Source organism: Xenopus tropicalis, chromosome 1 (genome assembly GCF_000004195.4).
Source record: "Xenopus tropicalis strain Nigerian chromosome 1, UCB_Xtro_10.0, whole genome shotgun sequence".
In the NCBI taxonomy this organism is placed as follows: domain Eukaryota; kingdom Metazoa; phylum Chordata; class Amphibia; order Anura; family Pipidae; genus Xenopus; species Xenopus tropicalis.
The window spans coordinates 16198222-16419198 of record NC_030677.2 but is presented as its reverse complement, the minus strand read 5'-3'; the positions used below and the strand labels follow the sequence as shown (position 1 = coordinate 16419198).

The window sequence follows — 220977 nt, the reverse complement described above, 5'->3', positions numbered from 1 at the left end:
CTGCCAAGAAATGAAAAGAAAATAAACCTTCTCCAAAAAGACTTTAGTCTGCCCAGGGTGCTGCATAGTGTTCAGGCCTAGGAAATCTTATAAGATTCACTAACCCAAGGTACTGCTGCATTGTACTGAGCTCTGAGGCAAGGCTGTAATGGGTCCGTCTGTACAGCTGCGACTCCTGTAATCCTCGCCTGCTGAGAGACCCATGTTCCTTGGGCTTGGAGGGGGTAATTCTGGGACTTATTGTTGCTGTGTTGTTCCCAGGATTTATGAGCAGCTCCCAGAAGTGAAGAAAAGACGAGAGGAGAGAAGAGGAGACAGGAGTACGAATCCTATCGGCTGAAGGCTCAGCTCTTTGGAAGGTGTTTTGTGCATCTTATACACCAAGCGCTGCAGTATTTATGTTCCCATATTATCAGTGCTTTGCTAGATATCATACCCTGGCCTGGCACCCAGCCTGCTCACAGGATAGATATCCCCTTCCTCGCGGGTACCCGGCCTGGCACCCAGCCTGCTCACAGGATAGATATCATTCCCTCACTGGGTACCCGGCCTGGCACCCAGCCTGCTCACAGGATAGATATCATTCCCTCACTGGGTACCCGGCCTGGCACCCAGCCTGCTCACAGGATAGATATCATTCTCTCACTGGGTACCCGGCCTGGCACCCAGCCTGCTCACAGGATAGATATCATTCCCTCGCTGGGTACCCGGCCTGGCACCCAGCCTGCTCACAGGATAAGATTCATTCCCTCACTGGGTACCCGGCCTGGCACCCAGCCTGCTCACAGGATAGATATCATTCTCTCACTGGGTACCCGGCCTGGCAACCCAGCCTGCTCACAGGATAGATATCATTCCCTCACTGGGTACCCGGCCTGGCACCCAGCCTGCTCACAGGATGATATCATTCCCTCACTGGGTACCCGGCCTGGCACCCGCCTGCTCACAGGATAGATATCATTCCCTCTCGTTTGTCCCCGGCCTGGCACCCAGCCTGCTCACAGGATAGATATCATTCCCTCGCTGGGTACCCGGCCTGGCACCCAGCCTGCTCACAGGATAGATATCATTCCCTCACTGGATACCCGGCTGGCACCAGCCTGCCTCACAGGATAGATATCATTCCCTCACTGGGTACCCGGCCTTGCACCCAGCCATCTCACAGGATAGATATCATTCCCTCACTGGGTACCCGGCCTGGAACCCCAGCCTGCTCACAGGATAGATATCATTCCCTCACTGGGTACCCGGCCGGGCACCCAGCCATCTCACAGGATAGATATCATTCCCTCACTGGGTACCGGCCTGGCACCCAGCCTGCTGACGGGATTGATACATTCCCTCTTTGGGTACCCGCCGCCTCGCACCCAGCCCATCTCACAGGATAGATATCATTCCCCCTGGGTACACCGCCTGGCCCTCGCACCTGCTCACAGGATAATATCATTCCCTCACTGGAACCCGGCCTGGCACCCAGCCTGCTCACAGGATAGATATTCATTCCCTCACTGGGTACCCGCCTTGCACGCCAGCCTCTCACAGATAGATATCATTTCCTCACTGGGTACCCGGCCTGGCACCCAGCCTGCTCACAGGATAGATATCATTCCCTCGCTGGGTACCCGGCCTGGCACCCAGCCTGCTCACAGGATAGATATCATTCCCCTCACTGGATACCCGGCCTGGCACCCAGCCTGCTTCACAGGATAGATATCATTCCCTCGCTGGGGTACCGGCCTGGCACCCAGCCTGCTCACAGGATAGATATCATTCCCTCACTGGGTACCCGGCCTTGCACCCAGCCATCTCACAGGATAGATATCATTCCCTCACTGGGTACCCGGCCTGGCACCCAGCCTGCTGACTGGATTGATATCATTCCCTTTTGTACCCGGCCTCGGCACCCAGCCATCTCACAGGATAGATATCATTCCCTACTGGGTACCCGCCTGGCACCCAGCCTGCTCACAGGATTGATATCATTCCCTCCGTTTGGTACCCGCCTGGACCCAGCCTGGCACCCAGCCTGCTCACAGGATAGATATCATTCCCTCACTGGGTACCCGGCCTTGCACCCAGCCTGCTCACAGGATAGATATCGTTCCCTCACTGGGTACCCGGCCTGGCACCGCCAACACAGAAGATATCATTCCTCACTGGGTACCCGCCTGCACCCAGCCTGCTCACAGGATAGATATCATTCCCTCACTTGGTACCCGGCCTTGCACCCAGCCTGCTCACAGGATAGATATCATTCCCTCACTTGGTACCCGGCCTTGCACCCAGCCTGCTCACAGATAGATATCATTCCTTCAGCTGGGTACCCGGCCTGGCACCCAGCCTGCTCACAGGATAAATATCATTCCCTCACTGGGTACCCGGCCTGCTCACAGGATAGATATTATTCTCTCACTGGGTACCCGCCTTGCACCCAGCCTGCTCACAGGATAGATATCATTCCCTCGCTGGTTCCCTGGCTGGCACCCAGCCTGCTCACAGGATAGATATCATTCCCTCACTGGGTACCCGGCCTGGCACCCAGCCTGCTCACAGGATAGATATCATTCCCTCGCTGGTACCCGGCCTGGCACCCAGCCTGCTCACAGGATAGATATCATTCCCTCACTGGGTACCCGGCCTGGCACCCAGCCTGCTCACAGGATAGATATCATTCCCTCACTGGGTACCCGGCCTGGCACCCAGCCTGCTCACAGGATAGATATCATTCCCTCACTGGGTACCCGCCTGGCACCCAGCCTGCTCACAGGATAGATATCATTCCCTCACTGGTACCGGCCTGGCACCCAGCCTGCTCACAGGATAGATATCATTCCCTTCACTGGTCCCCTCTATAACAATAAAGCACCGATGGCTTGGCGTAAAGCAGTTTGATTCTTGGCACCTCATCCCTTTCTTATATTCACTTTACAGAAAGTCACAAACCATGGAAGCGCCTATTTTTCTTGTTTTATGGAATATATTTTTCCATCCAGTTTATTATTGTGTTGTACTCACTGTGTGTTTGTGTGTAAATACATGTGATGAAGCTACCTGCAGCGACAGAATTAGGCTGATATAATTAATAATAATAATAATGTCATTTGCTGAATAAACTAATGGTTTCTATTATTATCTATTATTAGTCCTTTCTGTCTTACAGTTAAACTAACAACTATGGCAGTTTATAGGGGGCGGGAGATCTAAGGAAGGGTCTCCTGTTTTCCTCCAATAAGGGGTAATTATATCTTAGTTGGATCAAGTACAGGTACTGTTTTATTATTACAGAGAAAAGGGAATCATTAACCATGAAATAAACCCAATAGGACTGTTCTGCCCCCAATAAGGGGTAATTATATCTTAGTTGGGATCAAGTACAGTACTGTTTTATTATTATAGAGAAAAGGGAATCATTTAACCATTAAATAAACCCAATAGGGCTGTTCTGCCCCAATAAGGGGTAATTATATCTAGTTGGGATCAAAGTACAGGTACTGTTTTATTATTACAGAGAAAAGGGAATCATTTAACCATTAAATAAACCCAATAGGGCTGTTCTGCCCCCAATAAGGGGTAATTATATCTTAGTTGGGATCAAGTACAGGTACTGTTTTATTATTACAGAGAAAAGGGAATCATTTAACCATTAAATAAACCCAATAGGGCTGTTCTGCCCCAATAAGGGGTAATTATATCTTAGTTGGGATCAAGTACAGGTACTGTTTTATTATTACAGAGAAAAGGGAATCATTTAACCATGAAATAAACCCAATAGGGCTGTTCTGCCCCAATAAGGGGTAATTATATCTTAGTTGGGATCAAGTACAGGTACTGTTTTATTATTACAGAGAAAAGGGAATCATTTAACCATGAAATAAACCCAATAGGGCTGTTCTGCCCCCAATAAGGGGTAATTATATCTTAGTTGGGATCAAGTACAGGTACTGTTTTATTATTACAGAGAAAAGGGAATCATTTAACCATGAAATAAACCCAATAGGGCTGTTCTGCCCCCAATAAGGGGTAATTATATCTTAGTTGGATCAAGTACAGGTACTGTTTTATTACTACAGAGAAAAAGGAAATCAGTTTTAAAATTCTGAATTATTTGATGGAGTCTATGGGAGACAGGCTTTCCGTAATTCAGAGCTTTCTGGAAAACGGGTTTCCGGATAAGGGATCCCATACCTGTATTTTGCAATCCAAAATGGCACTGCATGTGTGTAAATAAATGACCCCTGTGTGTTCCTTGGGTATACAATTGTCTGCATTAATCTGTGTAATAACTATGCACTGGAAAACATTTGTGGCTTTTTGCCAGAATTAATTCTGCTAGTGAAAAAATACACCAGTTTATTATGTGCACCATTGCCATTTCTTACCAAAAGTAATTTGTCCAAATCTAGGCTGACAACCTGCCAGTATGTATGTATATCTTTATTTATAAAGCGCTACTTAAGCTCTACGGGGCAGGGACCTCCATCCTCTTGTGTCTTTAACTTATTGCAGCTGTATCTTGTATTTATTTGTATTTATTGTTTATACTTTGTATTTATCTATTATTATCTTGATAACCCCCTGTTTGTATTAATGTATTCTGCTGTACAGCGCTGGGTACATAAGTACAGTATAATGATGCAGCGGCCAGTTTAGCACCTTATTAGCTGCATGATATAATCTATACTAATATCCCGCTAGATGTCATTAATTCCACCAGTGTCATTTCCCCAGTGTTACTATATGGAGGAACACACTGGTGTAATTACTCGGAGTATTTGCTATATCATACTTTTGGCACATTATTTTAGCAAAGGCATAATTTCAATTTTACACCCGACATCTCCGCTCCTAAGTTCACTTGGAAAAACAAATCTGTTTTTTTACTTAGTTCTCTGTGTATGTGATGTATTGCTAGTCTGCTTTCCAGTCTGTCAGGCTTTGGCTAAAGGGATACTGCCATGGGCAAACACATTGAGCTCAAAATGTCGTATTCCAGTAATCTCTTTATTAATATATCATTTGTACAATACTGTCAGTGTTCCTTGGGCAAAGATATGATACGTGCTCCAGTGGTATCATTCCCTATACTGAGAATGGGTAACCGACACACTCGTCATGGCAACAAAACGGCATTTTCCACTTCAACTTGTTTACTTTCAAATCTCCCCAGCAATCATGTGAGTCTCACGGTGACCGTTACATCCCTTTGATGTCACAATGTGAATCTTACAGTGACCGTTACATCCCTTTGATGTCACAATATGAATCTCACAGTGACCGTTACATCCCTTTGATGTCACAATACAATCTCACAGTGACCGTTAAATCCCTTTGATGTCACAATGTGAATCTTACAGTGACCGTTACAGCAGCAGCCCAACTGTCTCAGTCTTTATCAGGCGACTGAGGTGAGTAGAGCTCTTTTGGTTCAGATGAAAACATGAGTAAAAATCATAATTTTAGAATAGGAACTGTGTGGCCTTAGAGACTGCAGTGATGCTGTGAATATGTTGGGATGATAATAACAACAGAGATGTATAAAGGGGATGTTGTACTTGTTCCTTCCTACAAAAATGGTGCCATTTCCTATGCTTATATTTTATTTATTTGATCGTGGGGCATTCTCTGTGCTGATTTGATACGAATACTGTAATGGCAGCATTTCCTATGCTCATATGATGTACCTACAATCACCGCACATTCCCTATGCTTATTTTATATGGATACATGTAGTTCCCACACCTTGTGTCCCAACCCTTTCTCCTTGTAGAGTGTAAGCTCTTTTGGGCAGGGCTCTCTTCACCTCTTGTATCGGTTACTGATTGCTTTATATGTTACTCTGTATGTCCAATGTATGGAACCCACTTATTGTACAGCGCTGCGGGATATGTTGGCGCTTTATAAATAAATGTTAATAATAATAATAATAATACTAAAATACATTTAATTATTCAATTACATATTTACTGGGGAAAACACGCAACAAATAAATTTGACAAAACCTATGCAATGTAATTTTTGGGTTTCTTTTTCAAATAGTGGATTATTTAAGAAAATTCCAAAATGTTTCTGCATGCATTTTTTTCGCCACACAAAAGCCGCACACCAGCGAGAGTCACACAAAAATCTTAATTGTTTTAAAGAACTGAGAAAAGAAGCTTTTAGAGATAATTCCTATTGACTTCTATTGAATCTCACAAGCTTTCATTTCCTGAGAGGTTTTTTTTTGGCAACTTTTGTGGATTTTTGCTTTAATAATAATAATAATAATAAATTCTTGATGATTTGTTAAGAAGAATATTCTCAAGTAGCAATGAGTGAAATTTTTCCCCAAGCATGGAGTTGCTGCGAAATTCCCCTATGGGCAATTTTTTTTTTTTAAACAAAACTGCGGCGCCAAAAATAAAATGTTGTGTTTGATGATTTTTCTACTTCTTTCCCAGCACGGGGGCAAGGTACCCCATTAGTGTAGGGCTCCCCCATGTTCTTACATATATTATAAGCAGGAATTGTACATAGAGCACAGTACTGGGAATGACTAAAATGATGTTTTCCTTTTTGCCTCCATAGAGAGAATTCTGAGCGATGAGCAAATTTCGAAAATTTGTGAAACGATTTCGATCGTGTTTCTCTTGCTTCGGCAAGGTAAGGGTTTCATTCTTTCTACTGTAACGTCATATATTTCATTCTGTGGGAAAGTTCACGGAGAGACAAACTTGTGCTCCGACTCGATGATCTCTAAACACCTGATAGACTGTATATATGTACTGAAAAGTCAATTTGTGCCATCAAAGATTGAAAAACCATGAATACCTAAAATTCGTAATTTTAACATTTTTTAACGGGTCACAAAGCTCAAAAAATATATGAAGACTTGAAAAGCTTTAATTGACTAAATAGTAGAAATTTTTCACTATGACAGCTCCCAATGACTTCACCATGATCTTGCAAATGTACTGGCAATGTACAGGTATAGAAACCCTTATCCAGAAACCCATTATCTAGAAAGCTCTGAATTACGGAAAGCCTGTCTCCCATAGACTCCATTTTAATCAAATAATTCAGAATTTTAAAAACTGATTTCCTTTTTCTCTGTAATAATTAAACAGTACCTGTACTTGATCCCAACTAAGATATAATTACCCCTTATTGGGGGCAGAACAGCCCTATTGGGTTTATTTAATGGTTAAATGATTCCCTTTTCTCTGTAATAATAAAACAGTACCTGTACTTGATCCGAACTAAGATATAATTACCCCTTATTGGGGGCAGAACAACCCTATTGGGTTTATTTAATGGTTAAATGATTCCCTTTTCTCTGTAATAATAAAACAGTACCTGTACTTGATCCGAACTAAGATATAATTACCCCTTATTGGGGCAGAACAGTCCTATTGGGTTTATTTAATATTTCAATGAATTTTAGCAGACATAAGTTATGGGTACCTAACATTTTGGCACCCCCAAGTGACTTAGGCTTTCTTTTAAATTATAGTTTTCATATTTGTGCATTTATTTTATGTGATTAAACCTTTTTTTCTTCTTCACTACAGAGAAAACGAGATCAAACAGATTGTAACATCATTGAATCTGTCGTGGTAAGCAGAGAACTGAGCAACTTCATTTCCTAAACACCATTTTCCTACCTATTTGCGTTATCAAAGCCGTGTTATTTCCTTGCCTATAGATTTCTACACACAATAACCTGGATGAGGTTGCACTATATACAAACTGAATTCATATTAATCCAAACTAAACAAACTGGATTAAGTCAATGTATTCCCAGTTGGCCACATTCCCCTATTGTTCTCCTTTGAATAATAAACATTTGTAAACATTTATCCACTGATTGATAACAATGGTCACTTTCCTCACTTTAAAACCATTTAATATTGAAATTCAGCTGCAGAATCATCCATTGCCAGCTCCATAGATGACCCATATAATACAGTGATTTATTGATTTTATTGTTACAAAACTGTTGTTGATTTTTAGTATCTACTAAAGGTCCCCATACACCTAAAGATCTGCTCGCTTGGCGATGTTGCCAAGCGAACGGATCTTCTCCCAAAATCCCCACCTACGGGTGGGCGATATTGGGGGAATTTAGGCTAATTCGATCGTTTGGCCCTGGGGCTAAACGATGGAATTATAAATGACGGGCATAGGCAAGTCGGTCCGGGGACCGCATCAAAGAGCCAATGCGGTCCCCAATCCGACTAGATATTCTACTGGCTACTAGGCTACTAGGTACAGTCTACTGACTGTTCTAAACCATTATCCTATTGCATAAGCACCTGATGGCTGGAGGAATGTGCCCTACAGGTATAAAAAATATTGTTGATGAATGAAATATACTCCTCGCAAAGGAGGCCTTTAGCCTTTGCATTATTATCACAATGAATCCCTATATCGACCCTACATTTATTTATACATATTAATTATATCTCATCAAAAGCATCTTTTTGTGAGACTAAACATTCACCTTTAGCGATAACTTGCATTGGGATAATAGGCCTTCTATCACATAAAGTAACATCAACTTTTTTCACTCACAGGAGGAGCCCACGGAAGAGCCCAAGTCACCGTTCTGCCTGGTAAGCAGTAAAGGAGATGGTACCATAGATCCTTATGTTATTCGCTTCTTCCTAAATGTTGTGTTCACTTTAACAGAATTTACCAACTAACTTTACCAACTAACTATAGCCAATGAACCCATACCCATATACTTGTGATATAAATGTTATTTCCATCCACATATGGATCTGTGCATACAATAGTTATAGCACTGCCCCCCCCAGTTTAGTAGATATCCATGGCTCTGATCAATTTTCTCTCTTAACCAGGAACCATCTGTTGGATCTGGCAACTTTGTTTGCCAAGTGAGTATCAAATAATTCAATAATAAAACACCAGTCCCTTAATATAACATATGATCTATTTTCCCTTTCTAAAATGCTGACTTGATTTGATAACTTGACTTTTATCTCTTAACCAGGAACCAACAGAAACCCCTGGCAACAACAACTGCCAGGTAAGTAGGTTTGGTTTTCGGAAGTTTAGGGAATTTGTATTGTACAAGGTACATTTTAGACACTAAACTACAGAGTTATAGTAAGTTGATTAGATAACTAACTTTATTTCTCTTAGGAGGAGGAGCCAGAGCAGGAACTGGAGCCGGCTATTAACATCTGCCATGTAAGCATAAGAGAGGGATGAGAGGGGCAAATAAAAATCACCCTATATTTTATTTATGCAAGACTGTATATCAGCTTCTTTAAAACATAAATATTAAAACTTGCAATATCTTTTTCTTACCTTTTTTTTCCATCAGGAGACTCCAGCATTCCCTGATAATAACACCTGTCAGGTAAGAAAAAATAATAGGGTCACAATAGAAAAGGATATTTTAAGAGAATATCAAATTAGAGTTTAACTTTGGGGGCGGCAATTTGTTAGGCACTGCCTACTTGGCCAGATATTAAGGCATCAGCCTTCTTATTGGTCTGCACCCAGAACCATTGCATCAGGCAATGTGTTTAGAAAGGCTCAGTTTTTATTGGAGCCATGAAATTATTTTTAAAATCTTTTTTTTCCTTAACCAGGAGGAAGAGCTGATAGTGGAGGTGAGCGCCGACACCCGCCCCTCCCACTACCAGGAATCTTTAGATGAGAGCCCTCAGCTTAACACCAGTGAGGTATGGGCCAAATATTTTGCAGGGGTCCCAATATGTTTAAAAGCGCTCAGTTTGTATTGGAGCTACGGGGGTCATGAATAATATCTGTAAAGAATAATAATAATATTTACCAAACAATAAGAATTATTTACTAACATAGTTTGGTGTGGGCAACTGCATTTGGGCAAGTTAGCCTCAGTTAACCAGTCAGCATCTGTTTCTTACCGGTCTTCTAGCGTGTATAAATTAGAAAATAAAAAAAATATGATTGGTTGCTATGATTACATACACTCATACAATTTAACTGATAGGCTCCTGCCACACGTGCTAGATACTCGGCCTTTGGATAAACACAGGCTGACAATCCGACCCTATGTTCCTAAATGCTTGTTGATGTGCCGCCGCATCCGGCATTTACCCTATATAAGTAAATAAGCACCACTGTGTCGGGCAAATAAAAATCACCCTCTATTTTATGCAAGACTGTATATCAGCTTCTATACAACAGAAATATTACAATGCGCAATAACTTTTTCTTACCTTTTTTTCAATCAGGAGACTCTCGATATCCCTGACGACAACATCTGTCAGGTAAGAAAAAAATAATAGGGTCACAATAGAAAAAGATATTTTAAGAGAATATCCAACATTTTTTAGGCACCGCCTACTTGGCCAGAAATTAAGATTAATGCCACATGGGGGGCTGATCTTGGCCTTCAGAAAAACACAGGCCAAGAATCAGCCCCTACACTGGCATCAGCCTTCTTCCTGGTCTGAACCCAGAACCATCGCGTCAGGCAGTGTGTTTAAAAGGGCTCAGTTTTTATCGGAGCCATGAAATTATTTTTAAAATCTTTTTTTTCTTACTTAACCAGGAGGAAGAGCTGATAGTGGAGGTGAGCGCCGACACCCGCCCCTCCCACTACCAGGAATCTTTAGATGAGAGCCCTCAGCTTAACACCTGTGAGGTATGGGCCAAACATTTTGCAGGGGTCCCAATGTGTTTAAAAGGGCTCAGTTTGTATTGGAGCTACAGGGGTCATGAATAATATCTGTAAAGAATAATAATATTTATGAAACAGTAAAAATTATTTACTAACATAGTTTGGTGTGGGCAACTGCATTAGAGCAAGTTAGCCTCAGTTAACCAGTCAGCATCTGTTTCTTACCGGCCTTCTAGTGTGGGTTTATTCAATATTTCAATGAATTTTAGCAGACTTAAGTTATGGGTACCTAACATTTTGGCACCCCCAAGTGACTTAGGCTTTCCTTTAAATTGTAGTTTTCATAATTGTGCATTTATTTTTAGTGATAAACCTTTTTTCTTCACTACAGAGGGAACGAGATCAAACAGATTCCACCATCATTGAATCTGTCGTGGTAAGCAGAGAACTGAGCAACTTCATTTCCTAAACACCATTTTCCTACCTATTTGCGTTATCAAAGCCGTGTTATTTCCTTGCCTATAGATTTCTACGCACAATAACCTGGATGGGGTTGCACTATATACAAACTGAACTCATATTAATCCAAACTAAACAAACTGGATTAAGTCAATGTATTCCCAGTTGGCCACATTCCCCTATTGTTTCTCCTTTGAATAATAAACATTTGTAAACATTTATCCACTGATTGATAACAATGGTCACTTTCCTCACTTTTAAAACCATTTAATATTGAAATTCAGCTGCAGAATCATCCATTGCCAGCTCCATAGATGACCCATATAATACAGTGATTTATTGATTTTATTGTTACAAACTGTTGTTTATTTTTAGTACCTACTAAAGGTGCCCATACACCTTAAGATCCCCTCACTTGGCGATGTCGCCAAGTGAGCGGATCTTCTCCCGATACCCCCACCTTAGGGTGGTCGTTATTGGGGGAATTTAGGCTAATTCGATCATTTGACCCTTGAGCAAAACGATGGAATTATAATGACGGGCATAGGCAAAGTCGGTCCGGGGACCGCATCAACGAGCCGACGTGGCCCCGATTCAACTAGATTTTCTAACCTGGCCGATTGAGATCTGCCCAATTTCAGGCCAGATATCGGTCGGGCAAGCCCATCGGTAGTGCCCATACACGGGCCGATTAGCTGCTGAATCAGTCTAAGGGACCCATATCAGCAGCTAGAATCAGCCCGTGTATGGGACCTTTAGGGTCACCGAGTTTAGATACTGAGGTATATTTGTGTCACTAAAGATAATGGATACTTCACTGATAACGTTATAACTGACTGGCAGACCCCTCGACAAAATTATAAACTAAGCAGTGAATTAATATTCAAAACTAAGTAGAAACATATCTGATTGGCTACTAGGTACAGTCTACTGACTGTTCCAAACCATTATCCTACTGCATAAGCACCTGATGGCTGGAGGAATGTGCCCTACAGGTATAAAACAATATTGTTGATGAATGAAATATACTCCTCGCAAAGGAGGCCTTTAGCCTTTGCATTATTATCACAATGAATGAATCCCTATATCGACCCTACATTTATTTCTACATATTAATTATATCTCATCAAAAGCATCTTTTTGTGAGACTAAACATTCACCTTTAGCGATAACTTGCATTGGATAATAGGCCTTCTATCCCATAAAGTAACATCAACTTTTTTCACTCCACCAGGAGGAGCCCACGGAAGAGCCCAAGCCACCGTTCTGCCTGGTAAGCAGTAAAGGAGATGGTACCATAGATTCCTTATGTTATTCGCTTCTTCCTAAATGTTGTGTTCACTTTAACAGAATTTACCATTTAATATGACTGTTTGCAAACAGCTAACTATAGCCAATAAACCCATATAACTTGTGATATAAATGTTATTTCCATCCACATATGGATCTGTGCATACAATAGTTATAGCACTGCCCCCCCCCCCCCAGTTTAGTAGATATCCAGGGCTCTGATCAATTTTTCTCTCTTAACCAGGAACCATCTGTTGGATCTGGCAACTTTGTTTGCCAAGTGAGTATCAAATAATTCAATAATAAAACACCAGTCCCTTAATATAACATATGATCTATTTTCCCTTTCTAAAATGCTGACTTGATTTGATAACTTGACTTTTATCTCTTAACCAGGAACCAACAGAAACCCCTGGCAACAATAACTGCCAGGTAAGTAGGTTTGGTTTTCGGAAGTTTAGGGAATTTGTATTGTACAAGGTACATTTTAGACACTAAACTACAGAGTTATAGTAAGTTGATTAGATAACTAACTTTATTCTCTTAGGAGGAGGAGCCAGAGCAGGAACTGGAGCCGGCTATTAACATCTGCCATGTAAGCATAAGAGAGGGATGAGAGGGGCAAATAAAAATCACCCTATATTTTATTTATGCAAGACTGTATATCAGCTTCTTTAAAACATAAATATTAAAACTTGCAATATCTTTTTCTTACCTTTTTTTTCCATCAGGAGACTCCAGCATTCCCTGATAATAACACCTGTCAGGTAAGAAAAAATAATAGGGTCACAATAGAAAAGGATATTTTAAGAGAATATCAAATTAGAGTTTAACTTTGGGGGCGGCAATTTGTTAGGCACCGCCTACTTGGCCAGATATTAAGGCATCAGCCTTCTTATTGGTCTGCACCCAGAACCATTGCATCAGGCAATGTGTTTAGAAAGGCTCAGTTTTTATTGGAGCCATGAAATTATTTTTAAAATCTTTTTTTTCCTTAACCAGGAGGAAGAGCTGATAGTGGAGGTGAGCGCCGACACCCGCCCCTCCCGCTACCAGGAATCTTTAGATGAGAGCCCTCAGCTTAACACCAGTGAGGTATGGCCAAATATTTTGCAGGGGTCCCAATATGTTTAAAAGCGCTCAGTTTGTATTGGAGCTACAGGGGTCATGAATAATATCTGTAAAGAATAATAATAATATTTACCAAACAATAAGAATTATTTACTAACATAGTTTGGTGTGGGCAACTGCATTTGGGCAAGTTAGCCTCAGTTAACCAGTCAGCATCTGTTTCTTACCGGTCTTCTAGCGTGTATAAATTAGAAAATAAAAAAAATATGATTGGTTGCTATGATTACATACACTCATACAATTTAACTCATAGGCTCCTGCCACACGTGCTAGATACTCGGCCTTTGGATAAACACAGGCTGACAATCCGACCCTATGTTCCTAAATGCTTGTTGATGTGCCGCCGCAACCGGCATTTACCCTATATAAGTAAATAAGTACCACTGTGTCGGGCAAATAAAAATCACCCTCTATTTTATGCAAGACTGTATATCAGCTTCTATACAACAGAAATATTACAATGTGCAATAACTTTTTCTTACCTTTTTTTCAATCAGGAGACTCTCGATATCCCTGACGACAACATCTGTCAGGTAAGAAAAAAATAATAGGGTCACAATAGAAAAAGATATTTTAAGAGAATATCCAACATTTTTTAGGCACCGCCTACTTGGCCAGAAATTAAGACTAATGCCACATGGGGGGCTGATCTTGGCCTTCAGATAAACACAGGCCAAGAATCAGCCCCTACACTGGCATCAGCCTTCTTCCTGGTCTGAACCCAGAACCATCGCATCAGGCAATGTGTTTAAAAGGGCTCAGTTTTTATCGGAGCCATGAAATTATTTTTAAAATCTTTTTTTTCTTACTTAACCAGGAGGAAGAGCTGATAGTGGAGGTGAGCGCCGACACCCGCCCCTGCCACTACCAGGAATCTTTAGATGAGAGCCCTCAGTGTAACACCTGTGAGGTATGGGCCAAACATTTTGCAGGGGTCCCAATGTGTTTAAAAGGGCTCAGTTTGTATTGGAGCTACAGGGGATACATGAATAATATCTGTAAAGAATAATAATATTTATCAAACAGTAAAAATTATTTACTAACATAGTTTGGTGTGGGCAACTGCATTAGAGCAAGTTAGCCTCAGTTAACCAGTCAGCATCTGTTTCTTACCGGCCTTCTAGTGTGGGTTTATTCAATATTTCAATGAATTTTAGCAGACTTAAGTTATGGGTACCTAACATTTTGGCACCCCCAAGTGACTTAGGCTTTCCTTTAAATTGTAGTTTTCATAATTGTGCATTTATTTTTAGTGATAAACCTTTTTTCTTCACTACAGAGGGAACGAGATCAAACAGATTCCACCATCATTGAATCTGTCGTGGTAAGCAGAGAACTGAGCAACTTCATTTCCTAAACACCATTTTCCTACCTATTTGCGTTATCAAAGCCGTGTTATTTCCTTGCCTATAGATTTCTACGCACAATAACCTGGATGGGGTTGCACTATATACAAACTGAACTCATATTAATCCAAACTAAACAAACTGGATTAAGTCAATATATTCCCAGTTGGCCACATTCCCCTATTGTTTTAAACATTTGTAAACATTTATCCACTGATTGATAACAATGGTCACTTTCCTCACTTTTAAAACCATTTAATATTGAAATTCAGCTGCAGAATCATCCATTGCCAGCTCCATAGATGACCCATATAATACAGTGATTTATTGATTTTATTGTTACAAACTGTTGTTTATTTTTAGTACCTACTAAAGGTGCCCATACACCTTAAGATCCCCTCACTTGGCGATGTCGCCAAGTGAGCGGATCTTCTCCCGATACCCCCACCTTAGGGTGGTCGTTATTGGGGGAATTTAGGCTAATTCGATCATTTGACCCTTGAGCAAAACGATGGAATTATAATGACGGGCATAGGCAAAGTCGGTCCGGGGACCGCATCAACGAGCCGACGTGGCCCCGATTCAACTAGGTTTTCTAACCTGGCCGATTGAGATCTGCCCAATTTCAGGCCAGATATCGGTCGGGCAAGCCCATCGGTAGTGCCCATACACGGGCCGATTAGCTGCTGAATCAGTCTAAGGGACCCATATAAGCAGCTAGAATCAGCCCGTGTATGGGACCTTTAGGGTCACCGAGTTTAGATACTGAGGTATATTTGTGTCACTAAAGATAATGGATACTTCACTGATAACGCTATAACTGACTGGCAGACCCCTCGACAAAATTATAAACTAAGCAGTGAATTAATATTCAAAACTAAGTAGAAACATATCTGATTGGCTACTAGGTACAGTCTACTGACTGTTCCAAACCATTATCCTATTGCATAAGCACCTGATGGCTGGAGGAATGTGCCCTACAGGTATAAAACAATATTGTTGATGAATGAAATATACTCCTCGCAAAGGAGGCCTTTAGCCTTTGCATTATTATCACAATGAATCCCTATATCGACCCTACATTTATTTCTACATATTAATTATATCTCATCAAAAGCATCTTTTTGTGAGACTAAACATTCACCTTTAGCGAAAACTTGCATTGGATAATAGGCCTTCTATCCCATAAAGTAACATCAACTTTTTTCACTCACAGGAGGAGCCCACGGAAGAGCCCAAGCCACTGTTCTGCCTGGTAAGCAGTAAAGGAGATGGTACCATAGATTCCTTATGTTATTCGCTTCTTCCTAAATGTTGTGTTCACTTTAACAGAATTTACCATTTAATATGACTGTTTGCAAACAGCTAACTATAGCCAATAAACCCATATAACTTGTGATATAAATGTTATTTCCATCCACATATGGATCTGTGCATACAATAGTTATAGCACTGCCCCCCCCCCCCCAGTTTAGTAGATATCCAGGGCTCTGATCAATTTTTCTCTCTTAACCAGGAACCATCTGTTGGATCTGGCAACTTTGTTTGCCAAGTGAGTATCAAATAATTCAATAATAAAACACCAGTCCCTTAATATAACATATGATCTATTTTCCCTTTCTAAAATGCTGACTTGATTTGATAACTTGACTTTTACCTCTTAACCAGGAACCGACAGAAACCTCTGGCAACAACAACTGCCAGGTAAGGAGGTTTGGTTTTCGGAAGTTTGGGGAATTTGTATTGTACAAGGTACATTTTAGACACTAAACTACAGAGTTATAGTTGATTAGATAACTAACTTTATTTCTCTTAGGAGGAGGAGCCAGAGCAGGAACTGGAGCCGGTTATTAACATCTGCCATGTAAGCATAAGAGAGGGATGAGAGGGGCAAATAAAAATCAAACTATATTTTATTTATCAGCTTCTTTAAAACATAAATATTAAAACTTGCGACATCTTTTTCTTACCTTTTTTCAATCAGGAGACTCCAGAATTCCCTGAGAATAAAACCTGTCAGGTAAGACAAAATAATAGGGCGACAATAGAAAAAGATATTTAAGAGAATATCAAATTTGAGTTTTGCTTTGGGGTGGCAATTTGTTAGGCACCGCCTACTTGGCCAGATATTAAGGCTAATGCCACATAGGGGGCTGATCTTGGCTTTCAGAAAAACACAGGCCAAGAATCAGCCCCTACACTGGCATCAGCCTTCTTCCTGGTCTGAACTCAGACCCATTGCGTCAGGCAGTGTGTTTAAAAGGGCTCAGTTTTTATTGGAGCCATGAAATTATTTTTAAAATCTATTTTTTTTCCTATTTTTCAGGAGGAAGACCTGGTAGTGGAGGCGAATGCCGACACCAGCCCCTGCCACTACCAGGAATCTGTAGATGAGAGCCGAGTCCCTCAGTGTAACACCTGTGAGGTATGGGCCAAATATTTTGCAGGGGTCCCAATGTGTTTAAAAGGGCTCAGTTTGTATTGGAGCTACAGGGGTCATGAATAATATCTGTAAAGAATAATAATAATAATATTTACCCAACAGTGGAAATTATTTACTAACATAGTTTGGTGTGGGCAACTGCATTAGAGCAAGTTAGCCTCAGTTAACCAGTCAGCATCTGTTTCTTACCGGCCTTCTAGCGTGTATAAATTAGAAAATAAAATATGATTGGTTGCTATGATTACATACACTCATACAATTTAACTGATAGGCTCCTGCCACACGTGCTAGATACTCGGCCTTTGGATAAACACAGGCTGACAATCCGACCCTATGTTCCTAAATGCTTGTTGATGTGCCGCCGCAACCGGCATTTACCCTATATAAGTAAATAAGTACCACTGTGTCGGGCAAATAAAAATCACCCTCTATTTTATGCAAGACTGTATATCAGCTTCTATACAACAGAAATATTACAATGTGCAATAACTTTTTCTTACCTTTTTTTCAATCAGGAGACTCTCGATATCCCTGACGAAAACATCTGTCAGGTAAGAAAAAATAATAGGGTCACAATAGAAAAAGATATTTTAGGAGAATATCCAATCTAGATTCACTTTGGGGGCGGCAATTTGTTAGGCACCGCCTACTTAGCCAGAAATTAAGGCATCAGCCTTCTTATTGGTCTGAACCCAGAACCATTGCGTCAGGCAATGTGTTTAAAAGAGCTCAGTTTTTATCGGAGCCATGAAATTATTTTTTAAAATCTTTTTTTCTGACTTAACCAGGAGGAAGAGCTGATAGTGGAGGCGAGCGCCGACACCCGCCCCTCCCACTACCAGGTAAGCAGAAAATTATGTAACAGAGAAACACAATTATATTAAAATATCCCACTCGGCTACATAAAATCCATTGTGACCGTTTCTATAGGAACATGTTAATGACACTTTTAAGCTCTCACTTAGATGGTTTAGAAACTGTATTTTTATTTCCCAGGCGTCACCTGAAGAGACTGGCACCAACACCAGCCAGGACGAGGGCTCAGTAACGGAACTGAGCCAAGAGGATAAGAGCGGAGTCCCTCCGTATAACACCTGTGAGGTATGGGCCAAACATTTTGCAGGGGTCCCAATATGTTTAAAAGGGCTCAGTTTGTACTGGAGCTACAGGGGTCATGAATAATATCTGTAAAGAATAATAATAATAATATTTACCCAACAGTGGAAATTATTTACTAACATAGTTTGGTGTGGGCAACTGCATTAGAGCAAGTTAGCCTCAGTTAACCAGTCAGTATCTGTTTCTTACTGATCTTCTAGCGTGTATAAATTAGAAAATAAAAAAATATGATTGGTTGCTATGATTACATACACTCATACAATTTAACTCATAGGCTCCTGCCACACGTGCTAGATACTCGGCCTTTGGATAAACACAGGCTGACAATCCGACCCTATGTTCCTAAATGCTTGTTGATGTGCCACCGCATCCGGCATTTACCCTATATAAGTAAATAAGTACCACTGTGTCGGGCAAATAAAAATCACCCTCTATTTTATGCAAGACTGTATATCAGCTTCTATACAACAGAAATATTACAATGTGCAATAACTTTTTCTTACCTTTTTTTCAATCAGGAGACTCACGATATCCCTGATGAGAACACCTGTCAGGTAAGAAAAAATAATAGGGTCAGAATAGAAAAAGATATTTTAAGAGAATATCCAATCCAGATTCACTTTGGGGGCGGCAATTTGTTAGGCACCGCCTACTTGGCCAGATATTAAGGCTAATGCCACATGGGGGGGCTGATCTTGGCCTTCAGAAAAACACAGGCCAAGAATCAGCCCCTACACTGGCATCAGCCTTCTTCCTGGTCTGAACCCAGACCCATTGCGTCAGGCAGTGTGTTTAAAAGGGCTCAGTTTTTATTGGAGCCATGAAATTATTTTTTCAATCTTTTTTTCTGACTTAAACAGGAGGAAGAGCTGATAGTGGAGGCGAGCGCCGACACCCGCCCCTGCCACTACCAGGTAAGCAGAAAATTATGTAAAAGAAAAACACAATTATATTAAAATATCCAACTCGGCTACATAAAATCCATTGTGACCGTTTCTATAGGAACATGTTAATGACACTTTTAAGCTCTCACTTTGATGGTTGAGAAACTCTATTTATATTTCCCAGGCGTCACCTGAAGAGACTGGCACCAACACCAGCCAGGACGAGGGCTCAGTAAAGGAACTGAGCCAAGAGGATCAGAAACACCTTAAGGAGGTTTGAGCTTTATTTGTTTTTCTATAGTTTAGGTTTGAGCTTAATTTAATATTTTTTCTCTCAATATAGCATTAAATCATTTTAAACCTATTTGGGCTCCGAGCAGGCCCCCATCCAACCACATCATGCAAACTCTTATGTAGGCCCCATCCCACTCTTACCTGCAGGTCAAATGCACAAGGGCTCAGTGGGGGGGTTGGGCACCACTTTTTGCCTCCGTTACATCCTCTCAGACCTTCCACATCTCTCATTGCCCTTCTAGAACATACACACTAAAGCCAAGATCCAGGCAGGCTTCACTATACAAACTCCTGCAATCAGAGCAATGAGGGGTATAAAAGAAAGGACACTGCAAGACATAACAACCATCAAGCCTGCTCCAAAGCTCTATCTCCCCTTATTTATGGGCACAAACATATACAGTTGGGTGTTGCAGTTCTATTTTAAGATCAGTTTATATAACAACACATTTTCTTTCCCAGGAATCTGGCACTACCACCTGCCGGCCCAAGATCTCCCAGAGAAAGCGAGTGGAACCTCCGACCAACGAGGTGGGTCTCAATGAGGTTTAAACAAACAGATCTGATTAAACCTTTTTATTGATTTATATTTAAACTGATTTCCCCTTAAGCTGCTCTTATCTCAAAGCCCAGCGGTTCAGCTTGTGTGGGAGAGAGGGATTTTTTTTTATAAAGAGGGTTCAAACCATAAGCAAAGTATAGTTCAGCACAAGGCCTGTTCCTTAAACTAAAGTTGTAAAGGGGCAAATGTTCTCTGTTTTTACCAAGATGTATCTGCCAGTTCATTATAAATGTTCTATGTATGAGCCAAACGACTTTAACATACTGGCACCACTTAGTAAATGAATCCTTTCCTTGCTCTACAAAATATAATGTTAGCAGTTCCACAAAATGAGTTGCTCTGATTAAATCCCTTTTCTCTTCCTCAGGGGAATAACACCATCTCACTCGCTGAGAAATACCCAGTAAGTAGCTGTAAAACTGTATTTCTACCCTCTGTTTCCTCTTACACCTTCTGCGCTTCTCACATGTTAGAAAGGTTATTTGTCCAACTGCTTAATATTAGTTTATCACATTTTCAATGTTATTTTTTCAGGAGCCCGGGAGATATTTCAAATTGGGGGAACAAATCGGAGAGGACCCCAATGGAGTGATTTACAATGTAAGATATTTTATTCAGTGTTAAAATGTGTGTGTGCGCTTTTGGGTTATTATTATGTAATTATTATTATTATGTAATTCTGTCCATTGGTTCTGCCCTCTAGAGTATTGTCCTTTCTGTGTTTTTCTTGGGCTTCAGCCAATAAACCTTTCCATATTTATATTTGTAGATTGTAAGCTCTTTTGGGCAGGGCTCTCTTCACCTCTTGTATCGGTTATTGATTGCTTTATATGTTACTCTGTATGTCCAATGTATGTAACCCACTTATTGTACAGCGCTGCGGGATATGTTGGCGCTTTATAAATAGATGTTAATAATAATAATAATAATATTTACATGCTTCTGTATATCTATTTGCTTTCCCATTCTGTTTTGTTAGCAATGATTGCTGAGTTTCTTTTCCTACATTTGTTACAGGGATGGCACCGAAGCAGACGAATGGAGGTGGCCATTGTAATCATAGAAGATCAAGAGGTAATGTGTCTTCATGATTACTGATTACTGTAATTAGATACTAATTAGCCTTTTGTTATACCTACATTATGGGAACTTGTTAACCAAATACAGTCAGTGAAATACCCTGGTCCCTAATAACTATGTTACTGTAAAATAACAAATACAGGTATGGGATCCCTTATCCTGAAACCTGTTATCTAGAAAGCTCTGAATTACGGAAAGCCTGTCTCCCATAGACTCCATTTTAATCAAATAATTTAGAATTTTAAAACTGATTTGCTTTTTCTCTGTAATAATAAAACAGTACCTTGTAATTGATCCCAACTAAGATATAATTACCCCTTATTGGGGGCAGAACAGCCCTATTGGGTTTATTTCATGGTTAAATGATTCCCTTTTCTCTGTAATAATAAAACAGTACCTGTACTTGATCCCAACTAAGATATAATTACCCCTTATTGGGGGCAGAACAGCCCTATTGGGTTTATTTCATGGTTAAATGATTCCCTTTTCTCTGTAATAATAAAACAGTACCTGTACTTGATCCCAACTAAGATATAATTACCCCTTATTGGGGGCAGAACAGCCCTATTGGGTTTATTTCATGGTTAAATGATTCCCTTTTCTCTGTAATAATAAAACAGTACCTGTACTTGATCGGAAAGGATTTTTTACAGTGAGAGCTGTGAAGTTGTGGAATTCCCTCCCCGAATCAGTCGTACTGGCTGATACATTATATAGCTTTAAGAAGGGGCTGGATGGATTCTTAGCAAGTGAGGGAATACAGGGTTATGGGAGATAGCTCTTAGTACAAGTTGATACAGGGACTGGTCCGATTGCCATCTTGGAGTCAGGAAGGAATTTTTTCCCCTCTGAGGCAAATTAGAGAGGCTTCAGAGGCTTCTGAGGCTTCAGATGGGGTTTTTTGCCTTCCTCTGGATCAACTTGTAGTTAGGCAGGTTAGGTATAGGCATTATGGTTGAACTTGATGGACGTATGTCTTTTTTCAACCCAACTTACTATGCTACTATGATCCTAACTAAGATATAAATAATCCTTATTGGATGCAAAACAATCCTATTGAGTTTAATAAATGTTTTATACAATTTTTAGTAGACCTAAGGTGTGGAGATCCAAATTACAGAAAGACCCCTTATCCGGAAATACCCTTGGCCCCGGGCATTCTGGATAATGGGTCCTATACCTGTACAGTTCGATATTAAAGAACTAAAGGAGTCTCTGTCATATTATACAATACTCATGTAGGGATATTACAAAGCTGTCATTTTTCACAACATCAAGTCAGGTTGGGGTATTTTAAATTGTTATTGTATCCATTTTATTTACCTTGTTTCTTTTTTTTTTAAACTAGAAGCAAAAAGGAATCCAATCAGAAGTTCAAGTCCTTGAAATGGTGTCAGGCCATGAAAACATTGTGGATTTCTATGGGGCCTATTACCATCAGGCCCCACGGACACCATCACTCCCGGAAGGACTATGGGTAAGGAAGTGTTTATTCGGAGAGGTTACACATTTATGTAGCAAACAGGCCAATTATAACTGATCTAATACGCATTTTGGGTGCAAACATGATCCCGTTTGGTAAGAAACAGTTGCGGCTGATATTGCAGTCACACCAAGACTTAAAGCCACAAAGCCTCTTCCTCGGGTTCCCAATACATTTTTAGAGAAATAAAATAGTTGACCAAATATTCTTTATTTGTTTTCTAGATTGCTACTGAGTTCATCACTGGTGCCACTCTGCAAGATCTCATTGGCACCAGAAAGACCTTAGGAGAAAGGTGGATCTCCTACATCTGCAAACAAATAACCACGGTAGGTCACACGTTGAACTGCTTGGTGCTACTCTGCATATTTCTCATTAATCAGTGAGTACAAAAATATTTATATACTTACTTTTGCTTTCTTGATTTCTCAGGGCCTTTTCCACCTGCAAAAGAAGAACATCATCCACCATGACATCAAGCCCGAAAACATCCTGATCACCTCCTATGGAGAGGTGAAGATCGGTAAGTGACGCTTGGAATCTGAACACAAGGATATTTTTTCCCCATGGTGTTTATTGGTGGCTAGCATGTCTAAATGAACATTAACATCCCTGCTTTTCTCATACAATTTCAGGCGAATTTGGATTTGCCACGTTTGGAGAAAAGAGCAGCAGTACTTCTGGGACTATAACATACTCGGCCCCAGAAGTACTGGCTAATTTTACCAACAAGCACGAGTATGACCATAAGGTATTGCGATGTCTTCCCTATCTTTTTAGTTTAGAGTTAATGTCTCTGTTATATAAAATGTATGTCGCTTAAACTGCATGGAATTTTCCACTCACTTTACTTACCCCTCTCATAACAGAGAATGCAGAGCTGTAATGTGGTTTCTGTGATACGAGAATCTGAAATGAGAGAGTGAAATGCATTTTAGGTGCAGGACACACAGGGTCAGACTGGGGGGTGAAGGGCCTGTAGGTGCCCCTGCTGGCCGCGTCCCCTAACCCCCCAGGGGCCCCCCTAACCCCCCGCAGGGCCCCCCATCCGACGTCCTGCCCGAGCGCGTAAATTTAACGCATCAGGGGAGGAACGGTTGGAGCGCCCGGCAAGGGTCGGATCTGGGCCCATCGGGATTTGTCTCGGTGTCCCGGCGGCCCAGTCCGACCCTGAGGACACAAGAATATTAGAAACCAACTTCATCTGACTGCTTATGCTTTATGGGGAGGTCACACTCCGTGTAACACACGACTCTCAGTTTGGGGTCATTTTCTAGACATAAAAGTCACAGCACTTCACTAATTGATTATAGGCTTCTAATGGATTTGTTATTGTGCATCCTAAATAGAATCACTATCAGGGTGTGGGTGGATAGGGATCAGAAGTATCTGAATTCTCTGCAACTGGAATTATGTCCATGTACTCTGTGTATATTCTTCTCTAATAACTGTCTTTTCCCCATGTTTTAATATCCAGGCTGACATCTGGTCACTCGGCATTGCAGCCATCGAAATGGCGGAGGGACTCTGTAAGTAAACCCTAGTGTGTGCATGTGTATACAGGTAATGAACTGGCCGCTAAAACCTGGCGAGCTCCTGTATAGGCCAATAAGGGGTGTATCTTCCGTTTCCAAACAATTGTAATCATTGATTTCCTGATTCCCAATTCATTTTTTGTCTGTCAGTTGAGATTATAACACATTGAGTTACAGAATTTACAGGATTCGACAAAGCTTAAAAATTTGAATTCAAGTGAATTTCACCCGAAATGTTGTATTCATCGGTCGTCATATTTTTCTTTTGTATCTTTACATCCCAGCATTCAGCAAACTTCCACGACAGAAGCTGATTGAGAAGATCACACGTGGTCCCGCGCCAACATTAACACCATGGGGAAAATGGTGAGTCTCTTTCACTAGAATTGGAATAGGCAGTGAGGGGGAGAGGGTGGAGAAATGGAATAGGCAGTTAGGGGGAGAGGGTGGGGAAATGGAATAGAAAGTTAGGGGGAGAGGGTGGGGAAATGGAATAGGCAGTTAGGGGGAGAGGGTGGGGAAATGGAATAGGCAGTGAGGGGGAGAGGGTGGGGAAATGGAATAGGCAGTTAGGGGGAGAGGGTGGGGAAATGGAATAGGCAGTTAGGGGGAGAGGGTGGGGAAATGGAATAGGCAGTGAGGGGGAGAGGGTGGGGAAATGGAATAGGCAGTTAGGGGGAGAGGGTGGGGAAATGGAATTGGCAGTTAGGGGGAGAGGGTGGGGAAATGGAATAGGCAGTTAGGGGGAGAGGGTGGGGAAATGGAATAGAAAGTTAGGGGGAGAGGGTGGGGAAATGGAATAGGCAATTAGGGGCAGAGGGTGGGGAAATGGAATAGGCAGTTAGCGGGAGATCGGGAACATGGAAAGGGTTAATAAGGTGTGTGAATGAGAAAGAGAGTCAGGAAAGGTAGGGAAATAGGCAAGGTAGAAGTTATGGTGAGGGGGACATTGGGATATGAGGTAAAGTAAGGGTGGGGAAAGGGATAAATGGGTAAATGAGGGCAGGTAATTGCTGTAAGATGCCATAGCCAATCACTTTTTATTGGGCTGGGGGGCCTGTTTTGTGTATATGAAATGCCGGGGCCTATTAAGTGTCCCAGTCTGGGCTGAAATAAGGGTGAAGGTGATGTGTAACATGTGTAGCTCTTGAATGCACAAATGCACTCTCGTGCTGAGCTTGAGATCTTGGGGCCGGTATCTGGCAGCCAATACAAGCCGGGCTAAGATGTTGGCCAAACCAGAGAGACAGAAACTTGGTCACAGGTAAATGTACCCTAATAATTCAGGGTTCGTAAGTAATGGGTTCACCCTCTATTGCTGTCTCGAACAGCCCCTATCTGCCTGTGTTGTGATTGGGCAGCGAGGCATTTATAGAGGGGGTAATGGGGTATACAGGGCACTTGGCTGTGCTGATTCTATTAACTGTTAAACGTGTGAACTCTGGGAAATGAGAGATTATGTAACATGAACAATTATGATATATGATATCATTTTGCCACCGTTTCTTTTTTCCAGGAGCGACGAGTTCCGTTTCTTCATTTCCGAGTGCCTGCAGAGAGAACCATCGAAAAGACCGTCTGCAAGGCAACTTCTGTCCCACCCCTTCATTGGAGAGATCAGGGGTGAAAGGGGTGTGCAGAAGAACATCGCCCAACAGCTGCACAGAGGTAAGGGGACTGCTCATTCTCATTATAGTTCCCACAATGCATTGACTATAACCATCTATTGTTCATACAAATATTCTCTTGCTTTCCTACATACGAATTAATTCGATACTAAAGCCGCCAATAATAAAGACTTGTATTAGGGCAGAGGTCACTAAACTGGGCTAAAGGTCCCCATACACGGGTTGATAGTAGCTGCCGATATGGGTCCCTTGGACCAATTTGGCAGCTTATTGGCCCATCAAGGGGCAGAAACAAGGGGCCTGCCCGACCGATATCTGGCCTAAAATTGCCCAGATATTGATCAGCTAGGTTAGAAAATTCAGTCGGATCGGGGATCAACGAGCCGATGCGGTCCCCTAACCGACTGCCCCGTTGCCGCCAATGCCAAACGATCTAATTATTTTTTTTTTTTTACCTGCGCGCTCCCTGATATCGGCCACCCGTAGGTGGGGATATTGGGTAAAGATCCGCTCGCTTGGCGATCTCGTGTATGGGAACCTTAAATCTACGGGACAGACAAACAAGCTGGGATGGGAGAACAGGTTATTAATAGGTAGTTGTAGTTGACCTTTACATTAGCAGCAAAGGGAACGTTATATATAAAACATGCAATGACAAAAACTATAAATGCAAATAGTAAAAACAAACAACAGAATTATTATAAACTCACCTACTCCATGAATAACGCTGAACAATCTCTCCTTAGGAATGAAGCACTAAAAGAACAGAAGGAGGCAGCCATCGGGGGAGGGTTTGGGGCATATGGGGCCTATTTAACATCCTTGGGCCCCCCACATAACATCGTGGTCCCGATGGCAGCCCTCTATGTTCTCTTCTTCCCATCTAGAAGACCGTCTGCAAGAAGAACATCGCCCAACAGCTGCACAGAGGTAAGGGGACTGCTCATTCTCATTATAGTTCCCACGATGCATTGACTATAACCATCTACTGCTCCCATTCATACAAATATTCTGTTGCTTTCCTACATACAAATTCATTCGATACTAAAGCCACCAATAATAAAGACTTGTATTAGGGCAGAGGTCACTAAACTGGGCTAAAGGTCCCCATACACGGGTTGATAGTAGCTGCCGATATGGGTCCCTTGAACTGATTCTGCAGCTTATCGGCCCGTGTAGGGGCAGAAACGAGGGGCCTGCCCGACCAACATCTGGCCTGAAATTGGCCAGATATCGATCGGGCAGGTTAGAAAATTCAGTCGGATCGGGGACCGCATCAGCTCGTTGATGCGGTCCCCGAACCAACTGCCCCCATTGCCGCCAATATAATTCGATCCTTTGGCCCCTGGGCCAAACGATCAAATTATTTTTTTTTTTACCTACACACTCCCCGATATCGGCCATCCGTAGGTGGGGATATCGGGTGAAGATCCACTCGCTTGGCGATCTCGTGTATGGGGACCTTAAATCTACGGGACAGACAAACAAGCTGGGATGGGAGAACAGGTTATTAATAGATAGTTGTAGTTGACCTTTACATTAGCAGCAAAGGGAACGTTATATATAAAACACGCAATGACAAAAACTATAAATGCAAATAGTAAAAACAAACAAATGACAGAATTATTATAAACTCACCTACTCCATGAATAACGCTGAACTATCTCTCCTTAGGAATGAAGCACTAAAAGAACAGAAGGAGGCAGCCATCGGGGGAGGGTTTGGGGCATAGGGGGCCTATTTAACATCCTTGGGCCCCCCACATAACATCGTGGTCCCGATGGCAGCCCTCTATGTTCTCTTCTTCCCATCTAGAAGACCGTCTGCAAGAAGAACATCGCCCAACAGCTGCACAGAGGTAAGGGGACTGCTCATTCTCATTATAGTTCCCACAATGCATTGACTATAACCATCTATTGTTCATACAAATATTCTCTTGCTTTCCTACATACGAATTCATTCGATACTAAAGCCGCCAATAATAAAGACTTGTATTAGGGCAGAGGTCACTAAACTGGGCTAAAGGTCTCCATACACGGCCTGATAGTAGCTGCCGATATGGGTCCCTTGGACCAATTTGGCAGCTTATTGGCCCATCAAGGGGCAGAAACAAGGGGCCTGCCTGACCGATATCTGGCCTAAAATTGCCCAGATATTGATCAGCCAGGTTAGAAAATTCAGTCGGATCGGGGATCAACGAGCCGATGCGGTCCCCTAACCGACTGCCCCATTGCCGCCAATGCCAAACGATCTAATTTTTTTTTTTTTTACCTGCGCGCTCCCTGATATCGGCCACCCCTAGGTGGGGATATTGGGTAAAGATCCGCTCGCTTGGCGATCTCGTGTATGGGAACCTTAAATCTACGGGAAAGACAAACAAGCTGGGATGGGAGAACAGGTTATTAATAGATAGTTGTAGTTGACCTTTACATTAGCAGCAAAGGGAACGTTATATATAAAACACGCAATGACAAAAACTATAAATGCAAATTGTAAAACAAACAAATGACAGAATTATTATAAACTCACCTACTCCATGAATAACGCTGAACAATCTCTCCTTAGGAATGAAGCACTAAAAGAACAGAAGGAGGCAGCCATCGGGGGAGGGTTTGGGGCATATGGGGCCTATTTAACATCCTTGGGCCCCCCACATAACATTGTGGTCCCGATGGCAGCCCTCTATGTTCTCTTCTTCATGGACAACAGCATCTTCTAACAACTGCATCTGAGAAATCTTTATTGTGTACTGATTTATTCAATAAATATTCCATCTTTAGATTATATCAATCCATGCTAGATTGTCTTATTGGGGAGATGGCCATAATAACCTCCAAGCCCACTGTTGGCTCATATCCATCATCCTTTTAATATAAATTCTAATGATGAGTAAGAGAAGAAGGCATAGCCCACAACTGGACAAAAAATATACAAAATACTGTATTTTCATATAGGAAATGCCTACTCAAAGGGTAAGATTGCCAGTAATATAGCGGCATTCTAAAACATATATTATTTATTTGTTTTTTTTCCCAGCTATTGCGTTTAAACTGCAGTCTGTTTTTTCCTTTGGAGTTGCCATGATCACTGACCATAGCAACCAGTAAGGAAACAAGAAAGGTGCTTAAGTGACACCCATAGAATGGCCATTGAATCATTGGTTTATCGGTCAATTATAGGAAAGGTGCATCCTAAATAAGAAGACCTTGAATAAATAAAATTGTAACTTGCACTTGATATTTATTTAAAAAAGGAGCAAAAAACAACAAAAAGAAAAATATAAAAAAGAAAGAGATAGATACTTTAAAAAAAATCTCTTTCTCTTGCCCTTTTAATTGCCCCATTTTTAAATAAATATCTGAGCAATGGGGGCTCTTCTGGGCCTGTTGCTGGCTGGGGGCCACCTCCCTGGTAGGATAGTGAGCACTAAGAGCACAAACACTCTTTACTCTTAAGGCTTTTCTGTCCCTGCTAAAGGCACAGGGCACAGAGAAACGGGTAACGGGGCTCTCTGGCACAGAGAAACGGGCAACAGGGCCCTCTGGCACAGAGAAACTGGTAACGGGGATTCTCTGGCACAGGGAAACGGGTAACGAGTCCCTCTGGCACAGAGAAACGGGCAACGAGGCCCTCTGGCACAGAGAAACGGGCAACGGGTCCCTCTGGCACAGAGAAACGGGCAACGAGGCCCTCTGGCACAGAGAAACTGGTAACGAGGCCCCCTGGCACAGAGAAACGGGTAACAGGGCCCTCTGGCACAGAGAAACGGGTAACGGGGCTCTCTGGCACAGAGAAACTGGTAACGAGGCCCTCTGGCACAGAGAAACGGGCAACGAAGCCCTCTGGCACAGAGAAACGGGCAACGAGGCTCTCTGGCACAGAGAAACGGGTAACGAGTCCCTCTGGCACAGAAAAACGGGTAACGGGGCTCTCTGGCACAGAGAAACAGGCAATGAGGCTCTCTGGCACAGAGAAACAGGCAACGAGGCTCTCTGGCACAGAGAAACAGGCAACGAGGCTCTCTGGCACAGAGAAACTGGTAACGGGGCCCTCTGGCACAGAGAAACGGGCAACGGGGGCCCTCTGGCACAGAGAAACTGGTAACAAGGCTCTCTGGCAGAGAGAAACGGGCAACGAGGCCCTCTGGCACAGAGAAACAGGCAACGAGGCCCTCTGGCACAGATAAACTGGTAACGAGGCTCTCTGGCACAGAGAAAAGGGCGACGAGGCTCTCTGGCACAGAGAAACGGGCAACGGGGCCCTCTGGCACAGAGAAACGGGTAACGAGGCCCTCTGGCACAGAGAAACGGGCAACGAGGCCCTCTGGCACAGAGAAACGGGCAACGAGGCTCTCTGGCACAGAGAAACGGGTAACGAGGCCCTCTGGCACAGAGAAACGGGCAACGAGGCCCTCTGGCACAGAGAAACGGGCAACGAGGCTCTCTGGCACAGAGAAACGGGCAACGAGGCCCTCTGGCACAGAGAAACGGGCAACAAGGCTCTCTGGCACAGAGTAACGGGTAACAAAGCTCTCTGGCACAGAGAAACTGGTAACGAGGCTCTCTGGCAGAGAGAAAAGGGCAATGAGGCTCTCTGGCACAGAGAAACAGGCAACAGGGCCCTCTGGCACAGAGAAACGGGCAACGAGGCTCTCTGGCACAGAGTAACGGGTAACGAGGCTCTCTGGCACAGAGAAACAGGCAACAAGGCCCTCTGGCACAGGGTAACGAGGCTCTCTGGCACAGAGAAATGGGTAATGAGGCTCTCTGGCACAGAGAAATGGGCGACGAGGCTCTCTGGCACAGAGAAACGGGTAACGAGGCCCTCTGGCACAGAGAAAAGGGCGACGAGGCCCTCTGGCACAGAGAAACGGGCAACGAGGCCCTCTGGCACAGAGAAACGGGCAACGAGGCTCTCTGGCACAGAGAAACGGGTAACGAGGCCCTCTGGCACAGAGAAACGGGCAACGAGGCTCTCTGGCACAGAGTAACGGGTAACGAGGCTCTCTGGCACAGAGAAACGGGCAACGAGGCCCTCTGGCACAGAGAAACGGGCAACGGGGCCCTCTGGCACAGAGAAACGGGTAACGGGGCCCTCTGGTTCAGAGAAACGGGCAACGGGGCCCTCTGGCACAGAGAAACGGGTAACGGGGCTCTCTGGCACAGAGGAACGGGCAACGGGGCCCTCTGGCACAGAGAAACGGGCAACGGGGCCCTCTGGCACAGAGAAACGGGCAACGGGGCCCTCTGGCACAGAGAAACGGGTAACGGGGCCCTCTGGCACAGAGAAACGGGCAACGGGGCCCTCTGGCACAGAGAAACGGGCAACGGGGCCCTCTGGCACAGAGAAACGGGCAACGGGGCCCTCTGGCACAGAGAAACGGGTAACGGGGCCCTCTGGCACAACAGTCACTATTTACAACAGAATCACTACAGGTGCCCATTGCTGCCAACTGGCTGATAGGGTGTAAACATTTTTGTCCTTATTTGTGTAAAGTTACATTGACTGCGTCGTATGAATTCATTTTATCTTTACTGGGACATTCAGGGACTGTATTACAGCTTTGTGTTTCCTTTGGGGATCACTGCAGGGAGATTATTATCAACATATGGAGGTTGATACTGATAATAATGAGTATATATATATATATTAGCGAATAAAGTGCCCCCTATTGTAACATATAGGGATATTATAAGTCACAGAGGAGTTCCTTATAATATATAGTGAATAAAGTACCCCCTATTGTAACATATAGGGATATTATAAGCCCCCGAGGAGTTCCTTATAATATATAGCAAATAAAGTGCCCCCTATTGTAACATATAAGGATATTATAAGCCCCCGAGGAGTTCCTTATAATATATAGCAAATAAAGTACCCCCTATTGTAACATATAGGGATATTATAAGTCACAAGGAGTTCTATGACCTTATAAAGATTCGAGGCCAAGTGCTTTTATACAGGTCATGTGACAGAAATTATATATACAGGTCACGTAGTGAGTCATGTGACAGAAATGACATCACTAAATACCGTTTATAACAATATTATTTACAGTTTGGTGCCATAGGGAAATGACCTGTATATTGTATATATATGTTTCCATTTCACACACATTGATGGCAGTGGCTCACCTCTTCAAGCAAAAAGCCCAGCCCTATCAGCAGGTCATACTCCCCCAGATTTATATAATACACAAAAGTCATTAATATCCTGTAAATTTTATCCTTATAAAGGTGCTTAGTGATGTTATCAATTAAAAGAAAAGTTGTGTATTATAATAAATAATGTACCCCCCCCCGTTGAAAAATACAAGGATATTAGAAGTTCCCTCGGAGTTCTATGAGCTGTATAAAAGTACTCAGTGCCATGGTTATGGAACTCCTCTGTGGCTTATAATATCCTTATAATTTACAATAGGGGGTACATTATTCCCTATATATTTACCCTTCTGCGGGCAAGAACATTCCAATCACAGCAGTTTGAAGTTACAGAATAAAATTCTAAATCATAAACTGTGGGCTCACTCAGCGACCAATCAGGTTTTCATATTAATAGTTTTATAGGCCCTTTTTGTAACAGGAGCCCCCCCCCCCCCTGCTATTTGGCATCACCTGAAAAAGCCAGAAGCTCCAAGATGAACGATCATTGTAACTGGCATATGTATGGCCACCTTTACCCTAAGGGCGAAGACACACGGGACGATTAGTCACTGCAACTTTTTATAAAGTCACAGCGCAAACAACATGCAATTTGTCGCTACTTGTATATTAGTCTATGGCAACTAAGTTGCACGATTAGTCGCTGAACTTTTAAAAGTTGTGGCGACTAATTGCCCCGTGTATGTTCGCCATTACACCACAATGTCAAAGGGTCTCTGACTTTTGTACTCATTAGTATTAGAAGCCTATTGTGATTGAGGGCAGTGCTGATATTGTTTGTACCCATTATAAAGATATGTACAGGCCACACACGGATTTCCTCAACTAAGCGGCAGTTGTCCCACTTGGGAGGGGCACAGGCACAGAGCGAGTTTGGTCAGAACTAATTGTTATCATATCTAATAAAACTATTGAAACAAAAAAAGAACAAATATTTTGCTAAATTGTTCCTCCAAAATGTTGTTTAATTTGCATTTTTTTGTTTGTTTTGTTTTTGGGTGTAGTTGTTGTGTTTGGCCGGACTTGGGGTGTTGTTCCTGAGAGGAGCAGGCAGTGCAGAGATGAAACATGCCCGTGTGGTACTGAGGTTGGTGGCACCGGGCTGAGAGAGGCGGCTATGATATAAGTAAGGAATCTAGTTGCCTATTACACACCTGGAAGCTGGGGGGATCTACAAATCAAGCAAAAATCATTCTGGGCAAACAGAAATCCTAAGCGCTGCCTATTGCTGCACCCCCACCGGCGCCCCCCGGCTACAGTGGGTATGCGGCACATAAGGAATATGGTTGGGCAGTGACATGCAGACCAGCATAGTGGGGTCACGTGGCATACAGTATGGGGGCTCATAAAGAAGTAGGAGGTCCCCCCCACAAGCTGGGGCAAATGAAACATTCCAAGTGCAACACAACAAATGACGGATAATGAGTGTTCCACCGGTAACTGGCTCAACCAATCACAATGCTCCGACTGGGAACAGCTCAAGTGAGTGACTAGAAATGGCAGTGGAAGAGAGTTGAACAGTTTGGTCTGTGATTGGACATGATGGAAAGGGGCGGAGACAAAGTTCTCATTTCACACGTCCGTCATCTCATCCTCCAGCTCTGCATCCTCTGCTTCCCCTTCCAGCTCAGCGTCATCCTCCTCCTCCTCTTCTTCCTCGGACGTGATGTCGGGGTCATCAGCTTGCGCTAGGCACTTGGGGCAGGAACACACGAACAGGTAGTTCTCCCTGGGCAGAAAGAGAAACATTGGGGCGGGTTCCACAGACTCTCTATACATCGCTATAATAAGACTATGGTACCTGAGAATCTTTTGGCGGCTGTGCCGGCTGCGGTCCCTCTGGCAACAGTCAAGGTAACTAATGCAGATTTCCTAGGGAGAGAAGCCATACAGGGGGATATATGGGCACAACAGAATATGGCAGATATAGAGATAAATACCCCAATGAGGGGATCCTGCAATATACTATATTTGTCTTTATACGTGTGGCGTAGAGCGACCATATTATTTCCGCTACAGCATAAAATGGGGGGGGGGGGGGGGGGGGGGGGGGGGGGAGTCCTGCAATGCTAAACGTACCTCTCCAGGCTGGATATCTTCCAAAGCAGTGAGATGGAGGATAAAGTTGTTGTCTGGAAAAGAGGCCTCTGCGTTTGGCACACAGCTATGGTTACCTGCAAGGGAGTATGAAACATCTTCACCGTGAAGCAAATGAGCAACTAAGGGGGCTGTTCCTGCTGAATTGCTTAGTACAGGGGAATCCCTATTCTGCCATAGTTTTATGGTATCTCTCTGTACAGGCTATGAGCAAACTTAGGGGGCTGTTCCTGCTGAATTGTGCTTAGTACAGGGGAATCCCTATGCTGCCATAGTTTTATGGTATCTCTCTGTACAGGCTATGAGCAAACTTAGGGGGCTGTTCCTGCTGAATTGTGCTTAGTACAGGGGAATCCCTATGCTGCCATAGTTTTATGGTATCTCTCTGTATAGGCTATGAGCAAACTTAGGGGGCTGTTCCTGCTGAATTGTGCTTAGTACAGGGGAATCCCTATGCTGCCATAGTTTTATGGTATCTCTCTGTACAGGCTATGAGCAAACTTAGGGGGCTGTTCCTGCTGAATTGTGCTTAGTACAGGGGAATCCCTATGCTGCCATAGTTTTATGGTATCTCTCTGTACAGGCTATGAGCAAACTTAGGGGGCTGTTCCTGCTGAATTGTGCTTAGTACAGGGGAATCCCTATGCTGCCATAGTTTTATGGTATCTCTCTGTACAGGCTATGTACAATGGTGTTTACCTAAACTAATTATGATTATATTTTATTTTTCTAAATGTGCCACCAATGACATCAAACGTTTCTAACTGTTCCTAATTGGTCAGTAATGCTCCCTTCCTGCATTTGTAAGGGGAGTGTAGTTTAGGAGGTAATAATGAAGGTTAGACAGTGGTTAGACAGTTGTGGAACAATGGAATTCACTGCAAGACTGAGACTGCAGGCTTAGTTAGTATCACCTTAGCAGTAACTATGGGTTGAAACAAAGCAAAAGGACACAATTATACATTTACCTGTAAAAGCCAATAGCCTATCACAAAATGAAGGGCCCTTCCAATGATAATTACATACAGGAAGGTCCCTGTGTTTTCCCCACAAACTGATCTGCAGCATCACACTCAGTACATGAGAATGAATGAGCCCTATATATACTGCGCCACGGACACTGTTAGAACTCACAGCAGCTCTGCAGCAGGTACAGCCCGGATCCCTCGCAGTTCAGAAATTCTCCCGTCACTGCAATAAAGAGCAGAACATCGATTGTGGGCCGGTCTCCTCCCTGCACCCCGGCAACGGTCCCCCCGACCCCGAGAGCCCTCTCCTTAATGGGTTAAGGGTTCTACAATGGAACTTCAATGGAATACTTCTACCCCCCCCCCCTTCTGTGCCATGACATGTCGCTTTACTGCAGTGCAGTCACAGGCTAATTACCCAATATTACTGTACATATATATATATATCTCCATCCCAAATCTGCTTTCCACATACACATTCTTTCCAATATACATTTGTTATGTTCCTCCCGTGTCTGCACTGGTTTGCTGCTGCCCCTACATACCCTTCTCTATGTCCTTGTAGAGTTGGTCTATGAGAGAATCCAGCTGTTCCCGCTCTCGAGGTGGGAGTTCTAGGGCGTCACAGGCATGAACCCACTGGCTCAACGAGCTGTATGGGAGGAAATAGTCATGTCAGCTAGGGGGCGCTACAGCTCACACAGGGACACTGCCCTTTGGGGTTCTGCTTGTAGTGACACTTTAGCAGGGATAAGATGGGTCAGTGGCTTTAGTCTCGCACATTATCATATACAAATAATAGGAATTAAAGGGTAAACCTTCCTGCACTACTGGAATAGATTCATACAGATAATCATGTGACTCCTCGGGCGTCTCACCTCGTGCCAATCCCCTGCCCGTTGGTGCCAACCAGTGCAAAGAGCGAGCGGAAACCTTCTGGGGTGAACCACTGTAGGGGGTAGAAGGAAAACGTCAGGCAAATACGGTCAGGGGCTAAAATCAGCCAATAGGGAAACAGGATCACACATAAGCCTATTGTAAGCAGTGCTGGGGCCAATCAGAAAACTCTCATAACTGGAATCCTATAGACCTATAGGGAAATAATAAAGTGCTATAGGGCCAGGGGCTAAAATCAGCCAATAGGGAAACAGGATCACACAGCAGCCTATTGTAAGCAGTGCTGCGACCAATCAGAAAACTCTATAACTGGAATCCTATAGACCTATAGGGAAATAATAAAGTGCTATAGGGCCGGAGGCTAAATCAGCCAATAGGGAAACAGGATCACACAGCAGCCTATTGTAAGCAATGCCGGGGTCAATGAGAAAACTCTCGTAACTGGAATCTTATAGGGAAATTATAAAGTGCTATAGGGCCGGGGGCTAAATCAGCCAATAGGGAAACAGGATCACACAGCAGCCTATTGTAAGCAGTGCTGGGCCCAATCAGAAAACTCTCAGAACTGGAATCCTATAGACCTATAGGGAAATAATAAAGTGCTATAGGGCCGGGGGCCCAATAGGATATTTGTTCTTACCACCCAGCCCAACTCTGTAAGTCGTTATATACTAACGTGGTGCAGCAACCAACCAGCCCCCCCCATTTATGAGAGGCGGAGCCTCAGCATTAGGGCGTCCCCACTGTGTTTCTGCCCTGACTCTTTATCCGTCGCGCACTTACCCGACTCACGCGCTCCTCATACAATGCGTCCGTGAAAAGTCGCCGCAGCTGGTCCAGTTGGCCCTGAGAGTAGCAAAGGTAAGTGTTTAATATCTAACGTACAGCAGAACTACTAACTTAACCCCATAAATGCCGAGTGCCGGCAGTAATACGCTGGAAAGGGTTAATCCCTGATGATACAAAGATGGGCCCATTTTGGGCTGTGACTATTACTAGTCACAAGGAAGCAGGGGTGGGCCAAATTGCAAATATCATGGTTCTGTTGCGGGGCAGCATTGCACAAGGCTCCTCCCTGTTAATTAGCTGATTGGCGACACTGTGTTTTTATATAAAACTAAAACTTGTCGCTGATAATAATGTAAAATGCAAAATACAGTCCTTCAGGCAAAGTATGATTTGCGTTGCATCAGTGTAGTAAAGTCCCAGCTTCCTGTCTGCCACAAATTCAGCAGCCCTGCATGTAGCTCAAAACATACATAACAGGATCAATGGCCCAATCAGCTGTGAGCGGGAGAGCTAAAGCTTAGATGGGCCGGGGGGAGCGAGAGCGACGGTTCCTTTAACCATTTGTGTCTCTCTCACCTTAAACTTGTCTCCCAGAAGCTTATGGACAATCTCCTCCTCCTCATTGGCTGTCTTGTTACAGAACTGGGAGAAAAGGTGCATCCACCAGTCCTTATCCTGGGCCTGTACCTGGGGGCAACGGGATAAACCACAGATTAGAGAGCCCGGATAAACAGCCCCCTCCCAGCGTAGAGGGTAAGTGCAAGCTCCCAGGGACAAACTGCAAGCGCTACTGAACTCAAATTCATCATTACCCAATTAGTCCGTTGTTTTATCCCTCCCAGCTGGCTGCTTAAGCCCCACCCACCACAGCTACTTACACTCTATATCAGGGGTGGGCCGAGTTGTGCCGCCTTAAAAGAATAATGGCCCCTGATTGGTTGCTCCCCGTGCGTGCGCGTGACGTCAGCACGTACGGGGCACAATCATATAAAGTATGCAGGGGGAGCTGCGGTCAGAAGCAGTGGGAGGAGGGAGCAAGCTACACGTAGCTGGGGGGGGGGGAGATGGAGGATGCTGGGGAGGAGCTGGGGAATGGAACAGGAGGATGCTGGGGTGGGGAGCTGGAGGATGCTGGGGCAGGGAGCTGCAGGATGCTGGGGGTGGAGCTGGAGGATGCTGGGGGTGGAGCTGGAGGATGCTGGGGTGGGGAGCTGGAGGATGCTGGGAGGCAGCTGGGGGTGGAGCTTGAGGATGCTGGGAGGGAGCTGCAGGATGCTGGGAGGGAGCTGCAGGATGCTGGGGGTGGTGAGCTGCAGGATGCTGGGGGTGGTGAGCTGCAGGATGCTGGGGGTGGTGAGCTGCAGGATGCTGGGGGAGCTGAGAGGCCCCGTTATTTGTGACGCTGGCCTGGCCCGGCGGGGAGTCAATGTGGCCCCTGTGCCAAAAAGTTTGCCCACCCCTGCTCTATATGAATAAAGCCACAAGGCACAAAACACAATATACTGACTAGAACACTCCAGCCCAACGTATAAGCCCCTGGCCCATATCTGCAGAACAGTAGGAAGGTCACATGTTTACTGAAGGTGCCCAGGAAGGAACGTACCTGCTTAATAGTGCCCACCATCCGCGCCATTAGCATGATGCTGGCAGTCTCCGGCGGGTAATGCATATTCCTGAATGGAAAAAGATAAAACAGCGCTTGTGTGTCTGTAGCGCCACTGCCATTTTAATCAATTCAAATTCATACACTTCTGCCCTTTATGGTGCAACCAACTGACCGGCGCTATGGGGGGGGGGGTCACAGGCGGCTGCACCACAGAAAACTCTTAGAGAATTTAGAAATCTTATAATTAGATTGATAGCTTGAAAAGAAGAAAAATGAAATATAATGCCCATGCTGATGGGGGGGGGTACCTACCTCCAGGCCTCCTCCAGTTTATTGAGGGGATGTGCCGGATTATCCCTGGAGGCCCCCAGGCAGAGGGCCCGGTGGTACTGATCCGCGGCGGCTTTGAGGCACTCGGCACTGCAGTACGTCACCTACAAAAGGAATTGGCACAAACCGTTACTGGCATCGCCCAAATCTCTATATTCCATCTGTTTGTACTGGGGACCCTTAGTGGATTCAGTGCCCCCCAAATTCAACAAACAGGGTGAGGCTCAGAGGGGTTAATCCCCGAGAGCACAGCAACTCATAGAGACACCCACGTTGCCCCCGGCTGAGGGTGGCACAGCCATAAGGAATCCTGACCTGGCATCGCGGGCACTGCTGGTGCAGCCCATTTCGGACTGTGCAGAGCTCTGGGTACGGCAGGACCACGTGGGCATTTCCGGACAGTCTCTGGGCATTCTCCTCGGCAGTCTCGAGAGAGCGCAGGCAGTGATCGCAAGCTGTGGAATTACAGACAGGGCTCAGGGAGGGTTTGGGAATAGCAGTTACGGAATAGGTGCAGCTCCGGCACCCAGTCCCCCCCACCCACTACCTCACTGTACCTCCAGGCTTTTGATATTGGGCACCATACCTACCCCCCCCCCCCCTGCCAGCCCCCAGCTGAATGGCTTTAGTCAGATGATCAGCCTTTGGGGCATTTGGATCTCTCTACAGAGCCAGTCTCACTGTGCCCACATGCACCCAGTACCACTAGAACCCCAAAAGGAACTCACTGCCCAATAGAGACTGCCCCCATAGCGGCTAAACTCACCCCGGTACCGGTACAGCGCATTCCACTGGAACTGGGAGGATACGAGCGGCTTTTCCTGGAATATCGTCTCCCCTTTCCGTATGGCCCGAGTGGCAAACAGGCCCTTCCCCTACAGGGAGACACAAGGGCAGGTTAGAGGCGCTGAGACACAACAGGAGAGTCATGGGCAGATGCCTGGGCTCCTATGGGCTTCGCTGCACACAGATCTGGGGCCTTTACTCTATATTCGCATTACTCTGGGGCAGTTATATCTCTATGCAGGTTATTCAGATCTCGCTGGGCCCCAGCCACATCGCTACCAACACACAAAATAATATCTGATGTACATGTGTATAAATATGTTCTTTTGGGGCCTGCAGTATGGCCATACATGGGGGGATCTGATTGTATGGGGGGATCTGATTGTATGGGGAGATCTGATTGTATGGGGAGATCTGATTGCATGGGGGGGGATCTGATTGTATGGGGGGGATCTGATTGTATGGGGGGGGTCTGATTGTATGGGGAGATCTGATTGTATGGGGAGATCTGATTGTATGGGGGGGATCTGATTGTATGGGGGGATCTGATTGTATGGGGGGATCTGATTGTATGGGGAGATCTGATTGTATGGGGGGGGATCTGATTGTATGAGGGGGATCTGATTGTATGGGGGGGGTCTGATTGTATGGGGGGATCTGATTGTATGGGGGGAGGATCTGATTGTATGGGGGGTCTGATTGTATGGGGGGAGATCTGATTGTATGGGGGGGATCTGATTGTATGGGGGGGATCTGATTGTATGGGGGGGATCTGATTGTATGGGGGGAGATCTGATTGTATGGGGGGGAGATCTGATTGTATGGGGGGAGATCTGATTGTATGGGGGGGTCTGATTGTATGGGGGGAGATCTGATTGTATGGGGGGGGTCTGATTGTATGGGGGGAGATCTGATTGTATGGGGGGATCTGATTGTATGGGGGGGATCTGATTGTATGGGGGGGATCTGATTGTATGGGGAAGCAGAACTTTCTGACCGGTGGGGCCCCTGCAGCCCAGTACAGAGTATCCCCAAAGCCCCATCTGTGACTCCCAGGTTTTATTCCTTCCAGGTTTGGCCCCACACAGCTTGTGTATAACACACAATACCCAGGTACAACACACAATACCCAGGTACAACACACAATACCCAGGTACAACACACAATACCCAGGTACAACACACAATACCCAGGTACAACACCCAATGCCCAGGTACCACACACAATACCCAGGTACAACACCCAATGCCCAGGTACAACACACAATACCCAGGTACAACACACAATACCCAGGTACAACACCCAATGCCCAGGTACAACACCCAATGCCCAGGTACAACACCCAATGCCCAGGTACAACACACAATACCCAGGTACAACACACAATACCCAGGTACAACACACAATACCCAGGTACAACACACAATACCCAGGTACAACACACAATACCCAGGTACAACACCCAATGCCCAGGTACAACACACAATACCCAGGTACAACACACAATACCCAGGTACAACACACAATACCCAGGTACAACACACAATACCCAGGTACAACACACAATACCCAGGTACAACACACAATACCCAGGTACAACACACAATACCCAGGTACAACACCCAATGCCCAGGTACAACACCCAATGCCCAGGTACAACACACAATACCCAGGTACAACACACAATACCCAGGTACAACACCCAATGCCCAGGTACAACACACAATACCCAGGTACAACACACAATACCCAGGTACAACACACAATACCCAGGTACAACACACAATACCCAGGTACAACACCCAATGCCCAGGTACAACACACAATACCCAGGTACAACACACAATACCCAGGTACCACACACAATACCCAGGTACAACACACAATACCCAGGTACAACACCCAATGCCCAGGTACCACACACAATACCCAGGTACAACACCCAATGCCCAGGTACCACACACAATACCCAGGTACAACACCCAATGCCCAGGTACCACACACAATACCCAGGTACAACACCCAATGCCCAGGTACCACACACAATACCCAGGTACAACACCCAATGCCCAGGTACCACACACAATACCCAGGTACAACACCCAATGCCCAGGTACCACACACAATACCCAGGTACAACACCCAATGCCCAGGTACAACACACAATACCCAGGTACCACACACAATACCCAGGTACCACACACACAATACCCAGGTACAACACACAATACCCAGGTACCACACACACAATACCCAGGTACCACACACAATACCCAGGTACAACACCCAATGCCCAGGTACCACACACAATACCCAGGTACAACACACAATACCCAGGTACCACACACAATACCCAGGTACCACACACACAATACCCAGGTACCACACACACAATACCCAGGTACCACACACACAATACACAGGTACCACACACACACACACACACACACACTCCCCAACAAGCTTCACATGAGGAGCCCAAGGCCACAGCCGCTAGTTGCCCCGTTGGCTTCTCATTCCCTGCCGCCCCGACTCATCCCATTACCCGGTCTGTTTCCCGGCCTTGCCCCCCGCTTACTCCCGGCCGATCCCCCGTTCCCCCGGTACCCGGTACCTTGCCGCTGCTGACAAAGCGAATCTCCACTGCCCGGCGCGGCGGCTCCTGTGGGGCACAAAAGGCGAACACGTCGCACATGGAGGCGGCCATGATGGGAGGGACGTGACCCCCGCCCTGGGCCAGCTGATCCGGGGACTGCCTATCCCTTCCAGGGGCTACCGACCGGCACCGGGGGCACCTATAAGCTCCACTGGGCTACCGACCGGCACCGGGGGCACCTATAAGCTCCACTGGGCTACCGACCGGCACCGGGGGCACCTATAAGCTCCACTGGGCTACCGACCGGCACCGGGGGCACCTATAAGCTCCACTGGGCTACCGACCGGCACCGGGGGCACCTATAAGCTCCACTGGGCTACCGACCGGCACCGGGGGCACCTATAGGCTCCACTGGGCTACCGACCGGCACCGGGGGCACCTATAGGCTCCACTGGGCTACCGACCGGCACCGGGGGCACCTATAGGCTCCACTGGGCTACCGACCGGCACCGGGGGCACCTATAGGCTCCACTGGACTACTGACCGGCATCGGGGGCACCTATAGGCTCCACTGGGCTACTAACTGATACCGGGGGCACCTATAGGCTGCACTGGGCTACTAACCGGCACCGGGGGCACCTATAGGCTGCACTGGGCTACTAACCGGCACCGGGGGCACCTATAGGCTGCACTGGGCTACCAACCAGCACCGGGGGCACCTATAGGCTGCACCGGGCTACCAACCGGCACCGGGGGCACCTATAGGCTCCACCGGGCTACCAACCGGCACCGGGGGCACCTATAGGCTCCACCGGGCTACCGGCCAGCACCGGGGGCACCTATAGGCTGCACTGGGCTACCAACCGGCACCAGGGGCACCTATAGGCTGCAGGGGGCTACCAACCGGCACCGGGGGCACCTATAGGCTGCAGGGGGCTACCAACCGGCACCGGGGGCACCTATAGGCTGCAGGGGGCTACCAACCGGCACCGGGGGCACCTATAGGCTGCACTGGGCTACCAACCAGCCCCAGGGGGCACCTATAGGCTGCACTGGGCTACCAACCGGCCCCGGGGGGGCACCTATAGGCTGCATGGGCTACCAACCGGCACCGGGGGCACCTATAGGCTGCACTGGGCTACTAACCGGCACCGGGGGCACCTATAGGCTGCACTGGGCTACTAACCGGCACCGGGGGCACCTATAGGCTCCACCGGGCTACCAACCGGCACCGGGGGCACCTATAGGCTCCACCGGGCTACCGACCGGCACCGGGGGCACCTATAGGCTGCACTGGGCTACCGACCGGCACCGGGGGCACCTATAGGCTGCAGGGAGCTACCAACCGGCACCTATAGGCTGCAGGGGGCTACCAACCGGCACCGGGGGCACCTATAGGCTGCACTGGACTACCAACCGGCACCGGGGGCACCTATAGGCTGCACTGGGCTACCAACCGGCCCCAGGGGGCACCTATAGGCTCCACTGGGCTACCAACCGGCCCCGGGGGGGCACCTGTAGGCTGCATGGGCTACCAACCGGCACCGGGGGCACCTATAGGCTGCACTGGGCTACCAACCGGCCCCAGGGGGCACCTATAGGCTCCACTGGGCTACTAACCGGCACCGGGGGCACCTATAGGCTCCACTGGGCTACCAACCGGCCCCGGGGGGCACCTATAGGCTGCACTGGGCTACTAACCGGCACCGGGGGCACCTATAGGCTCCACTGGGCTACCAACCGGCCCTGGGGGGGCACCTATAGGGTGCAGGGGGCTACCAACCAGCACTGGAGGCACCTATAGGGTGCAGGGGGCTACCAACCGGCACCGGGGGCACCTATAGGCTGCACTGGGCTACCAACCGGCACCGGGGGCACCTATAGGCTGCAGGGGGCTACTGACCGGCACCGGGGGCACCTATAGGCTGCAGGGGCACCTACTGGCTCCACTGGGCTACCCACCTACTCACACAGTATGGGCTCTTCTGGCTTTTCCAGCCTACCTACCGGGATCTTAGGCACAGATACCTACCTACCTACCTACCTTATGGGCAGTGTGCCCCTGTGGGCAAATAACCGCCTGTTCCTGTGGGTCAATGTGTGCCTCTTTGTAGGTGCCCTGCTGTTTATTTAAATGGGTAATATAAATACCCCTCTGCCACAGGGACATACTGCCCACCTACAGGAACAGAGGGGTACTTACCCACTAGCACCTAATCCCCACCTACAGGAACTGAGGGGTACTTACCCACTAGCACCTAATCCCCACCCACAGGAACAGAGGGGTACTTACCCTCTAGCACCTAATCCCCACCTACAGGAACAGAGGGGTACTTACCCACAGGGACATACTGCCCACCTACAGGAACAGAGGGGTACTTACCCACTAGCACCTAATCCCCACCTACAGGAACAGAGGGGTACTTACCCACAGGGACATACTGCCCACCTACAGGAACAGAGGGGTACTTACCCACTAGCACCTAATCCCCACCTACAGGAACAGAGGGGTACTTACCCACAGGGACATACTGCCCACCTACAGGAACAGAGGGGTACTTACCCACTAGCACCTAATCCCCACCTACAGGAACAGAGGGGTACTTACCCACAGTGACATACTGCCCACCTACAGGAACAGAGGGGGACTTACCCACTAGCACCTAATCCCCACCTACAGGAACAGAGGGGTACTTACCCACTAGCACCCAATCCCCACCTACAGGAACAGAGGGGTACTTACCCACAGGGACATACTGCCCACCTACAGGAACAGAGGGGTACTTACCCACTAGCACCTAATCCCCACCTACAGGAACAGAGGGGTACTTACCCACAGGGACATACTGCCCACCTACAGGAACAGAGGGGTACTTACCCACAGGGGCATACTGCCCACCTACAGGAACAGAGGGGTACTTACCCACTAGCACCTAATCCCCACCTACAGGAACAGAAGTTAACTTTTATTCTATATGCTATTCATATACCAGTCTCTCATTTAAGCCACTCTCTCCATGTGGGAATGTGAGCCCTAGCAACCAGATGCTGCTGCTAAATTCCCGGAGCTGCTGAACGATAAGTGATATAATTAAAAACATGACAAGTAATAAAAACTGAAGACCAACTGCAAATATCACACTCTACATTATACTAAAATGGAACTCAAAGGTGAAAAACCAGATTTGCCAGTCTCTTGATTTAGAGTGCCTCAGTCAGGGGCGGATAATAAGGCCTCCGAGGGCCTGTGCCTGGGGGGCAGATTTTTGGGGGGGGCAGGTCTTGGGGGCCCTCGGGTACCTATAATTTATTTATTTTTTTATTTATGAATAAACTTCTTGAGTATGCAAAATCCGCTCCGTAAGTATTTTTGAATGTAGGGTCAGTTTGTCTGCATCGTGTGCCATTAGCCTAAGACCCAAAACCCACTGGGCCTGGGACACTGATGGCGGCCGTGCCTGCTCTGTTTCTAAGTGCCTGTTTGCCATTGGCTGCTGCTCTTATGTTGGTACCACTGGGTGCTGCTGGCAGGGGCAATCTGGTTGAACAGAGGGGTATTTACCAACATGCACAGGGGCTCTGGCTAACAGAATAAAGGAGTGTTTGCCCATTGGAACAAATAGCCACCTTATTCTTCTATAGCAGGGATCCCCAACCTTTCTTACTAGTGAGCCACAGTCAGATGTAAAAAGACTTGGAGAGCAACACAAGCACCATAAAAGTTCATGGAGGAGCCAAATAAGGGCTGTGATTGGCTATTAGGAGCCTCTATGCACCCTATCAGCTTACAGGGGCTTTATTTGGTAGGAAATCTTGTTTTTATTCAACCAAAACTTGCCCCCAAGTCAGGAATTCAAAAATAACTCCCTGGTTTGGGGGCACTGAGAGCAACATCCAAGGGGTTGGGGAGCAACATGTTGCCCCTGAGCCACTGATATAGGAACAGCGCAACATATCTACCAAACTGAGCTCTACCTCCCAGAATAGAGAGTTATCTGCCTACCAATAGGAATGGGGGGTACCTACCCCTCGGAATGACTGTAGATGTGTGTGAGTCTGGTACTAGCCTGGGGCAATGATGTACTGATTGGAGAGGACTTGTTTGACCCTCCGGTGATTGGCCAGCTGGGACAGGGCATCCCCCCATCAACCCGGAAGCTGCCCAGTTACCTACTACAGAAACCAATACTCGCCCCACCCTGATGTACCAACTTCATGGTGCCCCCCAGTCAGCAGAGAAGCCCCCCAGCCCTAAGCTGCCAGTGTCTGGTTTATTTCTCCTTGTAGCCATATCTAAGTGCAGCCCAGTGCCTGACTGGGACCCAGTACTCTCACTACTCTTTATATAATGCACATTATTGCCAATGCTCAGTCCATGTTTCCTCCTCTTCCTACTTGGTTACTAAGGATTTACACCAGGGGTAGGGAACCTGTGGCTCTTTTGATGGCTGCATCTGGCTCGCTGCCAAATCTTAATAAAAAAAAATAGTGGGGGGGCATGGCCTGCACTCGACGCATAGAGGGCGTGTTCTAAGCCTTAGAGCGCAGGCCACGCCCTCCTCCGCATCCGGGATCCTTACCGGGTTGCACTTGAACCAGGGCCCAGGGAACTGAGGGGACATTGGGGCAGAAACCTGTGACAGTTCACGCTTGAATTGAAAATAAAATGTGGCCAATATGTCCCTGTCGGGGCTACAAAGAGAAGCCAACTGTGCACTGTGCTAGGTAGCCCTCTAGTTATACTAACAAGCCATATTGAACAGCTCAAGCTGACACCCACCCTACCTTGCCCCGCAGCATCCTCCACAGGCAGCTGCAAATCGAGGCCCCGGCTTCGGCCTAGCTCCCGTCGGCCATTTTATGGCTCTCACTGAATTACATTTTAAAACATGTGGTGTTTATGGCTCTCTCAGCCAAAAAGGTTCCCGACCCCTGATTTACAGGGTTAAGAGGGAGGAGCCTGAAGTCCCAGTTGCTGAAAAGTTTTTTTTTATTTTTGAGTTTCCCTTTCCACTGTAAGCGATGGGGTCTCCGAGGTAACAGACCCTACTATATGGGACGTGGATGCATTTTTATCCTGGAGTGTTTAAACTTCTGCCTGGTTTCCAGGGTGCCTGTACCTTAGAAACCAGGCAATGGGGCAGGGGGTGAGGAAACAAAGGCCTGAAACAAAATGAGAATTAAAGGGGAACTTAAACTTGAAAATGAACTTTTGTTGAGATTGCAGACTCCCGGCAAACAGATCAAATTGCACTAAATCCATAATTCTGATATTTATCCACATAGCGAATCCTCCCCAAATGATTGGCCGAATGAAACCCTCATTTGCATATTTAAATCTGAGATTAATTAAAATATGGCATCACCTGTGAACCAAAAATGTTAACCTTTCATTGCCCAGAGAGTTGCGTGAATGGTAGGGTTCTGCCAAACTGCCAGGATTTGTCCCAGTGTGAATGCTGCAATCAGAACCATTTTAAACCCAGACTGGGGAGTAACAGAAGCCAATCAGTTATAAACAAAATGTTAAAATTTAACCAATCGAGAGCCTCGCCGTTCCACCCAACCGGATGAGCCAGTACAGGGGAATCCCTATGCTGCCATAGTTTTATGGTATCTCTCTGTACAGGCTATGAGCAAACTTAGGGGGCTGTTCCTGCTGAATTGTGCTTAGTACAGGGGAATCCCTATGCTGCCATAGTTTTATGGTATCTCTCTGTACAGGCTATGAGCAAACTTAGGGGGCTGTTCCTGCTGAATTGTGCTTAGTACAGGGGAATCCCTATGCTGCCATATTTTTATGGTATCTCTCTGTACAAGCTATGGGCAAACTTAGGGGCTGTTCCTGCTGAATTGTGCTTAATACAGGGGAATCCCTATGTGCCATAGTTTTATGGTATCTCTCTGTACAGGCTATGAGCAAACTTAGGGGGCTGTTCCTGCTGAATTGTGCTTAGTACAGGGGAATCCCTATGTGTCATAGTTTTATGGTATCTCTCTGTACAGGCTATGAGCAAACTTAGGGGGCTGTTCCTGCTGAATTGTGCTTAGTATAGGGGAATCCCTATGTGTCATAGTTTTATGGTATCTCTCTGTACAGGCTATGAGCAAACTTAGGGGGCTGTTCCTGCTGAATTGTGCTTAGTACAGGGGAATCCCTATGTGTCATAGTTTTATGGTATCTCTCTGTACAGGCTATGAGCAAACTTAGGGGGCTGTTCCTGCTGAATTGTGCTTAGTACAGGGGAATCCCTATGCTGCAATAGTTTTATGGTATCTCTCTGTACAGGCTATGAGCAAACTTAGGGGGCTGTTCCTGCTGAATTGTGCTTAGTACAGGGGAATCCCTATGTGTCATAGTTTTATGGTATCTCTCTGTACCGGCTATGAGCAAACTTAGGGGGCTGTTCCTGCTGAATTGTGCTTAGTACAGGGGAATCCCTATGTGTCATAGTTTTATGGTATCTCTCTGTACAGGCTATGAGCAAACTTAGGGGGCTGTTCCTGCTGAATTGTGCTTTGTACAGGGGAATCCCTATGCTGTGATCATTGGGGCCCCTCCAATATTTGTTGCTGGAGGACCCAGCTTTGTTTATTTACGCCTCTGCCTATGTATATATATATATGCTGAATTATTTTTTTCTAATTGGACATTTTTTTTGTTTTTTGTAGAGGCACATTCTGTGGCTTCTAAATTGGAACTGATTGGGTTACAAGGCTGAATCCCAGTTGAACTTTCCTCGCTTTGCCCAACCCCCCTTGTGTGTCTGTGAGTTCAGTAACCAACAAAGATCTGTAAGTTTCCTGTTCCGACACCCAGCGATGGCGGCTGCTGATCTGAGAGACGAGCAGAGCTGCTCCATCTGCCTGAATATCTATACGGACCCGGTAATGCTGCCCTGCGGCCATAACTACTGCCGGGGCTGTATTGGGGGGCTGCTGGATACCCAGGAGGGATCTGGGGGTTATTCCTGCCCTGAATGCAGAGCTGAGTTCCAGCAACGTCCTGCCCTGCAGCGCAACAGAACCCTGGGTAACATAGCGGAGCGATTCCTTCCTGCTCAGTCAGAACAGCAGGGGGCGCCAGGGATCTACTGCACTTACTGCATCCAGTCCCCTGTAGCTGCGACTAAATCCTGTCTGCACTGCGAGGCCTCCCTGTGTGATAACCACGTGCGCGTGCACAGCAAGTCAGCGGAGCACATCTTATGCCAACCCTCCGACTCTCTGCCCAACAGAAAGTGCTCTGCTCACAAGAGGCTCCTGGAGTATTACTGTATGGAGGATAATGCCTGTATCTGTGTCTCTTGCCATATAGTGGGGCACCATATTGGACACAAGGTGGCGCTGCTCAGTGAGGCTTCAGAGAGGAAGAAAGGGAAACTGAGAAACGCTCTAGAGAGACTGATCCTAAAGAGAGAGAGGGCTGAGAGAGATTCCCAGAGGCTGCAGGAGCGCAGGAGGGAAATGGAAGAGAAAGCAGCCAATGAGACGGAGCGAGTTACTGCCCTGTTCAGAGGCATCAGGGAACAGCTGGAAGCCCTGGAGGAGAGAGTCCTGAGTGAGATCTCCAGGCAAAGAGACAGTCTCTTACTCTGTTTCTCTGACCTGATCCAACAGCTGGAAATGAATAAGGAAGAGCTGTCCAGGGAGATCCATGACACTGAGGAGCTGTGCAACATGGCCGATCCCCTCACTGTCCTACAGGGGGCAGAGCTGGACGGAGACGCCTTCTGTGATGCTTGGGAGGCAGAGACTGAGGGAAGGGGGAGCGGGGGTAACAAGGACCCTACAATATGGGATTTGGATGAGGATCTGATCTCAGAGAAGTTACTGACAGGCTTAGCTGGGATTGTGAGGAGCATGAAGGCAGCCATTAGGCACACGGGGCAAGATACAAACCCCGAGGCAGAAGGTGCAGAGCTGAGTGCCCCAGTACCCCTGCCCCCTGCAGAGAGTAACGGCCCCGGGCATCTCTGTGACACCCCCGGGAGCTTGGCCCCACAGGCGGAAAGTGACCCACTGTCATGGGCGTCCGCAGAAAATTTTCCAAGGGGGGGCAAGTAAGCTAGCATCATCCTGCAACAGATAAATATATATATATTTTTTTTTTTTTTTGCAGGATGATACTAGGGGAGGCTAAATATGGCCCATACACAGACTGACCTACAGCTAATGTGACACTTAGTGGATTCACTGCTGACGTAAAAAGTTAACCTCCCAACTACCTCTTGCCGTTCCCACTGACTCCCAGGGATACTGTACAAAAGTGCGGGTGGGGGTGCTTTTTTTTTTTTACCCTAAAATGTTTAGTATTAGTAGTAAAAGTATTCATACGCGCACTTCTGTTAGGGGATCTGCAAACATTTGTGTTTGTGATCAGTTAGCTTAAAGGGGTAGTTCGCATTCGAATTCACTTTTATTTTTAATGGTTTTTCAGTTATTTAGCTTTTTGTTCAGCAGCTCTCCATTTGGTATTTCAGCAGCTATCTGGTTGCTAGGGTCTTATTTACCCTAGCAACCAGGTAGTGATTTAAACAAGAGATGGGAATATGAATAGTTAAGGGGCCTACTTGGAAAAATAAGTAATACAAAATTATAATAATAATAAAATTGTAGCCTCACAGAGCAATATTTTTTGGCCCCCATTTGAAATCTGTATAGAGGCAGAAGAGAAAGGCAAATTATTCAAAAAAATTAATTAGGAAGACCAATTGCAAAGTTGCTAGGAATAGGCCATTTTATAACATACTAAAGGTTAACTTAAAAGTGAACCACCCCTTTAGATGTGTTTATGTTAGTTTTATAGCAAGAAAGGCAGTGGGTACTGACTCCCCATTATATACAGTGAGACGCAGTCTGTATTTACAAACCCAGCACATTATATACAGTGAGAAGCAGTGGGTACTGAGGGCAGATATTCAGGCCCTGGCACTATAACACTGGCACTGATACACAACATTGGCCCCACTGTAACTTACTATAAATGAACAAAACAATGACAAAAAAAAAAATAGTAAGTGCAAAAAACAACAACACATATATAAACACACAATGAGCTTTTTCAGAGGGAAAGAGTTAACTTACCCTCCATCTGTTAGGGTAGGGGATAGATTATATATTATTATAGATGTCAGGTCAGGCAAAAAACAATTTAATGTCAGCTAGTGATTCTTTAGAACTGTATAGTACCTGGGTATAGTGCCTGGGTATAGTGCCTGGGTATAGTGCCTGGGTATAGTGCCTGGGTATAGTGCCTGGGTATAGTGCCTGGGTATAGTGCCTGGGTATAGTGCCTGGGTATAGTACCTGGGTATAGTACCTGGGTATAGTGCCTGGGTATAGTGCCTGGGTATAGTGCCTGGGTATAGTGCCTGGGTATAGTGCCTGGGTATAGTGCCTGGTATAGTGCCTGGGTATAGTGCCTGTGTATAGTACCTGGGTATAGTGCCTGGGTATAGTGCCTGTGTATAGTACCTGGGTATAGTGCCTGGGTATAGTGCCTGTGTATAGTACCTGTGTATAGTACCTGTGTATAGTGCCTGGGTATAGTGCCTGTGTATAGTACCTGTGTATAGTGCCTGTGTATAGTGCCTGGGTATAGTGCCTGTGTATAGTACCTGTGTATAGTGCCTGGGTATAGTGCCTGTGTATAGTGCCTGGGTATAGTGCCTGGGTATAGTGCCTGTGTATAGTACCTGTGTATAGTACCTGTGTATAGTGCCTGGGTATAGTGCCTGGGTATAGTGCCTGTGTATAGTACCTGGGTATAGTACCTGGGTATAGTACCTGGGTATAGTGCCTGGGTATAGTACCTGAGTATAGTGCCTGGGTATAGTGCCTGGGTATAGTGCCTGGGTATAGTACCTGGGTATAGTACCTGGGTATAGTGCCTGGGTATAGTGCCTGGGTATAGTGCCTGAGTATAGTGCCTGGGTATAGTACCTGGGTATAGTGCCTGGGTATAGTACCTGGGTATAGTGCCTGGGTATAGTACCTGTGTATAGTACCTGGGTATAGTACCTGTGGGATGAAAACTGCAGCAAAAGTTGAGAGTTGGTTCTTAGGTAAAGTTACAGGGGCAGATTCTTCTTTTCAGTCTTTATTTCTGTTTCCAGTTTGCAAAATCTCCCGATCCCTGTGTGCATGTGTGCTCTGATTGGTCAATTTTACTGTCTGTCAAGGAAGCTGTGCTCTGATTGGAGAATCCACAAGAAGAAAGATCCAATCGGAGCATAGCAAAAACGGGCTTGAGGGGACTGCAGAAACGGAGTAAGGTTTTTGTTTTTTTTGCTACTTTTCCAGGGGGGGGCAAGTGCCCCCTTTTGCCCCCTTCTGTGGACGCCCATGCCCACTGTATGGGCTGAAGGCCACAGACATGTCTATAGACATAAATACAATGAATAATCGTTTGGAATTTATAGATAAAGGTGTACATTGGTGTAGTAAATTCGCGGATCACTTCCCCACATGTGAGAGGTTTCAGGATTACCCCCAGGCTCTCAGTATCCAAAGCTTCTCCTCGGGGCGGCACTACTGGGATGTGAAGTGGGTGAAAGTTGTGGTCACAGGGTCCACAGGGTACTGTATAATAGGGGTAGCATATCCCAGCATGCAGCGGTACGGCCAGGAGTCCTACATTGGGCGCAACAAGAAGTCAGTGGGTTTGTTCCTATGGGACGATAGATACTCAGTGATACATGATGGACAGAGGAAGAACTTACCTTACATTTCCACCTGTAATAAAATCAGGGTCTCATTGGACTATGATGGCGGCCGCCTGTCCTTTTATGAGCTGAGTGAGCCAATCAGGCACTTGCACACTGTGACTGCCACCTTCACTGAGCCGCTGCACGCTGCATTCTGGGTATGGAAGTCTTCCCTGACTATCAATAAATAGGGCAACTGCCCAAGTGCCCGATATGTCTGTATGAAGCAGTCACAGTAAAATGATGGTGATGATGGATGTATATGACTGGAATGTACTAATAGGTGTGAATATTGCTCCAGCCCTGGTAACCCATAGCAACTAATCCGCAGGAAGCATTTATTTGCCTCCTGTCTGAAAGCAGATTGGTTGCTGTACATTACCAAACCTGGAGCAAGTAAATTCATATAAATAAATGAATAATAATTAATAATTCTAATAATAATAAATTAGATTAACCCATGATTATGCAATTACTTAAGAGTCACAAGTCCACTGAGGTTTGATTAGAAAAGAAAAAAGAGGTAACTTGACCCCTGTGGGCCCCAGTACAATACTAATAGAGGGGGGCTGGCACAATATAGTTCCGTGGATGTACTTTTACTCTCCTTCTCCTTTGTACTTTATCTATTTTCACTTCTAAGGGGCCTTGGATTCATTGCTCTTCAGTTAAAGTAGGGAGGGTAACTTATGGGACCCCAGTCCTTGGCACCCTGTCTTCTCCATGTTGTGGGGCCCCAGGGATTATATAGGAGTAGAGATAGTTGTTTTGGGGACTTCTCCACTCTCTACTCTCTGTCCAGTTACAGACTGGAGAGAAACCTGATTGGCTGGGGCTTAGTTGCTGGTGTCTGCCTTTCCCTCCTTGTGAGTCCCCAGTGGGTGAGTCCCCAGTGTGTGTGTGAGTCCCCAGTGTGTGGGTGGGTGAGTCCCCAGTGTGTGGGTGGGTGAGTCCCCAGTGTGTGGGTGGGTGAGTCCCAGTGTGTGGGTGGGTGAGTCCCCAGTGTGTGGGTGGGTGAGTCCCCAGTGTGTGGGTGGGTGAGTCCCCAGTGTGTGGGTGGGTGAGTCCCCAGTGTGTGGGTGGGTGAGTCCCCAGTGTGTGGGTGGGTGAGTCCCCAGTGTGTGGGTGGGTGAGTCCCCAGTGTGTGGGTGAGTTTGTCCCCAGTGTGTGGGTGAGTTTGTCCCCAGTGTGTGGGTGAGTTTGTCCCCAGTGTGTGGGTGAGTTTGTCCCCAGTGTGTGGGTCCAGGTGTTTCTCGAGTGCCTGCTACGTGGGTGCAACTGCCTATTCCAAAGGGAGAGGTACTTTGGGGCAGGTAGCGCTACCTGGGGCAACTAAAGCGCTCTGGGGAAGGGACTTTGCCAGAGACTGAACTGAGCAAATCTGTTTTGTCCATCCGGAGTGGAGTGGGGGAGTGTGGCAGTGTGGCACCGTTAGAGACAGTGCCAGGGGTTGATAGGCCACATGGGTTCCCCGGGGCAGGATTTCTGCTTGTAACAAATACTGTTCATGCTTCACTTATCTTTATATAAAGTTAATCTTTGCTTCTGCAAACCTGTGTGTGTGATTTATTTTCTTGGTGGAATTTCCCTGAGGTGTCCCTCAGTGGCCACTAGGTGGAGACACTGCGCTGTCAATTCCAATTCCCAGTATCTTTCATGCATGGGGGACCAGGCTACTGGATTCCAAGTACAGGTAAATCTCCAAGAAAAGAGAGTGTGATCCTGTTCTAGGGCTGTGTGCCATAAAGGGTTACAGGTACCTGAAGTAAGAGATTGCTATTGATATCCAAGGGAACCTAATAAGGTGGAATCTATAGATCCCAGGCTGCCCCAGCAGTTAGTTATTGTATTATGTTTTATAGCTTATATGCATAGAAATTGTTTTGCTGCCACCTAATGGCCAAATATATATTGCAACATGTTTATTTGCTGTAAACCCTCCCATTCCCTTCCTTATGCACTGAATCCTATTTTCGAACCCGAATCCTTTGTATAATATTTGGGTAAATCCGAATCCTAATTTGCATATGTATATTAGGGTACAGAAGGGTTAAAGATAAAAAGTTTCAACTTACACGTTAACGTGACAAAAAGTCACGTGATTTTAAGGAGTCTTATTTGGTTTAGCCAGGAGCATGGATTTGGCCGAATCCTGCTGATAAAGGCAGAATCTTGGGAGAATACTGAACCAAATCCTGGATTTGGCCGGACCCGACACTTCCAGCGCTCCCGCACCCAATGGTGTTCCTCCCCGATGCGTTACATTTACACACGCTCAGGGGAGGATGTCGGGTGGGGGTAGGGAGGCTCAGAGGGGGGTTAGGAGTGCAGCCGGGGCCCCCTAGGGGTTCGGGGGCGTGGCCAGCCCAGGTGGGCCCCCCAGTCCAACCCTGATTTGGTGCATTGCTAGAAATAATTCCAACATTTGTTTATTTGTGGATTCCAAGTGTCTGGTGAGTTCTGCCATCAAGTTCAACCCATCTAAGTAAACCCAGCACCCACAACCCACACCTACCAATCTATACACTCACATACATAAACTATATATACAAACACTAGTACTAACTGTAGGTATTAGTATCACAATAGCCTTGGATATTCTGATTGATCAAGAACTCATCCAGGCCCCTCTTATAGGCATTAACAGAATCTGCCATTACCCCATCACTAGGAAGGGCATTCCCCAACCCCCTCACTGCCCTCCCCGTGAGGAACCCCCTACCCAACATCCCCCGGCAGGGCATTCCCCAACCCCCTCACTGCCCTCCCCGTGAGGAACCCCCTACCCAACATCCCCCGGCAGGGCATTCCCCAACCCCCTCACTGCCCTCCCCGTGAGGAACCCCCTACCCAACATCCCCCGGCAGGGCATTCCCCAACCCCCTCACTGCCCTCACCGTTAAGGAACCCCCTACCCAACATCCCCCGGCAGGGCATTCCCCCAACCCCCTCACTGCCCTCACCGTGAGGAACCCCCTACCCAACATCCCCGGCAGGGCATTCCCCAACCCCCTCACTGCCCTCCCCGTGAGGAACCCCCTACCCAACATCCCCCGGCAGGGCATTCCCCAACCCCCTCACTGCCCTCACCGTGAGGAACCCCCTACCCAACATCCCCCGGCAGGGCATTCCCCAACCCCCTCACTGCCCTCACCGTGAGGAACCCCCTACCCAACATCCCCCGGCAGGGCATTCCCCAACCCCCTCACTGCCCTCCCCGTGAGGAACCCCCTACCCAACATCCCCCGGCAGGGCATTCCCCAACCCCCTCACTGCCCTCACCGTAAGGAACCCCCTACCCAACATCCCCCGGCAGGGCATTCCCCAACCCCCTCACTGCCCTCCCCGTGAGGAACCCCCTACCCAACATCCCCCGGCAGGGCATTCCCCAACCCCCTCACTGCCCTCCCCGTGAGGAACCCCCTACCCAACATCCCCCGGCATCTTTCCGTAATTTGGATCTCCATACCTGCTAAAAATCATTTAAATATGGAATAAACCCAACAGGATTGGTTTGCCTCAAATAAGGATTAAATATGTCTAATTACCATTTTATTATTACAGAAATAAAGGAAATCATTTTTAAAAATTAGAATTATTTGCTTATAATAGAGTCTGGGAGACGGCCTTTCCATAATTCGGAACTTTCTGGATAACGGGTTTCCAGATAAGGGATCCCATACCTGTATATTATATTGTTATGGATGTAACTCTGACACGTAGGAAACAGATCACTGCAGGGTTAAATCCATGTATATTATTTGCTACATACTGCCAGTAATTATAGGAGAGTGGATTTCATATATTGAGTCAGTATGAGCTATTTATATAAAGTACCTGCCCCAGGCTACCCCAGGCTACCCCAGGCTACCCCAGGCTGCCCCAGGTTACCCCAGGCTACCCCAGGTTGCCCCAGGTTGCCCCAGGCTGCCCCAGGTTACCCCAGGCTACCCCAGGTTGCCCCAGGCTGCCCCAGGTTACCCCAGGCTACCCCAGACCTACGGAGTCACATCTTCTTGCTTGACCACCAGATCAAAGTGGGAAACCCCATTCCAGGTTCCAGAGACAGTGGCTTCGTAGCCAAAGAGGGTTCGGACTGTAGCCCGGTAGGGGATATTGATTTCTGCCTTTCTGATCGTTGCCTCCAGGCGCACGGCTTTGCCTCCTTCTACCTCCACCTCTGTAGCTGCAGAGAAGGAAACCTGTAGTAAATCAGATAAGAAATCTAAGGTGGAGCAACTAGGATTAGTAGCCACATAGTAGTTACTACGTTGCCCACACATATGTTATACAATAGCAGTACAAGGTATCACAGGGACATGGTTGCACCCTGAAAATTACGAATACTCTCCTTACACAGGGGCCCTCCTGATCTAGGGGTGCTCTAGGTGTGTCCTGCTCTTGGTGCCATGACAATGGTTCAGAAGGATTTTCGCTAGCCCTGATCCTGTGACTGTAGTACTAAACTGATGGAGTGTCCATTGGAATGGCGGCCTCGCTAACTCCTCATTGGGGCAGAAGCTGCTCAGCTAGATGGACTATCTTTGACTCGCACCCTCTAAGACAAGCTCTGCAGAATCTCCCCTATTACTAGTTGGAATAGTCGAAATGTATATGTTCCCATAAGGCAGGTTTCCTCAGGTCTTTGCTTCATGGATTATCTCCAAAAATCAGCCAAAGAGGCCAAGGGCAACTCCTCCCTAGCTTTTATCCGCTTCATAGGGCAATCCGCTACCCTTAACTGACACCGGGGGTCAGACTGGGGGGGGTGCGGGTCCCACTGGGGTTACTGCCTCAGGGGCCCCTGCACCCCCCAATGGGCCCCCACCGTGGCCTTCACACCCCACCCCCCACAGGTGCTCCCACCACCCTGCCTGATTTTAACTTTGTAATGCCCACTTATGGTCAAAACGCGTAGGGCAATCCATGCATTAATTTTGTGACTAAATAAACTTTTTTCTAACAGTGTACATTCCTCCCCATGTTCCATAGTGCCCCCCCACCCGTCCGACCCCCTCCCCAGGCACGTGTAAATTAAACTTACCTCAGTGCGTTGGGGGGAGGGAGACCGGCAGCTCAGGGAGCACCCTGCAGGAATTGGGTATGGGCTGCTGGGGGGCCCACCGGGTTTTTTCCCAGCCCAGTCTGACCCTGTAGGGGGACCACCCCTGCTACAACCATCCACACTAAAGGCATTCTCTATACCAGGGTCCCCAACCTTTTTGTACCCTTGAGTCACATTCAAATGTATAAAGAGCCGCAAACATGCAAATGATTTCTTGGGGTGCCAAATATGGGTTGTGATTGGCTATTGGTAGCCCCTATGTGGATTAATAGCCTACAGGAATTCAAAAATAAGCCCCTGCTTTGGGGGCACTGGGAGCAACATCCAATGGGTTGTAGCAATAGAAACATATGATAGGCAGGGTAGAGAAGGGGGACTGAAGCAAAATGAGCAATGTTGGACTCCTGAGGACCACCAGGGATTCTGACATCAAGGCCCCCCATATACATGTTCTAGTCTGGCTGATTCTGCCAATACCCCCTCTTGTACGTCTGCAACCACATGAAGGATTCAACCTGGAGCCATGGATGTCTTTGTACTATTTGCTTACAATGTAACTTAGAAATAAATCCATAAACATTTGCCCAATGCACGGAATGGGGCGGAGAAGCAGCATAAAACCATAAAATGGCTCATATATTTCATGTCTTGTTCGCTTTATGGCTTCCCGCACCAAGTTTTATATCTCCATTCATACCAAGGGGCACTCACTTCTTAACACGGGTGGGTTCAAATTGCAGTAAGTAAATGCTTAGCTGGTACTTTTAGCTTTTAGACTTATTTATTAACCAGGTGCAATGAGGAAAATGCAAAATTGGGTGTCAGTGACCCGGGCAACCAAACAACACACACAGTTAGGGTTCTATATTATCGTTTTTTTATTATTACTTACCTTCCTTATCAGACCCTGAGTTCAGACCCTTTCCCATATATTTTAGGATTAATTACCTAGTACTGCCTCCCTGGGGTTTCATTTAATATGAACGGGGCAGGGTGCAAAGAGCAAAAATGGATGCAAAGCGCATTTCGCTCAATGTATGAAGCTCCTACCTCTCTCTCATTGGTGCTGCTGAATTTCCAGTTGTGCGTTGTGCTTCTGTTCAGAGACACCTTGGTCTCTGTGTCACCTATGAACGGAATCCCGGCTGTAAATGTCATTTCAGCACCAACTGCAACAGTGAATCCATGCTCGTGGGTAAATTCACTCACTTCCTTTATGGTTTTATTGAATCTGCCAACATTATACAAACACAGACACATCAAACTGATTGGGGCTCATTTACATCCACAGTTGCCATTCCTACAATTTCCCAGCAGTCAGTTGCACATAAACCCACTTTCATTAAAGGTACGGTATGGGACCCATTATCCAGAATGCTCGGGACCAAGGGTATTCGGATAAGGGGTCTTTCCGTAATTTGGATCTCCATACCTTAAGTCTACTAAAAAATCAATAAAACATTAATTAAACCCAATAGGATTGTTCTGCCCCCAATAAGGGGTAATTATATCTTAGTTGGGATCAAGTACAGGTACTGTTTTATTATTACAGAGAAAAGGGAATCATTTAACCATTAAATAAACCCAATAGGGCTGTTCTGCCCCCAATAAGGGGTAATTATATCTTAGTTGGGATCAAGTACAGGTACTGTTTTATTATTACAGAGAAAAGGGAATCATTTAACCATTAAATAAACCCAATAGGGCTGTTCTGCCCCAATAAGGGGTAATTATATCTTAGTTGGGATAAAGTACAAGTTCTTTTTTATTATTACAGAGAAATCAGTTTTAAAATTCTTAATTATTTGATTAAAATGGAGTCTATGGGAGATGGGCTTTCCGTAAGTCAGAGCTTTCTGGATATCGGGTTTCCTGATAAGGGATCTCATACCGGTACTTGCGTCAAAATGTGCTGCATGCACTTCTCAACAAACAATCTCTTCAGTATGGAGGGAAGGGGACAATAGGATAGAACAGAAAGAGAGTAAGTGAGTGAAAGCTTAGGGTAACGTTACTCGTTCCCAATAATATTTCTTTATGGGACTTCTGTAGGGTGATGCTGGTAAGTGGCCCAATTCCATCAACCTATTTGCCGAGTACTTACGAGAATGTGGACTTTAATGGTGTGGTGCTCCTTGCGTTATTGTAGACTTGCTTCTCCACCACCTCGATGCTCTGGGAAAGGGTTTTGGCGGAATCAATAAGGAAGTCAAAGCCCAAAATACTTTTAATAGTTTTATCCCTTGTGAAGTTGGTGAAGTGAAACTGATGATAGTGGCACCCCAACTTTTCAGCCTTATCCACATATCGACTCCCTCTGTTGGCCGGAGGCAGCCCTCTGTAAATGTATCCGTTACTATTCTCTACGCACCATAGGTACCCGTCGGGGGTAAAACGTATAAAATGGGTATAATCTTTCCAGCTTCCCTGGCCGACTATTGAACTTGTGCCAAGCCAATCATCAGACGCGCTGGTTGGAGGGCTTCTTTTGCGAAGGTCGCCCGAGGGAGTCACCACATACAACATTCCCTCTGGATCGAAAAAATAAGCAGAAAAATCGTTCCATATGCGATCGCCAATCTTTGTAGCTTGTTCGTAACCCCAGGAGATATTTTCATTATTTGGCGCCGGGCCCTTGTATAAATGGCCGCTCTTTGTGACTGCATATAGATCCCCGTTTGGGTGGAACAACAGAAATTTATATCGATTCCATTCGCCTTTCCCTACTTGTCTGTCTGGGGATATCCAGCTTTTGCCCTGCTCAGATGGCATAGACCCCTGGTAGAGATTGGAACCTGAGATGACGTACATATCCCCGCCTGGGTGAAAGGCAACATGGTCGGCATGGCTGAGCTTTCCTGCAGTAATGGCTCGGTCATAGTAGGAATCCAAATAGTTTTTTGGCGGTCTCCCAATTCTGACGGTGCCATCATCAGAGACTGTAAACAAAACAATTCCTAAAATTCAAAACAAACATGATTAGCTGTACATTAATTAATTACCCCACCTACAGCAGCCTGCCCTTTCATACTTATATAATTACTTATATTATACATTACTGGATCAGTTGCGGTAGCAGGTAAACTGGTTACATTCTCCATAAAGCAGGGCAGGACTGCTGCTTACAATGGGGGGATCAGATAGGATCTGTGCCACTGTGACAGAATGCTCTGTTATACAGATAGCTAGAATCTCAGCCATAAAGCAGGGCAGGACTGCTGCTTACAATGGGGGGATCAGATAGGATCTGTGCCACTGTGACAGAATGCTCTGTTATACAGATAGCTAGAATCTCAGCCATAAAGCAGGGCAGGACTGCTGCTTACAATGGGGGGATCAGATAGGATCTGTGCCACTGTGACAGAATGCTCTGTTATACAGATAGCTCGAATCTCAGCCATAAAGCAGGGCAGGACTGCTGCTTACAATGGGGGGGATCAGATAGGATCTGATGACTTGATTCAGAGTATCTAACCTGAGACATCATCTTGCTGCTCTCCCTGATTGGCCTCCTTGGGTTTAGCCTGTGATGAGGTTGTTAAGCGCTGCTCCATCTCCAGTTTCAGTTCACACACACACACACACACACTGTGCCACTTTCTTTACCTTTTATATGTGAACTTGAGACTTACTGTAAGTTTATTGCCCCATAACATTTAAAGATTAACATACGGACAGTGGAAGTGAATGGCTTTCAATCACCCCCCCCCCCCCCCCCATATACCCTGAAACTGCTTCTATTTCCCAAGGAACCAGTTAATGAGCACTTGCTTTATATACACCAATTCATTTTCAACTATTGATGGCTGACTAATCTTAAAGAACATGTAAAGGTAAACACAGCTCCAGGGCCGGATGGGATTCACCCCAGGGCATTAAATGAGCTGAGCGCCCTCCTCTGATGATGAACCCGACGGTGCGAAACACGTTAGGAGAGTGGGCACCATGAGGCACTGGGATGCACCTTTCCATTGTTTCCTATAGGAACTCTGGTTTCCTCATCCATATACACACAGCCAGGTTAATTGGCTCTGGATAGACTGACCCTAGTGTGTGATAGGGACCTTAGATTGTAAGCTCTACTGGTCAGGGACTGATGGGAATGTGATAGGGACCTTAGATTGTAAGCTCACTGGGGCAGGGACTGATGGGAATGTGATAGGGACCTTAGATTGTAAGCTCTACTGGTCAGGGACTGATGGGAATGTGATAGGGACCTTAGATTGTAAGCTCACTGGGGCAGGGACTGATGGGAATGTGATAGGGACCTTAGATTGTAAGCTCACTGGGGCAGGGACTGATGGGAATGTGATAGGGACCTTAGATTGTAAACTCACTGGGGCAGGGACTGATGGGAATGTGATAGGGACCTTAGATTGTAAGCTCACTGGTCAGGGACTGATGGGAATGTTGATAGGGCCTTAGATTGTAAACTCACTGGGTCAGGGACTGATGGGAATGTGATAGGGACCTTAGATTGTAAAACTCACTGGGGCAGGGACTGATGGGAATGTGATAGGGACCTTAGATTGTAAGCTCACTGGGCAGGGACTGATGGGAATGTGATAGGGACCTTAGATTGTAAGCTCACTGGGGCAGGGACTGATGGGAATGCAATAGGGACCTTAGATTGTAAGCTCACTGGGTCAGGGACTGATGGGAATGTGATTATAGGAAATGGGGGTTACACTGTGCCTATATATTACATACCTCCCAACATTTGAAAAATGAAAAGAGGGACAACATTTTTGGCCACGCCCCCTTTTGTGGCCACGCCCCAATTACCACACCCCATTTAAAAAAAAAATACTCCTTTTATATAGATCAAATGGTGGGAGCAGACGAAAATGTGCTATACCCTCATACTGTACTACCTAAGGAAAACAATATAGCAACTCCTACATTAAAATACAAATATAGAGAGAAGGCAGTGAGTTATAACTAAGTACCAGTTTTGCCCCCCCCCATACACAGTAGCCCCCCCATACACAGTAGCCCCCCATACACAGTAGCCCCCCCATACACAGTAGCCCCCCATACACAGTAGCCCCCCATACACAGTAGTCCCCCATACACAGTAGTCTCCCAATACACAGTAGCCCCCCAATACACAGTAGCCCCCCAATACACAGTGCCCCCTATACACAGTTTCCACCCCACCGCACCCCGTACCTCCCACCTCCCATAGGCGCTTCGTCTGCTGCTTCGTTATGCCTCTCCTTGCGCTGCACGACAGGCCCTTTTATAAGGTTGCGCCCCATGCTATATATTATACAGTTACTGTGTGTATAGGATATGGGGGTTACACCGTGCCTATATATTATACAGTTACTGTGTGTATAGGATATGGGGGTTACACCGTGCCTATATATTATACAGTTACTGTGTGTATAGGATATGGGGGTTACACCGTGCCTATATATTATACAGTTACTGTGTGTATAGGATATGGGGGTTACACCGTGCCTATATTTATACAGTTACTGTGTGTATAGGATATGGGGGTTACACCGTGCCTATATATTATACAGTTACTGTGTGTATAGGATATGGGGGTTACACCGTGCCTATATATTATACAGTTACTGTGTGTATAGGATATGGGGTTACACCGTGCCTATATATTATACAGTTACTGTGTGTATAGGATATGGGGGTTACACCGTGCCTATATATTATACAGTTACTGTGTGTATAGGATATGGGGGTTACACCGTGCCTATATATTATACAGTTACTGTGTGTATAGGATATGGGGGTTACACTGTGCCTATATATTATACAGTTACTGTGCGTATAGGATATGGGGGTTACACTGTGCCTATATATTATACAGTTACTGTGCGTATAGGATATGGGGGTTACACTGTGCCTATATATTATACAGTTACTGTGCGTATAGGATATGGGGGTTACACTGTGCCTATATATTATACAGTTACTGTGCGTATAGGATATGGGGGTTACACCGTGCCTATATATTATACAGTTACTGTGTGTATAGGATATGGGGGTTACACTGTGCCTATATATTATACAGTTAACTGTGCGTATAGGATATGGGGGTTACACTGTGCCTATATATTATACAGTTACTGTGCGTATAGGATATGGGGGTTACACTGTGCCTATATATTATACAGTTACTGTGCGTATAGGATATGGGGGTTACACTGTGCCTATATATTATACAGTTACTGTGTGTATAGGATATGGGGGTTACACCGTGCCTATATATTATACAGTTACTGTGTGTATAGGATATGGGGGTTACACTGTGCCTATATATTATACAGTTACTGTGTGTATAGGATATGGGGGTTACACCGTGCCTATATATTATACAGTAACTGTGTGTATAGGATATGGGGGTTACACTGTGCCTATATATTATACAGTTACTGTGTGTATAGGATATGGGGGTTACACCGTGCCTATATATTATACAGTAACTGTGTGTATAGGATATGGGGTTACACTGTGCCTATATATTATACAGTTACTGTGCGTATAGGATATGGGGGTTACACTGTGCCTATATATTATACAGTTACTGTGTGTATAGGATATGGGGGTTACACTGTGCCTATATATTATACAGTTACTGTGCGTATAGGGTATGGGGGTTACACTGTGCCTATATATTATACAGTTACTGTGCGTATAGGATATGGGGGTTACACTGTGCCTATATATTATACAGTTACTGTGTGTATAGGATATGGGGGTTACACTGTGCCTATATATTATACAGTTACTGTGTGTATAGGATATGGGGGTTACACCGTGCCTATATATTATACAGTTACTGTGCGTATAGGATATGGGGGTTATGATATGGCACACTCATCAACCCTGTTTGGGGGTGATCTTTGACGCCAGTCTCTTCTTCTCTGACCATACTAACACCACTGTCAAAACCTGTGACTTTTTTTACGCAATATTGCCAAAATCCGTCCCTTTCTTTCTACTGTAACAGCTAGGCTGCTCATGCACGCCCTCATCCTATCCCGACTTGGCTACTGTAACCTGCTACTAACCGGCCTCCCTAATTCCCATCTTTCCCCCTACAGTCTATATTAAATACTGCTGCCAGAATTCTGGCCCTTTCCCTGCTAAAGTCCTTATCGTGGCTTCCCATTAAACAAAGAATATCCTACAAACTCCTTCTCTTAACCTTCAAAGCTCCTCATTCCTCTGATTTCCCCCGGAGAGAATCCTCCCTCAGTCTTTATAGAACTAAACTTAAAGACTCCCTATTGGAGCACTCGCCCAGCACCTGATCTGGGAACTGGTCCTTATATTGTAATGTCACCCACTGTCACCCACTGCCCTTATATTTGCCTATTTGTGTCTGTAAGTTACCCTCCCATATAGATTGTAACCTCTACGGGCAGGGACCTCCATCCTCTTGTATCATTGACTTATTGCAACTGTATCTTTTATTTATTGTTATACTGTGTATTTATCTATTATTATCTTATTAACCCCCTGTTTGTATTAATCTATTCTACTGTACAGCGCTGGGTACATAAGTAGCACTATATGAATAAAGATATACATACATACATACATACATACATGTTGGATTTGGCTTTGAGCTGATTGGCTCCTGCAGGTGAATCTTTCTAGCACTAGGACCACGCGGATCTGGCAGCCCTGAGACTGTGATGCTGCACTGAGAACAGACTGTGTCTGCGCTGGGCAGCCTCTCCGGCATCCTCTAGGCATCAGCAGAGCATCCTGGGTTTTGGGGGGGTACCAGGGGTAACCCCAACATAGGGCCTGGATCAATATGATGTGAAGGCAGGACAGGTCTCTCCTGCGCCAGGGGCAGCCATGCCAAAGCCATTGTATCTGGAGAGAAATATATAAGGAAGAATAAAGAGCGGAGGAATCCCACCAGCATGGCCCAGAGTAAGCGGCACACCTACAGCCGGGTAAGTGCACCCTGGGGGGCTACTGGCACCCACATAATGGGGAAGGGACAGCGGTTTCCTGGGGATCCCTGGTGGTCCTGTTCTGTCTCCATCCCCAGTGTGTGGCAACGATGCTGCTTTATTGGCCCCCTGAATCCCCCTAGGCTCATAAGGGGCTTAACCCCTGTAATGCCAATGAAAAGTGGGGTATTAGTTCTGCAGAGAGGGTTACATGTTTAACCTCTCGTTGTCCACCCCAGGAAGGAAAGTTTATTGATTCCTTTTTCTGCGCAGTTAAAGTTCCTTGCCAGAACCTGCAGAACCGGAGCACCAGTGTTGCCTAAGGATTGTCCCCTGGCCTTGCTGGCACTAAGAGATTTAATTTAGCTCATTCTGGCAGTATGTGTGGTGCAAAGGGTGATGCCAAGCTTTTCTGGTCAGATCTGTTGACATGAGCAACACTGGAAGGGTTAAGGTGCCAGCTAGGGTCAGGGGTTACAGACGTCATTTGTTTTTGCCGTCTGTGTCCCCCAATATTTGGTCACTCTCCCCTTTCCCTATGGATGTAACAAAACATTGCGGCAGCGCCAGTCACCCTATTATAGTTCCAGTAGTATTTAGCATTTTACCCCAAAATGTATTCCTTTTAGTACTACAGGCTGGGCCCCACAAACCTAGGAGGCCAGCCCGCCCCCCATAATCTGATGCTTTGGGGACCTTCACAGTTTGGGGGTGCTACAGTCTGAATGAGTAACGTGGGTACATCATGTACATTGTACTGAAACTTTATTGTAAACCCTGTGTCTGCTTCATCCATATCAGCCACTTGGACTGTCAGGGCCTGTTATGGGTTAAATTTGGCCGCATTGTCCCAATGTTGGCATTGGCAGCTTGGTTAAAACTAATAATGCCAGGCTGTAATGATACTGGCGCACTGTATGGGGGAATGAGGGTTGTATTGATGATGGTATAGGTACAGTACTGTAAGGGTTAATGGAAGCCAATCTATAATAACATTGGGTAGTCACACAGCACTGTATAGGTTAATGGGTTCAGTATATAATGATATTTGAGCTGGCACAGCACTGTATGGGTTACAGGGAACAGTCCATTCTAGCACAAAGCTAGCCTGAGGTCAGGCCGTGCTGACAGGGATCTGCCCCGGTGGCCTCTCCATCACTCACAGAGCCGCAGCCCAGTACAATACAGGAGCCAACAGCTATTCAGTCCCTTCTGAGGCCCAGCGGCGCTTACAGAGACCTGATCCCCCTATACCTGTGGTACTGGGCCTGATCCCAGGTTTGCTGGTTTATATTCCTTATCTGGAATAAGTACCCAGAGGCACAAACAGCCCCCCCAGCCCAATAAATAGTGACTGTCTGTGGCACCTTACAGCCCCCCTGGCATTCCCAGTACCCAGAGGCACAAACAGCCCCCCCAGCCCAATAAATAGTGACTGTCTATGGCACCTTACAGCCCCCCTGGCATTCCCAGTACCCAGAGGCACAAACAGCCCCCCCAGCCCAATAAATAGTGAGTGTCTGTGGCACCTTACAGCCCCCCTGGCATTCCCAGTACCCAGAGGCACAAACAGCCCCCCCCCCAGCCCAATAAATAGTGACTGTCTGTGGCACTTACAGCCCCCCCCTGGCATTCCCAGTACCCAGAGGCACAAACAGCCCCCCAGCCCAATAAATAGTGACTGTCTGTGGCACCTTACAGCCCCCTGGCATTCCCACTACCCAGAGGCACAAACAGCCCCCCCAGCCCAATAAATAGTGACTGTCTGTGGCACCTACAGCCCCCCTGGCATTCCCAGTACCCAGAGGCCCAAACAGCCCCCCCAGCCCAATAATAGTGACTGTCTGTGGCACCTTACAGCCCCCCTGGCATTCCCAGTACCCAGAGGCACAAACAGCCCCCCCCCAGCCCAATAAATAGTGACTGTCTGTGGCACCTTACAGCCCCCCTGGCATTCCCACTACCCAGAGGCACAAACAGCCCCCCCAGCCCAATAAATAGTGACTGTCTGTGGCACCTTACAGCCCCCCTGGCATTCCCAGTACCCAGAGGCCCAAACAGCCCCCCCAGCCCAATAAATAGTGACTGTCTGTGGCACCTTAACAGCCCCCCTGGCATTCCCAGTACCCAGAGGCAACAAACAGCCCCCCCCAGCCCAATAAATAGTGAGTGTCTGTGGCACCTTACAGCCCCCCCTGGCATTCCCAGTACCCAGAGGGCACAAACAGCCCCCCCCAGCCCCAATAAATAGTGACTGTCTGTGGCACCTTACAGCCCCCCTGGCATTCCCAGTACCCAGAGGCCCAAACAGCCCCCCCAGCCCAATAAATAGTGACTGCCTATGGCACCTTACAGCCCCCCTGGCATTCCCAGTACCCAGAGGCACAAACAGCCCCCCCAGCCCAATAAATAGTGAGTGTCTGTGGCACCTTACAGCCCCCCTGGCATTCCCAGTACCCAGAGGCCCAAACAGCCCCCCCAGCCCAATAAATAGTGAGTGTCTGTGGCACCTTACAGCCCCCCTGGCATTCCCAGTACCCAGAGGCACAAACAGCCCCCCCAGCCCAATAAATAGTGACTGTCTGTGGCATCTTACAGCCCCTCTGGCATTCCCAGTACCCAGAGGCACAAACAGCCCCCCCAGCCCAATAAACAGTGACTGTCTATGGCACCTTACAGCCCCCCTGGCATTCCCAGTACCAGAGGCACAAACAGCCCCCCCCCCAGCCTTCTGGGAAGGGACTGGGGCTGTGGGATAGCAGGTATAGTAGGGAGAGATGGTGCCTATAGTAGCAGTGGGGGGATAATAGCCTCTGGGAAGGGACTGGGGCTGTGGGATAGCAGATATAGTAGGGAGAGATGGTGCCTATAGTAGCAGTGGGGGGATAATAGCCTCTGGGAAGGGACTGGGGCTGTGGGATAGCAGGTATAGTAGGGAGAGACGGTGCCTATAGTAGCAGTGGGGGGATAATAGCCTCTGGGAAGGGACTGGGGCTGTGGGATAGCAGATATAGTAGGGAGAGATGGTGCCTATAGTAGCAGTGGGGGGATAATAGCCTCTGGAAGGGACTGGGGCTGTGGGATAGCAGGTATAGTAGGGAGAGACGGTGCCTATAGTAGCAGTGGGGGGATAATAGCCTCTGGGAAGGGACTGGGGCTGTGAGATAGCAGGTATAGTAGGGAGAGATGGTGCCTATAGTAGCAGTGGGGGGATAATAGCCTCTGGGAAGGGACTGGGGCTGTGGGATAGCAGGTATAGTAGGGAGAGATGGTGCCTATAGTAGCAGTGGGGGGATAATAGCCTCTGGGAAGGGACTGGGGCTGTGGGATAGCAGGTATAGTAGGGAGAGATGGTGCCTATAGTAGCAGTGGGGGGATAATAGCCTCTGGGAAGGGACTGGGGCTGTGGGATAGCAGGTATAGTAGGGAGAGATGGTGCCTATAGTAGCAGTGGGGGGATAATAGCCTCTGGGAAGGGACTGGGGCTGTGGGATAGCAGGTATAGTAGGGAGAGGTGGTGCCTATAGTAGCAGTGGGGGGATAATAGCCTCTGGGAAGGGACTGGGGCTGACCTTCTGTAAAGGTGTAGCCTCTATAGAGGGTGCCCATCAAGGTCCAGCACTGACAGAAAAAGGTTAACGTATCCCTGCTCTGGCAGTGCTATGGTTACTGTATGCGAGAAGGATGCAAGGCCGGAGGCTCTTTATGGTTGGGCAGCTTTTCAGGTTGATTGTGCCCGAGAGTCACCTGGCAGCAGAGCTTTTATTTGCCCCTACAGGTGAATGGACCACATCACATGCCAGGCATTCTGCCACCAACCACGTGGCAAAAAAGGGAGAGGAAAAAAAAGCCAGAAAGCCCTTTGATTCATATATCCCTCCTCATTGGTCATTCACTTCTACTGCCTCCAATTAGAGACCACCAATAGACAACTTACCTTCCCATTGATGTGGCATCACCAGTATTTCTTAGTACACCCATCCAGCCTTCCCGACTCTCCCTATTTGTGTGCTAGTTCTATTGTCAGCACCCTGCTATAGTTCCAGGGGTACCCAGGGCACAAATAAGCACTCACCCCAAATCCCCCCCTAACTGGCCTTCAGGCTGGGCCCCCTTAGCCCATAACAAGGTTACAGATATACAGAAACATTGGGGTAACAGTCACCCTGCTATAGTTCCAGGGGTACCCAGGGCACAAATAAGCACTCACCCCAAATCCCCCCCTAACTGGCCTTCAGGCTGGGCCCCCTTAGCCCATAACAAGGTTACAGATATATAGAAACATTGGGGTAACAACTTTATTGCATGTCTGAAGACCGTTTGCCCCCCCCTGGGGTGGAAAAGCAGGAAGGAGGGGGGGGTAAGAGACTCCGTGTAAATGTTGATTACAGTTTGCACACATACAAATCTCATTTGATTGGCTGGCAGGGCGCAGCGGGGGCTGTAGGCTGGGTACTTATTAGGGATTTATGGCGGCGGTTAGTTTGGCAGAATTACAGATTCGCTGGTTCATGACAGAGCTGCACGGCAGAATTAAAGGGCCGGGGACATTAGGGAAATAGAGGACAGACTGTTTCTTGGGGAAATGATCCAGGGAAAGACTCACCGGGGACACATCACTACAGCTGGGCCTTGTGTGAATGGCGAGGCTTCGGAGGGATGGGGTATAGTTGCCATGGTAACAGAGGAAGAACAGAAGCAAGGAGGAGGCATGGGGGGGCTTTGGAGGATGCCCAGTGTCTCAGCAGATGAGATGCTTTTCTGTGTTGGATACCAGGATACAGCAGGAACTGCCAGAAAGGAGAAACAAAATGCAGACATTTGTATGGTCACATGGGTACAGGCTAATAACCGATACTTCATTATTGTGTCCTGTACATCTGGGGCCCTCCAGCTCCCTGCATGGAATCAGGTCCCATCACTACATACAGTTACCCTTATACCTACTGTACTGAGGGGAAACTTATAGATCCAAGACTCAATTAGGCTAGAAATGCTCTACCTTATGTGATGGGTTCTCAGAGCAGCACCAAGGCTCCCACTGCTCAGGGAGGATCTTAGGGGGCTGTTCCTGCTGAATTGTGCTTAGTACAGGGGAATCCCTATGTGCCATAGTTTTATGGTATCTCTCTGTACAGGCTATGAGCAAACTTAGGGGGCTGTTCCTGCTGAATTGTGCTTAGTACAGGGGAATCCCTATGTGCCATAGTTTTATGGTATCTCTCTGTACAGGCTATGAGCAAACTTAGGGGGCTGTTCCTGCTGAATTGTGCTTAGTACAGGGGAATCCCTATGTGCCATAGTTTTATGGTATCTCTCTGTACAGGCTATGAGCAGACTTAGGGGGCTGTTCCTGCTGAATTGTGCTTAGTACAGGGGAATCCCTATGTGCCATAGTTTTATGTTATCTCTCTGTACAGGCAATGAGCAAACTTAGGGGGCTGTTCCTGCTAAATTGTGTTTAGTACAGGGGAATCCCTATGCTGCCATAGTTTTATGGCCCGGGAGCGTTTTTACAGCCAATAACTGGCCCATAGCCGGAGTAATGAATTGGAAGCAATAAACAGACCGAGATCAATAACCCGCTGAGCTCGCTGCCGCCCAGAGCAACAATCAGACGCTGTGCTTTAAAGGGGAGTTCTGTGCCAAGCTGAATTTCTTATGCGTGGAAAAGAGCCAATCCCAATGTGCCTACCAGACTTACACCTGCCCCTGTCAGAGGGAAATATTTGTGCCCCTTACCATTGCTGCAAGCCCACCCAGACTCATGCATGGCTTTGTAGTGCCCAGATGGCTACAACCCCAGGGATCCAGGGTGGGGCACAAAGAATTGCACTTAACTGGAACAATGGAGGTGCAATATGCACACAGCATCTTAAAAGGAGACATCATATAAAAATTAAGAACATACCAGTGAAATATACTCCTCTAAATATAGAAGGATTGTGCTTAAACAAAATGTTGTGTTTTGGACTGATTTATTGAGAAATCCCACCAGTCCCGCCCATCTGTTCCACTACCTGCTGGCAGCCATATGCCCACCCCTTACTTACCTGCAGGAAGGAGCACCCGTGGGTGCAAGGTGCATCAGAAGCCCAGACCGACTCCCTTGCACTGAGGAACCGGAGGGCTCCCTTGAGCAGCATGTTAATGTTCAGATGGGCTAATAAAGGGGCTCCCAGTGCCAGGTGGAGGTGTGATGGCTGCCCATCAACGTTGTACAAAGAACAGAAGCAAAGTAGGAATGGATAGGCACCCAGCAGGGCAGCACAGAATCCAGCGTGTTTGGCTAAAGCATTACTGTGGGTGTATGGGGGTTTATTGTGGCACAGGTAGGGCATTGGCAAAGCAGTAGAGGGTATGTGATAACTTAGTGAGACATTTATTGCTGTAGATGCTGTTGCTTAAAAGCAGGTACAACATGGGAGCTGAACAACCCTGCAGTTACTTAAATACAGACTCGACATTCTCTGTACTTGGTGCTCCTGGGCTGCTCTCCTCCCCACGGTCACAGTCGTTTGGAACCAGCTGACCATTTATTTCCCACAATGGTCTCTATGGAAAGCCTAAAGCAAAAGCTCTGGCCACTAGAGGGGGCACTCTCTCCCCATCAGACAATACATGGCCCTAATCGTGTCAGCCCCCTTGCTACAGGACCACTTTAATTCCGGTATCCCCTTTACGGAGTCACATTCAGCGGGGGAATAACACGGACCGGGACCATTTGCTATACATAAACGCGTTTCTTTCCCTTTATTATCACCACATCACTTCCAACTAAAGCTTTTCTTTCTACGCATGCGTAGCCAGCGCCCAGTGCGTTCCGAGCCTCGGTGCGAAAGCTGCGCTCTGATTGGCCAATGCTCCAGGCTCCGGGCGAGGCTTGGGACGCGCTTCTGTCACCGGTAGCTGTGTGTAATTCGGGCGGGCCTCGGTCGGAAAACAGAACCGGCGAATAAGTGTTTGGGGTGAGTGCTGGTACAGGGCCTAGGTGGGAATGGGCAGCTCGCACATACAGGGGATACAGCATAAAGGGAGCGCCCATAAGCACCAGCCTGGGCAATAGCTGCCCCTTATACACTGCCCCATTATAGGGTTCCCTGACAGCTGCCCACCCCCATCTCCTTACCTACCTCTCTGCCATATTGTCTCCTACCCCCCCCCCATGCATTATAATAGTGTCCCCCTGATATAGCCACCCATCAGCATGTATTGTATTGGTACAGCCTCATAGCCCCCCCCATGCATTATAATAGTGCCCCCCTGCTATAGGCACCCATCAGTATGTATTGTATTGGTACAGCCTCATAGCCCCCCCCATGCATTATAATAGTGCCCCCCTGCTATAGGCACCCATCAGTATGTATTGTATTGGTACAGCCTCATAGCCCCCCCATGCATTATAATAGTGCCCCCTGCTATAGGCACCCATCAGTATGTATTGTATTGGTACAGCCTCATAGCCCCCCCCCCCTTGCATTATAATAGTGCCCCCCTGCTATAGGCACCCATCAGTATGTATTGTATTGGTACAGCCTCATAGCCCCCCCCCATGCATTATAATAGTCCCCCCCTGCTATAGGCACCCATCAGTATGTATTGTATTGGTACAGCCTCATAGCCCCCCCCCCCTTGCATTATAATAGTGCCCCCCTGCTGTAGGCACCCATCAGTATGTATTGTATTGTATTGGTACAGCCTCATAGCCCCCCCCATGCATTATAATAGTCCCCCCCTGCTATAGGCACCCATCAGTATGTATTGTATTGGTACAGCCTCATAGCCCCCCCCATGCATTATAATAGTCCCCCCCTGCTATAGGCACCCATCAGTATGTATTGTATTGGTACAGCCTCATAGCCCCCCCCCCCCCTTGCATTATAATAGTGCCCCCCTGCTGTAGGCACCCATCAGTATGTATTGTATTGGTACAGCCTCATAGCCCCCCCCATGCATTATAATAGTCCCCCCCTGCTATAGGCACCCATCAGTATGTATTGTATTGGTACAGCCTCATAGCCCCCCCCCCCCCCCCTTGCATTATAATAGTGCCCCCTGCTATAGGCACCCATCAGTATGTATTGTATTGGTACAGCCTCATAGCCCCCCCCCCCATGCATTATAATAGTGTCCCCCTGATATAGCCACCCATCAGCATGTATTGTATTGGTACAGCCTCATAGCCCCCCCCATGCATTATAATAGTGCCCCCCTGCTATAGGCACCCATCAGTATGTATTGTATTGGTACAGCCTCATAGCCCCCCCCCCCTTGCATTATAATAGTGCCCCCCTGCTATAGGCACCCATCAGTATGTATTGTATTGGTACAGCCTCATAGCCCCCCCCCCCCCTTGCATTATAATAGTGCCCCCTGCTATAGGCACCCATCAGTATGTATTGTATTGGTACAGCCTCATAGCCCCCCCCCCATGCATTATAATAGTGCCCCCCTGCTATAGGCACCCATCAGTATGTATTGTATTGGTACAACCTCATAGCCCCCCCCCCCCCATGCATTATAATAGTGCCCCCTGCTATAGGCACCCATCAGTATGTATTGTATTGGTACAGCCTCATAGCCCCCCCCCCCCCCATGCATTATAATAATGCCCCCCTGCTATAGGCACCCATCAGTATGTATTGTATTGGTACAACCTCATAGCCCCCCCCATATATACTGGGCCACCCCATTATCCCGACAGATACCCACCCACACCAGGCATTATAGTGGCACCCCACTTAGTCTTCAGCCTACATTATAGCAGTTATCCCCATATATTACAATGGGACCCCTCCTGCTCAGTAACTATGTAACAGCCTGCCTGGTAACAGCATCCCCCCATAGCCACCCACCTTCATGCATTTTAAAATGTTGTCTGCTTTTGTCAGCGACATTCATTATAGCGGTTCTGCCCTATAGCCACTGGCCTCTCTGATCAATAAAAGCACTCAGGCCTCCAGCATAATATGGGTTTTCTTATAGTCACCCCTATGCATTATAACAGTACCCCATAATAACATTCAGCCACAATCAATAGAGATCAATCTAATGGCTGCAACTCTTAGGGGAGAGAAGGACAAAACCAAGGAAAGAAGAAGAGGGGGGGAGCAATCAAGTACTGGAGAGTAGGACATGGGGCATTTTATAGAGAGACCTTCCCCATAGCACTCAGGTACCCTCAAGTAGCCAATCATTCAACAATTTAATCAGTGAAATAAACCACCATTTATTGGCTCAAAATTAAACAAAATAATTCAAAAAAGCATACATACAGGTTTGTTTTTTTGAATTATCTTGTTTAATTTTGAGCCAATAAATGATTGTTTATTTCACCAATTAAGTTGTTGATTGATTATATATTCAGGACCTATCAGTGGGATATAACTTACAGATTCTCTTTCTTAAATCTACAAATATTGTTGTGTACACTCAGTAGCCACAGCCCCCACTGTGTGGTACCCGTATACCAGTCAGATGATTGCCAACATACCCATATCCCAGTCCTACCCCCAGTATCCATTGGCCCTATACAGTAAGCTAGAATTCCCCTCACCCATGCTTATATTAGGAATACTTGGCAATTAGATGGTAGTGCCTAAAACACTGCTTAATTGCAGTACTTACCCTCCTGTTTGTGTCTGTACATTACCCAGCCATTTTAAGTTTTATGGGTCAGGGACCTCCATAATGTTGAGTGCACAGCAGAGTACACAAGTCCCACTATATAAATAAAAGTACCATATGCAAACCTTATCTGCCATCAGCCCTGGCACAGCAAAAGGAACTCCCCCTCTTAAGTACTAATAGTTTTACCAGGGGTGGGGGAGAAACTCACTATGTAAATTGTACCCTGGCTAGTCACACACACAGCAGCCAATCAGAATCTTGCTTTCATTACTCTTGCTGCAGTTGACCAATACAAGCTCATTACTGATTAGTTACTGTTGATTCAAGTAGAGTTGTTTTGATTAGGTGCATTTAGCCCAACTGTGCCTCGTTTAGCAGCATCAGGCATAGCCAATCAGAAGCTTGCTTTCATGAGCCCAACATGCTTTGTGCTAATTAAGGCTAATTGATGTGGTATTCATCACATAACTCCTTTGCACCTGGTATAGTGAATGAGTGCAAGAGATGGAGGCAAAGGAGTTTGGGGGGCCAACCAGACCAGTATCATGGAGATCTTCTCTTGGTGGGGTATCAGCAAGAGAGGTGAGGAATGAAAGCTGTGCCAGTAGGGGGCAGCATGCAGCAAGTTTCAGTATGTGCATTTGTATAGCTTTGTATTAGGGTTCCTCTCTCCCCATCTAAACATTATAAATAAACATACACATTGAGCGTGGTTCATCAGCAGTATGTATGGCTTCTTAGAAACCAGTGCAGCCTGCATCTCTTGAGCCATAAGTAATACATAAGAGTTCTTTATTTTATGTCTGTACCTGTTTACAAGGGATTACCTGGCCATGCTAGTGAAGCTGATAGGGCTGATGGAGTGCTGTAGTTGCCCCTTTATGTACTAATAATGCACTGTTGTGGGGCTACATGATATGTGTATTATACAATCCATGCAAACAAGCAGAGATGGGCAGTCAAAGTGTGACCCACAATTCCCAGTGTCGGGCTGTAGGGGCAGTTTGCTGCAGTTCATGTACTGCAGGTTAAATAGCACTAGCAATCCTTGATTGCTATGGGTTACTGCACCGGTGCACATCTGTCCACTGTGTGTCAATCACTCTGTTCAATTGTTTACATTCTCTGCACTGCTGGTTCTTACTCCTGAAACCATGTAGCAGAAGCCTTCTGATTCACAGACAGAGAGGGAAAACAGACTTCTACATTGTTTCAAGAGTCAGGACCAGAGAACAGAGTGGGACAGACCGACACAGATACTAAGAGGGTCTTAGGATGAATGAACAATGGTTATAGAATGAAACAGAGGGATTAGAGAACTGAGTGCACAAGAGCTTACAATCTAAAGATGGAATGCTCTATACTGTTAGTTGATGTGAGACATGGCAGTGCCAGTGTTACTAGGAAGAGTCTAGTGTTTATCTGTATAATGGCAGTGCAGATTAATGGTGTATATAGCAGTGTGTCACACATGAGTCACATGGCTCCGCCCTCTCTGGGTGTGGCCGCTGCATCTGCCTGATGCCACATTAGACTCTTCCATCCTGAGAAATATCTACTGAGCTCCTGGAAGCTTTAACCAACCCCAACAGGGCGAGGGCACCCAGTGGCATGGGCCAGTGATCCGTGTGGCACCCATTCATGTTGGGGATATCACTGGCATTCTATTCAACAGCACAAATGAGTCTTAAATCTGACTCGGGCAAATCTGAGTGCTAATGGGGGCTTTCTATATAATGGCAACTAGGGAAGAAGAAGATGAACCCCCGGTGTAGGTGTAACTGCCCCTTTAACCTGTAGGAATGGAAAAATAGATGGATTTATATTGTACCTATGCCTGTATGTACATGGGAGAGAATCCCCCCCCCACTTGGCGGCTTTCACTGTAACAAACCCTACTTTCCAGTCAAGGGGTGCCCTGGTGATGTAACAGTAAGTGGGGGTGCAGAGTTCATCCAGGGAAGCTTATGCTTTTAAAAAGTCATTTTGTGCATGTTTTCTCTCTCAGACCCCGAGCTCCAGCGCCAGGATGAGTGTGGAGGCCACGGGCAAGCCTCTGAAAGTGGGCTCCCGAGTGGAGGTGATCGGCAAAGGATACCGTGGGACGGTGGCTTATGTGGGCGCCACTCTCTTTGCCACAGGGAAATGGGTGGGAGTCATTCTGGATGACTCCAAGGGAAAGAATGACGGCACTGTGCAGGGAAGGAGATACTTCACATGTGAGGAGAATCATGGGATATTTGTGCGCCAGTCCCAGGTAAGCACCGCAGGAAGCGGATTTACTGTAGGGTGCATCTATGTATAAACCCTAATATGTACAGTCAGGGGCCTATTCTGTTTGGTGCTACTGCTTGTGGCCCTGGGCCCCTTCAGCCTACCTCTCTTAGTTTAGCCAGTGCAGGTGTCTCAGCTCCGTTGTTAGAAATTACACTCTGAATTAAAGTATTGCTTTGGCTTTAACATACTGACGCTCCCTGTTAACTCTCTTAGCCTATATACCAGCAATGGACTATGGGCTTGTACCCATGAGCGTTCATACCTGTGTTTCTCTGCCGGGAAGAGTGAGAGGGAACCAGCAATAGCCTATATATAGGGGCGCCTAGCTGCCTGCAATATCCTTTAGATAGGGGCATGTGCCTAACAGCAATAGCCAATATACAGTGGTGTGAAAAACTATTTGCCCCCTTCCTGATTTCTTATTCTTTTGCATGTTTGTCACACTTAAATGTTTCTGCTCATCAAAAACCGTTAACTATTAGTCAAAGATAACATAATTGAACCCAAATGCAGTTTTTAAATGAAGGTTTACGTTATTAAGGGAGAAAAAAACACCAAATCTACATGGCCTTGTGTGAAAAAGTGATTGCCCCCCTTGTTAAAAAATAACTTAACTGTGGTTTATCAATTTCAATTTTCAATTTCAATCTCAATTTGTGTAGTCACCCCCAGGCCTGATTACTGCCACACCTGTTTCAATCAAGAAATCACTTAAATAGGAGCTACCTGACACAGAGAAGTAGACCAAAAGCACCTCAAAAGCTACACATCATGCCAAGATCCAAAGAAATTCAGGAACAAATGAGAACAAAAGTAATTGAGATTTATCAGTCTGGTAAAGGTTATAAAGCCATTTCTAAAGCTTTGGGACTCCAGCGAACCACAGTGAGAGCCATTATCCACAAATGGCAAAAACATGGAACAGTGGTGAACCTTCCCAGGAGTGGCCGGCCGACCAAAATTACCCCAAGAGTGCAGAGACAACTCATCCGAGAGGCCACAAAAGACCCCAGGACAACATATAAAGAACTGCAGGCCTCACTTGCCTCAATTAAGGTCAGTGTTCACGACTCCACCATAAGAAAGAGACTGGGCAAAAACGGCCTGCATGGCAGATTTCCAAGGCGCAAACCACTTTTAAGCAAAAAGAACATTATGGCTCGTCTCAATTTTGCTAAAAAACATCTCAATGATTGCTAAGACTTTTGGGAAAATACCTTGTGGACCGACGAGACAAAAGTTGAACTTTTTGCGTGTCCCGTTACATCTGGCGTAAAAGTAACACAGCATTTCAGAAAAAGAACATCATACCAACAGTAAAATATGGTGGTGGTAGTGTGATGGTCTGGGGTTGTTTTGCTGCTTCAGGACCTGGAAGGCTTGCTGTGATAGATGGAACCATGAATTCTACTGTCTACCAAAAAATCCTGAAGGAGAATGTCCGGCCATCTGTTCGTCAACTCAAGCTGAAGCGATCTTGGGTGCTGCAGCAGGACAATGACCCAAAACACACCAGCAAATCCACCTCTGAATGGCTGAAGAAAAACAAAATGAAGACTTTGGAGTGGCCTAGTCAAAGTCCTGACCTGAATCCTATTGAGATGTTGTGGCATGACCTTAAAAAGGCGGTTCATGCTAGAAAACCCTCAAATAAAGCTGAATTACAACAATTCTGCAAAGATGAGTGGGCCAAAATTCCTCCAGAGCGCTGTAAAAGACTCGTTGCAAGTTATCGCAAACGCTTGATTGCAGTTATTGCTGCTAAGGGTGGCCCAACCAGTTATTAGGTTCAGGGGGCAATTACTTTTTCACACAGGGCCATGTAGGTTTGGATTTTTTTTCTCCCTAAATAATAAAAACCCTCATTTAAAAACTGCATTTTGTGTTTACTTGTGTTATCTTTGACTAATAGTTAAATGTGTTTGATGATCAGAAACATTTTGTGTGACAAACATGCAAAAGAATAAGAAATCAGGAAGGGGGCAAATAGTTTTTCACACCACTGTATAGGGGCACATGGCTACCAACAATAGCCTATATACAGTATAGGGGTTCTTAGCTACCAGCAATAGCCTATATGTAGGGGTGCTTGGCTACCAGCAATAGCCTAGTTATTCTATAACTCTATTACACAAATTGTAACCACAAGGTGGAGCACCTATTCTGCTTGTTGGTCGGGTACAGCTTAAAAAAAAAAAAAAAAAAACACAGTGCAGAGGGGAATTCTGGGTATTGGGCTTTTTGTGTTGCTTTCCACTCCCTCTACCTTTAATCTATTCACACAAGGGTAACCAATCAGGTCTATGTATGTAAGTAGTGTGCCAGGGCTGCCCAACTCAGCGCAGCTAAATGCCCCATCCCTCCGGGCTGCTCAATGAAATCTCAAGAGGGCAGTGTCTGTTTCCTCTCTCTCACACTGGCTTCGGCAGTATTTACAGTTCATCCCTGTCATTCATATCTTCCAGATCCAGGTTATAGAGGATGGGGCCGACACCACATCCCCTGAAACCCCAGAGCCGGCTGCTTCTAAGGGTCTCAAAAAAGGTAAGCCTCTGTCTGACTGGCCCCTCCGTGGGGCTTATTGGGGCTGTAACTTTATTCTCTCTGCCGGAAACCCAATGACTGTATATAAACACAGAATATTCAGATTAATATTAAGTGAGTGTATGGGGAATCGTAGAGCTGCCTTTCTCCCTGTGCTGCTGACACCCGTCTTTCCCTTTTCTCTTTATAGATGTGTCGGAAACGCCAAAGAGCAGCAAACTGGTGAGTGTTTGCTCTGTGAGTGTTTGTTCTGTGCATAAGGGGAGCGCAGAGTCTCTCAGTAATGCACAGTTACCTGGTTCTGCTTACTCCCCCCTGTGCTGGGGGCTTTACAGGCAAGGGGTAACAGCTGAGCCGCTGTGGCAGTTACACAAATGTGCTGGTTCTGTATTACAGGCCAAGGCCTAAAGTGTCTCCTGTATCGTGGGAAGAACCTAAAGCTTGAGACTGTGCTGTTATATATAATGTTGGGATCTCGGTATTCTCTCTGTAAATATACACCTCTGTCTGTAAATCTTACAACGCCACGTACATTTGCCATTTTCCATAGCTAGTCCATGGGCTTGTGGAACCCTGCGGCTGCACAACAGTTAATTACTAGGAACGGTTCTGCTGAACTCTGGGGGAAAAGATTCTATAAAGCCCTGCAAAACCTGCAATCCTACAGGTACACAAAACCAACTAGGAAGTACCCTGTGCATCAGCAGATCCCCTTGTTTTCCAGTGAATGCTCCCCCTGCTGGTGTGATATAGTAGGACAGGTGAGCTGGTAAATTCCCTGTATGTAACACTGTGCAGCTACCTGCTGTAGTGCAATGTCCCTAGGCCTTAAGGGGGATACCTTACCTAATGCTTGCAGGATATGCTGTACATTCTAAAACAAGCCATAAAACATATACCAGCTCCTCTGGACTGAGATTTAAAATAGGCCCAAACAGCCCCCACAGGCCCACTAAATAGTGACTGTCTATGGCATCTTACAGCAGCCCCCAGAACCCACAGATTGCCAGTCCAGGCGTGGCTCTGGGGAGCTGGTCTGATGGAGTTTTCTGGTTTCAGGCTGATGTTAATGTTACAAATTCTAATTGGCTGAAGCAAATGTTCTACCAGATATAGGTGGTGGTGATGCAGATATAGGTGGTGGGCGCATTCCCTGGTACAGGTTATCTACACTGGCAGTCTGGGATTTCATGTTCATATTATTACTCTGGATCTCGTGGCAGCAGAGACCCATGGGGTGTTGTCCTGGCCCTGTGAAATCCTGATCCAAAGGGAAGGGCCCAACACCATAAGGAAATTCATGTACATTTTGTGAGTTTGTTTATACTCCGTTTCTGCAAAAACTGCTAGAAACTTATAGAACTTACATCTGAAGCAATAAGGGTACAGAGAAAAATACAACCAACAAGTTTAACCTCTTGTCCTTTAAAACCTACCTACCTGCAAGCTGTTTGTGGCCAAAAATGTTGCTAATGCATGCCTAAGTTCATGGGGCCCCATATAAATAACTTGTAAGGGGCCCCAAAATCCTCATGGTGGAATGCATTACAGAAGGGCTGAGCAAGGGGGCTAATGAGTCAGTGGGGTTAAAAATAGGCCGTATGCCTCTCTAGCAGAAACTGTATCTAGTTAGAACTAAACCCCTGATATGCCAGGTCTCTCTCTGTTTGTCCTCTTTAAGTCTCCATACAGCTGGCAGTACATTGACCAATGTGGCCAGATAGTTTGGGATATTGGGCAAGTTAATGGGTCAGTATTATTTGGCCATAGGCATGGATGGAGGAGTTAAGCAGGTCCATCCAACCATAGGGTACTGTTGCACCTGCTGCCGGTTATTGGGGCACTACCATCTACCCCCAAAACCAATGTTACGGTTACATACTGGCCCCCACCCCAATTTTTTTATCCCTGCCAAGCACCATTATGCCCTACTTACCAGTGGGTGGGGTTCCTAATAAAAAAACACATGCTGCATCGATTTACATAGTTACATAGGGTCGAAAAAAGACCAGAGTCCATCAAATTCAACCCTTCCATTTATAATTTATAATACTGGGAGATCAGGAATAAGATATAGATATAAGTGTGTATATATACTCCAGAGAGTCAGAATGGGTATATGGAGGGAAGTGAAGAAAAGCCTGGCTGTGGGGCTAGGCATGTAAGCAATTTACCAGCAGGGCTCGGTACTGCTCTATATTCTCCTTACTGTGGGTATGGCATGGAAAGGGGCATGTTTGCAGGAGCCAAAGCTTATTTTATGCAATAAACCCGCCCTGTGTGCCCAAAGAACTGTGTCCAATAATGCAGAAATTCTCTGTGCCAGTCAGTTTTGAGACTTTGCTGCTCTAGATTTACACAACTCTCTCTCTGCTGGGTTTACATAACTATTTTATTTTACTGGAGAGTAGATCTATCGACTGATTCTTATACTGACTTAAAAGATGTTTTATAGAGTGTTATTCTAATATGGCAACACTAGGGGGCACCATTAGGGGTTCTGTGGCTGATAGGGTGCTGTGGGGAGCCCCTACCCCAGGGCCTAGGTATTGCAGGTAGTGCCCATACTGGGAGCTGTTTGGTATGGGTGCCCCTCCTGGTCCTGGTGTCACAGTGCCACAACGTGCCTGGGTCCTGCAGGGATTAATGTTTCTTTATGTACAAGGTGCCAGTGGGCAGTGCGGGCCTGTGTGGCACCTACTCAGGGGCACAGTGAGCCTCCTCTGCTCTCTCTCCCCCTGTGCCAGTGTGTTTCTCACTAATTAACCCATTCACCTCCTCACAGGGTCTCTAATCTCTCTAACCTCTCCCCTCTCCTCATGCAGCGCGGCGTGAAGCCCAAGAAGGTGCTCTTTTACTTTATCTCCCCCCTAAACTCATCACCAAGCGCATGAAAGCCGCCCATTCATCATTGTACTTGTGCCATTCACATCCCATTGCATGCCCGCTCCCTGCATGGTGCCTCACTGACTGCTCCAATGGGGTAAGGGCAACTTGGGAAGTCACTATATATGTGTGTATTTATAAATCAAATAAAATGTGCCCACGCATTTATACACATACATTATATACCCAAACCAAGAGAAATGGTGCCGAAAAAGACAATGCAGTAATCATAGAGACCAGTGAAGGCAAAAGGAAAAAGCATAAGGAAATAATATGTAAGCGCCATATAATTCCGGGGTCAGTGACCCCCTATTTGGAAGCTGGAAAGAGGCAAAAGAAGGCAAATAATTCAAAAAAGGACTAATTGAAAAGTTGCTTAAAATTGACCATTCTGTAACATACTAAGAATCAAGTTAAAGGTAAACCACCCCTTTAACCGGTGAAGAGCAATGTATCCATATACTAACTAAACCCACTAGTGTTGTTCATAACAGAGCTAAATACAAAGGAACAGCACAGGCAGGACTAACCTGGGTACATGGAAGGTACCGGAGCAACGCGGAACCCGCTAAGGGACAGAGTTACACATGCCAAACAAACGTCGGATCAGATAAATATAAAATAGCATATACCTTCATACAATAAAATGGCCTCTGTTCCTTTAGTAACAGTGCCACTCCTGTATGTTGCTTCTCCCCCGTTCCCTCGGGCACTAATGCCATCTCGCTGCACGCCGGTCCATTCCCAATCTGTGCCCACAGAGCCTCCTCCCATTGAGTACTGGATGTTACTCATTATCTGCCTTGTATCCATAAGTGCTACTACCTTTATTGCCCTGCTAGGGGGCAGCATTGTCCCTAAGTCAGGAATGCTGTTTAATGTGCTTGTGTCTCTGTGTTGTCTGAAGTGTGGGCACCCTTGGCCAATCACACTGTTAGATTTCCAGCTGACTCTGGGGGAAAGGACCAAGCTTGGTCTCCTGTGCCCTCACCCGTCTTGTGGCATGGCCAGTTACCCGCTTGGTCTCTATACCCCCCTGTGCTTTGCTGATGTTGGTTACATAATGTGGTGCCTTATTGTATGTAGAACTCTGATGTACTCGCTGCCCTGTACCATTACTTCCCTGGCCTGAAGCAGTGACTTGCTTATGTGTGTATGTGTATCCTGTAAATTATACCCTTATAAACGGTGCTTAGTGATGTTTTTCTGTCACATGACTCGCTGAAACATCTTTATTATAATAAATAATGTGCCCCTTCTGTAAAATATGGGTATATTAGAAGTCACTAAGGAGTTCCATTACCTGTATAAATGGTCATGGAACTCCTTGCTGACTTATAACATATTTTACAAGAGGGGGTTCACACCCGTTATGCACATTGCACAAAGAATCTGACATCTTAATCATTTTAATCTCAAGGTATGTATAATAACATCGGGTGGGACCACTGCTTTTCATATTGGTTCTGTGAGACTGGGCCGGCCGTATCGTAAGTAGCATCCCAGACACCCAATTTCCCATGAGGCCAGAGTTAACTGTTACAGTGATGGGTTTACTAACCCCATATTGAACAGCAGGGGAATCTGTATAAGGAAGCCTATGTGTCGGATATATGGATTATACCATTGAGAAATACAGACCCCCCAGCACGGTGTGTACCCCCAGCCTACATTGCTGGCCGGCTAGATACATTACTAAATTGCACTCCCACCATTGGTTACAGGGCAGATTCTGTGTGTCGCTTGCCTCCCTGGTGGAATAAGTCATATTTGCCCCAGGAATAGAAATCCAATCAGCTCTGCTTTTAGACCAGTAACCAATAAATACTGCCTGAAGGGATTGGCTACTGAGTTAGATCCGATGATCCTACGAGATTGGCCCTAGTGTTACCCCAGTGTTGTGCCCTTGGCAAATAAGCAATTCATGGTCTGTCTATCTGGGCATACTATACTATAGCATTTGTAAAGGTTAACTACAACTCCCAGCATCCCTTACACTGTGGGGTATTCTTGGGAGGTGTAGCTTCTCATTGCTGCACTGTGTAACATTGTGCCCCTTTATATGATATCTGGGCCCTGTACTAATAGATATCTGGGCCCTGTACTAATAGATATCTGGGCCCTGTACTAATAGATATCTGGGCCCTGTACTAATAGATATCTGGGCCCCTCGCTAATAGTTATCTGGGCCCTGTACTAATAGATATCTGGGCCCCGCACTAATAGGTATCTGGGCCCTGTACTAATAGATATCTGGGCCCCGCGCTAATAGGTATCTGGGCCCCGCGCTAATAGGTATCTGGGCCCCGCGCTAATAGATATCTGGGCCCCGCGCTAATAGATATCTGGGCCCCGCGCTAATAGATATCTGGGCCCCGCGCTAATAGATATCTGGGCCCCGTAGGCACCGCAGCCCTAAGTCCCTCTGCCCACCCTACACATTATAGGGCCCCTCAGTGAGTCTCATACAGTAATATCTCTGTGACATTCCCCAAGGGACCCCCCCGCCCATAGTCATACTGGTGCCAGGGACAGGGCTACGGGGGTTTGATGGCTATAAATCCTCCTGTGCAGTTATTTGTACAGATGTTATTTGGCTTGGACAGCGCAGCGCATTGTTTAGTAAATGCCACTAGCCTCTGGCATCAGGAGTTGTGCCGGGTCTGCAGATTTAGACAAATACTTCACTATTCCAAACGTATTCCTACTCAGAGGGGCACAAAGGCCCAACATTTGCCTGGTACAGAACAATATCTATTCTGAATTCTTTAGTATCTCTCTGTACAGGCTATGAGCAAACTTAGGGGGCTGTTCCTGCTGAATTGTGCTTAGTACAGGGGAATCCCTATAGAGACAAAGAGTTAGAATAGTGCAGATTATAAGCAAACAATTTCCCTGCTGCAGTATTGCCTATGGAAAAATCATTTGCAGCCAAACCCAGACAAATGGACCTTGGATGATTGGCCCCTCCCCCAGGCTGTCTGAAATAGAAATGGTTGTGTGAAATGTTATACAGGACTGATAGGAGCAATAGGAAGTGTCTTGTGTGGGGCCCCTGTTGCAATGAGTCTAACCCTGGGCTCTACAGGTGGGCTCTGACAGGCCCAACATTTGCCTGGTACAGAACAATATCTATTCTGAATTCTTTAGTATCTCTCTGTACAGGCTATGAGCAAACTTAGGGGGCTGTTCCTGCTGAATTGTGCTTAGTACAGGGGAATCCCTATGTGCCATAGTTTTATGGTATCTCTCTGTACAGGCTATGAGCAAACTTAGGGGGCTGTTCCTGCTGAATGGTGCTTAGTACAGGGGAATCCCTATGTGCCATAGTTTTATGGTATCTCTCTGTACAGGCTATGAGCAAACTTAGGGGGCTGTTCCTGCTGAATTGTGCTTAGTACAGGGGAATCCCTATGCTGCCATAGTTTTATGGTATCTCTCTGTACAGGCTATGAGCAAACTTAGGGGGCTGTTCCTACTGAATTGTGCTTAGTACAGGGGAATCCCTATGTGCCATAGTTTTATGGTATCTCTCTGTACAGGCTATGAGCAAACTTAGGGGGCTGTTCCTACTGAATTGTGCTTAGTACAGGGGAATCCCTATGCTGCCATAGTTTTATAGTATCTCTCTGTACAGGCTATGAGCAAACTTAGGGGGCTGTTCCTGCTGAATTGTGCTTAGTACAGGGGAATCCCTATGCTGCCATAGTTTTATAGTATCTCTCTGTACAGGCTATGAGCAAACTTAGGGGGCTGTTCCTGCTGAATTGTGCTTAGTACAGAGGAATCCCTATGCTGCCATAGTTTTATGGTATCTCTCTGTACAGGCTATGAGCAAACTTAGGGGGCTGTTCCTGCTGAATTGTGCTTAGTACAGGGGAATCCTATGCTGCCATAGTTTTATGGTATCTCTCTGTACAGGCTATGAGCAAACTTAGGGGGCTGTTCCTGCTGAATTGTGCTTAGTACAGGGGAATCCCTATAGAGACAAAGAGTTAGAATAGTGCAGATTATAAGCAAACAATTTCCCTGCTGCAGTATTGCCTATGGAAAAATCATTTGCAGCCAAACCCAGACAAATGGACCTTGGATGATTGGCCCCTCCCCCAGGCTGTCTGAAATAGAAATGGTTGTGTGAAATGTTATACAGGACTGATAGGAGCAATAGGAAGTGTCTTGTGTGGGGCCCCTGTTGCAATGAGTCTAACCCTGGGCTCTACAGGTGGGCTCTGACTCAGAGAATAAGGGAAACAAGCACGGAACAAGAAACCCCCCAATCAGAACCTTCCCCAAAAGTGGGCAATGAGGTGCCATTTACAAACAGCCATAAACCATAAAACTATGGCACATAGGGATTCCCCTGTACTAAGCACAATTCAGCAGGAACAGCCCCCTAAGTTTGCTCATAGCCTGTACAGAGAGATACCATAAAACTATGGCAGCATAGGGATTCCCCTGTACTAAGCACAATTCAGCAGGAACAGCCCCCTAAGTTTGCTCATAGCCTGTACAGAGAGATACCATAAAACTATGGCAGCATAGGGATTCCCCTGTACTAAGCACAATTCAGCAGGAACAGCCCCCTAAGTTTGCTCATAGCCTGTACAGAGAGATACCATAAAACTATGGCAGCATAGGGATTCCCCTGTACTAAGCACAATTCAGCAGGAACAGCCCCCTAAGTTTGCTTATAGCCTGTACAGAGAGATTTTTTCCAGTAATATTGAGAGAATTTATCAGGAACACATAACCTATACTGACCTTTTTCAAATGGCATAGGCCCAGTCGGACCGAGGACCACATCAGTGAGACGATGCTGTCCCTGATCTGACAGTTGGGTAGGACACAGGTCCCCAATATATGGGCAGATAAGCTGCCGAATTGATCTAAAGGACCTGAATTGGCATCTGAAATCTTCCCATGTATGGGCACCTTAAGCCCTGTGAATAAGAACACTACTTACAGTTGGACTTCTTCTTGTCCTGTGTGTACAGCAGCCGGACCCCTGGAGTCCACTTCTCTCTGGCAGTCAAAGGGTTGAGTTGATGGGCTTTTGGGCAAGTTGCAGTGTGCCAGTTAGTCCTGTAGGTGGTGCTCATGATAGGGAACTTGCCTTATTAGCCCAAATGAAAGGGAGAGAAGAGCCTTCTGGTTCCATATTGATTTCTGGCTGTGTGTGGCAGATGCACCGGGCTATCAGGTTGCCCTTAATGCCACCATTATTGTGCCCCTAGGGGCCAGGCTCCTCCTAACTGCACATCAGTAGCCCTGATCGACCCACTCGCAGCTACATTGGCTGCCAATCTGTTCCATGATGTAATCCTCTCCGGTGCAGCCTGGGGAGGGAGCGGCCATTCCCATCAGTGGGACTTGGGCCAATATGTGTTCTGCTGGGTGGGCAGGGAACCCTACTGGTCCGGATGTGACCGGCACTGGCCCAACAGATGCTGAAGTGGGACAGTAACTGTAAGAGAAGAGCCCAGTGCATTAGTGCCAGGGAATAGTGTAGGGACCCCCCCGTATCACTCCTTACACCATTGTGCTACTGATGGGGGAATATACTCAGGCTGATTTTTTGCATAATGAAAGAAAATATACTTTTGAGCACCTTTCTATATACATTCATTAGGTGGCCGGGCGTTTCATGAAGTGTAAATGTAAGTGCTGCAGAAAGCAGTGTCTGTCCCGCTCTGTTTCTGACTCTTGGAACAATGTCGCAGATTTTAGTTCTGCTCTAGGTCTGATACATTGTTTCAGGAGTCGGAAAGCCTGGAATACAGACTTGCCAGACAGACACTGCTCTCAGTAGCCTTGTGTTTAAGGTATATGGGAAACTGCCTTAGATTTCTGCTTTTTCTTTAGCAAATAAAAGTTTTAGGGCTGAGGATTACACTTTGGGGACAAAAGTGACTTCTTTTTTTGTTTTATGGCTTCCTAGTTAGTTATTGGCAACTGCTGGTAGCCCAGAATGTGTCCTGGCAATTGGCGTGGCAGGAGGAGAGCTGAAAAGAAACATCACTATAATAATAATGCTGTTTTGGTTGCTAAGCTCAGTGACCTCTCCCAGCAACCAAAAATCAGATCAGATGTGATTTGTATTTCATTTATTTATTTATTTTTAATTGCACGTCTCTGGTATTCATCATTCACACACTTAATCTGCTGCCTGTTGTTAGGGTGAGTGTTCCTAGCAACCAGATAGCGCTTCTCATTTCCAGACTTGAGACCCACATCACTTAAAAGCTCATATAAAATGCAGCTGAAAAATTGTCCCAATTGTAATAAACATCCAGCAGAGCAAATAGGCAGTCACCCCAAATCTCAACCTTTCACACTGTGCCCCCAGATATAGAGCTTTGGGCCCCATTAGGGAAGCAGTCCCTTTAATATGTTTCCCTGAAGGATGGAGTAGGGGTAATATATACATATAAACTATATATAATGATAATGTTACCCCCATAGAATATAGTAAGCTCTAAAAGGTGGGTACCTCGGCTGTAGGGAGTCGGCCCCTCGGGCTGGCCGGTCACTATGGCGGCTCCACTCTCCCAACGACTGCTCACTTGGCTCAATTGGAGTTTGTGACAAGTAAAGCTGGAGATGATCCGTCGGGACCTTCCTGTAACCATCTGCTAGTTAGCGCGGCTAATCCCTGGGCACCCCGCTGGGCTTAACCCTTGGCTGGCTGTGATGTGTAACCCATAGAGTGCAGCAATCTCCTATCCATCACGGATAGTTAACCCTAGGGCTGCTGAGTTTCAGAGAGAACTGATGAGCCAAAAGCCTAGTATTGGCAGCCTTAAACTGCTAATATCACAGACAGCACTGATATAGAGAATGAATGTAAAGTGTACAAGTTTATATCAATTCTGTATCCTCTCTAGCTGCTCAGTGTACTGTGTTGAGGGGGGCATTCTGATACTGTTAAACTACAGCTCCCAGCGTCTGTAGATGATTGTATAATGGGGCAAGGCAGGGTGCCAGAGTGCAGGAGCAGCTGTTACATTGTTCCCTATGAGATTAGCATAGGCATAATGGGCAGTTTATTGTATTATCAGGGAAACCCTGCAGCCTGGCATCCTATTCAGCGCCTCTGGGCTCCTATGGCATTGTGGGCTCTCTGGCACTGAAGGGGTGGAGCGATTAGCCATGGCAGTCCCTGAGAAGGATGAGGCTGCTGCGTTGCTAGGTAACAAGCTGCTCCTCCTTTGTATCCCTGCCTCCCTCCCACCCTTTGCTCTGAAGGAGAAGCATCGGAGGCAGTTAGAGGCGCAGGGTCTGCCGGGGAGCTGGGTGCCGGGGAGAAGGGGAGACACAACGGGCCTCTGATGATTGATGATGTAATCCATGCGCGGGGCGGTGGTTTAGGAGGCCGGCAGGGAGAGGCAACGTGAGCTTGGGGGGGTCGTATTGGTGCATCTTGTGGCCACCCCAGGCCCATCCGCCTGTATATGGAGGAGCAGAGTCAGGCAGGAGGGGGAGCAGGGCGCCCAATGGATTAACCAGAGTGGATGCTCCATCAGAGAACAAGCACTGCGGCCATTTGCAAGTGATTGTGGGAAGCCGGAGACTCCAGCTGCAGTCTTGTGATTTCATGTCTTAACCGTCTCTCTCCTTCTCTCTTCCTTCTCTCACCTTGTGGGATCAAAATGAGACAGGCGCCCACCACCCGCAAGGTACCCGCTTTTGTGCCAGCCGTCCCGCTCCTGCCTGCTAATGTGTCCTGTCACTGTATCCTGGTATAATGTGTGTTGGGGGGGAATGTGCCGTCATTGTATTGCATGTCTGCGCCATAGGACATGCAGCCAAAGAGCTGCAGAAAGGTCACCTATGCCCAGGCCCCCCTGCCCAGTCCTGGGCTTCCTTGTCTGGCTCTCCCCTGGCACAAACTGGGGGCTTTCATTCCTGTGCCTATGGGTCTGGGGCTATACATTCTGGGGGCTTCCTTGTCTGGCTCTCCCCTGGCACCAACTGGGGGCTTTCATTCCTGTGCCTATGGGTCTGGGGCTATACATTCTGGGGGCTTCCTTGTCTGCACTACTGGCCTCTAGCACCAACTGGGGGCTTTCATTCCTGTGCCTATGGGTCTGGGGCTATACATTCTGGGGGCTTCCTTGTCTGGCTCTCCCCCAGCACAAACTGGGGGCTTTCATTCCTGTGCCTATGGGTCTGGGGCTATACATTCTGGGGGCTTCCTTGTCTGGCTCTCCCCCAGCACAAACTGGGGGCTTTCATTCCTGTGCCTATGGGTCTGGGGCTATACATTCTGGGGGCTTCCTTGTCTGGCTCTCCCCTGGCACAAACTGGGGGCTTTCATTCCTGTGCCTATGGGTCTGGGGCTATACATTCTGGGGGCTTCCTTGTCTGGCTCTCCCCCGGCACAAACTGGGGGCTTTCATTCCTGTGCCTATGGGTCTGGGGCTATACATTCTGGGGGCTTCCTTATCTGGCTCTCCCCCGGCACCAACTGGGGGCTTTCATTCCTGTGCCTTCAGGTCTGGGTCTATACATTCTGGGGGCTTCCTTATCTGCACTACTGGCCTCTGGCACAAACTGGGGGCTTTCATACCTGTTCCTATGGGGCTATACATTCTGGGGGCTTCCTTGTCTGCACTACTGGCCTCTGGCACAAACTGGGGGCTTTCATTCCTGTTCCTATGGGTCTATACATTCTGGGGGCTTCCTTTCTGCACCACATGGCTGGGCTACAGGGGCCACAACTTCCCAGTAGTGGCCTTCTGTGCCTGGAGCATATGGCTGGCCCTAGGGGCTGCGGCTGCTGAGCAGGGGTCTTCATTAGTCATTAAGCCCCACCGAGGGGCTTCCGTATCTGCAACACATAGCTGGTCTATGGGGCTATGACTACTCAGTACGGATAAGGCTTTTGCACTGAGGGTCTTCCTTGTTTGCAACACACTACTAACATTGGGGGTCTCCAGCTACCCAACCTGGAGGGGATCTTCTGCAACTAATCAACATCCTTGTACTACTAGTATTACAGCGCAGGGGCCTCATTCCCAATGCCAATCTGGTTAAGAAATCTTCCCTTACAAGGTTGCACTTGAGTTGCAGGTATAACATGGAGTGCCCCCTTCATTGGCCCAGTGCATCCCATCTGCTGCTGAGATATATATACATACTGACCGTGCCCTTTCTGCAGCTCTTGTTCCTTGTAACCCACGACTACTGTGCAACCCTCTCAGGCCTCTGCATCATATGCTGGGAAAATAAAGGGGAAGTTTGCCTCACAGATATTATTATTTCAAAGATCAAGTTGGTCTGGTTTCTCCAATTTCCCTGGCATTTACACTCATTTTCAAGCTAGATAATTCAGAAGCCAAAATAAATAGACCAATTGGAAGATACTTGGATTTCTTACCTTTGTAAAGATTTAATCTGTTCCTGCCCATCACCCATAAAAGCAGAGAAACCCTCACTGTGCTGTAAGGTTTATGTGACTGTGGGCAAAGGGTGGTATAAGGAATGAAATCCTTGCCCTATAGCACCGCTCAGGGCTCAGTTTAGTTGCCCTGCCCAGTCTTGCCCTGCCCCATGAGAGAGAAGCTGTTCTGAGTTGCCAGAGTGTTCCCTCTAGTGGTGCCCTGAGGTATTACCTATACCTTATGGTTGCAGTCAGGCAGCCCTTGGCACTGTAAGTTACTGGTGTCCCCCAGTATCTTCACCTTTATAGTCAGCACTGCACCCAGCTGCCATTTTAAATTGAGACTTTGGTAGGAGTTGCCCCTGTTTGTGCTGATGCCGGTCTGCTTTAGAAGGGGGCCGTATTCATTATTGTCCCCCTGTGACTCTAAATTGTGTTGGAATGAGGGCCTGAGTTACAGAAGTGAGAGCAACTGGCAATACAGACAGTCCCGGGCCCCCGCCTTGGGGGGGAACCTCTTGTAAATAAGGGGTGCCCAGCTCACTGCCCTTCCCCTAGCACCGATGGCATGGGAAATGTCATGCAGAACTGTACATTGCTGCTTCCCCCCTGGTCCCCTCTCTCCCTCCAGCCCAGCGTGCCCGTGAGGTGGGGGTACAGCAGCTGATTAACATGCCGGTTTGGTACGCTGCTCTGTATGGGGCTAGCTGTGTGCCAGCTGGTACCGTGCCCACAATCCCTGCCCCTCACTGTGCACTAGGGCTAAGGGGGCATTAGTTACACTAATGTGTCTGTCAGTGTGAAACACTCAGCCCTTTACTAATCACCTGTATATAGTTATAGGCACAGGGGCTCTCTAGCCCTCAGAGCTGTCTGTGTTGGTCCAAAGTTGGTGACTGACCATATAAACCCCTCTTTATGAGTATTTAAGTGCCCTGTAGGATGGGCAGCAGCTCCAGACAGGGGTATATAAGGCCCAATGGGATTATTGTCTGATGCCCAATTTCAGTATATATGTGTAGGGGGGGTTGCTTATACTACAGAACATGGCACGATGCCCAGCTCCCCTCCCCAACCTGTTGGCACTGTGCATGGGTAGGAATGTGGCGACACTGTTGCCTTACTCACTGCTTGGAGTTTCTTTCAAGGTTATCTCTTTGTGCACTAACTGTCCTGCTGTCTTCTCTTCCTCTGCTGCTGTCTCTCTGTATGTCTGTCTGTCTCTGCCTGTGACTGCCTCTGGCTGCTTCTTCTGCAGATCACCACCCGGCGCACCAAGGTGAGACCCCTTCGCCCTACTTGCATGTACCGTATAATGCCACCGTCTGTGTGTCTCTTGGTGCCTGTGTACTGTGTCCTGGTGTTTGTATTGTGTTCAGGCTACAGAATGGAACTACAAATCCCAGCATTCCCATATGGCCTAGTGTATATGGATTACTCTTGCCCTGAGAAGCTCCTTCCCCTTCCCTGTTAATAATAGATGAAGTACGTGACACCATAAGGCACTCGCATTGCGCTCGGGCTACGGGAAGCAGCGGATCGATCAGATTATGTCTGTTATTAGGATTCCTCCGGGATCTGAGTACTGAAACATTAATGCTGTTCACTTGGCACAGTGTCCATGGGTATCGGGAATCATGTTGTGCCATTTGTGTAAAACCTCATCTCTCATTGCTTGTTGCCTCTCTTTAGCCAGTAATATGGCAAAATTTTGGGGTGTCGTTGGTGGGGTGCGCAAATGTTCATTTCTTTCAACTGGTGAATTGTCTGTTTCTCCTTCAAATCAGGGGACCCTAAGGAGGCCTCTTAGGACAGGTGGTATAATATACAGTTCTTTACTTCAGGTATATGATCAATTCCCATCAAGGAATCCTGTGATATTCAGTGCGTCCTCTTGGTCTTGTAAATTAGAAACCGAAGCGCAATGGGGCCTTGGGTTCAGTATAAGTCACATTGGTCTCTGCTTTTCACTGACCCAGAGAACCGACAGTGACCTTGGTTTCTGGTTGGAAAAGTTGCCTTGTGGCCTCCTGAATATTATAGCACAGTTTTATTATGTGACTTGTGTTTCATTCGTGGGACCCATAAAGCTGTGATGCCCGAGGAGATGTGCAAGGTCTGGTAAGTTCATTGCTAATCCATATGATGTTTGTTTGCCAGCCCACCCGGCCCTCCAGCTCAGCCGCATCCAGTGGGACAGCCGGAGCGTCAGGCTCTGCATCTGCATCATGTGGCGAGATCAGCAGCAGCGAGCCCAGTACCCCTGCCCAGACTCCGCTGGCTGCTCCCATCATCCCTTCACCCTCCTCCGCTATCTTGTCGCCAGTAGCCCCTCTGCCTGGCCCAGGCCCCACCAAGGTAAGGTGGATGGGTATTGTCTCCCCATTCTTAAGCCATTGCCCTAGTGAGAAAAATTAAGTCCTGATGGGGTTGCCCCACTGGCCTACATAGAGGTGCTGCCCCTCAATACTGGGCTGCTGCCTTGGAATTGTTTCTTTCTCCCATTATACATGATGTTGCCGGCTGTAGCTCTGACTCTGTACCCTCTTCTGCAGGAGGAGGAGAATCTCCGGGCCCAGGTTAAAGACCTGGATGAGAAGTTGGAGACCTTGAAGATGAAGAGAGCAGAAGACAAGGCCAAACTGAAGGAGCTGGAGAAGTCCAAGCTTCAACTGGAGCAGCTGCAGGAGTGGAAGAGCAAAATGCAGGAGCAGCAGGCAGACGTCCAGCGACAGCTCAAGGAGGCCAAGAAGGTTGGTAAATGTGAGGGGGCACCTTGGCCATGTAGAACTGCAAGATAAATCCTGTAGCACTGGATAGAGTGCATTTTCTTACAGCGATACAGTAATTCACTGGTTTCCTGTATAAGGCGAATGTTCCACAGAGAGATTTAGTCACCCGCGATAGATCTCTGCACCGGCGATTCCCTTGTTGCTGGAGAAAGGCATTTCGGAAAGATTAGTCGCCCATAGTAGCAGAGATCTATTGCGGGCAACTAAATCTCTCCGTGGGACTTTACTTTATCCTAAGACATGATACATTATCTTCATAGTATCTATACTGCCCAGTCCTAAAATGACTCCCAGAATGCCATGACTTGGCTGCCATGATGTAGTTTGGGGTATGAAGATTTGTGCAGTCATGCATTGCACGGCATACTGTAGGTAGGAATGGGGTGGGTTTTGTCTTGTGTATTTTCCCACTGTGCTGTATTAGTAATACTGTACTGTATAACTAAACTAAACTGTTTGTTTGAACCCAGGAAGCCAAAGAAGCTCTGGAAGCCAAAGAGCGCTACATGGAAGAGATGGCAGACACCGCTGATGCCATAGAGATGGCCACCCTGGATAAGGAGATGGCCGAAGAGCGGGCAGAATCTCTGCAGCAGGAGGTGGACACCCTAAAAGATAAGGTGGAAGAACTCAAAATAGATCTGGAAATCTTTAAGCATGAGATTGAGGAGAAAGGTGAGCAATGGAAGGATTTACATATGGGAGAGAGGAGTGTGGGGAAACGAGCAATGATAGCAAGGGAATAGGGATAAGGAGACTCTGGGACATAACATATAATCTCTTTCTAAAACAATTCTTGTGTCGCAAAGGCTTTACCCTGTTTCCAGGATCCAGACTGCTCTAAGGGTGAACTACACATAGTAGTAGGCACTTGTCACGGCTACTAAAAGCCAGAAAATACCCTGCCATAGACAGTACTGAGAATTGCCTCTGCTAAAACACACAGAGACTATTATCTGTAAATTATCAACATTGTCTATTATAGTAGCCACGACATGTAGCTGCAACTAAGTAGCTCTGTGTGTCTTTACCCTAAGGGGAGGGAAAGGTGTCTCTGGGTGGAAAAGGTAGATGACCGCCACAGGCGCATTGGGAGACTCACAATCACCCTGTTACTTGTTCCCCTGATGTAGGGTCAGATGGAGCCGCTTCCAGTTATCAGGTCAAACAGCTGGAGGAACAGAACGCAAGACTGAAGGAAGCCCTGGTCCGGTAAATGCTCCCATGCTTTCATTTGACCATGCACTTTCTGTGTTCCCCTTTGTACAATGGAGGCTACAGTGGTGCCTGTATGTACTGAATAGAATTACGTGTTGGTACAGGAGCATTTGTGCTCCAGGAGCACCATCCCATGGACAATGTGGGCACAAAGCTGCATTGACCTCTTTCCATACATTTCCTACTTATCACCCTCAAGCGTCCTGTCTTCATCCCACGGCTACTCCTTCATTTCCCTCACACTGCCATATTGCTCTAGCGCGTAAAGGGAAAATGCAGCTTGTTCCCTGTATACGTATTTATGGCTGTCATTTTGGTGGCTCCGTGGTACCTTGGTGGTCATAACTCTGTGTTGTCACTGATTCTCCTTTCCAGGATGCGGGATCTGTCGGCCTCAGAGAAGCAGGAGCATGTTAAGGTGCAGAAGCAAATGGAAAAGAAGAACACAGAACTGGACACCCTACGGCAGCAGAAGGAGAAGCTTCAGGAGGAGGCCTCGCTGATGGAGAAGACCATTGATGAGCTTAAGGAGCAGGTAAGGCTCATACACACAAGGTAGGGACCCAGTCATGGTGGCAAGCAGCTTATAGATCACCCCTGCCATCGATAGTATGCATACCCAGCTGAGCCTGGTCTTTACCTTGCACAGGTTGATGCAGCTCTGGGAGCTGAAGAAATGGTGGAAACCCTGACAGAACGAAACTTGGACCTTGAAGAAAAAGTCCGGGAGCTGAGAGAGACCGTCAGTGACTTGGTATGTATCCTAACATCAATAAATCTGGGCAACATTGGGTTACGCTCAATGGGCCAACACGTCCTGACATGGAGGCCCATCAGCGCTGCTGCCTCTGCACAGACTTGTGTGATACTGATCGGGCAAGTCGCTATTTGCATTGTATACTATCTTCTATCACTCCCTTCCTCTCCCGCTGCTGGATTTTCAGGCCTCAGTAGCCAATTCTATTTACTTAGTCCCCCTGAATCAGACTGCCGCTGTGTTTCTGCAACTTTATCTCTGCATTCTGCCCACCCCCAGGAAGCCATTAATGAGATGAATGATGAGCTGCAGGAGAACGCCCGCGAGACCGAACTGGAGCTCAGGGAGCAGCTGGACATGGCCGGCGCCCGGGTACGAGAAGCAGAAAAACGCGTGGAAGCTGCGCAGGAAACCGTTGCAGACTACCAGCAGACTATCAAGAAGTACCGGGACCTGACTGCTCACTTGCAGGTAATGTGTTTAGCGTTGCTTTGGGGCATTGTTCTTTAAAGGGGTTGTTCACCTTTAAATTAACTTGTATGATGTAGTGCAGCGATCCCCCAACCAGTAGCTCGGGGGCAACATGTTGCTCACCAACTGCTTTGATGTTGCTCCCAGTGGCCAGTTTTACATTTCTGGCTTTGAGGCAAGTTTTGGAAGCACAGAGACACCAAATAGCCAATCACAGCCCTTATTTGGCATCACCAAAGAACTTTTTCACTACACTTTTTTACAAGTTAAAAAAAAAGATGGGGAACCCTGATGTAGAGAATGCTATTCTGACAATAACAATTCTAACAATAACAATAGAACTGGAGCCTCACAGAGCAATCGTTTTTTGGCTGCCGGGGTCAGTGACCCCCATTTGAAAGCTGCAAAGAGTCAGAAGATGAAGGCAAATAATTCAAAAACTATTCAATATTTATTTTTAAGTTGAAAAGTTTAAAGAATGGGCCATTCTATAACATACTGAAGGTGAACCCACCCCTTTAAGACTAATAATAAATCCGGTGCTGGGATTATCGTTGCTTACTGTGCCCACCCTCCATGCATGAACTCACAAACTGCCGCCTTTTCACTGGCCTTTCTCTTATTCATGTTGCTTTGCAGGAAGTGAACCGTGAGCTGAGGAACCAGCAAGAGGCCTCGGTGGAGAAGGAACAGCAGCCGTCGCCAGAAATGTTTGACTTCAAGATTAAGTTTGCGGAGACCAAGGCCCACGCAAAGGTGACTTTCCTTACATTCAGTGCACCATCCTGCCCGTCTAATCAGTTAGTGGCCCTTTCATGCTGCTGGCCCACACATCTCTGCTCATAACTGGGTTATTTATCCTAGTATACTGAAAGCATAGCATTAGGGGAGCATACCCCTTCTGTCCCAAGCTGTTTTTTCTTAGAAGCCATAGAGCTCAGGCAGATCATTTCTGGGTTATGGCTGACTTTTGAGAAGAGTGACTCAAGCATTGCCTCTCTTATTGACGTCTCTTATTATTATTTATATAGCGCCATCAATTTACGCAGCGCTTTACAGAATAGAGAGGTACAACAGACAGAACAGTTAACATGTACATATAAACAATTCACAAAAATGGTTTGCAGTTACATTTGGATGAGGATCGGAGACACCAGGGGGAGGGCCCTGCTCGCAAGAGCTTACATTCTAAAAGGGAGGGCTGAGACGTAAGGTCAGGGTAACTAGCATGGCATTAGAGTTCATGTAGGTGTGTAAAGTGACAGTAAGTGCGGAGTGAGAGGTGAGAACCAGCGGTTAGTGAGTGTTATTGGTAAATAACTGCCTTTATTTTTTTTCCTAAAGGCCATTGAGATGGAGCTGAGAAAGATGGAGGTTAGTCAGGCCAATCGGCATGTGTCCCTGCTAACATCCTTTATGCCAGACAGCTTCCTGCGACACGGAGGGGACCATGACTGCATTCTGGTGCTCCTACTGATCCCTAGACTGATCTGCAAGGTAAGTTCCTACATCACATCCAGGCCAGTCAGGAAACGTTGTTTCAATAAGGCAATTCCCATTTTCTGCAACTAAAAAGTATTTGGGTTTCTAGTTGCAAGGGCGGCAGTATGTCCCACCTGGCATTACCCTAACCGTTTATTAAATCGACAATAGTGTTGCTTTATTGGGACATTATTTCACTAATAGCTTGGCTTCATTAATTAGATTCAGTCCCCCTGGGTTATGAGAGGCCCGTGCCGGTGCCCATGGAATCTGGGCCATAATATTTCCCTGCTCTGCATTACATAAAGGAAGGGGAGCAAGGCTTAAAAGGATCACTGTGCCAGGTGGTCCCTGCATTAAACCCATTTGTTATGTAACTCGACGAGCCACATATAATGCATTGAGCCCTGTGCCCATCCCTACAGGCGGAGCTGATCAGCAAGCAGGCGCAGGAGAAGTTTGAGCTGTCGGAGGCGAGCGAGCAGAAGAGCGGCATGAGAGGAGCCGTAGGGGAGCAGATGAGCTTTGCAGCTGGACTGGTCTATTCCCTGACCCTCCTGCAGGCCACACTACACAAATATGAGCAGTAAGTGTAGCGTACACATTCTGGGGTTTTCACTATTCTATAGCCATAGGATGGTGCTGTTTGGCATAAATTCATTAAATGCTTATCAAGTGCTGTTGCTGCTAGAGTGTGTTCATGGTGCTAAAAAAAAGTGATATTAAAGGAATACTGACATGGGAAAACATTTTTTTTCACAAAACCCATCAGTTAATAGAGCTTCTCCTGCAGAATCCTGCATTGTAATCTGTTTTTCAAAAACACAAAAAGATTTTTTATAGTTGATTTTGTGTGGGGCTAGCCATAGTCTTCATTTCCCAGGGTGCCACAGCCATGTGACCTGTGCTCTGATAAACTTCAGGCACACTTTACTGCTGCGCTGCAAGTTGGAGCAATATTCCCCCCCCCTCCCAGCAGCCGATCAGCAGAACAATGGGAAGGGAGCAAGGTAGCAGCTCCCAGTAGGTATCAGAATAGCACTCAATAGTAAGAAATCCAAGTCCAGCTTGGGACTCCTCCAGTTACATGGGAGTAGGAGAAACAATAGGTTAGCTGAAAGCAGTTCTAATGTGTAGCGCTGGCTCCTTCTGAAAGCTCAGACTCAGGCACTATGAACTGAGATCGCACCTACATACCAATATTAAAGCTAAAAAAATGTAGTGAACTTGCCCTGCATTTTTCTGCCCTGTATGGCATCAGCCTAATCCATCAAGCTTCCTTTTAGATTCTATGCATACTCAGTAAATAATTCAGACAAAAGTAAACTCCTAAAAAGAATAGCCGCAAGAAAGGAATGTACTGCTTCCTGTTCCCAACAAGACAGAGGGAGGGCTGCAGAGTAGGCCTTCCTGCGCTAGAATAGTGTGCAGAAAGCACAATGAATCTGGCAGCCATCACTCTCTATATATTAATTTGAGAGAAGGCTGCTGGGAATAAATGTAATATCTACCCAGGCAGTTGTACTTTATCAGGATTTATGTGGGTCTGTGTAATCTGCCTAACTATCATGGTAAGGATGGAGGATTATTGGCAGTCTGCATCTTGTAAATATGCACAGAGGCGACTCTAATCCAGATTAAGGGTTTATAAATGGTTAGGGGGTGATTATACCTTATAGTAGCTGGATCACTTGCTATGTGCAGCTGTGCAGCCCGTAGAAAGCACTTTAGTTCTTATTTATGGACTGAAGCCGTTGGCAGATTGCTGAAAGTTATAGTTTAGCAGCATTTCAGGCCAATTAATATTCAAGTGGCCATTCAGCCTGACAGGCAGGATCATATGAAGGTAAAGGGTATTGTGCAACGTGCCATATGTGGGACAGATTAGTGACGTTACGTCCTGTACAAGCGTCGGCAATAGGATTTGCTGTTTGTTGTTCTTTAATAAAAAGCTTTGATAGGACCCAGGCAGCCGGAGCTGAATAAAGCGGGTGTGTTTATAGTGGCACCGCCCAACTCATGATGCCACGTGTAACCGGCCTGTCTGACCCATAAACCATAATGGTATATTTATCAGGCAAAAGAACTTAGGGGTCGGGAAAGAATTCTCTAGTAATGTGAATCAGTAATAGCACGAGATATTGGTGCCATTTTAAGCCATAAGTTCAAAAGAGTAAGTGCCACCAACTGGCAGGATTTACCCAGAGTGCCCCACAGATAGTCCATGTGTAGACAAGCCACAGGTATACTGGGGTCCTTGATGTTATTGTTCCTCCAGGTTGCACAGATCCAGTGGGGTTGATGGTTCCATAAGAGTCCAAAGGGCCTTAGTGGGAGGGATGTTGGTCTCTAGGCCTCCCTTCATTTGAGAAAGATGGTTCCACCCCTTCAGGGGGGTTTGAAACCTTCATGGGCTTCACGGCTCATTGTGCCTGTTGCTTCTTCTTCCTAAATCTCCCAAAAACTACACAGTCACTCACAACCCCTTAGTAAAATGCTTCCTAAATAACCTATTGACTTGCTTCACCCCTCCCCTCAGAAGGAGAAGCTCATCCCTTTGTCTGATAACCTTTCTGGGCTGTAGGTGATACGACCCAGACACAGTATGGAGAGGAAACAGAGGTGCAGCTCCCATATTGAAAGGGGTTCGGTTCAGCAGACAGAATGGCACCAGTGCCTCTAAGGGCTATAACAAGATTACTATCCAAATTTCAGAATAATTGGCATACAAGCACCGTGGCCACCCAGTGCAGAGAGTGACTATGATCTCTCCCCTCAGGGCTCTGGATAAGTGCAGCGTAGAAGTGTATAAGAAGGTCGGGATGCTGTACCCAGAGATGAGTGTCCATGAACGCTCTTTGGATTTCCTCATTGAGCTGCTGCACAAAGACCAGCTGGATGAGACCGTCAACGTGGAGCCCCTCACCAAGGCCATTAAGTACTATCAGGTACGTGAGGCGGGCAGGATAATAGCCTAAAGCAGTGATCCCCAACCAGTGGCTCAGGGCAACATGTTGCTCCCCAACCCCTTGGGTGTTGCTCTCAGTGCCCCCAAACCAGGGAGTTATTTTTGAATTCCTGACTTGGGGGCAAGTTTTGGTTGAATAAAAACAAGATTTCCTACCAAATAAAGCCCCTGTAAGCTGATAGGGTGCATAGAGGCCCCTAATAGCCAATCACAGCCCTTATTTGGCTCCTCTATGAACTTTTATGGTACTTGTGTTGCTCCCCAAGTCTTTTTACATTGGACTGTGGCTCCTGAGTAAGAAAGGTTGGGGACCCCTGGCCTAAAGGGATGCGAGAGAGCTTGGAACCTGTCAGAAACCCATATTCCTGTACAAGTATAACTTTGTCCCTGTGTCCATTATATTCTTGAGGGCCCCAGCACATTGCTACCTTGCTTATATCTGGCAACCACATCCCTGCCCTTATGCCTATATCTGGGGAGAGAGTATGATGTGTCTGAATGTCTTGGGGTACCCAGTCCTGTGTTGTTAATCTCCCCTTTTCTTTTCCTGCAGCACCTGTACAGTATCCACCTCGCTGACCAATCAGAGGAATGCACTATGCAGCTGTCTGACCACATCAAGGTAGTGTGAGCTTTGGTACTGATACATGTCTGTCTTCCATTCTCCTGTATGTATATTATCCTGTATGGGGGATTATAGGAAGCTGGCCAAAAACCAAAATCTTTCTATAATGTCTAACCCATTCCATATTTAAGATTAATTGCAAAGCCAAGACAACACTTGCCCAACTGTTTGACCCAAATGAGGTTGTTTGATGCCTGGTTCCAGTAGTTGGAACACATGGGGGTGCCCATGCAGAGAGTTGGGACCATATCCATGACTCCTTGTGCTACACTAATACAAGGTTATGTTCTATTAAATACATGCTGTCCTTTACCAAAACCTGTCTTTTTCTGTGCAGTTCACCCAGAGCGCCCTGGACTGTATGGGAGTCGAAGTGAGCCGTCTGAGAGCCTTCCTGCACGTAAGTGACCTTGTGACTGTGTCATGGGTTTTATTGTAATGCCCCCTGCTGGGGCAGATAATGTAGTGCAGTGCTTACCTGTAAGTAGCACCCAGCAAAGGGACTGTAGGGCTGAGAGATCCCTGTAGGTTGGTATAAAGCTGAAACCATACCAGAGCCATTTTGGGAAATAATCATTTTCTTTTTTATCTAAAAAAACACATGATGCCCAGATGTACTCTATATTTAATCCTACTTGATGGGCATTAGGAACATACTGTATTGTTAATGTACTGTCCCAGCTCAGTGCAGCTCCAGGTATTGTAGATTGAAGGCCTGTTTGATTATTAGCTCTCTCATTTGCAGGTTGGGCAGGAGAGCTCGGACTTTGCCATCCTTCTGAAGGATCTGGAGACCTCGTGCAGTGATATCCGCCAGTTCTGCAAGAAGATCAGACGGCGAATGCCTGGCACAGAGGCAGCTGGAATCCCTGCGGCTCTCAGCTTTGCACAGCCGGTAAGCAGAGCTGGCGATGGGAGGGGGCCCCCAGCTGTAACAACATGGCTGCTGCCAAGCTTGCATATCATTCATAGTGACTGTGATCAGCTGCTGGACTCAGGCTGGATGTATCCTGATACTGATATTAGGCTGCAGTGGGACTCCTCTGAACTGAAATGATGTAGATGTGGTGTAAAGAGGAGTCCTGCTGTTGTACATGATAGGCTAATTTACTAACATAGATACTAAAATGCATCAGGGCAGTTACCATAGCAACCAGTCACATTTGCCTATCGATTCCTGCTGTTTCTCTGCCTGCCTACCTCACATGCAAACCTTGATTTCTAGGTCTGTGAGACATTGCTGGATTGTCGCAAATATCTCAAGTGCGTGGTGGCCGTGTTCCAGGAAGTGGCGGCTGCCGGCGCTCAGATGATCGCCCCTATGGGAGAAAATGAGGGCCTGCAAGCTTTGAAGCTGGAAGATGTGGCCTTTAAAGCTACCGAACAGGTTTGGCCTAGTGCTCTGCTGACATTGTGAGCAACATATTTGCCTTGTTCCAGGGGTCCGCTCTTACACCTGTCTGCCCCCTTCTCTGCAGATTTATGGTTCAAAGGGCAGTAACCCATACGAGTGCCTCCGCCAGTCTTGCAGTGTTGTGATTGCCACCATGAATAAGATGGCCACTGCCATGCAGGAAGGGGAGTACGATGCAGAGAAGCCTCAAAGCAAGGTGCGTATTTACACTGTAGGTGGAGACTGGGGCTGTAAGAGCTGCTGTAAGATTCCATATTCATTCGGCCTCTTGTTTCAGTCACCTCCTCCGGTGGAACAGAGAGCGGCGGCTCTGCGGGCAGAGATAACTGATGCAGAAGGGCTCGGCCTGAAGTTGGAGGATAGAGAGACTGTCATCAAAGAGCTGAAAAAATCTCTAAAAATAAAGGTAAATGAATGGAGGGGCTTATTGTATTCAGAATCCAGCCCAGACCTGCTTTAAGCATCACTTGCCAAATTCCAGTCAGTTAATGGCATTTATTCTCCTGCTCAGGGCGAGGAGCTCAGTGAGGCCAATGTGCGGCTCAGCCTCCTGGAGAAGAAGTTGGACAGTGCCTCCAAAGAGGCTGATGATCGGGTGGAGAAGATCCAGACTAAGCTGGAGGAGACACAGACTGTGCTTAAGAAGAAAGAGAAGTAAGAATCCCAGGGGCAATAGAGTATGACTTATGTAATGTTAAATTCAAGGAACCTGTACAGGCATTTATAGTGATATATACAGTAATTCTTTGTGTTGTTTATTCATTCATGCACTTGAACTTGTTGTACAGAGAGTTTGAGGAGACAATGGATGCGCTCCAGGCCGACATCGACCAACTGGAGTCTGAGAAAGCCGAGCTCCGCCAAAGGCTCAACAACCAATCAAAACGCACTATCGAGGGCCTGCGTGGTTCACCTGCATCTGGTGTGGCTTCTATTGTATCTGGACTTGCAGGAGGTGAGAGACAAACTTGTGCTGTGATAGGCTAATAGTCAGCTCCCATCATGCTTAGCCATCAGCTAAGGGTAAGGTCCCTAGGCTCTAATTAGGCACTGAGCTTGCTAGCTAATGAGCCAAGTATGTTGCCAGGATTCTATTACTGATTGAGCTCAGGAACTGAATATGGTATCTTTACTGGAGCTGCTAAGTGATCTGATGATCTGTGTATTCCGACAAGTCTGGCTATCGGTGTATTATGGTTTCCTAGATATCAGGACTGAATGGAAAAATTAAGAGCAGCTCAGTGCCCAGATCTTTCCCTAACTGGGTAAAAACATATCTGTCCATATAGACATTGACCACTAGGGGGCAGCACAGGAGCGCACAAAGACTTGGATCCAGTTGCATTACAGTGGATTAGATCTGTGGCACAAAGACATTTTGGCTGCTCCCCATTTACATCAGCTGGAACACAAATTGCCCTTGGCATGTTCTTTACACTTACAAATTAGCCGAATCCGTTTGCCAGTGAGCAAAGCGTCTATGTTGTTAGCTTGGGTAGGAGTATTACATTTATTTTATATTGCTTCTCTGTACCCCAGAAAATGGGTGTTTCTTTTTGTTTTTTGTTCCCATTAACAACCTTTCCACAGGAATAGGCTTCTGGTTGCGGGTATGGCCGGTATGCCCCTGTACCCAGATGATGCCATTGATGCTGCTGCCCCTCTGTGCTCTGATCTGTCTCTCTCACTCTGCTTTTCTGTGTCTCTCCTTTAACTCTGCACTTGTCTCTGTCTCTCCTGCCCATTGACACACCAGAGGAAGAGCAGCGAGGTACAGTACCACAGGCGCTGGTCCCCATGGGATAGGCACATACATGAACTGTCTCTCATACCATCAGTGCCTGAGCATCCTAACTGTTTGTAACATATCGGTCCATTTGGTAAACAGCAGCATTTCACTAGTGCACTTGAGATTAACCTTGTTGCTATGGATGATATCCCTGCTATCCAATAAAGCTGCACCCCCTGTACTTACATATAGAGCTCTGATTCCCTCTGCCTCCTGCTCCTGGGGTGGGGACACTTTCCTAGCTGGCTTCTAAGCTGGGACCAAGCCACACCCAAAGCCATGGGAAAGAGAACAGCCAAGGAGAGGAAGTGCAGGAAATCAGAGCTGTGGGGCAGATAGGATTCACTGGCTTGGAGAGCAGCTCCTAATGGAAATGGGCTCAGGTTTTATCCTAAATGGGCTCATACTTTCTAGTTTAGGTTTGTACTTGTGTGTGTATATATAATATATTTATTTTGCATCTGGTCAACTTAGTTATTTGTTCTGGTCCAACTTTCTAAGCTTCAGTACCACTAACTTTCTGTATCTTTACACTCATACTGCCCATAGGCTTTATGTAGGGCTGCCCTTGTTATTAGTGGGCTATTAGTAGGTTGCATGGAACCTTCCGTGCTGTTCCACATGTCACTTCATTTGGGTCAATAGCTGCCCATACAAACTCTGCATGTCCAGTATATGTACCACTGCAACCCATGTATGTTATGCCAGGAGACCCAAGACTTCTTGGTTAGCTGTATGGAATAAATTCATCCAATCGGAGCACAGTGCGGCTTACAGGGGCACACATGCATGCTTTGTTGCACCATGTGAATGCATGCTTGCATGAGTGAGGGTTCCTCTGTGTTTGTGTTATTGCTCTCTCTAACTGTCCTTATGTTGTTCCCACAGGAGTATCATCTGGCCAGTCCTTGCTAAATGGCTCTGGCCCAGTCCAAGTGAAGGATTCTCCATTGCTGCTGCAGCAAATTGATGCCTTGAGGCTTTCAATGAAACACCTGAAGCATGAGAACAACAAGCTAAAGGTACAATTTAATGGCGGCTCCCTGCTAAACGCTCTTCCGAGCCAATCCATCCCCCACCCATGTCTCCTTCTTGCCTCCAGCTGTGTAATCCACCCCCTCTGATCTGATCCTCAGGCCCATCAGATAAAGGCAGATCTGGCCTCCTTGCCTGCATTGCATGTGCCCAAGCTTTCCCTCCCCAAAGACCGGCAGAGGGAGGAGGCCTTGTCAGGAACCCTGTACCGAAAGACCAGCCAGCTGCTCGACGCCCTGCAGCAAATGAGCGCCAACGCCAAGGTGGTGGATATCGCACACAAGAAAGCAGGTATGTACCAGTGTGGTTATGGGTAAGGGCCCTGATCTGCCAGCTGGGGTTCCTCATTCTCTAATTCCCTCTGGTAGGAAGTCCTGCAGTGCATCTCCTGGAGCAAACGGCCCGACTCAAGTCTCTGAGTGACACCATAGACAAACTAAAGGTAAGTGTTCAACAACCAGGGTATCCCAGTTTCAGATGCATTGGGCTCTGCACTTGATTGGTAGATGGATGCATGCATGATGGGACTTGGCCCCCAGGGGCCACTAAGACAGAGATGTGCACAGGCCTGTGCTGCACTGTTCCATCCAGATATAAATGTTCTTTACTCTTTCCCTAAAAGGATGAAGTAATGAAGGAGACCGTGGCACAGTGTCCCGGGGCGAACGTTCCCACAGACTTTGCCACCTTCCCGTCCTCAGACTTTATTAAGGTAAGTACCTGGCTTTTCAGGGGCCAAATTTTATCCCTTATTTAGTGGAATGTAATGTTCTCTGATGTCAAACATCTGTACTATCCTATATCATCTGTCTTCTGTGTTCTGATTGGTTCATATCGGTCCCTGCAGGCCAAGGAAGAGAAGAAAGAAGACACCGTTTACATTGGCAAAGTGACCCTTTCATGCCAGCCGGGACACGGGCAAATCCACAAGCTTGTGCTGACCCCGGAACAACTGCACGAGCTGCACGAACGGCTGATCTGCTAGAGCCCGGCTGCAGCTGCGCCCCCGAGAAGCGTGTGTGTGCGGCCAGCTCTGCGTGTATTCCCACTAAGCATGTTCTGATGAGCAGCGTGGAGCTTGGCTGACCTCCCATCAGCCCCAGGGGGTGAACGAACTCTGGGCAAAAACATAAAGTCGGCGAGTGTCACGCTGAGACAACAGTTCTGTATGGCCACACAGCGTACATCTCTCTTCCTGGAACCCATCTCTATTATTTACTGTCTGTAACTGACATTAAGCACTTGGGTTTGGCTTTGGCCAATAGGGTGATACAGAACAAGTCCCAGGCAAGGGTAGATATTCCTATTGTAACAGGCACTTCTGTTGGAGCTCCATTGTTCCTGATGTATCTGCGCTGCCTCCTATGAATTCATGAAGTCTGACACTAAGTATGTGATGCAGTGTAGCAAGGCTGAAGTGTGATTGGATAATAGTGAGGATGATGACGTTACCTTTTTGGATGCATGATGTACCCAAAATCTTTAAAGGAACAGTAACGCCAATAAATGAAAATATATCAATGAAATTAAATGATAATGTACTGTTGCCCTGCACTGGTTAACGTTGTGTGTTTTGCTTCATCGTTACTATAGTTTATATAAACAAAGCAGCTGTGTAGCCCCGGGGGCAGCCATTCAAAAGGAGAAAAGGCACAGGTTACTTAGCAGATAACAGATAATCTCTATAGAATATAATGGGGTTTTATCTGTTATCTGCTAAGTAACCTGTGCCTTTTCTCCTTTTTTCATCTTGATTGGCTGCCCCCAGGGCTACACAGCAGGGTAATTATATAAAATATAGTAGCTTTTCTGTAGCAAACGCACCAGTTGTACCAGTAATATAATATAATATATATATATTACTTTAAAACACTCTTTTTTTGTGTTACTGTTCCTTTAAGATACAGATTAGCACAGGTCCATCAGTGCCGAAGGCTCCTGGTAGAGACCAGCATAAGAACAATCTCCATTGCTTTGCTATCTAACTCTCATTATTGCCCTGTCTTATTTCTTGTCGGTACCATGGGTTCTAGTCCTTGCTGAGGCCATACTGCCTGTCAGTCCGTATAGATGATTACTTGCACTAATACACGCACTTATACAGAATATTCAGTACAGAACAACCACTTCTAACATTAAAAGATAATCACTGTCCTCTCCTTGTTCTTATTCTGTCCTCTTCTGAACATAGCTTGTCAGAGGCATATATATACATGTGTATTTGCTTATGTTAAAGTGCCTGTAAGGAAGAACTTTCCTGTGGGGGACACAGCAAAGGGGTTAAAGTGCTTCAGTGTTTGTAGCTGAGCTGTGTCACAAGATGGGAGAGATGTACCGGCCCACAGCTCCAGTATCTGAAGGAAAATACTTGTATCTATGGGGCCCCATTATACAAATGGCCATTTCTTGTGAGAGGAGGACGTGCTACATATTTCAGCTGTCGGTTACTGAACAGAAGCCCGATTGCCTTGATACCTACCTGGGACTTTACTAAAATGCTTTCTGTATGGTGGAAAAGCAAAGATCTGTAGGAAAGTGCTGTATTCCAGGTAACTAAATAAAGGGTTAACTGTCTGTGCAGCTTCTCATCCCTACACACGTGTATCTGGTGTTACTGGGAATGGATATTGGGAGTCACAATGCTTGGAATTCCTCAAAAACATCTCCTATGATGTGTTATAGGAATCCTTGGGCTCATGGCTCAGAGGAGGAAATTCAGTTTGAAAGGTAATGGTAAATACATGGAATTTTGTTATCCTTCAGGGTACCTATGTACCTGCACCAGCCTCAAGTTTTAGCATCTCAATAGCAGCAATGATCTAGAACTTGTCACTGGGGCTCCCCATCTTGGAAAGTGTCTATGACACTGCACATGCTCAGTGGGCTCTGGGCAGCTGTTGAGAAGCTGAGCTTTAGGAGGAGTTACTAATTATCAAGCAGAAAATGAGGTTTGTCTCATAGAGGTGATGCTACAGGGCTGATTATTACATTCTGATGCTAATTGCACTCGTTTCTCAGCTGCCATGTAGTAAGTATCCGTATTAATTACTAATCAGCCTTATATTGTGACATTTGTATTCTGTATATACAGTATATTGTGAGTGGGTCCCTAAGCTCAGGTTATATTGTGCCATTTGTATTCCGTATATACAGTATATTGTGAGTGGGTCCCTAAGCTCAGGTTATATTGTGACATTTATATTCTGTATATACAGTATATTGTGAGCGGGTCCCTAAGCTCAGGTTATATTGTGCCATTTGTATTCTGTATATACAGTATAGTGTGAGCGGGCCCCTAAGCTCAGGTTATATTGTGCCATTTGTATTCTGTATATACAGTATATTGTGAGCGGGTCCCTAAGCTCAGGTTATATTGTGCCATTTGTATTCTGTATATACAGTATATTGTGAGTGGGTCCCTAAGCTTGGGTTATATTGTGCCATTTGTATTCTGTATATACAGTATATTGTGAGTGGGTCCCTAAGCTCAGGTTATATTGTCCATTTGTATTCTGTATATACAGTATATTGTGAGTGGGTCCCTAACTCATGTTATATTGTGCCATTTGTATTCTGTATATACAGTATATTGTGAGTGGGTCCCTAAGCTCAGGTTATATTGTGCCATTTATATTCTGTATATACAGTATATTGTGAGCGGGTCCCTAAGCTCAGGTTATATTGTGCCATTTGTATTCTGTATATACAGTATATTGTGAGTGGGTCCCTAAGCTCAGGTAAGTGACAGCAGCACAGAGTATGGGCAGGGAATCAGCAGAAAAGAAGATGGGGGGCTACTGGGGCATCTTCAGAGGCACAGATCTTGCTAAAGGGCTGTGGGGGCCCTGGGTTGGTACAGAAGCCCAAACTATTGCACATTTTCAGCCTACTTCTTTAATTGGTCTTTAGTTCCCCTATAAGTCTAATCTCCTCTTAGTACTTATTCACATACAAAGATTCTCTGTATCTCTGATCTCTTTCCCATGGTCAGACAGGAACCCCCCCCCTGGATAGGTGAATCCAAGCTCCCTCTACTTCTCATCCCAGAGATGAATAAAGCAGACCAATAGCTTCATTTAAAGGGCAATCAGCTGCCACCCAACCCTATCCTGCCTGTAATGTCCAAAATCCAATATGAAATTCCCCAACCAGTGTCTCTATAGTATTAAGCCCCACCCAACCCAACTGGTTTTACAGTCAAGGACAAAGGATAGTGGGTGATGCTGAGGGTAGGGGTTGGGTTACCTAATGGGGGGGGGGGGGGGGGCGCAAACAAATGATCATTGATGAAATCTGGCTCTGTGTTTGACCTGCTTTATCCCCTATGGCTGATATGGAGGCAGTGCCCCCCCCCCCGGGCAGCTATCCATCCTGGCACTGCTCCGTCTCCCTATAAATAAGATGTCTCTGAGGGAAAGCAGATGGCGGAAAGATTCCTGTTTCCCCGAGTCCATTCAGAGCCAAGTCCACATGAATAAATATTTATCTGGCAAAATTACCTTAGTGCACAAAATAAACTCCCCCCCAACAGTAGGAAGCGTTTAGCTGAGCTGTGTATCCTACCAGAGCCACCTGTCGGAAATCCCAATTAGCGTGTCCCCTTTCTCTAACCTACATAGTAAGCATGAGTTTTACTATGATGCAGAGAGTGATATTCTGAGACTATTTGCAATTGGTCTTCATTTTTTATTTGTAGTTTTTTTTTTTTGTTTTTTTTTAATGATTTCAGTTTTTGTTCAACAGCTCTCCAGTTTGGAGTTTCAACAGTTATTTGGTTGCTAGGGTCCAAATTACCTCAGCGACCAGGGTGTGGTTTGAATAAAAGACTGATATATGAACAGGAGAGGGAAAGATAAGTTATATAAAGTAGAAATAATAATTAAACTGTGGCCTTAGTTTTTTTTTTTTCAAACAGGGTAAGTGACCCCTGTTTGAAAGCTGCAAAGAGTCCTTTGCAAATTAAACATCCATACCTGTTATACAGGTAAATGTATTTAAAAATCTAAGCTGTCAATCATGTAATGTCTGCCCCGCCTCTATACCTCAAGTTTGGGTGCAGCCATATATACTGGGGGCTTCTCTTATTGCTGCTCTGGGGGGTAATAGTATTCCCTGTCCCTGTTGTACAGGTAAGGGAAAGCTGCACCCTTGTACTTGGGTTACTGGGGCAGGTACTGATGGGAATGTATTATAAGGGATAATGTACCCCCTACTGTAAATGATAAGGATATTAGCAGTCACTGAGGGGTTCTGTGCCCATATAAAGGCACAAGGCTGCAGGCTGAGTTATACAGGGAACTCTGAGTATCACTCATGTATTATAAGGGATAATGTACCCCCTACTGTAAATGATAAGGATATTAGCAGTCACTGAGGGGTTCTGTGCCCCCCATATAAAGGCACAAGGCTGCAGGCTGAGTTATACAGGGAACTCTGAGTATCACTCATGTATTATAAGGGATAATGTACCCCCTACTGTAAATGATAAGGATATTAGCAGTCACTGAGGGGTTCTGTGACCATATAAAGGCACAAGGCTGCAGGCTGAGTTATACAGGGAACTCTGAGTATCACTCATGTATTATAAGGGATAATGTACCCCCTACTGTAAATGATAAGGATATTAGCAGTCATTGAGGGGTTCTGTGCCCATATAAAGGCACAAGGCTGCAGGCTGAGTTATACAGGGAACTCTGAGTATCACTCATGTATTATAAGGGATAATGTACCCCCTACTGTAAATGATAAGGATATTAGCAGTCACTGAGGGGTTCTGTGCCCATATAAAGGCACAAGGCTGCAGGCTGAGTTATACAGGGAACTCTGAGTATCACTCATGTATTATAAGGGATAATGTACCCCCTACTGTAAATGATAAGGATATTAGCAGTCACTGAGGGGTTCTGTGCCCATATAAAGGCACAAGGCTGCAGGCTGAGTTATACAGGGAACTCTGAGTATCACTCATGTATTATAAGGGATAATGTACCCCCTACTGTAAATGATAAGGATATTAGCAGTCACTGAGGGGTTCTGTGCCCCCCATATAAAGGCACAAGGCTGCAGGCTGAGTTATACAGGGAACTCTGAGTATCACTCATGTATTATAAGGGATAATATAATTTACAGCCGGGGCTACAAGGGATTAGAAGTCACTGAGCTGGGGGCAGGGACCTCCCATCTGATGGCACTGGGGGCACAGGTAGAATGGGCAAAGTAAAACACATCAGACACACAAGTTAAGCTCCCATTCTCAGACTCACACAACACGTAGTTTGTGCAATAAATAAACGCACTTTAGCGCACACCCCATGAAATCGATTCAGGCGCATATTTGCCCTGGGGAACACTTGGCTACTAATGTTAACGCCCAGGAACGCGCTTTGCCAGCCCCCCAGGCATTACCTACTATGCAGGGCATCCCTTGCTACCTACGGACTAGGTATTCTGTAGCCCAAATTCGATTTAACCCTTTAAAAACACAAGTTACTTATTGAGCTAAATACACAAGGGGCTGATAAGGATAAGCAGCCCAAGGCTCCAGTGAGAGACATACAGAGCGCTCCAGCTGTGGGGAGAGGCCCCGCCCAGGAGTAGAGGGGGCGGGGCTGTGCGGAGCGCACACATCCCATACATATATAGGGTGGGGGGGAAGGAGTAGGGGCTGAGAGCGGACTGAGCCGGGGATGGGGACGGAGGGTTGGCTGCACACATGGCTGGGACTGGGGGCTGTGTTTGTGGGGCTGCTCCTGGCTCCGGTGGCGGCACTGGGTGAGTACTGAGGGTGCCTGACTCTGTATAAGGGGGGTTGGTTGGGGTGCGGCCATGTATACTGGGGGCTTCTCTTACTGCTGCTCTGGGGGGGTTAAAAGTATTCCCTGTGCAGGGAAGCTGCACCCTTGTACTTGGGTTACTACTTGTGTTTGTTACTACTTGTGTTTGTTACTACTTGTGTTTGTTACTACTTGTGTTTGTTACTAGTTGTGTTTGTTGTTACTACTTGTGTTTGTTACTGGTTGTGTTTGTTACTACTTGTGTTTGTTACTACTTGTGTTTGTTACTACTTGTGTTTGTTACTGGTTGTGTTTGTTACTGGTTGTGTTTGTTACTGGTTGTGTTTGTTACTGGTTGTGTTTGTTACTAGTTGTGTTTGTTACTAGTTGTGTTTGTTACTAGTTGTGTTTGTTACTAGTTGTGTTTGTTACTAGTTGCATTAGTGTCTGATAGCATCACTATCCCAGTACAGGAACCCAGTGCCATAAGTACAGTCACTGTATGGGGAGCTTATTAGCCAGTCTTTCAACTCACTAGCCAGTCATACAGTTTATTAGCCATGCATATTATTATTAACTTTTCCCTGAAATCCCAGGGCTGCTGAATGTAGACCTGTTGTGTTCCCTAATAAATCTGTCCCACAAAGCTTTGTGCCCAGGAGTAGCTGAGTGTGTAAGGGGTTAAATGTCCCCCCCATACAGGGGTAACTGTGGGACTGTACATAGCAGTGCAGAATAGGAATGTGCATGGGGTTAAATGTCCCCCCATACAGGGGTAACTGTAGGACTGTACATAGCAGTGCAGAGTAGGAATGTGTATAGGGTTAAATGTCCCCCCATACAGGGGTAACTATGGGACTGTACATAGCAGTGCAGAATAGGAATGTGTAAGGGGTTAAATGTCCCCCCATACAGGGGTAACTATGGGACTGTACATAGCAGTGCAGAATAGGAATGTGTATGGGGTTAAATGTTCCCCCCCATACAGGGGTAACTGTGGGACTGTAGATAGCAGTGCAGAATAGGAATGTGCATGGGGTTAAATGTCCCCCCATACAGGGGTAACTGTGGGACTGTAGATAGCAGTGCAGAATAGGAATGTGCATGGGGTTAAATGTCCCCCCATACAGGGGTAACTGTAGGACTGTACATAGCAGTGCAGAGTAGGAATGTGTAAGGGGTTAAATGTCCCCCCATACAGGGGTAACTATGGGACTGTACATAGCAGTGCAGAATAGGAATGTGTATGGGGTTAAATGTTCCCCCCATACAGGGGTAACTGTGGGACTGTAGATAGCAGTGCAGAATAGGAATGTGCATGGGGTTAAATGTCCCCCCATACAGGGGTAACTGTGGGACTGTACATAGCAGTGCAGAATAGGAATGTGTATAGGGTTAAATGCTCCCCCCATACAGGGGTAACTGTGGGACTGTACATAGCAGCGCAGAATAGGAATGTGCATGGGGTTAAATGTTCCCCCATACAGGGGTAACTGTGGGACTGTACATAGCAGTGCAGAATAGGAATGTGCATGGGGTTTGTGCGGTTTTGGGAGTGCAATACAAGCCGGGGTACTGTGAATGTGTTTAATAAGGATAAGTAGAGATTGATGGAACTCAGCTGCCCAGATACACTGTAACGGTTGCATTTCCACTTCCTGCCTGTCAGTTGCTGCGATTCTACACGCTCAGTAACTAGAATTACTCACACAGCTGCTTCCCCTGCTCAGTCACTGGCATTGTCCTGGGGCCCCAAGTAGCCTGACTCACACACCAACTGGGTCTACTGTGTGTGCCTGGGTCCTGGCTGTGTGTGTGTGCCTGGGTCCTGGCTGTGTGTGTGTGCCTGGGTCCTGGCTGTGTGTGTGTGCCTGGGTCCTGGCTGTGTGTGTGTGCCTGGGTCCTGGCTGTGTGTGTGCCTGGGTCCTGGCTGTGTGTGTGTGCCTGGGTCCTGGCTGTGTGTGTGTGCCTGGGTCCTGGCTGTGTGTGTGTGCCTGGGTCCTGGCTGTGTGTGTGTGCCTGGGTCCTGGCTGTGTGTGTGTGTGGCTCAAGAAATCTCACTGAAAACCTGCAATTTACAGATATATATTATGGGTGACAGGCTCCCCAGTATACAGATGTGCACATTCCCTGACGTCCCTGTTTGTGGCATTAGATCTGCATATGAAAAGAAATCAGTTGCCAAAATATAAAGTGTTTTTGCATGAAAACAAGATGTAATTGTGCAGACAAATGGATATTGTGTATTTGTGAGCCAGCTATTGTGATGGCAGGATGAGTGTTTCCTGTGTGACTGTCTTGTCTGCCATACAGACAGCAGCCCTCTCTCTGGGTTTATATTCCACATAAACATTCAGGATGAAACCCCCAGGGCACAAGGCACCATAGCTGAGAGGCGCATTTCCATACACAGCAGTGTGCCTGATATCATTAGGGGAGAGATAAGGAAGCCTGGCAGGGCCAGAGCCAACAAAACCAATCTACATTCCTCTAATGTGGCAGACACAACTGCAGCAGGGATTCGGCTTGTGTACTAGTAGAAATGAGATTATAAAGCATTTCTTTGATGACAGCAGCACTTAAAACATAGATGGAAAAGTTTAAAGTTGGGAATTGTCAAATTTTTAAAATATAGTTGTTTGCCCCAAAATATGATAAACTGGAGTGGTCTGTGCCTGCCTGGGCAGGTATTCTATAACCTGAGCAAGAATGCTGCGGAACCGGTATAGTTACCCCTGCCCTTTGACCTGATCCACGTCTGCCTTTTCTCTGCCGCTCAGATCCGACTGACCAGTCTGACCAACAGTCCATGTTGTTATGGCAGCGCCACCCTTCTGGGCACCCCTTGCCATCGCACTGTGACCCTGGGCCTGATGCACTCAGTGTGTGCCTGACTAGCCACTTTATCCCATGGGGTGTAGATACAAATCAGTCTCTATGGATCAGTGTGTGCCTGACCAGCCAGGTTATCCCATGGGGTGTAGATACAAATCAGTCTCTATGGATCAGTGTGTGCCTGACCAGCCAGGTTATCCCATGGGGTGTAGATACAAATCAGTCTCTATGGATCAGTGTGTGCCTGACCAGCCAGGTTATCCCATGGGGTGTAGATACAAATCAGTCTCTATGGATCAGTGTGTGCCTGACTAGCCACTTTATCCCATGGGGTGTAGATACAAATCTCTTTGGATCAGTGTGTGGCTGACCAGCCAGGTTATCCCATGGGGTATAGATCAAGATCTCTATGGATCAGTGTGTGCCTGACCAGCCAGGTTATCCCATGGGGTGTAGATCAAGATCTCTATGGATCAGTGTGTGCCTGACTAGCCACTTTATCCCATGGGGTGTAGATACAAATCAGTCTCTATGGATCAGTGTGTGCCTGACTAGCCACTTTATCCCATGGGGTGTAGATACAAATCTCTTTGGATCAGTGTGTGGCTGACCAGCCAGGTTATCCCATGGGGTGTAGATCAAGATCTCTATGGATCAGTGTGTGCCTGACTAGCCACTTTATCCCATGGGGTGTAGATACAAATCAGTCTCCATGGATCAGTGTGTGCCTGACTAGCCACTTTATCCCATGGGGTGTAGATACAAATCAGTCTCTATGGATCAGTATGTGCCTGACCAGCCAGGTTATCCCATGGGGTATAGATCAAGATCTCTATGGATCAGTGTGTGCCTGACTAGCCACTTTATCCCATGGGGTGTAGATCAAGATCTCTATGGATCAGTTTATTTTGGATAAGGTTTGCCTTTAGCTGATTGAGTTGCTGACACTAATGTGCCAGGCGATGAGAGATCCGACATTCCCTGGGTGTAGGGTAACCTAGAATGGACAGGTGTTGCCTAGTTTCAGGGTAAAAGGGGAAGGGGGGGTTGCCCCGAAACGTCGGCCAGATTGAATACTTTTAGTCTGCGAATGCCCCATCTGGGTATGTGGATGGGTTGTTGGTAGATGAATGAATAGGGAGGCAGCCATTCTGGGTTTGGCCCCTAGTACTGTCTCTATCCGTCAGGCCTTGGGGCCAATGGGTTGGATGGCATGTATGGTCTCCGTTATCTATAGTGCAATTAAAACAAAGATTTTTATGTTACGGGTCGGTCATCTCGGAGTGAGTTCTTTAGTGCCGGGGAATAACGGACAGATGGATCTTTGTTCTGCCCAGTGTTACGGACACATCAGCTGCTGAGTTTACCCACAGGAGTCTGGATGCTAATCCCCCCCAAGCCACGGCGGCCAAGAAGAATCCCCCAAACATTCAGCTGTTTTCTTAAGTACATTCCTTACCATGGAACAGCTTCTCAGCCCAGAATAACTCCCAGCTAGGGGCCTGTCCCCTGCCATGTATCAGGTTAATGAATCCTGCTATGTGTAACTACAGCACTCCCAGGCCCCCGGGATTATTCATTCTTTGGTTAATGCTTTATAAAGACAAGCAAACCTTTTTAATTTTTCTTTATATTCTGACCATACAGGACATTGGAGTCCATGGGACACGCAGATAGCTAGAATCTCAGCCATAAAGCAGGGCAGGACTGCTGCTTACAATGGGGGGGATCAGATAGGATCTGTGCCACTGTGACAGAATGCTCTGTTATACAGATAGCTAGAATCTCAGCCATAAAGCAGGGCAGGACTGCTGCTTACAATGGGGGGATCAGATAGGATCTGTGCCACTGTGACAGAATGCTCTGTTATACAGATAGCTAGAATCTCAGCCATAAAGCAGGGCAGGACTGCTGCTTACAATGGGGGGGATCAGATAGGATCTGTGCCACTGTGACAGAATGCTCTGTTATACAGATAGCTAGAATCTCAGCCATAAAGCAGGGCAGGACTGCTGCTTACAATGGGGGGATCAGATAGGATCTGTGCCACTGTGACAGAATGCTCTGTTATACAGATAGCTAGAATCTCAGCCATAAAGCAGGGCAGGACTGCTGCTTACAATGGGGGGATCAGATAGGATCTGTGCCACTGTGACAAAATGCCTTTTTATGTAACATACTATTCTTAATAGCCAACATCCAAAGCTTGTGCTGTGCTGCCTGGCATGGCTTCTGTTTGGATTATCTGGAAACAGATCCTGGATGTATGAAATTATATTTGTAATCAGAATTATGGCCTGTCTCAAGCTGCCGGTTAGCTGGACACGCAGAGGGGTTGCATTACGTCCGGGTATCATTGTGTCGGCACAAGAGGAGACGTGCATCATTCAATGAACTCAGGTCGGAAGCCTGGAACAGTGGCTGCTTATGTTCTGGGTAATGCAGGCCGGTACCATCAGAACATTTCCTTTGGAGATAATGGATATATTTCCTCTAAACAATTTGTGGTACAGCGGCGCCTTCCCCATTCAGCCAATTTGGCAGAGTTATTTGGAACAGGATTGGTATTGGTGATTTATCCATCAAACCTTGTACCCCTTTGGCACAGGGGTGACAGAGAAGGGTTAAAGCACTGGGGCAGTTAATTAGGCAAATTCAAGCTGACTGTGGGGGGTTTATTACTTATTGTATGAAACAAAGGCAGAGAAGGGCAGCCATGTATGGGGAACCGTTTGCAGATAACGGAATCATCCTGCTTATCATCCCATTGATGGTTCAGGGAAGCTTCAAAGGTTCTTTGTCATTGTCAGTAAGTGGTGGCCCTTTTGGGGGCCTGGGGCAGTACCTGAGGGCCCCACCTGACAGCCTAATCTATTTGATGCTTAATTGCTCTGTAGATATGCCTTGGGGCCCAGTCTGAAGGACAATTGGATGAGGTTTGGGGTAAACAGTTACTTTGCTGTCCTGAATAATCTTGAAACTACAACACAATGACATGTTTTCCCGTTGCTACCATCTATGTATTATGTTCTTACAGGGTAAGGGGGGGTCTGACTGAATGTTGGGGCCTAAAGGTGGCCACACATGGCGATTTGCGATCTTTCATGCGACCATCGGTCAGGGCTGAAACAGCAGATATGAAGGTAGAAACAATAGGATTTCTACCTCCTTCTGCCGATTCAGCGCTGAAGGCAGATTTTGGTCAGGCGCCTTCTATGGCGCCCGATCAAAATCTTTTAACTGGCCCGATCGGCGAGTCGACCGATATCAGCAGCCTCCTGCGATATTGGTCGACTCGCCGACTTGCCATACACGGATGATATAATCGGTGCGTGTATGGCCAGCTTACAGCAGTCTGAGATTTGTAGTTCAGTAGTAGCTGCAATGGTGCTGATTTAACCCTTTACACCTACCCAGGGAGGCCCTTGCCTCTCTCGTATAGTAAACATCATGTGAGCCGCTGCTTTATATGGAAGTTTTCAATTACTTCTCTTTTTATGGCAAACAAAAAAAAAATGGTTTAACAAAGCGAATTCTGTTCTGGGCTTTTTATCCACCCGCTTCTCAGATTCTTTCAAGAGAAAGTCACGAAGGGTTAAGTTCTATATTTTTCTTTAATGCACATGAAATATTCCGATGTATAGGAGTCATGGGAAATTCTCTCCGTGCCTGTAATGCTCTGCGCCTGCCAAGGCACTATTCCTGCGCCCAGATATCAAAGAGATATACAGTGTTTATACAGACACAGCCTAAACTATGAGTGCCGGCCAAGGGGGGGTCTGTATGTGTTATTCCGACACACTGGTGCGTTCCATGGGGCAGTTGTGCAAATCATATTACAGAGAACATCAGATGGGTCAGAGCAGGGCGAGTGGGGGAGCCAAGTATTGAACTGGGGCTGAACTCTTATCCCACACTGACAAGATTAGTACAGCCAGTAATGGCAGTCGCCTTATGGGAAAGGCTTATTCTCCTTTATTTTACATACAGTATATGGTGAGGATCCCAACATTGCCTTCTTTAGACAGTACAGTATGGGGGTACAGCTTATTGTGTGCCCAGAACATTCCTTCTCTGTATATTTGTATTTATACATATGGGTAGGGGGTGCCATAGTGTTTCCCTTAGACAGTAGAGTATGGGGGTACAGCTTATTGTGTGCCCAGAACATTCCTTCTCTGTATATTTGTAGTTATACATATGGGTAGGAGGTGCCATAGTGTTTCCCTTAGACAGTACAGTATGGGGGTACAGCTTATTGTGTGCCCAGAACATTCCGTCTCTGTATATTTGTATTTATACATATGGGTAGGGGGTGCCATAGTGTTTCCCTTAGACAGTACAGTATGGGGGTACAGCTTATTGTGTGCCAGAACATTCCTTCTCTGTATATTTGTATTTATACATATGGGAGGGAGGTGCCATAGTGTTTCCCTTAGACAGTACAGTATGGAGGTACAGCTTATTGTGTGCCCAGAGCATTCCTTCTCTGTATATTTGTATTTATACATATGGGTAGGAGGTGCCATAGTGTTTCCCTTAGACAGTACAGTATGGGGGTACAGCTTATTGTGTGCCAGAACATTCCTTCTCTGTATATTTGTATTTATACATATGGGTAGGAGGTGCCATAGTGTTTCCCTTAGACAGTACAGTATGGGGGTACAGCTTATTGTGTGCCAGAACATTCCTTCTCTGTATATTTGTATTTATACATATGGGTAGGAGGTGCCATAGTGTTTCCCTTAGACAGTACAGTATGATGGTACAGCTTATTGTGTGCCAGAACATTCCTTCTCTGTATATTTGTATTTATACATATGGGTAGGAGGTGCCATAGTGTTTCCCTTAGACAGTACAGTATGGGGGTACAGCTTATTTTGTGCCCAGAACATTACTTCTTTATTTGTATTTGTAGATATAGCTGGGAGCTTCCATATTATATATCCCATATGGCCTCATAGAGTAACTGCACAGACAGGGTTTCTTATCCTTTTTCAAAGTGACCCACATTTTGCCAGCTGGGCTTGTTGTACAATTTATTATCTCCTTCAAATTACCAGGAAAATATGTTTTGTTGCTGTATGGTGATATTTATTTTTAAAAGGATCTTGGTGACCAACCCTAAGCTTACTATGGGCCCTGAGCTGTAGGTTAATAAATGCGGGGCCAGTAGCCTTATCTCCCCTTTGTCCCTATCCTACAACAGCTGGACTCTGTCTCCCAGCACTTCTCACCCTTGTCAAGGCAAAGACAGACTCGCCATCCCAACATGAAGCCTGTGCACAACTGAACACATAATGACATTATCTCTGTGCCGGGCTTCCATGGAAAGCATGTGTGTTATTTAGCATCACATGGAAATTCTAGGACTTATCTAGTTCCAGAGCCCTGGTGTTTTGTAGCTTGTTGGGCGGGGGACATAATGAGGACATTGCCACATTTGAATAGGAAAGGCTTAAAAGTGCAATTCACAACAGGTATCAGTGGGAACACACCCGTGTACCATTAAAATGAATGAATGGCACCCATGCCCAACGACCTACAAAATGGTCATATTGCTACATGTGCCATTGCTCTTGAGGAAGGGCAAATACGGCAATATCCTTGGGCTCTTAAAGGAGACATATTGGATAAATGGGGAAAAACACTTATTTTGTAGGCAATTATGAATAATATCTGGTGCTGGTTTCCCTTTGGGCTAAACATTAACCCTATCTGTAACAATGGCCCCTTTATTGGAGCTCCCTATAGATCCTATCACTTCTAGGTCCAGTGTGAAATGGAGAGTGGGCGTGTCCTAACACAGTAGGAGGGGGAGAGCCAATCACAGCCCTGCACTCATACAAGCGCACACAGGCTTCAGTTCCCTATCAGGTCAGCCTAGCTGCTGATTGGTTCCTATCCTACAGTGCAGGGTAAGGAGGGCCGCCGGCTCCCCAGCTCATCCAGAGAATTCAGCCAGCAGGAAGTGGAACTGATGGGCGGGACTAGTGGGGTTTGGGGGAATTTATCTATAAATCAGTCTGAAACACAACATTTTTAAGCACAATCCTTCTATATCTAGAGGAGTATAATTCACTGGAACATTCATAATTTTTATAGGATATGTCTCCTTTAAGGTGCCCATACACGTTAAGATTTGCTCGCTTGGCCTTGGGGCCAAACAATCGAATTATATTGGCGGCAAAGGGGCAGTCGGTTCAGGGACCACATCAACGAACCGATGCGGTCCCCGATCCGACTAGATTTTCTAACCTGCCCGATCGAGATCTGGCCGATTTGAGGTAGGCCCCTCGGTAGTCCCCATACACGGCCGATTAGCTGCCAAATCGGTCTAAGGGACCCATATTGGCAGCTAGAATCGGCCCGTGTATGGGGACCTTTAGCCTCGGGCCCTTGGTATCTGGATATTGTTATTATCAGGGACGTCCCAGACTGCTGCAGAATGGACGCCACTGATTTAATTAGCAGCCCTCAGGTATTCTGCATTGCAAAGGCATCTTATTCGTCAAAACTAGCAATTCAATTAGCAATTTAGTCATTTGGTTCTGTGGATAGTAATCTGATTGGCAACAAACACCATGGGCAAAGTCAGGCAGAAGAGAGCATTTGGCCCAGGGGCCCCTACAGAATCACATACGGGATCTGAACCAAGGGTTTGACTGACAGATTTTTCTGTTTGAACCCAGCAATGTTTTGGCTCGTTGCTAAGGGCTCTGGTACACGGGGAGATTAGTCGCCCGCGGCAAAACTCCCTGCTCGCGGGCGACTAATCTCCCCGAGTTGCCTTCCCTCTGCCATCCCACCGGCGAACATGTAAGTCGCCGGCGGGATGGCAGACGCGGCGGCGCGATTTCGGGAAATCGCTGAAAAAGACTCGCAAGTCGGTGGGATGGCAGAGGGAAGGCAACTCGGGGAGATTAGTCGCCCGCGAGCAGGGAGTTTTGCCGCGGGCAACTAATCTCCCCGTGTACCAGAGCCCTAATTCAGTCAAGGGGAGTCATATTGGCAGCCAGTATCTGTGCATGAACGGACACCTTAAGTCTTGGGGGGGGGGGGGGGTCATTTTCTGGTTAACTTTTAGTATAGCCTATTCTTTGCAACTTTACAATTGGATTTCGTTTTTTATTTTTTATAGTTTTTTTAATAATTTGCCTTCCTTGCCTTTCCAGCTTTCAAATGGGGGTCACTGAACTATTACTCTATGAGGCTAAACTGTTATTGTTATTTTTATTGCTTATCTTTCTCTTCAGCCCCTCTCCTATTCATATACATGTCTATGTTTTTGAACCACTGCCTGGTTGCTAGGTTAAACAGGACCACAGCAACCAGGTAGCTGTAGCTGAAAGCACCGAATGAACATGTTACACTCTCAGAGTTCCAGTAAAGAGTTTATATCTTTCTTTAGAAGAGAGATTTAGCACAGGAAACCTGACATACACGGAGGGACATGATCTCTGTCGGTTTTCTCTGCACGTTCTTGCAGTGCTAGGTATTACGGGACGGAGTTAGTCATCCATTTACCCAAGAAAGACAAGAGGGATGTTAAACCTGTGAAACTTACTATGAAACTCAGACTGTAAATAAACGTGCTAATGAATCATTAATTCCTGAAAATTAGTTGCTTTTATATTAAATCTGCTCTGACTTCCAAATTCTTCATTCTTTTTGTGTGCCCAGAACACTATGGAAACGATAGGGGTCAGTTACCAACTGGAAAGCAGTGCAGTTTTTGCCTTTGCACCCTACCTTCCATCCGACATGAACTGCAACAGGCCTGTGCCAGGGAAACTAGCTATACAGCAGACCCTGAGGGGGGGGGGGGGGGGGGGGGTTGGGCTATATTGCAGTCCTATCTCCCCTGCCCTTTCCTACCTTTTCCTTTTTAAAATACCGGCAAGACACCCACGGCCTGGGAGGTGCAACATTAGCGGGTTGGGGGGGGGGGCAGGAGAGGAGGGGCTGTTCACGCAGGGCCCCCTTAGAAGATTTGTTTGCAGGGGGGCCCAGCACAACCAAGTTGCACCTCTGGTCTCTGTGTTCCATTTTGGAACCTCAAGCTGGATTTTTTATCCAAAACAAGGTACAGAGTGCTGCCAGACTCCGCCCATACTCATACTCGGCACCCCTTAGAGCAGCGGTTCTCAACCTGTGGGACCCTTTCACAGGGGTCGCCTAAGACCATCGGAAAACACATATTTCCGATGGTCTTAGGAATAATTTTATGGTTGGGGGTCACCACAACATGAGGAACTGTATTAAAGGGTCGCGGCATTAGGAAGGTTGAGAACCACTTAGAGCTTTTGCACTTCTGCCTGGGTTATTGTAAATGACCCCTCGTGTGTCTATAATTGTGATGAAAAATGATAAGGTTATTTGTGAAAGAGAAGTGTTATACTTTCACACTGGCTGGGTTGTTATAGATATGTTCTGGTTGGCCTAGTTACCCCTGTGTCCCATTAATTCATTGATCCCCAACCAGTGGCTCAGGGGCAACATGTTGCTCCCCAACCCCTTGGATGTTGCCCCCAGTGGCCTCAAAGTAGGTGCTCATTTTTTTAATTCCTGGCTTGGATGCAAGTTTTGGTTGCATAAAACCCAGTTTAATGCCAAACAGAGCCTTCTATAGGCTGCCAGTCCACATAGGGGCTACCAAATAGCCAATTATAGCTCTTATTGGCACCCCAAGAACATTTTTCATGCTTGTGTTGCTCCCCAACACTTTTTCTATTTACTGGTAAATGTGGCTCACAGGTATAAAAGGTTGGGGATCCCTGCATTAATTAATAAAACCTCTTTAGTTTGCTCAGGCCTCTGGGTGATTGACAACTCGGTGGGTGAATGATTTAAAAACAACCTGTAAAATGAGACTTAAATAACGTGCCTTTCTTAACTTGATTACTTTCCTATCTGGGAGATCTGGCCAGGATTCTCCCTCGTAACACCCAGGGTTGGGCAGTGCAAGGTGATACATCCCAGTGGGGATATTGATTGTGGGAGATTTTACACGTTTCTAGGATACAGATGAGAAATTTGCAGGCAGATTACTCTACCCTGTTGTGAACTGGAAGGCGATTTTCCTTGGCTCGCGGGGTTAAAATAATAAACATAATCCTTAAAAACTCCTCTGGGCTACATCAGCCTGACACAGGTACAACAATCCCTGGCACTCAGTGGGCCCAGACAAGTGTATTTATAGCAGAAAAGCCGTGCAGAACTCACCGTTTAGACTACCAGTGTCTTGTTTAGGAAGTTCCAATCATGCCCCGCCATCCCTTATGCCTGTAAGCCAGAGCCAATATATATGTCCGTAAGTGCCGCAGGCTGGAAATGAGCAGAATGGAAAGGCTATGAATTAAAAAAAACATATAAAATAAATAGCAAACTAAATTCAAATTTGCTTAGAAAAGATCTGTCTATAAAACAATCCTATTGGGTTGATTTCATGTTTAAATGATTCCCTTTTCTCTGTAATAATAAAACAGTACCTGTACTTGATCCCAACTAAGATATAATTACCCCTTATTGGGGCAGAACAGCCCTATTGGGTTTATTTCATGGTTAAATGATTCCCTTTTCTCTGTAATAATAAAACAGTACCTGTACTTGATCCCAACTAAGATATAATTACCCCTTATTGGGGCAGAACAGCCCTATTGGGTTTATTTCATGTTTAAATGATTCCCTTTTCTCTGTTATAATAAAACAGTACCTGTACTTGATCCCAACTAAGATATAATTACCCCTTATTGGGGGCCAGAACAGCCCTATTGGGTTTATTTCATGGTTAAATGATTCCCTTTTCTCTGTAATAATAAAACAGTACCTGTACTTGATCCCAACTAAGATATAATTACCCCTTATTGGGGGCCAGAACAGCCCTATTGGGTTTATTTCATGGTTAAATGATTCCCTTTTCTCTGTAATAATAAAACAGTACCTGTACTTGATCCCAACTAAGATATAATTACCCCTTATTGGGGGCCAGAACAGCCCTATTGGGTTTATTTCATGGTTAAATGATTCCCTTTTCTCTGTAATAATAAAACAGTACCTGTACTTGATCCCAACTAAGATATAATTACCCCTTATTGGGGCAGAACAGCCCTATTGGGTTTATTTCATGTTTAAATGATTCCCTTTTCTCTGTTATAATAAAACAGTACCTGTACTTGATCCCAACTAAGATATAATTACCCCTTATTGGGGGCCAGAACAGCCCTATTGGGTTTATTTCATGGTTAAATGATTCCCTTTTCTCTGTAATAATAAAACAGTACCTGTACTTGATCCCAACTATTAATGGCCCCAAAAGGCCCTAATTAATGAGTTATAGAATACTGTAGGTAAACTTACCAATGTTATGGGGCCCTAAATTGAATTTGCTGTAGGGCCCAGTAACATCTGGTTCAGTAAGGCCTGTGGCACACACAGAGATTGGTACTGTCGGGCCACTAGGCCAGAACCAGCTGTTAGAGCAATTGCACAGAGTCAGAGCGGAAATCCCAGGCACTAAACAAATGAGGGCACTTGGCTATTTCTGTAACAATTTCTGCAGAGATTCCTGTTGCTTAAAGATCCGCAGAGCTATGACTTCACTTCCACTTGGTTTTCCGCTGGCTTCTAGGCTTCCAGCCCTCGCTCTTAAGAACAAACAATGACCCACGTTGTACATTTGTTTTTCCTTTTAGGTGCTAAACCTTAATACACGGCTAATGAGCATTGTGCACTCGTAATTAGCACATTGTGGGGTGTCCGTCGCACAAACGTGACATGTATATGTTTATTCTAAAGGTCCCCATACACTATAGGACCTACGGGTGGGCGATATCGGGTAGCAAGTGGCCCTGGGGCCAAACGATCGGATTACATTTGCGGCCATGGGGCAGTCGGTTCGGGGACCGCATCAACGAGCCGATGCGGTCCCCGATCCGACTGGAATTTGTAACCTGGCCGATCGAGATCTGGCCAATTTCAGGCCAGATATCGGTCGGCCAGGCCTCTCGGTTCTGCCCATACACGGGCCAATTAGCTGCCGAATCGGTCCAAGGGACCCCCGGGCCGGAACTAGGGGTAGGCAGAAGAGGCAGCTGCCTAGGGCGCAACGATGGAGGGGCGCCAGGCAGGAGCCTCTCCTACCTACCCCTAGCGCTACTTTGTCATTGCCTCCGCTGCTTGTCATTAGCGGCGGAGGCAATGACCGATCGAATCGCCCCGCCTCCTGTGCTTTGGCGCGCATGCGCTGTTCGGGGGGGGGGCGGGGAGGTGGGCGGAGTTGGCCGACCGGGTTGCCTAGGGCGCCCGGTCGGCTTGGTCCGCCCCTGAGGGACCCATATCGGCAGCTATAGTCGGCCCGTGTATGGGGACCTTAAGGCTCTTCAGTTAATTGTGGATGGTGATTTATTTTGGTTTTATTCATATGTGCTTAGCACATGCTTATTTAAAGGGGAAATAAACACCAGTGTACAATATGAGCTCCATAAACAAGGGTTTTATTCTGTATAGTTTAGGGATGTCAACTGAACAGCTTCAATGAGAAATGGATTTCCCCCAATGAGGGACACACACACCCCCTTTGTTTAAAATGAGTTCCCTGAATAGGACTTGTCATGTACGGCCCTTTTTTAATTTAGAAATGTTTCCTGTGATTTCTTGCACCAAGAAACATTGAAATTGAAGGTACTTTTATCTTTTATTAGTGAGCAATTGCGGTGGGAGTTGAACGCAGTTAGTAAAAATAAAAACCCAGCAAAATGAACTCCTCCTTATCTGTATGCCTGGTACACAAGCTGCAGATGTGGGAAGTAAGGGGAAAATATGGGTAGTAAGGTCATTATACATTAGGGCCACTCCATGGGCTGAACCATTTATTCTACATTAGTTTTCCCTCTGATACAGAGTGACTAGTAATGATATATGTGAGGTTTGGCAGTGGTAGCCAGCTGGATCCTGTATTAGCCCCCTGCAAGGATTGCTCCTTATCTGTAAAACTTGCCTGGAACCTCCTCTCCTTTTAACTTCTCCTCTCACCCTCTGCCCCCAACACGTTGCCATTAGTCATACAGCATTACACACCCCCCCCAGTGCATTTTTTGATTCAGTCATACACTGGGTTCATTTGCTGGGCAGATGCTTCATGCAGAATTATATGAATATTCTATTGTTGCGAAGAAAATCCGCACTCACAGGGCTTATAAGCTTTATAAAGTGTGCGTTAATGTTAGTCCCCTAACTAAATGCAGGTTTAGTGCCCACATTCCGTGATATCTGTATAAATACAAAAAAAAAAATGTATAAATACAAATACAAACAATCAATACATTATACCTTATAATACATGAGTGATACTCAGAGTTCCCTGTATAACTCAGCCTGCAGCCTTGTGCCTTTATATGGGCACAGAACCCCTCAGTGACTGCTAATATCCTTATCATTTACAGTAGGGGGTACATTATCCCTTATAATACATGAGTGATACTCAGAGTTCCCTGTATAACTCAGCCTGCAGCCTTGTGCCTTTATATGGTCACAGAACCCCTCAGTGACTTCTAATATCCTTATCATTTACAGTAGGGGGTACACTATCCCTTATAATACATGAGTGATACTCAGAGTTCCCTGTATAACTCAGCCTGCAGCCTTGTGCCTTTATATGGGCACAGAACCCCTCAGTGACTTCTAATATCCTTATTGTTTATAGAAGGGGGGGCAGCATTATGTTAACACAATTCCTTAGAGTTTATTATGTGGGTTTTGGTACTCACTATATTATTTATTGATATACTTTCTGTGTTGCATGGCTGTGGGGAGAAACATAGGGTAAAGCTGTAGGTCACACATGTCAAACACAAGGCCCGCGGGCCAAATCCGGCCCGCCAGGCCTTGCAATGTGGCCCGCGCCGCGCTGTCATCACTGCACGCCGCTGCGTTCCATCACAATGACGCGCGGTGACAAAGGAGGCTTGTGATCTCGCCGGCCGTACTTGCTATCTATTACGCATGCGCATAGAATCTATGCGCATGCGTAATAGATAGCAAGTACGGCCGGCTATGTCATAGATAACAAGTCACGTGAGATTCAGGAGGCGTGACCTATAGTCCGGCATCCGATGTGGTTGTGCGGGTGGCTCCTTCTCTCTTATGCCGGCGGCAACAGGCCTTTTTTCTAGGTTGCGCCCGTGCGTATGACGTCACACGTCAGCGACGAGGCGCTGCCTTATAGTAGTGCCTGTTGCCGCGGCATAAGAGAGAAGGAGGCGCCGACATCACTGGTCTGTTGGGGGTACTTTCTGTGGGGGCAATTGGGGGCACTGTGCGGGCTGGCTACTGTCTATGGGGGGTACTGTGTATGAGGCAATTGGGGGTACTGTTTATGGGGGCAATTGGGGGTACTTCTTATGGGGGCATTGTGTGTAGGGGGTACTGTGTATGAGGCAATTGGGGGTACTGTTTATGGGGGCTACTGTCTATGGGGGGTACTGTGTATGAGGCAATTGGGGGTACTGTTTATGGGGGCAATTGGGGGTACTTCGTATGGGGGCACTGTGTGTGGGGGCTACTGTCTATGGGGGGTACTGTATATGAGGCAATTGGGGGAACTGTGTGTGGGGGCTACTGTCTATGGAGGGTACTGTTTATGGGGGCAATTGGGGGCACTGTTTATGGGGGCAATTGGGGGTACTTTCTATGGGGGCACTGTGTGTGGGGTCTACTGTCTATGGGGGGGGTACTGTGTTCAGTAAACCATTCGGCCCGCGATTTAGGCTGAATTTTAGATTTTGGCCCCTTCTCTGATTGAGTTCGACACCCCTGCTGTAGGTTAACAGAGCCACAAGTACTTTTGCTGGTTCTTGTGTTACTGACTGTGGCCGTAGAAGCTGAATTTGTGGCCATTGTTTAGTTGTTAGTTCCTTTTGCGGTGTTTTGCTGATTTGGCATCGGGTCAAACAAGAATTGGAAACATTCCAGAAAACGTAAGTTCTTGTTATACAAACCCCCACTCCTTATTGGACGCTGCAGAAAAACAGAGATCCCCAGGCTGTGTTATTATATATACTGTATATATAAGGACAGAAAACTAAAGGTGAATTTGTTAGCTTGGATTTTAGTTAAAGTTATTGTGATGGCTGTTCTCACTTTTGGTCATCCATAAAGTATGGTAAATATTGCTTGTGCTGTACACTTACGCATGAATATGTGGATACTTTAGGGCAGGGGTCCCCAACCTTTCTTACTAGTGAGCCACAGTCAAATGTAAAAAGACTTGGGGAGCAACACAAGCACCATAACAGTTCATGGAGGTGCCAAATAAGGGCTGTGATTGGCTATTAGGCAGCCTCTATGCACACTGTCAGCTTACAGGGGCTTTATTTGGTAGGAAATCTTGTTTTTATTCAACCAAAACTTGCCCCCCAAGTCAGGAATTCAAAAATAACTACCTGGTTTGGGGGCACTGAGAGCAACATCCAAGTGGTTGGGGAGCAACATGTTGCCCCTGAGCCACTGGTTGGGGAACACTGCTTTAGGGACTACTTAAGTGGGGAGCACACAGTCATAAACACATGGGGGTTAGGGGAGCGATAGTAGAGCACGGAATATTTGGGTACATATGTTGTGTTTATGAGAATGTATATGAGGTGGGATGGGGGGGAAAGTACCCCGGGTGGGAGGATGATTGGTACTGAGGAGGTTTATAGAGTGGGGGGTACTTAGGTAACTGCTTATAACAGCACGTGGGTGGACGAGCAGAGCTGCGGAGCGCTTACTCGCAGATATTTTGGCAGGCCTGCATTCTGTTACAGGACAGGAGGAAATTTGCTCTGCCAAGTGGCTCATTAATAGAGGCGTATGATTCCCCAAGTGCAGAACTGCAGGAACAGACTCTTAAAAACTCAGCAAAAACACAGAAGGATACCAGTATCTCATAGAGCAGCAGTTCCTAAGCTGTGGAGCTGGCACCCTTGAGGGGGCTTGGTGCTACTGCAAGGGGGGCACGGCCTGAATGCCAGTTTGGTGGGAACTGGTGAGAAAGCCCATTGCTTTCCTACATACACCTGAAGGTCAATGAGGCCGAGATTAGTGGTGGAAACATATCTGCTGGAACTATGGTTGACACACCAATGTTATTCTATATTTTTATCCATCTCGTTGGCTTGACCAAAGGTTGGACCTCCAAGTAGGGCTTGAACTAATACAATGGCACATCCACTGCCAGAGACGTACCGAATATCTCAGGGACCTCTATGCAACACTGTGTCCTCCATGCAGCAGTCGCCCTGTGAAAACACATCCTTTCCTTCTATTTTCTTGCTTTTTATCAGTTTTATTTTTCAACATATGTTTTCCATGGTTAGTATGCAGGGCAGTTATACTATCAGGGACTGAGCAATCACTGATGTTTAGACATACAGCCATCGTCGCTGCTCCTAATCCTCCGGAACAATCTTTCATTTTATATATTTATCTGAACGATTATGGAAGTATAGTAAACCCAGCCCAAAAATGTGGTATACATGTTCTTAGGAAATATATAGGGGATATTAACTTCTCACCCCAGCTGTTTTTCTGCACTATAGAGTTTGCGGTTAGATAGGTGGGGGGACAGGAAACAGGAAACCAGTAGTTTAAGCCTTCTGAGCTTTCTTGGAACGCACCCGAAATTATACATATATCAAGATTATCTCTAAAAGTGGGATGTTAAGTTAGATCCAACCGGCTGTATAAACTGAGGCTTGTATCAATATACAAACCTGATATGGTTTGAGCAGCCATCTTATTTGTTCTGATAAATGATATTACTTCCAGATTTATAGGGTACTGGCACATGGGGAGATTAGTAGTCTTCAATAAATCTTTGCTACTGGGGTCCACTAATCTCCAGCAAATGCTTTCCCCCTGGCAGTAAAGTAAATCACCAGTGGGAAAACATATGCGGCACACAGATACGTTGATGACGTTTCTTCAAGAGCAGTTCATGATGTCTGTTTGTTCCCATGACATAAACCCACCAAAGAGAGCTGGAGACTGCTTTCTAGCTACAGAATGGAAGCGCTAAGAAAAGTAACTACAATGGTAGTAGCTTCCCATTATGGTTATTCCGATGTTTACAATCTAGGAGAGAAATTATGTCATACAATAAAAGAAAATTACCTGAAGCCTTGGTTCCTCCCTTATATGACACAAATGCAGATACGTTGATGACGTTTCTTCAGGAGCAGTTCATGATGTCTGCTTGTTCCCATGACAGGGGCCCACCAAGGAGAGCGGGTGACTGCCCTCTGGCTACAGAATGAAAGAGCTAAGAGATCAGTAGAGCTGCTGGATAAGGTCAGTGTGAGTACAAAACTGCAAGATTATATGTACTAACCAAGCTCCGACATTAAAAAATTCCATTTATACAAAAAAGAGTGTGTGGCCTATAAAACACTGCTTTCATTGCTTAATAAGAAAATGTAAAATAACTAAAAATGTTTTATATTTATGAGCGTTACAGTCTGTTCATGGAAGAGAAATGTGTGCTGCACCGTCAATGTGTATTACAGATTCAGTTTATAGTAGTTTACTTTCATCCCATTTATCATTGTGCAGTTGTTTATTGATTGAAACGAGTTCTGTATTACAAAGTGGCGAGACAAACCAACTATGTAGGAGGAGTGAGTGCAAGAATGTAGGAAGAGTCTGGGGATGTGGGTTGCTGCAGAGGTGCACAGAGTAGAAATGTGTGTTGTATTGGCGTTCCCTGCCCTGGGCTGGCAGTGAGCTTCAGCTGGCAGTCAAGACCAGACAAGTGACTAAGACCCCATTGGCTTATTTGCAGAATATCTTCATCTTCGATTGGAAGTACAAACAACCAGCACGCAATGTCAATTCCAAGTGTAAAGGTGGCCTTACCCTGCTAGATCCACTCATCTGCCAACTGACTCTGTTTGGGCACCCATGTGTAGGGCCTTATCCCATCGTTGGCCATACTTTCTAGGCCAGTGGTCCCCAACCAGTGGCTCCCAAGCAACTTGTTGCTTACCAACCCCTTGGATGTTGCTCTCACTGGCCTCAAAGCTGGTCTTCATTTTTGAATTTCTGGCTTGGAGGCATAAAGACCATGGGTACTGCCAAACACAATCTCCTGTAGTCTGCCAGTTCACATTGGGCTACTAAATAACCAATCGCAGCCTTTATTAGTTACCCCCAGGGACTTTTTTCATGCCTGTGTTGGGCCCCAACTTTTTTTTTATATTTAAATGTTTCTCATGGGTAAAGAAGGTTGGAGACCCCTGCTCTGGGTATTGCTGTATCCAGTTTAGAAACAGCTGGGGGTCATTGTACATGTGAAAGACATGGACCTAAGTGTTCTTATTATTTCTAAGGCCTGTGACACATGGGGAGATTAGTCGCCGCGTGACAAATCTCCCTTTTCGTGGGCGTCTAATCTCCCCGAAATGCCATCCCAATGGCGAGAATGTAAATCACCAGTGGGATGGCATACGCGGCGGCAAAATCGCTGAAGATTCCACTCACGGCAACTTTGGCGATTTCAGCCATGCGCCGCGTATGCCATCCCACTGGCGATTTACATTCTAGCCAGTGGGATGGCATATCGGGGAGATTAGTTGCCCGCGACGAAGGAGATTAGTCGCCCGTGACAAGGGAGATTTGTCGTGCAGTGACTAATCTCCCCGTCTGTCACGGCCCTAACTGGGATAAGACATTTTCTGGTGTCTTGTCAGCTGCATACTGATAACAAGCGCACGTGCCGTTACTCTCGCTGTTGGCCTATTTACTGTAGTGTTTGTACGCTCTGTGCCAGAGTGCTATGGGGAGTTGAACTGAGGGGAAGCTGATGATGGCGGAAGAGCTGGTCATTACAGGGAAAAGTACATTGCTGACTGTAGAATCTTAACGACAGGGATCATTTCCTGATATCTGTCTCTGCTTGTCTGACTCTCAGCATTTCCTGCTGCCCTCCAGCCGGCAGTGCTGCTCATTAATAACGGATTTCAGGCTGCACACGCAGGAAGATGTCAGAGGAAACCCAATTATCAGCTGCTTATATGTACTGGCTCTACTGCGCCTATCTTAGCTTGTTCAGTTGATTAAATAATCATTTCAGACGTGTGCTAACATTCTTTCCTAGGGAGTTGGATTATGGGATAGCCCAGCATGCACAGGGGGCAGACCTGTAGTCAGAAATGACTTTCCCAGGACCCTTACCCTCCCCTGTTTAATGGTTTCTTACACAGCTCCGCTCTTGATCCCCATGGAAATTGTTTAAACAAGACACGCCTGTGTGATAATCAGAGACAGATGGGTACAATATCCTCTACAATAATAACCCCCCTTCATCATTCTGTACTGTCGTGAAGGAGAGGAAGACTTGCGGCCAACATTGAGGGTTTCTCTTTATAGGATTTATTTCAATACATCTGTCACGGGACACTAGAGCACAGTCTCATATCTTACCTATGGGGCTGATGTCGTTCCGCACCCAAATGAAATGATGCTACAGCCACTGAAAACATACAGTAATGCTATATTTGAGGTGCAATGAAAAAGAAGTCTCCTAGAGGGGCAATTACTCTGTTATTTTGGTGTTGGTTAGGGTGCCCTTATTGACCTTAAGCTCCAGTGAGTATTGGGGCATGAGAAGATTGTGCCGCCGGCACCATATGCAATATAATAGCTGAAGTGGTATCTCTTGGTGCCATGTTGCTTGCCTTCCATCACTATCAGTCCTTAACTTGGCAGATGTTCCTGACTTGCTTTTCCGAGGAACTGGGTCAGAACTCAAACCATGTACATAATCAAACAACTCCATTACTGAGAAGTAACCTCATAGTATCCGTATGGCTGCTGCTTAAACAGTTATTTAATGCAATTAAGTGGGAACATCTCACTGCTACAGCCTTACTTGTGACCTAATCATGCTTATTGCCCTCTGGCACAAAAGGAAATGAGGCAGCTTTCATTTTGGGATGACTGCTCTCTATTTGGATCAAAGCCAACCCCACGCCAGTAGCTGTTTATACCCCCATACATGCATAAAGATAGCTGTAAGTGGCGCGATTGCGCAGTGAGTACTGGGAGCACATATGGAAATGATTCCCAGGCTTTTGGTTCCCTCGTTCCCCACCTCTCGCAGCTCATGTCTGTCCAAACACGGCCCTGTTGTGTTTGCTGGAGCAGGCAGAGGGATGTTATTGTAATTCTAAGGTTGGGGAGACTTTATTGCAAACAGATCCCCTACCCTGGGACTCTCTTACCATTCCTGACCTCCCTTCTGCTCCAGTCTGATGCAAGAAACCATTAACTCTTGGCTTCGGCTTAACCCCTTCCACTTTCAAAAGAGGAGCTTTGTTGGATTACTTCTTAAAAGCTTCTTCGGCACTATTTGTGATAAGAAGAAAATAGACAACAAAATCAGGGTTTAGTTGCACATCCAGGCACAAAAAGAGCCAAAATATGGCCAACTGTGGCCCCTGTTTGCACCATGCACACTGCCTTTGTCTTCTCAAATGGTCCCTAATAGAACACAATGTGCAAAGTGCAAAAAACATCCATATTGCAATGGCCAGACTGCATTCAGTTTCAGTTCAGCAGGCAATTGACAGACATGTTACTGTACTATGTTTGACATTGAGAGCTGGGAAAAATTAAGGAGGATGTAGCCAGTGACACTGAAAAAAAAATTACTGTTGGTCTTGATTTTTACTCATGTAGCGGCTTCTGGGGTCATTGACCCTACTAATTTGTTTGAAAATGACAATGAAGAATGGTAGGAGAGGACTTAAACAGGGCCATGAGCAATAGGAAATCATGATCAGGGTCACTTGAGTGCAAAGTAACATTTAAAGTGATCCCACGCCCTTACAAATCCATAGTCCATCTCCCCTCTGCCCCAGTACGGGAGAAGCCGCTAGTAATGGTGCGACCAACATGTGGCCGGCATCCTAATGGTTCCCAAGAAGTTCCATCGCCTCCCTCCCCCAAGGTCTACCACTCGTGTCGGGCAGTGGGATTAGTGCAAGGCCCTCGTCTGCTGGCCTCTCTGTGAAAGGCGCATCTGCTAGTAATTAGGTGCTTTTTTTCCCCCTTCATGTCAAGCAGAGGGGAAGTCAAACAAACCATTCTATGCTATGTTTGAAATGAGAATCCTACTCTTAACCCTCATTGCTTCCTCTATAACCAAGTGCAAAGCCGCCCCAGCTGTTTTGGACAAAGACGTTCAAGTCATTTGCAATGTGGTGAAATGTTTAAGCACAAGCTATTTATCAATTTATAGAGCTAGATAATCAGCCGGCCAAGTTGTTTAAGTACAAACTGCCTGAGACGCCAACTTTCCTCCCCCCCCCCGCCCCACCACAAGCCTGTGGGGAACTGGGAAATCTGGAAATATCTTCAGCTAATACTTTATGTTTTGCATGTTTGAGAGTTTAAATATAGGGAAATAAGTAAATGCAAAGTAAAGATAAATCCTTTCGGCTCACATTGTGCTGGGAATCCGGTTCTGTGCCAGGAGGAGAGTCTTGGACACCTAAGAGTTGGACGGATTCTGCCTTTGCCGCCATGGGGTGTTCTCACTTTTCAGACTATACAGACATCCGAGTGCTGACTTGGTTTCCTGAGTTATTCCCACCAGGCAGCGCTAACAAGAAGAATGATATCCACGGAGATACTCAAACCTCTCTCGGTTCTATGGAACCGTCTGGATATGCACAGTCAGTAGGTCAGGGTTGTAGTTGCACGTTGCCCACCCTGCTGGTGAGAGTTTTAACCTCTGCCAGGATATTGGCTGGAGGAATATACTAGAATATGTATTTGCAGAGTGGCACAGGGGGATGGCACTGCCACTTGTATTCCTGCCCCGTATTGGGGTTGCAAGAAGGCAACTACACATTAAGTGTGGCCATTGCCCAGGGTTGGACTGGGGGGTGCAGTCCCCTAACCTTTCCCCCCCCACCCGACGTCCTTCCCTGACGGTGCGTAAATTTAACGCATCAGGGGAGAAACGGTCAGGCAGAGGGAGGGCCGGCAAGGGTCGGGTCTGGGCTGCTGGGGACCACTAGGGCCGGGGCCCACTGGGATTTTTCCCGGTGTCCCAACGGCCCAGTCCAACCCTGCCACCCTATCCAATAGGAACACTGACCCAAAAAAACTTAATATCCATATTACTTATATTACCTATGTTATCTATATTTTACTTCTACTTTTTTTTTTAAGCTTTTTTTTTTCTACCCCACCCACTTCTGATGATGTCACTTCCAGTTTGCAGCAACAGCACTTCCTGTTTAATGGTGGTGAGCGGGTCACGGATTGGGTTGCGGATGAGGCAGTTGTTGCAGGTCAAAGCGAGTAAAAATGCAGGTAGTGGGCCTGGGACGCGGGTTTGGGTCGGATCCGAGTCTCAAAAATTGGTTCCATGCAGGTCTCTGACACTCCTGTGTGGTTTCACCTATTCTTGTGGGTTCAGTTGCCGGAGAGAGTAGCACACAGAGTTCTCTAACAGTCATTACAAGTAGACAGAACCCAGTCCAGCTCTGCAGGCCAAGCTTGGCCAGTTCTCTACAATGATCTCTGTACCAAAGTGAACACTGAAAGCAGATGCTCTGCAGCGTAACAGCTTGAGCTCTCATTTCCAGAAGGCTGAACAGACAAACCTGCCTTACTCCAGCCAGGAAAGTGTCAGCACTATATGACTTGTATCTGAAAAGAGGAATCCCAGGCCCCAAAGAAACTGCCCACCTGTGCTTTCCTGGAGGGGGAATAAAAACCTGGCACTTTACTTGCCATGTACAGCAGAGCCAACAAAAACATCTAGAACCAGGCTCGGACTGGGGGTGCAGGACCCACCGGGGCTTCTGCCTCAGGGGCCCCTGCACCCCCCAATGGCCCCCGCCGCCTTCACACCCCACCCCTGCAGGGGCCCCCTCCGAACCCTCTTCCCCGAGCGTGCCTAAATGAAACTTATCTGCAGCGCATCAGGGGAGGGAGACCAAAGGATCCCAGGGGGTTCGGGTTTGGGCCGGGTTTTTTCCCAGTGCCCCGGCGGCCCAGTCCGACGCTGTCTAGAAAACTAACTCTGCTAGACTATTGATCATAATGATATAAAAGAGGAGACATAGTTTTATGGTATCTCTCTGTTCAGGCTGTGAGCAAACTTAGGGGCTGTTCCTGCTGAATTGTGCTTAGTACAGGGGAATCCCTATGCTGCCATAGTTTTATAGTAACTCTGCAGGCTATGAGTAAATGTATAGGACTGTTCTTGTGAAACTGTACTTAGTGCAGACAAATATTTGTGTTGGCATAGATTTATGAGGTTTCGTTATAAGAACCATGAGAAAATAAAAGGGGTTCTTCGTGCTGACTTAGAGACAATGCTGACTTAGAGACTTGGTGGCTTTTTGGGCCAAAACTCTACATCTGGTCAGGGTTAGACAGATGGCTTAACAGTAGATCCATGAGTTTAGTCCATGACTCAAGTGGCCAAATAGGACAATGATTCACTTGCCGACCTTGTTAAATAGGCAGGTCTGTAGTTACAAATAATAAATCCTACCTGGCAGAGACAAAATAAACACACGAGGACTGAAGGCACCCAGGTACCAGAAACACAACACTTGTTCCATTTATAAATGTTCTAAATATTTACTGACGATTTCAACATTTGAGGATTCAGAAAGAATTCATATTAAACCTACCCTTTTGCTTGAGCATTGACAGGGTGTGGGCAAAATCAGAGATGAAAGCTTGGCGGCTTTCTTATAGCAGGCCGTTTCTCTGTGCGGAGGTCGATATAACCCTCACATCTGTTTCCATAGATGGTCTCCTCTGGCCGATGTGATGCTGCACTTGTCATGTTATCTGATTTATGATTGCAATCCCCTGTATCCTGTCTCTCTGCCCATTCCCACCCTTCCCGCTCTGTGCGGAAAAATTGTCCTTGCCTTCCCCCTGATATTTCCCCTATCCAGCCTTCCTGCTCCTCTGTTTGCCATTGAAGTGTGCAGTCTTCATGCCAAGCTGGGCACCCCATTAAAGTCCAGCTACAACTATAGCTGATCGGCAATAACAAAAACCATTGATTTTCTCTGGTGCATGTAGGTGGCTGGGTGTTGTTGTTTAAATGCACAGTCCATTTTGGGTAATTATAGTTAAACGAGGAATTTGCTTGCCTATTGTTTGGGCAACACTAGATGGATTTTCAGTGTGAGGTTTTGGAAACCTCAGTAAGAAATATCATCATGGTCCACATGCTTTATGTTGAAAGCAGAGCTCATTGTGGCTTATTACATTAGCTCAGTGATCCCCAACCAGTAGCTCGGGGGCAACAACCCCTTGGATTTTGCTCCCAGTGGCCCCTAAGTAGGTGCTCATTTTTGAATTCCTGGCTTGGAGGCAAGTTTTGGTTACATAAAAACCAGTTTAATGCCAAACAGAGCCTCCAGTAGGCTGCCAGTCCACATAGGGGCTACCAAATAGGCAATTATAGCTCTTATTGGCACCCCCAGGAACTTTTTTCATGCTTGTGTTGCTCCCCAACACTTTTCCCATTTGAATGTGGCTCACGAGTATAAAAGGTTGGCTCTGCCTGCATTAGCTCCTCATCTTAATATTTTTGAGCTCTTGTTCCATGATACTGAGCTTGGCTTCTCATGTAAAACATGGAGGCAAAAAAAACCCCATGAACGAGAACATTGTCACCATTTCTCCAAGCCGATGGAGTGCTAAGGTGGCCATACACGTATAGATCTTTTTGTTGTCGTACGACCAAGTTTATCATTTAAAAGTAGGACTTGTCCATCAACGAAAAACCACCATTTCTATTGACATTGTCTAGCTGAAGGTTGGTAGCTGTCTGCTTGACCAAAACTATTGAACGATGGAAAATTGGCTAATTTTTAAACCTGCCCAATCGATGAAAGATCGCTAGATGTACGATTGTTAAGTGCCCACTGACCGTAATTTGTCAGTTTTGTTGGATTGCACAGAAATTTGTCGTTAAGTAAAAAAACAATCATGTCGTGTATGGACCAGCCTTACGGTTGCCTTCACAACCAACTGTTTACATGTAGTGTACTTAGATTGTAAGCTCTACGGGGCAGGGACCTCTTTCCTACTGTGTCTCATACCACATGGCACTTATTCCCTGTGCATTTATATATATTTATTGTATTTATTATAACACTTGTCCTTCCTGTGTGTAATTTTGTAAGATTGTACAGTGCTGCGTACCCTTGTGGTGCTTTATAAATAAAGTTATACATACATAGTGGGATGATTTTTTCATTGTTCCTCGTGGGCCATCTTGTATTACATGATGATGGAAAAGATCTGCAGATTTGCAACTCTTCTTGCTGCTAGCCAAATGCTGATATTGCCATTTTGGTGGCCTTTATCCCTGGTCTTTGGCTCTGTAGGCCCTGTAAGTTGGACAGGAAATCAGAGCAGGAAATGCGCTCTTTAAAATTTTGCACAGGATGAGTTATCAAGAAGTGAATCACTGTATTGCATCTCACTTCTCTATTCTTAGTTGTTGAAAACTGTACTAACCCCTCCTCCCCTCCCTTAGGTACAGCAGATTAAACACAAGGGTGGTCTTGCTGACATGCCTAATTGGAGGATAATCCAAAAGTGGCACTAAATGAAGAGCCTGTCGGCTGATGGAGACTCCATATAAAAGACATGCCACCCATAATTACCAACTGTACAACCCTCAAGCTGTTTCTGAAATGCCCTTTAGCTGTGTCGGTAAATTGTAGTTATCCATTATCATTTTCTGGTCAAGGACCCTCTCTGAGGTTGCACACTTAGTGATACCCTATCTTAACTCCACATTTGATGCCCTCAAAAAACCCATGGCTGCCCTTTAGTGTAACATAGTAAGTTAGGTTGAAAAAAGACATACGTCCATCACGTTCAACCATAATGCCTATATATAACCTGCCTAACTACTAGTTGATCCAGAGGAAGGCAAAAACCCCATCTGAAGTCTCTCTAATTTGCCACAGAGGGGAAAAAGTTCCTTCCTGACTCCAAGACGGCAATCGGACCAGTCCCTGGGGCAACTTGTACTAAGAGCTATTTCCCATACCCCTGTATTCCCTCACTTGCTAAGAATCCATCCAGCCCCTTCTTAAAGCTATATAATGTATCAGCCAGCACGACTTGGGGAGGGAATTCCACACCCTCACAGCTCTCACAGTAAAAAATCCTTTCCGAATATTTAAACGGAACCTCCCTTCTTCTAAACGGAGTGGGTGCCCTCGTGTCCGTTGGAAGGACCTACTGGTAAATAAAGCATTAGAGAGGTTATTATATGATCTCTCACAGTAAAAAATCCTTTCCGAATATTTAAACGGAACCTCCCTTCTTCTAAACGGAGTGGGTGCCCTCGTGTCCGTTGGAAGGACCTACTGGTAAATAAAGCATTAGAGAGGTTATTATATGATCCCCTTATATATTTATACATAGATCCTCTAGCTTTGTGTAGAGGGATGTGTGATTGCGTCCAGGAGCAGTTGGGTTGCGGGTTCTGGTTGTGGCACAGAGGGTGAGTCTCTGTTGTTTGCCTGGCTGCTTTTGGGGTCACCACCATTTTGTGGGGCCTGCCTGGCAAATTGTTCTTGCCTGGCCGCCGCTTTGGACTTGCTTTTCTGGGTTTTGCTGCCTCCCATTATGTAGGGGGTACTTGTTGCAGCTGGGGTGGGTGAAGTAGCTTTGGAGAGTTCGATGTTTGCTGCTGTTTTCAGGATGTGGTGCCCGGAGCTCTAAGAAGCACTTCTATTCAGGTCGCCATGTTGGCGATGCCCCCCATATTTATACATAGTTATCATGTCACCTCTTAAGCGCCTCTTCTCCAGTGTAAACAGCCCCAACTTGGCCAGTCTTTCCTCATAACTGAGACTTTCCATACCCTTTACCAGCTTAGTTGCCCTTCTCTGGACCCTCTGTCCTTAAAAATTCTTTCTCAATCCTTCAGAGTAATCCTTAGATGTAGGGAACAATCCGCCTTACCATTAATAACTGGTTATCGTTCCCAGGAAGTTTCTCTCTTTCTTGAGCCTGTTTATCTTCATTGCCTTTATTTTTATCGTTGATGTCATACTATGTAAATCTGCTTCATTTATTGGCCGATCCTGTATAAATACAGACATATACTGTGGCATCCAGGGCTCGCGCAGTGATTTCACTGTATTGGCATCTTCCAACAATCAGACGGGGACGCCTGTGTGACAATGTGAAAGTGGAATTGTGAAGGATATTATCTAAATATGTCTGCTGCCCATATTTGGTGAAATCAATTGGCCGGTCCATTGCTAGCAGAGCCACAAAACCAAGCTCTAAACATTGCAATGAAATGAGTAAAAGTGCTGGAAATAACCCAACGTTGTTACTCAGAATTAACTCTTGCACAAGTACATGGTGATGAAACCAGTTTAGGAATAAAAAAAATGCCAAATAAAACAAAATATTCCATATTTCTATTTCTATATTCCATTTCTAACTCTTTTGATGCTAATTATTGGTAGACATCAGGTTTTAAAGTACATGCTATTTTCATGGTCTGATTGGCTTTAGACTAGTTTGGCCCTGTGAAGGTTTAAGTGTTTTTATTGGTTAAAGCTTTGTCTAGTATACTGAACATTCTAATATCTGAAAGAATACAGGTCAACTTAAACCCTAATTGGTTACAGGTTGGCCTGGAGAGTTCTAATGCTCTCGTTGATCTAGCTCAGGGCTGTTTAACTTTTTATAAATAGAGGGCTAATTATTTCTCATACTACATGGACAAAGTAGCAGATAAAATGATGTTGCAATTGAGCAAAAATCCCTTGGAGCTACAGTTGGAGCCCAGGTCTATCCCAGGACTTTTCAACAGTTTCAGTGTAATGGGCTGATTTAAAGGTTGTAATGAGCATTGCTAAATGGGTCGAGTATCTCTTTAAACCCCCCAGAAATAAACTAAACATGGGATATAGAAGGGTAAAGGTGAGAATAAGAATGCCTGGCTATCTGGGCTTTGGTTCTAGCCATGCCCTTATCACACTTCACAGCATAGTATCTGTTGGCTTAATCTCTGTTACTGGAACCAGAGAGGGATCTGGGATTATAGCTGCCATAGCACAGCTGCTTTCACTCTCGGCAGGCATTTTGTACAAACCTAGAGATAAAGGGAGATTGTAACTGCATTGCTCACCTTCCTAGTGGTGCTTAGAGTTCAGCACATAGCTGGGCACAAAACTGTACCGGAACTGTATGAATATGTGCTGAAATATGTCTATGGCTATGGTGCATAAGGCGTGTTCTCTGCTGACTGACATATGCCCGTACCAAGGGGATGCCATAAATTAGGGCTGCCCAGTGGAGGCCCGTGGGCTTAATGTATCAAATCATTCAGGGCCGGATTTCTGTTCTGGGCGCCCCGAGGCCGCCCCTGTAACGTCGCCCCCCCCCTCCACTCGTGCGCATTGCGCATTACGCACCCCCCGGTGCGCATGCGCAAACGCGCGATAACCCTCCCGCAGTGCGCATGCGCTACTTTAAACTCCCATACGGAGCAGTGGGGAGAGGTCCCGTCTGCTCCGTATGGGAGCCAAATTTAAAAATTTTCTTGCGGCGGGGCGGCATGCCGCCCCTAAACTTCTGCCGCCCTAGGCCCGGGCCTTTGTGGCCTCTCCACAAATCCAGGCCTGAAATCATTGTTTTATAATGATTCAGTTCTCTAACATGTAAAAAAGCAAATAATTGGCTCATGGCGTGGAGAATCTTGGGCAGGGATGCTCCAAATCTGCACTGAAGTTTATAGTAAGCCTCAATAGTTGGCATCACTTGTACGCTAGCTGCACCAGCCTGGGTGCTACTATTAGGGGCAGTCATGATTTTTGTGGGGTACTTTTTATTTCTAAATGACACTGTTACACAGCAAATAATTCCCTCTACCATTTAACATTTTATTCTTGAACCAACAAATGTATTTGTAGCTGTAATATTGGTGTGTAGGCACCATCTCAGTGCCTTGTGCCTGAGTCTGAGCTTTCAGCCAGCGCTACACATTAGAACTGCTTTCAGCTAACCTATTGTTTCTCCTACTCCCATGTAACTGGAGGAGTCCCAAGCCGGACTTGGATTTCTTACTATTGAGTGCTATTCTGATACCTACTGGGAGCTGCTATCTTGCTCCCTTCCCATTGTTCTGCTGATCGACTGCTGGGGGTGAGGGGGGGGATATCACTCCAACTTGCAGCGCAGCAGTAAAGTGTGCCTGAGTCTGAGCTTTCAGAAGGAGCCAGCGCTACACATTAGAACTGCTTTCAGCTTACCTATTGTTTCTCCTACTCCCATGTAACTGGAGGAGTCCCAAGCCGGACTTGGATTTCTTACTATTGAGTGCTATTCTGATACCTACTGCTCCCTTCCCATTGTTCTGCTGATTGGCTGCTGTGGGTGAGGGGGGGGGGGATATCATTCCAACTTGCAGCGCAGCAGTAAAGTGTGACTGAAGTTTATCAGAGCACAGGTCACATGGCTGTGGCACCCTGGGAAATGAAGAATATGGCTAGCCCCATGGGAAAAACAGATTACAATGCAGGATTCTGCTGGAGAAGCTCTATTAACTGATGGGTTTTGAAAAAAATCATGTTTTCCCATGACAGTATTCCTTTAATAGGGTGATGTAAACAGCATCTCCAGCCGACTGGGTCATTGTGCGGCAAACCGGATCTTGACAGTATCAAGTTAAGGCCAGAAAAGAAAGTTAAGATTAAGCAGAACTATACAAACTGACACCTGCCGGAGACAAACAGCAACAACCACAGTTTTCCTTCCTGTTGCAGGAAAAACACTATTTAAACAGGAACCACACCACTGACACAACATGTTGATTTGCTGAATTCGACCATAATACCATCACCTTGGGTGCCCTTTTTATAATGCACATCTGTGGCTTCTCTTTCTAGCTGCTTCTTTTAAAGGGGGCAGGGAGTGGTTCATTCCTGCAGCCTCATTCTGCCCTGTGCAGAAATCCTTTATTCATTTAGGCATATAACTGTGTGTGGCGCTGCCCATGACACCCAGCTGGTAGCTATACCACGATAAGGGGTATATTCTATTGCATACAGAAGGTTACTGTTGTGGTCACTGGAATGGACGGCAGCCAGTACACCGGGAGTTAAAATAGTAGCACTTTGATGTGTTGGCCAGTTTTATCCAGGCCATTATTGAATTCCCACCGCAGCGAAAGGAAATAGAACAGCTCATTAACGTACCCCCCAAAACCCATAATTAGAGATAATATTATCCCAGATGAGACGCAAATGACATGCTGTCCTGTTCCAGTCTCACTGGCCAACAAAGGCCTCCGGGAGGGATAATTCACACTTTGCTCTGCTGAGCAGACGTTTCTGTTTTCCCTCTTGGATCCCAAAGCCTTTTCCCCCACAGCTATTCTTTACCTCCGAAGGGACAGGATTTCTCTGTGGCAGCAAACTGATAAGAGATGATGCTGTGTTTGGCAAAGCCTTTGGGGCTGTAATGGCAGGAAGGGGTGTAAGGGCAGAGAGGGGCATGAAATGTAACTGAGGCATCTTTATCAGTTGGAAATTTAGGATATGCTGATTAAAGGGACAGTATAATCTCTATAGTCGAATTGTAGCGTGCAGTCAGATTGGGTAATGGGAATAATTCCTGAAGTCCAGCAGGTCAGTCTGATTTGCTGTCTATACAAGGGGTTAATATGGTCAGGCAGTTTGTTTGGGTCTGGCTGCTTGAGCCATCCATTGCTGTACTACTGGGAAGCAGTTTAGACAGATGCCCTGTGATCCCTTTATCACTGAGGGGTTTTTTGGACAGAAAACCTGGTCAATGAATCCTTCACATGCATATTAGTGATAACAGTCTGGCCCAGACGTAAAGGTGGCCATACACGCACCGATATTATCGTACGAAACCTCGTTTCGTACGATAATCGGTGCGTGTATGGCATGTCAGCGAGCCGACCGATATCGCAGGAAGCTGCTGAAATCGGTCGGCTCGCCGATCGGCCAAGTTAGAAAATTTTGATCGGGCGCCATAGAAGGCGCCTGACCAAAATTCTCCCTTCAGAGCTGAATCGGCAGAAGGAGGTAGAAATCCTATTGTTTCTACCTCCTTACCTGCCGATTCAGCCCTGAATGGTGTGTGGCGGATCTGACGATGTTTTGTGCGACCGACGGTCGTACGAAACATCGTGAGATCGCCACGTGTATGGCCAGCATAAGAAGGACAATGTCTTATCATTTTTGTATCAAACATGTAACCAAATCCAATTGTTTGTGCCCTTGTGCTCCAGATCGCTAATTGAAAGATAAGATGACTGGAGTATGTTGGCCTAATTAAATTTGTCTTACACTAAGGGCTCTAGCACACGGGAAGATTAGTCGCCCGCGACAAAACTCCCTGTTCGCGGGCGACTAATCTCCGTGAGTTGCCTTCCCCTGCCATCCCATTGCCTCGCGAGGCTTTTTCGGTGATTTGCGCGAAATCGCGCCGCCGCGTGTGCCATCCCACCGGCGACTTACATTTCCGCCGGTGAGATGGCAGGTGAAGGCAACTTGGGGAGATTAGTCGCCCGCGAACAGGGAGTTTTGTCGCAGGCGACTAATCTCCCCGTGTGCCAGAGCCCTAAAGGTCCCCATACACGGGCCGATTCTAGCTTCTGATATGGGTCCCTTAGACTGATTCCGCAGCTAATCACCCAATGCGTGAAAGTTAGTTCACCATTTGATAAATATGCTTCTAAAGATCCCATGGGAATGAACAGAATAGTTTTTATGTATTAAGCTCTAAACTCACATTTTGATAAATCTGCCCCTAAAACGGAGGATGATTTAGGATGAGGATTAAGGATGAGGTTAAGTGGTTAGTCACAGCTGCTTTCTGACTAACGCTTTACACCAGTATATTGAGTCAGGCTTGACAGTAATACTGGGGTGTGGTTGCAATGCTGTGGATTCTGTGAGAGCGTCTCTGCTTCAACAACGCTTTTAACTACAATAATCAAAGTTTATCATAACCGTGGTAAAGTGAGTGAGCAATGCCATCCCCCCAGCTAGAATGTAAATTGGCGGTGGAATGGCATACGCGGCGCTGCAATGTCCCGCAGTCACCCAAAGTTTCCTCTCAAGACAACTTCGCAGGGACACGTATGCCATCCCACGGGCGATATACATTCTAGCCTGGGGGGATGGCATTGCGGGGAGAATAGTCGCCTGCAACAACAAAGATTTGTTGCGGGGCAACTAATCCCCCGATGTACCACTGCCCTTAGGGAGAAGACACTGGGCTACTAGTAGCAGCTACTTTTTCATAACTACTAAACACCAGAAAATCCCCTGCCATAGACAATACTAAGAATTGCCTCAACTAAAGGCCCCCATACACGGGACACCGATTTTTTACTGTCAAACGACTGATTCCTGAACGATCCGATACTATCGTTAAGTTATCGTATAGTTGATGGTGTACGAACGATCGTCGGCCCACTAATCGACCCGCCATTATCGTCCCCAAAATTGATCGGCCAGGTTTAAAGATTTTAGTCGTTTAACGATAAAATCTGCCAGTTGGTGTGAGTGTCAGACATTTGTCTTTGAACGATTGTTCTCTGCGCATGTCATGATTGCAAGCAACGGAAGTCAACGAACATAAATAAATACCGCTTCCGCACACGGATCGTACGTATTTTACGATAATGATACCATGAAATCTTTTGCAAATTATCATTGCCCGTGGATGGCATATCGTATGGAAACCCGATCGCCATACGTTCGTTTGTCGATATAATCGTTCGTCGCACAACGAGTGAAATCGCCTCGTGTATGGGGACCTTTAAACACACGTAGAGACAATTATCAGTAAATGATCAGCACTGTCTATTTTAGTTGCCACAATAAGTAGTTGCTACTAGTAGCTCTGTGTGTCTTCACCCTTAGATCAAGACATTAAGTAAAGTTAGTAGCCTAGTGGCAGAGCCCCTAGTACAGGCACCCCTAGAAGTATTAGGGCTTGAATGTAAACTGCCGGTGGGATGGCATACGCGGTGCCGAAATCGGCGAAGTTGCCTCTTGAGGCAACTTCCGAGATTTCGGGAAATCGCGGCACCGCGTATGCCATCCCACCCACGATTTACTTTCAAGCCGGTGGGATGGCATATCGGGGAGATTAGTCACCTGCGACAAGGGAGATTTGTTGCGGGCGACTAATCTCCCCGTCTACCATGGACCTAAGTGCAATGGGTGCACACTAGGAGATTAGTTGGCCTTAGTAAATCTGTAATACCGTGGGTAGTCTCCTAAAAATGCTTTCCCACCGGCAGTTATGTAATTCTCATGTAGGGGAAACATATGCTTCGTGTTTCCCAAGTAGTACAAGTTTGCTTGTGAGGCAACTTGTATGTTTCACAACCACCAATTTGCATTATTGCAGAAGGGGAGGAAACTAGGGATATTCTGCCACTTATGGTGCCATTGGCCTAAATGGAATTTACATGTGGAGTCTGCACAGCAGAAAGAGCTAGGGCTGAGTCATTAGTCTGGGTGCCTCATTGCAAAGGGCAGGAAATGAAGGTGTGTGTGTAGCTTGTGGTTTACAACTGGTTAAAGTGGAAGGGAAGGCCATGCTGCTAAGCATAATGGAGTGGTGCAGACAGATATCTGTGCCAGCCTTATTATGTATACAACCCCTACTGATGTTCTGAGAGTAGTGACTGCTGAGATTCCCCTTTTTGCAGCCAAAAGTTTCAGATATCAAACCCTGGACCCTTTTGTTAGCTGTGGGGGGCTTTCCCCAAGGATTAAGGCTGAAACCAAACACAGAATGCACTGTTAATAAATAATAACTGCTGGTATTTATGCCCTAAGAATATCATTTATTAAAAGGGGTTGTTCACTTTTATATTAACCTTTAGTATGATGTGCTATTCTGAGTCAATTTGCAATTTTATTATTTGAGGTTTCTGAATTATTTAGCTTTTTGTTCAGCAGCTTTATGATTGCCAGGGTTCAAATTATCCTAGCAACCAGGCAGTGGTTTGAATGAGTAATAAACCCTAACAATACAATTGTAGCCTCATAGAGCAATAGTTTTTTGGCTGCTGGGATCAGTGACCCCCATTTGAAAGCTGTAAAGAGTCAGGAAAGGAAATCATTAAAAAACTAACAAAAAATGAAGGGCTTTTAAAACGTTTTAAAGAACAGTAACACCAAAAAATGAAAGTGTATAAAAGTAATTATAGTATAATGCACTGTTGCCCTGCACTGGTACAACTGGTGTGTTTGCCTCAGTAACACTACTATAGTTTATATAAACAAAGCTGCTGTGTAGCCCCGGGGGCAGCCATTCAATGGAGAAAAGGCACAGGTTACATTGCAGATAACAGATAAAACCCCATTATATTCTACAGTGTTTATCTGTTATCTACTATGTGCCTTTTCTCCATTTTTCCAGCTTTAAAGGAACAGTAACACCAAAAAATGAAAGAGCTTTAAAGTAATAAAAATATAATGCACTGTTGCCCTGCACTGGTAAAACTGGTGTGTTTGCTACAGTAACACTACTATAATTGATAAAATAAGCTGCTGTGTAGCCACGGGGGCAGCAATTCAAGCTGGAAAAAAGGAGAAAAGGCACAGGTTACATAGCAGATAACAGATAAGTTCTGTAGAATACAATAGTGTTTTATCTGTTATCTGCTATGTGCCTGTGCCTTTTCTCCTTTGAATGGCTGCCCCCATGGCTACATAGCAGCTTATTTATATAAATTATAGTAGACTTTCTGAAGTAAACACACAACTTTTACCAGTGCAGGGCAGCAGCACATTATATTTTTGTTACTTTTATATACTTTCATTTTTTGGTGTTACTGTTCCTTTAATGGCTGCCCCACTATAGAGCAGCTTATTTATATAAACACATACCTGTAAATATAAAAACATAAAAAATATGATTTTACCAGTGCAGGGCAACAGTACATTTTGATATAATTACAATTTCAGTTTTTGGTGTTACTGGATCCAAATTGGCAGCTGAAATCTGCCCGTGTATGGCCACCTTAACACATAGCAACCAGCAATCAGATGTTTTCTTTTATTATGGTAACTGTATCAGATCAGTAAAGGTTAAAACTGCTGCTTGGTAGTTGTGGTTTTGTGGTCTGAGGGAAATTACATCTTTATTTGTGCATTAACATAATTGCTTCTGTAGGTAACCCACCTTGTTGCAGCAGATTGATAGTAGCTGTAGAAAACCGTACAAGGCTATAGGTAGCCATCAGTGCTGTAAGGGTGAAGACACACAGAGCTACTAGTAGCAGCTACTTGTTGTGGCTACTACAAAAGACAATGCTGGTCATTTAGTGATAATTGTCTCTACGTGTGTTTTAGCGTTTAAGCAGAGGCAATTCTCAGTATTGTCTATGGCAGAGTATTTTTTGGAGCTTAGTAGCCTTGAAAAAGTAGCTGCTACTAGTAGCCCAGTGTGTCTTCACCCTAAGGGCTCTGGCACACGGGGAGATTAGGCGCCCGCGACAAATCTCCCTTGTCACGGGCGACTAATCTCCCGAACTACCATGCCACCAGCGAACATGTAAGTCGCCGGTGGGATGGTACACGCTGCGCAGGCGATTTCGGTAAATCGCCGAAGTTGCCTCGCGAGGCATTTTCAGCGATTTACCGAAATCGTGCCGCCGTGTGTGCCATCCCACCGGCGACTTACATTTTCACCGGTGGGATGGCAACTCGGGGAGATTAGTCGCCCGCGAACAGGGAGATTTGTCGCGGGCGACTAATCTCCCCGTGTGCCAGAGCCCTAAAGCTATATACCATTCTACTTTATCAGAGAATTAAACTCATTTAAAGCACATATCTTTTTCTAAACATTTACCTCTTTATATTTCTTACAGGGGACTCCAGACCGGGGAGAAATACTGGTGACATCAGAAGGAAGGCGGTTGATCCTGAAAGTGGAGAGAAATCAGTAGGTTTTCTTGTTCTTTTTCACAAGTCAAGCTAAAAATAGAAAATAACAGTGTTACCTTTACTGAGCTACTGATCACATAGGTACTTTTAAAGGGTAAGTTCATTTCATTCAGGGTTTGGATCTGAATGCATTACAATTGTTGCCCTGCAATCAATGCAATCAATGCAATCAATGCAATGTGAAAAACAGTCTGATTGAGCAAGGGCTCCTGCTAGTGGCCAAAGCTCTTTCTCTCTGTTCTAATAGATGCTGTTCTACCATAAAGCAAGGTTGCCTGCTGTGGTTCAAGGGTTGCAAAAAGCTGCTTTTAATACCAGAATTATCTCTTTTTTTTCACCACGAATCCTACCCATAATGTATGTGCTGAGAAGTCAGTGTGGATGTTGGTTTTGGGTGGGCTTTCTGTCTTTACCAGGTCTGGTTTAGGTAACAGACATTACTGGCACCTATAAACCATTATTCTCCTACAGTCCCTCCCCAATTCCTGTGCATTTGTTATGTCCACATGAGTACAATGAATTCCCCAGGCCAATAAAGCCCTTACTTGTTAACTGGAACAATGACAAACATGTTCTGTCTCCAGAATTCAGCAGATTTTCAGGTCTGGGCAGTAGGATATGAGCTCCACAGGCTGCAAGGTTGTTTGTTTTGTCCTTTAATGCCTTTGTACATAAAGGAAGCTACAATTAGAGCGGCTTTTATGTTTGCCAGAATAATAAACAACACAAGATTATCTAGAAATATCAGGTCTTTGATTCCAGCACAATGCACCTGACGCAGTTGTTTCTGATTCACCATAATGACCCAGACTGTACATGCATTTAATTGGGCGCAACTGGGCAGAAGTCGGCCTGTGTGTTGCACCTATTGACTAGATTGCGCCCAGCCTTCCAGACCTCATGCATCAGACCTCCAGCAATAGAGCCGCACTGTCAGCCAATGTCCAATCGAAAAATATATTTAGGGGGGAGCACAAGACAAAATGCAAAATTGCTGCAAAAAAAGTGCTTTTATTTTTATGCCATACAGGACGACGGCCGTGTATGGCATAAAAATAAAAGCACTTTATTGCAGCAATTTTGCATTTTGTCTCATGCTACCCCCTATATATATTTTTCGATTGTTGCACCTATTGAGGCTGGGTGATGGTCAGGTGATGTAGCTAGCGCCATTTTGGAACAGAAGGGCTGTGAGGATCGGAGCACAACCACGCGGAAGTGCACAAATATTACTACTGCCATTATAAATGAACCAGAAATCACTATTCATATGTTTTTCATTCCTGCTGCAGAAAAAAGAAGTTAAAATGGAATGCAATATTTTAGGTTGTGTTCAGAGACTACCAATCACCACCAAGGCAGCCAATCCCCCCCATAGTGGTGAAATGTGGACTTTTACTCAGTAGTTGCTTGAATGCTTGGCCTGTCAGCACCACACGTGCTCTAGGCAGTATGTTTTCCTTAGATTACTATGAGAAGTGCTGACAGGCTGATAGGGCTGCCTGACCTCTGTATTCTGCTTGATTACAGCGCCACACAAAGCACCCCAGTACCATAGCCAAAAACCTTCTTTTGCTTTCCAGGATCTTTTTGGCCACATAAAGTCATAATGGTCATAATGTAATACACCCACACCCCCACCCCCACTGTGCTCATAGGGTTAAAACATGCATGTCCTAAGCCACTCATGTAACAGATACGTCTCTTGCGTTCTTGGACAGTGGCCTAGACAGAATGTGTTGGGAGTAGGGAAACAGTCTGGCTCTTGGAAACTAATATAGAGATAGAGAAACTTGGAGGGCGCATTAGGATATCTCATGAAAGCAAATGCTCATTAAAGTAAATATATTTAGATAATCTTGAGCATGTATCTGGACAAAACTCCACATGGTTCTAGGAAGAAGAATAAATAACGGATGTAGGAGACCAAGATATATTGTGGATCCCAATGGGATCCTGGCCTATGCAAAGTTCTTTTATGTTTAAAGTTCATCTTCCCCAGAGTTTTGGAGGTACAAGCCAGGGTCCCCATAATGTCTAGTACCTTTTTGGGCAAATAGTGACTTATCCTAAGACTGGAGGAGCTAAACCTGGGCATACATAGGAAGTAGGGATGCACCGAATCCAGGATTTGGTTCGGGATTTTCGGCAGAATTTGGCCGAATCCACACTCCTGGTCAAACCGAATCCATATCCTTAAATTCAGGTGACTTTTTGTTACATAAACACGGCAGTTCAAAATTAGCAAATTAGGATTCTGATTTGGTTCAGTATTCGGCTGAATATTTTACGAAGGATTTGGCCAAATCTAAAAATAGTGGATTTGGTGCATCCCTAATAGGATGATCTTATTAGTGGATGTTTTGTTGGCCAAATTGGGCAGCTCAAGTTGACCATGCCGACTACATGCCCTGAGATTTTACCCTGCATGCTATTATCTCCATTTTGTAGCTTTTAAACATTTTGCAGTTATAGCTAAAGAGTTTATTATTTTTGCTTGTTCCTACTCTTTAGCTATTGTAGTGGTCATTACCTAATACCTATAGACTGAGGTTTCGCTTGTGAGACCATCTACATTCACTGTATTTTGCTATTTTTTCAATTGCCTTTTTATTTTTTCTATTTTTGGAGGCAAGAAACATGCACACCGTTACTTGTTCTTAAATCTACCCAGCCAGGATCTGATCCTGCTTCTGGTTTGGAAATAAAAAGGAACTTTTTAAACACAAACAGCTGTACTACCTACTGACACAGTCAGCAAATTTCTGCAATAAGAAGGTTTTTGTTACTGGCTTGTGTCTGCAGACGGAGACCCTGCAGAACCAGTAACATGAGGCTCATTTTTTGGGTATTATGTTATAAATGTATTTAAAAATCTGAGCTGTCAACCATATCTTGCCTGCCCCGCCTCTATGCTGAAGGCAGGCAATATATGATTGACAACTCAGATTTTTAATTAAATTTGCTTTATCTTTCTATTCAGCACTTCCTAGATATCACCTAGATGGCAAATGCATAAGATTTTGGGGTGTTACAAAGCTTGCCTAAATAACAGTGTATACAAAATGGCACTGGCCTGCTGGCTGTAACTGTAAATTTCAAGACTAAAGGGAAAAAAAAATAATTTTAAAGTTTATTTTGCTCAACTAACATGATAGAAAAGGAATTATTTTTTAGTGTGACAAGGTTTTTCAAGGTTTAATTTCACTATTAGTTCAGAATAAAGGTGGTCATACACGGGCCGATTTTAGCTGCCGATATGGGTCCCTTAGACCAATTCGGCAGCTAATCGGCCCGTGTATGGGCACTACCGACGGGCCTGTCCGACTGACATCTGGTCTGAAATTGGACAGATATCGACCGGGCAGATTAAAAAATTTAGCCAGATCGGGGACCACATCGGCTCGTTGATGCGGTCCCCGAACCGACTGCACCCATTACCGTTGTTATAATTCGATCGTTTAGCCAAGGGCAAAACAACCGAATTAGCCTAAATTCGCCCAATATCACCCAGGCGTATTTGAAGAAGATCCGTTCGCTTGGCGACCTCGCCAAGCGTGCGGATCTTAATGTGTATGGCCACCTTTAGGTTTTCACATTCATTTGTTTTTATTGGGATTATTCTACTCACTTACTGAAGGTCCGATGGAAATGAAACCTGCACAAATGCAGCTCAAGCTGCAAGTAATAAGAATTAAAATTGATTGGGAAACTGAGGCTTCATGTGAGGTCTGCAAACTCCCCCTAGCAGGGAACATAATGCTTGTGTTACTTGTGCTCCTATAGGAAAATTGAGTTTGTGTATTTAGATAGCATTCCAGTAACAATACGCTTTATTATTACAGGGCAGTATGATAAAATGTTCCCTGCCTTGTACATTTGTACTGTTTATACTTTCACGCATGTTTGTGGCTCAGTGCCCAGTGTGATAATTAGGGGAATACAATACTTTCTCAATATTTAGATCCTAAACCTTTCCCTGTTCCCTTGCAGCCGCCTGTTTGCGCCCGGCTACACTGAGACACATTACACTGATGGGCAGATGGTCACATTGTCTCCCAATCACACGGTAAGTCAGACTGTGAGTTCTTGAAGTCTATGCTTTCTCCAAAAGCCAATGTGATGCTGTCAGTGAAAGGCTACCCACTCAAGAATGGAGAGCTCAGCCTGTATAAAAATCCCTTTTTGTAGGTGGGGTGCTGACCAGTACACAATAGGAGTCACTCTTAAGGTGGCCATACACGGGCCAATAAGCTGCCGAATCGTTCTAAAGGACATCGGCAGCTGAAATCGGCCCGTGTATGGCCACCTTCAGAGTGACTCCTATTGTGTAGGATATATATATAGAGTAGAGATGGGGAAGGTAAATGGGAGGGTTAGAACAAGGGGTGGGGTTAAACCGAATACAATTTAGAGCACAGGTGCAAAATCACAAGTATTCAATGAGAAAGAAAGTTCATATATCAATGTCCATGTTTTAGCATCCAGCTGTCTTTCCCTGGTGTGGAGAAAGTGTAATCATGTGTGCACATGTAAAATAGGCAATAAAGACCATAGTAATAGGCTAATAATGGATAATATATGTTACCTCAACCACATCCTGCACATCAAACCTTCAAGCACTTCCGTTGTTGTGTTGATCAGTAACCTGCCTACTGATAGGCCTATGGCTTCTCCTCCCCAATGGATTTCCAGCTCTGAGCCTCTTGTATACTCAACTCAACACTCTATTAGGACAGAAATGTTTAGACTTTGTGTCCCCACATATTAAAGTTGCAGTTTTATGTAAATATTAGTAGTGATCCAGAGACGTTGCCCTGATGCCATACTTCCATGTGCTTTGCTTGGTGCCCATTAGGAAGAGCTGTCTTGATTCAGCTGATCCATTGGGTCATTCATTGGTCCACAACAACTAGCAAGCCCATAGTTTTGCCTAGTGATCCCACCTTATCACCACTGCTGATCCATTAGATATGTGCAATTTCTCACTTATTGAGTACCTAAACTTCTGTAACCCACTTTCCTTTTATACTCACAGGAGCATTGCTATTACCATGGACAAGTGCAAGGCTATGATGACTCCTCTGTCGCTCTCACCACCTGCTCAGGAATCAGGTAACACTCATTCTTGTATAGACATAACTGACAAGTACAATGTCATCCACATTGACATTGCTCTCTATCTAGAGGCCATAAGAGACCCTCCATGGTGGTCTTTTTCTCCCTCATGCAGTCCATTAGGTGCCTTGGGTTTAATCATTGAAATGCTTGATTGTTTATTTTTGAGTCCCAACAAAATGACAGACACTGGGAGGAAGAGGACTTTTAAATAAGTACGATGTACAAGAAGTAGAGTCCTGTGTTATAAATGAATTGCTTGATACCTCTATGTAAAGATAGGATTGGTTGGGCTCATCGGCACTAAATCCTTCATTCCTTCTGCTTAATGTCCTTTTCTAGTGGTTTGATTGTGCTGAGAACTAATGACAGCTACTACCTGAGTCCCCTGGAGGTATCAGGTAAAGAAACTCATTCACTGGTCCGCACTGAACACCTGCCGATCAAAGGTGGGAGCTGTGGGCATGAAGGACATTCAGGAAGCACCACCTCTTACTTCAAGGAGTTTACAGCACCTCCTGGCCATCACAGGGTAAGCTTAGAGTGGTTGACGGCAACCCAAGCTAGGGGTAGGGGAGAAATTACAAAGGCCCCCAAAACTGTACTGTACTGTTGCACTGGGAATATGTATTATAACTATTCATATTATTTACTTAGGGGAGCAGACAGTTAGGCAGTGGGTAGAAGAAGTAGTAAGTGGGGTTGGCATAGGGGATGTTTTTGTTTTTATAATCAGGGAGTCCTCTTTTACTAGTGATAGTGACATGTTTAATTATGAATAGGAACATGTTAGTATTGCTTTACGATAGAGCGATGGTCTGCCAATATGAGAAAATTAATTTATTAGGCAACTCGGCTGGTCCGGCAATTTGGACCCCATGATAAAAACCTGCAACAAATATGTTCCAAATGTATGTAGGTTTTCATGTCCCATTTCTTCCTTCCTGCTGGTCTGGGCAGGGAGAAAGCACATGAGAACATCCAGCCTTCTCACCAGTTCTGACCTTCTGTCTTCCTATCCAGGTAAGGAGGAACGTCTGGAGGTCTCAGAAATACATGGAGCTATTTATTGTTGCAGATTACAGCATGGTGAGTAGAAATTGGGCCCTCCGAATATGATGTGGGGCAAACTTGTACTTGCACCTAACTAAGATGCAATTAATCTGTATTGGTGCAAACAGTCCTTTTGGGTTTATTTAATGCTTAAATAATTTTTACAAGACTGAAGGTATGGAGAACAATATTATGGAAAGACCTCTTATCCAGAAAACCTCTAGTCCTGAGCATTCTGGATAATAGATCCCACACCTGTATATGATGGGTGACAAGATAAGGAACCTCTATGCTTCCTGCTGTTCTGATCAGTGGGGCTGTCTGCCCAAATGATTTAAACAATAAAAAGGTGTCCATACTGTGTATGGCCCCCTTATACATTATGTGCTGGATAATTTACAGGGTTACCTGGTGTATGGCTGCTTTATACCAAACTGACATCGGTTACTACACTGGCAGCAAAACTGTATGTCTGATGTGTCTCTCTTCTCTCCAACAGTTTATGAAACAGAATCGGAATCTAGGCAGCACGAAGCAACGTGTCCTTGAAATTGCCAATTATGTAGACAAGGCAAGTACTAGTTATATTTTACATGCTCTATGGTAAGGGAGGGGTTAATAGTGAATAAATCACACCCTCCCTCACAGGTTATTATCTTGCAGGTATCTGTTATTTGGAAACCTGTTATCCTGAATGCTCTCATTTTCCACAGTGTCCTATTTAAACAATGATCACCTTGGTAAAACAATCCTATTGACTTTTTACAATTTTGCCTTATGGCGGTTTCCTCCCAAAAAGATTCCTTATCTGGAACATGGTTATCCAACTGGAGGCCTGCGAGCCAGATGTGGCCCTCCAAAAGATTTTTATGGCATCCCTCTGTCTCCTCAGAGGCTCCATAGACTTCACTATACTGTATGTCATCATTAATTTAATCTGGCCCTCCAACTTGCTGTATAAGATATAATTGGCCTATTACATGTAATTATTTGGACGGCTTTGATCTAGAAGACTCCAGGTCTCAATCATTCTGCATAGGAGTTCCACTACCTGTATAGCAAATCCTTATCAAACTAAAATATCTTGTTTTGCTTTATATTAACTGGATGAAACTGAGACAAAACCATTTCCTCCTATAGAGGGGCAATTATTAGTAAAAGAAGCCTATGATCTATAGGCTTACTTACTTTAATGACAGCTCCAAAAAAGCTGGGAGTAAAGTGGACAAGAGGTGGGACCTGGGATGAAGCAAGAGAAGGAAATGGGAAGAAGCTGAGGAGATATGGAAATAGTGTGGATGTGGGTGAGAGTAAAGGTCCCCATACACGGGCCGATTCTGGCTGCCGATATCGGTCCGACTCGGCAGCTTATCGACCCATGTATGGGCATTACCGATGGGCCTCCCCGACCAATATCTGGCCTAAAATCGGCAAGATCTCGATCGGGCTCGTTGATGCTCCAGGGCCAAACGATCGAATTAGCCTGGATTCTCCCGATATCGCCCACCCGTAGGTGGGGGATATCGGGAGAAGATCTGCTCGCTTGGCGACATCGCCAGGTGATTGGATCGGCCCGTGTATGGGGACCTTAAGAGGTGTCAGAGAAGGGAAACATGAAGAAAGAAACAAAAAGGAAATCAAATGTGAGATTCTAAGGGGTTACTGTGGGATGCAATAAAATAGTATCTGAGAAAGGGAAAAGCTTTATGAGAGGGAATGGATTAGCTGTGAGATGAAAGGTAAGGAATGTAGAATGAAATCTAAAAGACTGAGAAGAATAGATGTTATATGAGAGAGGAGTTTAATATATTATAGAGACTGGATAAGAGATTGGTGTATGACGGTGGTAACTGACACTCTTCTCTATGCAGTTCTACATGTCCATGAACATCAAGGTGGCTCTGATAGGGCTGGAAGTCTGGACAGAGAGGGATCAATGTGATGTGAATGATGATGCCAACGACAGCCTGAGATCGTTCCTACAGTGGAAGCAAAAGTTGAGGTCCCGGAAGAAGCACGATAACGCGCAGCTAATCACGTGAGTGTGAGCCATCCCTCTCTGTGTATTGGCTGGGTGTCATTAATGTTTCAAGTACAATATCATATCTTGTCTTATAGAGGGGTGACGTTTAAAGGAACAACCATTGGGATGGCACCACTGGAAGGCATGTGCACTGCTGAGAACTCAGGGGGAGTCAGTATGGTAAGTGGGTGCTAACAATTACTAATAAATGCCATATGCAATTGCAGCAGCGACTTTACAGCCCCACTGTTTAACCAGCTTACATTATGGGCCTCTTCTAGGATCACTCAGAAAATGCAATTGGAGCTGCTGCAACAATGGCCCATGAAATTGGACACAATTTTGGAATGAGCCACGACAATGACGGCTGCTGTGTGGAGGCCACTCCGGAACAAGGAGGCTGTATCATGGCGGCTTCCACTGGGTAAGGGGACAGGTGACAGAGAACATCTGAGACCTGATTTCTGGAAGTTACAGGATCATGTTTCTCACATGTAAATGGCTTGCTGTCTCATTCTCTCTCAGGCATCCCTTCCCTCGCAAGTTCAGCCGGTGCAGTCAGCAGCAGCTTATGAGTTATTTCAGGAAGGGGGGTGGAATGTGCCTGTTCAACATGCCAAACACCAATGACCTCGTGATGGGGAAAAAGTGTGGAAATGGGTTCCTGGAGGAAGGAGAGCAGTGTGACTGTGGGGAGCCAGAGGTGAGTATGTCTCAGAGTTGTACTGGTTTTTCACCCTCTGCTGAAGGACAAGGTGCAAAATAATGTCCCTTAAAAGTCTTGTTCTTTATGTGACTGGCTGTTTCCCTTTCACAGGAATGCACTAATCCCTGCTGCAATGCAAATAACTGCACTTTAAAGGCCGGCGCCAAGTGCGCTCATGGCGAATGTTGCCAGGATTGTAGGGTAAGTGACACACACCACTGCTCACGTTTCCAAAGACAGCTGGCAACTGGGCCTTTGCCTGTGCAAAATGAGCTTGCTTCTAGTATTGGAAACCTCACCTGACTTTTATGGTGCTGAATTGTCTTTTTCCAGCTGAAATCTGCAGGGACTCAGTGCCGGGAAATGGCTGGATCCTGTGACCTTCCAGAATTCTGCACGGGGGATGCCCCTTTCTGTCCCTCCAATGTGTATATGCTGGATGGGTCCTCATGTGCTTTTGGGGAGGCATACTGTTATAATGGCATGTGTCTCACTCACCAGCAGCAGTGTATCCATCTTTGGGGTTCAGGTAACTTTCACATCTCCTTCTGGCTTCATAATTCTACTGTACAGTGCTGCGTACATAAGTAGTGTTTTATAAATAAAGATATACATACATAACACCAGGCAGTAGCTGGCTTTGCGATTGGCCTTTCTCTCTTATATCTCCCTGTCTTGCCGGCACTGTATGTATATTTGCTGTGTGCCACTAGGTGTGCTGTTCTAAATGGCTTAACAAAACATTTATTATCAGGCCCGGATTTGAGGCAAGGCCACAAAGGTCCAGGCCTAGGGCGGCAAAAATTTAGGGGAGGCATGCCACCCTGCCGCAACAAAATTATGAAATTCTGCTCCCATACGGAGCAATGGGGACCTCTCCCTACTGCTCTGTATCGGAGTTTAAATGTTAGCAGGGTGACAAATGGGGGCAGCCTTGGGGCACCCGGATAAGAAATCTGGCGATGTCTATTATACTGGTAAAGGAGTACTATTAATGGGTAAAGATCATTGATAAAAGCATGGGAATACATTATGGTGTAAATGCCAAGTATTGCCATTGTTCCCTAGAGGAAGCAAAACTGCAGTGGAAATTATTTTACATTGAATGCGCTGCATCTCTCCATTGCCTGCTTGTATGTATGGGGGTGAGGTTACGTCTGTGTTGTTATAGCATGTCTCAGAGTATACCTGCTCACTGGTTTGTGTGTTGCTCCCTGAACAGGAGCTGTGGTTGCCCCTGACTTCTGCTTCCAAGATGTGAACAAAGCAGGAGACCAGTATGGAAACTGCGGCAAGAATGGAAGAGGACAATTTGTGAAGTGTACATCCCGGTAAGTGGCTTAAAGGGGACCTGTCACCCTAAGAAATAACTCCAAATTATTTTCTATATTGTTAGTTGAGCAAAATAAACTTTACTTACTCTATATAAATAATATAAATCTTGTTTCCTTCCGTCTTGGAATTACTCAATCAAAGCAAGCAGGCAGGCACCATTTTGTGGACACTGTTATGAAGGCAAGCTGTGTATCATGCCAAAATCTTGTTTATGTGCCAGAATAGGGGATCAGAGGCCCATACAAATGCACTGGCTGCACAGTTAGATGAGGAGGAGGAAGGGGGAATGTGAGGAGTGCAGTGACATCTAGGTAGCGCTGAATGGAAAGTTAAAGTACTTGTCTGCACCACCTCTATAGCAAAAAAGAAAGGAAAGGGGTTATTATTGAACCCAAAACAAACAAGTGAAGGAAACTTCTTAGTAATTAGTGGCGGTAAGGCAAATAGAAAGTTACAAAGGTCAAAACCAAGGAAGTTATACCTAGAACGTTCATAAGCCCGGGTGTATAAACCCCAGGCCCGCCACTGTTATGTGTACTCTCAATGGAGGTAAACAAAATACATCTCACCAAAGTTGAAGTATGGTCCGGGTGCTGCCAGCCCCGAACCCGTAGCCTGGGGAGCAAATTTTCAGTCCAATGCAAAAACGGCTTCATCAGCACTGAAAAGGACTTTTATTATACAGATTTTTATGTCTGGGTGACAGGTCCTCTTTAAGCTGGATAGAAGCTGACCCAGTTTAATCTTTTCTACATACTGAATAAACTGATCCAGAGGAAGGCCAACAAACTACCCATATGGTGGGCAAAGCTCTAATGGCACATTAGGGTTATGATTAATTACATAACTACCCTTCCAGTATAGAAATCATTCTATTACTCATAATGAACCATCCTTTCATCCAATCACTGTGGGGGGGGGGAAGCAGAATGTGAGATACAGATTTCCCTATGATCTTGTGCAGAACTTTGTATATGATAAATAATTTCAGTCATTGGCCAGATTGTAAAACAGTACTGGGCAACAATAGGATTTGCACGACCACAGAATAAAACAGAAATTACACTTATTACTCTTAGGGGGGCATTCACAAAAATGTCAGTAAAGGAAAATGTCTTAAAGTGTATAAAAATTGTCTTTTGTGCACTAACTTATTCACAGACCAATTATCCATCATTTTTCCACCTTTTTTTTTTTTTTTTACAAAAATGTTAAAAAAAGTGGGCATGGCCATTATATATACCAACAATTAGGCGTACCCATGACATTTTTAAAGACATATTTTATGCCATGACAAAGATGTCGAGAAAAAAATGTTGACATGTTAATTTGGCTTAAGTACAGCGCAATAACGACAATTTTTTACAATTTTAACATTTGTCGTGCTTGCGAAATTCCTACAATTTGCCACCAACACTTTAAAGAAACAGTTCTGTGTAAAAATTATACGGGGTAAAATAGAGACTCCGCAAAATATAAAAAATGTTTTCGATATGGTTAGGCAAAAAATGAAATCTATAAAGGCTGGAGTGGGCAGATGTCTAACATAATAGCCAGAACCCTACTTCCTGCGTTCAGCTCTCGAAGCTGTTAGCAGTCAGTAACCAATCAGTGACTTGAAGGGGGGGGGGCATATGGGACATAACTGCTCAGTTAGTTTGCTTTTGAATCTGACCTGATTGCTCACAAACTAACTGAGCAGTTATGTCCCATGTGCCCCCCCTAAACTCACTGACTAACTAAGAGGTTAGAGAGCTGAAAGTAGGAAGTAGTGTTCTGGCTATTATGTTAGACATCCACTCACTCCAGCTCACTTTGCCTAAATATCTATATTGCAAATATTTTTTATTTTGTGCAGTCTGTTTTACCCAGTTTCATTTTTACACCGAACTGTTTCTTTAAGAACTGTGTACTTACCAACACTTTTATGACTTCCCCCCATAGAAGTGAGAAAGAATCTAACAAACTATTCATTATTGTTTGTCAGAGATGCTAAGTGTGGAAAAATCCAATGCCAGACGAGCTCAGAAAAGCCCAGGGACCCCAGCATGGTGAAGGTGGACAACACCATTATCATTAATGGCTACAAGATGAAGTGTCAGGGGGTACATGCCTACTCCATGCAAGAAGAGGAAGGTGACCCGGGGCTCGTAATGACTGGGACCAAGTGTGGAGACGGCATGGTGAGTCGGCTTGGCTGCTTCCCCGGTGTTATGGTGTTTGTAGTACCAGGACAGAATATCCTTACCAGATATTCTGTTTAGAAATTTGTCTACTCACCTGTCTAATAATAAAAGGATAGTGCCGCCAAATCAAAAACATTTCTGTAAATTCAGGACATATTTATACTGTGTGGCTAGCTCACAGGACCAGTAGCAAGCTTCTTTTCTCTCTCCGAAAACTAAGATGGACACTCAAACGCTACAGTGGGGCCATATAATGTTTCCTGTATACAAACAATAGGTCAGGAACAGGCTCAGAGCAATAAAGTTAAAGGAACAGTAACACCAAAAAATTAAAGTGTATAAAAGTAACTAAAATATAATGTGCTGCTGCCCTGCACTGGTAAAAGTTGTGTGTTTACTTCAGAAAGTCTACTATAATTTATATAAATAAGTTGCTATGTAGCCATGGAGGCAGCCATTCAAAGGAGAAAAGACACAGGTTACATAGCAGATAACAGATAAAACACTATTGTATTCTACAGAACTTATCTGTTATCTGCTATGTGCCTGTGCCTTTTCTCCTTTTTTCCAGCTTGAATGGCTGCCCCCGTGGCTACACAGCAGCTTATTATATAAATTATAGTAGTGTTACTGTAGCAAACACACCAGTTTTACCCGTGCAGGGCAACAGTGCATTATATTTTTATTACTTTAAAGCTCTTTCATTTTTTTGGTGTTACTGTTCCTTTAAGGCAATGCCAAGGGCCAAACACCCTACATGAAAAACAAACAGAGATCCAAGAAAAAAGACCAACAGGACAGATTTTATGTGGCCACACTGGGCATAATTGTCAGGATAATCCTTTCAGTCAGACTATGTACCATATCCTATGTATAATTTGGCAACTCACAGTGGGATTGTAGGACTTTTGAATTATATGCCAAGAGAAGCACTGTTAGACCATATTCTGTCTGTGAGTAGGCTAACTACAGTCTCACTGGAACTGCAGGATAGTTGGATAAAAGTGGTCTCCAAGCACCCTTTTGTGCACCATTGATAAGACAACAAAGTTGACAGTAGATAACCTAAAAATGTGCTCACAGTCTGTTGGAAATGGGTGGGCATAAAGATGTGTGATGACTGGGGCACAGTGTCAGACTGAGATGCCAGGGGCCAAGCAGAATACCTTAGACCAGGGGTCCCAACCATTCTAACTTTAGCATCATAAAAGCTTTATTTGGTAGTTAATCTTGTTTTTATTCAACCAAAACTTGCCCCCAAGTCAGGAATTCAAAAATAACTACCTGGTTTGGGGGCACTGAGAGCAACATCCAAGGGATTGGGGAGCAACCCTTTGTTCCCATACAGAAACAGGGACTGATTATGAAATTGGACAAATGGTTAGAAGTAGGAAGCCCCATTAACACCTGGGCCCACAGGGAGTTTTCCTGGTATCCCAGTGGGCCAGTCTAACACTGCTGGGGCAACAGTTATACCACTATTCCCCTGCATTGAGAACAATTTCTGCCCCATAGGATCCCTGTGATGGGATAATATGAATAAGTGTGCTTATGGGGATTTGTCTTTGTGCATTAGGCATGAAGTGGGCTTTTGAATTCTGTTTATTACAATGGATTGCTAGTGAGTAACACTGGTACCCTCTGTGCCTGCAGGTATGCAAGGATCGTCGCTGTCAGAATGCCTCCTTCTTTGAGCTGGACCAGTGCGTGTCTAAGTGTAATGGACATGGGGTAAGTGACATGTAATAGCAACATTAACTAAACTCTCAATACAAATCAGGGCAGGGGTCCAAAGCTAGAGAAACTGATCTGCCAGGTCACTTGAATTCAGGATTTTTTCATTCATCTCCATATTTGGAAAGGGAACTAAGTTATATAACGTTTTGTTTGTGGCTGGGAACATGTTAGGCCATTGAAAGAATAGAGAAACCTACTATCCAATACCAATGAGAGCCACTAGAGGTCATCTGTCTGTGGCTTCAGGAATTGTACTGACATAAGCATGTATAGGCCAGTCGAAGGGACATTATACCAAGAAAAAAAAAAAAAAATAATATATATATATATATTGTTTTTGCCACACCCCCATGCTTGGCACACGTTTAGGGGCCATTTACCAACTGTTTAATTTTTTTTTTTTCCTATTCAAAATTTTACAATGTTTTTTTTAAAAAGATTGCGACTTTTCTGAGATTTATTATGCGCCAAAATGTCTAAAAATCAGAACTTGACAATTCACTGAGATCACGTAGAAGACAATGGCAGATGTCCCTTGCTTTTTGTTTCGAAACTCTAGGGGTTTTTTTTATGTGACAGTTCGAAAAAGTTGCAGTTTTTAAATTTTGTGACTTTTCCTGCACATGCTTTTTCATTTCAGATTTTTTAGTAAATGCCAGACATTCATGGAAATGAGTTTATTCGAATTTAAAATTAAAAAAATGAGAAATGTTAGAGCTTTAGTAAATCTGTCCTTTTGCCCATGCCTAAGATTCTGCCATTATTTATTGTATTATATATTCTTTTACAATTTGTGCATCTGAATGAGATATTTTTAAATCTGGAGTAGCTACATTAATGACCTAGCAATGTTTATGTGCCAAGTTAATGTTGAATTGTCCCTTTTAACTAAATAGCAAGGTATAAGAACATAGTGTATGGACTATTGCCTCAAGTTTTAATGGTAGTGTCTAGTACTTTCTTCGTGTCCCGTTACATAATCCATACTGACCTTTCTGCTTATTTCCAACAGGTCTGTAACAGCAACAGAAACTGCCATTGTCATTCAGGCTGGGCCCCTCCTTACTGTGACAAACCTGGGCCAGGTGGCAGTCAAGACAGTGGCCCTGCACCTAATGACAGTAAGTTGGTTCTATTGACTCTAGCAACTGTTTGCGCCAAACTTTATAGTACTTTACTCTCTGCCCCCATATTATTCTCCTTTTTTTAATTTGATTTGGCAGTGGGAGAGGTGGGTGCAGTATGCATGCATTCAGTCTAGTTTATCGGACCCTGTAATAAACATTATTGAATGTTCCAGAAATATCTAGTATAAATAAATTTGAAGCAACTGGACTTGTTTAGTAATCATTGAAGACGTTTCACTACTCATCCGAGCAGCTTCTTCAGTTCAACTGACTGGTATGGGAAGTCCTCAGCATATATACTCTTCCACTAATCCAATCACAATGGCACTATGTAACTCTTCAGAAAGGTGACATCTGAAACTCACAGAGGTGTGAATGCTGTGGAGTTACTTTGAAAGGATTACCCAAGTATCATGCAACTCTTCAAACAGGTGTTACTTGTTAGAGTAACTGCTCTCTAAGCGAATGGCTCAGCATAGGAGGGTGAACACTACAAGCCAGGACTCTGCTGTCTTTCTACACCTAAAAGACAAGGGACACTCCTTTGAAAATAGCAATGTTCAAATTTTGGACAAAGAAGACCGCTGGTTTGAAAGAGGTGTAAAAGAGGCCATTCATGTCAAAGTGGAGAAACCATCCCTTAACAGAGGCGGGGGACTTCGACACCATCTGTCTGCTACATACAATGCTGTTCTAACATCTGTACCCCGGCAGTTTCAGAACTCTTCACACATCCATTCATGCAACTCTAACAAGTAACACCTGTTTGAAGAGTTGCATGATACTTGGGTAATCCTTTCAAAGTAACTCCACAGCATTCACACCTCTGTGAGTTTTAGATGTCACCTTTCTGAAGAGTTACATAGTGCCATTGTGATTGGATTAGTGGAAGAGTATATATGCTGAGGACTTCCCATACCAGTCAGTTGAACTGAAGAAGCTGCTCGGATGAGTAGTGAAACGTCTTCAATGATTACTAAACAAGTCCAGTTGCTTCAAATTTATTTATACTAGATATACCATGGCCTGGATGAATGAAAATCTTCATAGACAAAATGTTCCAGAAAGTTCCATCTCCCATAGGCTCCATTATAAGAAAATAATTCTAATTTTTAAAAATTATTTCCTTTTTCTCTGTAATAATAAAACAGTACTTGTACTTGATCACAAATAAGATATAATTACCCCTTATTGGGGGCAGAACAGCCCTATTGGGTTTATTTAATGGTTAAATGATTCCCTTTTCTCTGTAATAATAAAACAGTACCTGTACTTGATCCCAACTAAGATATAATGACTCCATATTGGAGGCAAAACAATCTTATTGGGCTTAAATGATGTTTAAATGATTTTTTAGACTTATGGCACGGAGATCCAAATTATGGAAAAATCCTTATCCAGAAAGCCCCAGGTCCCGAGCATTCTGGATAACCATTATACCTGTATAATCATTTATAAATGTATTGTTGCTGTATCTGAATTTAATACTTTCAAAAGGACACAGCTCGTATAAATAAATGAAAATATCAGGAACTTTGGGGAATAAAGGGCTAATCCAGTTTTCGGAAATTGATCTTCTCGCTGCTGCGAAAAGCATTTGGAATTTAATTGGATTTTCTTTTTTTTCCCAAGAATTTAATTGACTTGGGCAAAAGGCTTAATAAACATATTAGTGGATTTACTTTCAAAGAGATATTAAAAGTATTGGAGATTATCTTCTCAATAGTTGTTCATAGATGAGTTATTGTAGGGCCACATGAAATGGAAGAAGTCTGGTTCAGGGATTTTGCATTTTGGACAAAAAGCTCCCTTTGGACTAATATTTTCAGCTAGAGTGTAAGTTTTATAAGCTAAATGAACTAAACGAAAATGGGTTTTGTTGTACTGACCTTTGTGTGGTTCTTCTCAGTTCCTGTGGGTGTCACTATTTTCTTGGTTATCCTGTTCCTGGTTCTGCTGCTGGGTTTGGCTATTGCGATGGTCTACTGGTATCGAAAACCAGGTTCTCTCCTGAACAAGTGGCTGAAGAAGAGCAAAGCAAAATGCAGGTAAAAAAAAAGGGTGCGAGTCTGAGTTATGATTTATTTATGGGAGGGGGAAAGGCCCATTGTATTAACTGCATCATCTGTATATGGGACATGTACGGCCGCAAGTGCAGTTGCAGTCCCCAGACGTTCCCCACAATCTGTTGTGTTTAAACTATTAATTTCATCAGATACTTGCGTCAAAATGCACTCCTTTCATTTCTGTATAGTTGTGCTTGGCAGCACTCCATCCTGCCTTCCGTTCCCAACTGAGTGCTGTTGCTCCTATTGACCCAAGGGAACCCTAGAGCTACCCTCAACGCTCTGCATTAATTGCTGCAGTTCAGCTGCACTGAACACAGTTGCATTAAAAGTGAATCGGATGCGCTTAGGGTAAAAGCAGTGCAATTGCATCAATAGCATCCCCCTTTTGCGACCACAATGGTGCTGGAATTCTGGAAAAAAAAATAGCTGCATTTTGGGTAAAAAATATGGAAACTGCTCTTGAGTTGCACTTTGCACACATTCATGTGCCCTTATGTGTGGCTAGAGCTATAATGCCAGCCCCCGGCACGGGTACAGGGGCTCCTGAAATGACAAGGCCCTATGCCAGTACGCTAACAACAGTGATTGGTACATTGCACCCTTTTTGTTAACCAGAGTACAGCATATTTATTAATACTTTAGACTCGTGCATTTACTTTGTTAGACAGTATCTGAATGTTAATTTACTTAATTACACAACAGATTTCTTATTAGATGCCGTTATTGTATAGTAGACATCACCATACGTGAGTAATGTATAACTGTGTCAAAAAATATAAACAAAGAATGTAAAAACAACACTGTAATAACATGTATTTATAACATGTATTTATACAGCTTATGCAAAGCCACCCAACCAAAGGCAAACAGAGCGTATTCAAGCAAGATCTTTACTATGCGCGATATATCCTATCCAGTTAAATCCGACAGCAAACAAACTGTAAGTAGTTCTGTTCCTGTATTTAGACAGCAGTGTGCCTGCTTTTTTGTGCTTGTTTGGCCGGTGGGACATAAACATATTCTCTATTCTGTAAGCTGTTTGGGGGGTATTTAGGTTATTAAATTTTGCTAATAATTAATATATATATAATAATATATGTCTTCCTTTAGCACTCACGGGACATATTCCAAGGAAAAACAACTGCTGCTCAGAACAGTTCTCATCCTGTTAACGTTGTGCGTCCTCTTCGTCCGGCTCCCAGCCCAGTGATCCAACATGGGAAGCCTCTTAGGCCTCCTCCTCCTCCAATGAAACCGTCGCCCATTCTGCCTGCAAAAGAAGAAACCGTTCATGTAAAACTGCTACCCCCCAAGAAACCTCTACCCTCTTGCCCTAGGCCGCAGCAGGTAAGTCCATTGTCAGATGATTTCTCCCTGTCTGCTATCTGTACAGCCTGTACGGGATAAGTCTAAATACCACTATATTGAGCTCACTGTAAAGTAAGAAAATGCTCCTTGCATAATATATATATACTTAGGCACTTGGGCAGATATTTAAAAAAGATATTTAAAAGATACAGAATACTTGATGCTATAACATTTGCTTTTCTATTTATGCTCAGCTGAACCCACCTTCCAAGCCACTGCCGGTGACTCCTGCTCACAAAGAGCCACTGTTGGTTATGACACCGGCCACACATAACAAGGCTCCCATCACCAACTCTGCTACCCAGCTTAAAGGGCCACGCAGGTGAGTTCAATAAGGACCAAAGTCAGTCTTCCATATTGTCAGCCATGAGAACTACTCTCAGCCAGTGTTCGCTAAGGAGGCCATCGGATGAGGGCCACATTAAAGGGGACATATACGATAAACAAAAAAACACTCTAATCTTGTAGGCAATTATTAATAATACATGGTGCTAGTTGCACTTTGGGCTAAAAATGAATATTATCTTGAAAAGTGGCCCCTTTATTGGAGCTCCCTATAGATCCTCTCAGGTTCCTGTCCATGTTTCAAATAAAGGATGGACATGTCCTAACGGTCCCTGCCAGAAGTACAGTAGGAGGGGAATAGCCCTGCAGTCACACAAGCAAAGACAGGCTTCAGTTCCCTATCAGATCAGCCTAGCTGCTGATTGGTTCCTATCCTACAGTTGGGGATGCTGAGTGCACAGCCTGGGAAAGGAGGCAGCCGGAAGTGGAACTGGTGGGTTTTTTAGAGATATTTTCAATATATCAGCCCGAAACCCTACTTTTTAAAGCACATTACCTCTGAATTTAGATGAGTACAATTCATTGGCTCAGTATTGTTTTTCACACAATATGTCCCCTTTAACACACCAATGTAGCCTTCTTCCAACAGGATTTTCAATCTTGCTTGAATGACATGTGTCTGTTGCAGAGGTTAAGTGGATCTAAATTGTTTATAATAAAAGTAGGAAACATTTAGGGATGCACCATATCCAGGATTCGGTTTGGGATTTGGCCAATATCCTGCCTTTTTCAGCAGGATTCAGATTCGGCCCAATCCATGCTCTTGGCCTTGCTGCACACGCAGTTCTCTTTATCCCTTCCTTGTCCTACTTTGCATATGCAAGTTAGGATTTGGTTTGGTATGTGGGCAAATCTTTCACAAAAGATTTGGGGTATGGCCGAATCTGAAAATAGTGGATTCGGGTGCATCCCTAGAAACATTAATATAGAACAATTGCTTTTCTTTTTTTTAAAGGAGAAGGAAAGGTACAATCACTGGGAGGTGCCTAACATTTAATGTGGGCCTTGGGGTATTTATAGATAAACCAGTAGGAACTGCCATACTGCTTACCTTGGCTGATCTCTCTAGTTGTCACCATCTAGAGGTCCGAACAGACTGCAATATTTCTGCTACCTCTGCCATGCCAAGCTATTGTAAAAAATATACAGAAAAAGAATAGGTTGTATTATCTGCATACAGTAAGCCATACCCATTTAATGCAACATAAAACAAAAACCTACATGCAAAACAAATACACATTTTATTCACAAAAATGTAAGGTTAAAGCATCATACTGACTCTTGCTCTTGCATTATATCCTTTCAGGCCAATACAAGGGGGCAAGGTCCAAGCTGCTGCTGCTGCCTTTCTTCAGAGAAAATAACAGAGAAGAGAAATGAAATCCAAAACCAGGGATACGTATCCTAATATTTGCACTAGAAGGCAAAGGCTTTCAGGCTTGGCACAAGAGGGATGGTTCATCTATGGCCTGCCGGCCTGTCTTGGACTTACAAAAGCAACCTCTGTTCTTGGGTCATCTCACATCACATGTATGGTACTCACTGAATCCCAGTGTCTGTATGCTGGAGTATACTGGAGTCAGCCAATATCCTTAGGCTTGTACCTCTGGGCTGCTGAAGGCATCATTCTTTTTTCTGGAACATTTTGTTGGTTTATATAAATATATCCAATTCTTCAGCTTATAGGAGCTTCATTTTCAGCAGTAATTCCGCTGAATTCCTACAGCGTTCTGTAACTCTTTAGTAAATACAAGATATTGGTGCCTTTGACTTGATGATCTCTTCAAACTTTATAATCATCAAGTTCCACACTCCACCTTGTGCCATTTTCCTGCAGGCCACTTTGCATCCATGTTGTAATGGAAAGCTCAGTGAGTGTTCAACAGCTTTTCATTAAAAAAAAAATAGGTGCCAATTGATAGAGTATGGTGCAAAGTTTGACTACTAAGTGAAATGCAACAAGTGCCAGTGGCTATGAGGCCCAGAGAAGGTCCCATGGTGAATTGTTCAGGCACTTTGTGCAGTCACCTGGAGGCAGAAATAAGTACTGGAACCACTCTATGTTGGTTAAAAAAAACCTGTGGAAATTCATCCTGCCCTGTAATATGTATTTTAATATCATTATAATAACATGTACCATTGACAATGAGGCACTTTAAAGCGATATCCTGCTTATTGATGGACTCTGTGCTTCTGACTCTGATCAAGCTTGGCCTGCCCTTCTTTTCTTGAAACAGGTGGTGGAACCATAACAGGGAATAGTTACTACCATAGTGTGTCAGGGTGGAGCAGCTGGCATGATGCCACCATTTTTACTAAAGCCTTTTTTGATTTCTGTGTTTATCGGCTTTTTTGATTTCTGTGTATCCAGTGCAATACGTACTGTAATTCCATCATGGTGCCTTATACACAAGCATGTACTGTTTGTACCTTCATGCACACTGTAGGACAATCTTATTATATTGCATTCATTGTACTGCTTTCTCATGATCCTGATAGTAGTCATACCCAGCACTCAGTATACAATGGAAATGACCTAAAGGACCAGACATTTCACAGAGAAGTATTTCTTGATGCATCTGTATAGTTTTTATAAAAATAACCTTCCATGCAATGCCCTTGTACTCGAAGACTGAGCAGGTAGCAGAATAACCTATTAAACTGGCCATAAATAGGCTCATAAAATGGTATGAACAAAGTAGAGGTAATGAATGCTTCATCGGGAATCCCTTTATCCAAAAAGCTCCAAATTTGTGTAGCAGATAAACAGAAAAGTGGCCATACCATGTATTGCCTATCGTTCAGTATTGGTCTGTTGTGTTAAGAATCCAATCACTGAGGATCTCTGCTGCCTCCTACTGTCCTGACTTTTCTATTAAAGTAAACTTTATGAAATCATTACTAATTTATTTATCCAAACAGTCTATGTGTTTCCATATTTCAGCATTCATCTTACCTTTATGTTACTCCCCAAATAAGTTGCAAAGTACAGTGTCACAGCTTGTTGTTTGTGCAGAACATTCCTTTTTGATTGAATATGTAAGTAGGAGCTGCAATATACAGGGCTAATCTTATAAACTGCTGGGCCCAATTGGGACCATTTTGGTGGGACCCCCTAAACAAGTGTTGCCAGCTGGCACAGGGTTCCAGGTCTGGGTGGGCAAATAGTCTCTCGCTCTGTGAGTGATGGTGTAACCCTGCCTTTTCCCCTCTCTTTCTCTTGTTCCATTGGCCCCCAACATTTCATGGCACAATATGGCCCCCTAGCACTGGGCACTGACACACCAAGCATAGTATATACAGTGTGAGACAGTGATTATTGGCCCCTCAGGCACACTATACACAGTGACCCCCTGGGATAGCAGTATGAATGCAGTGCCCACTTTGTGTTTAATGTCTCATAACATAACGTAGCAGCATTATCAGTCAATTCTTATTGGGGTGAGCTGGACATCTTTATGTGCTTATTCCCAATTGTGTGGGGCCCTGTTGGGCCCAATAGTTCCAATTGGCATACAGCCACCCTGGCCATATACCTTACACCACCTGAGGCATTATGTTTAGACTTCTATAGACCAACACCTCACACTGCTGATCAATACATCAAGCACTTTACTTTACGTCTATAGATAATGTCCCAGGCAAGGGAAGAAATGTTATTAAATACAGAGAGGGAAGCTAGGCTCTGCTTTGCACTCTTTTTAAGAGAACATATTAGGAAGATAAAACCTGTTTCTATAATACAGTATATTTTTCTTTAACATTTAACAATAATATAGTCTTTTAACACAGACAGAAGGAGATAAGCCATATTGTCCTCGTAGCCACTGAGTGCTGGGTTCAGGAAACCATCTGTATGCAGTGGCGAGTGAGGATGCAGGGAGTTGTAGATATAAAAATAAGCATTTCCCGGTGCCTCAGGCTCCCTTCTTTGTGAGAGTCAGTGGGCTAGCAAGGTGGCCAACATAATGCATGGGGTTTAGACTAAACGGTCAGCCTTAGCCCTCTCCCCTGGCACCTTCATGCCCCCTCCCTACAGCACACTGAGCCAATAGCAGCCTTACACTCCAACAGGTACTCCTCATTACTGAAATATGTTTACAGGGCTCTCACAGACCCCAAAAGTTGTACTCTCTGTTAGCACTCTATTATACGAATGTTTATCACTGAGGTGATGTACATGATGCATTGTTGTATTTTTTTTTATATTTAAATTTGTGGTACTGCCAATGGTATTTAATAAAAAAAACCTGCTTTTTTACAATAATAATGAGTATGGTGTATTTTATATACTGTAAATTATATGACTGAAAAGAGTCCTCACCTGGGTCAATTGATCTGAATATAATTGGAAGGAGGACCAGCACTCTAGTTGTGTGTACCACAGGGATTTATTTTATTTCACTTCACGCTACAGCCAACATTTCAGTCCTTCTTGGAACCTTGGTCAAGGATAAAGTACATGTGACCACACTGCTATTCATACAGTCTCATTATATACATATTTCCCTGATCATTATGGCAGCCTACACACCTACGGGGAAACCCATAGCTGTGAAGGCCGCCCATAGTAACTACGGTAAGAAAGGAAAATTTCGGTAAGTATTGATTTAAATTTTCCCTTTTCCCTGGTCACTATGGGCAGCCTACAAACCTATGGGTTTCCCCGTAGGTGTGATGGCTGCCCATAGTAACTAGGAAAGGAAAATTTCGGTAAGTATTGATTTAAAGGACAAAGGGTATACTGGTTTCGCCTTTTACCTGCCCTCAGCCCCATCGAACCTATGGGGTTTCCCCATAGGTGTGAAGGCTGCCCATAGTAACCAGGAAAGGAAAATTTCGGTAAGTATTGATTTAAATTTTCCCTTATATATACTTATTTGTAAAATATACCCTCAGAAAAATCCAGTGTTTCGATTGCATAACTTACCTTCCTCAGGGACAGCAAACATCCAGAACTGCCAGTGACCCACTCCTTAAAAGAGCAGTAATGTCAGACAGTGAAAATATTTAGTTACTAAATATATTACTAAATATATTACCTAAATACATACACACTATATATATATATACACATATATACACATATTTCTAAAATATTAAAAGCTACAGGTAAAAGAAGTGCAGTGTTTTGTGTGTCCCAGACAAAGGTTATACTGGTTTCGCCTTTTACCTTCCCTCAGCCTCATCGAGTGGGGATAACTCCCAGCATCTCTCTGCAGAACAGCTTACGTGCAATTATTGATCTCAGATTGGGCCCTTGCGGGGTTAGTGGAGGAAGGGTGTTGAAAATCAATTGTATACCAGTGGTTCTTAACAAGAACGTTATTGAAGAACAAAGTATTTACAGGGATGCCAAGTTATCCTTACAGTACAGATGCAGCCACTTGTAGTATTAGCAAAAGTGCATAAATAACATGTTCCTAGCTCAAATGTGGTAGAACATATTAATTAAACTGCATATGAAACAGGTTTGATCCCATCCTGGGTTCCTTTCCCCTATGGTCCCTATTCTAGGCAATTATTGCCTGGGGGGATACCAACCCAATGTTTCTTCTACATTGGGGCACTGAGCTGCCCTTGTTCTCAAGCCCTGCCTGTCCTACACTCCTGGGGTGTACCAAGACACAGTCTGGCTATCAATAACTATTGCTTTTCACGGGATTCTAGTATTAATCCTGAAAGTGAGGCCTAGTTTAGCCTCTAGCCTCTCAGCACTCCTAAATACAATAACAAGAGATCCTCTGAACTCACCCTTTATCAATATATAGGACTTTAAAGAAACAGTAAAGGTGGCCATACACGGGCAGATAGTCCCTCGAACCGATTTGGCAGCTTATCGGCTCGTGTAGGGGCAGGAATGAAGGGCCTGCCCGACCGATATCTGGCCTGAAATTGGCCAGATATCAATCGGGCAGGTTAAAAGATTTAGTTGGATCGGGGACCACATCAGCTCGTTGATGCGGTAAACCGAAACGACTGCCCCATTGCCGCCATTATAATTAGATCGTTTGGCCTACATGTTCCCTGATATCGCCCACCCGTAGGTGGGGATATCGGGAGAAGATCCGCTAGCTTGGCGACCTCGCCAAACGAGCGGATCTTCACGTGTATGGGCACCTTAACACTAACTAGGTTCAGCCATTCAGTCTGAAGAAAAAAGGAGAAGGAAAGGTGCAGGCAGATAACAGATAAGCAGATAGAAACCCATTCTACAGAATGTTTCTGTTATCTACAAAGTAACCTGTGCCTTTTCTCCTTTTTCCAGAGCAGCTTATTATATAAATTATAGTAGTGTTTTACTGTAGCAAACACACCAGTTTTACCAGTGCAGGGCAACAGTGCATTATATTTTTATTACTTTAAAGCTCTTTCATTTTTTGGTGTTACTGTTCCTTTAAGGTGGCCATACACGGGCCGACTATAGCTGCCGATATCGGTCCCTTGGACCGATTCGGCAGCTAATCGGCCCGTGTATGGGGAGAGCAGAGCGGCCTGGCCGACCGATATCTGGCCTGAAATTGGCCAGATCTCGATCGGCCAGGTTAGAAAATCTGGTCGGATCGGGGACTGCATGGGCTCGTTGATGCGGTCCCCAATCCGACTGCCCCATTGCCGCCCACATAATCCGATCGTCTGGCCCCAGGGCCAAACGATCGGATTATTATTTTTTTTACCTAAATGGTCCCCGATATCGCCCACCCGTAGGTGGGGATATCGGGGGAAGATCCGCTCGCTTGGCGACATCGCCAAGCGAGCGGATCTGCTCGTGTATGGCCACCTTAAAGCCGGCCATACACATTCAGATTTTAGTCTTCTTCCAATGAACATTTAGATATCTCTCGTACAATTAAATGCAACAATCTAAAACTCACATTCAGGCTGAAATTGTAGGATAAAGCCCTGAAAATAACAAATGGGAGGATTTTCTGAACATGAAATAGTTGGCAGTAATCGAATGAAAGTGACTCCCATTGTAGGTCCCCCAAGCATATCGGCAGATACACAATACATTTACAGATTTGTTTCGTTAGCTGGCTGAAATCGACTATACGACCGATCGCCATGGTATGAAAATCATTGTGATGATAATTCTGAGCAAACACGGTCCAAAAATCGGTATGTGTATGGCCAGCCTAAATGGCTGCCCCCGGGGCTACACAGCAGCTTGTTTGCTAAACTATAGTAGTGTTACTGAAGCAAACACACACACCAGTTTTACCAGTTCAAGGTGAAAGTACAAACACTTTAATTTTTTGGTGTTACTGTTCCTTTAAAACCTAGGGAACCTGACACCTCCTGGTTTGTAAAGGAAAATGCCAGATAATGCTCTTACAGGAAAAGGAAACAGCTCTTCCTCCCAAAACAGGCCCAGCACTTAGTTGGCTAATCCATCCTATCACATTCTGCCAGAGTGAAAAAGATTAACTATTTCACGTCCCTACATAAATATATATAATACAAGAGAAGATTGTCATAAGAAAACAGGTTTTTTTCAAAACCCATCAGTTAATAAAGCTTCTCCAGCAGAATCCTGCATTGTTATCTGTTATTCCCATGGGGCTAGCCATATTCTTCATTTCTCAGGGTGCCACAGCCATGTGACCTGTGCTCTGATAAACTTCAGGCACACTTTACTGCTGCGCTGCAAGTTGGAGTGATATCCCCCCCCCCCCAGCGGCCGATCAGCAGAACAATGGGAAGGGAGCAAGATAGCAGCTCCAGTAGGTATCAGAATAGCACTCAATAGTAAGAAATCCAAGTCCGGCTTGGGACTCCTCCAGTTACATGGGAGTAGGAGAAACAATAGGTTAGCTGAAAGCAGTTCTAATGTGTACTGGCTGAAAGCTCAGACTCAGGCACATTTACTGCTGCGCTGCAAGTTGGAGTGATATCCCCCCCCTCCCCACCAGCGGCGATCAGCAGAACAATGGGAAGGGAGCAAGATAGCAGCTCCCAGTAGGTATCAGAATAGCACTCAATAGTAAGAAATCCAAGTCCGCTTGGGACTCCTCCAGTTACATGGAGTAGGAGAAACAATAGGTTAGCTGAAAGCAGTTCTAATGTGTAGCACTGGCTGAAGCTCAGGACTCAGGCACAATGCACTTGAGATGGCGCCTACACACCAATATTACAGCTACAAATACATTTGTTGGTTCAAAAATAAAATGTTAAATGGCAGAGTGAATTATTTGAATTATTTAGATCATGACAGACAATGTATTTAAATTACACCAGGTTTAATAAAATATAAACTTTTTAGAAGACTCTGAGTGCAGAACTTTTTTCAGTATATATACTGTATATATATATATATATATATATATATATATTCTCTATTGGTGTTAATAAAGACACTAAATTTGCCCATGAGCAGTATCCCATAGCAACTAATCAACAGGTAGAATGTACTCGCCTGTTTAAAAGCAAACATCTTATTGGTTGCTATGGGTTACTGCTACTAGGCAAACTTTGGGGCTATTACAAAAAAATCCAAATTTTGGTGGGCTTAAAACACGTTATGGTAAAAATCTGGAGTAGCCACAATAATTTCTGATGTTCTAAAATGTCACAAAAATACTTTTATCGGTCGTACGAAAATATTGTTATTGCATTCCCAAAGTCACAATATTTTCGTACCGAAAATTCCGCGAAAACCTTTCTGGCTTTGAAGCCTTCAATGTCTGGTTTTAGAAGCCTCCCATAGGACTCAATAGGGCTGATTCACTAAAGTGCGTTAATTTTTATCGCACGCTTTTTTGTGTTAATATAGACGTGATAATTAACGCGCGATTCACTACAGTATTACCACGTGCCTTAAGTCACACATCGCATGCGTTAATTTGCGAGCAGAAATGAATACTAACGCCTGATTCACAAACACTTAGACGCGCTAAATATTGCATTAGTCTGTGTGAAAATGAACACCTACTTGAGGCAGGCGGTAATTATGGAAAAGTACAGTTAATGAGCTTTTGGCAACACAATAAGGACTTTGCAGTGGGATTTATTCAAGTCTGTGTTGGCCCCAGAGTGACGCAGCCGCCAGTTTGCAGGGAAATAGGCATTTTCAGAAAAGTAGTTTTACGAGCGTAATGGTGTGTATGGCTAACATGGCGTGCGTTTATTCACACAACTATTTATACGCCGCAACTATTTATACGCGGTGCGTTGATTAGCGCATGTACCGCCAAATACCGCACGAAAATAGTATTCGCGACTAAAATAACGCATGCAGTATCGCGCATAAAAAACTTAGTGTCTTTAATTACATAAAACAGACAATTGGTCTTCATTGTTTATAGTTTTTTTTAATTATTTGCCTTCCTCTTCTGCCTCTTTTCAGATTTCAAATGGGTGTCACTGACCCCAGCAGCCAAAAATCTATTGCTTTTTGAGCCTACAATGTTATTGTTTTTTTATTACTTATCTTTCTATTCAGTCCCTCTCCTATACCTCTTACAGTATCCCATTTAAACCACTCTTTGGTAGCTAGGATAACTTGCACCCTAGCAACCAGACAGCTGCTAAAATCCCAAACTGGAGAGCTGCTGAAAAAAAAAATATATATATATAATTCAAAATCAAACACAGAAAAGATCAATAGCAACTTGTATCACAATATCATTGTCTACATCAGTGATCCCCAACCAGTGGCTCAGGGGCAACATGTTGCTCCCCAACCCCTTGGATGTTGCTCTCAGTGCCCCCAAACCAAGGAGTAATTTTTGAATTTCTGACTGGCACTCTTTGGTTGAATAAAAACAAGATTTACTCCCAAATAAAGCCCCTTAAGCTGATAGGGTGCATAGAGGCCCCTAATAGCCAATAACAGCCCTTATTTGGCTCCTCCATGAACTTTTATGGTGCTTGTGTTGCTCCCCAAGTCTTTTTACATTTGACTGTGGCTCATGAGTAAGAAAGGTTAGGGACCCCTGATCTACATCATTATAATCCCTCTACACGTCTCAGACCCCGTCCCCAGAGTCATAGCATTGTTATATGAAGCACCATATTTAATTTACCATTGCATCTCTAAAATACATAAACTGGATTATTTTTCCTTACTTAATGTGTCTTGTAGATTATTTGTTTTATTATGAATAAGAAACTGTATTGTGAAAATCTCAATTTAACCCATATATCATATTAGAGCTGTAACATATTTTCTTATCTGGAGCTCTTTATCAGTTAGGAGTCCATCTATTCACTTATACATCAGCCCCTTGTTCCTATATAATTATATTTCCTGTCTATGTTCCCATTCAAGAGCTGTAGTCAGCTAACAAACAGCACTGCACTGTATCCCGGATAGAAATTAAAGTAATGGAGGGCACTCTCGGCTTAGAAACACTTGCCCTTAAACAATTTTACTAATAAAATTGGGGCTCTGGGGCTCTAGTGGGCCCCGGCGGCCCAGACCCGACCCTTGCCAGCACTCCCCCTGCCCGACCGCTCCTGCCCTGACGTGTTAAATTTACACGCTCGGGGTAGGACATAGGGTGGGGGGCCCTGCAAGGGGGTTAGGGGGGCCCCTCTGGGGGGGGGGGCGGGCACCTGCAGGGCCCCTGGGGCCTGAGCACCGGTGGGCCCTTCACTCCCCAGTCCGACCCTGAGAAAATTACCCCAACATTTCGGCTTAAAGGAACAGTAACACCAAAAAATGAAAGAGCTTTAAAGTAATAAAAATATAATGCACTGTTGCCCTGCACTGGTAAAACTGGTGTGTTTGCTACAGTAACACTACTATAATTCATATAATAAGCTGCTGTGTAGCCACGGGGGCAGCCATTCAAGCTGGAAAAAAGGAGAAAAGGCACAGGTTACATAGCAGATAACAGATTAGCTCTGTAGAATACAATAGTGTTTTATCTGTTATCTGCTATGTGCCTGTGCCTTTTCTCCTTTGAATGGCTGCCCCCATGGCTACACAGCAGCTTATTTATATAAATTATAGTAGACTTTCTGAAGTAAACACACAACTTTTACCAGTGCAGGGCAGCAGCACATTATAGCTTAGCTACTTTTATACACTTTCATTTTTTGGTGTTACTGTTCCTTTAAATGCCTCTGTCAAGGGAACTCTCTCTGTGGTTTATTTCTGTATCCTGGACATGCTCGGAGGGCAATACCCGATATTTCCTGTTTTTATATTCATTGATGAATGGGATTGTGATGACTGGAGCACAGTTTGCCCATATATTGTCTCCAGTCTGAGGTCAAAGTGCCTAAAGTATCACAACCTGCTTCCTTTTCCGGGGGAGCAGTGATTATAATGAGAAATGACACTGATGAACTCAGCCTGATGGAGATTAATGCGGCCGGCTGTGGTGCCTGGGGGTTTAAAGGCTCATTGTGCCACAGCCTCTGTATTTTATACAAATAGGGTTAGGGGGCCCTCGGGGCTGTGTTTCCTCATAACTTTGATGTTGTCATGCCATTGGGCTTCCTCTCATAAATGGTGTATAGGAGGTTTAATCCCTACAGTATCACCTTGGCATAGCACATTATTATTTGTATTTTTTTCAGTTCAGCAGCTGTTGCTAGGGTCAATGTTACCTTAGCAACCAAGGAATGTTTTGAAAAACTGTAACAAGTGAATAATGAAGACCAACTGAAAAGTTGCTTAGAATTGGTCATTCAGTAACACGTGTTTTATCAAAATTTTACTATAGCCACAGCACCATATTGTTGGCTTTAGATGGAGTTTACCTCACTACTAAGTGCGCTGCCTGACATTATTATAACTCAGTATAACTTACCTGAGTTCATAAACTCATTTCTCTCTAATAAATAAGAGAAAGTCAAAAATGATACCACACACACCGGTCCACTAAGAGAGCGTAAGTCTGAGGTTAAAAAAGGAGGGAGGAATCTCTCAGGCCAAAGAGGCGGGGCTAGGGGTGGAGCAGAAAGCTACAGAGCGTTCTGTTGGAGAAACGACGGAAAGGGGCGGAGATTTGTGATTGGGGGCGGGCGGCTGGACAAAGACTGAATGTTTATAGGCGGGGACAGAGCTAAGAGACACGTGGGTTAGGGGGTGTGGTTTGGGCTGATTGACAGGAGCATGCCGGAGCCGGAGCGGCGCTGTTATTATGGGGGACCTGAGTGGACAGGATTAGATAGGGGCGGGGACGTAAAGTCCATCTCTCTAAACCTTGACAGAGATTGTGGGCGGGAACTCAAAGTTACCTATAAAAGTTACAGGCTGGGTTCCCGCTTCATGTCGGGGTTGTAATTCATGGATGGTTATACGGTGTTGGCTCGGAGTTAGTGCGGGGACCGGCGCACTGAGAGCTGCCTGATGCTGCAAGCGTGAGGCGCGCCCACCCTGACTCCCACCCTGACACCCACCCCCTGACTCCCACCCTGACTCCCACCCCCTGACACCCACAGTCTCTGCCTAGCGGTAAGTACTTGGCTCTCTTAGTGCATGGGGGGCAGTTACTCAGTAGGGAGATGGGAGAGTTTGTGATAGTGACACATGTACAGAGCTGTAGGGTAACAGTACATACTGGGCATTGAACTGACTGTGTACTGGGTCCTGTAGCGTTGGGCTCACTGCACTGAGTATACTGGGTACCAAGCAGAGCCCTGAGTATACTGGGTACCGAGCAGAGCACTGAGTATACTGGGTACCAAGCAGAGCCCTGAGTATACTGGGTACCAAGCAGAGCCCTGAGTATACTGGGTACCAAGCAGAGCCCTGAGTATACTGGGTACCAAGCAGAGCCCTGAGTATACTGGGTACCAAGCAGAGCACTGAGTATACTGGGTACCAAGCAGAGCCCTGAGTATACTGGGTACCAAGCAGAGCCCTGAGTATACTGGGTACCAAGCAGAGCCCTGAGTATACTGGGTACCAAGCAGAGCCCTGAGTATACTGGGTACCAAGCAGAGCACTGAGTATACTGGGTACCAAGCAGAACACTGAGTATACTGGGTACCAAGCAGAGCCCTGAGTATACTGGGTACCAAGCAGAGCCCTGAGTATACTGGGTACCAAGCAGAGCCCTGAGTATACTGGGTACCAAGCAGAGCCCTGAGTATACTGGGTACCAAGCAGAGCCCTGAGTATACTGGGTACCAAGCAGAGCCCTGAGTATACTGGGTACCAAGCAGAGCCCTGAGTATACTGGGTACCAAGCAGAGCCCTGAGTATACTGGGTACCAAGCAGAGCCCTGAGTATACTGGGTACCAAGCAGAGCCCTGAGTATACTGGGTACCAAGCACAGCACTGAGTATACTGGGTACCAAGCAGAGCCCTGAGTATACTGGGTACCAAGCACAGCCCTGAGTATACTGGGTACCAAGCAGAGCCCTGAGTATACTTGGTCCTGTACAGAGCGTTGGACTCACAGCACTGAGTATACTGGGTACCAAGCAGAGCACTGAGTATACTGGGTACCAAGCAGAGCACTGAGTATACTGGGTACCAATCAGAGCGTTGGACTCACCGCACTGAGTATACTGGGTGCTAAGCAGAGCACAAGGTATACTGGGTAGTGGTGCTATGCATTACAGAGTGTTAGCAAGACGTTGGTGTAAAACAGAGTGTTCTGGCTACTCTGCAAATTGTTGAACTTACAATGAGTAATCTGAGTACAGGTATGGGAGACCTCTTATCCAGAATGCTCGGGACCTAGGTACTATTTAATTATTGGAGAGGGACTGTGCGGAGCATTGAGCTGGCAGTGGGTACTCTGAAAACTGGGGACTGTGCGGAGCATTGAGCTGGCAGTGGGTACTCTGAAAACTGGGGACTGTGCGGAGCATTGAGCTGGCAGTGGGTACTCTGAAAACTGGGGACTGTGCGGAGCATTGAGCTGGCAGTGGGTACTCTGAAAACTGGGGACTGTGCGGAGCATTGAGCTGGCAGTGGGTACTCTGAAAACTGGGGACTGTGCAGAGCATTGAGGATCTAAAACTAACATTCAGCCTAAAATTGTAGGATAATCACTATCCAACCTAAATTTTCTAACCTGTCTGATAGCCATTGTACAAAACCCAGCTCAGTTGGACGCTGTCCTCTTACCAACACACTGCAATGCATAGTACCCAGTATCCCCATTGTTTTGCGCGTTGTACAGTCAGTACCAGTGCTCTGCTCGGTACCCAGTATATTCTGTGCCCTGCCACCTCAAAGCTCAAAATTACTAATGATTAAAATTTTAAAAATGTATTTCCTTTCTCTCTATAATAATAAAACAGTACCTGTACTGGATCCCAACTAAGATATAATTACCCCTTATTGGGGGCAGAACAGCCCTATTGGGTTTATTTAATGGTTAAATGATTCCCTTTTCTCTGTAATAATAAAACAGTACCTGTACTTGATCCCAACTAAGATATAATTACCCCTTATTGGGGACAGAACAGCCCTATTGGGTTTATTTAATGGTTAAATGATTCCCTTTTCTCTGTAATAATAAAACCGTACCTGTACTGGATCCCAACTAAGATATAATTACCCCTTATTAAACCTGACCATTTAACTTAGTACAAAAATGATGGGGATGATAATTCAGAGCCTACACACATTCCAAAAACCGTTCAACCCTACGCTATGACAATTAGGGACTTATTAGGCCTTAGGAGTGCATGGAACAGCTGATGGTATAAGGGATATTTTGTTATTCTCCTCAGCAATACTTGGGTTAACTTTGGGAGATCCACAGGTGTTATTGATTTGATTAGGACTGTAGGTTATTGTGTTATAATGTGCTACTGAGTAGCATCTCACATATTTGTAATTGGTCTCGCAACACAGAAATGCAGGATCCATTATACTGTATATATGTTTTTATCAGTGGCATAAAATCAACTGCAGCCAGCAGCAGAGTAAGGGTGCTAGTGCTCTGTCATAGCCGGTGTACATACGAACATAGCCATATCCTTCTACGGTTTGCAGTTATATATAGTCCTTGCAGTTGGTTCAGACGCATGGTCACACCTTGGGATGACAGTGATAGGGAAAAATCTCTGCATAAATATATATACAGTGGTGTGAAAAACTATTTGCCCCCTTCCTGATTTCTTATTCTTTTGCATGTTTGTCACACTTAAATGTTTCTGCTCATCAAAAACCGTTAACTATTAGTCAAAGATAACATAATTGAACACAAAATGCAGTTTTTAAATGAAGGTTTACGTTATTAAGGGAGAAAAAAACCTCCAAATCTACATGGCCCTGTGTGAAAAAGTGATTGCCCCCCTTGTTCAAAAATAACTTAACTGTGGTTTATCACACCTGAGTTCAATTTCTGTAGTCGCCCCCAGGCCTGATTACTGCCACACCTGTTTCAATCAAGAAATCACTTAAATAGGAGCTACCTGACACAGAGAAGTAGCCCAAAAGCACCTCAAAAGCTAGACATCATGCCAAGATCCAAAGAAATTGAGGAACAAATGAGAACAAAAGTAATTGAGATTTATCAGTCTGGTAAAGGTTATAAAGCCATTTCTAAAGCTTTGGGACTCCAGCGAACCACAGTGAGAGCCATTATCCACAAATGGCAAAAACATGGAACAGTGGTGAACCTTCCCAGGAGTGGCCGGCCGACCAAAATTACCCCAAGAGCGCAGAGACAGCTCATCCGAGAGGCCACAAAAGACCCCAGGACAACATCTAAAGAACTGCAGGCCTCACTTGCCTCAATTAAGGTCAGTGTTCACGACTCCACCATAAGAAAGAGACTGGGCAAAAACGGCCTGCATGGCAGATTTCCAAGGCGCAAACCACTTTTAAGCAAAAAGAACATTAAGGCTCGTCTCAATTTTGCTAAAAAACATCTCAATGATTGCCAAGACTTTTGGGAAAATACCTTGTGGACCGACGAGACAAAAGTTGAACTTTTTGGAAGGTGCGTGTCCCGTTACATCTGGCGTAAAAGTAACACAGCATTTCAGAAAAAGAACATCATACCAACAGTAAAATATGGTGGTGGTAGTGTGATGGTCTGGGGTTGTGTTGCTGCTTCAGGACCTGGAAGGCTTGCTGTGATAGATGGAACCATGAATTCTACTGTCTACCAAAAAATCCTGAAGGAGAATGTCCGGCCATCTGTTCGTCAACTCAAGCTGAAGCGATCTTGGGTGCTGCAGCAGGACAATGACCCAAAACACACCAGCAAATCCACCTCTGAATGGCTGAAGAAAAACAAAATGAAGACTTTGGAGTGGCCTAGTTAAAGTCCTGACCTGAATCCTATTGAGATGTTGTGGCATGACCTTAAAAAGGCGGTTCATGCTAGAAAACCCTCAAATAAAGCTGAATTACAACAATTCTGCAAAGATGAGTGGGCCAAAATTCCTCCATAGCGCTGTAAAAGACTCGTTGCAAGTTATCGCAAACGCTTGATTGCAGTTATTGCTGCTAAGGGTGGCCCAACCAGTTATTAGGTTCAGGGGGCAATTACTTTTTCACACAGGGCCATGTAGGTTTGGATTTTTTTTCTCCCTAAATAATAAAAACCCTCATTTAAAAACTGCATTTTGTGTTTACTTGTGTTATCTTTGACTAATAGTTAAATGTGTTTGATGATCAGAAACATTTTGTGTGACAAACATGCAAAAGAATAAGAAATCAGAAATAGTTTTTCACACCACTATTGGCTACATATTTGCCAGTGGGATTATCTTCCAATCATGATCCGTCTTTCTTCAGATAATGCACATGTTAAGGCTGATGTCCCACAGACTGTGTTAGGGCTCTGGCACACGAGGAGATTTGTCGCCTGCGTTTTTTCCCCCTGGCGCTTTGGCGACAAGTCGCCACGACAATACCCACGAAGAGATTTCATGCTAGTTGAGCTCCAGGCGATCTGCTACCCATGGTACACTCAACAGTTAACCCCCCCTCATGTTTACTCAAGTAGCTCAGAAAAGGGTCTGTGTGCGATGTGAAACAGCAGGCGATTTGAAGTAGCCTCGTATGTTTTGACGCTGGCGATTTCCATTGATTTAGCATTGGCGTCTTGTCGCCAAATCGCTCTTTTAAAAATCGCCGGCGACAAATCTCCTCGTGTGGCAGAGCCCTAAGGCTGAAGACACACTGAGCTACTAGTAGCAGCTACTTGCCATGGCTACAAAAATAGACAATACTGATCATTTACTGATAACTGTCTCTACGTGTGTTTTAGCAGAGGCAATTCTCAGTATTGTCTATGGCAGGGGATTTTCTGGCGTTTATTAGCTGCTACTAAGTAGCTCCATCTTCACCCTAATGGGGCTTTATCTGTTATGTGCTAAGTAATCTGTGCCCTTTCTCCTTTGAATGGAGCTTTTTATATAAACTATAGTAGTCCTTATGAGGGAAACACCTCAGTTGTACCAGTGCAGTGCATTACACTGTAATTACTTTTATATACTTTCATATTTTGGTGTTGCTGTTCCTTTAAGGTAGTCATAACAGGAGAGTGGCTAGCAGGGGTTCCTTAACCTTCTTTATGGGCCCCAGATTTATCTTCACTTCTTGAAATTTTAAAAATCCTGTGTGCGCAGGTTAGAATAAATGCAACATTTTGTGTTTTCACACAGTTATTTGTGTGTATTACTATTGTGTGTGCTGGCTTCAAAATAGTGTACGAGCACCCTGCCTAAAGGGAATATGGTTGGGGGATCTATTTTGGGGTCCTGGCCCATAGGATAAGAATCCCGGGTGGATATTTAAGGAGCATGTGTTAGTGCAGAGGCTTTGCTGGGCTAGTGTTACATGAAGCTTGGTATTTATATATATATATATATATATATATATATATATATTTCTACTGAACCTGGGATGTCTGCAGTGAAACGAAACTGAAAGCTCAGTCCCTCTGTTACTTGAGAAAAGTGTTTAAAGCTTATTGTCTACTGACCAATACAGAAAAAATATTTCACTTTGTATTGTAGCAACATGTGGGCTGTACCTAGTCACCAAGATTAGGGTAACCTCTGGTATACTTATTATTCTACTTATTTCTGATCAGTGTGAATGCACGGTGCAGGGAAGCTGCATGGATACACAGGGTAAGAACAATGTTATTGTGCACTCGCTTTATCTTGTGTTAAGGGGGCTGTTTAATATTAATTGCAATAAAAATGTATTTTGGGGTTTTTGCTGCTGTAAAATCAGACATGATGAGATCTGCAGTGCTTTTGTTTACTTTCCTTACCAATTAAAAATGTAACTTTTTGATCTGTAATCCATAAGGGTGAAGACACACGAAGCTGCTAGTAGCAGCTACTTGTCTGGCTACTAAAAAAGACAATTCTGATCATTTACTGATAATTGTGTGTTTTAGCAGAGGCAATTCTCAGTATTGTCTATAGCAGGGTATTTTCTGGCATTTAGTAGCTGCTCCTAGTAGCTCTGTGTGTCTGCTCCCTAAGGGCTCTGGCACACGGGGAGATTAATCGCCCGCGAAAAATCTCCCTGTTCGCGGTCGACTAATCTCCCTGGATTGCCATCCCACCGGCGAAAATGTGGGATTTCAGTGAAATTGCAGAAGTTGCCTTGAGAGAAAAGCGAGTTCCAGCAACAAGTCATTTGTTTAGTCTCTAAATAAAGAACAATATGAACCTCCAGTACCTAAACTGACGATACTACTTCTAATCGCATATCACTCCAAATTGCTATAAGACCCTTTTTTGAGCGATGTTACAAAGAAAGCAGTAATTGCTTGTTAGGAAAATACAAACGACTTGTTGCTGGAACCCGCTTTTTAAAAATCATAGCGACTAATCTCCCAGTGGGGCATTAGCCTAAATGCCAGAAAATCCCCTGCCATAGAGAATACTGAGAATTGCCTCTGATAAGAAACGATTATCAGTAAATGATCGGCATTGTCTATTTTAGTAGCTGCTACTAGTATCTCTGTGTGTCTTCACCCGAAGATAGCTAGAAGCTTTAATCTATTTCTCAAAGTTATATACAGTTATTATTTTAGATCCTGACCTCAGGGTAATATTTTTTTTCTGCTACCTAGGGATATCCACGATTTATCAGTACTATTCCAGCTAGTCAGTGCTATAAAATGTACAAGTGCCCAATAATACAAACATACACAGATGGAATGTTCTGTGCACAACAGACCTTGCAGCTTCAGTCCAGCACCACAGCCCCCAGCCATAGATATATTTACATTTCCTGTTAGCTTCTGACAATTCTGAAGGACATCATGTCTATCGGACAGGTTACAAGATTTCGGTTGGATGAGGATAAAATCTGTGAACGTATTGTGTATCTGATGATTTCTTTGGGGGGCATACAATGCATTTCCACGGAGTCACTTTCGTACAGTTGGTGTCTGCCAGCTATTTCGTGTTCAGAACAATTTCAGTTTAAATGTTAGTTTTAGATCGTTTTGATTGATATCTGAACATTCTCCAGAAGAAGACTAAAATCTGAACGTGTATGGCCAGCTTTACCGCACCAGTTAGGTCAGGGGTCCCAACCTTTCTTACTTGTGAGCCTCAGTTAAATGTAAAAAGACTTGGAGAGCAACACAAGCACCATAAAAGTTCATGGAGGAGCCAAATAAGGGCTGTGATTGGCTATTAGGGGCCTCTATGCACCCTATCAGCTTACAGGGGCTTTATTTGGTAGGAAATCTTGTTTTTATTCAACCAAAACTTGCCCCCAAGTCAGGAATTCAAAAATAACTCCCTGGTTTGGGGGCACTGAGAGCAACAACCAAGGGGTTGGGGAGCAACATGTTACCCCCGAGCCACTGGTTGGGGATCACTGAGTTAGGTACTGCTCTAACACAGCAGGGAGCAGGAGCAGAAGGAGTCTATTTGCACTGACTGGTGTTGATTTAATTATCAGCATGCCTGCGGGAAATGTCTAACTGGAAGTGTAACCATCACAATAACCTGTATATGCATCCTCACCTGCTACAGTCATAACTTTTATGCTTTATGGCTGAGATTCTAGCTATCTGTATAACAGAGCATTCTGTCACAGTGGCACAGATCCTATCTGATCCCCCCCATTGTAAGCAGCAGTCCTGCCCTGCTTTATGGCTGAGATTCTAGCTATCTGTATAACAGAGCATTCTGTCACAGTGGCACAGCATTGTCATGCTGCAATGATCTCTGTACCACATTGAATTTTAAACAACATGCAGTATCAAGCTTTTCACTCCATTGCATTGCAAGGGTTATTTGTTATATTTCCCTTTAAATATAACCCGCCAAGGTTAATTGCGTGAATGCAGTGTCTATAATCTGTGTCCCCACACCCTGTTCTGTTTAATTAACTTCTTGCTCAGGGACTAAACGTCTCACGGTGGGCAGGCAGGGAGGTGAGGTTTGGGGCGCAGAGACATTACTGAGCATGAGAGTTGCTTCGCTCTAATGAGCCAAATACCAGGAACAGGGGCTGCCCGCCTCCCACTCAGCCTGTCGACTTTATTTTATCTTGTTGTTCCATGCAGCGGTGATCACATGTTTCCTGCCGAAAACACCATCATACTTTGCTGTTATCAAGCAATCACAGTTGGCAGTTTTAGACTCTGCAACTAAAACTCTCAGCGGGGAAGTCACAGGTAACGCCGTGTGTGTCGGGCGCTTGTCTTTGTGTTGCACCTTATTCTATAGCCAAGGGAAGCGCTTGAAAGTGCATGTGTATATATACAGGTATGTGACATCTTATCCAGAATGGTCGGGACTTGGGGTTTTCCGGATAAGGGATCTTTCAGTAATTTGGATCTCCCATAACTTAAAAATCATTTAAATATTGAATGAACCCAATAGGCTTGTATTGCCTCCAATAAGGGGTAATTATATCTTAGTTGGGATCAAGTACAGGTACTGTTTTATTATTACAGAGAAAAGGGAATCATTTAACCATTAAATAAACCCAATAGGGCTGTTCTGCCCCAATAAGGGGTAATTATATCTTAGTTGGGATCAAGTACAGGTACTGTTTTATTATTACAGAGAAAAGGGAATCATTTAACCATTAAATAAACCCAATAGGGCTGTTCTGCCCCAATAAGGGGTAATTATATCTTAGTTGGGATCAAGTACAGGTACTGTTTTATTATTACAGAGAAAAGGGAATCATTTAACCATTAAATAAACCCAATAGGGCTGTTCTGCCCCCAATAAGGGGTAATTATATCTTAGTTGGGATCAAGTACAGGTACTGTTTTATTATTACAGAGAAAAGGGAATCATTTAACCATTAAATAAACCCAATAGGGCTGTTCTGCCCCAATAAGGGGTAATTATATCTTAGTTGGGATCAAGTACAGGTACTGTTTTATTATTACAGAGAAAAGGGAATCATTTAACCATTAAATAAACCTAATAGGGCTGTTCTGCCCCAATAAGGGGTAATTATATCTTAGTTGGGATCAAGTACAGGTACTGTTTTATTATTACAGAGAAAGGGAATCATTTAACCATTAAATAAACCCAATAGGCTGTTCTGCCCCAATAAGGGTAATTATATCTTAGTTGGGATCAAGTACAGGTACTGTTTTATTATTACAGAGAAAAGGGAATCATTTAACCATTAAATAAACCCAATAGAGCTGTTCTGCCCCCAATAAGGGGTAATTATATCTTAGTTGGGATCAAGTACAGGTACTGTTTTATTATTACAGAGAAAAGGGAATCATTTAACCATTAAATAAACCAATAGGGCTGTTCTGCCCCCAATAAGGGTAATTATATCTTAGTTGGGATCAAGTACAGGTACTGTTTTATTATTACAGAGAAAAGGGAATCATTTAACCATTAAATAAACCCAATAGAGCTGTTCTGCCCCAATAAGGGGTAATTATATGTTAGTTGGGATCAAGTACAGGTACTGTTTTATTATTACAGAGAAAAGGGAATCATTTAACCATGAAATAAACCCAATAGGGCTGTTCTGCCCCAATAAGGGGTAATTATATCTTAGTTGGGATCAAGTACAGGTACTGTTTTATTATTACAGAGAAAAAGGAAATTATTATTATTATTAATATATATAATATGCACAGCTGGTGTTTGAAACATTGGATTATAAACATTTGTACTATTTTAATCCTGAGGAAGGTCCCTGTGGGCGGCCGAAACATATATAATATACAGTCAGTTACAGCAGGTACTCGTGTATAATTCCATTTATGTGGCCTGGGTGTAGTCCAAAAGAAGAAGTATTCAGTATGTAGTAAGGGTCTGCACAACTCAGGACTTAGAGAGACTTTATTGGGAGGCTGACGACATTTTGGCCTGGGTGCCTATACGCAGTGTTGGGGGGGGGGGGGTGCAACCTTGATGTCTCCTCACAGACAGCCTTGAGATGGAGATGTGAGGGAGGGCGGCCAAACAATACAGCAGCTGTTCCATGTTCTACTACATTTTCTTTTATCTGGCCTTGACTTAAATACAAGCCAAGGAGGAAGAGTGCTAAATTTTTACTGTCTCAAAGAATAATCTGTAAATGACGACAAATATTGCTTGCTTTAAATATATAACACTGTATCTGGGCCAAAACTCTCTCCCCATCTTTTTATGTTTTTGTTATGGATCAGCTGCTGGCACTGTACAGACCCGTTGTGTGTAAAAGCAAGGCATTGCCATGGTACTGCCCCATGACCCCTGCCATACAGTGAGCTGCACCCATAACTGTTTTGAGATACCTGTTTCCATCTTTCTCTTGGTTGCACCAAAAATCCTAACCTGCAGGGGGTGCTCTGCCTTAAAACCTCTAAAAGACTATTATTTATGGTTATTATCGTTAATTGCCAACCCCTAACACCATAATGAGAATCCTCTTTGTAGAACCAACTCTTTTTAGGGAGTCTGTTTCCCTACATCATGTACATCCCCGTAAACTACAGAAGAACACCCCTATTACCGGGGAAGGATGATGGCAGCAGGAAGTCATAGGGAGCCATTTTTGATGCTGGAAACACGCTTTGTAGAAATGATAGATACCAACTACTATTCATGACTTTGCATGGGTTCTTGGTGAGAGACATGAAAGCTTGGGCAGGGGCCTGAGCCCTGTGGCAGGTAAAGGTGGGAAGCTCAGGACTGCTGCTTGGTACCAACTGACAATAGAATTTACCTATGGCTGTGTGTCATAAAAAGCCCCCCAAAAAACTATTGCTCTGTGAGGCTACAGTTTTATTGTTATTGTTACTTTTTGTAACTTTCTTTTCTATTCAGGCCCTCTTCTTTTTATAGTCTAATCTCTCATCCAAACCACTTCCTGGTTGCTAAGGTAACTTGGACCCAAGCAACCAAATAGCTGCTGAAACTCCAAACTGGTGAACAGCCCCTTTAACACTGTTTTTTTTTTCAACATGATATAGTGTGCTTTAGGTATAGGTCTTTACATTTTAGAACTGTAGAGAGGCAGATTGGTGAAAGGGAAACGAAAATAAAGACCTATAAAAATGTTCTTTAGATTAACAGTCTAAGAGTTCAATTTAAATTAACTTCCTTTTTCTATTCCCTTTTATATAATTAGCAGACTTGTACAGACAGTCACAAAGTAGGGGGGGGTCAGATTAGCCCTATCTGCTAATCTAATCTCTATAGTGCAGACATGCCCCTACATGCTCTCACTGTATAATAGGAAATTAAGCAGTATCTTGGTAAGGGATCCCTTATCCGGAAACCTGTTATCCAGAAAGTTACGAATTACGGAAAGGCCATCTCCCCATGACTCCATTAAAAGCAAATAATTCTAATTTTTAAAAATGATTTCTTTTTTTCCTTGTAATAATAAAACAGTACCTGTACTTGATCCCAACTAAGATATAATTACCCCTTATTGGGCCAGAACAGCCCTATTGGGTTTATTTAATGGTTAAATGATTCCCTTTTCTCTGTAATAATAAAACAGTACCTGTACTTGATCCCAACTAAGATATAATTACCCCTTATTGGGGCAGAACAGCCCTATTGGGTTTATTTCATGGTTAAATGATTCCCTTTTCTCTGTAATAATAAAACAGTACCTGTACTTGATCCCAACTAAGATATAATTACCCCTTATTGGGGGCAGAACAGCCCTATTGGGTTTATTTCATGGTTAAATGATTCCCTTTTCTCTGTAATAATAAAAACAGTACCTGTACTTGATCCCAACTAAGATATAATTACCCCTTATTGGGGGCAGAACAGCCCTATTGGGTTTATTTAATGGTTAAATGATTCCCTTTTCTCTGTAATAATAAAACAGTACCTGTACTTGATCCCAACTAAGATATAATTACCCCTTATTGGGGGCAGAACAGCCCTATTGGGTTTATTTCATGGTTAAATGATTCCCTTTTCTCTGTAATAATAAAACAGTACCTGTACTTGATCCCAACTAAGATATAATTACCCCTTATTGGGGGCAGAACAGCCCTATTGGGTTTATGTAATGGTTAAATGATTCCCTTTTCTCTGTAATAATAAAACAGTACCTCTACTTGATCCCAACTAAGATATAATTACCCCTTATTGGGGGCAGAACAGCCCTATTGGGTTTATTTAATGGTTAAATGATTCCCTTTTCTCTGTAATAATAAAACAGAACCTGTACTTGATCCCAGCTAAGATATAATTACCCCTTATTGCAGGCAATACAAGCCGGTTACAAAAAAAACAATCAGAAAATGTGCAATATTCATGGGCCAGCTTATATACAGAAAAGCATGAGAAAAATAACTCATTATTTCAGAGAAGATAACAAGTTTCAGCATAAGAAGAAACTTTCAAGGGCACACTGCCCACTTAGGGCTCTTCCCCTTCCTCTGTAATAATATCCAGTATTGCTTTCCCAACATCATGTAACCACCCGTGCCCATCTCTCAGCACCTCTTTTATTATTCAGAGACCCCGCAATTAGTTCTTTTTCATCCAGAAACTTAATATGATTATCCTCTACATGGCTCCTAATTGGGATTTGTACCTGGTATATCTACACCCATCTACAGTATATGTGTATAGGTATGTGCCAGGCAGGGACATGTGTGTGCCCTCTCATACTCGGGAGGTTGCCATTTGCTGTTCCTGGGTAAGTTAGCAGTGAAACAGATTTGCACTTTCTATCTTGCAGGGTTACCAGTTGAACCAAAAGAAGTCTAAACTACAAATATCTCAAACTACTAAAAATAAAGAGAGAAGGTAAATGGCAAAAGTGTTCAGAGAAAGTGTTTTTTTTTTTTGGGGGGGGGGGAGGGGTTAGATCCCCTCTAAGTCTGAGGTTGGTGTTCTTCTAGGCCTAGCAAATGCCTGATCTACTCACACTAGATCAGGGATCCCCAACCAGTGGCTCGGGGGCAACATGTTGCTCCCCAACCCCTGGGATGTTGCTCCCAGTGCCCCCAAACCAGGGAGTTATTTTTGAATGCCTGACTTGGGGGCAAGTTTTGGTTGAATAAAAACAAGATTTCCTACCAGATAAAGCCCCTGTAAGCTGATAGTGTGCATAGAGGCCCCTAATAGCCAATCACAGCCCTTATTTGGCTCCTCCATGAGATTTTATGGTTCTTTTTACATTTGACTGTAGCTCACAAGTAAGAAAAGTTGGGGATCCCTGCACTAGAGAGTAGTGTATATAAGGAATATGTCTTTCAGGAGTCTCCTTACCAATCAACCCCCACCTAGGGTTGCCATCTTATAAAAATAATCTTACCAGCCTGGGAACGCTGAGTAGGCAGACCAGTGACTTAGGGTGGCAGGACAAAGATATGGGGGGCTATGGCATAAATGGGTGGACCAGTGACGTGTGGGAGGACTTGTTGCTGATAAATGGAATATCCATCTGTGTGGAAGGTGTTAACAAAGTCATATACAATGGGGGCTGCAAGGGACAAACAGATAAGGTACAGGATAATGTGGATCAAAGTGGCTGGATATAAATTAGGGTAAGTTACTGAAGTGTGAAGTAAAAGGAATTCCATGTGATTAACTGGCCCAGTGTCTCTACAGATGTTGGTATTTCTGGCTGGGTGCAGGCAGTTCTTAATCTACATCATTGGCCATAAATCCAAGTTGAAAGTTTTCATTAATTTATACTCCCATACCTTCCTTTCATTCTCTGTTTTAAAGTTTCTTAAAGATTCTTAAATCATATATGGAGTGGCGAGGGCTGTTAAAATGGTTCCCCACTGGTGTGTCCAGTTTTTTATTTGTTATAGTAAAGCGGTGGTGTGTATTTCTTTCTCCGGCTTTGACCAGTCTCTCCTATATACAGTCCTACTGTTGGGCACCTAGTGCACTGTATTAAGTACACAATGTTGGAAGAAGAACCGGCCATGGATGCTGTATTCCTCTAATGTGTCTGGAATCTGTATTTTGGTTGAATTCAAGATGTGTGGGCAGGTTTCGCATTTTTGAGACAGGGATAAGTTCCATTTTTGTTGGGTTGTATTAAGGCACTTCTTGTTATTAGTCTTTTTAGGTTTGGGGGCTGCCTGAATGCCAGAAGTGGTGGGTCTGGGAATATGTTTTGGAGCCTCTCATCCTTATGAAGTGTACACTGTAGATCCTTGGCAGTTTTTCTGAGGGTCTTTAGTTGGGATTGTATGTGACCACTAGACAGATTCGATTTATTTCTGTTTTTTGTTTGTCTTCTAGAAGTAGTTGACTTCTGGGAATCCTGGTGGCTGTATGGATGTATTGAGCCACAATCCTTGTGTTGTAGCCCCTGTTAATGAAGTCTGCTTTGAGTGTTTTTATGTGGTGATCCCTTTCAGCAGTGTCAGAACATAGCCGATTATATCGTACAGCCTGGCATACTGGGGTGCAAAGTGTGTACCCATACTGGTTCCCTTCTTCTGTAGATATTTCTTGGCTGAATAAGAAGTAGTTATGTGTCAAGGTAAACTCAATCAGTTGTATAACTGCATGGGATGGTAGGCCCTCCTTTTCCAGAAATTCTTTGCAGGTGGCTATACCATCTTTATGTGGACTGTTTGTATAAAGTGATTCCACATTCGTTGTTACCAAAATGGCGCAGATCTGTTGTGTCTTATAGCTTGTTGTACCCCTAACAACAGGTTTCAAGATCTGCTCAACCCAGCCTGATACGCCCTCTGTCAGAGTGCCAATTCCAGATACTATAGGCCGTCCAGTGGTGCAGTGATTCCAACCATGCATAGCAGAGAATGTGCATGTTTTTTTTTTTTTGCTCAGGTAAAGTTTTATTGAGAAAATACATAGCAATACATAGGTACAATGGACACTTGTTTTGCAGACTTCTATTACATAGGCATAAGACACGAGTTAGGTTACAAGGCATCTCATTAAGGTACATAAGCAGTAGGTTATTTCACACTGGTTATTAGGACAGTGAGTTGTGTGTATTGTTCCATTTATTCCATATAGCAAGAAATTTATTATAGGTTCCGTTTTTAATGTATGCCGCTTTCTCAACCTTGCACAAGTCCCCCACTGCGCTGTGCCATTGGCAGTATTTTGGAGGGTCAGAGCATTTCCAGAGCCTTGTGATTCCTTTCCTAGCTATGAATAGTACTTTCTGCAGAAATTGCAGATCTGGTGCATGTAGTTTTAGTGAGGTTGTCACACCTAGCAGGCATATTTCGGGCGACCTTGGAATGGGGTATTGAAGCAAATGTGAGAGGGTATCTAGGACCTCGGTCCTGTATGTATTCAGCTTGGCACAGGACCATAGTGTGTGCATGAGAGTGCCTTCCTCCTGCCCGCATCTATTACATAGGGGGGAAATACTAGCATCCATTCTATGCAGTCTACTTTTAGTCAGGTAAGCCCTGTGGACAATATAGAGCTGCAGCAGTCTGTACTTGTAGTTTAAGGATACTTGCGCTGGGGTTTTGAGCGCCTGTTGCCACTGGGAGTCGTTTAATGTGGGAATATCCTTCTCCCATTTATCTAGTGCTTTATTAGTATTGGCCTGGACCTTCTGCTTTATTCGTTTCTTATACAGATTGGATATAAGCCCCTTGTTTTTACCTTCAGTTATGGCCATGGCTATATCAGAGATACCAATTTTTATTCTCTGAGCACTGTTGCGCTTCCTAAGTGCTGTGGCAATACCGTTGTACATTAGCCACTGTGATTTGGGGATTCCACATTCTATTTGGAAGGAGAATGTGCATGTTTAATCACTGTATGTATATATGTCGCATGTATATGACATCACAGACTGGCGCCTGACACACTACCAAGGAAGCACAGAAATGATTGAGGGGCAGGGGATCTCAGGGCCGCCATCAGGGGGGCACAGGGGGGACAGTTGTCCCGGGCCCGGGCGTTTAAAGGGGGCCCGGCCGGGCTCTGTTACTGTTACTGCTGGTATCCGCTGTTATGTCCCGAACTCCCTGCTGCGTGTGCGCTTTTATAAGGTTGCGCCCCGTGCGTACTGACGTCACAAGCAGCAGGGAGTTCGGGACATAACAGCGGATACCAGCAGTAACAGTAACAGAGCCCGGCCAGGCCCCTTTAAACACCCGGGCCCGGGACAAAAGATGCTGGCAGCGGGGGGGGGGGGGGGGGGGACTGGAGGATTCTTGGGGCGGCCCTGGGGGAAGGTTAGGATGTTTGGGGGGGGCTTGGGGGAAGGTGTAGGATGTTTGGGGGGGGCTTGGGGGAAGGTGTAGGATGTTTGGGGGGGGGGGCCTGGGGGAAGGTGTAGGATGTTTGGGGGGGGGGGGCCTGGGGGAAGGTGTAGGATGTTTGGGGGGGGGGCCTGGGGGAAGGTGTAGGATGTTTGGGGGGGGCCTGGGGGAAGGTGTAGGATGTTTGGGGGGGGGGGGCCTGGGGGAAGGTGTAGGATGTTTGGGGGGGGGGCCTGGGGGAAGGTGTAGGATGTTGGGGGGGCCTGGGGAGGTGTAGGATTGGGGCCTGGGGGAAGGTGTAGGATGTTTGGGGGTGTAGGATGTTTGGGGGGGGGGCCTGGGGGAAGGTGGAGGATGTTTGGGGGGGCCCTGGGGGAAGGTGGAGGATGCTTGGGGGGGCCCCTGAAGGAAGCAGCAGGATGCTTGGGGGACCCTGGAAGAAGCAGGAGGATTCTGGGGGGTGGGGGGGGGAGCGGCAAGAAGCAGCGGAGAGTGGGCCATTGTATGGGGGACACTGGGGGAGGACCACCAATGTTTTAGGGGGCCCTGGGCAGGCTAGCAATGTTTTAGTGGCACTGGCACTAATGCAAAACGTAATCCTTGGCCACAAATGTTTTAGGGGGGCCCTGGCTACCAAGGTTTTAGTGGGCCCTCGCTACCAATGCCTGTGTGTCCCTTGTATTGATGGGAGGGGCCATTGGGGGTGTGGGAGGGAGGGGCCATTGGGGGCTTGGGTGGGTGGGGCCCAGAAAATTTTGTTGTGAGGGGCCCCGTGATTTCTGATGGCGGCCCTGGGGGATCTTGCCTGTGCCAGCTCTGTGCTCTCTTTGCTGCAGTACAGTCAAATAATTCAGACGTGTAATTCTTAGGGTGAAGACACATGGAGCTACTAGTAGCAGCTACTTTTTATGGCTACTGAACACCAGAAAATCCCCTGCCATAGACAGTACTAAGAATTGCCTCTGCTAAAACACACGTAGAAACAGTTATCCGTAAATGATCATCATTGTCTATTTTAGTAGCCACGACAAGTAGCTGCTACTAGTAGCTCTGTGTGTCTTCACGCTTAAAATTAGTGATGACTGAATCTGTCCCATTTTGCTTTGCTGATAAATTCACGTTGAAGTCAATGGGCATCCATTTTTTTGAGTGACTTTTTTTTTTTTTTTTTTCACCCACTGGAGTCTATGGACGTTTTTTGGGGGGGGCTGGGGTATCAGGTAAGTGATTACAATCACTGGGGGGAGTTATCCAGATGGGGTGCTTAACATTCAGCATGTACTATTTAATTATGCTTTATTGAAACTCCATGTTGGAAGCTGGCAGTTCAGTTTTCTGTAAATAATTATAAATCCCCTGCGCCGCGCCCCCCCCCCCCCCACCCCTGCTGCCCCTTATCAGGAGACCCTGCCTCTCTGTTCTGGGATGATAGCAGCAAGGTCACTAAAGTTTGGCCGCTCTCAGTGGAGCTCACCCCCCAGCTGCTTCTGAGGCTCTCTCCCTATCCATACACTGTATTTGCCTCTTGGCCGGCTAGACGTGGGGCTGCATGAACGCTCAACGAAGGATCCAATGTATAGAGACCTAGTAAGTTACAGCCCCTGATGTGGATCAGGCGGGTCAGTGTTTGCTGCTGGTGTGTGTTCCTATTTCTATTTAATGAATGGCTCCTGATTGATAGTTATTGTGAATCGCTGTGTGCCAGGCAAGGCCGTATGTACCTTACATGCTGCTGTTCCTGGGTAAGTTAGCACTGAATGAGATTTGCACCATGCAATATGTGTGGCAATATAACAGGTTTTTGTTGTGGGAAGTATACTCAATACATATCCCATGGAGAGGTAGCATCTGTAGGTATTGGTGTTTTAGGTTTATGATATAAACACTTATATTTTAGTTAACAAAGATTTTAGAACAGGATACAAGTACAGAACAACTGCAATTGTAGTACAAGGAATGCATCTGTTGTCTCCTGTCACAAGTATCCCCGGTGCGGGGGGCCGAGTATCCCGAGTGCAAGGTTAAAAATGTCACAAATAGTCTCAGAATCACCAACTGCACAAATACCATTTGGGACACTGCGCTGATGTAGACGATTTCTTTTACCAGAGAGATACCCTTTTCGCTATTGTGCCGAGACAGTAAGACACTCCATTTTAATCCTATAATTCAGAATTTTAAAACTGATTTCCTTTTTCTCTGTAACTGTAACTGTACTTGATCCCAACTAAGATATAATTACCCCTTATTGGGGGCAGAACAGCCCTATTGGGTTTATTTAATGGTTAAATGATTCCCTTTTCTCTGTAATAATAAAACAGTACCTGTACTTGATCCCAACTAAGATATAATTACCCCTTATTGGGGCAGAACAGCCCTATTGGGTTTATTTAATGGTTAAATGATTCCCTTTTCTCTGTAATAATAAAACAGTACCTGTACTTGATCCCAACTAAGATATAATTACCCCTTATTGGGGCAGAACAGCCCTATTGGGTTTATTTAATGGTTAAATGATTCCCTTTTCTCTGTAATAATAAAACAGTACCTGTACTTGATCCCAACTAAGATATAATTACCCCTTATTGGGGGCAGAACAGCCCTATTGGGTTTATTTCATGGTTAAATGATTCCCTTTTCTCTGTAATAATAAAACAGTACCTGTACTTGATCCCAACTAAGATATAATTACCCCTTACAGAGAAAAGGGAATCATTTTTAAGAATTAGAATTATTTGCTTATAATGGAGTCTATGGGAGATGGACATTTTGTAATTCGGAACTTTCTGGATAACTGGTTTCTGGATAAGGGATCCCATACCTGTATTTGTGCAGGTATGGCTATATGATGTTTAGGGGATATTAATGCATGCATGTTTGGGGCCCACTCTGTATAAGCACCTGTGACCATGTAAGGGCTTCAGGACCCAGTTACACCTTGGCGTTGGTGTATACTTTCCAACATTACCAGAACTTTTCTAGCCATATTGGATATCGGGATTTAATTTTCCTTCAACTATTACATAATTCTGTATTAAGGCTATAAGGACATTCCTATTCCCTGCTGTATCTGCCCAGTACTAACCCCCGATTTTTCTGTTGCAGCTTCAGACCGGAGCCGGAGAGACATGAGCTGCTTTAGCACAGAACATGCACAGCAGCTGCTCCACAATAAGTATGTGGCGATCCTGGGGGACTCGAGTAAGTCCTTTCTTTGTTACCGACACTTTCTGCCTCCATCATGGGGATCCCCTAATGTTTTTAGTGTAATAAAGTAATTATTTTATTTTAGAGCTGTATTGTGCCGTGGATGTGCTGGTACGCTCGGGCCCTTTATGTTGCTGACCGGGGCCAATGATTGGATCGTCCCAATTTGCATCTGCAAAAGTTTTACATGTCTCAGATTGCAGGACTTTCCCTGATTTTTCCCTACTATTGTTTCATTCCAGCTGTCTGGATTCCGGGAGTCCTATCATCCCCCCAGTGTTATCACATGGCTGATTTATAACTTCCTACCCACAGTGTCCCACAGGCTAGGAGCTGTGGCATAGCCCCTCCTCCACTAGAGACCCCCGCTCTTTTATTTTATTTATTTTTTGGGTTTTCAAATTTAACAGAACACTAACAAATGAAATAAATTGATAAATTGAAATTAAATAATAATATAAAAAAAAAATAGAAGAAGGAAAGTGGAAAGAAAATAGAGATAAAGAAGAAAGAAGGGGAGTACAAGTTCAACCAAGAAATTGCCTGGCCATTTGTCATTACATCAGTCAGTCAGACATTCTTCTAAAACACATGGGCTATTAGTATCTGGCTTTAGAACCCATAGTAATAGACCCACATTTTAGCTTTCCCTTTGATCCAACCCCTGTCCAGCCTGCTGAGAGCCATAACCACAGCCGGGGTAAGGGGGTGTTATGTTATTACTGTTAGGCAGCTGCATATATGCCCTTTAATTCCTGCTGTGGCTCTGAAAGGGTTAAAGTGTATCCATCACTTTAGACACATTTTTATTTTATTTTTTTTCATCTCTTTTGTACTGTAGACCATAAGTCTGTAGCCAAACTTTGTAATGATACATATACAATATCCTTTTTATGTATATTTTCCAGTCCAGAGATCTGTTTATAAAGACCTTGTCAAGTTCCTTCAAGATGGAAACTTTCTGACTGAGCATCAGTTAAAATGCAAGGTAAAGTATTAGCTGTTCTGGGGCAAAGGGGTCCCTTATGACTGAGCTGAGCTGAACTGCAACTAAAAACTCCCCTTAAAGTCTTTAGGGCTCATTTACAAAGCTGGGTGCTATATGGAAGCTGGGGTACAGATAGCCATGTTTTTTTACACTCAATAAAACTTTTTTTACAATTGCTAACCAGTTGGCCCAAAGGCTAAACGGAAGGATACCAAATATATTGGTAGAGAATGCAGATATTGGCGTGCAAAGGTTCCTTATTGGACCACCTGGAGCGGTGACAGGCAGAAAATGGGTGCCAAAGTGCTCGCTGGTATAAGGATGGATGATAGATGTAAAGGGGGTGAAGGAATGCTAAGCACGTAAACGCTTGTGTAATAACACATATTCCACTTTTGCAGGGAGAGAAGACCTTTCTAAAGGATACGCTGATTGAGGGTGGCGTTCTAGAGGAGATGCACAATCGCGTCACCTACAGAGAAGTGCGTCAATACCGCACCAACCACCATCTTGTGCGCTTCTACTTCCTCACCCGAGCTTACTCTGACTACATGGAGAGCATCTTATCTGACTTTAAAGCTGACCAAAAGCCAGACGTGCTCATTATTAACTCCTGCATCTGGGATGTTAACAGGTGAGCCGTCTGCCCTATGTGAAAAACAGGACTTTGCCATTCATTTATACGCTATTCACTTGGGAGAAATATGGGCACATATGTCTTAGTTATACTAGCAACCTTCCCCTTAGGTAATTGAATTCAGTCTTGTCCAAGTACTTGCTAAAGTACAGAGCTTTGATTCAGGGTCAGACTGGGCCAGCGGGGCACCAGGAAAAAAACCTGGGGGGCCCTGCCGACCCAGACCCCCCACCAGTTCTCTGCCGCTCATCTACCTCCCCCTAACGTGCCAAAGAGAATTGTAATATACATATGCTGGAGGGGGGCTTTGGGCAGGTGATGGAAGTCTGTTGGGGTGGGCCTATTGGGCTGCAGCTCCAGTGGGCCCTGCACACCCCAGTCTAACCCTTTGCACTGTCTGCTCTTGGGCTGCTCTCCTTCCCATGGTCAGGCAGAGTAGGGCTTGATCACATCTGAGAAATATGTTTTACTGCTGCATTGATCTCTATGGGCAGCATAAAGCAGTTTTTCCCAGTTAAGGCTTACCCCATTGGACTTGTTCATGGTTTCCCTTGTCCCATAAAGTGCCACGTAATGGGGAAACCCCTTGGAACAGGGGCAGTATTAACAGCGATTGATAATCCATAGGAGTCATTTAGAACAAGAGCAGGAATTCAAAAGTGTTTTTTATTTTCTTTCTAATATGATATTGTGCAAGGGTGGGATGCAGGCCATTGGACAGACCTTTGCTTCTTCCCTTACCAGATACAATGATATACAACTTAAAGAGTACAAATCCAACCTGCAGACGCTGTTTAGACGCCTACATGAGGTTCTCACCCCTGAAAGTCTTATCATTTGGAACATGACCATGCCTGCGGGCTTCCGGGACACTGAGATGCCAGAGGTACAAGGGCATATTAGGAAGTCATTTATAAAGGTCACAGCAGGGCTGCTTTTTCCCTTGATCAGCAGGAGTAGATTAATATGCTTGAAAAGATTGCAGGCGTCATGGGTAATGCCATAGTCACGTGGATATCGGACTAACATTTATCTCTAGAGGCTTTGGGCTCTGCAGTGAGTTATAACAGACTATTATTGCCTCTCTTACAGTATGTGAGGTACAACATCCGATGGGATGTGATCGACGGCAACTTTTACGGTGCCACCTTTGCCAACCTGTACGACCTAGACGTAGTGGACATGCACTACCATTTCCGCTTGGAACTGCCCCACCGGTGCAAGGATGCTGTGCACTGGAACCAAATAGCACATCGCAAGTCCACGCAGATTCTGCTCACCCATATTGCGAAGGCTTGGGGAGTAGAAGTGCCACGAGGTAAGGTGCCCGTGATTTTTATATGTAAGATGTAAGCTTCTCTACAGCAGCCCAAAACAATTCCACGTCCCTCATTTCTTAATTTCTAATGGTCCTCCCTCATTGGCTAACCTCTACAGAGCTCTATTCTCTAATTTCTTATGGGCTGCTCTCTTTCCTATTATCAGGCAGGTGGTGGGGGGGCTGACAGGGATTTTCCGATATCACTGATCTTTACAAGCAGTAAGTAAAGCACTTTGTAAAAGATGAAGAACTGCCCCCAATCATCGGCGTACAAGAGCATTTGAATTTTTTTTAGCGAGGATGTATTATTTTACAGTCATTAATCATCTTGACATTTTGCAAGCATTAATCACCCTGTTTACCTGTCTTACCTTGACCCCTTGGTGGAACTTATATGGCTAATCGTTACATCTATGTTTTGTCTACATTTATCTTTAACCCTTTCCTTTGAAGCTAATTATCCCCCACGCTACTGTGTTGGAAGCGGTTTGCCATCTAGCAATTGCAGACATACGGGAGTCTCTTAAGCAATGCGCAAGCCTAAAGGCGGCCATACATGCTAAGATCCGCTCACTTGGCGAGTGGATCTTCTCACAATATCCCCACCTACGGGTGGGCGATATCGGGCTAATTTGGTCATTTGTCCCTGGGGCCAAACAATCGAATTAAATGACTGGTATAGGCGCAGTTGGCTCAGGGACCACATCAACGAGCCGATGCGGCCCCTGATCTGACTACATTTTTAAACCTGCCTGATCCATATCTGGGCGATTTCCGGCCGGATATCGGTCGGGCAGGCCCCTCGTTTCTGCCCTACACGGGCCGTCTAAGGGATCGATATGTATGGCCACCTTAAATCAAGTGGACTTGCCCTTAAGTGTAATGACAGACATGGTAAAAAAAATTTCCGTCTGCTGCCTTTTGCCCACCTGTGCAGCGTCTCATTTTGGGGCCAACCCCCCCCCCCCATACACTGAGAGGCAGATCCCATACCTGTAGGAGCTGTTGGAACAATGGGCGTATGTTTGAGAGTGACATTTACCTTAAAGGAGCTTTATAGAGCAGATCCCTGTCGGTTTAATGTGACCTGGTATCTATTTTTTTATTATTTTATGGTGTATATTCATGTCTGTAAGAAGCGTTTCATTCATTTGATTATGAGATGGGGCAATGTAACCACATTTGCATGTTTATTTCAAAAGTAGCCATGCAAATAACTCCCTTCCGCAGACTTTCCATTGGTTTATGGGCAGATGTCTGTGTTTTAATCCTTCTTGGTATGGATAAGATTAATCTGCATGTCCTAATGCAACCTTCCTGCATGCAAAAACTTCTAACCTTGCCTCAGTGTTTATAGATAGGGCAGTGAGCTGATATATTGCATTCCTAATGGCACATGGGGCTGATTCAGGCCAAAAATCAGTCCCTTTCCCTGTGCCTGCATCCTAAGCCATTGCGTCAGTCTAGGTGCAGGCACACAGAGCGGATTTTGGCACCAAAATGCACGAGTATGAATTTGGTTCTAAAAATCCCCATGGAGTGCCTGCGCCTGGGCTGCCACAGTTGCACAGGGAAAGCCTGATGCTAGTGTAGGGGCCTGCATTTATCTGCGTGCCAAGGATCTGCCCCGTGTGGCATTATTAGATTTAGTACAGTGTAAGGAAATACAGGTATGGGACCCGTTATCCAGAATGCTCATGAACTGGGGTTTTCCGGATAAGCTGTCTTTTCGTAATTCGGATCTCCTACCTCAAGGCTACAAAAAAAAAGTTTTATACAATTATTAAACCCAATAGGATTGTTTTGTCTCCTATGAGGATTAATTATATCTTAGTTGGGATCAAGTACAGGTACTGTTTTATTATTACAGAGAAAAGGGAATCATTTAACCATGAAATAAACCCAATAGGGCTGTTCTGCCCCCAATAAGGGGTAATTATATCTTAGTTGGGATCAAGTACAGGTACTGTTTTATTATTACAGAGAAAAGGGAATTATTTAAACCATTAAATAAACCAATAGGGCTGTTCTGCCCCAATAAGGGGTAATTATATCTTAGTTGGGATCAAGTACAGTTACTGTTTTATTATTACAGAGAAAAGGGAATCATTTAACCATTAAATAAACCCAATAGGGCTGTTCTGCCCCAATAAGGGGTAATATATTCTTAGTTGGGATCAAGTACAGGTACTGTTTTATATTACAGAGAAAAGGGAATCATTTAACCATTAAATAAACCCAATAGGGCTGTTCTGCCCCAATAAGGGTAATTATATCTTAGTGGGATCAAGTACAGGTACTGTTTATTATTACAGAGAAAAGGGAATCATTTAACCATTAAATAAACCCAATAGGGCTGTTCTGCCCCCAATAAGGGGTAATTATATCTTAGTTGGGATCAAGTACAGGTACTGTTTTATTATTACAGAGAAAAGGGAATCTTTTAACCATTAAATAAACCCAATAGGGCTGTTCTGCCCCAATAAGGGGTAATTATATCTTAGTTGGGATCAAGTACAGGTACTGTTTTATTATTACAGAGATAAAGGAAACCGTTTTTAACAATGTGAATTATTTGATTTAAATTGAATCTATGGGAGATGGCCTTTCTGTAATTCGGAACTTTCTGTTTAATGGGTTTCCAAATAAGGAGTCCAATACCTGTAATTCTATCTGCACTGAATATCTGTATGTTTTCACTTACACATGCAGTATAATGTGTATGCATTGTTTCTTCCATATTTATTTTGTTTTATACTTGTACATCTAGATGGGAGCTGCAATATTATTTCCCTTTGATAATACAGTATGAGGGTAATTTTGGGCTTTGCAGATTTCTTGCAAATCTAGTCCTGGGTTGAACTGGAATAACCTGCACTTTTCTAACTCTTTGGCTCATGTGTTTGACGCTCATGGGCCCTAACTCAGCTCTAACATACATGATCCCTACCCTATTTTCAAGGTCCAGTCAAGTAAAAGTCTGCAGTATTGGTGAATCTAATACATTAACCCTTCTGTACCTAACTCACCGTCTCCTGTCAGGTGCTAGCGTTAGTGGCGCTCCATCTCGTGTGGTCACGTGGCGAAGCGGCAATGCCGAGCCTTTTGAGAAAGACAGAGTTCTAGGAAGAGACAGCTGCCGCTGGGGTAGGGCTCAGTGTGTAGGAATCCATGGGGGTAGCACACTCCTATGCATGTCATTGTCACGGTTGGTCTTTACTTCACCACGTAACGTTGGCTGAACAGACAGATCCATTCGGATTAAGAACCAACATACAAAAAAAATAAAAATGGAACGATCACCGATTTCCAAGTACATATGGACAACCCACGTCGGCATTTATCCATTGATAAAGAGCTGGGCCACCAGGGCAGACACATACAGAACCTATTTTGTCTGTGGCCAACAGTGGTTTCCAGTATATTCCATCTAATTCCAGTCTCCATAATGGGTCTGTCTGTGTTTGGCCTTTTCCACTTGTTATTTTGTTCTTTTTGGTAATCACCGGGTGGGTATGGATTGGGTCCTACAAGGCTCCTGAGGGGTTGGTTCCTGAAGAAACTAAGTTATAAAGGGGTCGTTCACCTTTAAATTAACTTTTACTATGCCGTAGAGAGTGCTATTTAGAAACAAACTGCAACTGGTCTTCATTTTTTAGTTTGTGGTTTTTATATTACCTACCTTCTATATTCAGCAACTCTCCAATTTGGAAATTTAGCAGATAAAATTACCCTAGCAACCAGACAGTGGTTAGAATGAGAAACTAGAATATGAATAGGGGAGGGACTGGATACAAAGAAAAGCACAAATATTAAAGCTGTAGCCTCACAGAGCAATAGTTTTTTGGCTCAGGGGCCCCCATTTCAAAGCTGGAAAGAAGCAGAAGAGAAACCAACTCAAAAGTTGCTAAGAACTGGTCAATCTATAACGTACTAAAAGTTAACTTAAAGGTGAACCACCCCTTTAATGTTTCAGTATGTTCTACAACATGGATGCCCAAGAGGTTAATTATAGACAGTGCTGGGATCTAATGATCAGCAACTCACTATTTACTGGTAGATCACATACAGATACATAGATCGCTCTTCTGCCTACTCACCATTATTTGGATTTCAGGCAAAATATCTTAGAAAACAGGGACTGGTCATTTTAAGCACATTCAAGTGTTTCTTTCAGGGTAGTTTTTATGGCACTGTGAACTCAAGCCTAAAAAAGAACATTAGTAGAAATGTTATATATTATATACTGTACCAGCTCTTGGGTTCAGCAGCCCTATCATGGCAGTGGTCTAGGCCTTTAAAGCTGTTCAGCTCCCCATCTTGGGTCTTGTTAGGCCAGGGGCACTGCACATGCTCAGTGTGCTCAGAGAGCTGCTGGAACAAAGCTTAGGGCTTGTCAGAAATATTGGAACACTAGTAAAAAGTAGCAGCTTCAGAGGCCCAAATCTTCCCTGCTAAAGGGCTCCGGGGGCCCCGGGCAAGTACACAAGCACATAACATAATGTCTAGCATTTGTAGCCAATATATTTTTTAAGGTTTTACCCAGAAGACCCTGATGCAATCACTTTGCTAGCTGTAGAACCAATGTTGCTGGGCACCCCATGTTCTAGTGAATCATTGACTCAATGGTTTTTACACAACATAGGTGGCATCTTTCTCCTGTTTCTTCTGTATTGTATCTTCTGTTCTGTTGGCTGAGGTGAGCATCTTATTTCCACAGAGAAGGAGCCATTGCGTGGATACTGTCCTGGATACACCAGCTTTGATGAGCGTTCTAGGGACATTAGAGGAGGTCAGTTCCAGTGCTTATTTCTCAGTGTTGGACTGGGTGTGCCTCACACATGCGTGTTTGCATGTCCCTCTACCGTCTCTATCAGGGTGGAGGGTTCAGTTGCTCTCAGACTGTTCCCAGTGGGGAGTAGGCCTGGGTTGGGGGGGCACAATGGGTTTTTTTCCCTGTGCCCCACAGGCTCAGTCCAACCCTGTCCCTTTGCATTTAGGCTAATGCCAGACGAGGCATAGGGCTCTATGCCTCCTACATGTGCCTGCACCTGAATGAATGAGATACGCTGGGGTGCAGGCACATGTAGCCAAAATATGCAGAAAAACGTGAGAGTTTGAAAGTCTTGCGTTTTTATGCGTATTTTGGCTATATGTGCCTGCACCCGAGCATATTCCATTCATTCAGGTGCAGGCACATGTAGGAGGCGTAGGGTGATATATTCGGCTTGCCGAAAATATCCGCCCTACGCCTCGTCTGGCATCAGCCTTACAGTGAAGGTTGTGACTCTTCTATACGAACATGCAAAGCCACTAATTCATGAAACACCCATAGAGCTCCTGGATAAACGTTTATTCCCAGTCAGGTAACACATCTACTTGGGCATCACATGACTCCAGATGTTGCCTAAGTGGGGACCATCTTCCTACTCAGGTTTTCCTTTTTTTCTTTACCAGAATTTTCCTTTATCCCTGATAATCCATTAATGGTCGGTAATGGGATGCCGGGACCTGCCCCCTTTCATGGAAATTACCCCAAAGCACAAGGTAAAGGGAAAATGGTAGCCACTTAGGCAAGTAAATCCATTGAGCTGAGCTGTGGGCTGACTCTCTATACCCATTAAGCTTGGCTTGTTTGCTCAAGTATATGAGCAGGTCTGGACTGGGACTCCTATCAGTTGCACAGAGGCATAAACAGCCCCCAAGCAGCCCAGTAAATAGTGACTGCCTATGGCACCTTACAGCAGCCACTCTGGCATTTGCCAGAACCCACAAATTGCCAGTCCGGGCCTGTATGAGTTTCTTGGGCAATGCAGACAAGCACATATTGGGCCAGATTGAGTAGTCCTACAGGCTATAAGGCCTTCAAATAGATGTCTGGGTGTCCAGCCACACACAGCTGCAGATAGGCAGGTCAGATTCTTCCAATGGCCCGCTTCACAAGTCTTGTTCCCCCCCAACAGAACTGTCTTTTGTTACGGATACTCCTTTCATGGTGGACAACTTCGCCCCTGGATACATCAGCTTTGATGGCAATTGCCCTGACATGGAAGGAGGTGGGTTTTCTTGAAAAGAGGGTGTCTGCATTCCAAGGAACAGTAACACCAAAAAAAATAGAATTCAAGTAATTAAAATATAATGTACTGTTGCCCTGCAGCCACAAATTGGCTCATATTGTTGCACCAGTGCACTTACCCATAGTAACCAATATTTTATATTAATTTGTCTTTGTTTCAGGCCCCACTCCCTGCTGTGTAGCCCCTGGGACAGCCATTCAAAGGAGAAAAGGCGCAGGTTACTTAGCAGATAACCGATAAGCTCTGTTAAATACAATGGGGCTTTATCTGTTATCTGCTAAGTAACCTGTGCCTTTTCCCCTTTAATTGCTGCCCCGGGGCTACACAGCAGCTTTGGTTGTATAAACTATAGAAGGGTTTCAGTTGTACCAGTGCAGGGCAACGGTGCATTATACTTTAATATACTTACTTACATTTTTTTTGTGTTCCTTTAATACAAAGAGGGTGGGGTTTGGGGATGAGTCTGGTTGGTTGTAACGGGATGGGGCCACTTCCAATCAGGGGTTGTTATTTGCAGTGGCGTAACTTGGTCGTGCTGGGCCCCCCTGCAGAAAAAACTTATGAGAGGGCCCGGCATAACCAGTCCTTTCTCCCCCGGCCACCCCTCTGGCGGTGACTGCACCGGGGAGCTGGGACTAAGGTACAGCAGGTACCCTGCCCCCCCCCCCCCCCCCCCCCCCCACGGTCTGGTGTGTGTATATATAGTTACGCCACTGGTTATTTGTTATTAGATTGTACCTAATGTACTGTGTATAGATATAGAGATATAATAATCTGCCCTGAGAATGTTGATATCCCAGTTATCTGACGCTATCCATATCTTGTACCCTTACAGCCCCTCCAAGAGGCCCCTATCCTTTCCATGGAATGAATATGATGATGAACATTGCTCCGCACCCGCCGTTCCCACCCATGAACTTCGGTTACTTTCCCGACCACAAGCAGTTTGAAGATCAGCAGAGGCTTCCCATGAGGAGGCCGATCAAGCAGCGGGACGGGCGGATTCACCCCTATCGTATACCTACATCTTTTCCTTCTAGGATCTACTAATGGGGGGGCCACAGCCTGTGCCCACGACTACTGAGGAGCTTAAGCACTTTTATTGGGAACAGAAGGAGGGGTTTTGTTGCGTTTTTTTTTGTATTTTCTCCCCCACTGTGGGATTTATATTTGGAGAGGAGCCATAGATGAAGCTGTGATGGGATTTATCACTATGCATTAGGCCAATGTTTGAGACCCATGAAAGGTCAGCCTTATTAATACCAAAGAATTCCCATTCGTTACCTGGTTAAAGTGAGAGTGGCCTGAACCATTTGAACTCTATCGCTTACATTCACAGGGGTTTTTTGGAACACTTTTTTCACTTTGTTAAAGGGCAAGTCACGAGCACCATGAAGCCAGGGTTGTGCACTAATCCAGCTCTGTATCCTCTCCCCCCTATGAAGGTTCTCACTGCTGCAGGAATCAGTGGTGGCACTACAGTTTATTTCCCAGCATGGGGTGCAAGAGGAGCTAAAGCTTTTGGTTTCTGGGATCAGGGATGTCCGTTCCTGCGCATCCCACAGAGGAGATTTTTGCAACTGGAGGAGCAGCCTCTGCCGGCACATGGGGCAAGAAGAAGCATTCAGACTTGGTCGTTCCGCTGCTAAATGATGGCTGCTATTTTCATGTCGAGGAATCCTGGCAGGGCAGGAGCGTGTATAGGTTTGGGGTTGTTTTCTGTAATTTATTTTTGGTTATTGTTAAGTATGAAAAAAAAAACTTGCCGGTTGGTGTGTGCATTCACTTGTTGTACATATGCTGCCATTTATTATACATTATTTGTCCTTAATTATCCTTATGTACGGAACATGACATTCCTTATGAAGGAGCACGGAGCTGTGCCAACACAGGGGCCCTTTGTGCTGGTAACTAGGAGAAGCCATGTTGTACAGTCAGGGTACTGGATTTCTGTATCTCCAGCTATATAGTTAGGGGGTCGTACAGTTACAGTGTCAGCCCGATATGGGGGGGCTTTCAGGTTAAACGGAGATACGTTTATGTTTAAAATGTGAAGTTGCACTTTAGTGTTAATATATGTTCTCCTATTAAGAAACACTTTTTTTTTTTTAATTTCCCCCACCACTTGGTTGAAAGTACTCTATATTTGTCAGGTTTTTGTCCAGATTTCTTTTTGTTTAAATAAAGTTGTGAAAGATATATTTTGGTTATATGTTGCACCCTAAAAACACATGCCCCTTGTTTATATGTGCTCTGCTTGGCTGATGGGCTGTTTGCTTTCGTTGGTCATTAGCCAATCAGAGCAATGAAACTTGGACCCTACAAGGGGCAGGATGGGGGGGAAGGGGCAGTGTTGATGGGTAGGCCACTCAAACCCTAAGGGCCAGGGGTACTTGCAGGTTCTTGGTAAGTATTGCTGGGCTGGGGGCAGTTTTGGGGGGACTTTTGGCCCCAAACATTTTGTCATTACTAATGCGGACACTTTCCTATGGATTTTCAAAGGAACGTGTCAGTATCGCTTTAACGGTTGAACCAACCCAGAGTGCAGAGATAACTGCCAGGCCAATGACTTGGATCTTTCAGCTGCAAATAGTTGTTCTTGCTGAGCCCATCTCCCCGGGGGGCAGCCCCAGACTTTAGGAAGCAGACCCTGCAACTGCTGGGGGGCTCGAATGTATAAAGGGCCCAGTAGGACCCTGACTGGTAGGTCTGGTTACCCCACTGCATAACAACAGTCTGCTCTTTATTTTTATCACAGGAAGCAGAATAGGAAGTGATTCTGTAACCAGCGGATGTTGGGTTAAATGCGCCCCCGGTCATCATTACACTGTGCAATCAGCCAGGAGTTACACACAAATATCCATTTTCCTTACCCCAAACCAGAGCGGAGGTAGTTTTACTTTGTGACCTAGAATACCTTGTTATGGACTCCCAAGACAAAGCTCTTCAGAATAACTGAGCGTTTATTAGACAGACAGAAATAGGCAGTCTCGGGAAGCTGTCTCACTAACATACGTCTGCAATGCAACACATGATATGAGGGGGCTTCAGGTAACACAAGGGTGGTCTGTATATTTTATATGCACCTGAAAGTGCAGCAACTGTTTCCATAAAAGGTAAAAACCATCTCCTCGTAGAAACATAAAAGATTGTAATCATTCCCCTTGGTATTAGCTCAGTGTAGGGCTTCCTGTGTGATGCGGAACCCAGCATATTGTGGTTTATTGTCGCTTGGTGCAAAGGGGCGAATGTGCCAGACGCTGCCCAGTCTCGCTCTGCTGTGTGCTCACACTGTGACACTTCTACTATTCAGGCTTTTCTTAGCCTTTTATTTTACTGTTGAGCACTTATAACCCCCCTAGCCTTGGGTTGTCATTATTAGGAGACACTAATTAGGGGCTATTGGTCTGATATTGGGGAGGTGTCCCCAGCACCATCAGTGGGGGTCTCATCATGTATTATGACCACCAGAATGTTACCTTATATAACAAGGCTCATTAATAAGGTTCTCAGTTCTGTATTTAGACCCCCCCCCCCCCACCAGATTGCGGAAGTGGTGCCAGATTTCTGCAGAAACTTTCTGGCTGGGGCTGGGGAGATTTTTACTTTTGAAAAAAAAAGAAAATCTATTATATAGGCACCCAAGTGTCCACCCCCCATGTGGCCCTGGTGTCTCAAGCAAGAGCGTAGGAGTGCTGTGCCTGCAATGATTGGCCAGCCCAGAGGATTGCGGGCCCTGAACCAATATTGTCAGCAGCTTACATAGATGATGGCCCTCAAGTTCTAATGAGAAACATGTATTGATTTTCCAGATAATTTTATGTACAACATATATATGTGTGTGTATATATATATATATATATATATATATTTTTTTTTTATTATTGTAGACCATACCATCAACCTGTGTTTTTACCTACTTGGTCCCACTACCCAATCCAACCTGTAACAGCTACAGCTTTATCTGAAACCCTGCCCTCTACCTGCCATAAAACTAGAAGTTGGCAAGTAAAAAAAAAAAAGTAAATGAAGAATATTTTGCAACACGTGACATGACCTGCACCCATACCCAAATCCATACTTCCTACCTGTGACCTGACTAGTATCTGCACTCTGACCTGCTGCAGGGATCTACGCTATGATCTAGTTACACCAATTTCTGAAATCCATTTTGTTGATTTCATTAGCGGCTTGAACTGCAGTAACTGTAGTACCTCAATTGTACCACTATGTGGCAGTCAAATACCATATGAACCCCTGCTATTACCCTGACTGCAGCCCTTCTCTGACCCACAGCCTTTGCTCTAACACACTGCTCCCAGGCTCAGACACAAGGACCAAACCAGGAGTAGTTTCCCATTTTCAAGAAATAACAAAAACAATAGGCAAATGTATATTTTTATGAAAGCTATATATTTCTGGTAATATGTGTCATGGTATTATCCCAAAAAGAAATGCTGCCATTTTAATCCGCACCCTCTCGCTTGTAATGGCGCAAGGAGTATTTTGGCCACCACAGGCCACCATCAGGGGGAGCTAGGGTGCTGGGCCCGGTGCATTCTGCTTCACAGGGGGGCCTGGGCGTGTCGCAAAAGTTACGCAAATTGCGTAAGTGCCATATAAAGATACAGCAACTCTTACGCAACTTCTGCAAAAACTTGCCTAGAACGTAAGTAACTTGTGTATCAAGCAAAAAGCAACGCAGAGAAGCTTCTCAGGGACGAACCCCACTGACCAACAATGAGTTAAAACCCTAAGATTAATCCCACTGCCCCCAATGAGTTAAAACCCTAAAATTAATCCCACTGCCCCCAATGAGTTAAAACCCTAAGATTAATCCCACTGCCCCCAATGAGTTAAAACCCTAAGATTAATCCCACTGCCCCCAATGAGTTAAAACCCTAAAATTAATCCCACTGCCCCCCAATGAGTTAAAACCCTAAGATTAATCTCAGTGGCCCCCAATGAACTGACTGACCAATTAGCTCATTAATTAGTCACTACTCTTATTTAGTATCTTTCCAAGTGAAATTATTTCATTTTCCCACTGCAGCAACATGAAAATATGTTTTCCAATGTGAACTAGAAAAATTACAAATAGTACAAAAGCCACTGAGGGTTGGGCCCCACCCTGAATGACATGTGAGTGAGACACCGTTATGGCTCCAATGCACCCTTGGCCGGCAGTAAGCTCAGCACAGGCGCCACTACCCCACATTCAGAGGAGGAGGGGCTAGACATTCCAGCTTTGCTACTATGGGGATTTCCATAGGCTGGCTGCCTTCCAGTTCATATACACTGTATATGTACTCCCACGTGACTCACACATGCACTGGGTCTTGGGACTGTATGGGAACCACCAGTCATGCCAGTCTGGCTTGACTTCTAATATCCTTATCATTTACAGTAGGGGGTACATTATCCCTTATAATACATGAGTGATATCCCTGTATAACTCAGCCTGCAGCCTTGTGCCTTTATATGGTCACAGAACCCCTCAGTGACTGCTAATATCCTTATCATTTACAGTAGGGGGTACATTATCCCTTATAATACATTAGTGATACTCAGAGTTCCCTGTATAACTCAGCCTGCAGCCTTGTGCCTTTATATGGGCACATAACCCCTCAGTGACTGCTAATATCCTTATCATTTACAGTAGGGGGTACATTATCCCTTATAATACACGAGTGATACTCAGAGTTCCCTGTATAACTCAGCCTGCAGCCTTGTGCCTTTATATGGGCACAGAACCCCTCAGTGACTGCTAATATCCTTATCATTTACAGTACGGGGTACATTATCCCTTATAATACATGAGTGATACTCAGAGTTCCCTGTATAACTCAGCCTGCAGCCTTGTGCCTTTATATGGGCACAGAACCCCTCAGTGACTGCTAATATCCTTATCATTTACAGTAGGGGGTACATTATCCCTTATAATACACGAGTGATACTCAGAGTTCCCTGTATAACTCAGCCTGCAGCCTTGTGCCTTTATATGGGCACAGAACCCCTCAGTGACTGCTAATATCCTTATCATTTACAGTAGGGGGTACATTATCCCTTATAATACATGAGTGATACTCAGAGTTCCCTGTATAACTCAGCCTGCAGCCTTGTGCCTATATATGGGCACAGAACCCCTCAGTGACTGCTAACATGGGCGTCCGCAGAAAATTTTCCAAGGGGGGGCAAGTAAGCTAGCATCATCCTGCAACAGATAAATATATATATATATTTTTTTTTTTTGCAGTATGATACTAGGGGAGGCTAAATATGGCCCATACACAGACTGACCTACAGCTAATGTGACACTTAGTGGATTCACTGCTGACGTAAAAAGTTAACCTCCCAACTACCTCTTGCCGTTCCCACTGACTCCCAGGGATACTGTACAAAAGTGCGGGTGGGGGTGCTTTTTTTTTTACCCTAAAATGTTTAGTATTAGTAGTAAAAGTATTCATACGCGCATTTCTGTTAGGGGATCTGCAAACATTTGTGTTTGGGGATCAGTTAGCTTAAAGGGGTAGTTCGCATTCGAATTCACTTTTATTTTTAATGGTTTTTCAGTTATTTAGCTTTTTGTTCAGCAGCTCTCCATTTGGTATTTCAGCAGCTATCTGGTTGCTAGGGTCTTATTTACCCTAGCAACCAGGTAGTGATTTAAACAAGAGATGGGAATATGAATAGTTAAGGGGCCTACTTGGAAAAATAAGACAAAATTATAATAATAATAAAATTGTAGCCTCGCAGAGCAATATTTTTTGGCCCCCATTTGAAATCTGTATAGAGGCAGAAGAGAAAGGCAAATTATTCAAAAAAATTAATTAGGAAGACCAATTGCAAAGTTGCTAGGAATAGGCCATTTTATAACATACTAAAGGTTAACTTAAAAGTGAACCACCCCTTTAGATGTGTTTATGTTAGTTTTATAGCAAGAAAGGCAGTGGGTACTGACTCCCCATTATATACAGTGAGACGCAGTCCGTATTTACAAACCCAGCACATTATATGCCATGAGGAGCAGTGGGTACTGATGGCAGATATTCAGGCACTGGCACTATAACACTGGCACTGATACACAACATTGGCCCCACTGTAACTTACTATAAATGAACAAAACAATGACAAAAAAAAAAAAAAAATAGTAAGTGCAAAAAACAACAACACATATATAAACACACAATGAGCTTTTTCAGAGGGAAAGAGTTAACTTACCCTCCATGTGTTAGGGTAGGGGATAGATTATAAATTAAACAATTTAATGTCAGCTAGTGATTCTTTAGAACTGTATAGTACCTGTGGGATGAAAACTGCAGCAAAAGTTGAGAGTTGGTTCTCAGGTAAAGTTACAGGGGCAGATTCATCTTTTCAGTCTTTATTTCTGTTTCCAGTTTGCAAAATCTCCCGATCCCTGTGTGCATCTGTGCTCTGATTGGTCAATTTTACTGTCTGTCAAGGAAGCTGTGCTCTGATTGGTGAATCCACAAGAAGAAAGATCCAATCGGAGCACAGCAAAAACGGGCTTGAGGGGAAAGTGCAGAAACGGAGTAAGGTTTTTGTTTTTTTTGCTACTTTTCCAGGGGGGGGCAAGTGCCCCCTCTTGCCCCCTTCTGTGGACGCCCATGACTGCTAATATCCTTATCATTTACAGTAGGGGGTACATTATCCCTTATAATACATGAGTGATACTCAGAGTTCCCTGTATAACTCAGCCTGCAGCCTTGTGCCTTTATATGGGCACAGAACCCCTCAGTGACTGCTAATATCCTTATCATTTACAGTAGGGGGTACATTATCCCTTATAATACATGAGTGATACTCAGAGTTCCCTGTATAACTCAGCCTGCAGCCTTGTGCCTTTATATGGGCACAGAACCCCTCAGTGACTGCTAATATCCTTATCATTTACAGTAGGGGTAGGTTATTCCCTATAGAATCTGAAGTCCAGTCATTTCTAATCTCATACGAAGCTAAGAAAAAACATATATAAATATGTGATAAAAGAAAGGAAATATTTATATATTTCCTTTCTTTAATCACAGTTGGTCTTATAGGCAGTCACGCCCCCTGCTGCCCGGGTAGTTATGCCACTGTACATGTATATGGGCCCATCTGTTGCTGTCTGTGTGTGCCCCATCTGTTGATTTATTTGGGATCACATACAAAGGATATTTGTGTTACAAGGCAGAGTTCAGGGATGGGGAACCTGTGTGCCCCCATGAAGTGGTATAACATCATTCTGAAATCCTGGCATCCAAACTACTGGTGGTCTACAAACATGCCCATATCTATAATATATTGCCCCCCCCCCATCCTTCAGGAAATAACTTATGGTCTTCATATCCGAACAGAAAGGTGCCCCTTGTACTGTGCCCCCAACACTGGCCCCTCTCCCTTCCAGGATATCACAATTAGACCCCGGCCAAGGTCCTGCTGACCAAAGGGATCCTCACTCTAATCCAAACCAGACCTGGATTCATGTAGTGGTGACTAATATTAAATTGGCTTGGCCCAGTGAATTGGCTTGGCCCAGTGAATTGGCTTGGCCCAGTGGTTGCCCTTGACCTCAATAAGATCTTGGATTCAGTAGAATCTTTAGTTAGGCTTTAGTTCTCCTTTAAACAGACATCCATCTCTATGGGTCTAATGATGCCGCTTTCCAGGGAACACCCCGCCCAACAACCCGGCACCTTGGTAATGTCCATCCATATCCAAAGCGGAACCATTGTTACAGGTAGAATTTTCCATTGAATCATACAGTGTGAGAGACAGACCCAAGTACTGTGGGGGCCGCACACCCAGGGGAGCTCACATTGCAGCGCGGTGTGTATTACACGGCTCAGTAATTTTCCAGTTCTCTCTCCTCACACAGCAAAGGCTGCCACTCACCTGCCCAACACCTGCCCACTCACCTGCCCAATGGTTGCCCACTCATCTGCCCAACGGCTGCCCACTTACATGCCCAACGCCTGCCCACTTACCTGCCCAATGCCTGCCTACTCACCTGCCCAATGGCTGCCCAATGGTTGCCCACTTACCTGCCCAACGGCTGCCCACTCACCTGCCCAACAGCTGCCCACTTACCTGCCCAACGGCTGCCCACTTACCTGCCCAATGCCTGCCCACTCACCTGCCCAACGGCTGCCCAATGGTTGCCCACTTACCTGCCCACTCACCTTCCCAACAGCTACCTGCTCACCTTCCCAACGGCTGCCGACTTACCTGCCCACTCACCTGCCCAACGGCTGCCCAATGGCTGCCCACTCACCTTCCCAATTGCTGCCAACTTACCTGCCCACTCACCTGCCCAGCGGCTGCCCACTCACTTTCCCAACGGCTGCCAGGGGGGCTGTAAGGTGCCACAGACAGTCACTATTTATTGGGCTGGGGGGCTGTTTGTGCCTCTGGGTACTGGGAATGCCAGGGGGGGCTGTAAGGTGCCACAGACAGTCA

The 220977-nt window shown here is 45.2% G+C and overlaps 7 protein-coding genes and 5 long non-coding RNA genes across 39 annotated transcripts; 10 read left to right on the top strand and 2 right to left on the bottom strand.

Annotated features, from left to right (window-relative positions):
- Window positions 1-6564: 6564 nt before the first annotated feature.
- On the top strand, window positions 6565-8595 carry LOC116408275. Its single transcript, XR_004220832.1, has 3 exons — window positions 6565-6642; window positions 7551-7595; window positions 8556-8595. It is a non-coding gene; the product is annotated as an uncharacterized LOC116408275 (long non-coding RNA).
- Window positions 8596-9101: 506 nt separating this feature from the next.
- Window positions 9102-9695, top strand: LOC116408274. The gene is made up of 3 exons (XR_004220831.1): window positions 9102-9195; window positions 9332-9367; window positions 9603-9695. It is a non-coding gene; the product is annotated as an uncharacterized LOC116408274 (long non-coding RNA).
- A 532-nt stretch (window positions 9696-10227) lies between these two features.
- Window positions 10228-12373, top strand: LOC116408273. Its single transcript, XR_004220830.1, has 4 exons — window positions 10228-10265; window positions 10550-10642; window positions 11010-11054; window positions 12312-12373. It is a non-coding gene; the product is annotated as an uncharacterized LOC116408273 (long non-coding RNA).
- Window positions 12374-12844: 471 nt separating this feature from the next.
- LOC116408272 lies at window positions 12845-13462 on the top strand. The gene is made up of 3 exons (XR_004220829.1): window positions 12845-12962; window positions 13099-13134; window positions 13370-13462. It is a non-coding gene; the product is annotated as an uncharacterized LOC116408272 (long non-coding RNA).
- Window positions 13463-14316: 854 nt separating this feature from the next.
- Window positions 14317-16133, top strand: LOC116408271. The gene is made up of 3 exons (XR_004220828.1): window positions 14317-14408; window positions 14778-14822; window positions 16061-16133. It is a non-coding gene; the product is annotated as an uncharacterized LOC116408271 (long non-coding RNA).
- Window positions 16134-19868: 3735 nt separating this feature from the next.
- LOC100493985 (serine/threonine-protein kinase dst1-like) lies at window positions 19869-26659 on the top strand. Of its 2 annotated transcripts, XM_031895280.1 has the most exons (12): window positions 19869-20115; window positions 20514-20549; window positions 20681-20746; window positions 21164-21220; window positions 22575-22703; window positions 22934-23038; window positions 23142-23232; window positions 23345-23460; window positions 24187-24238; window positions 24529-24610; window positions 25761-25912; window positions 26619-26659. In XM_031895280.1, exons 4-12 carry the CDS (start codon window positions 21185-21187, stop codon window positions 26630-26632), a joined length of 777 nt encoding a protein of 258 aa, XP_031751140.1. In that variant the 5' UTR covers window positions 19869-20115; window positions 20514-20549; window positions 20681-20746; window positions 21164-21184; the 3' UTR covers window positions 26633-26659. The 2 variants fall into 2 exon arrangements, with proteins under 2 accessions (XP_031751140.1, XP_031751139.1); XM_031895279.1 differs by lacking the exon at window positions 26619-26659 and having other exon boundaries at window positions 25761-26068.
- Window positions 26660-32973: 6314 nt separating this feature from the next.
- Window positions 32974-42304, bottom strand: smyd5 (SMYD family member 5). Of its 2 annotated transcripts, NM_001114205.1 has the most exon segments (13): window positions 32974-33762; window positions 33835-33905; window positions 34113-34207; window positions 35265-35321; window positions 35644-35750; window positions 35977-36047; window positions 36779-36841; window positions 37361-37471; window positions 38388-38457; window positions 38703-38824; window positions 39036-39175; window positions 39487-39595; window positions 42121-42214. In NM_001114205.1, coding segments are annotated over 13 exon segments (1266 nt in total). In that variant the 5' UTR covers window position 42214; the 3' UTR covers window positions 32974-33605.
- A 6570-nt stretch (window positions 42305-48874) lies between these two features.
- On the top strand, window positions 48875-53750 carry LOC101734035 (E3 ubiquitin/ISG15 ligase TRIM25). Its single transcript, XM_004911487.4, has 2 exons — window positions 48875-50120; window positions 52453-53750. Exons 1-2 carry the CDS (start codon window positions 48925-48927, stop codon window positions 53000-53002), a joined length of 1746 nt encoding a protein of 581 aa, XP_004911544.2. The 5' UTR covers window positions 48875-48924; the 3' UTR covers window positions 53003-53750.
- A 3007-nt stretch (window positions 53751-56757) lies between these two features.
- LOC100145764 (tachylectin-2) lies at window positions 56758-75603 on the bottom strand. Of its 3 annotated transcripts, XM_018094973.2 has the most exons (5): window positions 75444-75603; window positions 70423-70606; window positions 59981-60833; window positions 58927-59107; window positions 56758-57013 (listed from the first exon to the last, which is right to left on the bottom strand). In XM_018094973.2, the coding sequence occupies exons 3-5, from the start codon at window positions 60685-60687 to the stop codon at window positions 56810-56812; spliced, it is 1092 nt and encodes a 363-aa protein (XP_017950462.1). In that variant the 5' UTR covers window positions 60688-60833; window positions 70423-70606; window positions 75444-75603; the 3' UTR covers window positions 56758-56809. The 3 variants fall into 3 exon arrangements, with proteins under 3 accessions (XP_017950462.1, XP_017950457.1, XP_017950459.1); XM_018094968.2 differs by lacking the exon at window positions 70423-70606; XM_018094970.2 differs by lacking the exons at window positions 70423-70606; window positions 75444-75603 and adding an exon at window positions 65458-65565.
- Window positions 65582-109680, top strand: dctn1 (dynactin subunit 1). Of its 10 annotated transcripts, none has more exons than XM_012955765.3 (32): window positions 65582-65816; window positions 77455-77703; window positions 80189-80267; window positions 80458-80489; window positions 83093-83113; window positions 90812-90829; window positions 93794-93814; window positions 94696-94893; window positions 95091-95288; window positions 95798-96002; window positions 96461-96539; window positions 96921-97080; window positions 97195-97299; window positions 97582-97773; window positions 98413-98529; window positions 99118-99270; window positions 99681-99841; window positions 102035-102203; window positions 102777-102845; window positions 103186-103248; window positions 103594-103743; window positions 104074-104235; window positions 104327-104458; window positions 104540-104668; window positions 104774-104916; window positions 105051-105217; window positions 106019-106033; window positions 106940-107073; window positions 107188-107377; window positions 107455-107528; window positions 107709-107798; window positions 107934-109680. In XM_012955765.3, exons 1-32 carry the CDS (start codon window positions 65784-65786, stop codon window positions 108069-108071), a joined length of 3846 nt encoding a protein of 1281 aa, XP_012811219.1. In that variant the 5' UTR covers window positions 65582-65783; the 3' UTR covers window positions 108072-109680. The 10 variants fall into 10 exon arrangements, with proteins under 10 accessions (XP_012811219.1, XP_002936330.2, XP_012811220.1 ...); XM_012955766.3 differs by lacking the exon at window positions 65582-65816 and adding an exon at window positions 72676-72784; XM_012955761.3 differs by lacking the exon at window positions 65582-65816 and adding an exon at window positions 75922-76028.
- A 4081-nt stretch (window positions 109681-113761) lies between these two features.
- Window positions 113762-175034, top strand: adam33 (ADAM metallopeptidase domain 33). 2 transcript variants are annotated; one of them, XM_012963957.3, is made up of 23 exons: window positions 113762-113857; window positions 132944-133029; window positions 151625-151698; window positions 155694-155769; window positions 156739-156815; window positions 157161-157350; window positions 157842-157907; window positions 158371-158442; window positions 159743-159909; window positions 159990-160074; window positions 160176-160318; window positions 160420-160597; window positions 160712-160801; window positions 160934-161129; window positions 161823-161931; window positions 163923-164118; window positions 165775-165852; window positions 166871-166979; window positions 168895-169033; window positions 169892-169994; window positions 170165-170401; window positions 170617-170744; window positions 172074-175034. In XM_012963957.3, exons 1-23 carry the CDS (start codon window positions 113773-113775, stop codon window positions 172129-172131), a joined length of 2742 nt encoding a protein of 913 aa, XP_012819411.2. In that variant the 5' UTR covers window positions 113762-113772; the 3' UTR covers window positions 172132-175034.
- A 7874-nt stretch (window positions 175035-182908) lies between these two features.
- On the top strand, window positions 182909-213717 carry pced1a (PC-esterase domain containing 1A). Of its 14 annotated transcripts, XM_031900522.1 has the most exons (13): window positions 182910-183176; window positions 191189-191299; window positions 195805-195872; window positions 202394-202489; window positions 203404-203483; window positions 203885-204117; window positions 204865-205006; window positions 205213-205438; window positions 208484-208588; window positions 210162-210233; window positions 210896-210988; window positions 211405-211497; window positions 212354-212960. In XM_031900522.1, exons 4-13 carry the CDS (start codon window positions 202417-202419, stop codon window positions 212566-212568), a joined length of 1332 nt encoding a protein of 443 aa, XP_031756382.1. In that variant the 5' UTR covers window positions 182910-183176; window positions 191189-191299; window positions 195805-195872; window positions 202394-202416; the 3' UTR covers window positions 212569-212960.
- Window positions 213718-220977: the final 7260 nt, after the last annotated feature.

Excerpts from the sequence above, each read along its gene's own strand:
- LOC100493985 (XM_031895279.1), top strand. The coding sequence starts at position 21,185 with ATGGAGGTGGCCATTGTAATCATAGAAGATCAAGAG. Across the intron at positions 23,039-23,141 it reads TCTGCAAACAAATAACCACG|GGCCTTTTCCACCTGCAAAA; the intron begins GTAGGTCACACG and ends TTGATTTCTCAG. Across the intron at positions 24,611-25,760 it reads TTAACACCATGGGGAAAATG|GAGCGACGAGTTCCGTTTCT; the intron begins GTGAGTCTCTTT and ends TCTTTTTTCCAG.
- smyd5 (XM_031899270.1), bottom strand. The coding sequence starts at position 42,213 with ATGGCCGCCTCCATGTGCGACGTGTTCGCCTTTTGTGCCCCACAGGAG. Across the intron at positions 36,842-37,360 it reads TTCTGGGAGACAAGTTTAAG|GGCCAACTGGACCAGCTGCG; the intron begins GTGAGAGAGACA and ends TGCTACTCTCAG. Across the intron at positions 35,751-35,976 it reads GGGCAGGGGATTGGCACGAG|CTCGTTGAGCCAGTGGGTTC; the intron begins GTGAGACGCCCG and ends CCTCCCATACAG.
- LOC101734035 (XM_004911487.4), top strand. The coding sequence starts at position 48,925 with ATGGCGGCTGCTGATCTGAGAGACGAGCAGAGCTGCTCCATCTGCCTG. Across the intron at positions 50,121-52,452 it reads GCCCCACAGGCGGAAAGTGA|CCCACTGTATGGGCTGAAGG; the intron begins CCCACTGTCATG and ends TGGACGCCCATG.
- LOC100145764 (XM_018094968.2), bottom strand. The coding sequence starts at position 75,465 with ATGTACAGACACAAACAGGAGG. Across the intron at positions 60,834-75,443 it reads GTACAGACACAAACAGGAGG|GAATTGTTTTGTTTACAGTC; the intron begins GTAAGTACTGCA and ends TTTGAATTTTAG. Across the intron at positions 57,014-58,926 it reads GCAGCACCAATGAGAGAGAG|GTTTCCTTCTCTGCAGCTAC; the intron begins GTAGGAGCTTCA and ends GATTTACTACAG.
- dctn1 (XM_012955761.3), top strand. The coding sequence starts at position 75,951 with ATGGAGGCAAAGGAGTTTGGGGGGCCAACCAGACCAGTATCATGGAGA. Across the intron at positions 96,003-96,460 it reads GCATGAGATTGAGGAGAAAG|GGTCAGATGGAGCCGCTTCC; the intron begins GTGAGCAATGGA and ends CCCCTGATGTAG. Across the intron at positions 103,744-104,073 it reads CTCTCAGCTTTGCACAGCCG|GTCTGTGAGACATTGCTGGA; the intron begins GTAAGCAGAGCT and ends CTTGATTTCTAG.
- adam33 (XM_012963957.3), top strand. The coding sequence starts at position 113,773 with ATGGGGACGGAGGGTTGGCTGCACACATGGCTGGGACTGGGGGCTGTG. Across the intron at positions 165,853-166,870 it reads CTAAGTGTAATGGACATGGG|GTCTGTAACAGCAACAGAAA; the intron begins GTAAGTGACATG and ends TATTTCCAACAG. Across the intron at positions 170,745-172,073 it reads CAGCTTAAAGGGCCACGCAG|GCCAATACAAGGGGGCAAGG; the intron begins GTGAGTTCAATA and ends ATATCCTTTCAG.
- pced1a (XM_018094947.2), top strand. The coding sequence starts at position 202,417 with ATGAGCTGCTTTAGCACAGAACATGCACAGCAGCTGCTCCACAATAAG. Across the intron at positions 204,118-204,864 it reads TGCATCTGGGATGTTAACAG|ATACAATGATATACAACTTA; the intron begins GTGAGCCGTCTG and ends TTCCCTTACCAG. Across the intron at positions 211,498-212,353 it reads TTGCCCTGACATGGAAGGAG|CCCCTCCAAGAGGCCCCTAT; the intron begins GTGGGTTTTCTT and ends GTACCCTTACAG.